The 236,192-nt window shown below is 43.0% G+C and overlaps 5 protein-coding genes across 25 annotated transcripts; 4 read left to right on the top strand and 1 right to left on the bottom strand.

The window, feature by feature from the left end:
* Positions 1-15,464: 15,464 nt before the first annotated feature.
* On the top strand, positions 15,465-36,663 carry MEDAG (mesenteric estrogen dependent adipogenesis). The gene is made up of 5 exons (XM_081198013.1): positions 15,465-15,835; positions 29,667-29,776; positions 32,071-32,183; positions 32,698-32,983; positions 34,256-36,663. Exons 1-5 carry the CDS (start codon positions 15,549-15,551, stop codon positions 34,387-34,389), a joined length of 930 nt encoding a protein of 309 aa, XP_081054139.1. The 5' UTR covers positions 15,465-15,548; the 3' UTR covers positions 34,390-36,663.
* Positions 36,664-43,438: 6,775 nt separating this feature from the next.
* On the top strand, positions 43,439-58,004 carry TEX26 (testis expressed 26). Of its 14 annotated transcripts, none has more exons than XM_081197755.1 (8): positions 43,439-43,738; positions 45,798-45,882; positions 47,800-47,953; positions 49,204-49,360; positions 50,048-50,221; positions 51,920-52,081; positions 55,043-55,088; positions 57,580-58,004. In XM_081197755.1, the coding sequence occupies exons 1-8, from the start codon at positions 43,609-43,611 to the stop codon at positions 57,605-57,607; spliced, it is 936 nt and encodes a 311-aa protein (XP_081053881.1). In that variant the 5' UTR covers positions 43,439-43,608; the 3' UTR covers positions 57,608-58,004. The 14 variants fall into 14 exon arrangements, 12 of the variants coding, with proteins under 12 accessions (XP_081053881.1, XP_081053884.1, XP_081053878.1 ...); XR_014009014.1 differs by lacking the exon at positions 55,043-55,088 and adding an exon at positions 54,478-54,600 and having other exon boundaries at positions 43,441-43,738; XR_014009015.1 differs by lacking the exon at positions 57,580-58,004 and adding an exon at positions 54,478-54,600 and having other exon boundaries at positions 43,441-43,738.
* A 4,272-nt stretch (positions 58,005-62,276) lies between these two features.
* On the top strand, positions 62,277-95,355 carry LOC308589068 (cilia- and flagella-associated protein 337-like). Of its 3 annotated transcripts, XM_081197898.1 has the most exons (30): positions 62,277-62,494; positions 66,170-66,452; positions 67,138-67,191; positions 68,429-68,512; positions 68,835-68,900; positions 70,039-70,269; positions 70,846-70,925; positions 71,329-71,421; positions 72,615-72,660; positions 73,135-73,181; positions 74,442-74,559; positions 74,676-74,745; positions 75,949-76,192; positions 79,633-79,735; positions 79,825-79,976; positions 81,854-81,956; positions 82,171-82,277; positions 82,411-82,490; positions 82,590-82,644; positions 85,784-85,829; positions 86,133-86,192; positions 87,563-87,725; positions 88,936-89,031; positions 90,007-90,065; positions 90,568-90,709; positions 91,539-91,578; positions 91,661-91,749; positions 92,785-92,969; positions 94,043-94,143; positions 94,235-95,355. In XM_081197898.1, the coding sequence occupies exons 1-30, from the start codon at positions 62,409-62,411 to the stop codon at positions 94,410-94,412; spliced, it is 3,261 nt and encodes a 1,086-aa protein (XP_081054024.1). In that variant the 5' UTR covers positions 62,277-62,408; the 3' UTR covers positions 94,413-95,355. The 3 variants fall into 3 exon arrangements, 2 of the variants coding, with proteins under 2 accessions (XP_081054024.1, XP_081054025.1); XM_081197899.1 differs by lacking the exon at positions 66,170-66,452; XR_014009071.1 differs by lacking the exons at positions 91,539-91,578; positions 94,043-94,143; positions 94,235-95,355 and having other exon boundaries at positions 92,785-92,831.
* On the bottom strand, positions 94,962-138,285 carry HSPH1 (heat shock protein family H (Hsp110) member 1; the record flags this gene model as incomplete). Of its 3 annotated transcripts, none has more annotated exons than XM_081197905.1 (19): positions 94,962-95,822; positions 96,707-96,868; positions 98,324-98,443; positions 99,295-99,402; positions 101,090-101,215; positions 102,098-102,235; positions 102,464-102,595; positions 104,147-104,352; positions 105,303-105,436; positions 106,486-106,592; positions 107,684-107,912; positions 108,811-109,055; positions 110,809-110,942; positions 111,739-111,838; positions 113,383-113,505; positions 114,723-114,863; positions 116,533-116,590; positions 133,860-133,918; positions 138,124-138,285. In XM_081197905.1, the coding sequence occupies 19 exons, from the start codon at positions 138,283-138,285 to the stop codon at positions 95,628-95,630; spliced, it is 2,679 nt and encodes an 892-aa protein (XP_081054031.1). In that variant the 3' UTR covers positions 94,962-95,627. The 3 variants fall into 3 exon arrangements, with proteins under 3 accessions (XP_081054031.1, XP_081054032.1, XP_081054033.1); XM_081197906.1 differs by having other exon boundaries at positions 102,464-102,583; XM_081197907.1 differs by lacking the exons at positions 133,860-133,918; positions 138,124-138,285 and adding an exon at positions 123,214-123,517.
* B3GLCT (beta 3-glucosyltransferase) lies at positions 138,219-211,104 on the top strand. 4 transcript variants are annotated; one of them, XM_081197960.1, is made up of 15 exons: positions 138,403-138,535; positions 155,202-155,260; positions 158,140-158,179; positions 161,463-161,572; positions 172,259-172,335; positions 173,969-174,080; positions 176,225-176,361; positions 177,661-177,724; positions 181,658-181,789; positions 185,065-185,134; positions 194,144-194,257; positions 195,224-195,323; positions 201,786-201,905; positions 203,607-203,751; positions 208,625-211,104. In XM_081197960.1, the coding sequence occupies exons 5-15, from the start codon at positions 172,262-172,264 to the stop codon at positions 208,784-208,786; spliced, it is 1,230 nt and encodes a 409-aa protein (XP_081054086.1). In that variant the 5' UTR covers positions 138,403-138,535; positions 155,202-155,260; positions 158,140-158,179; positions 161,463-161,572; positions 172,259-172,261; the 3' UTR covers positions 208,787-211,104. The 4 variants fall into 4 exon arrangements, with proteins under 4 accessions (XP_081054087.1, XP_081054086.1, XP_081054084.1 ...); XM_081197958.1 differs by lacking the exon at positions 138,403-138,535 and adding an exon at positions 139,207-140,014; XM_081197959.1 differs by lacking the exon at positions 138,403-138,535 and adding an exon at positions 140,139-140,265.
* Positions 211,105-236,192: the final 25,088 nt, after the last annotated feature.

Here is a 236,192-nt window from a genome sequence, read left to right as displayed (position 1 = left end):
CAGCAGTCCCTATTTATCTACTTGCACTTATTCGGAATGCGTTATTGCGAACTGCTAGGTTGGCAGGAGCTGGGACAGAGCAACAGGAGCTCACTCCGTCATTGGGATTCGAACCGCTGACCTTCCAATCAGCAAGCCCAAGAAGCTTGGTGGTTTAGACCACAGCGCCACCCTCTCTGTGGTGGCATCACACTGCCCCCGGTTGCTGTCTCACGGGAGCATATGGTCACTAGGGATCAATTACTTGCCATGTTCATTTGTTTGAAAGAAAGGCAATGTAGTTTGCTGTAGTGAAGGTAAGGTTATCAATGGAATAGGATCCATTTACTCACTAAGAGCAGGAGAAGAAATAACTTTTAAGACAGAGGGGGAAAGATCCAATTTTAGGATTAATCAGTGGAGCAAATGAGCAAAACAAGTTACAGAGTTCTCCACAGTGGGTGTTCAAGCAACCAAACCAAAACTGGATTAGATGTAATATCATAAATTCTGCCTCATGGCAGATGACCTTTAAAGATCATTTGAAGGTCTGGAGATCTATATTTCTAGGAATATAATGCAGATCCATAATACAACAGAGAACTCATTATACAAGTCTCAGTCTTCTGACTCCCAGTTATTTAAATTCATTCTGTGCTACCTCTAGTCTGTATTAATCCAGAGTCAACTGCACCCCAGAGCACATCTATTTATGCCGTTATACTGCTGCTCAAAAGTAACAGTACGTTTCTGAGCACAATTCAAAGTGTTGGTGCTGACCTTTAAAGCCCAATGGCCTCAGCCCAGTATATCTGAAGGAGCATCTCCACCCCCATCGTTCTGCCCAGACACTGAGATCCAGCTCTGAGGGCCTTCTGGTGGTTCCCTCACTGCGAGAAGTCATCAGGGTCTTTTCCAGGGAGTCTTCTCTTCTCATGAGGTGGCCAAAGTATTTTACAAAAAGTATTTTACAAAATGTGATTGTGAAATGCTTGCACTTGAAAACATTAATACTACTTGGAAACTTTATCCTTCTGCATTACTTAGAAATTCTTATCACATTCATCATCTTCTATCCTGACTACGGGGAAATGAGATTGACAGCAGCTTGCCCAGTACTGTCTAGGCCCAAGAGTTCTGTTTTTTTTTTAAAAAAAAATACAGCCAGCCAAGTTATTTTGGCACCTGAGGCAGGGAATCCCTCAAGCACCTCTCCCCCACCACAGCAGTAAAAAAACACAATGCTAATATTGCTAATGCTACTAATTATTAAACTGCAGTAACAAACACCCGGAGCCAGCTGCCTGAGGTGGCCACCTCACTCTTCAAAAAGGTAGAGGCCCGCCCCTCTAAAAAAAAGCAGGTTCTAATTTAGGGTATTGGTGACGTTTTCCGAATCGATTCAGACCTGCAGCATGATACTCAGTTCTATAAAGCACATAGTTTCTACCTAACATATCCCACATACCCTATCAAAGAAAAGGAAAAAGATAAGAGGCAGCAGAAACCAACCCCTGTGCACATACTGTTTGTGGAGCTTTCAAGGACTCAGTCGCTTCATAAACGTATTTTGCACCTCAATGTAAGCTTTTCACACTATTCTTAGGCCCCATCTGCACTATGCGCTGAAAGCAGTATCATGCCACTTTAAACAGCCATGGGTTCCCCCAAAGAATCCTGGGAACAGTTAAGGGTGTTGAGAGTTGTTAGGAAACCCCTGTTCTGCTCGCAGAGCTACAATTCCCCTAGTTACTTGACTCAGAAAATTGTAGCTCAGTGAAGCTGCCCCCTCATTTCCCCGCTGCATGTTGTATAGGACAGACAGCCTTTCAGCAGACAACCTTGCAATAAGGAACCTGACTAATGCAGACCCTGAAATTTTATTTTACCAGAAGTAATAGTGCCATCTACAGGGTACTTTTGGCATAATCCTTTGCAGCCAAGCTGTGGCTAGTGCAGACATAGCTTGTGTGCCAGAGGAGGTCAAAGCCCTCAAGCAACTCTTTATGTTTTGATTCCAGTGAGTCTAACCTGCGGCAAGACTGATTGGAGGCAGGGATCACAGTAACAAGAAGGCTCATCGAGAAGTGGGTACAGAGAGTACTGCTGTATCAGGGCCAGCGAGGAGCTCAGGCTTTTGTTTATTTTGTTTTTAAAGTATTTAGTCTGCTTTGCAGGACTTAAGAGTTATGAAACAAGAGGTGCAGGCACCGTTCGCATCAGCTGTTTTGTGAGAAATGAGCCTGCTCCCCCTTGTCAGTGTTTTTTAAACCCAAGACTGTGATCGATGAAATTATAGAGAAATTTAGGAGTACCTACCCCCAAGTCTTTGTGATTTCTTGCTGATTACTGGGCGATTCATATCTGCTGGCTCAGGTAGGTTGTTCATTTGGTCAGTGTCATTTGGCTCTGTGCCTCTTTCTTGAGGTGTAAAATTTTCCACTAGAGTCATAAGTAGCCCATTTGTTATTGTTAGAAATTTTTTCATGCTGGAGAGGTCCGGCATATCAAGTGGAACTGGTCCTGAAGATAGCCGTCTCTCTCTGTTTGAGTACATTTGGAAGTAACCTGTTGACTTTGAAAGTTTTTTCCAAGCTCAGAAGGTGGCCTCTGGGTCATCATATCAGTTATACAGTGATACCTCGGGTTAAGTACTTAATTCGTTCCAGAGGTCTGTTCTTAACCTGAAACTGTTCTTAACCTGAAGCACCACTTTAGCTAATGGGGCCTCCTGCTGCCGCCGTGCCACCGGAGCACAATTTCTGTTCTCATCCTGAAGCAAAGTTCTTAACCCGAGGTAATATTTCTGGGTTAGCGGAATCTGTAACCTGAAGCGTATGTAACCTGAAGCGTATGTAACCCGAGATACCACTGTATTTGCCCTTATAGGATTTCTCAGCTCAGGCCAGTTCTTGAGGCAGGCTTGTTGGGCAATTAATATTTCCACCCCCATGTCCTTTTCATTGTGCATTTGCAACGGTTTGTGCTCACGATGGTATTGGGGCAGTTACATGCAATCCTGCTTTCAATGTTGGAATTCGCGGCCACAAGAGGTGATGGTGATCATCAACTTGGAGGGCTTTAAGAGAGGATTAGATAGGTCCATGGAGGGTCTGACTGCCAATGGCTTCTAGCCACAGTGACTATGTTCTTCCTCCACTGTTGGAGGCTGTATGCCTCTGAATATCAGTCGCTGGGAATCACAAGTGAGAGCGTACAGTCTCGCTCAGGTCCTGTTTTCATGCTTTCCGTAGGCCCCTGTGAGAACAGAGTGCTGGATTAGATAGACCTTTGGCCTGATCTAACAGTGCTTTTCTTAAAGGTAAAGGGACCCCTGACCATTAGGTCCAGTCGCGACCGACTCTGGGGTTGCGGTGCTCATCTCACTTTATTGGCCGAGGGAGCCGGCGTCCAGCTTCCGGGTCAAGTGGCCAGCATGACTAAGCCGCTTCTGGTGAACCAGAGCAGCGCACAGAAACGCCGTTTACCTTCCTTCTGGAGCGGTACCTATTTATCTACTTGCACTTTGACGTGCTTTCAAACTGCTAGGTTGGCAGGAGCAGGGACCGAGCAACGGGAGCTCACCCTGTCACGGGGATTCGAACCACCGACCTTCTGATCAGCAAGCCGTAGGCTCTGTGGTTTTACCCACAGCGCCACCTGTGCTTTTCTTATGTTCTTATAAATACAGTGGTAACTCAGGTTACATACGCTTCAGGTTACATACGCTTCAGGTTACAGACTCCCCTAACCCAGAAATAGTGCTTCAGGTTAAGGAGGGGAACAGAAATTGGGCTCCGGCGGTGCAGCAGCAGCAGGAGGCCCCATTAGCTAAAGTGGTGCTTCAGGTTAAGAACAGTTTCAGGTTAAGTACAGACCTCCGGAACGAATTAAGTACTTAACCCGAGGTACCACTGTATATGGAATTAGGCAGATGCATGGCTAATACGTCTATTCAGGCCTATTTGCAATGACATCTAGAATCTCCATGTTGGTCCGATCCATCAAGACAACCCCTATACTTTAGTGCAAGCATTTTTACCCTGCCCCTCAGCCAAAAAGATTTCCAGAGCGGCTTACAAAATGTCAGTAAATACAAGGCACTTTCCAACGGCATGTTCTGCAGTCATTTCCTTTACTGAAGAAAAAAAGGAATTGAGGGGTAAAGAGAAAAACAATCAAACACAGGCACCACTTTTTAGAAGTCACTTTCAAGTACTTAGTTTATTCTTTCCCCGTAATCCCAATTCATTACCTGTCTCGAAACATCATTAATCTGCCAGGTGGATATGACACCTGGCATCTTGCCTAGTGTATTTTTTTTTTTAACTTGCACATAATAAACAAATAAATCAAATATTATGGTTCCTCTTTGAATCCTCTTTTTCTTTTCTTGTGCTGCCAGCATCGTTTTGACCAGGAGGTGGCAGTAGGGCTACTAATTGCACCAATATTACAGCATTTCCAGCCTCCCTGCCAAACATGCAAGCACACGCACACTTAAAATGTCATCCACACAACATATGGCTGTCAGGTTTATTTTGTGTGATGTACAAGCAAGACAAAGAGCCGAAAAAAGAGCTGCAAAGCACAAGGGAAGAAAACAAACCATCTTCAAAGAAGGCCGTTGGTTTTCAGAATTCCACCCCATCCTTACCACTGTAGCTGTTTTTAGAATGTTTTTAGCTGTTTCAGAATGCTTCTTAATATTGTTCGCTGTTGATGTGTCTGCTGCCCTGGGCACTGTTGGAAGGAAGGGCCGGATATAAATTCAATATAATAATAATAATAATAATAATAATAACAACAACAACAACAACAACAACAACAACAACAACAACAACAACAACAACAACGGTGTTATGTGAACTGCAGCTCTTGCTGTGCCATGGATTACTTCCATGTAGTATTTAAGTCCAAAGGAACAAAATTATAATGTTCTCTTTGCAGCACCCTAAACCATCTTTCATCTCAACCACACTACATTTCTGACGTGATTATACCATGGGCAGCCAGCTTGTGCCTTCCAGATATTGTGGGCCAGAACTTAGAATCATAGAATCATAGAGTTGGAAGAGACCACAAGGGCCATCGAGTCCAACCCCCTGCCAAGCAGGAAACTCATCCACGAGCCCAAGCCAGGATGAGTTGTAGTTCATAACATGGAGGACACCGACCAGACTGGCTGAACCAAGGGAGGGAGAACTTGAGGCCTGGAGCCTCTTCCCAGGTCCCATATACTTCTGAGCCATATACCCTTCATCAGCACTGCTTCACACCCTCCTTGCGTGTTTTTGCCTGACTGGAATGTGCCCTTGAACTGCAATCATGCTTCTTGCTTGCCTGGGTAGGGTGTGTGAGAATGAAGAAGATAGCCTACTGCACAATAGGTAAAATTCACATTTTTTTGCTTCACACGCTTGTTCCTATGACATACTCTCCAACATGTCCAGGCCAAAAACTGGGACCATGTTTCTTCCAGGTTGTGCTCCTGGGGCAAGTCATGAGACTGCAGCCCCCACCCCCAAGCACTTTTTCCAGGGTGAGAACACAGCACGAGACCACAATGTCCAAAAAGGCAGCAGTGCTCTCACATGGAGGGGGGGAATATGACTCAGTTTTCCCGGGACAGTTGAGGGATATGCTCTGACCTCGCTCTCCACTGTCATGTGGCCCTCAAAAGGTTGTCCAGAAAGGAATGTGGCCCTCAGAATGAAAACATTCCCCATTCCATTAAGATTCCATACCCTCCAACATTTCTCCAATGAAAACAGAGACGTCCGATTGAATAAGAATAAGAATAAGAATAAGAATAAGAATAAGAATAAGAATAAGAATACCATGTCCATCTGATTGGGTTGCCCCAGACACTCTGGACAGCTTCCAACATATATAAAAACATAATAAAACATTAAACATTAAAAAAGCTTCCCTATACAGGGTTGCCCTCAGATGTCTTCTAAAGTATAAATTACCGTACTTATCTCCGTGGCTTGGGGGGGGCACATAACTCCATACCCTTCAACATTTCTCTGATGAAAATTGGGATATCTTAACAAAAAGCAGGACATTCCAGGATCAAATCAGAAACCAGGATGCCTTCTGTAAATCTGGGACTTTCTCTAGAAAATAGGGACACTTGGAAGTTCTGGCATTCCTGTGAAATAAGGAAGCTGTGACACAAAGATGGTGACCCTAAGATAATTAGCCATTGGGAGTCAGCATTATTAACATTTAGGTCTGTAAGCAAGGCTTTTTTTCAGCTGGAACCGAGTTCCACCACCTCTTTGGTGCGTCCCGACAACTCAACTTAGGGTTGTCCGTCAAAAGAAATGGGAGTTCCTGCACCTCTTTTTCTTGGGGGGGGAAAAAAAAAGCACTGTCTGTAAGCAACTCTGAGCCCCTGGGATAGATATAAATCAGATAAATAAAACCCAGACCAAACAAAACTGCTCTGGTGGTGCTGTGATAGAAAAAAAAATCTAATCAATTTAGAATCACAGATTGGAAGGGAGTTGGAAGGGACCACAAGGGTCATCTAGTCCAACTCCCTGCAGTGCAGGAATCTTTCACCCAACATGGGGCTCAAACTCACAACCTTGAGATTAAGAGTCTCATGCTCTACCAACTAAGCTATCCCTCAGGGCTCACTGCAGACTTGTGGCCACAGTTCTGAAAACAGCAATGATGGACTCTTCTTAGTCTACCACCAAAACAGGCAGTCAGCAGGGATAGACAATATGGTGCCCTCCAGATGTATAACAGAACTGTAGAGTTGGAAGAGAACCCAACGGTGATCTAATCAGACCCTGCTGCAATGCATGAATCACAGCTAAAGGTGTTCTCCTTAGGAATGTGGTTGTTATGGGGTCTCTCACAACACACTCCTCCACTTTGAAATTCCCTACTGCACAGCTGACTTGACAACAGCTTTCCTGAAATATTCGTAGAGCAGAATTCAGTACTCAAGGCATGGGCGTGCTTGTTTGGAGACACAATCTTTTACGGTGTCCAAAAATGTAAACTCTACAGCATTCCTAGAGATAACAGTTACACAATCAAAATGAAGAGAACTGCAGTCAGACACTTTGACTCCACATACCGCTCTTGTAGTTTCTCAATATGGCTTTGGGGGCCATTGCATAAGTATCCTTGAAGATGCTTCATTGCCAACATGGTCTGTTGAGAACATTAAGCCCATTTGACTCTGTGCCATCTTTCACACATAATCTCATATTCTCTTGAGCCTGCCCAACTCTCCCCTGTTATGACCTGTCCCTTGCTGTTGCAGCGTCAGGTTTCAAAGAATTCAGGTCTGTCAATATTTTCTTTGAATATCAGACCATCAGGTTTTTTACATGGGGGAGGTCTGCAGCTCAGCGATAAGAGCGTCTACATCAATTCCCAGCATCCCGACTCCTGAGGCAGGGCTGGGAGAGACCCTTGTCTGAAAGGACAAGGAGACTTGAAAGCATTTCCAGCTGGGACTTCCGGGATAGCGCGAACGGGTAATGGCGGATTCTCTCCGAGCTCCGGAGGGAATCGGCTCCATCGAGGACGGGTCTTGCCGTGCCGGCGACACGGGGACCCTTAAAAACCGCAGGCGCGGAAGCCTGCGGACTTCGTGACTCGGTGGGCACCTCAAGCGCCCTCCCCGACCCGCGAAGAGCCTTTTTAAAGGCTGCGGAGTGGACTGGGGAGCGGCGTGGTGCTGAGAGTCCATCGCTACCTCGGCGGAGCGAAGCCGCGAGCCAGGACCGAAGAGCGCTATCTTTCTTCCTGAAATTGGACTGGAAAATGTAACCCGTGAGTAGAAGGAAATTTCGGCACTAAAAGACTTTATTTTTGAATTTAAGTACGATCGGGGGGACGTGTTAAAAAGGAAGTCCACACTCCCCCCCCCCCACTAAAGGACCTAAAGCAAAGAGAGATCACTAGGTCGGAAAAGACGCTGGTGTTTAAATAGATAACTTTCATAAATTGGATTAAGAAGTATTTGCGCTGGAGAGGAAAAGAGAGGAATTTCAGAGGTCTTCTTTTTGGGTTGACCCCCCCCCCCCTAGACCCGGGAAGTGCCCTGTGTGTGAGCCCGAGAAAAAGAACAAGGAGTTTGACAGCTGTCAAAAGAGCTGTCAAACGGGAGATTAAAGATTGGAACTGTGTTAATAATATCTTTTTGGATTAAAAGTGCTACATTAAAAGTGAACTGATTGGAAACAAGGTGACTGTGAACAACAAAGTAACGGACTGTTGGAAAGGAATTGATGGAAATCCCCCTGGAGGGAACTAAAGACATTGCAATGGCTGCAGAAGGAAAAGTATGGGCGGAGATAAAAAGAATGTTTTGTCTTGTGGGAACTCTACAAGAGCACAGTACTCTCATGACTGAACAATTGATGACCTTCAATCTTGAACTAAACAACTCTGTCGATGACACAAAGTGGATGGAAAAAAACTCTGCAGCTGCAGAAGAAAAGATAATCTTGGAGCTGGGGGAAAAAGAAGAAGAGAGAGGAGAGGAAATGCAAGTGGAAAAAACCAACCAAGAGCCTGTAACCTTTGGAAACAAGGGAAGTAAAGAAGATGACCAGTGGATTACAAATCTGCAGAAGGAGAGAAAGATAAAGGAAGAAGCCCCTGGAATAACTCGAATATTGGATTATAAAAAAACAGACATTTATGATCGGGACTTCTTCTTTAGGTTGGAGTATGGGAGACTGATTGATCCTGGCCAGAAATTGCTCTGGGTTGACTTGGAAAGAGGGAAATACGAGGGGTGGATGGCAGAACCCCCTCGAGAAGAGAAGGTCAACAAAATGGACTGCCAACAAAACTGGTGGAGAGAGACCAACTGGGGCTTAAGGGCCTCGGATGTGAGAAATCCGGGCTAAAATGGTTTCTTTTCTTTAAGGACATTGGTTTGGGAAGGGACGGAAACCGGGGAAGGGGGGAGGGGAGAGTAGAGTAGTGAAAATCTGAGATTTAGAAAGGGAATATATGATTTTTGGTTTAACATTTTAAGGAGGGAATTTGTGGGAGAGAACTTAGGCCGACTCTAGAGAAAGTATTTAATGTATAAAGCTGGATAAGCAAAATTGGGCCAAGAAAAAGTAATAAACTTTAAGAAAAGATAAGAATAACATTTAAGAGACGGGAGAAAATAATTTGCTGAGACAATCAAGGAAATTGGAAGGTGGAAAGGGGGGTGTGGGGAAGTCAAGGAAAGAAGGGAATGAAAGTAAGTTTATGAAATTATACGTGTTTTATTGTGTCTTTTTATGTTTGTATGTCTATCAAAATGTGAAAACCCAATAAAAATTTTATAAAAAAAAAAAAATGAAAGCATTTCCAGCTGAATGCCTTTACAAGCCCTTTTCCTACTCAGTGCAGGATATTCTCCAGCAGGGAGAGGACTTGTGTGTCCAGCCCTGTGACTCTCTTCATACATTTGCACTGAACACCTGAAGAAGGCTGCAATCATCGCTTTTCAAAAGACGTATGTGTTATGCTTCTTGTTTTAAAGTAATGGTTCCATGGCTGAAGGCAGCTCCTTCACTGTTCTGGTTGAAATAATTATCTGTATATTCATATACAGTGGTACCTCAGGTTACAGACGCTTCAGGTTACAGACTCCGCTAACCCAGAAATAGTACCTCGGGTTAAGAACTTTGCTTCAGGGTGAGAACAGAAATCGCGTGGTGGTGGTGTGGCGGCAGTGGGAGGCCCCATTAGTTAAAGTGGTACCTCAGGTTAAGAACAGTTTCAGGTTAAGAACGGACCTCCAGAATGAATTAAGTTCTTAACCCGAGGTACCACTGTACCTAAGTGGAGACCCAAATGCATTCTGTTTGCTTGAGCCTTGTAGTTGTTTTATTATCAATGTGAGCACATTGGTTGGTTCTCAAATTTTGTTTGTTCACAACACCTACAAACCACTTTTGAATCAAAGAATGTTCAAAGCGGTGTGCAAAAGGAATATAAAATAGCACTTGTTTTCCAGTGGCAGCACCAAGGGGGAAAAATTGGCGGGGGTGGAGGGAGGCACAGAAGGGACAAAGTATATTTCTAGGTGGGCTAGTTGTCTCCCAAATTAAGATCGCTGAAGCAAGGGGGAGGGGCTGAGCTTTTGGTTTTGGAGAATGCATGCCCTTCCCATCCCCCCATTGGTGCCACCCAATATTGTAGCAGAATAAACACACATATATATCATGTTCTAAAACACCAATGCTTCTTTGCAAAGTATCGCTAATCTAAATTCTTTGCAATGTTGCAAGCTCATTTTGTGAGTCACTCTGGGAGAAAATAAGCAAGTCTCCATGGTGACTAACTCCTGCAGGATGGAGGCAACATGAGTAAAACCAGCTTTCCCTCCACTTCCAATCATTTTTTGCCTCCTGTTTTGACAAAGCTTAGTGCTGTAGAATTTCTCCACTTTCTCTATCCTTGTGGTTTGAATGTTTGGTGTAAATAATCTTACCCTTCCCTGCTATAACATCATTCTTCTTACTCAACATCTGCCATAAACCACAATCAAGGATGTGCCTGATGAGCGTTCATTTAAATGACAGGTCACCAAGTAGGTTAAACTAACATAAGCTCTAGCAGACTCGCCCCATGCAAGAATTTCCATGGTGGAAAAAAACCAGGCTGTTGTCTTAAACTTTTCTCAGACAGAATTTCTCCTGAAGAGGATGGGCTCCCTTGTGATCCAGCGTTGCAGCGTTAGAAAGCTCCCTATAAACTTAAAGGAGTACTAGTATAAGTGAAAACAAACCTTGTGTGACAGAAGACATCAATTCTGCAGCAACTTTCATTCCAAGGAAACCAAACATAAGATGTGTACTGAGATCCCTAAAATCTCTTACAGCTGAGATTGGGGTGGGTGTAACAATGCAAGGATGTAGTGATCTATGTAGTGATCCACACACACACACACAGAGAGAGAGAGAGAGAGAGAGAGAGAGAGAGAGAGAGAGAGAGAGAGAGAGAGTGTCTTCCTCTAGGTTTCTTGTTGTTTTGATGTGCGAGAAGGAGTTATTAATTGGAGAAAGCTTTCTCTACATGAGATGCTACAGTAGGACAAAGCCAACAAAATTATCTGGCCCTTAGTGTGCACTGAGACTCCGAGGTCGCAGCATCAGTAGGATGCCAGAAACGTAAGAACATTGTTTGTACAGTATATTTGAAGCCCATGGCATATATTTCACCTTAATTTGAGTGGAATTTTATTAGCCTATCCATTTGCCTTCCATTGCCACAAGGCAGTTCAGCCATGTGCTACAATAAATGTGTGCTACAAGACTCTATTATTATTATTTTTATCTTAGGATATTTTTCTCTGTACAGGTCTGGATTCTGTATGTGAAGCGGCTTCAGAATTCTGCATTTTCATTGAACACTTGCTTCCACTTCCAGATGGCGACAACATTCTGTTACAGATGCACAATTAGATGCATGTAAGACAGGCCCATCGCGTCAGTGCTTGTGTTTTCTCTGCCTTGTTTTAAAACAAATTGATAGGACTTGGACTGAATATTCCTATTTCAAATGCACACACACAAAATTAAGAGAGATCAAACCTGTACCACTGATCTAGGATTTCTCAGATTTCTCAAGGTTTCTGCCTTTGGAGCATGTTATCTCAAATGGAAACTATTTCAGTTCTTGAATGTACAGCTCCCTCATCCCCACCTAGCAGCACACACTCATTCTCCTTCATTCACACAATCCGGTCACATATGTGAATGTTTCGTCCGTAAATGGATCTCAGCCAGAAAGATGAGATCAGTTCTGCTGCAAATGTATCTGTGGTAATTCATATCAGAGGGAGAGTGTGCACAAATTTCTATAGCTATAATACCAAAAGGGCCACTCATTTCTGGACATGCTTTTCCAATTTGCAGTAACTGAAAACAAGCTGAGGTCTCACTAAAATAAACTTCTTATTCTGCACCCTGAGAGTTTTGCAACAAATGTTCTACACACTTTCAAAACAACTCTGGAAACGCAGCAAATGCTTTCATAAGACTCCCATGATACAAATGTTTGACACAGTGATTCCTGTAATGATTGTGAAATTTTTGTTTAGTCTATTTTTATCCAGCCCTTTCTTTCCCCCTTTTTGGTTGATTTTTTTTTACTAAGATACAGGAAGAACTAGTTTATCCAAGCCCCTTTTTTCAAGGAGCTCACAAAAGCATTCAGGGTTCTTCCCTTCTACCTACAATTTTATTATAGAACGGATCAGACTCTTATACATAAAAAATGCTTTTATTAAAACATTTATATGCAATGTGGATTTCTGGGTGGCATGCAACGTATGATGAATACACTAAAATAGAAGCAGCTTTTTTAAAAAGCAGGTTTTAATTTAGAGTATAGGAGGTGGGTCTGGCGCAAAAGGACACGGACACACACACACACATACTGAAGAGTGTTAAAGAGTAAATCTTGCAGCAGCTATTCCATCAGGTTGCAGCAAGGGTTAGAAGGGAAGCAGGAGAAGGCAAGCTAACAACTCTGCTGAGAAGTCAGCTTCACCAGGCTTCATCCTCCCTTTCACCTAGCAGTTTCCATTCTATCAGGCTACAGCTGCAAACTATCTCTGGGCAGTTTCCAGGTGAGACATAAGGACATAAGTTGCTTGTCCCGTCTGGAACTCAGAAAGAGTGATGGCTGTTGTGCTATAAACTCTTAGACTTTTTAAAGAAAACATGTTTACATCTATCAAGCTTAAGTTGTACATTCCCAGCTAATAGACAGATTTTTTTTTTTTTGCATATCTTCTGTGTGCTTAATATAATTAGGGTGCCAATGTGCCCTACTTTACAGAGGACAGAACTCTGTTTGAAGGCGTCCTCTCTTTGAAAGAGCTGCTGTCCAGTCTCAGTCCACTTTTAAAATGAAGAACCTAAACATAGCAATAGCAGCACCAAGGGACTTGAATTTCCCATCAATTGTTAGCACCTGAACAGCAAGGGAAGCAGGCACCTGGTTAACTTTCCACCTACGGGGCAATTACCGGTAATCATATTTCTATTAATGTTACTGCAAATATTTCCAAAAAAACTTCTATGCATAAAAAGTAGCATGTGCAGACTGTAAATAAATCTGTGTCCTCTTTTGGGTGAGGCATTTCCTCTTTTTTTACAAACCAAAAGTGGTGGCTTGGCCAGCTTTCTGGAGTTATTTGATTTGCGCATGGGGCATTTCCCTGCCTTCCAGTTGTGGCTTTGGTTGTATTGATCTCTGGTTGCTGGATATCATGGGTGGATAGTATTGACTGGTGAAAAGGGACTTGTAGATCAGCATAATCAAAGTTTGTGCACATTTGTGTTGTGCATGCACCTAGAAGAAACTGCAGCAGGGTGTAACTTATTTCACCTTTGCAGGACAAGCTATGTCATCCAAATCTCTCTAAACAACTTGTCTTCCAGCCTCATTCAATGCATGGTGATTTAGACATTAAGTCCCGTTGACTCACTACCAACTTGCAAGTTAAGTACAGTGGTGCCTCGCAAGACGAAATTAATTCGTTCCGCGAGTTTTTTCGTCTAGCGGATTTTTCGTCTTGCGAAGCACGGTGTCGGAAAAGTTTTGGGAAAGCTTCAAAAATCGCCAAAAACCTCAAAAAAGGCTACCACACCGCGTTCTATGAGTTGCTCCTCGAAGTCAAGTCGCAACTGTATTAACGGTGTTAAGAAAAAGGAAACAAACTTGCAAAAAACGCAAGGCGTTTTCATCTTGCGAAGCAAGCCCATAGGGAAATTCGTCTTGCGAAGCAGCTCAAAAACCGCAAAACCCTTTAGTCTAGCGAGTTTTTCGTCTTGCAAGGCATTCGTCTTGCGGGGCACCACTGTATTGCACAGGATTACTGCTTTCTAGGCCCATTTATTTAGAAGCAAGCCCCACTGAATTAAATGGGGCTTTCTCCCAGGAAAAAGCACACTGTATATTATTAAAACCTTGGGCCAATTACGCCAATGCATCTCCATCGAATCCAGGGATTGAGTTGTAGCTCCAAAGTATTGTCACTCCCGGATAATTAATACAGTCTGTGGATCTCAGTTGCCAGTTTGCAAAAGATTCCACCAAGCTTGCTGAGAGATGAGCATGGGCAGATGGGAAAGAATTTGAGATGATCACACAGGAACATAAGCATCTGCCTTACAGAGTCAGACCTTTGGTCCATCTAGCTCAGTACAGTGCTGTTTACGGTCCTTTCCCAGCCCTACCTAGAGATGCCGGTGAATGAACTAGGGACCTTCTGTGTGCAAAATCTATACCACTGAGCTATGGCCCTTCCCATTAATGGTGGTGACCTGGTTCACACATGTGAACCCTTGGTGTTGCACTCTTGAAGGCTGAGGTCCTCTTCACTCACCCAGGAATGCAACATGCCTCCATTCTGAGTAGGCATGTATGGGCTATACTATAATGCACATGTCAATATCATCTGGCACACATGCATGCATGAGTAAACTCACGTGCAGCACAAGACTGCACGCAGCGCATGGTGCAGTCATGCAACCTACTTTAACCCAGAAGGAACCAGCAGGTAACAACTTTCCTGCTCTAACGGGCTTTTGGGAACCAACTGCTTTTAATGAAAGGCGTTGTGCTGTTTTTACTGTAATTCTTGTGTGGTCTTAACAGATGTTGTGCATGCATATGGTTTTAGTTCTACCACTGTTTAATTTTTTTTCCTATGTTTCTTGCAGTTCTTTTTATCCGCAAGCTGCCTTGAGTCCTGTTAGGGGAAAAGAGGCGGGGTATAAATAAATATATTTGGCACCCGTCTGTCTCAGGAGCAGGGCTGGATTTAGGTTTGATGAGGCCCTAAGCTACTGAAGGTAGTGTGGCCCTTTATATGTCCAGCTGTCCTTTGTCAACAACAAATTGTTGCTGTTTTTTGGTAATTTATGGACCTAACAGGTATCTAAAGCCATTTGCCACTGTTGCTTTATGTTGGTTTTATTTTATTTGTTTTTTATCTTATATTTTGGAAATGTACATCCCGGTTTTTTTCCTTTAATTTTTTTGGGGGCCGGCAAGCTACAGCTTGGTTAAGAGGCAATGGAGGAGTGCGCCAACAACGCCTGTGGCTGCAGAGACCCACAAAGAAGAGACATGTTTTATTGCAGCTGGGGAGTGGGGCAGAGGAAGGCGTCCAGTTGTGCTGCTGCAGGCAATAATAACACCCCCATAAGAAGCGCGCCGCTGCCGGCTTCCAAGGGCCACATTGGAGTACGTGACTCCCCGACGGGGAAAGAGACGGAGAGGGCGGAGAAAGCGGACAGCCGATTGCTCACCGCTGCTTTGGGTAGGCCAAGTTTGCAGGCCAAGGCCGCCTAAACTCTGCAGATTTTGCCCCCTCCTGAAGCAAGGAGGCGTCAACCGCTGCCGTCGGCCCTTTGCTCCGCCTCCCTTTCGCTCCCCGGCGGCTCGGAGGCGGAGCTGCGCCGAAGCGCTTTTCTCGCCCGCGCGGACGCCGCTTGCTAGCAGTGCATTGCACAGCCCGTCGCTGCTGCTGCTGCTCTCGCCCCTCCGTTTGCTGCCCCTCAGCCGCCATGGCCGTCTGGAGCGGGTCCGACTCGTGCAACTCGGTCCGGCCCAGCTTGACCTCGGTCTCGTCGGGGGAGCTGCAGAGCCTGCGGACGTGCAACTGCGAGATGGCTGTGCTGCCTCTGCAACAGCTGGCGCTGCTGCAGCCGGAGTCCTTCCAGCTGTCGGGGGGCGCCTTGACCGTGCGGAGCCCGCCGAGCCGGCGGCTGGGAGGCGGCTTCACGGTGATCAGCGACGGCTCCGTCCACGTGGACGGGCAGTACCATTGCAAGCTCACCGACTACTTCAAGAGGTACAACTTCACCTCCTTCTCATTCCCTGATGGGTGGGGGGAGGCACCCAGTTTCTTCTCCTAGCATCATTTTGGGGCAGTGGGTGTGATGCTTCCAGCGAGTCTAGCAGATCCTCCGCCCTGCTAGCTGGGAAACTACACCTGTTGAATTGTTACATGCCATGCGGGCTAGCAAAGGCACTGGAGCCCTTGCGGGGAGGGAGCGAGAATAAAGAGGGACTTATTTGCAGGTCCAAACCCCTATAGCTCATCTTAGACCAGAAGCAGGATTGGTACTTTGTAAGGTTGCCGGAACCTAGATGAAAAGTATAAAAGCTCTGGATTTATAGCGGGTGGTATGAAACTATAGCAGTACAGTATGTAGTCTTTGGGGGTGCTTGTGCGGACCTGGTTGGTTTGTTGTGAAAATGGGCTGGAAGGAGATGAAATAGGTGTGGGTTCCTAGGAAGCTGCCTTATACCAAGTCAAGAGCATTTGTCCATCTAGCTCCATGTTGTTGACACTGACTGGCAGCTGCTCCCCAGGGTTTCAGGCAGGGGTCTTCTGCATGCAAAGCAGATACTCTTATCACTTAGCTGGGAGGGCCATTCCCCATTAAGCCATAGCCCAGGGGTTATGGAAACTGCTTAGAGGGTTTTATATAGATAGCCATCTTTTACTACCTGCTCTTTCAAACAACAGTAGTAGCTTACTCCTGTACCAACTTCATTTTCCATCTTGTTCTTATTGTCACCTAACTGGGTATTTGAAGCTCCTTTGCTCTCTTTTCTCTGGATGGAAATTTTTCAGATCTATGGCTTAGCTCTGGAACATGTGAAATGTTAATAAATGAGTGCATCTGAGCATGAGGAATATGCCTTTCCTTTTCCTGCTCCCAGCCTGAGCATATGAAGACTGATAATGGTACCGTATTTTTCGCTCTATAACACACACTCGACCATAACACGCACATAGCTTTTAGAGGAGGAAAATCCGTAGGCATACCACCCGTAGGCATTCCCTCCATAACACGCACAGACATTTCCCCTTACTTTTTAGGAGGAAAAAAGTGAGTGTTATGGTGCAAAAAATACGGTAATTACCAAAGGTGTGTCATCATACAAAGATCGGCAGGTCAATTCGTAAAAAAGGAAGTATTGAGAAGGTATTGGATAAGCGTGAATGCCAGGTAGTGTCTTGGAAAAGAGTATCCAAGGGACGTCAGGCTTTGGGGATCTGAAGAGTCCATTAGTGGTTAACTGGGCACCACCACTTTTCCACTGTGGGGTGCATTAGAAAAGACATCAGGCTTGGTTTTTCATACTAGAACTCTCAAGGTTCACCAACCGGAACCAAATGGGAAATTTCAGGAAGACATAAACTTAGGCCCCATTCACCCCATACATATGTGCATTTTGCTACCACTTTAAGCAGTTATGGCTTTCCCACAAAGAATCGTGGGAGCTGTAGTTTGTTAAAGGTGCTGAGAGTTATTAGGAGACCCATGTTCCTCTTGCACAGCCAGGATTCTCAGAGTAATTTATCAATCAATTCCTCTTTGCAGGGAACTCAGGGAGGGGACTTTAGTAGGGGTCTTCTAACAACTCTTAGCAACAGGGCCCATAATTATTTATGGGGAGCCATGACCATTTAAAGTGGTATCATAGTGGTTTAAATGTACGTAGGTGGGTATCTGAAGAAGTGTGCATGCACACGATACCATGCACACGAAAGCTCATACCAAGAACTAACTTAGTTGGTCTTTAAGGTGCTACTGGAAGGAATTTTTTATTTTGACGTAGGTGGGTGCGAATGTGGCCTTAGAACTGAGGGAAAGGGGCATTTCTCCTGAGTTTTCGGGAGAGACCAAGGTCTGATACTATCATCGGCTGTCTCCCAGGACCTAGAGATCCCTTCAGCCACCCACAACCCCTCCAAGGCTACAGTGCTTCACTCCCTTTAAGTTTTCCCTTTTTAACTTGGTTTCTGCTGCACATTAAAAAGAAAATCTAAGGAACAGGATGCCTCTGAGCACATGTTGAGCCCAGGGATTTCTTCCCTTGATCTGAAAACGCCAAAGCAGACAGAGAAGGGATTAGCACAAGGCCAGTTATTGTAGAGGGTCCTTCCCCCCCCCCTTTGTTGTTTCAGCTGTTTCTGTTAAGCTGCTGAGTCAAAAACACTTGCTGAGCCACTACAGACCACCAGAGGTCTTGCAGATCTCAGTCTGCATTCTTCTCTGCCCCCTACTGCTTCGGGATTTCCCAGGGCTAACTTGACAACAGGGTTCAGAAGGCCAACCCTACAGTAATAGTAATATCTTTCATGCCTTGTTTCTGAACTTATTGGCAGCATCTAGCTGGTCATCACCATGGAAGCCTAGTTACCAAGGCCTGAGTGGGCGGAAAAATTGTAGCCTGGCACCTAAAAAAAAGATATAATGATGCCACCAGGCAGATTTCCCTGGGAAGAGCCATTTGCATATGGGGGGGCAGGGAATGCACCCTACAGAAAAGGCCCTTTCTTGTTTGGTCACCCTCAGGTGAGGTACATGGAGGAAGGTCTCTGATGAAGACCACGAGGTCTGGGTTGGTTCATATGGGGAGAGATGGTCCTTGAGGTATCGTGAGCCACATAAGAAACCAGCGCTTTGAACTGAGTCCGGAAACTAGTCAGTAGCCAGTGTTGTTGGGCCAGGATTGATGTCATGTGCTCAGACTTTCTAGTCCCAGTTCATAATCTGGCTGCTGAATTCTGCCCTAGTTATAGTTTCCAAGCTGTCATCAAAGGAAGCCTCATGTCTAAGAGACATGACACATGAGGAGAAAGGGAATGAGGAGGCAAGAGGAAAAACATGGGACATTTCAGGGACCAGCTTTTTCCTTCTGTGACGGTAGCTCAGTTGGTTAGAGTGTGGTGCTGATAACGCCAAGGTTGCAGGTTCGATCCCCGTTTGGGACCGCTGCATATTCCTGCATTGCAGTGAGTGATTGTCGGGTTCCCTTCCAACTCTGCTGTACAATTCTATGATCATTTCAGGGAAGCAACTCTGAAATGGGAGACTCCATATCAGACTTCCTTCCAACTCTACAATTCTATGAGCCCATCCAAGCAGATGGAGAGGGCCTTGCAGCCTGGAGAAATAGGCATATGAACAGCAGAAGCTGCCCTATACAGAGTCAGACCATCTTGCTCAGTATTGCATACACTGACTGGCAGTAGTTCCCAGTGTTTCAGATTGATGTCTGAAAGGGATTAAACCCTGCGGCCTTTCTGCTTATGAAGCACCTATTCTACCAAATAACTACAGCCCCTTCCTCAAGGGCTTGCAGTGGTGGGCATGCTGCCACATAGGCTAAGTTCTTAATTTTTTCATATTGTTGCTGTGAGGGTTTGATTAGCTGCTTGTGCGTGAAAACGTGCTCCCTCAGAGTTTGTGCGCCCCCACAAACCTCCGTGTGTGACGGAGCTCCTCAGACATGTCTGCTCTAGTCACTAGTAGAGTCCGACAGTGGCTGTCTGCGGAAGCGTTTCCAACAAAGAAGTTCCTTAACGGAAACGCGTCTCCTGGACTCACGGCGTGACAGTTTCCTGCGAGGTATGGGTCTCCCTATGGGAGACTCCGATACCTCCCCACTGTTCTCGCTGGAAGCCTCCCTGAGCCCTCCCTCCTGCTCGCATTCCCTCAGAGACCCACTCCTCCCCCTGCTGGTCCCTGCTTCAGCAGTTGAGTCTCTTTCATCCTGCCTGAGTCCCTCCACCACCTGATGCTCTGATGGCAGTTCCCTGACATCCACCTCCCCTCCAGGGCCCCCCTCACCCCCTCCCAATTCCTCCCCCCTGGGAGGTGAAGGGCTAAAACCCCGAAACGAATCTTCCTCATCTTCTGACGTCTCGAACAATTCTCTCCATCGATCGTCGTCCTGGCCAGCTGAATCCTCCTCCTCTTCAGAATCTGGGAACCCCTCCAACTCCTCTTCCTCGTCGGTGGTGGCAAAGTATTCCCTTCGGAACCTCGCTACAGGCTGAGGTTTACGTGGGAACCTCTGATGAAAAGTCTCTATTAAAACCTCGTCATTGACATCCTCTGCCCTAACCCAGGTGTTTTCCGACTCCGGTTCCCCTTCCCACATTACCAAATACTCTACTTGATCTCCCTTCCACCTGGAATCGAGGATCTCCGCTACATGGTAGCTGTGTTCCTTCTCCTCCATTGCTGGTCCCCTAGTGACCCTCCCCTCACTGTCTCCTCTATACGGTGACAGCAACGACCTGTGAAAAACTGGGTGCAGCTTCATGTGGTTCGGTAACCGGAGCCTGAAAGCCACTGGATTGACCTGCTGTATGACTTCAAACGGACCCAGCCTTTTGGGTCTTAATTTCTTACAACCTCCTTTGAATGGCAACCCTTGGGTTGACAGCCACACCTGGTCCCCCACCCTGATGCTTTCACCTTCCCTTCTGTTTTTGTCTGCTTGCCTCTTATATTCCTCCTTAGCCCTGTTTAAGTTGAGTTGGAGCTGGCGATGGATCGCTTCCATTTCTTCCACGAACTGTTCTGCAGCTGGAACGCTCCAGTTCTCCCCCTCCCCCCCTGGGAAGGCTCTGGGATGGCACCCGTGATTAGCCAAAAAGGGGCTCATCCCCGTGGACACGTTCTCTGCATTGTTGTAGGCAAATTCTGCCAACGCCAGCTTCTCCACCCAATCATTCTCTCTGTCATTAACATAACACCTCAAATATTGTTGGAGAACCCCATTTGCTCTTTCCGCCTGCCCGTTGGTTTCAGGATGACGGGCCGTCGAGAAATTAACCTCTACATGCAGTAAGCTCATGAGCTTCCTCCAGAACCTGGAAGTAAATTGTTTCCCTCGGTCTGAAACCACCCTCAAGGGGGCGCCATGCAACCTAAACACATTCTCTACAAACAATTTGGCGGTTTCTTCTGCTGTAACCGCATGTGAGCAGGCTATGAAGTGGGCCATTTTAGTTAACAGGTCTACTACAACCATGATGGCTGTTTTCCCTCTAGACCTTGGCAGATCAGTCATGAAATCTATTGCCACTGCTTCCCACGGTCTCTCAGGTGTGGGCAGTGGTTCTAATAAACCAGCCGGCGCCTGCCTCTCCCCCTTGGCTCTTTGGCATTGTTCACACCCTCTCACATACTCCCGCACATCTTCCCTGACCTTGGGCCACCAAAATTCCCTGGTAACCAGCCACATGGTTTTGTGTTGCCCAAAGTGCCCTGCTGTGGGGCTATCGTGCAGCTGCTTGAGTACTTTCTCCCTCAATTCCCCTTCAGGTATATATAACGCTCCCTTATAATACAATGCCCCATTTCTCTCCTCAAAACCACCGGGTTTGTCTTCCTCCCCTCTGAGATCCCTGAGTTTCCCCTGGGCGTATGCATCCTGCACCGTACCCTCTACCAATTCCCTTTGCCCCACCAAAGTCGCCCCACACACCCAGCGGTCCTCTGGAATGATATGGGTTTCTTCGGGTGCTCCCTCCCCCTCCAAATATTCAGGCTTGCGTGAGAGAGCGTCCGCCCTAACATTCTCTGGGCCTGGCACATAACAAATCTCAAAGTTAAATTTGGAGAACTCTTGGGCCCATCTCAACTGCCTTTGGTTGAGCACTCGCGCCGTTCTCCAGTACTCTAGATTTTTATGGTCCGTGCACACTTGCACTTTATGTTGTGCACCAACTAGCAGATGCCTCCATCTCCGGAACGCCTCATGAATAGCAAGCAGTTCTCGGTCGTACACCGTGTAGTTCCTCTCGGATTTGTTCAGCTTCCGCGAGAAGAAGGCACACGGACGCCACTCCGACTCCTCCTTCCCCGGCTGCAGAAGAAGCACCGCCCCTATGGCTCTGTCAGATGCGTCTGTTTCAACCCTTAGCTTCTTTCGTAAATCCACATGCAGAAGTTGTTCTTCAGAGGCGAAGGCCCTTTTCAGTTCCTCAAACGCTCGCCCCGCCTCCGCCGTCCATACAAACTTCTTCTTACTGCTGAGACAGTCAGTGATGGGCGCCGTCAGATGGGCGAAGTTGCGGATGAACTTACGATAAAAGTTTCCAAACCCTAGGAACCTCTGCACATCCTTCTTGGTTTTGGGTGTTTTCCATTCCAGCACTGCCTGTACCTTGCCGGGATCCATGGCCAATCCCTTGTCTGACAGGCGGTACCCCAGGAATTCCACCTCCTTGGTATGGAACCGACACTTCTCCAGTTTGACCCACAGCCTGTTGGCTTGCAGTCTGCTCAACACTTCTCTGACGTCTCTCACATGTTGCTCCTCATTCTCAGAATACACCAACACATCATCTAGAAAGGCAACGCAATTCTTGTAGAGCAAAGGGCCCAGCACGTGGTTCATAAAAGATTGAAAACACGCGGAGCCTGCTTGTAATCCAAATGGCATAACGAGGTATTCAAACGCCCCCAAAGGGGTAAACATGGTGGTTTTCCATTCATCCCCTTTCCTTATGCGTATCAGGTTGTACGCCCCCCTTAGATCCAGCTTTGTGAAAATCTTTCCCTTCCTCACCATGGTCAAAATATCATCAATTCTGGGCATAGGGAACGCCACCGGTTCAGTCACTGCATTCAGCCGCCTAAAATCACATACAAGTCTCGGCTTGTCCGCATTTTTTTTGTCCACAAAGAACACTGGGCTCCCCCCTGCTGCTTTGGACTCTCTGATGAAGCCTCTCTTCAGGTTCTTGTCAATGAACCCTCGCAACTCCTGCATTTCCCTGTCTGACATGGCATACAACTTGCCCACGGGAAGCTGTGCTCCAGGGAGTAAATTGATCTGACAATCAAAGGGTCTATGAGGTGGTAGTTGGTCAGCTTCCTTCTCGCTGAACACGTCGCTGAGATCTGCATACTGTGGTGGTACCTTCACCTTCCCCATTACTTCAGTCCCTGCTAGGGTGGCTTGGGCCCCTACTGAACCCTTCTCCCCTTTGCAGTGTTCTAGGCAATGTGCTGAACCAAAGGACACCACTCTTTGATGCCAGCCAACCAGCGGATCATGTAGAGCTAGCCAGCTCATTCCCAAAATAATGGGAGCGCCTCCCAGGGTGGCCACATTAAACGCTATCAGTTCTGTGTGCCTTGCCACCCTCATTATCATTGGGACAGTCTGCAAGCGGACTCCTCCTCCCAACAACTCCCTGCCATCAATCGTGGTCACCTGCAGGGGGTTGCTTAAAGGGATGGTCTGTATCTGGTGTTCAGCAGCAAACTCCTTGCTCATAAAATTGCAGGAGCTGCCTGAGTCCAATAGCGCCTTTATTTTTAGGGGGTGCCCATTCTGCAGCTCTAGCGACACTTCAATCACTAGAGCAGGTCGAGGAGCTTCTGGCACGGGCACTTTCACTGCTCTTTGGCCTGGCTGCAGTGCCCCAATTGTGGCAACCAGGCGTTGGCTTTTACCTGCTCCGCTCCCCCTTCTTCTCCCCCCTCAACAGCTCCCACCATCCCTTGCCATTCCTTCCTCTGGGGGCAGACTCTGGCAAAGTGGCCTGGCTGTTGGCAGAGATAGCATTTCCGGGGGCCCTTTCCCTCCTTCTTAGCTCCCTCGCTGGTTTTTGAAAATGCGCGCGCGCGCGCTGTTCCGATTTCCATCGGCTCTGCCGGCGGGAAAGCTGGCTCAGGAATGTCTGGAATGCGGAACTCCTTCCAACGTTCCCCTCTCCCTTCCCGCCTCTCCAAGGCTCTTGCCTCCTGCCGCGCTCCTATGGTCAGCGCAGATTTGGTCAGCTGATCCATAGACTCCGCCCTGGGGCTCCGTGCCAGCTCGTCTTTCACCCCCGAAGAAAGACCTTCTTCAAATAGCATTTGAACGGGTGCCGCCGATAAATCCCAACTCAGTCTGTGAATCAGCATGGTAAACTCAGTCCAATATTCACGGACAGATCGACTCCCCTGCTTACAAGCCATTAGCTGTCTGCGCACCACCCCTTCCTCAATATCGCTGGAAAACATGATATCCATTGCACGAAAGAACTTCATTGTGTCCTTTAGTATGTCATTGTGCGTTGCCATTAGGGGTCGCACCCAGTCTCTAGCCCCTTTCTCAAGATGCCCAATTACAAAAGCAACTCGCGATTCCTCATCAGGGAACTCATCGAACTGCACATTAAGGGCATATTGCATCTCTGTCCTAAAAGCATGGTAGTCCTTGGGGTCCCCCCCAAATTTCTGCACCAATCCTGGTACCTTTCTGGGGAATTGAGTGGCTCTCCCCTTCTTGTCTGCATCCTGAGCCCTTCTCTCCTCCAGCCTCGCCGTCTGCAGGGCCAGTTGAACCTCCAACGCTCGGTATCTATCTTCCAAGCTTGGACCAGCTCCAGCCCCTGCTCCTCCGGTTCCGGTTGGTTCGCTCATGATGCCTTCTCTTGCACAGGCAGCGTACAAAGACTGTCGGACTGCTGTGAGGGTTTGATTAGCTGCTTGTGCGTGAAAACGTGCTCCCTCAGAGTTTGTGCGCCCCCACAAACCTCCGTGTGTGACGGAGCTCCTCAGACATGTCTGCTCTAGTCACTAGTAGAGTCCGACAGTGGCTGTCTGCGGAAGCGTTTCCAACAAAGAAGTTCCTTAACGGAAACGCGTCTCCTGGACTCACGGCGTGACAGTTTCCTGCGAGGTATGGGTCTCCCTATGGGAGACTCCGATACCTCCCCACTGTTCTCGCTGGAAGCCTCCCTGAGCCCTCCCTCCTGCTCGCATTCCCTCAGAGACCCACTCCTCCCCCTGCTGGTCCCTGCTTCAGCAGTTGAGTCTCTTTCATCCTGCCTGAGTCCCTCCACCACCTGATGCTCTGATGGCAGTTCCCTGACAGTTGCTTTCCTCAATTAGAGGCTTAAAAAAATTAAAATTATTTCCTTATTGTGGGGCAACTACCTTCTCTTATGTGTAACCTCTTTGTTATTTAGACTTGTTCTCGTTCAATGAAAACTACAGGGTGTGGCAGCTTATCCTTTTATTCTTATTTACTCTGGTTGTTTGTTTAAAAGAACAAGTAGAAATCCTGTTTGGTTCTTTTGTTTTGTCAGGCCTACAATGCAAAGATTTGGCCTCTCTAAAACCAGTGTTGTGGGGATGAAACTCTTCCTTTGCTAAAACCTGGCTCTGTGAAGCCGTTCTTGCTGAAAATCCGGACGGCAGAGAAAAGAATGCATCATAGCCTTTGGGAATCTTCAGCTGCAGACGCAACTTTTGCCTTGTGATCTGAACACTTGGGCACTCTGCAGTGTTACTGTATACAAGAACAGAAAAAGACTGGCTGGGTGTGAGACACTATTTGGAATGTCTCTAGAGGGTCTGGCTCAGTTAACATTACATTATTGAGAAAACGAATCTGAGCGGTTATTTAAAACTGATGGTTGCTAGGCCTGGCTAACACTCTTTGAATTTGTGGCAGTGAGTTTAAATGACAGTTTTCCAGTGTTTAGAATCTAAAGGTGAAATAGTTATGCATTTCTTTATTACCCCAAATTTGGTTATTCATTCCATGTTTAGGAATCCCAAAGCTTTCTGTAGGGATTGCTATCCAGTTTGAATGCCCTAAATCCCTTTTACAGGGGAGGAGGCAAGTACCAGTATGGGACAATTCCTTCTCCCCCCCCCTCCCACCTGCCCCCAGCTCAGTACTAAAAAAACCCCAAGGGCTTTTCCAGATGACATGTTTGTTGGCATTCATACTCAAAGCTTTTAGTCTTTATCGTCCAGACTTCATTGAGCATTCATTCCAACTTGCTTGTGGAGTGTTTGCAAGTCTTTCCATTGACAATTTGTTCATCCCACAATTCTCAGTGGATTTCAACTTTCCAAACCACACAAAGTTCCATTTTTTAAAAATTAAGTGGTTTTGTTCCACTAGGACAACAAAGCACTTTAATCATGCCAAGCTTAAAGCTGCAATATGCTCTTGAGTCTCCTGTCCAGAGGTGCCCCAAATTTAATCTTTCTAGCCATTTCTGGACGATGTCAGGAATGTGTATATTGACACCTAAAAGCAGCCATTTATCCTTTTTCTGAGTGGCTATAACAGCTGTGTGTCTCACAGCTCATTGATATTTGTACCTCCAGGATTTTCCACTGGTCTACATGGGTGATATACAGTAATGCCCCTCCTGCCTTTTCACCAATTTAAATACTTGCATTGGTGCACTGGGAAGAGGGGGAGAATAATTAGGTGTGGAGGAGGGCCAATCTGTCAAAATCCTTTAAATATATATATAAAACAATCAGAGTAATAATAATATTTTTTTTATTTATACCCCGCCCTTCCCGATTCAGAAAACCAGGCTCAAGGCAGCTAACAACAAATTAAAAACATTTAATTGTGATACAACAAAAAACAGCATAAAATAAAAGCGTGAATAACAATAAATTCAAAGTTCAAGGGATGGTGTGGGTATGAAAAGCGACACTTTATAAATATGCATTTTATGACAGAATTTGCTATAAGTTCTTCTTTACAAAATCCAACTAGACATGAGCTACCAACTCTGAAAGGGACACGAGTGGTGCTGTGGTCTAAGCCACTGAGCCTAGGGCTTGCCGATCAGAAGGTCGGCGGTTCGAATTCCTGTGACAGGGTGAGCTCCCGTTGCTCAGTCCCAGCTCCTGCCAACCTAGCAGTTCGAAAGCACATCAGTAAGTGCAAGTAGCTAAATAGGTACCACTGTGGTGGAAAGGTAGGCGGTGTTTCCGTGCGCTGCTCTGGGTTCGCCAGAAGCGGCTTAGTCATGCTGGCCACATGACCCGGAAAACTGCAGACAAATGTCTGCTCCCTCGGCCAGTAAAGCGAGATGAGCGCCGCAACCCCAGAATCGTTTGCGACTGGACTTAACTGTCAGGGGTTCTTTACCTTTACCTTTTTACCAACTCTGAAAGATTTAATATTCTGGTATATGTATATTATATGGGCAAATATTTTCGAAGGCGAGCATAAATTAAAATGAAATGGTGGTTAGAAACATCTGCTTGGTTGCCAGCTACGCTGATTTTCAGCGGTGGAAAATTAGGCCCATTTGTCTTGGTAGATGATGTTTTCAAAAGAACGTAATGACTTGCGTCTTTTCCAGTGCCTTGCAATTGGCATTTAAGAAATGGAGTACAATTTTTGCACAGACTAACTTGTATCCAGCACATTTCAAATTAATCACATTCAGGGAGATAAACAGCATGACTGTGGTTCAGCCAGAACACTGACTCATGGGAGCATGTGTATTTCCTTACTGTACCACCCATCCAACTTTTCCTGTGTCTGACTGGTATCCTGCATTACCACCTTACACAGTCCAACAACCACATTATAAGCTGAAGTGGGGAAATGAATCTGGCTTGTTCTGTTGTACCGTCTCTGTACTTCCAATGCATTAACAATTTTAGTTTTAAACCGTAGCTAGGGAGATGTGTCTATATTGTATGGCGAGCCATTAAGAGGAATATATTCCTCCAAATAGCTGAACCCATGCAGGATTAGCGGTTTATATGGTGTGAAATTGAGTAAAATTGGCCTGCCTGGGAAAAAACAAACTACTTTGCCTTAACAAATGTGATGATGTGTTTACAGAAGCAGCAGTAATGGTGTACTGTATTCCGTATTTAACTGATCTAGTAATACAAAGCAGAAAAACGTTGCTTCTTGTTTTTGTTACCATCTCTCCCTCTGCCTCCCACCTCTCTCTCTCTCTCACTCCCCCCCCCCCAAAAAAGTCTACACTATCTTTATTCCTGTTTGGGGACTTATTAAATAATAAAATGACTCTAAACCACAGTTTCCATAGAAGGCGCCCACATGGATCTATCCAAGCAGGCTTAAGCATTTGACTGAAATAAAGCTGAGCCCCAGGGTATTGGAATTTTAAATAGATCTGCTTTACTTCTGTGGGGCTAATGCATTTTCCCATATGGGGCTTCCATGGTTTGTGCTTAATAATGTGCAGACTGATCACTAAGGATTCTAGCTAAAGCTAACATGTCCTTGCATTCAGCTGCTCCCTGCCCTGTGAGCACAGTGGAATGCAAGAGGCTTAAATGTGTTTATCTCTCAAGAAAGGAAGGAAGGAAGGAAGGAAGGAAGGAAGGAAGGAAGAAAGGAAGAAAGAAAGAAAGAAAGAAAGAAAGAAAGAAAGAAAGAAAGAAAGAAAATGATTCCTTCTAACCAAATAACCCTGGTTAAACTAGTTTGGTCAGGCTCATCAAACTTCAACTTGGTGCACAAACAGAGCAGTCGATCAATCAAACCTCTTTTGATGTCTGTAACCTAAAAGAATTTGTTTGTTGTTAAAGTTTAAAACCATGAAAGAGACTTAGTATCTGCTTCATGTACGAGTTGCAAACCTTTTTGCACCAGTTTCAAATTCTGAGGAAGTGCTTTGGGTACCTGTCACAAAATGGCTGTCGTGGAGCTTGTGGTATATAACACAAAATGGCTGCAGTGGGGAGCATGGTAGAACGTAACATGGCTGCCATGGGGCTGCGGCATAGCACTACATTAGAGAGAGGACAGTCATTGCAGCTCCCTGCATCCTGGACAACCTCACGCTTGCTGTAGGAAGTCAGTTGTTATGTGCTGGTCCTGACTGTGGAAATCACACAATATTGGTTTTCTCCTGCTCCCCACCCCAAATGCTGTTTGTCTAACAACAGGGGCAATTCCCCAGTACCAGAAAAAATATATATAATTTGTTCACAGTCACACACCCTCAGACACACATACTTCACATAGACGCAACCACACATACCTCTTTCTCTGAAACTTGCACACACACCAGATACATCTCTCTCTCCCTCTCCCCAAGTGCATGCATCTCAATCACACATGCAGAACAAGTTTGAAGCACAACCCTCTTCAGAGAAACCCCTCATGGGCAACCGAAGCGTCTGCCACCCCCAATCCTATTAAGAACAATAATACAGTTTCAGAAAAAACACAAGTGTCAGCAAACCAGCATCCAGGGCCCCTGGTGCCCAGGGGTAACGCACAAGGCCCCAGAGGGTGGCTGTGGTGCCCTCAAGTTCAGGGTTGGTAATCCCTGATGTGTGATTAATGGATGCCAACTCTCATAGCTTCAGAAACCAGCATCTTAGTCCTGGCATGTAGGCACTAGATCCAATTTCCAGAGATGTTTAAACCTGTGCTTTTTAAAGGTTTTATTATTATTATTTTACTTATCCTTCTTTTTACTTCACTGGACCTACGCCAGAGTACGTGGATTGAAGACTGCGGTCTAAGTAAAGTTCCAATTCAACTCTCTCATGGTTGAAGAGGAAGGTTAAAAACGCCAGAAGCCTGGCTTCATAAAAGGAAAAGGTGACACATCCTTAACCACATGTCCTACCCTCTCCTTTTTATGATGCTGTTTTTGCTTTAACAAACAGTCACATTGAAAAGGATAGCCTTCAAAACAGGAGATGTGGTAATTCCTGCCTAATTAAGTATACTGGGCGCTTCAAAAATAATAGTTTCCTAACCAAGAGTGGTTCTACTTCACAGTCACTTTAAATTTGTTTGTGGGGTGGGGTCCTTCTGTACAGCTCCATTTTCACCTCTCTGTCTACGTAAATGGTCTTTGGTGGCATAGCTGTCACCGTTTCCCTTTTTTAAAGGGAAATTCCTTTATTCTGAATAGGATCCCTCGCAAGAAAAGGGAAAAGTTGGCAGCTATGTTTGGTGGCTGAATAACAGAAACATTTTATCGTGACTTGTTTCATTTTATTTCTATGCTTCCTGCAAAGTTTACTTTAATCCTTTACCTTAACTGGAACTTTCTGTATCCTGCTTTTCAATTAAGTTGCGTTAATGCAGCTTTCTTCTCCCAACAGATACGTAGAACTCAACACCCACTATGACTATAAAAACTACAGAGAAACTATACTGGGTCGCCCATTGGTATTCTTCTTCAACGTCAGAACAAAATATAATTCTTCGAAAGGTAAACCTATGAGTGAACCTTTTTTTTAAAAGGGCATATTTTGGATCTAAATAAACTCTGTGTAAAGAGCCATGGTTGAATTTGAATCTGGTATGGTTAAATTCAGTTCAGCGATGCCTTTTTAAAAATGAAGCTGTCACTGCACTGGGACATCCCTGTAAGATTGGCAACTTTGATTTATAACGTAGTCTTAAGCATGTAAAAATATTGTTTGGTTTTATATCAGTGAAACATGCCTCCTGCTGTGGCACAGTTATGCTTGCACAGTGGCAGAACCGGTTTTGGTCGCTGGTGGTTTCCCAAATTGCTATTTGGTTGGATAAGGATGTTTCTGCTGGACCTTCCATGGATGAGTACTCTGATTAATTTGAAAACTTGATCACAATTGGGTCCACCTCTCTGTGGACTACAAGAGCTGCAAAACTTACTGAAATACCTTAAAAGCACATAAAGCTGGATCTGGGACTTTTGGCCTGTTAAAATGTTTAAAGAGTACCAAAATTAAATAGATCATGGGCTGAGCTTGTTGTTGCCAGCAAGGATGTGGTTTTAGAGTGGCTACCTTAGGATAAGGAAGGTGGTTGGGGCTGGCCTTCAATCTCTGAAAACCAGCGACATAGATTCCAAGAAGATACTGCTAAATACTGATTAAATATCAGATTGGAACAAAGCATAATTAGAGGACTACTCTTGTACATTTCATGGGTTTTGAGAATCTCAACTTTCACTTAAATAAGCTGGACCAGGCGGCTTTACTTTAAAGAGAAAGTTGAGGTTCACAAAGCCTGTCAAATGCATAAATGTGCTTTAGAGGACACAAGCAGCCCACTGGTTTTACTTCCAGACTAGTATTTAATCATGGCAAGTTTAGCAGTGTTCTCTTCAGATCTATGGAATCTGAATTTAATACTTACCGTATTTTTCGCCCCATAAGACGCACTTTTTCCCCTCCAAAAATGAAGGGAAAATCTGGGTGCGTCTTATGGGGCGAATGCAGGCTTTCGCTGAAGCTTGAAGAGCGAGAGGGGTCGGTGCGCACCGACCCCTCTCGCTCTCCAGGCTTCAGGAAGATATCCGCCGCCCAGGCAGCCCTGTGGGAGGTCCCACAGGGTTGCCTAGGCTGCGGATAGCAGCCTGCTTCTCGGAGCGTCGGGCGCCCTGAAGGCAGGGTGCGCAAGGCTTGGGGCGGCAGCGGACTGCTTGCGCGCACCTAGAAGCTTGGGGCGTGCTGAGGTCAGCGCGCCCCAAGCTTCTGCATGCCGGCAAGCAGTCCGCTGCCGCCCCAAGCCTCCCGCACCCGGCAGGAGGTCCCGCCGGGTGCGCAAGGCTTGGGGCGGCAGCGGACTGCTTGCCGGCATGCAGAAGCTTGGGGCCGCTGACCTCAGCACGCCCCAAGCTTCTGGATTAGCGCAGGGGTCCGCTAGCCCTGGGAGAGGCGCCGGCTCTCCCACGCTAGCGGAGACCTTGCCGGCACGCAGAAGCTTGGGGCGCGCTGAGCTCCGCACGCCCCAAGCTCCTGGTGTAGCGCAGCGCACCTGGGGGGGAAATAAAAATTTTTTCCTTCATTTCCCCCCCTAAAATCTAGGTGCGTCTTATGGGCCGGTGCGTCTTATGGGGCGAAAAATACGGTATATCTCTGCTCCCTAAAACATAAGGCAGTTTAACCTCAAATGGCAATAAAACGTTTTAAAAGAGGAATAGGAACTCAGATTTTTGCAGCAAACCAAAATAAATTTAGAGACTATGGGGAACAGCTCAAAATGGTGTTGAACTAGGCTCTCCTGTGAGCAGAGACCTTCTGGAAGGTGTAATTTCAAGTGGCTTAATTCCTGTATACAGCCACTGGAGGTCCATGTGCAGTACTCTTTTAATTAACGATAAGAGACTATGGGATCTATAACAGCAGCAGCGGTTACACATCCACTCAAATGTAACTATCAAAGGATTGCTTTGCATCTTACAAGATTAGCAGACAAACAAGACGTATGTTTGATGCACTTAGTAACGTGAGAAAATGACACACATGTTAGATGGTGTATAATACATACTGTGTGATCCATAACAGTGCCTCCCTAAAGCAAATTCACAGATTCAGAAAATACTCCCTTTACATATTAAGATGTGTGCCATGCTCACACGTTTGCTAACTTAGTAGTGTGTGGGTGTGCAGCAGCAGTCTACAGAAGAGAAGAGAACTCTAGCAAAACTTTGTGTATAGGTTTCAGAGCAACATCTGAAATACACTAGTAAGGCCTGGCTTTAATAAATAACAATAATTTCTAATCCATCCTTAGAAAAAACATATGCTTTGCTTGTGAACACCCGCCACCCGAAGATGAGAAGACAGATTGAGAATGGAATGAACAATATAATATCTTCAGTGATTGGAGAAAGTTACAAACTTCAGGTGAGTTAGCCCTACATATGGCTGTTATCTTTCTGTCTGTACCTGTGTGATTGCTCTGTGACTGGTACAAATGTAGCTTTTTATGACGGGTAAAGGGCAATGTTCGCTGAACCATCTTGCAATCTCCTCTGACACAAAAAATTCCAAAGGACATTGACACTGAATATTATATATCACATTTGTCCCTCTTGGCTGGTGCTGTGCTTTTAAGGAAGTTTAAAATGCAAAGCTGCACGTGCTTAGAGGTTTTCCCCCTCCAGGGCTCTTCCTTTGTTTTTGCTCTAACATTTCAGGAATGTGGAAGCAATTATAAAGTATAAAACATGGTTGTTTAAAGGGCTCTCCCAGTTGGACTACTAAGTCCAGGGTCTAAAATGACCTAGCTGCACCACTGTTTGCTTTTGGGGTAAGATTAATCTTAACCTGATTCCAAAACTTTTATATAAGTGGCTTTCATAACTAGAGGTATAAGAGGTACAAAATTTGGTAATATACCTACTTTTTCTTTGTACAGTTTGATTTCCAAGATGTTGTAAAGAATTTTTTTCCTCCTGGAGCCCATTTGGTCAATAAAGAGAGCCTGAGTTTTTCCTACGAGTTCAAATGCGACGCCTTATTTGACTTCTTTTATTGGTTTGGGATCAGCAAACGGACAGTTACGGTGAATGGGAAAGTTCTGAATTTGTCCAGTACCAATCCACAGAAGAAAGAGATGATAACAAAGTTTCTGGATAAAATGAGTGAACCAAGCATGCGGTCAAACAGCTTTTCAGACAGAAAGTTTAGTGTTACATCCAGGGGTAAGTTGGTGTCGTGTTTTTAAGTGAGATTTTTAAAACCTATATCTCTACATACAGTGGTACCTCGGGTTAAGTACTTCATTCGTTCTGGAGATCCGTTCTTAACCTGAAACTGTACTTAACCTGAAGCACCACTTTAGCTAATGGGGCCGCCTGCTGCTGCTGCGCCACCGGAGCATGATTTCTGTTCTCATCCTGAAGCAAAGTTCTTAACCTGAAGCACTATTTCTGGGTTAGTGGCGTCTGTAACCTGAAGCGTATGTAACCTGAGGTACCACTGCACTGTTCACAGGTCACAATGATTGAACTGCTCCTGGATCCTTTGGTTTGAAGAAACCCAAACCTTGAGTACTAAAATGGAGGTTTGGTTTGAGTCCCAAATACTAATCTGGGGTACTCTGGGAAGTGTGAGGGAAGTAGGGATCACCTCACAACTCTCAGCACCCTTAACAAACAACTGATTCCATGATAATAGTGTCCACATCAAGGGAAGTAATAGTACTGCTGTATTCTGCCTTGGTCAGACCCCACCTGGAGTACTGTGTCCAGTTCTAGGCACTACAGTTTAGGAAGGATATTGACACCTGGAATGTGTGTGCAGAGGAGGGCGACCAAGAGTACAAAGGGTCTGGAAACCAAGCCTTATGAGGAACGGTTGCGGGTATTGGGTATGCTTAGTCTGGAGAAGAGAAGAGTGAGAGGTGAAAAGATAGTCATCTTTAAATATCTAAAGGGCTGTCACATGGAAAATAGAGCAAGCTTGTTTTCTGCTGCTCCAGAGGGTGGGACCCAAACCAGTTGATTCAAATTACAATAAAGGAGATTCCAACCAAAAATTAGGAAGAACTTTCTGACAGTAAGAGCTGCCCGACAGTGGAACAGACTCCTTCAGAAGCCGGTGGACTCTCCTTCAGTGGAGGCTTTTAAAGAGAGGTTGGGTGGCCACCTGTCAGGGATTCTTTAGTTGTGATTCCCGCATTTCAGGAGGTTGGTTTGGCAACCCTTGGGGTCCCTTCCAGGTCTACAGAGCTATGATTTTTGAGCCTTTGGGAGAAGTCCTGACTGTTTAAAGTGGTGTGATACTGCTTTTAAGGCAGAGTGCAGATGAGGCGTAAAAATAAGTTTTGACTCTTCCAGAATTACCAGACTAAGGTATTTTTTTGCCTACTAGGTTATATGCATTAGAAAGTTTCTCAGTTTTGTAGGCAAAAGGATTACAGTGGCCTATTTCCTTAGATGTGTTGTAATTCTCCTTCTTGTGCTTTCTTGCAGCTTCAGTAGATGATGTGTTTAATGGCAACTTCACACCACAGTCACCTTGGATGGAGTCACCTTTTGTAGTTTGGACACTTCCAGGGGCTCAGGAATCGGAAGAAGGATCAAATACATTAATCAGGTTTTCATGAAAGAAGAAATCCACCCAAGTGGAATTGTCTTAATTACAGAATGAAAGAAGTTATTGAAAGAAGACTTCTGTTTTCATTTGCATTTTGCCCAGAAGAATAGGGAACTCTTTCATTCCTGCTGAGTTTGTTGGTTCAGGAAAAGCCACTTCTGGTTCTTAAAATAGTACTTGCCGAGTTCGTCTTTCAACATTATGAGCTTTCTGGAGGATAGGGTTTTCTTACTGCAGTCAGAATGCATATAGTTAGAGTCATTTCAGTGATTTTAAATCTAGATTATTCAAGTGGCTTTAAATTACAAGTTTTTTAAACGCCACTAAAATCATGTGTAGTATGTTGCTAGCTTCATTATTGCTCCAGCTTAGCACTGTTTCCAGTGGAAAAAGTTAATGGGATACAGAACGGCTTTTGAGGCTCATAAAATACACACTTCCTGCAGTTTTTAAAAAAATGGCTAATGGTGACCTTAAAGAACTAGCAGAGGGAATACTTGAACCCAAAAGCTTTAGATGATGATCAAAAGTCAATGGGTGCCCAGATTTGTAGTTCTGTTCTGGCTTGGAAAGATGAAACACCCTAGATAAATGTGACTGCAATTCGGAATGCTTGAGAGACTATTCTCAGCTCCATTACACGCTTCCTATATCTCCCCAAGTCAAAATAGCTTATTTTGTCCTTCATCTTCCCGTAGGCCAAAAGGAGAGCTAATCTACACCATAAACTGTTCATTTATTTTCTTCCAAAGCACTTAAAGGAATCCACTGGGAAAATCTGGCACTATGTTTTTTAAATTACTTTTTTTCCCCTTCCATTCCCTCAAGTAATGACCACGGAAGTCTCTGAAGTTCTGATGCAGCCTCTGTAAAAATGCCATATTCCTTTGATACTGCTATTTTGTATTAAATGCTGCATTTTATCACTAGCATTCCAATCATGGTAGATTTTAAAGGTTGTGCTTTTTAAAAACGCTGTATCAGTTCTGAAGATAAATGCATTACCGGTTTTTTTAAGTAACTTGTAAGACAATCGTCACACGTGGAGGCAGATGGAATGTGCATTGCTTTCTACATTAAAGCCTAATTCAGTCATTTAACCTGCAGGATAATATATCTTCTACTCAATCTTTAACTTGCCTTTATAACATACCTTAAACAGATGACATAGCAGCAGGGTTTTCTTCTTGGGAGCTTCGCCAGTTGCTGTAAATGGAGCACAACTGTTCTTAACTTTTCTCCAACCCCACTGTTGATGGCAAAAGCCATTTTACACAAACAGCAAATCACTGTACGTCAAAGAAACATGTAGGTTTTCAGCCATAGCAAGCAAACATTGGGCCAGCATGTCCACATAATTCCGTATCATGCAAAGACCATATCAACCACATCCTCAATTTCTCATTTGGTTCTATATATTCAATACCATGTGGACACGTTTACTTTCAAGGTGGCATACGATTGCCTGACAGAGAATCTCCAGATTTGCTCTTCACTTGTATTTGAAGATTTTACTGATGTGGGAACGCATATTGTTCCTGAAGATTTAAAAAAAACCAACACAAACACAAACTGAAAATTGGTCCAAATAGCACTTGGCTAGAGTTTCAAGGACTCTGATAACTTACCCAAGAGCTTAACTGTCCCTTTCCTTCTGAGGAAGACTCTCTTATTTCCCTTCTGTAGATGGGGCATCACACTACACCCAGAGCAGTGGCTTCATAGTAATATGGGTGACCTGCACTGGGATATAGATTAGGGGAAATGTCTGTTCCCTTCAGACACTAATGGAACTAGGAACTAATGAATATAATATAGGACATGTAGACTCTCCCTTGGAGGTTAATGACCTTAGACTGAGGACTGTTTATCGTGAGGCATCCCATAGTAAAGCAGGCTACTTTTTAAGAACGGCGTACTTTTCATCTTTCAATCAGCAGTGGACAACATGACAGTGTTAGGTCTTTCTCTGGTGAATATTTTACCTCCTCCCCCACTCCATAGCATGATATTTGAAAACCAGTTTTATATTGCTAATGTATAATGTCTTCCAACAATGGAAATGCTGTCTGTGTATACTGACTGATTTAAACTGGTACTGTATGGGACTTCAATAACTATTGTTTTTGCCTTGTTTGCTTGGAAAGTGGAATGAGTTCTACCCCCAAAAAAGCAGGCTTTTGTTGTTATCATATTGAATCTGCACACCAAAAGGTGTGTTTTCAATGATTGCCTATTCAGTGCCTTTGTATTTCTTCATTTACAATAAAGGGAGTTTTTTAAATGGGTGTCTTCAGTTTTTGTTCCCATGTATCTGTACATGCCACATACCAAGTCATAAGAAGCAGAATTCATCGAAATGACAGGAGTAGGTAGAAGGAATCTACTGGTGGTGGCTCCCTGGATGACTTGCAGTAGATCAGCAAGGGATTCTTGCTCCCAGCTGTTCAGCAGTAGCAACAACAACAAAAAGCAGCCTGTTCTGAATTGGATTCTGATAAACTCCTGTGGTAACTATGATATTTAGGAACTCCACTGTAGAATTGTATGTGTATATGCAGGTGAAGTGGTGTATGGCTGATTGTGTGCTGTAGACACTCTGCTCCAACTCCTGTGTCACTATTTGTATCTGGCTCCAGCTAGTGAATCTATAACAAAGTTGATATAATGAACATTGACTGTGACAATGGTTGATAAATTCATTACTGGATCTTCAACAGCATGTCCCAGGGTGCAAGTTACAACAATTTAAAATTGAGAATTAAAGGCAATGAAAACTGGTAAGTCACAGGGATAGGATGGGCCCTGAAAAAACACATCTCAGGTGTCAAAGGCAAAGTGGTGTGTCTTTAGCATTTGCTGAGGACTGTATAGTGAAGAAGCAAGATGAACCTCTGTCCACCTAAGTAACAGATTCCTCTAGAAGAGCTATGTTACCTGGAGCCAATCAGAGCAATGAAATTACTCTAAACTCAAGTCTAAAAGTCATGGGCTGAGACCCAGAGTTGTAACAATTACTTGCACATGTCCATTGGGGCTTTAGGCTTGTTTCTTGAATGGGAAACCTCCAGTTCAGATGGCATCTTAGTTTTTGAAACTGACAGCTTTCAAAAGCTAGCGCTCTCTCTCCCTCTCTCGTGTGTGTGTGTGTGTGTGTGTGTGTGTGTGTGTGAAGAATGCATGCATGCATACCCTGTGTTTAAAAGTGAAAAGGCAATGTTCAAATATGACCCTGTGTCAGCAACTGTAAGTCTATGCACAAAGTAGTTCTTCGGATCCAAACAACTTGAGTGATATTGTTCCCCATCCCGCCCACTTGGAACAACTTTAGAGAAAATTCAGCCTGAAAATGGTTGGGGCTGGTGCAGAGGAGCCCAAAAAGAAGCCAGGTGAAAAGTACAGGTTCCAGGAGCAATGTACGAGCCCAGCAGCAAAGGAAGAGGGCATAGAATTGAGCCTTCAGTCCATGGTTCCATGATGATGTCTAGGTTTGACTAGGGAGGAGCAACCATGTCTCATATAACTGGCCATACAACAGCCCTGTCCCTGCAGCTCTGCATCAAACCAGTGGGCGGTTGCCAAAACAGATGTGTGACAGCTTTGCATGCTGCAACAAAAGAATACAGAAGCTTGAGCTTATACTTTCAATGAAGATCAATCAAAGTCTTTGAACCGAAGCAAAGTGTGAGAGATGCCCTTTTCGTAAACTGTTTCAGATAGTTGCATCATGCTCGCTTGTGTTAGCAGATGAGTGACTATGACACAAGAAGCTAAATTTAAATAATGAATTCAATTCTGTCTGCAGTGTGAAAAGCACAGCTTTTATTTAGCAGTACTGGGCACGAACCTTGACATGTTATCACAATGATTCGAGATTAATGTAGTGGCGGATCAAATGTATTATGCAACCAAGTGCTGTTGTTCTATTTGCTGTTCAGTGATATAATACACTGTGGACCTTAAAAAAACATGTTTTTACCATGGTGAGATGAAATATTGCAAGAGCTGGCTGAATCACCTCTTCAAAGGGATTACTCAGATATTAGTCATGCTTTCTGACCTAAAACTATCCAACTCATCCCACTACTATATTCCGTTACCACCACAGCTTCTTCAAATTAATGTTAAAGCACCAATGATTTATACTGGATACATGAAAACATCCCCCAGACTAAATAATGGTAAGGTAAAACTGAACCTTACCAGAAGCATGAGAATTCTCATCTGCACCAGAGTCTTGGTGACTGTTCAGTTAGAAAATGTAACTGCCTGCACTGTCATACTAGATAAAAATTCCAATTAATTTTGGTATCAGCTGTTTTTGAGAGGGGTAGTACAAGTAGTCAATGTGACTTGTCAGTCTCAAAGCAGAAATTTGGCTGGAGAATGTTCTAGATGGCTGGAGAGGCCAGGGTTTCCACACCACCCAAAGCCATTGTTGTCTCCAGTATATTATGGGACTTCAACGCTGTGTCTGTTTGGGGCAATTTGTAGGATGCTGCTTCTGGCATGGAGGAAGTGGAATGGGATAGACTGGGTGACTTTGGTGAGAGTCTAAAGATGATGCAATCCCACACCGCTTTAACTTAGGTCTGGTGTGAATGATAGCAGTTACAGTACATCAGGTGTCAAGGTGACAAAGGAAAATCACTGGTAACTTCACCAAGACACTTGTAGGTGATCTATGGCGTGGCTTGAGAGGGAAGTACGGGAAGAAGTTGCAATTGGAGTCTCCTCTGAGCATTCTGAGGAAAACCTGAAACTCATATTCCAACTGAGCTGGCAACATTGGCTTGAGCACAATTTTTTCCTAGCACTCCTGGGAATTCTCTAAGCTACAATAGGCCTTTGCCACATTGACCTTGCTTGTTTACAAAGAAATGGACTAATTCCTTCACTTGGCCATACTGCAAATAGAGCTGTATGGAAGCAAAACAGTAATGGGGGAGGTATACTGAACACAAATTAGTACTGTAATAATGATAATATTACAGCTGATTTATTAATTGCCTTCTAAACCACTTTCTCAAGGGTACGGAATCATTCAAAGGGTATGTGGAAGGGGAATAATATGAATAAAAGATGAGACACAATGCTTTGATGGTTTAGTTGAAGCGAACCCTTACAAAATGGGATAAAGCACTAGCATTTGGGAAGCATGTACACTTGCTATACTGTTGGCAAAGTGATTGGGGGGAAATATGCTAAAATCCCTTTTAAAGGCAATTATGCCGAACATTGATTTGATCCATGGTTTCTGCCATAAATATGTATACTGAAATGGATTAAAACTTTTGATTGCTTGTTTGAAATTGCAATCAATCCTACATACATTTTACTGACATTCATTGAGACCGTCTTCAGAGTATCCATGCATTGGAGCCGACTGTATGATTTGCAACCACTGAGAAATCCGAAGGTTTTTATCTACATATAAAAGCCAGTAACATGACTGGGTTCCCTTTGAAGACCAATACTTGACTGAGCGGATGGCGATGTGGTCTAAACCACTAAGCCTCTTGGATTTGCCAGTCAGAAAGTTGGCGGTTCGAGTCCATGCAATGAGGTGAGCTTCCTATTGCTCTTTCCCAGCTCCTGCCAACCTTGCAGTTCGAAAGCATACCAGTGCGAGTAGATAAATAGGTTCCACTGTGGCGGGAAGGTAAATGGCATTTCCGTGTGCTCTGGCACTCGTCACAGTGTCCCGTTGAGCCAGAAGCAGTTTAGTCATGCTGGCTACATGACCTGGAAAGCTGTTTGTGGACAAATGCTGGCTCTCTTGGCCTGAAGTGAGATGAGTGCCGCACCCCATAATTGCCTTTGACTGGACTTAACTGTCCAGGGTCCTTTACATGGCTGAGAATATAAACTCTGCAACAAAACATTCCAGGGCAAAGATCTCCTATTTGACGTTGCAGCCAGCCATGTCCTCTATTTGAGATATTAGATTCACCCTGTCCCCCAGTTTCCCATTACTCTGCAACGGACACTAAATGTTCTATGGTCAACGCCAATTGAACATGCACCATTCTCATTCAACACTTTCTGGGTTTTCTTGCACCCTTAGTGTTCATTCCTGAATTTTTTTTCTGTATTTCTGCAAACCTTGTTCCACCAAGTATGCTGATAGTGCTCACTCTTAATTTCTCAGTGCACCTATTTTGTAACCCTGTTGGCCCTCACCAGCTGTGTTCACTATTAGAAGGAGTGACTTCTGGTTACACTTTCCACCAGGCACACCTCCTTAACAACAATTCCCAGTTAGTAATGATGGATATCAGAATTTATGTATAATTATGCCACTTTTCCTCCAAGTTTGTCAGACAATCCAGCCTGGGATTGGTCTAATAATGTCTGGCAGGAATTCCCACAAGAAAGATCTTTTAAAAAGATGAACTCATTACGTTTACTACTCTGCAAAACTTGTTGAAAGCAAATGGCCCAGAGAGTGGTATGCTAGAACACTGAATAAGATTTGGCAGAATAAAAAGTTTTCATGAATATGAACGGCTCCAAAATCAGCTCAATGGATTCTGTAACTAGAATGTTGCTTAAAAGCTTTTCTGTGCTACGTGACCTTTTTAGCAGAAGAATGACTGAAAATATATTACTATTTTATGTCCTCAATGCCCTCGTTCCTTCTTCTTTTATTTAAGTCCCCAAACAACAAATTAAGGTGCAACATTAATATGTCTTCAATGCAAAGCAGCACCAACAGGTGAGATCCATTTTCCCTGAAAGTTTAGAGTCTGATGCTGTACCACAAATGACTATTTGCAACATAGATTCTCAAAATGTATCAAAATGTGTAACATTGTCAAGCAAGGTAATTAGTAGGGGGGAAACAAGAGCAGGCACAGGCAAACTCGGCCCTCCAGATGTTTTGGGACTCCAACTCCCATGATCCCTAGCTAACAGGATCAGTGGTCAGGGATGATGGGAATTGTAGTCCCAAAACATCTGGAGGGCCGAGTTTGCCTATGCCTGAACACAAGGCTTCCTTCAAAAGGAAACCTACCGAAACTGAGACACACAAATTAGGAGGATGTTACACAAATATTGGATGAGGAACACTTGGAAAGGAACATGCTTCTCCCAAAGCAACTAACACTGCTTTAAGTACACCCTCCACCTCAAAATCATGGCTGTTTCTAGAAGGAGCAGCTTGGCAAAAGAGAAACCCTGTTTGCTTATATCAGGCATAGGCAAACTCGCCCCTCCAGATGTTTTGGGACTACAACTCCCATGATCCCTAACTAACAGGACCAGTGGTCAGGGATGATGGGAGTTGTAGTCCCAAAACATCTGGAGGGCCGAGTTTGCCAATGCCTGGCTTATATGAATAAAATAATGCTAATTGCATGCATGCTTATAGGATTACATTGCAGCAAGGGAAAAATTACGGCAGACTTGGCTTTTTCAACCCTTTGGAATGTTGAAACTAAAAGGCAGTGAATAGAGTTTTAATGCAGCTGCCAGCATTCCAACAGAGAAAGACATTTCCAACTATTTTAAAAAAAAACCTAGAGCCAAAGTTAGGTGCTTAAGAAGCTCTTGGGCAATATATTCCCCATATATATATATATATATATATATATATATATATATATATATGCAGGGATAGGGGACCTGTGTCCCTCCAGATGTGCCCTAATGGCAACTTACAGCAATGGATGCAATATATACAATAAATACCAACCAGGCTTAGTAGCCATGCCAGCCTTATCCTCCATGAATTTATCTAATGCTCTTTTAAAGCTATCCTGGTTGGTGGCTATCACTGCCCCTTGTGGGAGCAAATTCCATAGTTTAACTATAGGATAACTATAGAGTACCTGTATGTGTCAACTACACTTTATATTTTTGGGAAGAGAATGTCATACACATACCATGACCATGTACTATGAAATAACAAAGTTTGTGTTTATTACTTGATAGGAAGCTCCAAGCAATCATGCTTTTAAAAAAATAAAATAAGTGCAGCTATGTAATACATGCGCTTTTGAACATGTTAGTCTCATTCACAGGGTAACATGAAATCTGGGATGTGGAATGGTCCATCTGGTACATGATAATTTTTACTATTTTCTTACAAATAAGGAATTAAGGGATAGCCGATGATAGTAGGCACATGAATGACAGGACAATGCTGACACATGCCTAGTTTCTTGCAGTCCATGTTTGAAATGCTAGGGTGGGTAATTAAAAATATCCAGATATTCCACCTGCACCGCAGTTCTACTTAGCCTTCACTCCAAAACCAGCAATTGCCGTTGTTTGACATGCCCCACCAGGATTCAGATTCTTCCAGAAGTACAACCCCCCCCCCAAATGTTCAGACAAAACTTTCCCTATCATGGCATCTTCATGCCCAACAAAGAAAAGGTGAAGCTCTTAGAAGTTATTTCAGGCAAGCAGCTATTAATGTAGCAGGAATCCTGCATAAAAAGAAGTTGGCAACCCTAGTCTGCCTGCAGACTAACCAAATATAATCAGTCCATTTGGGATGGCTGGGGACAAAAGGCAGTCTAGACTCCTGAGCAGAAAAAACCCCAAACATTTAGGAGGGGTGTGTGAGATAGCAAGTGGGATAACTAACTCAACTATACAGTTGCAAATAAAACGTTTTAAGTGTGCTTTATGTGCAATATACAAAGTGACTCAAGGACGTAATATAGAACATAATGGCGATGGTGAGCCTTATGGAAAATTCAATATATTAAAAAAAACGCCTTTTTAAAAAAGCATTTTCAGAACGGTTTTTATATGTGCGTAGATCCCACCGTGGGAATCTATCCAAAAATTCCAAAATTCAGAAAGAACAGGTATGCCCATCTACTACAAAATAATAATAATTATTATTATAATTATAACGAGCCGTCGGGCATCTTAATAAACCAAGGACTTGCTGTGGTGGACTTTAAAAGGACCACTTTCTCTGGCCACCCCAGAGGCGACATCCCTCTCTGCCCTCCTGCTGTGAAACCTCACCCTGCCCTGGCGAGGCAGGAAAGGGTGTAAAGTCACCGGCTCCCTCCCTTGGTCACAATAACAAGCCCGGCGCCGGGGCAACCGAGCGGCCAGCAGCGCCCAGGGTGTCCCCCGCCGCCTCCCGACAGCTCCGCCGCCCGTCTTGGCGCGGCATCCTCCCTTCGCCCTCTCTCTTCTGCGCCCCCCTCGCCGGCAGCGGAATACAGCGCTCGGGTGGGTTGGAGCTAACCCGGCCCGCATGGAGCCCCCAGAGCGCGAGGCCGGCCCTCTCCTGCCGCCCATCCATGGCACCGCCATGCCGCCGCCACCGGCCTCCATTCCCTTTATCCCCCCGTGGAGACCCAGGTCAGCGCGGCCGGCGCCCCCGGGTGAGAAAACTTTCCGCGCTTCGCTCAGAGGGTTAGAACGCGGGGCGGGGGGGGGGGGGAATCTAGGACGCGCAGGCGCGAGGAAAGGAGCTTGCGCATTACCCACCGTGAAGTTCTTTGCCCTTAGCTCCTTGCCAGATAACTTTGCTATGGGGAGCGGGGTAGGGGGTAGGGGTAGCAAGAGTTAGGTGGGATTTGAGTCGGGGCGGGGGCCATATATTGGTTTGATTATGTTATGCATGGTTAGGGTCACAATATTATGCACGCCTGGAATACTTTAATAAAATATGCAAGCTACTCATGAAAGCAGGCCCAAGAGATTTTGGCACCTGAGGCAGACCACAAAATGGCGTCCTCCCCACCCCCCACCCCGCCAGGGAAAAGGGGATGAGTGACGCTCTACATCAGGGACAAGAGGGGAATAAAGAGCTACATCTGGATCTGCTGCCCCTGTGGATCCTGCCGCCTGAGGCGGTTGCCTCACCTTGCCTCATAGGTGGGCCGGCCCTTCATCTTTCTTCGGCACTTCATCTACCTCAAGTTATAACTAGTCATTTCATGGTTCGCCTCAGGTGCCAAAATTTATTGAGCAGGCCCTGCTGGTAACTCTCCTGCTGGTAACCAGCCACATGGTTAGAGTGTTGGTCTTGGACTGGTGAAAACCCAGGTTCAAATCCCCACTCAGCCATGAAGGTCACAGTGTGACTTTGGACCTTTTCTCTCTCAAGCTAATCCACCTCACAGGCTTGTTGTGAAGATATGATAGGGAAAGGCCACCATGAGCTCCTGAGACAAAAGGCAAAATAAAGATGAATTATGGAAGGTTTTTTATATAAAAAATTGCATATTAGTACAGTATATGTAATTAATATAAATGTACAAAGTGTCACGTAGCAGAATGCTTTTCTTTGAGCTGAGGCTAAATATATATACACCTGAATATGTGTGGGCCTATGTAAACATAATGTAAACATAAAGGCACAAAGCCCTTTTAATGGTAGAAATCAGGGGTACTGTGAGACTGGGGGGTGGGGGGCGGGAATAAAACTTCTTATCCACTGGCATTCAAGCCTGGTGCTTTCCAGAAAAAAAATGTACCAGTTGAATTCCTGCAAGTCATGTGTTCCTGCAAGGCTTAGCAAATTTGGAAATAATATTCAAACAACTGGATGAGTAACCCAGAACTTTGGTTTTACTCATTCACAGATCTTTTCTTGCAGGCAGCATTGTGCAAAGAAGTAAATTTAGTAAAAGAAAAATAATTTTTAATTTTTTTTAAAGTGTATTAACTGTACCTGATTGGTACATAGGCTGTTTAAGGACACCTTCTGGTCAAAATTAAGCTTTTAAAAAGCCAATTGATTCTGAGGATGAGACTAATTTTTATTTTTATTTAGTTTGGAATATACACAAGAGGATTTCTTATTTTTTTATTTTACCATTCTCACAGTTTATGGTCACTGTTACATGGATGGTTGTGGTGAGTATAATTCTACAACTCACATTATGAGAACAGTATATGAGAACACTTTGATAAGTTGCAAAAAGTTATTGGGAGGGATAGGGTACTGTCTCTTTAAATCAAATCAGAATGGATCCTGAATGTTGCTTTGTAAAGGTTCTTTGCAAAGGTAGAGTGCCAGTTGGCTGGTTCTGAGAGAGAGAAAAGGCAATGCAGAATCGGCAGTTTCGTGAACTGGCTAAAATGTAAGGCTGTTTTCTGTATCTGTAGCTTAAGTGATCACCTCAATGTGACAATAACCATGCAACTAACTGCTGCATGGTTATCTTTTTTTAAAGGAAATAATATGCTTTGGGAAGGACAATCTCAATCAGGTTCACCTCATGGGAAAAGGAGGACCCTGTGGTTCTGATCCAGATTACCACCTTCCCAAAGGATGTTATTTGCATTGAGAAACAAGCTCCCATTGGTGCCAAGACACTTCAAATGGTTTTTGGGGAAATAGTTCACCCACTGTTTTTCTCATTACTGATTAGTAAAAAGAAATTACACTAGTAAGTGTTTAGAATTTATAGCACTTACAGTTGCTGTTTTTAGTAGGCAGACTAAAGTGGGATCCTTATGAAACGACAATGAGACACGATTTTGTCTTTAATCCTGCAACAGATCCTGGTGCAGATTGGTAAGATGATACCGATTTAACTTATTCAAACCATTCAAGCATTTTTTCAAAAGCCTTTGCTGTTTGGCTCCTTATATTAGCATGTATCTTAAAACATTACCTTCCCCATGCTGTATCTGATCAGCACCACTAGAAAAGGAAAGTGAAGATAAAAGATTGTGTAAAGTAACAAGTAGTTTGTCCCTATAACTATCAAGTGGAAATAATATTTAAAATGCTTCACTTTGGAGACTATATAGAACGCTCTGCCCTGAATACAACTAGAAATTGAACCCCTGTTACCTTTTGGGTCTGGAATACACATGTTGTTTAAGGCTGTGAAATTCTGGGCTGGAGGGGCTCTGTGCACTTTTAATGTCCATGTAGAGACATTTGGCAGGTGGGAGCTCCTGCTGTCTTCTAGAGGTTGCCTTGCCACATGCAATATGCCACCAAAAATAGCACAAGAAGCTGGCAGAGCAGAGCTGGCCCTCCAGATGTAGCCAACAACCCCAGCCAGCATAGCCAGTGGTTAGAGATGATGGGACTTGTAGTCAAGCATCATCTGGAAGACCAACTCCCCCACCCATCTTATGAAACCATCACAGCTAGCAAATTTTGCTTTCACTGCTCCCTTTCCTTCCATTCACAGTTCCTTCCTTTAAAACATTCCTCTCTGAAATGTCCAGTTGTTTACTCTGACTGGCAGCAGCTCTCCAGTGTGGCATGTGCAAGTCTTTAACATACTCTGATCCTTAAACTGGAGATTCCAATAACTGAATCTGGAACCTTCTGCATGCAAAGCGTATGTTCTCGATCACTGAGCTATGGTCTCTTTTCCACCTCTCCCTTGTCTCTGGTTCCCAATGGAGGGAAGGCCTCAGCAAAGTGGCAGAGCATATGTTCTGCATGCAGTCGGTCCCAGGTTCAAGTCAAGTAGGGCTGGAAATGACCCGCATCTGAAACCCTGGTGATCTGCTGCCAATTTTGTGTGAAGATCAGTGATGGAGCAAGCCAATCAGGCGCCTGAGGCAGCACATGTGCCCTGTGCCCAGGGGCGGGGGCCAGCTTGGGCAGGATGCTCTGTGGGGCCTCCGAGGAGTCTGCCTGCCTCCGCAGCCGCTCTACAGCTGAGGGGGAGGAGGCGGGTGGACCGTTTGGGGCAGTGTGGAGCCTGCAGGCACCCAAGCCACCACGTCACTCCTAGGAGAGATGTGTGGCTCGGGCACTCTGCAGGCCACGTGGTGAGTGCCGCCCAGCATTTTGTCACCCCCCTCAGTAGTGACACCCGGGGTGGCCCGTCCCCACCGCATCCCCCTTCCTCCACCCCTGGTGAAGACAATACAGTCAACTCTTGTTATGGTTGGCTCAGGGTACGTTCTTTCAGGATACATCCTGCGGCGACCCGGAAGTAACGGAACAGGTTACTTCCAGGTTTTGCTGTTCGCGCATGCGCAGACGCTCAAAATGACGTCGTGCGCATGCACAGAAGCAGTGAATCATGACCAGCGCATGCACAGACACAGGTTGCATTCTGCGCATGTTGGGAAAGGGGCTACGGAACGGATCCCATTCGCAACCAGAGGTACCACTGTACTCAGCTAGATGATCCAACTAGAATCAGACAGTTCTTATGTACAGTCATACCTTGGGTTACAGACGCTTCAGGTTGTGTTTTTTCGAGTTATGCACCGCCGAAACCTGGAAGTACTGAAACAGGTTACTTCCGGGTTTCAGTGGTCGTGCATGCACAGAAGTGCTAAATTGTGCTTTGTGCATGCGCAGAAGCGCCGAATCGCAACCCGCGCATGCGCAGACGCACAGATGAATGGATCACATTCGCAACCCGAGCGTCCACTGTACTGTACTTAAAACAGGAGCAGTTGAAAGGTAGCAGCCATGACTGTATTTCATGAACATCTCAATTGTTTCTTGCAGTGCCAGAGCAGGCAAAGGGCATGTCATTCCCTTTCAAGTAGATGAGCCTACTGGAAGGAATAACTACAGAGATGAGTTCTGTTGGAAGCCTTATTCCAAGGCTGAACCTATAAGGGCTGGCTCTGCAAGGAGAAACAATCCTCAGCCTGGAGAAGTAAGGAATGCACCTGTTCTACCCAAGGTTTTACATGTGCTTTGCATTTTACTTTTATATGAAATGACCTATTGGAGGATATCTGGTTTTGGAAACACCAAACCGTCAAAGAGGATTGTCAGGGGAAAGGAAAGACTTAGCAACCAGAAGCATGCAGCCCAACTCTATGCGTGTTTACTCAGAAGCAAGTTTCACTTGAGTTGAATGAGACGCCAAATAAACATGCTAAGAGCCACTTTTCTTCTGGGGCAGGTAGCAGCTGTGGGGAATCCAATCTGGATTTAAAAGACTGTCAAGGCAAAAGGTTAGATCTGTTCTTTTCCCAAACCGCAATCCCACTCTGGGTTGGGCTGAGGGGGTTGCAGTGCCTGAGATTTAGTAAACAAAAGCCAAGCACACAGGAACCCATTGAATGCTTAATGTCACATCTAGTTTGGCCTCAGCAGAATTTGGGACAGTCATGCACAAAGCATAGGGTTGTAGCTCAATAGCAGAGCACGTGCATTGCATGCAGAAGTTCCTGATTCAACCCTCAAGAACTTGAGGTAGGACTGGGAAAGAATCCTATCTGAAACCTTGAAGAGTTGCTGCCAGTCAATGTGATATATCATTGTTGCAGGGGGGAAAACAACATATTTGCCTGGCACTGAAATAATCACATGGTTGGCTCAGGCAGGTCTCCTTGGGGAGAGCATTCCATCATAAACAGGGAGCTACTGCAGAGAAGACTTGTCACTGCTCTCTAGACCTCCATTGAAGGTGGTGTTTACAGAGGACTCAGATGGCAATCTCTGGGTCTGGGTGGGTACCTACGAGGAAAGGTGGTCCTTTAAAGCTGCCTAAGGCTTTAAAGCTCAAAACCAACATTGGTTGAATTGGGCCCGGAAACTAATTGGCAACCAGTGTGGTTGTGCCAGGACCAGCATTATATGTTCATAGTTTATTGTTTCAGTTAACAATCTAGCTTCTATGTTCTGCACTAAAACTAGATGGACCGATGGTTGCCCAAGGAGGAACTCAACAAGAACTTTTGAGCACTTTGCTTATTCACTGTGGTTATTAAACCACAGTTTGTTCTTAACTGTGGTTTAATCTGACATGTTTATAGGTGTTTTCCTTAGAAAGAGAAAAATGATTATTGAACAATAGAGCATAATAAAGTAGAAGACCGGTTTAAATGAAATGCATTTTTAATCAGCATTTTCATATTCAGTCTCTGTCCTCCCCCTCCCCACTTTCTACATTGTTAGCGGTTCCTGATTTGGCAAATGCCTCGAGAGGAAACACCAATATCTATAGAAAGTTATTCACCTTGGACGAAACCTATTAGTAAGCAAGAGATCGAGGATGTATTAAAAAAACAGTATAAAACAGCTTACGCAAGAGATTATTTAGGAATACAACCAGGTGAGGACTTTGGCTTCCCTTCCTTCTTTGACAGTATTATTATTGAGGTCATGTTGAGGTTTACGGCTGCATCTATAGTTGAAAGCCAAAAAGGCATGTTTCAGTCAGAAACATCTCCAGTCTGGCATGGAAGATAGCATTATGAGGAATGGCTGAAAGAACTGGGTATGTTTAGCCTGGAAAAGAGGAGATTGAGAGGAGATATGATCGCCACCTTCAAATATCTAAAGGGCTGTCACATGGGAAATGGCACAAGCTTGTCTTATGTTCTGGAGGGTAGGACTTGAACCAATGACTTCAAGTTACAAGAAAAGAGATTTTGACTCAACATTAGGAAGAACTTTATGTCTGTTCAACCGTGTAACAGAATCCCTTGGAAGGTTATGGACTCTCCTTCTTTGGACGTTTTTAAGCAGAGGTTGGATGGCCATCTGTCATGGATGCTTTAGTCGAGATTCATGCATTGCAGAGGGTTGGACTAGATGAGCCCTTGAGGTCCCTTCCAACTTTTTAAGAAGTAAGCCTCATTAAGTTCCATGGGACTTAATTCCCATGAAAGTGTGTCTAGGACTGCAGCCTAACTGGCTTTCTGTCATTTGGTTTTTGCATGATTTCCCCTCCACATTTTTTATAAAAAGAAATTTATTTGCTCTTTACATTTGCCGCATCATTACTTTTTCATTTCAGGTGCTCCAAGAGATGGTGCTCCTGCTCCTTCAGACTGGAGAATGTTAGTCCCCAAGCCACCAGATACTGAATTCAGGCATAATTACCAGCCCCAAGCCAATAATCCAGATTTAAGGGACTATACTTGGAAATATGGATGTAATGCGAAGCGCCATATTCCAGTGAAAGGCGCTGGTAAGGATATTTTTGGGTGCAATAAAATAGATGAAACTCTGGGTTTGATGCCCAGTTTTGGAATTTGGTTCACTGAACCCCATTTTCTTGCAAATGTAGGCAGATAATACTTTCAAGGTTAGCTTTGTTTACATATTTGAGCAGTGATGCTGAGGTTTCCAAAGAAAATGAGAGAAAGAGGATTTCTTCTCCCAAGAGCCACTTAGACCCAGTAGGTTGCATAGGAGAATTGCTCTTACTATGGAATAGGCAATGGTCTTGGCATCTACCACAACGAAACCACGGCACCAAGTATGGGGGGCAGTGGGGGCCAAGGCCCCTCCCAAAATTTCAAATCAGAGGGCCAGGCCCTCTAAACTTTTCCAACGGCCATGTATGCACACCATGGGGTGTGCACACGCATGTCAGCATGCCCCATGACATGCATGGACGACGTCTGCACACCGCTGGGGGCGCTGACATCATGCAGCCCTGGGCCCCCTCAGTCACAGGGGCAAGGCGACACATGTGGTTAGCTTGAAGGAAACTCGCCACTAAATTATTCTATCATTGCTTTATTTTTAAATAACTTTTAATTTTAATTTTTATTTTTAAAGGGTATTTCCAAGAAAAATATCCAAGGTGGCTTACATCAGCATAATTACTGTATTTTTCACTCTATAAGACACACCAGACCATAAGACGCACCTAGTTTTTGGAGGAGGAGAACAAGAAAAAAAATATTCTGAATCCCAGAAGCCAGAACAGCAAGAGGGATCGCTGCGCAGGATGAAGGCTCCCCCTGCCCTGAAGAGGCTTTGTGCAGCTAAGCCAGAAGCCAGAACAGCAAGAGGGATCGCTGAGCAGTGATCCCTCTTGCTGGTCTGGCTTCTGGGATTGCTGCGCAGCCTGCATTCACTCCATAAGACGCACACACATTTCCCCTTTTTAGAAGGGAAAACATGCGTCTTATAGAGCGAAAAATACGGTAAGCATTACAGTTAAGAATTCAACAAGAGAAACCCAATCCACCATATAACCTAAAATAGGTTCCTTCCCACTCCAGTATTGTCCTTGCCTAAAAAGAGGAAAAGAAAATACAGCTTCTTCTTTATATCCCCTAAATCATCATTGCAGGCAATATTGAATAGAGAATGTGTTGACTACATTTCACAAAGGGATAATAATTATTACATGCTATTATAGGGAAGTTGTATTTTCACAGCTATCAATTATGTGTTGTTTGAGTGCCTGAAAAAGGCAAACCAAGTACTATCTCACAGAAAGAATTCTAGACTCCATATAATTGAAAAACAAGTGCACATTTGGAAAAGTACATGTGCTTTGGAAATTGTAGATCATTATTAACTAAGTCCCTGCCTTTGTGAAATGTTAGGTCCTGCATATTGATTTGTGATTTTATTTACATTAGTGCTTGTTATAGGCAAAGGTGTCATTGGCTACATTCATCTATGAGTTCCATCAGTAGAAATCACAGCATATGAGTTATTGACCTATAAGGTCAAAGTCCATCGGAATCATGCTCCGCCGTTGTGGGTACTCCTGAACAGCAGACCACCTGAGAGGCATCCTTTGTCATTATTATGGCAAAACTTGGAATTGGAAAGCCAGAGCATTCCAGAGGAAGGGGCGGGGGAACAGTGGTGTGGTTTCTTTATTTCATGGTTTCACTTCTCTCTTTTTGGCTTCTCTTCACAGTTCCTTCAGTATCTTTTGCTCAGATCTGGAATCATGAACATACCAAACATCTGACCACATACCAAAGAGATTTTGGGAAAGATTATAATGAGATCCTGTCCGTTTTGAATTCTTTAGACCCAGAAGAAATTAAAGCATATGTGGACAGAGCTCCTCTTCCAGGTAGGTGGGGGTGGAGGATAATAAACTGCAATAAGCATTGGGGGAACCAAAAGCAGCGAAGACTTCCTGAATGACAAAATCTTCTAAGTGTTCTCATTTTTCCATTTGTAGAGCTGATCTGATTCTGTTTGCTCAGCCAAATGAATTACTTGACAGTCTTGAGACTTAAAACACGCAGTTTCAACTACTATAGATTCTATGCCTGTGTTTGTCTGCAGGGAAGATTGTAGGACCAGGATACTTTGAACACTGTACATGATCAAATTAGTCATAATATTTATCTCCTGCCCTATGTCCCAGGAGATTAAAATGATGCAAGTGGGGCTCTGCAACAAAATGTTGCAGTGTCATCTTGGGTGTGTGTAGCCATCCATGGCTGAGCAGGTAGAAAACTCCCCTAAAAGTTAGCATGAAAGACAGGAGTCTCTGCTGTAATTTGGGTCCATGTCCACAATTTTGGTTTTCTAATATTTCCAGGGGTCCCCAGTTTGCATGGCAGTTAGTAGAGCATAAGGCTCCTGCATGCTATTGAGTACTTGAATTGACCTGGGAGGAAGTATGAGAGGGAAATTAAGTAGATTGACCTAAGAGGGGATTTCTCACTGGAGGAAGCCAACTCTACTCTCTCAGCATAGCCCTCCAACTTGTAATAGGGATATATAACATAACACAATGCTGTTGCAGACTACTTCCTCAGCCCAACATGCAATGTGGGGATAAAAACAGTGGATTAACATTGCAGGGTTGTTGTATATTACACACAGCCTCTGCCTAATTCCCAACTGCAGTAGTGGTCTAATACATATGGACAACACTCCAGAGTTGTAAACCACTTGCAGTGTTTAGTGGGATCTACACTGCAAAGCTGTCATAAACTGTCTTGTCCCAAGCACAGCCTCTCCAACTTCCAGTATCGGGACAATTGACATCATTTGCTTTGGAATTTGCATTAGCTGGTTATTTTTCAAAATGCATGTTTCACCTGAAATATTAACTGAGTTAAAACAGCAGGAGCTTTTCTCTTTGCTGCTACTGCTACCTTTTGGGGGTTTTTTAGGGTGGGTGGGGTACTGGTGCCCAAATCCAACTACATTAAGAATTTAGATTTGTCCATTGATGTCTATGGGCAGTTCTCACTTCCATCCACGAGGTCATGCTCAATGCAAAGCAGGACATGACATATCCAGATAATGTGATAATTCTCTCCTTACTTTTTAAATCTATGTGTCTCTTCCTCCATCTTCCTTTTCCAGGATACTCCATTCTCCCTCTTGTGGTCCCACCCTTAAACTGTCAGTCGGCACTCAAATGCAACTGAACATTTCTCAGTCTTCATCGGGATGTTTGGTTTTATTTTCTACTTCCCCCTGGGGTTTCCCCCTAAAGATCTTTCCTACTTCTGCTGACCTCTAGGTTCCTCTGAGTTTGCTGATATATCTTTCTGTTTGTGATATTGTTTTGGCTGTGCATGTTTTTGACTGAAGATGGGAAAGAATGAGGACAAGTTGGGGGTCTTGCAAGAAAAAGTTGTGTGTATGTGTATGTTTGGAGAGGGGAGCCTTCAAAGCTTTCCCTACTCCAAGTAAACGAGTGAGTGGCAGCTGCCAAGAGAACAAGTGAACAGGTAGGCAGGTTGCTGGCGAGAGAACAAGTGAATGGCTTGTGAGAGGCGGAACAGCAGAGAGCCTACTGGTGAATGAATACATGAATGGGTGGCTTGTTGACTAGTGAGTGAGTGAGCAAGTGAACGGGCAGGTGCTGGCTGATGCAAGAGTGAATGAATGAGCAGCAGCCCATGGGGGAGAGCAAGGCTGCATACACACCAAACATTTCAAGTATGTGACTCGCCCCAAAGAATCCTAGGAACTGTAGTTTACCTCCCCCCGGGCTACAATTCCCAGCACCCTTAACAAACTACAGTCCCAGGATTCTTCGGGGGAGTCATGTGCTTTAAATGTATGTTGCATATGCAGCCCAAGATAGCATTTGTTTGCTGGCTGCTGAGAGAGAATGGGCAGTGGCTGGCTACTACCAAGAGAGCAAGTGCATGTGTCTTTATATCTATGTGTCTCCTCTTCTACCTTTCCCCCATCTCTCTGTTCCATTCCCCTTTCCTCCCAGCTTTCGGGGTTTCTTTTTTAACTCATCCGGCAGAAAGCATTCTGTGGGCACTGAGTATGCTCAGCCCTCATTGGGCTGTTTGAAGGGGAGGGGTCTTCTTCTCCATTTCTCTCTCTCTAAAAACCTCAAGGTTACCCCTGGTTTGCTGATACTTCCATGTTGTGCATGACTATTGTCATTTTGGCTACAAAAGTAATGGCACTCAGAGAACTGAATCATATTTGGGATATTGGATGATGCATCACTAGAATGATATCCTAGCTGTTCCCATCCAGGTGGCTGACTAGATCCAGGTCTACTTAGTGACAGAAGCACACCAGGCATCTTTGTTTCCTCCTATTAAGTTTGATGTGATGGCCGAATTATCTGTGCTGTTTTGGTGACTATATACGAAGCCAGTGAGTTATTTTCTCCACCTTCCCTCCTGCTTTGTAGGGTTTTTCTGGGGCTTTCTCTCTGAAGGGTTACAGGGCAGTGCTCTTTCTCTTTTCCTTTGCTCTGTGATGATTGCCATATATTCTTTTTTTCTTGAAAGAGGCTCTGTGCATGGCAGAGATTCAGCAGGCTCCATTTTCCTCCAGATGGAGCCGCAGTAACACAGGGATAAGGGAACCTATGGCACTCCAACTCCCATCAGCTCCAGCCACCATGGCCAATGTGCTAGGGATTCTGGGAGTTGTAGTCCAGCAACACTGGGAGGGCCACAGGTTCCTCATCCCTGCAGTAACAGGTGGAAAGCTGCACCTTTTGAATTTCTGCTTCTCATGCAGCCGCCAAAGGCACAGACCCTCTGTCAAGAAAAAACAACAACATATTCCTAGCCTATTTTTTATTTTCCAGGTATTTCCTATAGGAAGCCCAGAAGGATTTCCTCTGAAAAATATAGGTAATGCCCAATAGCTGATGCAATGATTTTCACAACTGCTGCCTCCTGCCCTGGTCCTCCTCTGGTCCTATGACTGACCATCCCCTTCATTTGTCACATCCTTCGGCCATTTGGAGAAAACCAGATTCTCACATTGCCTCATAGCAGCCTGTGTGTGTGGCAGGACCTGAGGAATAACAAGGAAGGAGAAACTGTAGAGCGGCTCAGGGTGCATATGCTTGGGCATAATTTTACAAGTGAGCCTGCTAAAGGCTCACTCACCTCATTTATCACAGAAAAATATATCTCACTGCCTAGTCGGAGTCACAGGAAACATAGTCTTGTTTACAGCAGAAACCAGAGGAAGGGTCAGGACAGGAGGCTCTAGGGATTGGTAGTGGGCATGGGCCTAGACCAGGGCTTTTTTTCAGCTGAAACTCAGTTCTGGCACTTCTCAGGTGGGTGCCATTACCAATTCAGAGGTTCGGAGGGTGGCAACACGAGAATGGGCCTTCTCTGCAGTGGCTTCCCGTCTGTGGAATCCTCTCCCCAGGGAGGTTTGCCTGGTGCCCTCATTATACACTTTTAGGCACCAGGCAAAAACATTCATTTTTAACCAGGCCTTTGGTTGATCCAATTTACAGCCTATGCCCTTTTAAAATGTGTTCTTTGTGGGGGGCTATTGGGTTGTTGTTTTTATTTTTATTAGGTATCTTGTGGTTTTATATCTTGGTTTTATTCTGTGAACCACCCTGAGACCCCTGGGTAAAGGGCAGTATATAAATTCAATAAGTAATAATAATAATAATAATAATAATAATAATAATAATAATAATAATAATAATAGAAGAACAAGGGAGGCCTTCATAGTGAGTTCCCGCACCCCTTTTTCTAGAAAAACAGCACTGGTCTAGACAGGTGCCTGATTATGCCAATCCCTAACATCAACCCTCCAGTTTATATCGGGGGGGGGGGAGACGGTAGGCCAGGATCTATGGGCAATCTCTGGATGACTCCCAGTACATTGGCAAGGATTTCTGACTCCCACTTGTTTAACAGTGACAGCAACAAAATGACTCCCTGCCCCCCCTAATTATGTGGCTGAAATAAAGAAAATAGCTGTGGGGTGGTAACAAAGAATGGATTTGTGTGTGGAAGCACTATGAGATCAGTTTCAGTTCTGATACTTGGAACAATTTCCTCGTCGCAACATTATTTAATTCTAAGGGTATGCTTGCACCTGATGAACCTCTGAGTTCCTGTAGGGAGGGGAAAACAAACTTGCATGAGCCTAGACATCTGTCTACCCCTGGTCTGTATGACAAAAGTGTTTCTGGTTACAAGGATTGATTTTGTTACAGGCTGACTAGACAGAGTTTGGGACAAACTGGACACAACATTAAGTTTGTCTTTGCATCTAATGTGCACATGACTGGCCTACGGGGTTTTGGTGCCTAAGATTTATCTTAATGAGCTCAGCTACTACTTGAGCTACTTACTGCTTCCAGGTAGTTGGTGTGTTGCTTTTACGTTCTCCTGGTGTAACAGATGACTAGATGCCCTAGGTAGCTGGTGGGCTGACACACTGGAGGGCCTAGACGACAGGTGGACACTTCTGCCATCACCAATAGTTTAACCACCCAAAAGCCCTAGCTAACCAAAAGCGGGCAAGTGAATGAGTGGATGGGGGAATGACTGGTTGAGTGAGTGAATTAGTGAATGTGTGTGTGTGTACTATTTATAGGCCACTTTTCTGAGCAAAGCTGCGGAATTACAAAATATAAACACGAAACAGTTTTTACAGGTATCCCGGTAAGTAAGTCAGTGAGCAAATGGATGAGCAAGTGAATGGGTGAAGTGTAAATAAAAGCGAGTGACTGTGAATGGGCAAGAGAGCTTAGAAACTCAAAGACTGAAACATTGGGGAAAGTGGAGGGAGGATCAGTGCCTTTGCCCAACTATCTCAATTTTTGCCTGCCCCTGCCCCCCAGCTGCTTTTGGCCCATAGCTATGCCCAGCAAAGTAGAGAAAGCAAACAGTTGCAAGCCCAGCAAGTTCCAAGGGAGACCAGTGAGGTGCCACACAAGGGTCCAACCATGGGACTGGGCCACACTGGAAGAAGATTCCACCTCTTATACATTAAGGGCTTCCTTTAAACTAATTATAAGGGAGAATTCCTGTTGCTTCCTTCAGTACACTAAGATCCATCCCACACAATCATTGACATACTGTACCAAAAGGCAGTGGAAAAACTGGAGATTCATTGACCCTTTGGAGTCCAGTCCAGTCAGCTCTTTCTGATCCAGCAAGGGAACAAGTTGCTTGAAAAAGAAAAGCCCAATGTAAAACAAGCAGAACATATACAAAAAAGCAAAGATACGTTAATGTCATATCTGATTTGACCCTTTGATATCCCACCTATTTCCTGTTCTAATGTGAAATCATTATTGATGTTGCGTATGTCTGGTTATTCTAGTTTTAGTGATACATTTTCTTTCACTTGTTTGTGCAGAAAAAACCATCCTTCAGAACTTCCTTGAAAGGGTCAGCGGGGACAAGAAATTCCAAAGGCCTTCCTCATCGAAGAAGCCGGAAGAAAACCCAGTCAAATGTGTCTAATAGCTTTTAGGAGAAAATTCAGCAATATTCTGGGAGGCTGAATTACACTTGAATACCCTTGTGGTCTTTCTTTATAGTAAAGCATTTGAAGAGCTACATCAAACTTTCTTATACATTAGGTTTTCTTTTGAAATTGTAAAGACTGCAGTGCTACCACCGCATTGACCTTGGAAATATAGTATGGATTCAGGAACTTTCATTCCAATCAGAGAAGATCTTACATATTCCATATATTTGCAAATCAAATATTTTCCCCACCCTATTATCATTTCCTTGTTATAATGCTACTGCAATTTAAATAAAAAATAATTACGATAATCTTCTTTTTAAAAAATAGATTAGAAAAAGAGAACTTTTATTCTAGCTTTAATTTTGCTCTTCTACTAGATTATATTGGTTTCCGGATCTCAGACATTTTAATTGGGACTATGACCTTTAAGTCAATTAATAATATGAGTTTTACACTACATGGATTTTTACAGTGCAAGCCTTTATATTGTGGGATGTAAACACAGGAGCAGTCAATGACAACATTCCTAGAGTGTACATGTTAGAACATGGGGAGGAATGTCTGTTATATCCTCTCCTGCACCCCAGAACATTCCCACATATATGTCTACGCAGAAGGAAGTCCCATTGAGTTCAGTGAGATTTACTCCCAGGAAAGGGGTAATGGGTTTGCTGCCTTTAGTCAGTGAACTAAACAATTAAATTTGGAAATGAGTGAAAATAATAGTTTTGAGGGCAAAGTATTCCCTTTGTTTTTAGATTATGTGCACATGTGTTGTAGAAAAAGAATGATCTTCTAACACAGCAAAGTCTAACCGGTTGATGATTACGGTCGATCACGGGATCCTTATTGATTGCGGGATTCAAAGCAATGTATAATGAATGTTCCTGCCCCTGCCCCCCTCGCTCTGTCCCTACGTAGTGTTGAAAGGGTGATCTTTTATAGTCTTGTTAGTGTCGTAGTTAATGGTTAGTTCCCCCCCCCGCCCCCCGCTGCCCACGGTAAAAAAAGATCAACAAGCTCAGGAACTCTGGGCAATCCTCCCTTTCCACACACGTGCACACCCCACGCGCACTTCTCCTTCTAATGACAATGGGTAGATCACTGCCAGTTGATCTCAGTCTCTTGGGAGTTGGACGTGCCTGTTCTAACAGATTGGCAGCTAAATATCATAGCCCTGGTTTTAATTCCTTGAGTTCCCTTCCTCAGCATAAAGCTGTTTTATTCCTCTGAAGTTACACCTTCCCATGTTGGTCAGATTAAGAGTCTGTATTTTGTTATGTATAAATTATGTTTGCTGCTTTGTAAACTGATCAATTTAGGAACAGAACCCAAATAAATCTGTCAAGGCTGTGTACATGCAACATTTTATTTTATTCCAGAATCAATGGAGACTGAGTACTCCCACCCCCCCACCCCCGCAATCCACACATGAATTGCATCCACACATCTATTGCATATTTTTTTTGTCCCTGAAAAGTACTTCTTGCCACAGGTAACCTGTATGGCTAGGAGTGCCTTATTGTGGGTCCAGCTGGTTCACCATCTGTGGCCCCCTTCAGACTGACAGATTAGACTATTGCAATGTGCTCTTCAAAATGATTTGAAAGCTACAACTAGTTCCATCTACTGTGAGAACCCATGCTACACTTCTAAAGTAACCACACTGGTTGCCTATTAGCTCTAAACCCACTTCAAGATGCTTACACTAATGTTTAAAGCCCTAAATGACTCCCTCTTGGTGGCTTCTCTACTTTCAGAGTTTCTGTGGGCCGTGACTTGTGAGAGGGCCTTCTCGGTGTTGGCCCCAGTAATGTGGAACTCCCTACTCACAGAGATGCATCTGGCATCATCTCTACAGCTTCTGTCAATGGCTGAAGATGCATCTCTTTACTGTGGCCTTTGAAAGCTGAAGAATTGATTTGCGTCCTCCATGTATTGGGTGTGTGTGTGTGTGTGTGTGTGTGTGTGTGTGTGTTGGGGATTGGTTGTTTGTTACTGTATTAATTGCACCTATATATCCTGTAACCCACACTGGGACTGTTTGATGAAGGGCAGATAGAAAATACAATCAATAACAATAATACATGTATAAAATTATGTCTGATGCAGAGAAAAGGGGCTTGGAGGAATTCATTGATGAAAAGGCTACCAGTCATAGTGGCTGTGCACTACCTCAAGAATCAGGTCCTTGGAATACCAGCTGCTGTGAAACACAAGCAGTAGGTCTCATAGGGCTTACCACAGACATCTGGCTGGCCACTACACTGGACTAGACGGTCCTTTGGTCTGACTGAGCAGGGTTCTTCTTGTGGTCTTAGCTCAGAATTCAGCAACAAGTTAACCAGCAAAGTAATTGACACCATAAAAAGAAGTAACACACTTACTGTTCATAGTGAGATGACTGTGCAATTCAAGAAAAATAGCTGATGATTTACAGTTGGCAACGAGAGGTCATAGCAGAAATATCGCCAAGGCAAGAATGCAAATGGCATGCATCAACCAAAATGAGGACTTGTTTGGAGGGCTGATTACAGGGCAGTAGGTGCGGTTATTCAGATGTAAAATGATGACTTTCAAGTCTTATTATGGCTTCAGTGTGTTGGTTTTGGCTGAGGGAGGAGGCAAGAATATTGTGCATTAAATTATTATGAAGTGTGTGTCTCTCTGTGTGTGTGTCCTGTATGTATTCTGCTATATCACAACTATCAAGCATACACGCTGTTATCAGCTATCTACTGTTAGCAGCTATCTACTGTTAATCTCTCTCTCTCCATCTATTTTTCCTTTGAGATTTGATGACTAAATATCTGGCAGATGGAGTGCTGCCTATTATCAGGCTGCCTGCACAGGCCTGAGCCAAGTTTAGCTCTCCCCTGAAATAATTTTCATTCTCCGAAAAAACAATTAAGCACTGATAGATAAAACACAGATTATGACCAATAAAAACAGCACTGTGCTAGCCACTGCTGGAGCACTATAACCCAGTTCTGTTCCTGAGGTTATTACACAAATTCTTTAGTTTTTTAATATGTGCCACATGCCTTCAGATTGAGGTAGTTGTGGTTTTCTTACATTTCACTTACAATGCGAAATGTACTAACTGGAGCACTCTGAATCATAATGGAATTTGCTGGCTGGTGCTATTAATTGAGGATGAAAAAAATCTAAAAACCAAGACTTGTGCTTTGTATAACATAATGCAGAACAGGACATTCTGGATTCACTTAGGGCTGTTTTGCAAATTCTTCCTCTCCTTTTTTCGTAAACTGTGTGGTGTTCCTCACCAGGCAAAGAAGTGATTGTGCAAAAGTGAATGTCATGTGATTTTCTCATCATTTCAGTTTTTCAGTACCAGAAGAAATTGTGGGGTGAGTCAGAAGCAGGGAGATGTTGCTTCCTGCCATAATTCTCTTTTGATGTTCCTTCTTCCCTGCTGTAAGTTCACAGCTGTTTTCTATCAGAACAGGTTAAGTAGCCATTTGCCTTGCTTTCATTCTGGGTAAGAATCAGGGCTGAGCGGAGTATGCCAGTGTTTGGAGCTGAACCATTAACATCTAAGAAATTCCATACCATGTTCCACCATCATAGCATGGGCCCAGCTTCTGGGTTCTAGGTACCTGATAATTTAAAAAACATTATCAGTGAATATTCCCTCCTGAACTAGCAACTCTTGCACAAAATTGATGTTTGGAGCCATCAGGGACAAAGCCTTTTGGATTATAAGTGGCATGTAAATAAATAAATAAAAGCAAAAGGATGTGGGGATACCTTGTCCTGTCACTCTTAGGCTAACCTATACTTAGCAAGGTTGTGGTGTACATAAAATGGAGGGGAGAGAACCGCAATGAATGCCAATCTGTTCTACCTGGTGGAAATGGGATTTAAAATATTGAATTTATACACGTTCTGGCTTGACATTAAAGGACAGCTCGAAGCTGCCTAACACACCGTATACATTTAAAGCATAATTTTACCGTCAAAACAATATGCTCTGACTTAAGGTCCTACTCCTACAGTGCCTCAGAACTTGCTTTTATCAGGCTTGGTGGCAGAACTAGATACAGTGGTACCTTGGGTTACATACTCTTCAGGTTACAGACGCTTCAGGTTACAGACTCTGCTAACCCAGAAATACTACCTCAGGTTAAGAACTTTGCTTCAGGATGGGAACAGAAATCGCGCAGCAGCAGCGGGAGGCCCCATTAGCTAAAGTGGTGCTTCAGGTTAAGAACAGTTTCAGGTTAAGAATAGACCTCCAGAAGAATAAAGTTCTTAATCTGAGGTACCACTGTACTCAGGTAGGTAGAGGGACATTTATTGTGGTACAGGTGGCACCTTTGAGAATCACAGCTCAGGGCCCTTCTAAATGTCACTTATAGTGCTTCAGCTGCTCCCCCCCTAATTTTCCCCTCAATGTATATATATTAGCAAATGGTATACAAATGTGCACATGTTCCCCAAGACTCTTAAGCACCTAGCAACACCTCTGCCCTGAGGGAGCTGCAATGCATAATCCCCAAGCTGTGATGCTGGGGGACTTGGAGGAGGTGCTAAGTAACCTGAGCTGTGGTAACTGTGGACAGACAAGCTCTAACCAGCAGGCTCCAATCTTAGGAACAAGTGGGCACCCACCGCTGCCTCAGGGGAGTGGAAACAGCAGTGGCATTGTGAGATTCAGTTGCTGGCACTGGGAAGGGTGGTGTTCTGGTATGATTTGTGGTGCCAGAATGCCTTTGGGGAGAAAAGTGAGGCCAAGTTCTGCTTCAGGACACTTAGAAACATCCACACTTAGCAGGTAAGAGGTGAGGGTGGGGGGGGGTGGCGGGGAGGATTTGTTAAAAAACCCTCTCAATGCATATAAATTAAAAAAAAACATTACCGGCTTTAAAAAATAATAATAAAAGGAGTTTGGGTGCAGACTGAGTCCAAGAGTGACTGCAGTGCTGATCAGTATTGTTTGGAAGCTATTTGCTTGTTGTCAGGGAACCAAATGCTGTTCTTTTGCTTTCTTATAAATTGTCAAAATTTTCAAACCCTAACGCGAACACTTCCTTCCCCGAGACACGATCGCTTCACATTCTATCACCTTGGTGAATTCTGTGTCACTAGTGCACATTCTTGCTGCGAAAATCCTTTTTTGTTTGTTTGCTTGTTTTGTTTGCTCGGTCTGCTTTGCTTGGGAACGTGCAACGGATTATAATTAGCTGCTCTCACACACCAGGACTGCCTGAGAAGGAGAGCTCCTTGACTTGGTTTCTTAGAACAAGAAAGATAAAACAAGGCTTAACTTTTGCCATATAAAAATCAAAGAAACAAATAATAGCAATTTTGGGAGGGAGGGGGTGATTGCAAAGGAACAGTATTTCTTTAGTCAAACTACCAATTATATGCAATTAGATTCATGGCATGGAATGCACTTTGTGGAACACATAGCCCTGTGATGGCCTGGGACTTGGGCTCGGACTCGGAACCAGAGGAGTCTCAGTCCGCACCGGATCCTTTGCCTCAGGCATCATCTGAACCAAGTCTGGGGCCTGATCCTGAAGAGTCCCAGTCTGTACAGGTTCCCCTGCAACAAACCCCAGCTGGGCCGAGTCAGGGGCCTGAGCCTGCCCTGGCTCCAGATGCGGGGATTACCTCATTGCCTCCAGCTGGGCCATCACTTACAGCTGCTCCACTACCAGTTGGGTCAGGAGAGGCTGAGGCGGCCCCTGGGTCTAGGAACCCACCAACGTCTCCTGAGCTGCAGAGACTGAGGTCTGAGAGGAGAGACCTGAGTACTTGCAGGAGGAGTGCTCGCCTTTGGGCGAAACAGGGAGCTGAGTCACCGGGGGATCAGGACCGATTGTTACCCCAACAAAGATAAATGGCTGTTGGACCCCGCCCCAGGTTGTGGGAGCAACATTGCTCTATGCCAGATCCTGCCTGAGATCCTGTACCTGTCCTTGTCTGTTTTCCTGCCTTGGCCCTGTCGGACTGACTCCTAGCGGAACCTTCAGATTCTGGTCCAGTCCTGGACCGCATTTCATGGGTTACCCACTGGGCCCAGCACAAGCCCAATACCCTGCAAACAAAAGAGACCCTAGAATTGTAGAGTTGGAAGGGGCCTTGAGGGTCATCTAGTCCAACCCCCTGCAATGCGGACATCTCATCTAGATCATAAATGGCAGATGGCCATCCAATCTCTGCTTAGAAACCTCCAAGGAAGAAGAGTCCACCACCTCTCATGGGAGTCTGCTCCACTGTCTAACAGCTCTTACTGTCAGAAAGTTCTTCTTTCAGAATCTTGCTTATAACTTGAATCCATTGGTTTCAGTCCTACCCTCCCTAACAGAAGCATGAGGGGGGGGGGGAATACAAATCCTGTTCCCGTTTCCTCTTGATTATATTAAGGTTTGAAGTATTGCTAAGAGAAGAGCCAGCAATCATCAAGCACCATGGATCGAGTGTTCATAAGCCAGTTATAACAGTGTTATACAATTGTTTTCTATATGCAACTGTTTTATATCTAAAAAAATAATTATTAAAATTATTTAAAAAAACAGTTTAAAACAGCAGCACATGCATAAAATCAATTCATTTCCAAGACAGATGCTGAGATGCAGATTTTAGAAGGTGTGTTAATTTCGCTATGGGCATTTGATGCGGTTTGAATCTCTCTGTGTCTCTGCTGCTTTCAGTTCTTTTCTGGGAGGTAGGAACAGAACAGTAGCCTACTACTTTTCTGTTTGTTTTTGTAGAGGCATAGTTTTGACATGTAATTTGCACCCCATTGCAACACATAATCACTTTGACACACTCCCATTATTATCCTTCGCATCAGCATCCTTTTAGCAGCATATTTTTTTTGGGGGGGGGGGTACAAATGGCAACAAAACACTTTTTCACCTACTTAATTTTATTTAATTTTGCAAATGTTTTCAAATGGATAAGTGTCCCTAGCATTTTTTTAAGCACACTGCTAAAATGACATGGTTAGGCACACATTTACTCCTGTAGCCACACAACTATGCTACGCCCACTAGTATAGTTATAACAGCAGGATATTCGCACACAAATAGCGCTATGCTCACAGAACGATGGAGAGTCGCTTGTAATTATTTTTGTAGCTTATAGTGGAAAATCAATGACTAGGTAGCACTAAAACTACACATTCTAGAAGCACTCCCAATTTATCGCCTAGCCTTTGTCCAATGCTGCCTCCTTGTGAATTTAAATAGATTAGCATTTATTGTTTTCGTCTCTGGGAGAGGCGCACATAAGGCAGGCAGCCGTACAACACTATACACTAGTTTCCAAGTTGGCCGCCTCTTATGGTACCCAACCCAGGAAATTAGGGTTGTATTAAATGATGCTGCTTAGCTGACATTAAGACTTCCGACCCCATTGGACACCAGCCAAGACCAGCTTGTTGTTGACTTGTCCATTTACATTTAATCTTCTCCAGCACATGTTACGGAGGCTGACAATAAGCAGAAATATTTGTATGACTCACCCACCTTGCCCCTACAATCCTATTGTTTATGCCCAACCAGTCACTCTAGGTATGGTTTAATATAGGAAATGTCCAGATTTGAGACATGTTAATGTGTCTTCTCTTTTCTGCGGTGCCATTGTGCAGGTGCTTTGAGAATCTGAGCGATTCACTTCACCTTGTTATGCCTTCCCTTCCCCCCCTCCCCATTTAATCACATGATAACTGAAAAATGTGAGGGTTATAGATGGATAGAGTTGTGTCCCTGTGTTCGCACTACAGTGGTACCTCGGGTTACATACACTACAGGTTACATACGCTTCAGGTTACAGACTCCGCTATCCCAGAAATAGTACCTCGGGTTAAGAACTTTGCTTCAGGATGAGAACAGAAATCGTGCTCCGGCAGCGCAGCAGCAGCAGGAGGCCCCATTAGCTAAAGCGGTGCTTCAGGTTAAGAACAGTTTCAGGTTAAGAACGGACCTCCGGAGCAAATTAAGTAGTTAACCTGAGGTACCACTGTATACCGTTCAAGCACATTTCCACCCTCAAATACTTCTGGGCGCTGTAGTTTACCCCTCACAGAGTTACAATTCCCAACAATGCTTTAAAAAACTACAGTGTCCAGAATTCTTTGAGGTGAAAAATGTGATTTAAAGTAAGGTTACCAGATGTCCATGTTTCCCGGGGGAAAGTCCCTGGATTTACACTTCAGTCCCCATACAAAATCCATTGAACTTGAAAAGTGTCCCCGGATTCACTGAAACAAATCTGGTAACCTTAATTTAAAGGAATTGTGCGTGTGCATAAGCTGTAACTTGTAAAGGAAGCTGTTACGTCAGTCTGGAAACAATCTACTGTTGTTTCTACTGTTACTACTGCTACCGCCAGCAACTAATAATTTATGATAGGTAATTTATTATTAAGAGATAGTTAGTTCATTAATAATAATAATAGCAATGCCCATGCCTGCCTTCTGGTGTTTGTGCTCTGACAGCATTCTAAATGAGTTGAGAGAGACGACAGATACAACAGACCTTCTGTTTCGACGTGCGCAGACTTCATTAGGAGGGCGCAGGTTGCCAGCTGCGTCTCCAGTTTCCCTTAGCAGTTTTTCAGAAGCTCGGGAGGAGGAGATAGAGCAGCTTCCAGAATGGCTGCTGAGGGAGCTGCTGAAAGGGCAGCAGAGGAGTCACTCCATTGGACTCATGGAAAATATACTGGAGAGCGAAAGCGTTCACCATCGCGTTGACTCATCCAGAAGCCAATGGAAAGGAAAGGTATAGTGAATTCTCTTGCTGGGCTCCGAAGGGCTTTTCAAAATGGCAAATGCTATGAGAGGACGAGGAGATTCTGAATTTGTTGGATGACAATGGGCTCGCTGGCTTCCCATGATGTCAGAGAGCAGTTCCCTCTATAGAGTCAGTTAGAACCGCACAGCACACACTGCAATCTCCACTGAAAGCCACTTTGCAGACACACACCCAACAACCACCTGGAACATGAAACAAAGAGACAGAGGTTCATACACCATGGTTCCAACTACTTGCAAACATTACGGACAAGGTAGGAATCGCTTGGCATGGGGAAGCCTTTTCCCCCACAGCATCCTGATAGCATATGCTCCGGGTCTGGTCCTATCATTAGGCAGAATGAGGCAGCTGCCTCAGGTAGCGGATGATGTAAGGCGTCATCTAGTGGTAGTGAGGTTTTGGAGGACTGGGCTGTGTGCCAAAGTGGTTCACTGGTTGGGTGGAGCTGCTACATTAGCTTCCTGACAGGTGAGTCACAGTGATTTACTAGGAGGGGGGGGGAGGAGCAAGGCTGCGGGAACATAGGTTGCAATGAACTGAAAGGTGTCCTCAAGTAACATTAAATCCATGAGCACCTCCCAAGTCCTAAAAGGGGCCCATGTGCATCATCATTTAATTATTCCATTTTTATTTTTATTTTTGTCTTGGCAAGATTGAGCAGCAAGTAACTCTGGAACAGCTTCAAAAGCTACATGTGGCCTTTCAGGTATGACCATCCCAATGAAATCATATCAGTGTATATTATTTCACTGATAATGTATATCATTTCACTCTGTATATTGTTTCGCTGTTAACATATTGACTGGAAACATACTGTTCTCTCATACCAATTACAGAAGGACACCTATTTAACTTGCATTTATGCCTCAGAAAGTTTGGAGTAAGAAAGTATTGAGAAAGTGTGTTCATGAATTTTGTTAAGAGATTTGTGTCTGCAAGGGAGCAATGTAATAATTACTGATGTAATGCAATGCAAGATAAATATCAGTTCTGTTCATAGCTGTCAACATTTCCCCCTTTTTAAGGGAAATTCCCTTATTCCGAATAGGATTCCTCACAAGAAAAGGGAAAAGTTGACAGCTATGGTTCTGATATGTTAGCTTGCAAAGATATCTCAAGCTGGGCTTTGTGGGCCCTGTGTGCAGCCCTCACCTGCATCCATATCCTTGTCCTCTCCTCTCTTCCCCATGCACTGTAGTCAGCCAGGTGCTGTGGAACATAAGAGTCTCCTGGACCCGGTCAAAGGCTCATCTAGTCCAGCATCCTGTTGTCACAGAGGCTAGCCAGATGCCTCCTGGAACCTCTCAAGTAGGGTCTTAAGTCAGGTCTTAAGGTCCAATGCATCTTAAGGTCCAATCACTTCCTTAGGGTTAGATGCATCAAACATCTCTTGGGAGTTCTGGTTTCATGGACTTCTAAGGGTTCCCTATGAGCAAAGTACTGACAAGTGTCCTTGACATGGAGTAGAGAGAGGCTTTCAGCAAAGTCTGTTAATAGCCACTTCTGAATGAGTGAGAAGCATAATGAGTTTTTGTTTGGCTTGCTTATGTGCCTTTAATAAAAGAAGCAGTGATCAGCAGGCAAATTGTATTATGATGACCTGGCACTAAATGTTATTACTTGCTAATTATTGAACAGCAAACTGCTGTTAAAGCGACAACCACAGAGCAGGATCAAAAATAGGCAAACCTAGAAGTGAATCAGGTCTGCCTTGTGACATCGAAAGCTGCTCAGGGACAGGGTCCCCAGGAACCCCAATACACTGGGAGTGTCTATCCAATTTTGGGCAAAGACATGAGATATAAAATATCTTTGTGCTTTATGTTTGCATTCAGGTTTGATCTGTCCAGGGAGAAAGAAATAGGACCAGAGTGAGGCTCTCTTGGCAAGTCTGCTGCTTCATAATAGCACACTATATTTCCTGTTGCTTTATCTGCTTCCAGGACTTAGAAATTAATGGACATAAGTATTTGGATGTGGAAAACTTCAAGCGCACGTTGAAGAAATGCATGGGGTCACAAAATGCAGTAAGCAAAGCACAGTTTGAAAATCATACCGCAATGGCTTAATACCATAGATGAGATGGAATGGGGAGAGGGGGAGGGGGAGCACTTTCTGTCCTGTATTTAGGCTCCAGTGCTCTACACACTGGAGTAAGTCAGTGTTGCTTGCATCAGTGTAGATATGCATAGGATTCTACTGTTAGCCTCTGGCTTCCATGCCCTTAATCTTTGTGGGTGCCACCATTTGGGGCAGTTCATGTTTGCTGGATTGAAGCTAGGAACTACCTCATGTAACCTTGACCATTTGTGTGTTAAAGGTTGTTGTGTACATCCTTTGCTCTTACAGAGTGATGAACAAATAGAAAAGCTTTTCATGAAAATTGACTGTTCTGCAACTGGCAGAATTCGTTGGGTAAGTGTCTATTGGAAACCCCAGTAAGTGATAATTAAGTAAATAATTGCTTAAAATAGGATGTGACTATGAATGAGGAGTACAACACTTATTGGAATGAGTGAGTTACAGATAGGTAGCCGTGTTGGTCTGCCATAGTCAAAATAAAAAAATTCCTTCCAGTAGCACCTTAAAGACCAACTACGTTAGTTCTTGGTATGAGCTTTCGTGTGCATGCACACTTCTTCAGATATATTCTTATCTGAAGAAGTGTGCATGCACACGAAAGCTCATACCAAGAACTAACTTAGTTGGTCTTTAAGGTGCTACTGGAAGGAATTTTTTTATTTGGAATGAGTGAAAAGATGATACCAAGTCACGGAATATGCCTCTGAAACAAAGATGTTAATGTCTTTCTCTATAAAACAGGGCACTAAATAAGTCCAGCCTTTCTCAACCTTGCATCCCCAGATGTTGCTGAACTACAATGCCCATCATCCCCAACCACTGGTCCTGCTAGCTAGGGATGAGAGTTGTAGTCCAGCAACAATTAGGACCCCAAGGCTGAGAAAGGCTAAAGTATGCTATGATTTCCCTTGCCCCACGAGGTGTTAAGGTGGAGGGGCTGATTCTCAGAACACAAACGAAACTAAATTTCTCCTCCAACCATACACATGTATAAGATTGCATTATCAATGTGAAGTTTCATCCTTAAAGTGTGGACACTGAACTTCTTAGTGATACAACAAGGGTCTTGCTTTCTCCTATAGTTGGTGCCTCACAATGCATACATTACCAACATTTGTTGTTGTTTAGTCGTGTCTGACTCTTTGTGACCCCATGGACCAGAGCACGCCAGGCACTCCTGTCTTCCACTGCCTCCCGCAGTTTGGTCAGACTCATGTTTGTAGCTTTAAGAACACTGTCCAACCATCTTGTCCTCTGTCGTCCCCTTCTCCTTGTGCCCTCCATCTTTCCCAAATACCAACATTAGTTGGCTCCATTTTGGCAGTGATGTGTTTATGATGGCATTGTTCCTATGCATAGTTTCTTAGGAGTAAGCCCCATTGAACACAGCAGGACTCACTTTCAAGTACATACGCATGGGATCTGGCCTCTTGAGCGCTGATACAATGACTGTCACTTTTTTCCGCCCCAGCATGACTTCTGCACATACATGCAGCTGGAATATGCTGAACAACATGAGTCATCTGCCCGGTTGAAAGCGGTCTCTTTTGCACTACCTGCCACCATAAAGGAGATCCCACATGGAGAGCCTGTGCTGAAAATTTGCTCGCTGTTGGATAGCACATTGATAACAGCTCGAGAAGACGGACATATTTCCTTCTGGTCACCACAGCTCAAGCTGATACGAAGCAAGATGGTGTTTGTATGTCACATTTTCTCATGTCATAGGTTCTGGGATGGCCGGTTTTACTTATTTATTCATTCTTCAAGGAGCTCAAAATGGCAAACATGGTTCTCCCTCTCCTCATTTATTCCTCACAAAAGCCCTGTGAGGTGGGTTATGCTGAGAGGCAGTGACTGGCACAAGGCCTGCTTATTTATTTCAGTTTATATGCCCTAAGTTCTGGCAAGATTACATTTTAAAAGTTCATCCTCATTCACCTGAACTTCCTTAACATAAAAGGTTTGTGTCCTCCTGTCTTCTACCCAGGACTGTCTGTACCTCAGCTACTTTTAGTTTAATTTTCCTTTGAAAAGATGAGAGCCAAAGTATTCATGATTCAGGAATGATTGCTTATTTCCCCACCCCTTATGTTTAAATCCTGCCTGTTTTTCATCATGGAACCCAAGGCAGCATACTTGTGTGTGGCTCCAATGCAGTCCCCCATCCAAACCCAGATCTACATTGCTTCAGCAAGATGGTGGCCTCGTGTGCCTTCAGACCATACCTTGGAGTTGGCAGGCAATACTTAACTTCTTGCCTTTTCTCTTTTTTAAGGAGAAAGCCTACAGAAAATCTAAGTGGTTGATGGATTTCACTGTCATGACACCATATAATAAGTTGATATTGGGAACTGGGTAAGTGCCCTATGCGCAAAAGCCCAAACAAAAGCCTGTTACCAATATTTCTTTCGTCCAAAGCTTTGGGGTTGACTGGAGAAAGCTGCATAAACAAAGCAGTTTGGGATCTTGGCCAGCATTACAGGGTTGGCACAGCAGACAGGGCATTGGCTTCGGGGCTAACTTGATGGGATGATGGAGATCAGAAACAGAATCTCTTGTCTCTTTGAATGTTAACAAATTGAAGCTGCAAGGGTTCCTCAGTTAGGGTCACAACTTGGGGGAAGGTTTTGAACCCTTTTCCCAACACTGTTTTCGGAATGAAAACCCCTCCTTCAAATGCTAATTGCCTCCTTATTATGGGAAACCAGTTCATACAACCCATGATGGTAAAATATATAATATTTCAACTTTGTGACAGGGATCGCGAACTTCAGCTCTATGAAAGCTCCAACTTTGAACCCTACCTTCAAATTAGTGGTTTAGAAGCTATACCTTTGAATGTGGATTACTGGTAAGGCACTCAAAATTCAGGTCTTATGTCAATTATCTGCTAATAATTATGGCATACTTCTATATGTGTGGCTATATCTATTATTACACTTATATCCTCTTCTTCAAGCTCAGGTTGGTTTACCTGGAACTCCCAAGCAGGCCCAGAATCAGGACCCAACACCCTCTAGTCACTGGCGGAGGAAGAGGAGTGCGGGGGGAGCGCACCGCCCCCAGCAGTGCGATCCCCATCGCGGCTCCCCCCCTGCGCTGGGTGCCCCGCCCCCAGGACGTGTGCCAGCCCTGCCCCCGCCTGCTCTCCACCCCCCAGTGCTGGAGCATGAAGCTCCGCCACTGCCTCTAGTAGCTACAAAGGCCCCAGGACCTGTTCTGAGTCTCCTTGGGCTGAATGCCAGCCTGTGTTAAGTTGTCATTTTAATTTCCCCATGACATTAAATGCCACTTTGATTTCTCATGATGAATGCCCAGAGTGCTGATTCTATAAAGCATGACACCACAGGAAGGGAGAGTGTCATGGTTTTATATACTTATGAACTACTGAAGATTTATTTCATGTTTGAGACCTTAGAATTTTTATAACAATTGGTTAACTGTGCACTGCATGAAGACAAGCTGGCAAAATCAATAATAATAATACTAATAAAGGTAAAGGACCCCTGAAAGTTAAGTCCAGTCACAGACGACTCTGGGGTTGCAGCACTCGTCTCGCTTTACAGGCCGAGGGAGCCGGCGTTTGTCCACAGACAGTTTTTCCGGGTCATGTGGCCAGCATGACTAAGCTGCTTCTGGCACAACGGAACACCGAAACCAGAGCAGCACACGGAAACGGCGTTTACCTTCCTGCCAGAGCATTACCTATTTATCTACTTGCACTGGTGTGCTTTCGAACTGGTAGGTTGGCAGGAGCTGGGACTGAGCAACAGGAGCTCATCCCATCGCGGGGATTCGAACCACCGACCTTCTGATCGGCAAGCCCAAGAGGCTCAGTAATTTAGACCACAGCGCCACCTGTGTCCCATTGGCAAAATCAATAGTTTGTGCTAAAACCTTGGGTGTTAACATAATCTCCTTTAGATATGTCTTCAGGTTTGTCTTGGAAGTTATTGGGCAATCCAAAATATTATTTTGGCTCAGAACACTGATTTTAAGCAATACTTAATTTTTCTTCCTCTTTGTTTCCCCCCTCCAATTCAGCTACACAGATCATGATGAATGCATGATTCTTTATGGAGATGACCAGGTGTGTATTGGGGTAAAACACTTGCTAGGGAAACTGTAGGCCTTAAAACTCAGTGGGTGGGAAACCCAGCTTGCCACAGCTGCTGTTTAATTCCCTGGATTATGGAGTAGATATGTAGGGAAAGTACAACAGATAGCAAGAGAATGCCAGAGGTTGTACAGTATTGGCTAGATGCAGTATGTATGGCAAAGCAGAGGACTTTCAGACAAGCAAGGTTGGACTAAGGGAGATCCCTCTCATACATACCTCTCGTACATAATTTTCTAATGGGAAATCTCCCTTGCAACCATGCCTGCGTCCATAACTACATGAAAAGCAGGCAATCAGTACAGATTCCCTATCAATAAGAACAGCTGCTGCAAGAGAATTGTACTCATCCTATTAATCTCAGGGGTTTTGTATTCAAAAGCCTGAAAGCCTCCCGATTGTGACCTTCCTGCAGTTTGTTTTCAGCATGTTTCTTTGTGATTGCAGGGCTGTGTCAATATCTTGCTCATCTGCTCTGTGGGAGAGGTCCTAAGGCAAGTGTTTGAAAGTGTCTGTTGAGAATTAAAGTAGACATTTCGTTAATCATTCCACAAAAGGTGTGCTTCCAGTTGCCAACTTCCCTGAGCGACAGTAGCCACAAACCTGGAAACAGAAAATAATTCCTAGAAGAGGCCCCGTTATCTTGGGAGGTTTAGAGCTACTATTGCTGTGTTTCTACAGTGGGGGCTGTTTAACACGGCTGATGCAGCTAGTAAGTTTGGATTCTGGAAACCAACTTTTCTGGGTACAGTAAGCAGTACACATTCAACTTGTGCTCATTCAGCTCATTTGGCAAAAAATGAATGGATGAATGAATGAAAAGGGGGTGGAAAGGGGACAGGGTTCTCGGGGAAATGACTTTGTCAATCCCACATGCCATTGAACCCAATGGGTTTTGATTACAGTGGTACCTTGGTTTGCATATGTCTTGGTTTGCATACGTTTTGGATTACAAACACATCAAACCCGGAAGTGCGTGTCCCAGTCTGCAACCTTTTTTTGGATTACAACCCATTTTTGGGGGGATTACGAACAAATTTTTTTTGGAGGCCCCATTGGCGAAAGCGTGCCTTGGGTTACAACCTGTTTTGGTTTACAAACGGACCTCCGGAACAGTTGTAAACCAAGTACCATTGTATATGCGATTTTGGCTTTAGGCATGATCCCTGGAACGTAACCCCCGTATAAGTTGGTGGTTTGCTGTACAGGGCCTAAGCTCTTCTGCAATACACATGACCATGTGGCAACTGAACTCTAGTGCAGAAGAGCATTATTTCACTGCTTCCCTGTCTCTGCTCTGCTGCAGATAGAAATAAAAAACTAACAAAAGGTTAGGGTGGCATCTAGGAGGACATTTTCCAGCTGAACAGAAGGGGAATAGGAGCATCTACTCTTCTTAACAAAGGGAAATAACTTGACTCTGTGTTTCAGTACTTAATTGGAAGGTCATGCAAGAACTCAGGGCTCTCTCTAGCCAGTTGTGCAGTGTCCTCTTCAGTCAATTATGAAGGTGATTCAATTGGCTTTAGAGCCCACAAATGAGAAAGGTTAGGGACCTACGAGGTGAACTCTGAAACAACAGAATGCGCTGGGGCTCTGAGAGCTTCCACTAACGAACTCACAACATTTTGCAAATCACAAAACAAAGGTCAGGTGCTTCCTATGGCGATAAATGGCCAAATTAGGAATCCGATAGCATGGACAAGCTTAATTATTTTTCTTTAATGTTATTATGTTCTCTGAACATGTTTCAGAACGTGGAAAAAGCTGCCCAAATCGGAAAACCTTCCAAATATTAGCCTTGAGAATGCAGCTCTTTCTCCTAATGTCACTTACATCCGTTGGAAAGTTCATGGAGACTGGGTTACTCAGGTAAAAATTGTAAATTTGGGCCAAATACAATTATAAAACAATCTTAACAACACAACATGATTTAACCAATATTTTGTAGGATTTTGATAATGTATTATTGTTTTCTGTCTTTTTAGCTGAAATACTATGATTCTATTAAAGCAGTCATTTCTGCTTCAAGCCATGAGCCTACAGCCATAGTAATAGGTAATTATATTTCTGCTTTTGAATCCAGGAAATTGTTCTTACATGTTTCCGTTTGCTTGGCTTATATACAATTTCTTTTCCTTCCCATGTTACAGTGTTGTAGTCACGTTACAAGTGCCATCCATGTGATCAGTCAGGATGAAAAGTTTAGAGCAGGGTGAGGAACCCCTGGCCTCCAGAGGTTTGATTTTTGATCTGATTTAATAGTTGTACTCTGCCTTTCAATTGTTGAGCTCAAAAGCAGCTCACAATAATCACAGTAGTGTTAGAAAAGCAACGAGCATTTCAATCACAATAATATCAAACACACTAGTATATAAATAAAGCAAACAACAATAAATTCATCAAAAAGAATTAAAAGTCGTGTGGCATATACCAACAGGGAAAGGTTTGAGCTTCTTTTGGGAAAATCACAAAAATCCAGACATCTTGCCAATTTAGAAGTAATACACATTTTGAGGGCCCAAAATTACCTAACTGGCTGGAGCAGACAGATCCAACAGGGCTCTGCTTATGTACTTCTAATGGCAGGTTCTACTTGTGGTAGATTCGCGGGTGGCGCTGTGGGTTAAACCATAGAGCCTAGGACTTGCCGATCAGAAGGTTAGCGGTTTGAATCCCTGCTACGGGGTGAGCTCCTGTTGCTCAGTCCCTGCTCCTGCCAACCTAGCAGTTCAAAAGCACCTCAAAGTGCAAGTAGATAAATAGGTAGCTGTGATGTATTGGGAAGTGAGAAAATGGAGGTAGGCAGATGTGCAGATTACATGATTGGATGTTGAGGCCTTTTGTGTCTTCTACTGTCAGCTACGTTATGAAGGCAATTTCTCTTCTCTCCAGTGCTTTTCAACCAGACCCCACACACCCCATGTCCTATAACTATCTGCCTATTTGACCAGTGTATGAAATCATCTTTCCCTGAGAGCAGTTTCTTGATGCCTAAATGGTCTTATCTGTCAGACCTGTCTGTAGAGTTCAGTGGTGACCACTGAAGATCATATTTACATGTTCTTTCCTTTTACCTGGAAAACTTCAAGCACTGCAAGAATTCTCCCTCCTGTTTTCTTAAATATTAAAATGGTCTGCATTTTCCAATCCCAAAATGTGAGAGTGTTTATTGTGTATTATTAGTCGTGTATTATTGTGTATTATTAGTCGTCTACTTGAGGCCTGATGGTTGATTCAGAAACATTTGCCCTTCTACAGGTTGCGTTGTGGGAGCAACCAATGTTGAGCAACAGATGAGGGAAATAAAAGAACACAGGAAAGATTCCAAGGCAAGGAAAGCACAGTCGGTCCTAGGATCTCCCTCCCATAGAGCTGAGGGGGATCAGATTGTTTTTCGAGTTCACAAAGGAGTGAAAACATTTGCACTTAGTAAAAAGAATAACCTTCTTGTAACTGGTGGGATGGATCGAATCATTCGGATGTGGAATCCCTATATGCCTGGGTAAGATTTTATTGCATTGCTGCAGCTGTTCTTATGAGGTTTGGTTAAACTCTTTGTGCCATTAGTTATAAACTATTATCATTTAGAACAAATAGATTGCTGTGATTTGTCTTCTGAAATACTGCATAGATGAACCACAGCTAGATCAATAAACTCTTAATGAATCCTGGAGTTTCCTGGGACGAGGGATGGATTGTCAAACCACTCTGCGAACTGTAACTCTGTGAGGGGGTCTCCTAGCAACACTCAGCACCCCTTAACAAACTATACTATACGATTGCATGGAGCCCGGACAGCCCCGTGGTTTTCTTCGGAGCTGAGGACGATGAAACAATCGCTGAGACAGCTAGAGCATCGGTGGCAGAAAACTCACTCCGAATCTGACCGGACACAGGTTAGAGCTCAACGTCGAGCGTACCAAGTGGCGATAGCGACGGCGAAGAAGACTTTCTTCACCGCCTCTATTGCATCTGCAGAAAATAGTAGCAGGAGACTCTTTTAGGTGGTTCGCAATTTAACGGAACCACCTTTACCACCGGGGCCTTGCAAAGACCCCAAGATCTCCTGCAACGATTTTGCAAAGTTTTTTGCAGATAAAATCACTCATATTCGGAAGGAGCTAGACACCACCGTGGGAGCAGGGCTGGGGCGGGAGAGTGCTAGAGCTCTGTCTGGTCAAGTTGTATGGAATCAATTTCAATCTGTTACCCCCGAGGATGTGGACAGGCTGCTTGGACGCGTGAAACCAACCACCTGTCTCCTTGATCCTTGCCCATCCTGGCTAATAAAAGCAAGCCGGGAAGGGCTGGGCGATGGGCTCTGCGGGGTGGTGAATGCTTCCCTCTGTGAGGGAACATTCCCAGATCTGCTGAAAGAGGCGGTCATTAAACTGCTTCTTAAAAAAACATCTTTAGACCCGGCCAGTATGGCTAACTATCGCCCAGTCTCAAATCTTCCATTCTTGGGCAAGGTGATTGAGCGCGTGGTTGCTGAACAACTCCAGGCACGCCTGGAGGATGCGGACCATTTGGATCCCTTCCAATCAGGATTCAGGCCTCATCATGGGACTGAAACTGCCTTGGTCGTGCTGGTTGATGATCTCCGGCGAGCTAGGGACAAAGGTGGGAGTTGTTTCCTAGTTCTGCTGGATCTCTCAGCGGCCTTTGATATAATCGACCATAACATCCTTCTGGACCGTCTAGAGGGGCTGGGAGCTGGGGGCACTGTTATACAATGGTTTCGCTCCTTCCTCCTTGGCTGTGTTCAGAAAGTGGTGGTGGGGGATGAGTGTTCAGACCCTTGGGCCCTCACTTGTGGGGTGCCTCAGGGTTCCTTCCTCTCCCCCATGCTTTTTAACATCTATATGAAGCTGCTGGGAGAGATCATCAGGGGGTTTGGACTGGGTGTCCATCAATATGCAGATGATACCCAGCTCTACCTCTCTTTCAAAGCAGAACCAGTGAAGGCGGTGAAGGTCCTGTGTGAGTGCCTGGAGGCGGTTGAAGGATGGATGGCGGCTAATGGATTGAAGTTGAATCCTGACAAGACAGAAGTACTGTTTTTGGGGGACAGGGGGCGGGCTGGTGTGGAGGACTCCCTGGTCCTGAATGGGGTAACTGTGCCCCTGAAGGACCAGGTGCGCAGCCTGGGAGTCATTTTGGACTCACAGCTGTCCATGGAGGCGCAGGTCAATTCTGTATCCAGGGCAGCTGTCTACCAACTCCACCTGGTATGCAGGCTGAGACCCTATCTGCCTGCGGACTGTCTCGCCAGAGTGGTGCATGCTCTAGTTATCTCTCGCTTGGACTACTGCAATGAGCTCTACATGGGGCTACCTTTGAAGGTGACTCGGAAACTACAACTAATCCAGAATGCGGCAGCTAGACTGGTGACTGGGGGCGGCCGCCGAGACCACATAACACCTGTCTTGAAAGACCTACATTGGCTCTCAGTATGTTTCCGAGCACAATTCAAAGTGCTGGTGTTGACCTTTAAAGCCCTAAACGGCCTCGGCCCAGTATACCTGAAGGAGCATCTCCACCCCCATCGTTCTGCCCAGAGGCTGAGGTCCAGCGCCGAGGGCCTTCTGGCGGTTCCCTCATTGCGAGAAGCAAAGCTACAGGGAACCAGGCAGAGGGCCTTCTCGGTAGTGGCGCCCGCCTTGTGGAACGCCCTCCCATCAGATGTCAAAGCGATAAATAACTACCTGACATTCAGAAGACATCTTAAGGCAGCCTTGTTCAGGGAAGTTTTTAATGTTTGATGTTTTAGTGTGTTTTTGGTTTCTATGGAAGCCGCCCAGAGTGGCTGGGGAAACCCAGCCAGATGGGTGGGGTACAAATAATAATAATAATAATAATAATAATAATAATAATAATAATAATAATAATAATAATAATAATAATAATTATTATTATTATTATTATTATTATTATTATTATACAGGATGAGTTAGGAGGAGCCATGACTTTTTAAAGCGGTATGATACTGCTTTCAATGTTTAATGCTGGCAGAACCTTTGTATCAACATTCAGGCCTGTCTGCCAGAGAGTTATTGGCCGTTATGGTGATTGAATCCAACTGGTGTCTTAACATTGCATGAAAATCTGAGGCAGGTAGAGTCAAGAACAAAATAATCACAGGTCATGCCCGCACGATACATGAAAAGCTCTCTTATACCACCTCAACAGTCAGGGCTTCCTGAAAAAGAATCCTGAGAATTGTAGTTGGTGAGTGTTCTACCCGCTCTCAGCACTCTTCACAAACTACAGTTCCCATTATTCTTTATTTTTTTGGTGGTGGTGGGACTGTTGAAGTGGTTTAAGAACACTTAAAATGTATGATGTTCTCCACCTCCCCCCTCCCTTTTATTCCTAAGAGAGAGCCAGTGTAGTGTGGTGGTTAAGAGCGGTGGACTCGTAATCTGGAGAACCGGGTTCGCGTCTCCGCTCCTCCACATGCAGCTGCTGGGTGACCTTGGGCCAGTCACACTTCTTTGAAGTCTCTCAGCCCCACTCACCTCACAGAGTGTTTGTTGTGGGGGAGGAAGGGAAAGGAGAATGTTAGCCGCTTTGAGACTCCTTCAGGTAGTGATAAAGTGGGATATCAAATCCAAACTCTTTTCTTCTTCTAATGTAACCCTAATGTCTCAACAAATGAAACTGACCTATGGAAAACATAACTTGAAAAAAGAGACATTGTGCATACCTGTGTAAACCAAGAAAACTTTAATAAAAATATTTATTTATTTATTTATTTTTAAAAAAGTATGGTGTGGATGTGGCCACACTGCGCTAGCTCATCCATCTTTCTCACTTGGTACAACAATTCTCCCTCATTCGTATGTGTTTCAGTTACAGTGGTGCCAATGTTAATCCATCTCTTTTGTTTCATTATATGTTTGAAGCCGCTCAGTCTTTAATGTTCTGGTTCAATTGCAGAAGGCCAACAGGCATGCTCAGAGGCCACATGGCCCCTGTCTTCTATGTCCACATATCTGAAGAGGATAAAATATTCTCCATGTCAACAGACAACACAGTGAAGGTCTGTCTCTGTTTTTTGCATGCGCTGAGTTACACTTGTCACGTCTTCAGTACTTTCTCTTTAGCGTGTCTCAATTATTATTTTTGCAGATTTGGGATGTTGAGGACCAGACTTGCTTATTCACAGCCTGTTCAAAAAACAGTGGAATTAAAGGAGAGATTAGTGCTTGCCACTACATACCAGGCGTAAGATCGCTCTGCGTTGCCACGGATACACTGGCTATTCTCCATCTAAGACTACGGTAAAAAGAAGAAGAAGAAAGCAAACAGACCAGAACTCATGGTCTTAAAGCCAAACTAAGTGTTTAAATGAGTGTTCATGGATATGTTTATTTTGGAGAAAAAACTGCCATTGAGTCCCCAATCTGGAAAGTGTTTCTAATCTGGATTGGGGTCCCTTGCCAGTTTGCTGCTGAAAATCAGCCCATGCTTGACTTAGAATAATAGAATAATAGAATCTTAGGGTTGGACGGGACCCTGAGGATCATCTAGTCCAACCCCCCCCCAAGGCAGGAATCTCAGCTAAAGCATCCATGGCAGATGGCCATCCAACCTCTGCTTAAAAACCTCCAAGGAAGGAGAGTCCATCACCTCCTTAGGGAGTCTGTTCCATTGCTAAACAGCGCTTACTGTCACAAAGTTTTTCCAAATGTTTATTCGGAATCTCCTTTCTTCCAACTTGAAGCCATTGGTTTGAGTTCCACCCTCCAGAGCAGGAGATGTTAGCAGTAAACCATGAATTTGGGGTGGGAGGGAGTAGCCAGGGGAAAAAATAATTTGACACCAGGAAACTAGTTTGAGGCCCAATCCAAATTGGGGTCATTCTCCGAATTGGGAAAACTCTGGTTGCTTTTTCTCTAAAAGAAAAGCAGCATGATTACTCACGTTTGTTTAATCACATGATGAACAACACATAGTACAGTGGTACCTCAGGTTACAGACGCTTCAGGTTACGGATGCTTCAGGTTACAGACTCCGCTAACCCAGAAATAGTACCTCGGGTTAAGAACTTTGCTTCAGGGTGAGAACAGAAATCGTGTGGCGGCAGCGGGAGGCCCCATTAGCTAAAGTGGTACCTCAGGTTAAGAACTGTTTCAGGTTAAGAACGGACCTCCAGAACGAATTAAGTTCTTAACCCGAGGCACCACTATAGTCTGGCCCTTAAACATCTAAGATCTGTATTTATGCAGGGGTGTAGCTAGCTGCTCTGTCACCTGGAGCGGCAGGGGCAGGACGATCCGCCCACGGGGGCGCCACGGCGATCCGCCCAGGGGGGTGGCACGGTGAGCTGCCCACAGTGTCCGCCTGGCAGACACAAGCCCTTCGCTGCTGTTTGGGGCAGCGCAGGGCCCTGAGCCACCCTGTCACTCCCAGGAGAGACGGGTGCCTTGGGCGCGCTGCAGACCAGGCCCCGCGGCAAGTGCCGTGCCCCATGGTGTGCCATTTTGTCACCCCCTCAGGGATGACACCCGGGGCAGACCGCACCCCCCTCTCCCCTTTTCCTACACCCCTGTATTTATGGAGAATGGAATACTAGAAACTGCTGCCAGCCAGGGTTAATTTACAGAGATGAAAACATTACAAAACCACAAAATGTTAAATTCCATGTTTAATTTCAAACCTTTTAAAATTTTGTTTTTGAAAATAATCTTGATGAGATCCTGGGGTGTTGTTGGACTGTAAAATATGGAGAACTGAGTTAAGACAGGAAAAATGATAAATGGAGAGAACTGACATTGACAGATCCTTCCACCCCAAATCTTAAAGCAAATTTTTATAATGGGCTAGTGCCTCAAGCCCTTTAAGTAGTCAACAGCACCCCTGCCAGCCCCAGGTGAGGATATTTAGCTCAGCAGACACATCCCTGAACTCCAACTATATTCACATCAGCTGTGCATACACACCTCCCTTGCTGTATAAGGGACAGGTGACAGAACCTGATTTTTTCCAGGCTGATTCTCACTTAACATTAAGCAGCAAGAGTTAATTAAGTAAAAAACCTCCCCACATTTCCCACATACTGCAATTCTAAATCAGTTCTGGCGAGGCTGCCATCCAGACAAGCCCCATACAGGTGTTTGATCCTCACTTCTTTTGTTTTTTATTCTCCATAAGGAAGATTGCCTCCAGATCCTCACTTGGTTACTTCCCATAAGAAGCCAGTTTTGTGCTGCAAGTTCAACGAAGTGTTCAGGCATGTTGTGAGCTGCTGTGAGGGTTCTGTAAGTGAAACGATACTGTAAAATAGAACCAACTCCATGTATTTCCTAATGTGTAGCTGTTCCATTTTGACACATGTGGTTGAGGTTTTTGTGTTTGCTCTCTGTGCATAGAACTGGACTAATTTTTACTTACTCTTTCAAATGTGGGCTATGGAATCCTGACCATGGTGTTTATTCAGATGCTTTCCTATGTATGTGTGTGTGTGCATTTAAGGTGGTCAAGGTGTGGGACTTTGATAGCGGAAAGCACTTATTTGAATTTGGCAACGCTCATGGTGGTTCTGCGGTAACCTGCCTCGCCTTCGATCCTAGCGGAAGAAGGTATGTTTCTAAATACGCCCTTTGGGGGGGGGACCCCCACTCTATATAAATTTTAGCTGTGTGTCCCCACCCCTGGCACACAAGTATCTATGCAGGTGGAATAAACAATGCATTTATTTCATTCACGTTCTAGACTAATCACAGGAGGACGAGATGGCTGTTTGAATGTATGGAATTACAACAATGGGCATTGCTTGCACACGTTGAAAAGAGGTAAGCAGCATGCTGACGCAAGCGGCCAAAAATGTTATGTCTGTAGAAAACTCATACGACTTGGATGTCACAATGCTCCTGTGCTTTTCTTACCTGCAGAAGACGAAAGTGACGAAGTCTGTGGCTGCACCTATGTGGAAGTCAACAAAAACAAGTAAGCAATGCAGACCATAACCAGATCTTGCCATTGAAGGGCGACATCTTAGGGAAGGAGCGGTTAATTTATTTATATTCAGGTGCATTTCTCTTCTCCATATGGCATTCTGAGAATCTGACATGTATCTTTGTCACCTAAATTGCCCCCCCATGAGTGTTCCACAAAATATCCTTGCTGTAAGGATGAAATATACAGTGGTGCCTCGCAAGACGAAATTAATTCGTTCCGCGAGTTTTTTTGTCTTGCAATTTTTTCGTCTCGCGAAGCACGGTGTCGGAAAAGTTTTGGAAAAGCTTCAAAAATCACAAAGTCTTCAAAAACCTCAAAAAAGGCTACCACACCGCGTGCTATGAGTTGCTCCTCGAAGTCAAGTCGCAAATGTATTAACGGTTTTAAGAAAAAGGAAACAAACTTGCAAGACGTTTCCGTCTTGCGAAGCAAGCCCATAGGGAAAATTGTCTTGCGAAGCAACTCAAAAAACAAAAAACCCTTTCATCTTGCGAGTTTTCCGTCTTGCGAGGCATTCGTCTTGCGAGGTACCACTGTACTCGGAGTCCTGTAGTGATTTCATGCTCTTTATTGCAGCTTGTAAGACAGTGATTGAATTGCCCGCCAAACCTCAGGCTTTTATATACATTATTTACACAATGAGTCCCGTCTGATTGGCTGATTCTGCTTCCCTGCTGGAGCCTGATTGGTCTTTTCCTGCAAGCCAATCCATTGTTGCATTCTACTATCCTACCAGCCTAATAGGCTGATTAACTTCCTCCTGGAGCCTGATTGGTCTTTTCCTGCAAGCCAACCAGTTGTTGCATTCTAGGATCCTACTTGCCTATTGTTCTAGGATCCAAGCTTAGTACATAACAAAGGACTTCTTCACCTTATACTAAGTGAGACCATTGATGGTGGCTCCTCTGCTTTTCAGAGTTGGCCTTTCCCACCTTCCTGCTACCTCAAATGCTTTTCAGTTTTTAGGCAAGGAAAGCTAAGGGTTGAATGTGCAGCCCTCTGCAATGCAGAGCCTATGCTGTCACACTGAGCTATGGGGCTTCCTTTGGATTGCAAAGGCATTTGATCGTGTATGAATACATACAATAATGCTGCCAGGAAAAAATAATACTAACACCTTGGGTGCCTTTAGCAGGTGTTTAATATGTAGAGATTAGCTGGTAATGCTTTGAATGGCATGCAGCCAAATGTGGTCACCTGCTAATTCATGCAGATCAAAAGCCATTTATAAAGGGGATACTTAGAGAGACCTGCTCAGAAGTTGTCAGACAGAATGCACACTGCCACATTCCCTACTTGCTAAAGACCAGATCAGGTAAAGAGTTGTTGCAACATTTGTGTGTGGAATTCCTTGCGGCTTGGTTCCGTGACGGGGTGAGCTCCTGTTGCTCGGTCCCAGCTCCTGCCCACCTAGCAATTCGAAATCATGTCAAGTGCAAGTAGATAAATAGGAATCGCTCCGGCAGGAAGGTAAATGGTGTTTCTGTGCGCTGCTCTGGTTCGCCAGAAGCGGTTTAGTCATGCTAGCCACATGACCCAGAAGCTGTATGCCGGCTCCCTCAGCCAATAAAGCAAGATGAGCGCCGCAACCCCAGAGTCAGTCACGACTGGACCTAATGGTCAGGGGTACCTTTACCTTTACCTTCACCTTTACCTTGCTAGTGGGTATATGCTATGCAACTGTAAAAAAAAAAAAGTACTTCCAATTCCTATTCCATCCCAAAAGGATACCATGGTCACTGATATCAAAAGGTCCAGCAGAACCATCACGCTCCCCCTATCCAATTCTTAGTACAAATCATTCACCAAGGTGACCAAAGCTATCTCTGTCCCATAATCAGGCCTGAAATGGATCTAGATCCATCTGTCTCCTCCAGAAAAAAACCCCTGGAGCTGAGATATTAGAAACTGGCCGATAATTATCCCATAATTCAGGATTCAGGTCTGGATTTTTCAGTAGAGGCCTTGCAACTGCCTCCTTTAGGCATGCCTTGTTCTAAGGAGCCACTGACCCTTCACTCACTTAGCCAGTCTCCCGCTGCCCCTTTTTTAAGAGCCAGGAAGGGCAAGGATTTAGTACAAGTGTTATGTACTGAGCTGAATAGGATCCAAAATGCAGCAGTCTGATTGGTCCTAGAACAATAGGATTCAGAATGCAGCAGTCTGATTGGCCTTAGAACAATAGGATTCAGAATGCAGCAGTCTGATTGGCCTTAGAACAATAGGATTCAGAATGCAGCAGTCTGATTGGTCCACAGGAGCCACCCAATCCAGCTCCAGGTGGAAGTGAATTCTCAACCTGATTGGCCTACAGGAGAATCCCAGAATTAGCCAATCACGTGGGGCCCATTGTGTAAATAATGTATATAATGCAGACATTCTGGGGGAACTTCCATTCCTCCTCACCACTATGAGCTGAATAAAGAGCATGAAATCCACTTTCGACTCCGAGTATATTTCATCACGTTTGGTAGCTCTCACCTTTTCAAGGATTCTGTCCACATCCTCAGGCTGGACAAATGGAAAAGTTTCCATTAACACTGGACAAGCAGAGGCCAAAGGGACCTCCATCTTCTAGAATCTCATGTTGCCAATTTGGGGATAGGCCATAGCTTAGTGGCAGAGTCTCTGATTTGCGTTTTTAGTTATTTGTTAAAATATTTATGAACCAGACTTTTTCATGGGAAATATAATTGGGGGGTGAGTATAATGCATGCAGAAAGTACCAGGTTCAACCCCAAACATCTCCAGGTAAGGCTGGGAGAGACCCCAGCCTGAAAAAACCTGGAAAGCTGCTGCCAGTCAGTGCAGACAATACTAAGCTGCATGGACAAATGATCTGACGTAGTTTAAGGGAGTTTCCTCTGCCTTGAAACAGAACCTAACCAAACTGGGTTGTGATATTTCTAGAATATGATCTAATTATATATGTAGGGTTGTCATATTCCCAAAAGTGAAAATCAGGACAAAGTTGAGTTTGGGGGGAGGGGGAGCTTTTTGAAAAGGCTTTTTTTTTTTTTAGAAATCTGGGTTTTCCTGAACATTTTGCTGATTCAGCAAAAATCTGCCTGGACGTATGGCAGCCCTAAATATACGTGTAACATTTGTTTGCTAACTCTTCTTCCAGGTACATCGTAGGTGTTGGATGGGATCGAAGGATAAACTTGTTTTATGTAAGTAGCAAAAGTGCACATGAAAAGCATTTTGATACGGTATCATGATTCATTATTGAAATTTCACATTGTGCCAAAGCACTGGGGTAGAAAATAGGTGGGGAAGATATTGAGCCTGGCCAATGGGATGGTAGAATTAAGGCCAAACTCTCTTTTTGCACATCTGGCTAACAACATTGGTGTCAGAGTCAAAAAGGGGAGGAACAAGCAGAAACAGAATCTTTGTCATAAACTTATAAAACACATATATATCCTTATGTTCACACATATGTATCTTTTCGTTTGGATGTATGTATGTTGCAGGATTCCACAGAAAACTTTCATCACTTTCAGAAACCTCAAGCCCACTGGCAGGATGATATAGTAAGATTCCACCTTGGCCTTCTTCAAATCTAAATGCCTTTTTTGTATACTTCGAAAACTCTTTATTGATGTACATGTATATATGCACATGTATGGTGTTTGATATGTAGAATTTCATATAGGTGGTATGCAGTGCAGTCTGAAGCAGGTGGAGTTCTTTTCAGCTCACTGGAACTTAACCTCTGCCTTAGTAAATCCAGAATGGCCTTACCGGGAGGCCCGGCCAGATGGGCAGGGTATAAGTAATAAATTATTATTATTATTATTATTATTATTATTATTATTATTATTATTATTATTATTATTATTATTATTATTATTATGTTAATTTATTGATGCCTTTGAATAGTATGCATGGAACTAGTTATGCTGGATTATAAAACTGTAGGACTCAAGTACATTAGTAAAAAACAGTGTTTTGAATGCATTATAAACATGCAACACCAGATGGCGCTGTAGAGCACAAAATTTGTCTATGCAATTTTACATAGCGTTTCCCCCCTTTTTTCTATGATTTATAACTTTTTATAGTGTTTTTCCCCCTGTGTGTAGATCCACTCTAAGACTAGCATTGGATGAACCGGACAATTTTAGTTTCTGCCTGGTTCTCTTTTTTTCCAGCCTTTAAGTTCACTTCTCTCCATTTCTATATCAGTTTGCAATTTTTTTAAAAAAAGTATGCATGAAAATTCAAATGTATTTTGAATGCATTTCATTTAATATATGCTTTTCTGTATGGAATTTTCTCTATAATATACACACATTTTTGCAAACAATTTCCTGTAACATAAAGCATTTAAAACTTTACTTTCACTAATATAATCATTTTTATGAGCACTTTCCCATTTGCATTGCAAAACCAGGAGACTTGCAAACTAGGAATATGCCTAGGAATATGCCTGAATATGTATTTGCACATCTGTTCGGGAAGTGCAAAATGATTTCTCATTTTGCATTTGGTAGAGACCAAATGACTACTGTTGGTTTTTCTGTGAAGGAGGGCCCAATAAGGGGGATATTCTGTAGTTTACTATTTTCTGTGAACCTGCATGAGCTGCTGAGCTTCAGCAAATTCCTAGGGCATATTTTGAGCTCAATATAACCCAGAAGTCCTGTGCATTCTAAGGGGTAAAAGTTGGTCTGCTAAAAGTTTCTACCTTATCTTTTATGAAGACTTGTTCTCGATTGGGGGGGATGGACATATAGCAGCAATATTGACATTTGAGGTTTTGTGGTTGACCACAGTTCAGTCTTATGTGGTGTCAGTTTGCAGGGCTTGAACTGCCCATTGATTGATACATGAAGTACAGCTCCGAAGCGACAAGCACAAAGGAGAACCAGCACTGTTTTTTTCACTCCCTCTCTCCCAGAACCGGGGACACAAAGAAGATATTTTGTGCATTGCTCAGTGCCCACCTACTCTCCTTGCAACCTCAAGTTATGATGGTGAAATTATTGTTTGGAATATGATCTCGGGTCACATATGTCATAAATTCCACACTTCGGTTGCCGCTGCCTCTGTTAGTACCAAACGTAAGTTCACTCATCTAAAAAAATACTGCAGAAAACAGATTCACCCTTTATCCAGGACTACTATGTTTGCATGAATCATTCTGTATGAATCATTGCCTGTGGAATTGAATAGACATGGAAAACATGGAAGTTGAAAGGTGAAGCCCATCCCAAGTTGTTTTATTGGCTAACAGGGCTGGTATGGTTGAGAGAGACACCAGTGTCTACCCCACAAGGATGTGATGCAGCCAGCTCAATATAATGACAGTTGCTGTTTTTTACAACTTTCCACTTGTAATTCGTCACCTCCCAATTTGCGGATGGGTGGGCAGGAAGTGGCCCTGCGTCTTCAGTTAAGGTCTGAAGTCTCTAATATAGCACTAGTCCCTCACAGCCCTCCTCCCTTGCAAATAGTATTGTGATTGTGAGCAGATGTCTTGGTATACAGCTCTTATTATCTTGAAATAAGGACTTTTAAACAACCATCCCTGTCCCATTTGTTACGCAGATGTTATCTGAGTTGCTATAGTACAAGCAACTGTTTGGTCTGTGGCAACTCTGCATGCATTGACAGGGTCAGGTTGAAAGCCGTAAGGAAATAAACATTGCTACATTTCGGTGACCCCCCGGAGCAGATTTTGGGGGCATGCAAGGAGAGAAAGGGCAACTCCAGTTGTGTGAATGAAATGCAACTTGCATATTGTTGGATGCAACAATTAGATTATTATTTATTTATTTTTTAGATTACATTTAGTTTTTAGTCAGTTGGCAGACTGAAAGCCTGACAAAACAGCCAGGTATTTACATTGCATTAGAAAGCTAACTGTTAGGGAGTGAGGCAGGCCTCCCTTGGGAGGGAATTCTAAAGTCTCGGCATGGTAACAGAAAAGGCCCAATCCCCCATCCCAGTTAAGTGCAATGAGACAAAGAATTTTGATTCTTTGATTCAGCATTTAATAAATTTATACCATACGGACACAAAAATGTAGCAAGTCTTATATACATTTCAGAGTTCAACCTAGCAAAACACCTTTTATCTACTCAATATGGGGTTTGGAATGAAGCATCTGAAATCCATGGGAGAGGAAATGTAAATGTAAACATCAGGAAAGTTAATGGCAGCAGTTCTTGCATGCAAAGTGTGCCTTTTGACTGTAGCTTAATGAAAGTATTTGAATATTTAATGGTGTTTCCTTTAAAGGAGCAATTCTTCTCTTTTTGCACTCCCCAGCTGTTGATGCAAGTGTTAGCCGCGTAATCTTTCTAAAGACCCGGGCGGTGAAATTTGAATCGGCTGCAGCCTCGCTTGTTTCCAATGGGCCACAAGGTAAGATTGGTGAAATGTGGTTGGTGTTGTAGCCTACCAAAACTCTAGGCAACCAAACTAACCTAGTCAGTGAAAATCATCAAGGGGTTGGAGCAACTCCCCTATGGGGAAAGGGCTTGTGCAGCCTCTTATACAAGTGGAAGCATATAGAACAGGAGTGGGGTCCTTTGGCCCTCCAGATGTGGCTCAACTGCAACTCCTGTCAGCCCCAGTGAGCATGGCCCATGGCCAGGGACGATGGGAGCTTTGGTTCAGCGACATCCGCAGGGCCAAAGGTTCGCCTGTCAACAACACTGCAGAAGGCCTTGCACATGCCTTTGCAGAGCAGGAAGTAATTGCCATGCTGATTTCTAAGGTAACAAAGCTGCGCATGCTGCTAGGATCCTGAAGGAAGGGTACCTGCAAGAGATAAGAGGCCTGAGGCTTAGGGACAGTGGAGCAGGGGCCACGGAAGGCATAAGGTCCGAGCCTTGACATCCTGCACCTTTTAAGCATTGTATAGGAGTGTGATCTACCAACTGGATTTTGTCATCGCTGTTGTACTATCCTGGGGTGCTGAATTTTAGGCATCAATTTCATTTACTACATTCTTCTGGTTTAGTCCTAATGCAACCAAGATTGACAGACTGGATTTCTTCCATCGTTATTTCCAGTTGGTGTAAATTGTTGGTCTCAAAAAAGTCACCAGAGATTCTCCCTGTGTCCCATAATCCAGTGGTCTCTGGTTTGGAGAGCTGTTATGTAGGACTGCTTGTAATCGTTACAAATCCCGCTGGTTATATGATGATTACTCAAATGTTAAGAGCCACTTCAAGCCACATGTTCAGTGTGTCGCTGTAGTTGTGAACTACAGTGAACTATGTGAACTGGCCTTCAGACATTTCTGCTTGCATGAATGCTTTGTTGCCACAAAAGTATACTTCTGCTTTGATACTGGCTTGATACTGGTTTGTCCCGTTGTTACAAATTTTTCAGGCCATCTGTATTTCTGGAGCCTGTGCACTGGGGATCCACTTATAGCAAGTTTTGCACCTGTAAGTTTTGCAGATGGGAAGTTGCCGAAATGTTTGCTGGGGTGGGGGGGGGGTTCTGTGTTTAATTGCAGCAAAGGCTTAACATTCTCTGTTTGAATGTATTGTGAGCTGAAATGTTTGTGTGATATATGTAGCCCAAAGCCACAACCATGTTAGTTAATCACATATGACCCCATGTACAAATTGCAATTAACACCAGCTTCCCAGGTGGTGTAAATCAGGGGCAGTGATTTGGCAGCCCATGGGCCAGGTGTAACTCAAGGCTGGCTTGCTGCAATGCACTTTATGTGAGGCTGCCCTTGGGTGGCACAATTGTGGTGACTGTGGTTGATGGGAGTTGTAGTCCAAAACATCTGGAGGGTGCAAGGTTGGGGAAAGCTGTGCTAGATGATGACAACCTAGATTGTTCTGGCATGGAGATTGAAGTTTTCCTCCCATTAGAATAGAGAAGTTATGTAACTGTGTTAACTAACGACGTGGTTTGCATCAATGTGTTTTCCAGTCAAGAGGGAAATCCTTGATTACCGGCATTGCCGTGACTGCTGATGATTCATATTTGTATGCCGCCGATGAGGATGGATACGTGTATGTCCATGACATCAAAGATTATGCTCTTCAGGATCCAGAACAAGAAGCACCAAAGTGTATGTCTACATGTACATTTTACTTACAGTAGAGATGTTTAGCATCTTTGCTTTTGGGTTATAGACTGACAGCACAAATACACATGTGTACTGAAAAGCAAGTCCAGTTGGACTCAGTGAGTTGCAATATCATTTACCTGGGAGTAAATCCAATTGAAATCAATGGTGTTTACTTCTAAGTAGACATGTATAGGATTGCACTTCATGTGACTTCAAACACACCACACTGTTTTTGTATGTTAGTACATACTGTAATAGGGACGCAGGTGGCGCTGTGGGTTAAACCACAGAGCCTAGGACTTGCTGATCAGAAGCTTGGCGGTTCAAATCCCCGTGACGGGGTGAGCTCCTGTTGCTCGGTCCCTGATCCTGCCAACTTAGCAGTTCGAAAGCACATCAAAGTGCAAGTAGATAAATAGGTACCACTCTGGCGGGAAGGTAACCGGCGTTTCTGTGCGCTGCTCTGGTTCACCAGAAGCGGCTTAGTCATGCTGGCCACTTGACCCAGAAGCTGTACGCCGGCTCCCTCGGCCAATAAAGCAAGATGAGTGCCGCAACCCCAGAGTTGGCCACGACTGGACCTAATGGTCAGGGGTCCCCTTACCTTACCTTTACATACTGTAATGTATGTTTTATCCATGAACTGAGGCTGGATCTAGACACATCAAAAAAGGGTTTCAGAAAAACGTGTTGTGAACTTCATAAAGGGAAAACACATTGCCGAAGGACAGGACTCCACAGCTCCATCTGGTGACACAGTGTTATAACGCACATAAAACTCTTTTTCTTTACTAATGTAGCTGTGCTCTGTTCCTTTCTGTTGCCACAGATGTGAACCACTGGAGAGCTCATTTGAATCTGGTTCCATCGTAAGTATTGGCTTAACCTTTAACAAAAATAAGTTGTGCACATGGGTTTCTAACTGGTTGTCCTCTCTGGATTGACAAATAGGTTAGAAGTTATAGATGAAGAGAACATCCTGCTATCCTGTTCAACTGATCGTACTGTTCGGTTGTGGAGCCTGGATGGAGAATACATTGGTAAATGGCACATGCACAAAACACAAGGACGATATTACTCATTTAAGAGGAATGGACAGCTTTGTGTAGGAATGCACCCTAACATAGACGGTTGACACATTAACATTTACTAGGGCTCCAGTGAGCACCCACTGCTGGTGTTTGAAGCTGTGCACATGCAAATCTAGCTGCATCTGCCCTGTAGTTTATTGAGAAATACTGCTTTTTTGATATGTTTTCTCCTCGAACTAGCTTCTGTCTAATTTGAAAACTTAAGCCATGTGCCCGTTGCAATTAAGCCGAGGTATGTACATCTGAGACAGTAATAATAATAATAATAATTAATAAATAATTTATTATCTATACCCTGCCCATCTGGCTGGGCAGCTTCCAACCAAATATTCTGGGCAGCTTCCAACCAAATATTACCGGTAAATGTTCTGGGCAGCTTCCAACCAAATATTAAAAACAATACAGGATCAGACATTAAAAACTTCCCATCACAGGACAGGCACAGGTGACAGCTTCATGAATTAAGAGTTGGAAGGGATGAGGCTGCTAGGAACCTGAGTGAAGACATTTCTGTCCTCTTTCTGGTGCCTACAACATTGTGCAACTTGAAACACAGGGTGGTGAATTTTGCTTCTCAAATGTCCACATTCTAAGGTATTGCAGCAGGTTGTTGGTTAAGCCGCCCTGAAGCAGCAGTTACTCACACACACAACTGCTGTGTGCAAAGGGGGTAAGCATCCAACCTGCCCATGACTCCTGTAGGTACATTCCTCATCCCTATGTTATCATGAGTTGTTTTGGAACAGCTTGCCCTAGGACTCCATCTCTGGGTGTGCATCACCGGAGAAGACCAAAGAGCTTGCAATAAAAGAGAAATGGAAGCTACTGCTATTTGACCAACATCCTGTTTAAGAAATACAATGGCCCTGGGTTCATAATAATATTTCTTTTTAGAAATGCTCTCTGCAGCCCCAAGTTACTGAAGGAGCTACTGTTTCTTCAGTTACACCTGTTTAGAGATTCCTTTTCTTTCTCTCTCCATAGGAACCTTTGGCCAAGCCGAACCTTGGGAAATTTTTACCCCATCCTCCTGGAAACATCCCATGGTTCCTTATGAAATCCTGATCGATCCTCAAAGTATGCCCATTCACCATGTGCTAGAAGGCAAGCCCTCCGATTTGCAGCTCACAGAGCAAGAGAAGAGAACTCAGGATCCTGCCACACCTAAGGTTTGTATATCAACTGCAGTGGTGCAGTTAATAGGGGGAGGCTATGAGCTACATCCTGCCCCCACCAGTTTCTTATGCATGCCTTTGTCTGTGTTATGAAAGCACCGCTAGTCAATGCAAAATGAGCAAGTTGAATCATTTTATTTTCCTGCATCTCCAGCGATTCTTGCTGGGGCAATGTTTCTGTTAAGGTCCTGCTTTTTCCTTTAAAGGGAGCAATCCTATGGTCCTTGGGATAGTTCTCTGGGCCCAGAGGATTTTGCAATTTCCCTTTCTGATGGCAGAGAGAGCAAAGAATTCTGGGAGCATATAAGGTACAGTGAGATAAGCATGAGGTTTGCAGGTGGTGCTGTGGTCTAAACCAAAGAGCCTAGGGCTTGCTGATCAGAAGGTTGGCGGTCAAATCCCTTCGACGGGGTGAGCTCCTGTTGTTTGGTCCCTGCTCCTGCCCACCTAGCAGTTTGAAAAGCATGTCAAAGTGCAATAGATAAATAGGTACTGCTCCGGCGGGAAGGTAAACAGTGTTTCCGTGCCCTGCTCTGGTTCACCAGAAGCGGCTTAGTCATGCTGGCCACATGACCTGGAAGCTGTCTGCGGACAAATGCCGGCTCCCTCGGATGAGCACCGCAACCCCAGACCTAACGGTCAGGGGTACCTTTACCTAAGATAAGCACAAAGAAATCCTAAGGCAGCCACGACCACACCTTGTCATTCAGTAGATGCTAAATGCACCTCTCTGGCCTATTAAAATTAATATGTACATCCAGGAGGGAGGAAAAACCTGTTAACTGTGTACCATGCTGAAAGAGCAACTTAAAAGGCAGATTTTGGCAATGAAACCTTGGAGAATGATTTAACAGCGTGCAAAGTACAGAATGGAAATGGCTGCCATCTGATTGGGTACCAGCCTTATGCCATCTGCTTCAGTATGGATTCTCCAACATAGCAGCTCCCGAAACTTCCATGGCGGAAGATTCAAGAGCAGCAGCAGCAGCAGCACCGGCTGCTATTGCTATTCTAACAGCAGTTAAGGTGTATGAATAATGCAGTGGCTGTTCTTCTGCTTTCGGCAGGAAGCAATCGTTAATCCCCGGCTCTCCCTGGCTCCAGTTACCAGCGAGGACATTCAAGATGAAATTAGCAAGCGTCTTTATGCAAACACTTCAAGCAGGAGGTAAGCGGGAAGCCCAGGTTGGCAAGTAAATTGACGGCATTTCCAAAGCATTTTCTCTTCCCACCTGCAACTTCCTTTCCCCACCCCCTAGGTTGAAGCATGAGCGATCCAAGCGTTTAAACAGGCGGGTTAGCCACGGGGGACCCAACACTTACCGCACAATCAACTATTATGAAATTGACAGTTTCCCGGGAAACTGCCGGAAGCCTGATTTGTCTGTTCTTGGTACAGACATTTTCAGTGCTAATTACAAAGGAGCAGCCGAGTAGCAAGAAACTGAGCCCGTCATTTGCCAAGTCACTGGAACCAAGGCCTGCTTAAAAGTCCTGGTGTAATTTCTTCTGTTGGACTATTCCCCACCCTTCAGCTAAACTTGCAAAGAATTTTCCTGACCACAATCCTCCTCTTTAAAGCTAACAGTGTTGCTGTTCTGTTGTCTCATCTCACGGATACATATCTCTGCTCAAACGGACGACAAAAACATTGACAGCCAGTATAACGCAAACTAGAGTTTAGCAGGTATGTTTCACTTTTTTTTACCGTGAGAGAGACTTAATTCTTCCATTGGAAACTGTTGGCTTTGGGTCTAGGTTCAAGTCATAATTTGGGTAGATGCATGGAAAATCAGTGAGACTTAAGTTAGACATGGCTAATTTACGCCCTAGTGGTTTCATACTTGGACTGGTGGCTTCATCTAGTCCACTGAGCCGTAAGTATTTAATTTTCTATTCAGAAAGTATTTATGTGCTATTAACAGTTAGTTTCTAGCATAGCCTTGCTCTTGGAAGCCGAGTAAAACCAACACTGTAAAAAACCAGACCATTTCAATGAACTTTATTAAAGCTCACTAAAGGCACCACAAGAACTTACAACAGGATCAGTTTAACCTTCATTCAGCTTTTTCACACATGAAAGCGACTTGTTGAGCAAGAGACTGAACTTAAGCAATTCTGCATGCTGCTTCACATATTCCTTCTAATTTTATAGTCTAGCAAGTATTATGGACAATGGGTACAAAGAACATTTTCTTCTACGTTTTGGTTTTCGTGTATGCCTTTGACTGAATGTCTTTTGCCAGTGGAAGAAACGTATCAAAAATGGAGAAGAAAGGAAAAACTACCTTGGTGTCTACAAAAGCTCTAGCTGCAACCCTTTCAAAAGGAGCAATACCTTTTGTAACATTCCCTTGATATTAAGTAGCCTTAACTGATTACAAAAGGTTAAATTCCCGCACAGAAGATTTTGTTAAGTGTTCACAATTCCACAGGAATCTGAAAGTTACCAAGGCAATTTTCCTTTTAGGATTATCATGATCTCAACTTCTACTGTTTCAATATATTCGTTCCCCAAATTATATAACAGAACTCAAAACTCTTTAAAACAAATTATAAATACCTCCCCTCAAACATTACATTACCCCCATATCACATAATACACCTGAAGTCTTTTCTCATGATGAAGCTGCTCATTGAAATGCATTGGGTCTAGTCGAGGTCCATGTTAACTGGGCTCTCGTTTATGTGACAGTCGCCATTTTGCTGCACTGTCTCAATGTTCTTAATCTCTTCCAGCTCTTCGTTTTTATGATTAGGCGATGGTTCTGGTGGCGCTTCCTGTTTGGGAGAGTCTACCTTTGGCTTGGGTTGAGTTACAATGGGCTCACACAAGCTGTGCAGCTCCTAAAACAGAAAATAAAAAAACAAAAAAATATATTAATGCAGTTGTCCAATAAGTATAAACTACTGCCTTATTTTAGCTCAGTCAACCTGATGTGCTTGAAAAGAAACCGCTCTGTTTAGGCCAGAAGCTAGTTTACTGCGATAACCTGGCTGATGGCAGAAACATGCAGCCCTGCATCTCCTCTCTTGCTCCCCATAACATCTAGTACTGTATTTTTCGCCCTATAGAATGCACCGTCCCATAAGGCGCACCTAGTTTTTTGGGGGGGAAATAAAGGGGAAAAAATTATTTCCCCCCCAGGCGCGGGGCTGGGGCGGCCCGAGCTTCCCCCGACCCCAGCCCCCAAACAGGTTGGCTCTCTGCAAGCCGTGGGAGCCCAGCGCTGGCTCCCGCTGCTTGCTGAGAGGTCCGTGAAGCCTCCAGGCTTCAGCGAAAGCCTGCATTCGCCCCATAGGACGCACACACATTTCCCCTTCATTTTTGGAGGGGGAAAAGTGCGTCCTATAGGGCGAAAAATATGGTAATACAAAGTGCATCCAAGATGTCACCATGCTCAAAACCTTCCCCCTCTCAGAAGTGGCAGCCAATAAGTGCAGAGAGGAAAGGATGTATCTTTAATCCTATGCCGTGCACCAGCAATGGGGAACCTACGGCCCTCGTGATTCTGTTGGATCTTCCATCAGCTACTAGCCAACATGGCCAATAGCCAAGGACGTAATCCAGCGACGTCTGGAAGGCCGCAGCCCTGCAATATCTCAACATCTATGCCTGCATTAGTTTACCCTGCTCTGTCCCTTTGTCTTCAAAATGAACTTCACCTAGGCTCGTCTATCCTGGGAGATGAACCATCAGAAAGTGTTTCTATGCCATGATTAACACTTACCCTCAGCTTTCCTTTGATCTCACTCACACACACGACAGGATCCTGATCTAGACTTTGCTTTGCTTGGGCGTTCCGAATGTTGTGTAGCCATTCCATTGTGTCACGGACACATTTTTCTACTTTGCTGATCTCAGTTTCGTCAATATGGAGGTACTTCTCATCCTGAAACACAGAATAATGCACTAAATTGGAGATTATGTTTTCCCTGGCACCCTCAAGCTGATGAAGAAGTAATATCCTATATCTGATGCTTATCCTAGGATGTCAGTTATGAACCTTGGTTCCCGACAACCAAGAACTCGGAAGTAAGTGTTCCGGTTTTCAAACGCTTTTCGTAAGAAGAACGTCTGATGTGGCTGTCGGCTATTGTTTCAGCTAAAGGTTACTAACCCCTGAACTAAGTACTGCTTTGCATAATCCCCTCAAACGGGGTAAACAGGAAAGTGTGAATAATGAGCACTTCCTCTTCTCCCATTTCGGGACTCATGTAAAGAGGGGAGTTGTGTGTCTGGCCCACATTGTTTGAAAACTGCTCTAAGATCTGGCAAATACATGGCCAATGGTCTTCCTTACATTTTACACCCTCCTATGTAAGAAACAAGAGTGGACTATATAATCATTTATGGTGAGATATAAATTCTCAATTATTGGCTATATATAAAAGTACAGGAAGATTCATGCCTGAACTCTGCACTTCGCTAAAAATCATGCAAGGGATAATGGGTATATGATCAGTCTGAGTTTTCTGAGGTTACTCTGGGCCAGCTCTGCCAAAAGATTGCCAAACTCACAACTAGAAACAGGATTTATGATGCTGACATACAAGTTACATCAGGCAGCCAATATTTGATTCAAACATTTTCCCTTGTTTGTTTCTAATTTTTGGTTGACCGTGTGTGTGTGGGGGGGGAAATAATTCTGCTGGGGGAGAAGCTTTTAAGATTCATTATCTCCCAAATAAAAAGGAATTCATATTGCATTAAGATTAGTTTGTGATAACGACAGTTTTAGAAGGAAGATATGGGGAATTTGCTTCATGACAAAACGTGAGGTCTTCATGAAGCTGGAAAATTCTGATGGGACATGGAAATTAAAGAAAAATGCTTATCTGGCCTTAAAACCATACTGAATTTGTGGCCACTACCAAATAAAATCAAATATATTATTAATTTGGAAGACTGGTTGTTGTCTTCAACTTTGCAGTTTTTGCTGGGCTAGTGGCTGAATGAAAATCACCAACTGAGAAAAGCATCTCAGAGGTTTCCCCAAATGTTTTGGACTACAACCCCCATCAGTTGTGGGCCCAACTTTATCTTATTAGATATCAGGCAGCCACCATTCAAACTAAGTTTCAGATAGCAGGCTAAAATGGTTGTTTTTCAGCACCATAAATGCTGCTCTAATATCTTATTTTTTAAATGTTTAAATCTACGTCTTAATTGTTGTACATTGCAGCTTTTAATTCTTGCATCCAGCTTTGTGGATGTACATTTTTACAAACATATTTATAATTCTAAGTTATCAGCTGCTTTGAAGACTAGTCAAAAAGTGGGATATAAATCAACTGAACAAGTAGCAACAACACATCAAATTTGCTCTCAGTAATATCACACACACCTTCTTCCTGTATTCGTCAGTAATCTTGGCATAGTTTTGCGCTTTATGCTGCAACTCATCCAGCAACCTTGGTCGTTCCTCTGCTTCTTGATACCTTGCTTCAATGGGAGTCCCAAATTTCTAGAGAGACCAGAATGATTCACCATACATTCAAGGAAACATTTAGATGACTTATCTACTACCTAAAACACCTACGAAAAGGTCTTTGGCCCCTTGCACTGGATCTTCCTGCCCCCTAAAGTCTCTTCTAGCCCCCCCTACAAAAAAATCCAATAAGTCAAATGTTTATTACAGTTGACTAACCATTAAATAAATGGCAAAATATAAAGTAATACAGAAATCACAGCCGTAGGAGGACCAGCTGTAAAGGCGAATAGTGATGAATTAATCAAAGCAGGTTTGAGAGATGCAGACTATTGAAATGTGGTTTTTACATTTTTCGATTTGCTATGTTATTATGAAATTGTTTTTGTAGTGTTTGGTTGAAATGCATCCCTGCTTCTTTGTTGCAAGCCGCTTTGAGCAGGATTTTGTGTGTGTGTAAAAGCAAATTTACAAATAAAATGAGTGAATGAATGTTCTAATGTTCAGATATATTGCCACCACCTATCCCAGTAATAGAATTATTAGACAGCCCCTGAACCCAGGAAGATATTCATATGGTCTCTTAAGGACCAAGCAGAACACCACCTCATAATGGGATAAATTATACTTTCTCCAATAAACTGGGTTTTCAACTGGTGAGCTGGGACCACCATGCAAATATATGGTAAAAGATTAAAAAGTAGTTCCCCAAATGCATGTTTGGGTTAAAAGTGGGGCCTGGGTCTGAAAAAAATACCTGCTGTAACCCACTGATAAAATCTACAGCAGAGGAATGCGTGGGAGACTGTATTGAGCCCTGAAAGGAATTTAATCAACCCATAACAACTCTTCCTTTCACACCACCTACACCATGAAAGTAACCATACCTTTAACTCAGCCAGTTTGTCCATATAGACCTGTTTAGGCTGGTCCTCTCCTTCCTCATATAGCCAGTCCTCTACCTCTGACAGCAGCATGGAGAAGTGGTGGCGATCCTAAGCAAAAGTCCCAAGAATACGTTTTTGAGATTGCGCCAACCCACCCCCCTGCTACAGGGGAAACTTTACAAAATGTTAACTGGTGCAAAATAAGGCCACACAATCTTGATGGATTGTTGTTGCTGAGGAGAGAAAGGAGCTCCGAGGGAAACCTAACAATGGAGTCCTAAGTGTTCTGGGAAAACTTAAGAGGTTTTCCAGTAAATGTGGAAGCCAGCTCACACGCTGTGTATCTGGCAAAAGGCTTGACACAATACAACCTTCCTGCAGTGAATGACTTCTCAAGGCAAAAAGATCCTCTGAGGTTCAATAGAAGAGTTTGGATTTGATATCTCGCTTTATCACTACTCGAAAGGAGTCTCAAAGCGGCTAACAATCTCCTTTCCCTTACTCCCCCACAACAAACACTCTGTGAGGTGAATGAGGCTGAGAGACTTCAGAGAGGTGTGACTGGCCCAAGGTCACCCAGCAGCTGCATGTGGAGGAGCGGAGACGCGAACCCGGTTCACCAGATTACGAGTCTACCACCCTTAACCACTACACCACACTGGCTCTCTAGACCAGTGTTTCCCAACCTTTTTTTGGCCCTGCCCCACCTAAGCATCTCTAAAATCCTGGTGCCCCCCTTCCCCCGGTGACATATAATTCAGATTATTCAAAAAGTGAACTCCTATTCACATGGAGGTAGCCTTAAAGGCCATTAATTTGGTCTAAACAAGCTTCCAAATTGCCCCCCTTAAAAATCAAATTGCCCCCCTGTGGGGCGTGTGCCCCACATTGGGAACTATGGCTCTAGACGGAATGGAGAGTGGCGGGCTGAGCCCCTTCCACCCCACAAGTAGATTAACACTCCATGTCCCTACCTCACTAGCCTCTACATTCATAACCAGAGTCCTGCTAGGGACCATTCCTTAAAGACTGGCTTGGGCTCCAATTGCTGATCTCCTTTCCATACTGGGCCTTTAAGCCCCATCTGCACCACCTTAAAGTCTTGATGCTCCAGAGCAGACCCAGGGGCTGAATGCAACCCAGCAGGCCCCTCTCTCTGACCCACACAACTCTCCCCAAGCCACGCCCCCCATGAGCCATGCCACACCCTCTGAGTGCCTGTGCTTAACAAACTACAACAATGCCTCTCGCTTGCCTGGATGGAGAAACATGGGGGTGGGGGGGCTGGAAAAACACTGACTATCATGTGGGGACATCTGTTGCCTCTCCTAACCACCATTAGGCATATCCCGCCCCCCAGGACAGAAGGCAGCCCCTTGGATTTGAAGTGTTTCCTCACCTTGCTGTCGAGGCAGCCAACATAAAGAAAGGAGATTTTGATTTCCAAGCAATAGCAAGATTTAAAAATCAACCACCTTGAATTTGAGGGAAGCTCTGACAAACTGACTATCAAAAAGCTTCCTAGAAATAATTTTACACATGTGTTGATACTGGTACCAACTAATCTACTTGTTGCTTTTACAGTCAAATGTACCAAGAGCTGCTGAAATCCACCCCGTTTGTGGAATTTATAATATTTTGAAAACTAGTTGGGATAAGCATTACGATACGCTAAATATTTGAAGCCACTGTTTGATGAATATCTACAGTACTTAACTTCCATTTTGCTAACTATCTCAGAGGCATTCTTGATTAAGGGTGGTACAGAAATATACTGAATAAATGAAGTAATTACCTGCTCACACACAAATTTCTCATATGGTCCGGATAACTTGTCTCTGAAATCATAAACATATTCTTCAACCGCATTCTTTGCATCATTCCTTTCCTTCTCCAGTTTGTCTTGCATAATCATCTTGCCCTATTTGATTAACAAAAACAATTACATTAATTCATCAGATTCTGAAGACCAGGTAACTGTACTTGGCGAAATGAAACACAAAGGCCCTTCAAAGACTTTGTTTACAATACTGTAAATATTAGTGAAACAAATGCAGTACTGTAAAGCTTTTAATTTATTCACATTTTTAAATAGCCACCAATATAATATTAATCTATTATTGCAAGAATTTCTATTATAAAGAAATAGTGAAAGAGAGAAAAAGGTGGGAAAGTGGGGGGGGGGGGAGGAGAGAAAGAGAGGAAAGATGTGTTACACACACACACACACACACACACACACACACACTAATATACTCCCATACATTCTCATAGAAATTGATATAAGAATTTCCCAAAGAATCCTGGGAACTGAGTTTGTTAAGAGAGTTGTTGGGAGACTCCTATTCCCCCTCACAGAGCTACAATTCTCAGAGTTCGCTGGGAAGAGGGACTGATCGCTAAAGCCACTCTGAGAATTTGGAGCTCTGTGAGGGGGAATAGGACTTTCCCAGCAGCTCTCAGAATCCTTAACAAACGACAGTTCCCAAGATTTTTTGGGGGGAAGCCCAAAGTGGTATGACCGGGCCTTAAATGTATAATGCAGATGGGGCCTGAGATTAAGACAAGTGGGACCTGCAACAACAAATAAGGATGTGTGGAGTGCTTCTGGCCAGTGCCCATTCCACCACTGACCATGCATAGCCCTCACAGGGTTGTTTAAGGATCTTGGGTTTCTTTGAGCATGCCAATACTTCCTCCCCACTCTGTGCGTGGGTGGTGACATCTTAGCAACTTAAGGTCTACCATTTGGAAGTTGTGACTGCTATTTGTATATACAATGCCCGACCCTCATTTCACACACCTCCGTTTCAATGTACATGTTGAGCAGGTCTCTTCCGAGTTGCCAGACCAAGTTCGCCTCAATAGGCAGCTCGACATTCTTCACTTTCATCTTGGGCTTTTTCGCTTCGGGAGGCTGGTCGTTCTTCTTTTCGTTTCCCTGGGGCGGACACCAGAGAAAGAACATTGACACATCCCAGACTGGCAGGCGTTTCTCAGAAAGTCTGTTTTTAAATTTCTCGCGCAATCTCAAGCGACCTCGATCCTGCCAACACACGTTGCCAGGAGCGCCAGGTTGCTTAGAGTCTTTTGATGGGAGATTACTTTTATACCAAGTTAATTGAATTTCTACTTTTCCTTCGGCGGAAGGCATTAAAGGGTCACTCACTTTTCTGGCATCTGGGATTTTGTTTTCTTCAGAGGGAGTCTCAGGAGAAGGGGGAGACTGTGACGTCTGCAGACCATCTGTTTGTACCTGGGGCTGAGCTCCAGCCTCATGATTGCCCTGCTGGATAAAGTTCTGAAATGGGAGCCCAGGCACAAATGATGTGAACAGGACATGGACATGGATTCAGTAAGAATCTACAACAAATTTAATGCTCGATAACACACAGGCTGTAAACAAGATACCGCAAGAAGCTTTCCAAAACATATTCTTATTATAAAAAGTCAATTTGCCACTTGTGAGTGCATCACAAATAAGCATTTTGCCAGAGAGAAATCATTTGCAGTCGTCCAGATGTTGCTACACTAAAATGCCCAGCATTCCTGACTGAGGCTGATGGAAATTCAAATCCAAGTAGCCATCCCAATTATTGGAACAACTCCAAAGAGATGATCTACTCTGATAGGTGAATTGTGTACTATATCACAATTTATAATAATTATTAATGTGAATATATTAGTTATTGAATTTGTATATCGCCCTTCACCCAAAGATCACAGGGCAGTTCACAACATAATTCAAAATAATTCATAATTCAATACACAATAAAACAAAATCCAATAACACTCCCTTCCCACAAACGTATTTAAAAGGCCATAGAATGTTCATCAGCCCAAAGGCCTGGTTGTAGAGAAACATTTTTCCCTGGAGCCGAAAGGTAAGTAATGAAGCTGCCAGGGGAGCCTTCCTGGGAAGAGCGTTCGACAATTGGGGACTCATCACGGAAAAGGCCCATTCTTGTGTTGCTGTCTTCTGGATCTCTTCAGGAGGCAGCACACAAAGAGGGGCCTCAGGTGATGATCGCAGTGTCATACGGGGAGAGGTGGCTCTTGAGATATTGTGGTTCTGAGTCATTTAAGGCTTTCTAGGTCAAAAGCAGCGCTTTGAATTGGGCCCGAAACTAACTGGCAGCTGGTGCTGTTGGGCCAGGATTGGTGTACTAGGCTCAAACCATCTTGTCCCCCGTGAGTAACCTGGCTGCCAAGTTCCGCACAGGCTGAAGTTTCTGAACCATCTTCAAAGGCAGCCCTACATATAACACATTGCAGTAATCTAACCTAGAGGTTACTAGAGCGTAGGCAACAGTAGTTAGGCTATCCCTGTTTAGACAGGGGCACGGCTGGGCCACCAGCCGAAGCTGATGGAAGGCATTCCACGCCATTTCTATGGCTGCATACACATTATACCTTTGAACGACATTCTTTCCCTTAATTCACTCCTCACAGAGTTAAAATTCCAAGGAACCCTTAAACTACGGTGCCCAGAATTCTCGGTGTGTTTGGGTGTGTGCGTTTTAAAGGTACAGTGTTTACACAGCCTAATTCTCCCCATAAGGCTGTAGAATTACCTCCCTTCCCATTTTATAGAAAAAGAAAATAGAACAATAAAAAAGCTTCCTCCCTCTTAAGTAATTTTAAAGTATTCCAAGCAGACATACATAGGAATCTGCCTTATACATCATCTGTTCTGACTGGCAATGGTTCTCCAGGGTCACACAAAGGGAACAGCTATCTGAGCTATTTAATTGGGGGTGTCAGGGACTGAACCCCAGCCCTTCAACATGGAAAGAAATGTGCCCTACCACTGAAGGATGGCCATGTATTCCAGGTGAAGAAACCAACTTACATTAATGTCCTCCTCTGAAGGTTTTTGATTCTGAGCATCTACTACAGCCTCAACACTGTGATTTTCATTCTCTTCCTCTTTCATCTGCTCCACCATAGACGCAGTAGAGACACTAAATATGCCATGAGGATTGATGCGAACTTTGACCTTGACTTTAGTTTTCTCCCCATCATTCTGGGCTGCGATATTCTGGATAACGTATTTGCCTTTAAACAAGAGAGTGGTCCCAAAGTTAAGCACGGGAGTCGTAAATTATCCCCCAAACCATCTATTTCTAAAAGGCCCTCAACTATTGAGAGATGCAAGACTAAAAAAGGATGGAAAATTTTCAAACTGTCTAGGACTTTTAATGCTTAAGAGTTGAAGCCAACGTTACTAGATCCAATGGAATGAATGGGCATGAAACTCCATTGCAATTATTGTTATTGTTTCAACAACATTGACACAACCAGTCGGCACTGCAATGTTAAAAAAAATACTGGGGGTGTACACAAAACCCCAGTGCTACTTTTTTTTTTTAAAAAAAAGGAACTTTGTGCAACATTTCTGCAGTATACCACACAGCCAGAGATACAAATCTGCCAATGCCCTGGTTTGTGCAAAGCATTAAACCATAGTTAAAAACGGTTTAATGTAAACCAGCATGTTGGCAAATGTTGCTGAAAAGCTCTCACTTCACTCATTTCCCACTCCTGCTGTTGCCATGCTAAGGAGCAAACAAACCAGGGCAATGCTTGGCGCTACATGCAAACCAGGGCTGGTGGTTTGTTTCAGCCAAACAAATGATGAACAATAAGCCAAGAACAAATCTTGGTTTCCAGTCCTGGTTGGTTTGGCGGGAAACTGCAAGTAATGCCAAGTGAGGCTCTGATTTTGTCTTTCTATCATAACACAGCAAGGGAGGAATGAAATTAGAGTTATGTTAACCAGAGTTTAACATTATGTGCGTACCAGGCCATTATCAGACTAGCAATGCCAATTTTATACGGCTAAACACTGCCAAGGATTGAAATCTTAAGAACTTGGTGGATCAGGCCAGTCCAGCATCCTGTCCTCAGAGTGACCAACCAGATGCAGGATTTGACCACAAGAGCCCTCTCTCCTTCTGTGTTTTCCAGCAACCGGTATATTGTCTGAGAAGGGAACATTCACTTACCAATCATTTTCTCAGGGTAGGGGGTGCCACCGGGATCAGAATAGAAAGCTTGGAGTTCAAATGGGCCTTTTCTGTAAAAAGTCAAGACTTTGGAAAAAGGGGCTGCATGATGCCTGCTGAACACTTCATGAATTCTAGTCAAAACAAAAGAGAGGGAGAACAAGTTAGACATCCGTATTATTTTGAAGCCAACCTTACAGTAGATTGCAATTGGCCCATCACATCTGACCTGCTGTAAAATGTGTATTGCACTTAGTAATAATAATAATAGTAATATTTTATTTATATCCCACCCTCCCCAGCCAAAGCTGGGCTCAGAGCGGCTAACAACAGTAAAAGTAACATAAAATCACAATCAATTAATTGAAATACATTCTAAAATCAAATCAGAATCAAATTAATGGCAACCATTTGGCTAGAGTTCTATGAGGATTACCAAAGGAGGGGGGCAGATTGTGCCTTGGCCAAAGGCCTGGTGGAACAGCTCTGTCTTGCTGGCCCTGCAGAAAGATGTCAAGTCCCGCAGGGCCCTAGTCTCTTGTGACAGAGCGTTCCACCAGACTGGAGCCACAGCCAAAAAAGCCCTGGCTCTGGTTGAGGCCAGCCTAACCTCTCTGTGGCCTGGGACTTCCAAGATGTTTTTGTTTGAAGACCGTAAGGTCCTCCGTGGGACATATCAGGAGAGGCAGTCCCGTAGGTAAGACTTTAAAATCTAGGAGCTATTTATTTCAGGACTTGATTGGGCCAGATTACCTCTCTCACCAATATCATCTAAAGTATATCTTCCTATCCAGGAACATAGGACGCAGCCTTATACAGAGTCAGACCACTGGTCCATCTAACTCAATCCTGTCTACTGACCGGCAGCAGCTCTCCAGAGTTTCAGACAGTATCTCTCCCAGCCCTACCTGAAGCCTGAACAGGAGATCTTCTGAACAAAACGCAGGTGCTCTATCAATGAGGTACAGCGCTTCCCAAATCCCAACAGAGCTGCCTGCCTTCTACATCACCAGCTGTACCCATGTGGAATACAACATACAATGAGGTCTTATCTGTAAAATCCAAGGTACACAGGCCCCAATTGTGCAGCTGGCTAGCCCCAACCTGAGTTTCACGTTAACATTAGGAGGTCAGTTGTGCAAGAAGAGGATTTTCTGGGGGTGGGGGGTGGGTGGTTTCTTACCCATCAGTATCTTCAGACTCTGTGCTCCACAGCAGTGATATTGGGAATGGAACGGATTCAGTGATGGAGAATTCTCGAACTTTAAAAGCTGGAGACAGAATTGCACACTAAGAGATAAAAAGATGGAATTAGAAAACCCCCCCTGTTAAAGTCTATCCATTGGCTAAGAGAAAGATGTGAGGAAGAAACAATGGGATGGGCTACTGGTTTAGCCAAAGAGAAGTGACTAAACATCAGAGACAAGGAAGCATCTTCGTATGCAGAAGTTATAACGGCAAAACCAATTTATGATGCAATCCTAGTGAGCCATGTTACCTGGAATTAAGTTATTATGCAACAACAAAAAAGGACCAGCTTATCTTGAGGACAGAAACAGCATCTTCTACACAAACAAGTCACCTGTTTCACTTTATTTGAACTTTCCCCCCCCAGAAATAAAAAGTAATGTTTATTTTTGTGTCAATCTCATGAAAATTACTCTCTGAGGTCTGCCTGAAAAGCGGTCTATAAATAGCATAAAGTAAACAATAAATATACTCATGAGGTAGTACGTTAACTCAGAAGCTACAGATTTGCCATACAACTTGAGGATAACCAGTGAGGTAGGATGGGGAAAAAATTTCCCAGGACTTTTTTAGTTTTTCCGCATAAAATTTTTCCTTTTGCAAGCTCAAGCACAACAATAAATGGATGCCAACCACAAATGCCATGTAATGCAAGCTTGGAACCGTCAAACATTTGAAGTTTCATTTACTAAAGATAGGAGTGACAAGTTTCCCAATTAGGCTAATTTGCATAGGGATTTTTTTTCCCTGGGAAACTCATATCACTTGAGATGCGTGCCCGTTTACAAGTGAGAAAGTGGGTGACCATTAAAAGAAACAGAATTACATCATTCAAACAAAACCAGACAACACTAAAATCAGTTGCCAGGTACATACATCCAGACAGATTCAACATGATATCAAGACTTGTTTTGGAAGCATACATGTAATTAATAAGTACTTGTTTTTAACTTGTGGAGGGAAAGCTGTCGGCAGGGTGGGGGAGATTTAGAGCAGATTGATGCTGGATGGGTTAAAGCCCCACCACCCGCCACTTCTCCAGCAGAAATGCTCCCTTCCAAAGGCACCCCCAAGTGTGGACCAGCTGAAGCCAAGAGACCCATCTCCCGGAAGGGGGGGTGTTGCCCACACACCTGCAAGGCACAGCCTCTTGCGACAGCTTCGTCGGCGTTCAGTGTGGTGCTCACGTCCATGCCAAAGAACTTCCCAATCTTCTCTTTGACAGCTGGCATGCGTGTGGCTCCGCCGACAATTTCCACAGCGTGCACATCCTCCACTTTGAGCTGAGTCTGGTCCATCAAGGAACGAAGGGGAAGCTCTATTTTTTGCAAGAGGTCAGCACACATTTCTTCAAACTGGGATCTAGGCAGGCAAAACACAAAGAGAAACCGGGGCTGAGGCTTCCTTGGAGTTCAAGCAAGGCGGTCTATGGCGATTGCTCAACCCTGATCGCCTTGGTCGGTTCAAAAGCGAGAGAAAGCCTTTCGTCCGGACCCGTAAACTAGGGACAAAATGGAAGCGAAGGAGCTCCTCCAAAGCAGGTGTTTGATGGCAAACGCACATTCACATATTGTGGCTGCAGACAAAGTCTTCAGAGCTTTCACTTGAAAGGGGAGAAAGACAGGGGTGCTACTGTTAAGTTTAGACTTAATGGCAGTTACTTCCACTTAGCAGGAGGAAGGGTGGGGCAAGGAGGCTGGAGTTGCGCAGTGAAGTTGATCCAGAGCGCTAGCACCCCCACAAACGTCTCTCCTCCTCGGTAAGCAAAACCATTGCCAGGAAGCTAGCACTGCACTCCACCTCACTGGGTACGACATTCCTGTGCCCAGTCAAGACAAGGATAAGGACAGTTCACTGGTGCCTCCATTAGTAGCTCCTGGGCATGCCTAGAAAGGGCTACTTCACACATTTTACAAAGGATGGCCTTCAGCTACCGCATCCTGTAAGTGCGAAGACTTCCGCCTGCACAATTTCCTCTCCTCTTCCTGCCACTGTGTGCACTCTGCACCTTCCCCAAATCTGCTCCAGAGGATTGGGGAAACCCCTAGAACAGATTTAGGGGGTGTGCAGGGGGAGCAGAGGGGAAGAACGCCCCACAGGGCAAGCAGAAATCCTTGTGGTGACAGAACAGTAACGTAGAGCTATATCTGACGTGCTTCCTATGAAGTATAAACCTTTTCTTGTTTGTCTTTTTGTTCAAAGGTTTCCATGCAATCTATTCTTTCCAGTACAATTGAACCGCATCAGAGGGATCTCTCACCTATTCATCTTTCCAGACACGTCTATATCATTCATAAAGCATTCAATATTAAGTGGGATATCTGTGCTGTTTGAGCTCATTAGTTTTTTCAGCTTCTCACACTCCTGGTATAAACGAAGAAGGGCCCGTACTTTAGATTTGGGGTCCAGTTTGTACTTGGCTTTTATTTCAGCACAGAAGTGATCCACTAGTTTTTCATCAAAGCTTTTTCCGCCCAGAAAAGGATCAAAAGCTGTGCCAAGCACCTGGTTGGAAGAAAAGAAGGCAATGTTAGCTGCCCTACATAGCACCGTCATTCAAACCTGGAATGAAATGACTATTGATAAGAAGGCTAAGCAAACGGCGCTACCAACCAGCGTTGTTTAATCATAACATTGACATCCACGTACAAACATACACAGAGCTCCCAGTGCATGCTAAATCAACACAGGCTATACCAGTTTAGGGCCGGCTTGGGAGAACATACTCAAATCAAGCAGGCATAATTCATGGGTAAGATTCCGTCATTCCGTCTATTTCCGAAGTTCCGGTGTGAGAGCAGTTGCTCATGTGGCCGAAACGATACCACAGTACAGATACACAAAAGACCCACAAAATTTACAGAAGCAAAACTAAAGCAAAGAGGCGCAGGGGACCCCAGGACTGTCCAATGGGAGTCGAGTGTGCTCACTGGCCACATCATGCTGAACACTGGGACAGGTAACTCAGCAGAAGAATGAATGGAAAGGACAGGAGTAGATCACCAGATGGGGTGGAGCTGTAGCAATAAACAGCCCATCAGTGATGCCACTGCCATTCCCTGGGAGAGAGGGAGGTTGGAGTTGTGCAGGTACACCAACAGAGCCCATCTGGCACTCCCGTCAACATGCCCACAGTTAGCGACTTGTGCAAGCCAGTTGGTAGTTCACCACACCGCAACCCGTGTGATGTATCGTCCGAGTATGCAGAGCCTCAGTAGAGTCTTCTGGGTTTTCCTTCTCCCAGCAGACAGCTTCTTCCAGAGTCCCTAGTTGAGGGGAAAACTCCTCTCCCACACAGTGCAAAGCAACAAAGTGATCACTGTCTTCAGGAGCAAGACAAAGCTAAACACGGCTATCTACTATATACAGTTCTTCTGGTTTCTGAATTAAATACAGTGGTACCTCGGGTTAAGTACTTAATTTGTTCCGGAGGCCCGTTCTTAACCTGAGACTGTTCTTAACCTGAAGCACCACTTTAGCTAATGGGGCCTCCTGCCGCCGCCAAGCGATTTCTGTTCTCACCCTGAAGCAAAGTTCTTAACCTGAAGCACTATTTCTGGGTTAGCGGAGTCTGTAACCTGAAGCGTATGTAACCTGAGGTACTACTGTATACATATCTACAGAGAGATCTGCTGACACAATTGCCATGCTAGCCAACGCTGCTGTGCAAAACCCACAGCCTTTTCCTGACTCTCACAGATTCAGAGTCAGAACAGGACAGCACCAGGAGATGTAATTGGACCCAATGAAGGCAATGCCCCAGAGACTATTATACCTGTCTCTACATCCCTGAGCCAACGGGAGGGCGAATGACTCAGCAGTCACACACCTGACCTCTGTTGCTATGGTAACCCAGTGCACCTGGTCTCTTATCTCAGAACATCCAGATATGGGGGGTGTGCTGCTCAAGACATGAAACTAAGCATTGTGTTATTTATCCCATTGTTCATATTAAACGGATACAGATGCAGCCCTGACCTCACTTGTCACCTCCCACTCCCCTTCGTGGGAAGTAGCAGCAGCACTGCAGCCAGGACGCTCCTGCTGCAGCTCTGTCCCGCCTGACACGCCACTCCTAGCTGAACCACTCAGACCTCTGGACCCAGTTGACCACATGCTGCTTGCTTTCTGTCCTGTTTGCAACACTCTGCACAGAGCTTTTCTCCTCCCCTTTCCAGTTTTTGCATTCTGCATCCACATTCCCGGAAATGAGTTTGCCAACAGGTCTGCTCATATCGGCCCCTCGGGCTCTGCCTACCTTCACTTTGCCCTTGTTAAAAGCGCAGGCGGAGACTTGAAATGCCGAGTAGCCCATATCTATGAACACCACCAATCGTGGTTTCTCTTCTGGAGCTGGAAGGTCCTGCTTGTAAATCCCGTAGTTCAGGGCCACTGGGAAAAGACAAACCATTGATGTTAAGTCAAAGCCGCTTAAGATAGCTAGAAAGTCAATGGCACTTCCAGCTGGGGAGGTGGAACTGCACTCAGCCCTGGTATACACTTGAGACAGCAAAGTTCGCTTGCTCAGAAATGTAGCAGAAAAGATGGAGAATAGTTCCAGTCTGCCTTTTCCCTTCACCATCCCCAACCACGCGGCCTTGATAAAAAGGTTAACAAGCTGACACCTAGTGCCCTTATGAACTCCAGAAGCAGTTTTCTGAGCTTACGCATCTATCTGCTGGGAAAACTTACATGCCTGGACAGCACATTTTCACAATATGCTTTTGCATCGACGGTAGGTAAAGGTAAAGGTACCCCTGCCCGTACGGGCCAGTCGTGTCCGACTCTAGGGTTGTGCGCCCATCTCACTTAAGAGGCCGGGGGCCAGCGCTGTCCGGAGACACTTCCAGGTCACGTGGCCAGCGTGACGAAGCTGCTCTGGTGAGCCGGCACCAGCGCAGCACACGGAAATGCCGTTTACCTTCCCGCTATAAAGCGGTACCTATTTATCTACTTGCACTTAAGGGTGCTTTCGAACTGCTAGGTGGGCAGGAGCTGGGACCGAAAGACGGGAGCTAACCCTGCCGCGGGGATTCAAACCGCCAACCATACGATCGGCAAGTCCTAGGCACTGAGGTTTTACCCACAGTGCCACCCGCGTCCCACTGCATCGATGGTAGGCGTGGCTATAATCATGAGGGGAGACACTTTGCTCTATGTAAACAGGAAGTAAATTTCATTGGCCCACCTGCTGTCATATCATTCATGAGCCTGAGACAATTCAAGCCCACAACCTGAGCAGCATCCAGCAGAGACCTCCTTTCAGGATCAGTGAAGAAAGTTGGAACCTAAGGAAAGCGATCACATAGAGGTATGGAGGGTTACCAAAAGTCCTGCTAATTTGTTTTTAAAATACAATCTCTCTGGGCTTCCTTTGCAGTAATTTAAAGGCACAGTGTTTCAGCCCTGGCTACTAAGTTGGCCTCTCATTCACTGCCCCAGTGCAATCCTGATGGCTGATTTCAGCAAGGACATTGCATTGAGTAACATGCTGAGAAGACTGATTGATTTTAGTAAGATGTGACTTTTCCTCAACGAGCTGTGCCCATAGTGGCTTACAGCACACATTCAAAACATCAAAATAGAGAACACTGGAAACACAAATATACAAGATACAAAACATGTCAGTAAATTCAAAATAATGAAAGTCAACAATTTAGCAAACACAGAATAAATTCAATATTACTAAACAAAACAAAAACAAAAAAACACTTCACCCAACCTATGCTTAAGTACATAAATATCAAGCAAATAAAAGTTAGCAGACAACAGGACGGGATATAAATGTTTTAAAATGCATATTCTCACACTTCTGCAGTTATTTTAAAAGGAATGGCACACTGTAGCAACATGCAATATAATATACTTACATAATACGTTTGCAAAATTATAAATTCATGGAAAGGTGGAAAAAATCAGTTCCCTTTAAGTCTTCAACATAAGCCACCCAATTTTAAAACACACGTTGGTGGTTTATGCTGTAGAATTAATTCCATTTTTTTGGCAACTATCCATGTGAATGTATAATTAATTAAAAGCCTTATATTAACTTAGGAATTCATAATCATTGTGTATATGTTTACTGTATGATTTCTTTATGTCTTGGCTGTATCCAATGCTCCACAAGCAGAACTCACCTTGTACAATGGAACTCTCCCCTTCTCTTCTCCTCCAGGCCTGTCCCCAAACTGCTTCAGAAGCTCCTCCTACTCCAATATAGCTGATTTTGAGGGTGCAAGGGGGGGTGCAGGGAAGAGGAGAGGAGGGGAAGTTTCATTCCACCAGTGGAAGTCTCTTACATTGGCAGGAAAGGAATGTTGGATACTGCCCACAGTATTTCACACCACTTTGCACTAATACATGATATATGTGCTATTAGTACTTGTCATTATCTGTTGTCTATTTCAATTACACTCATATACAGTCATACCTCGGGTTAAATATGCTTCAGGTTGAGCGTTTTCAGGTTGCATTCTGCAGCGATCCGGAAGTAATGGAATGGGTTACTTCCGGGTTTCGCTGCTTGCGCAGACGCTCAAAATGACGTATTACTCTTATAGATCTATAAGTAACCAAATGCAATGTTTTCTTTTCACATCTTAACAATGTCTCCACGTTTACGTGGGTGTCCCAGAGTATTCCCATCAAGGTTTCTGTTTTGTCCTCCGCCTGCTTAGCTTCACTGATGCTGCAGCATCAGATACCCCCACATCACCTGCCGGGTCCAGTTATATTCAATATTCAAAGTTGCTTAGACACCTGCACAACAGGGCCTACAGGGTCAGCACAAGAGGAGACAAATACAAACCCAAGGTTAAATGGAGCTACTTACTGAAATAACGCAATCGGAGACAGGCTTTTTGAGGTTATTCTCTGCCGTCTCCTTCAGTTTCGTCAGTAGCATAGCTGTTATCTGCTCCACACTAAATAAATGCTCCTCGTCCATGTACATAACCTGAAGAAACGGAAAAAGAGTAAAGCAACTATTGCAGCAATTCCAGCTGGGCCGGAGCCAGGTCAGTCCACTATTATTCTTAGATTCTAATCACCAAAAATTCGTTCTACAAAACAATGATTTCCAAAAACATTTCCTATTGCACATCTGAAAGTCACAGCTAGCTGTGGATGAGCATCAGCCAGTCTGTGTAAATGAGCCACACACACACCCTGAGAATGTGAGAAAACTGACAGGAGCCCAAGATCTGAGGAAAAGGCTGAAGTATGAGGGGCGGGGGAAAAGCCACAACAACCACATTCAGGTTTAAGATAAACTGTGGTTAATCATGACATGAGTAGCAGGGAGCCTTGCTCCCCTCCAGTATGGCCATGAGAAGCTTTTGCTTTCAATTAAGCACAGCTTAAGGGACGCGAGTGGCGCTGTGGGTTAAACCACAGAGCCTAGGACTTGCTCATCGGAAGGTCGGTGGTTTGAATCCCCGCAACGGGGTGAGCTCCTGTTGCTCGGTCCCTGCTCCTGCCAACCTAGCAGTTTGAAAGCACGTCAAAGTGCAAGTAGATAAATAGGTACCGCTCCAGTGGGAAGGTAAACGGCGTTTCCGTGCGCTGCTCTGGTACACCAGAAGTGGCTTAGTCATGCTGGCCACATGACCCGGAAGCTGTACACCGGCTCCCTCGGCCAATAAAGCAAGATGAGCACCGCAACCCCAGAGTTGGCCACGACTGGACCTAATGGTCAGGGGTCCCTTTACCTTTAAGCACAGCTTAGTATTTCATCCAAACCCTAACAGTGGTAAACCTTAACAATGTTTTGCTGAAATAAGCCAGCTTCATAATTATGATCTGAGGTTGGTTTGTTCCAAACAAAACGCACATTAAAGCTTAACCACAGTTTATCCGATTCAGATAACACATTACAGCTGACTAGTGGTGCCTACAAACCCCTTTACCTCCCTCGTGACATCAAGTATAAGATGGGCAGACATGGCGGGGCCAAATGGAGACGCCTAGAAGACCTAATGAGGTGAGCAGGCCAGAAATTCTCTACCCCTGACTCAACATTACCATCAAACCAAAGGTCATGGTTTGTCTTGCTCCAGACAAACCATGAGCTGCAGTCAAGGTTGGCATAGTGTGATGCACTCCCATTTATACTATGAAAGGAGATTGACAAAAAAAAAATGTAAAATCATAGAAGCGATGAATTCGTCTTACCTTTATTCCAACATTTCCATTTTTCATTGGAACAACAGAGTAACTCAAGTGCTCTTTCTCCTTCTGGATAAAAGGATCGTTAAATGTACGGCCGTGGAATCTCTTGAAGTTAAACACCGTGTTCTTTGCATGGGTAATTAACTACAAATGGAGGGGGGGGGAGAGAAAACCCTGATGACTGGCCATCTTGTCAAAGAAGATGCCAGAAGCAAACTGAGATCTATTGTCAGCAAAGGCATATTTCAAGTATAGGCATGTTTCACGTTCTGTTTATTGCTTCAAGTTTCATTTATCATTACTAGTTAAAGCTGGGGTGGGCAACCTTTTCTAACTGGCTCCTTCTTGCGAGCCAACTTTTACAGGTGGGAGGGACACAAAAATTTATTTAACTCATTAGTATTTTTTTTAAGTAACTCAAAGCATCTTGCAACATTAAAAAGGCAGTAAAACTAGCATAAAACTAAAGATATTTTCCCTGACCAACCCCACCTGTCAATCAACTGACCCAACACCATGTTTGATCCTGGCAGTCGGGCTCAGTCTTGCTGGGTTTTGATCCACCAGTGTGCTTCCTTGTGAGGAACATTCTGGTGAAGCAGACCCCCCGAGCAGCGGCATAGCTAGCCGCTCGGGTGCCCAGTGCAGTGCGCGCGTCCTGCAGCCAGGGGCAGGGTGAGCTACCCATAGGGGCAGGGCACGCTGCGTGGAGCCTCTCCGCCACCTCAGCTGTAGGGCAGCTGAGGGAGAGGCGGTGGGCAGACGCAAGCCCCACGCTGCCATTTCAGGCAGCGCGGAGCCTGCAAGCGCCCAAGCCACCACGTCACTCCCAGGTAAGTGCCGGCCCCTGCGGTGTGGCGCCCAGTGCCAGCCGCATTTCATTACGTTTGTTGACTGAACTAAAAGTTTTCGTGAGCCTATTTTTAAAAACTCATATTTTTGTCATTTTGTCACACACACCCCTCAGTGATGATGATGATGATGAAGAAGAAGAAAAGGAGAAGTTTGGACTTGATATCCCGCCTTTCACTCCCCTTAAGGAGTCTCAAAGCGGCTAACAGTCTCCTTTCCCTTCCTCCCCCACAACAAACACTCTGTGAGGTGAGTGGGGCTGAGAGACTTCAAAGAAGTGTAACTGGCCCAAGGTCACCCAGCAGCTGCATGTGGAGGAGCGGGGACTCGAACCCAGTTCACCAGATTACGAGTCCACCGCTCTTAACCACTACACCACGATGACACACACCCCTTCCGCTGCCACTGCCTCCGACCCCAATCCCTGCAGGTCATGATGTTTGATGATTGATAGGTGAGTGGCCTCCATCTACAATTCAGATTTGGCTTTGATAGACAGATGAATAATATATCTGTTTACCTGGTACTTTAAAAAGCAGCAGCCAAAGGGGGACAGGCCACTGGCCCGTCTGATGAGTTTCTGGGTCACTGGAAAGCCCAAGCAGTGTAGAAAACAGCTACGTGAAGGGCTACACTCAGCATTTGCTCTCTGCCCAGTATAGGAACACGAGAAAAGATCTACTGGATTAGGAAAAAGTCCAGCATCTAGCCTAGCTTCCTGTTTTCACAGTGGCCAACCCGATGCCTTTGGAAATCTCTAAGCAGAGCATGAGTGTAATAGTCCTCTCCCCATCTGACAGGTCTAGCAGCAGGTATTAGTATAATTTCAGCAACCTACATTCTGAGAAGCAGCATGGGTAATTTATTTATTTTTTCTATTCCCAGTGTCTTATTTTCAAAACAGCCACTTTACTAATTTCCCAGTGTAATTTCCCTTGCTGTTATTCAGAAAATGACTCACTTGGTTCTTAGCAGACACTCCAATTGCCCTGTTCTTGGACCCAAACGACACCACCGATCTGAAAAGAAAGTAATCCACCAGTGATTATAATATACACAGTAAATTGCCATTGGTTGAGAGGCTGGTGGGCTTCTCTGATATCATTCGATGAATCTAAAAACATGCACTTGTAAACATTTCCTTCTGCACCTTACATTTAAAGCGCTCTCTGGCAGTCATTGCTTCCCCCAAAGAAACATGGGTACTGTAGTTTGTGGAGGGTGCTGGGAATTGTACCCCTGTGAGGCATCTCCCAGTGACTCTGTTAGGAGCCGGCCAGAGTGGCTGGGGAAACCCAGCCAGATGGGTGGGGTACAAATAATAAATTATTATTATATTATTATAACCGCTAAAGTGGTATAGTAAAGGTAAAGAACCCCTGACCATTAAAGTCCAGTCGTGACTGACTCTGGGGTTGCGGCACTCATCTCGCTTTATTGGCCGAGGGAGCCGGAGTACAGCTTCTGGGTCATGTGGCCAGCATGACTAAGCCGCTTCTGGCAAACCAGAGCAGGTCACGGAAACGCCGTTTACCTTCCCACCGGAGCGGTACCTATTTATCTATTTGCACTTGGTGTGCTTTCGAACTGCTAGGTTGGCAGGAGCAGGGACCAAGCAACGGGAGCTCACCCCGTCACGGGAATTCGAACCGCCAACCTTCTGATCGGCAAGTCCTAGGCTCTGTGGTTTAACCCACAGCGCCACCTGCGTAGCAGTGCTTTAAATGGATGGTGTGGATGTGGCCAGGAAACAGCATTTTTAAAGCAGTGCATTACAACAGCATCAGTTCATGCCTACCTAATAGTGACTGCCTGTGTCAGCACTGTGAAGATACTAAAAACATAACTTCTGCCCAAAACTACAGGAATACTTCATTTCTACAAAGATTTACATATTTGCTGCTGCAGGTAATTGTGTTGAAATGACCTAAGTCCCAATAGAACTGCACCATATGGCACAGTTAAGAGCTGACAGTGCTGATAATTTAAAATATGCAAAGGCTGGAATTTTCCACATTTCATCTTGAATCACAGGTCAATTGGTCAGGGGGTCAAGACTGCTTGAAGGAAATCCCTCAGCCACCCCCCAGCTTGTTATGAAAGGAAGAGCTGTACAAAACCGGTAATTTAATCAGAGTGGAAACAAAACTCAGGGCAGTGGAGCTCTCTGCAAGGCAAAGGACGGTAACAGGTATTATGGAAACAGCAGCCCTGGGTGCAATTCATTCCCTCCATAATGGGCAGCGGAACTTGCTTTGAGTTTCCATGCCCATGGGTCATCTACTTGAACCGCCTGAAATGTAGGAATATGCACCCACACGGGTTTCAAACCCATGACTTTGGTGTTATCAGCACCACCGATGGTCTCAGTCTCAGTCAGTTTTATTGCACATAGCCAAAGGCTGCCGCAATGTACACAGAATTATTTGACAATTAAAAGATAATATACTGAATTGGTAAAAAAAGACTTAAAACATTTATATTATTAAAACATTACGTACTCTAAACAAAGCTATAAAAGTACCCCGATGTACAAATAAAAACATTAAAGAATAAAATTCATAAGCTAAAATCATCACATGGTCACTAATGTTAAAAACAATATCAATTAATACAGTGTGCAGTTTATACTCAAGAGTTTGGTGACAAAGATAGAGCATAGCCTGAGGTAGATAGATAGGATCAAATAAATTCATCTCCTTTACAGTTAATGGCTACCTTGGCTATATAATTTGCTCTAATTTTCCTAGCAGCAGTTGCAAAAAGTGCTACCCGCCAGGTCACATACTTATCTGTGTCTGCAAGGAGATATAACATCATATCAAGGGGGTTCTGGCCAGGGGACCCTGTCATTATAGGTACCAAAAATCTTTTTCTTGCATCATTATATAACGGACAGTCCTTCTGATCGAGGCACAGCCCGTGGACGGTGTGAGGCCGGTAGAGGCCCCCGGCGCGCAGGGACCGGGTCTTCTCGGAGTTGGGTTGCTTGGGAATGCAGCCCAAAGCGGGTGGTAAACTCCATCTAAGGCTAAATACCGGCACGAGACCGATAGTCAACAAGTACCGTAAGGGAAAGTTGAAAAGAACTTTGAAGAGAGAGTTCAAGCCGGCGTCGCTCCGATGGGGGGCCCAAGTCCTTCTGATCGTTATCAGCACCATGTTCTAACCCAGGGGTCAGCAAAGTTTTTGTGGTTTGGGCCGGGTCACGGTCCTGCAGACGCTGTGGTGGGCTGGAGTGTGTGCTCGTGCACGCACTAACGCTATTTCCGGCATGGAAGAGGCGCACGTAGCTTCCCATTGGCTGCAGGAGCTTCCTGCAGCCAATGGGAAGCCCGCCAGTGTCGCAGAAGGTGGTCCCCGCTCTGCTCTGAACTGGTTTAGCGTGGCACATGGGAGCCGCTTGTGGCCCATGGGCCTTAGGTTGCTGACCCCTGCTCTAACCAACTGAGCTAACCAGCAAAACAGGGTTGGGGAAAGAAACCATGTGATGACTTCAGGATTGTTTTTTTAAAAAGTTTTTTTTAAAAAAAAGATATATTGTAAAGTTATTTTTGTAAAACTACAAAGCAGAGTTCACCATCCTTTTTGAACCAACAGACACATTCTGAATTTTTAGAAAGTGGGGCGGGCACCACTCACAAAATGGCTGTTATGGGGGATGGCAGAACACTAAATTAGTCATTGCTTCTTCCTCAACCCAGGGAAAACTAGTCAGCTATGTCCTGCTGGTCCTTAGTGTAGAAATCATACAATATTGAATTCTACTCCCCACTCCACCCGGACACACAATGATGCCATTGCTGTAAAATAACAAGAGGAAGGATTTCATAGTACCAAGAAAAATATACAAGGTGCCCACATCACACACTTTGCATATTCAGCTCTCAATTTCCCCCAAAGACCACTCATATCACACATTCATACAAACCTCCCTCTGCTCTCTCTCTCTCTCTCTTACACAGCTACCTCTCTCCCTCTCGGAGGCAGCAAATACATACTTCTTCCTCTCTCACACACATATGTGGGTATCCACAGGATTTTTTCAGGAGGGAGGGAAGCAAAACAAAACCCTGAAATGGCAAAGCAGGCTACTTTTGCACAAAACTTAGAAGAATGGTGTCTGTACATTTTTGCCTCACACCTCGGGTTCTAAAAATGCTGGAAACTTGCTACTGCTTTTTTAAAATGAAAGCTGGGAATCTGGGGGTATAGTTGACCCTTTGAGGGGGTCTGGTCTAAAGAAAGTAATTACACTTGCAACGTCTTTAAAAATTACCCCTGTCATAGTTGTACAATTCATACACAAGTGATCCTAGTCTGATAAACAAAGATCTATCAGATTGGGAATGACCTTTCCATCCTCGCCCCTTCTTCCCTTGAGCACCTGGCTTAGATGAAGGTTTCTTACATGACTGCTTTCCACATCACCCAAATTGAGGGAATTATGCGTTAAGAGCTCCCTCTATACTGGTATACTGACAAGGAAAGAACACTTCCTACATCACTTCTGGTCAGTCCAATAAACGATAGTTTTATGCTTGAACTGCGCAACTGAGTTATTTTCTATGAAAATAAATAACGGGGACAAAGTATTAAAAATACAGCCCAATACATCAGATACTCCATTGCTCTGATAAACACAAGACAGGGGGTCTGGGGCTTGTGCCAAGTCAACAAAGGCATTAGAATTGAGCCTCTGTCTCAAAGGTATGTCGCTGTATAGCAGGCACAGGCAAACTCCGGCCCTCCATAAGTTTGGGACTACAATTCCCATGACCCCTAGCTAACAGGACCCCTAGCTAACAGGGGTCAGGGATGATGGGAATTGTAGTCCCAAACATCTGGAGGGCCGGAGTTTACCTATGCCTGCTGTATAGCTTGTATAAACAAGTGCAAAGTGATGCATGTTGGGCCCAATTTTAATTTTTTTACATACAGTATGCTTGTGTGGTCTGAACGGACAGTGAATGACCAGGAATGAGACCTTTGGATCATACCACATAGCTCAATGAAGATGTTGACCCAGTGTGTGGCATCTGTGAAAACTGTGTGCATTTCTGCTAGCCTCGCTGCAAAAAGGTTATTGCAGAGGTGGAAAGGTTTCTGAAAAGGGCAACCACAATGATCAAAGGGATGAAGCAACTTATCTATGCAGAAAGATTGCAGCATTCGGGCCTTTAGATAACAGACAAACAAAAGACCAAATGATAGGAGCGTATAAAATGATTCATAGCATTGAGAAAGTGGATAGAGCAAAGTTTTTCTCCCTGTCTCATTTATTATAATTATTGTTTATTACAATTCTATACCATTTTATGGTATTCTATACTTTATAAATTCTACACTTCATTTCAAGGATTACAGGGTGATTTACAGTATAAAAACACAAGCCGGAAGCCACTGAAGAAAAGGCAGTTCTTGTGTTGCCACCCTCTGGACCCCAACAAGAGGCACACAAAGAAGGGCCTCAAATGATGAATGCAGGGTGCAGCTTGGTTTAGATGGGAAGAGGTGGTCCTTGAGGTATTATGGTCCTGAGCACTAGAACTTGTGGACATCCAATGAAGCTCGATGTTGGATGATTCAGGACAGACAAAAGAAAGTACTTCTTCACGTGATGTATGGTTAAACTATGGAATTTGCTCTCAGAAGCAAACAGGGAGGGGAAGAAGAGGAGTTGGGGAAAACGCCAAGTTCTACACAAATTGTGGAATATACTCTGCTGGATCAGGCCAAAGGTCATTCTCGTTCACTTTTCTGTTCTCTGTTCACAGTGATCAGCTAAATGCTTGTTAGGAACTCCACATGCAAGATCGACATCGGAGTGCAACAGTGCTCTCCTCACCTGATGTTCAGAGACATATTGCTTCCAACACAGAAGGCAGGACATACAGTGGTACCTCAGGTTACATACGCTTCAGGTTACAAATTCCGCTAACACAGAAATAGTACCTCAGGTTAAGAACTTTGCTTCAGGATGAGAACAGAAATTGTGCTCTGGTGGTGTGGCAGCAGCGAGAGGCCCCATTAGCTAAAGTGGTGCTTCAGGTTAAGAATGGACCTCCGGAACGAATTAAGTACTTAACCTGAGGTACCACTGTATTCCACTCAGATACAATACATTCTAGGGATTAAAATGTTGCTTATTTACAAATAGCTTTTATGAACAATTGCATACCCCCTATAATGGAATCCTGAACATCTGGGGAAAGGCTGTGGTGCAAAAATGGCTTTAAAACAGAGCTTTCCAAACTTTTCATGTTGGTGACACACTTTTTAGACATGCATCATTTCGCAAAACAGTAATTCCATTTTACTAGCAAACGGGAGGTTAAATGAAATCATTTTGATGAATGCAAGAAAACAGTGTTTTTATGGCATTAAAAGATTAACAATGCATAAGCTTTCACTTAGGCAGCTTTGGGTGTGGAAATGGGCGCTTGTCCATGGTCTCCCATCCCTATGGCATCTCAACTTTCTAGAGTTTACCAGTCTAACCTTTATCTCAAAGGCCCATTCTGGGTTGATGCTCCACCCTATTGAGATAGGCAGAAAATACAGTTTATTCACTTGCTTGCATCCTCTGTCTCTATCCGGAGGAGAGAAAACTGCAGAAGCTTCTAGATCCTGGTCTAAGCTTCCTGAGTATTAGTCCATCTCCCCATAGCTGCACAGGATCCAGCAAGCTCTTCTTTCCAACTGCATCATCACTCTCCCTCTCCCACTTCCTTAGCACCTAAGCACTAAGTAGGTGGAAACTGCTTGGGGATAGGGAGTGAAGGGGACACAGATTGTGAAGAGGCACTGCAGCATCATCTCTGCCCCTCCCTCTTCAATCAAGAATCCAAGAAAAAGGCAATACTCAACATCTTCTCCCTATATACACGCCCACCATAGGCTAAGGGAAGCGTGAGAGAGTTCATTTGCTTCTATGATGCACTCTTAAATTTCCATGCATGAGATGTTGGAAGCAAGCGGCAAGGGTGAGAGGAATGCAACAAAACTGAGCTTCCCGGGTGGGATATATACACACGCGTGTGAAATAAGAACCGTTTGCCACGTTCTAGGCAGCTCACATATCTTGGAAAGAATTAAATATCCCTCCTAGGCGCCCCCCCCCCATTTAATTCAACACAGCTGGATCCGCTTCTAAGAAAGAGCCGCAGCCCTGGGCACAGCTACTTGAGAGCAACCTCCGCTAAACTCAACGGGACTCATTTACAAGGAAACGTGCTTACTTGCAAGTAAATGCCACTGATGTCTCCGTGGTTAGAATTGGGGATGTAAAAAAAAAAGGCCAGCGGATGTCTGGCTTCATCGTGCGTGGGTAACCACCAAGCCTATTATTAATTATTAAAGAAGGCTGTTACCTGATCGCTACTTACTCCCGAGTAAGCCCTATATACACTCAACGGGGTTTGCGTGAGATCAAAGATGCAGAGCACCACTTCCATCAGATGCAGGCATTGTCGCCTTCAGTTTGACACAGGTGCATCGCACGCCTGCATTTGTAAAGCCCGCAATCTTCTCTCCCTTCATGGCAGGGAGGGCGACCCTCTTTCTGCCCCGGGCCCTTTGACAGGGAGATCTCGCCTGCCTGCGACACCCCCCCACCCCACCCTCCGGATCTGTTACTCACGGGGTGCACCGGTCACTGAACTCGTTGGCCACGGTCTCTATACCCCCGGCTCTGGCCACCGCCACGTAGCAGCTCTGCGAGCCCAAGTCAAAGCCCACCACGGCCATGGCGGGGCTCCCTGCGCCGGACGCTGCTGGGGAAGGTGTGGATCCGCTCGGCTCTCCCCCGCTGCAGGTGCAACCCTCGCCCAGCCGCCGCCGCAGCAAAAGCCGCGCCCTGCCTGCCTTCCTGCCTGCCTGCGCGCGAAAATCTCTGCCTCCGGCGAGGAGGCTGAAATGTGACAATGGGCAGAAGTTTCCAGAAACTGCGACAAGCTCCTTAGCCGGCTCCACGTGCGGCTTCCGCTTCCGCCTTTCTCCGGCGAGCTCGAGCCCTCCCAGCCAATGCAGAGGCCGGGAACCCGGTGACGTCCGCCGTTGCCCGGGCGACGGCGGACGCCGCGCGGCCTGCCTCCGCCCGGCAGCTCGCGAACGTTCCAGACTGACGCAGGTAAGAGGCGTGGACCGGGGAAGTTCGCGTGAAGGCATGCGCGGCCGGGCCGTGGGTGGCGCTTTCCTTGCGCCGTGAAATGGGACGGGAAGTGGAATGATCCGGAGTTGTTGTTAAAAGGCGCTCTCGGCTTTTCTTGGCGGGTGTGCTATATAGAGTGGGCTCTTTAAGCGGGAAAGCGATGCGTGTTTGCTAAAAGAGTGACAGTTCTAGTTCTGCGTCATTTGTAACCTACGGGCTTGTTTAATTCATCGGGTTGTCATGATGACAGTTTTTTCACCCTCTGAAACTCCGCTATCGCCACTCCCGAACATAGCTGTCAACTTTCAGATTTGAAAATAAGGGATCAGCAGCCTTACCTGTCCAGGGGACAGTCTACGGGATATCTAACAATCCGGGATAGCAGCGGGAAGCAGCGCTGGAATAAGGGGATTTCCCGCAAAAAAAGGGAAGGTTGACAGCTATAAAACTATTAAAAAATTGTCATTATGCAGAGCAGTGCTATTATATTTACCCGCAAGGTACAGCCCGCTGAATTCAATGGCAATTATTTCCTAGATTCGTGGGATTTTAGAGTTGGTAGGTATCCCTGTACCCTCTCGCCCTCCCACAAACACATTTAAAATATATTGGATGTTGGTCAGCCCAAGGCCTGGCTAATGAGGAACGTTTTCACCTTGCGCTTACAGATGTATAGTGAAGGTGCCAGGTGAACCTTTCCTGGGAAGAGCATTCCACAAATGGGGAGCCACTGCAGAAAAGGCTCGTTCTTGTGTTGCACCTGCCAGACCTCTCCTGCAGAGGGCACTTGAAGAAGGGCCTCATTTGATGACAGCAAGATCTGGGTCAGTTCATATATGGAGAGGCAGGCCTTGAGTTATCTGGACGTTGTGTAGAAATAAATGAGCTTTCCACCCTAATACGTAGTAAATTTCAAAGCTTTACCACAATACAGTCTTAAATCCTAGTTACAAAAAAATTAAACATTATACAGAACATAAACATTATACGGAAACAAAGTAGCATTGCTTTCAAGTAGTAGGCAACGCCATTCAGTCCTTTATGCAGTTCAGTAAATTTTCCTTTCTGGTCACAGAGATCCTAAGCTTGTTCATTACGGAGATTAGCTTTGACTGCTGCTACTGGTAGCTGTCACTGACTTCTTAAGTTTCTCTCCTGTGAGAGATCTGCAATTTCCACCAATGAGTCATCATCGGGTAGCTTAACCCTCTGAAATGGAAAAACACCAGCTTTCTACTTTCACCCAGAGTGAAACCTCTGGCTTAATGTAAACATCTCTGCTTTGCAAATGCAAAGCTTTACATAAGCTTTAACCTCGATGCATACAAGTATTACATTTTATGTGTCTTTAACATCAGAGTGGCTTACAAAAATCAGTGTAAGATGCTCACAGTCTAAAAAAGATACGGCACAAGAAAAAGGAATGGGAGGGAAGAGGAAAAAAGCAAGCTCAGGTTCTTAATGGTACACGTCTTATAACATACAGTAGTTACAAAGCTCAGTCTATTCAAGTTACAGGTAGGTAGCTGTGTTGGTCTGCTGTAGTCGAAACAAAAAAACCCAAAAACCTTCCAGTAGCACCTTAGAGACCAACTAAGTTTGTTATTGGTATGAGCTTTCGTGTGCATGCACACTTCTTCAGATACACACTTATCCGAATAAGTATTGCATGCACACGAAAGCTCATACCAATAACAAACTTAGTTGGTCTCTAAGGTGCTACTGGAAGGATTATTATTTTTATTTCGCTCAGTCTATTCAAGTTATGGTGTGTAGAAGAGCAGCAGCTCCTTACCAATGTTACTGCAAATCTGGCTGTCTTGCCCTGCAGGCCCCCTAAAATATGTGGGCCCCGTAGGCCAGGGCCTACTCTGCCTCTTTAGTAATCCACTGATTCCTCTAGACACATTATCCCTACTGATAATACTGACAAGTCATAGGAGCACAGGAGTTAGACTTTCTTGAAACTTTACAAACGTACTATTCTTACTGGCCACCCTAATCTCTGCCAAGCGGTGCAAGTGAGTCCAAGGAGTCTTGGCACTCAACCAGAGTCTGTGTTCCTTTGGGAAAAATGAGGTGCAGCAGTGTCTTTGAAATGAGATTTATCTACACATATTTACACTAGAAGATTTCAATGGGGAGACACTTCACAGCATTTGCATCTCAGGAGGAGCCAGTCTTTCAGAGCAGGCCAACACAGGATTCCCATACATCTCTGTGCCTCTCTCCCAGGTTCCTTCAGGCAGCTTGCCAAAATGATTCTGGCCTTCACAGCAGCTCATGAAGCTCATCTCAACAACCTGGTCAGGTAGATTTGGCTGAAAATTAGCCCCAAGCCACTCAATTGCTAGAGTCTTTGAACCCAAGTCTCCCTGGTACCAAATCCATCACTTTATCTGCTGCACCACACTGCTTATTTATACATTGAAACCACATATCCTCATCCAAATTATAAATGGGATGTGAGTGTATCTGACTGTGTGTAAGGAGACTTTACAAAACATAACTTATTTGACTATAAAACTATTATGCTATTTCACACTCAGCTTATTGATTTCAGTAATATACTTTCACAAAATATGTTTTGACTCCAGTCCAACTGGAGTCTCTTACTTAAGTGGTTTCTTAATTAGGTTGACATTTTGTAAACTTGTTCGCTTCTTTTTTTTACATGGAAGAGAACATTTTTAGACCACTTCAATTAGTAGGACAACACGTAGTATGTGTTACAATTTCAAATGTGCTTTTTCTGAAAAATACTAGATAAAAACAACAGAACATTATTTCAGAAAAATTTCTTTGCAAAATGCAAACATTAGTGATTGAAAGTTGGAATGACTGAGTGTTGGTGACTATCTGAAAAAAAACCTTAATGAATGTTTAGAAGGGCTCTATTTTGATATTTATTTTACTATGTTACTATTTCATTATTTTTGTTTGGGGGGGAAAACAAAGGTTGTTGGTATAACAGCATCAAATCAGGGGAAAACTCTTTTAAACATAATCAGAATACTAGGGGGAGCTCTAACCACATGGAAAACACTGGTGTTCTTCACTTTTATAGGCAGAACAAGCTTGTCCCTATTATGATTTCTAGGAAATCATATTCCGTTGCTTGGATGGGCAGTAATCCTTCTTTAGAGCTCAGCTGTAGAATTTGTTTGCAGTCCTGGAGAAAGGAATGATAATGACTTTGAGCATGTGCAGAGTGCCTTTGTTTTATTGCTAGCCATATCAAGCACACCAACATCTGGGATAGAAATACTGGATATGGCTATAAGGAAACATGAGTAATGCACCCTTTTATTTTTTGACCCCGCTAAGCAGTTTATCCAATGGCAGAGAGACAGTAATGCTGACATACAGTAGTATCCATTTTTTTTTGTTCTTTTAAGATCACATTCTTCTATTTATTTATTTATTCACTACATTTTTTATTTCACTCATTAACAGTACACTCTGGACTGTGTAAAATTAAAAAATTGAAAACAAAACCCATGAAATATACAAATACACCATATTGAAGTAGTTAAAACACGAGAATAAAACAGACAGTACCGATAAATGTCTAAACAGCACTAATATGTATTTTTAAAACTGAAAATCCTGGGGAAATAAAATGACATTCACAGAGCAATAAATAAACTACAAAGTAAGTGCCCTCTTTAGTGAGGATCTTCCACAGTAGAAGTGCCACCATTGAAAAGGCTCACCGCAGGGGCCACCTACTGTATCTCATTTGTCAGAGGAGCCTACAGAAGGGCCTTTGGAGAATGCTTACTGCTTGATGATGATGATGGTGGTGGTGATGATGATCACACACACACATGCGTTCTTTGGAAAGTTTTTAGGTCGCATCCATGCCAGAATTCTTATAGCATTGCACTTCACTCTTGTCCTCAGTCTTGGTACGCTACTCTTTTTGCTTTTCTCATATGCATGTGTTTCCTGCTCTTGAAATTGCTATAGACTCAGCTACACTGGCAAAGAAAATGCACTTTATGTGTGTTGTTTTTGCATTCTAACACTGTGACACCAGATTACACTGTGGAGTTCTGTTTTTGCAAACCTAATTTCTCATACAAAGTTTGCAACGAATTTAACTGAAACGCTTCTTCGTGTCTAGATCCATCCTAGGTCCACACTAATATCCTTGGTAATCTTTCATTTCACTTTTGTCCTTTTGTGGTCCTGGAAATAGTATCTGCATTCACTCACTATTCTATTTTCTTAAGTTGAATGCAGTGCAAACAGGGGTGAGGGGAGCAAATCTTGTATCCACACACCCATTCCCAAACAGATAACTTGATAAAGTTTGTTGGGGTAAACAAAAACAATGGAACAGTGTGAGACTTCTGCCAAGGCAGTAACACAAAAGCATGTATCTCCTCAACATGGCTCAAGCTTTTTCACGAAACTACCTAGATATTATGTATAGACAGCCATCATCACGAAGCATGCTGACTAAACTGCACAGCTACATTTATAAGGCAGTGTTTGTATGTAAGTCTATGGTTTCCTGGAATTATATAAATAAATCTGTAACATCTGAAGGTGATATATACATCTACAGATATGCAGAAAATTAATATCTGGAAGAGCCATTAACTTGTCAAGTAATTCCTGCATGTTTGGAGCTCTTCAAAAATATTAGTGAAGCAGTGAACTGCTCTGGTCAAGCTCTGAAAACAGCTTGGTGTGTTCTAAAACCAAAACACTGAAAATAGCTTGGTTTATGCCAATTCTATGTCCTGTTCCACCCCAAAGGTCCCTAGGAGTACAACAGGGTCTGATCCTTCAGTAACCTTCTGCCCCTCACCCACCTATCTGCCTGCCCTCTCCCCTTCCTCCAAACTCTCACTCCCATCCACCACCTTATTTGCTTTGCTGCTTTGATGTCAGCCATGGTAGGGTGGAGAAGTTGCACAGCAGTGCTGGGAAACTAGATTGTTCAGGGCTTCTGATATCTGGCTTTCAACTGCAGCAGTGTGCCAGACACCTTGCAGGCTGTGGGTGAGGAAAGGATCTCCATCCCACCACACTGCTGGAGTGGCAATGAATGCAGAAGGAAAGTGGGTGGGACAAAAGACTTGATTTCTCCAGCTCAGTTTTAAATCTCAGCCGGAGAAGAATTTTCTGGACACTTCAGAAGAGCCTGCTGGATCAGGCCAGTGGACCATCTAGTCCAGCATCTTGTTCTCACATTGGCCACATAGATGTTTGTGGGAAACCCTGGTTTCCAGCAACTGGTATTCAGAAGCATAACTGCCCCAACCACGGCCAGCATTATGAGCCACCAAGATTCATATTTCCATGCCTGGCAATATGCATTTCTGTGACATTGCTAGAAAATATTATCAGTGCCCTGTGGCAAACATGAGGACTATATTTTAGTGTATTTAGTTTAGTTTGCTCTTTAGTGCATCTCTTCCGAATAGCAGCTGTGCTGAAGTTTTCCAGACCATAACCACGATTATAGCATCCATTTCCAATTGAATACATTTTAAATCACTGAAAACAATGTGCCCCACACATGCATTGCCTTTTTATTACAATTGCTGTATGCAATGCTTAAACAATTTAAACACCACTGCATTTTCAATACCCATAATATATGCTCTTGTCCTTGCCTGTAGGATCAATCACAGACTGCCGTGCTTGCAGAAGGACCTTCCTATTCAAAAGGTAATATTTTACCTTTATCTCTTGTAGGCAGAGCTGAGTATGGAAGGTGTTTGAAGCATGAGAGCTTGATTGCTGCAGCAAGCAACATAGAGGTATTTCATGTCCAGAGTGTATGCTGGTGTGGGGGAGAAGGGAGTGTAGACTTTTGCTGTATCCATTTCCCAGGGGGGCATATGGATATCAAATCAATATTTATTGTTTCTAATCTGAAAGTGCTTAATGTAGTTGTTGTTTTAGGAGGAAGGGCATTGGCTACTGGCCATCTATTTTCAGCAGTGGCGTAGGGTGGGGGGTGCAGGGGGGCCCGGCCGCACCAGGCGCAACATCTGGGGGTTAGGGTTAGGGGGCGCAAATCCACGGGTTAGGGGGCGCAAATCACTTGCCTTGCCCCGGGTGCTGACAACCCACGCTACGCCACTGATTTTCAGCTGTTTGTCTCATAATGATATGAATGCATGCTTGCACAAGGTAGCAAATGGCTGCTCAGAAAGTCCAGGGCAGGCTGCTAGAGCAGGATTGCAACCATCCTGCATATAACAGAGGGACAAATGGAGTCCAATCATGCACAAGCGCTGCAAAATTCTGATGCATCTTGCCTCTAAGAGTTTGGCATTAGAAAGATGGGACATGAATAGATTGCCTCTGCAGAAAGCTAAAAGAGGGGGGAAAGTGACTTGTAGGGTTGCCACTTATTCACTTCCCCAACTGAAGAAATGCACCATCAAAAAAAGAGGACACAGAGTTCCATAAAATGTACCCAGGTGTAAATTTAGAAATTAGTATAATTTAAATAGAAATACCGTACATCTCACCATGGGGGGCGGGATGTGATCAGGTAACTTATGTGCTAGCTCAGTCTGCTGTCAAGGTGCTAACTGGCGGTTGGCAGCTTCAAGGCCCCTACTACTCTCCTTTCATATAGGTCTTTATCTTTGAACCAGACTTGGACTAGACATTCCCCTGTAAAATGGAAGACATAGGTACCCTAGCACCTGGAGGTGGGGACCTAGGATCATGAAGTCCAACCAGGCCAGAGGCTAAGTGGCAGAGATGGGCTGTCAGGTCTAATGTATCATGAGATAACTTTGGTTAGTGCTATAGTTAAAGGTGCTTGGGCCTTATGAATCCCTTTCCCTACTAAAATTATTTTGAAATTTTCTGATGGGCTAAAGCTCTGAAATGTGATCCATGTGCAATATAGGTAAAGGTAAAGGGACCCCTGTCCATTAGGTCTAGTCGTGGCCGACTCTGGGGTTGCGGCACTCATCTCACTTTATTGGCCGAGGGAGCCGGCGCACAGCTTCCGGGTCATGTGGCCAGCATGACTAAGCTGCTTCTGGCGAACCAGAGCAGTGCACAGAAACGCCGTTTACCTTCCCGCCAGAGCAGTACCTATTTATCTACTTGCACTTTAACGTGCTTTCGAACTGCTAGGTTGGCAGGAGCAGTGACCAAGCAACAGGAGCTCACCTCGTTGCGGGGATTCGAACCGCCAACCTTTTGATCGGCAAGTCCTAGGCTCTGTGGTTTAACCCACAGCGCCACCTGCGTCCCATGTGTAATATAGGACTCTTCCATTTTGGAAAAATATGAAAATGGGGCCATCAAATTCATCCCTCAAAATGCCAGACCCCAAAGCCCCTTTTGAGTGTTATATGGCTTTGGGGATGGGGGTGGGGCAGGACTGTGCACATCTGACATCCATCTTTTCATTGTAAGTTTTGAAAAGCCCTCTGCACAAGACTTCACAGTGTACTTGGAAGCCCAATATCATTTTTTTTTAATAACTAGTGTTGTAGTATCACATTATAATACAAAAATAACATTATGTTATATTGCTACACTTCTCCTTTATTATATGTACGTGTGTGTGTGTGTTAACGTGTGTGTATGTGTGAAAACATTTATCCTGGTCTGGTGCTGATGCCCACAAGGGAAGGCAGGTCTGAAGGTGCAGAACCACAAATTGCTCCAAGTGAGCAGCTTGCATCCTCGAAGATCAGAAGTTCACCCAGCCTTTTTAAACCTTTGTCTCTTGTAGAGATCTTAAAAGCCCAATGTCCCTGGCCTGAAGACAGGTGTTTCCCCCCTATGTTCTGTAGCCACCTGTCTGGTGTGCTTTCTGCGCCAGTGAGTAGTGTGGGAGACATTTGGTTTCTCAAGCCCTGGTGGTATGCAAGGTCCTTCTAACAGCCTCAGGCACACTGGTCTCTTGACCTACAGCAACAAGCTCTGAACTTGATCTGGCTCCTTAGCTGGAGGCTTTGCAACCTCCCCCTTTGTGTTGTTACTGCTGCAGGATTTAGGGCAGTAATCACTTTAATGATAATTAAAAGATTGATTTAAAAAAATGGAACAAAGGTAAGAGTGAGGGTGTGCTGAGATTCAAATGGTGTCACCCATGGCAGGTATGTCACTGCTGACTGGTGTGGATGGAATGTAGCAGGATGTTAACATAGGAAAACTTAGTGTGGAGTAGTGTGGAGTCCTGATAGTGTGGAAAATTCATTGTAACTTACAACAGAACAATAAATAGTTTGTGTTAGGCTGGAAGCAACCTTAGAGTATACAAACAGCTGAATACAGAGTCCCACTCATTCTGACCTGGCAGCCACAGGCAATACATTAAAAGGATTTTTAAAAACTGAAAATGTTGTCTCTTTTTTGGTACCAATTAGATCTTTTTTCCTTGGGCTAATAGTAGCAGGTGGCAGTTGTAAATGGAATCATAGCAGGGCAGAAAGGGTCAAAACCTTCGCTCTTATGTGCTGCACTTCCAATGAATATTTTGCCCTGTATGTTGCAGACCCCACAGCTACTATTAATTAAAAAACAAATAAACTGATAGCCTTAGTGATACATTATGTCAAGTTTGGCTCTAGAGTGGTAGTGAATACCAAGGGTCCCCAAGTATAAGTCTAAGGGGCTGCTGAACTTACTAAGCAACCCTGTGGTGGTTGTATGTTTGGCATCGTAGGACTGCGTCCTTAAAAGTATAGCAGAGGAAAGTTTGTGGAATCTAGAAGAAAAAAGAAAACTATTGCCTTTTTGATTCAGGATAGACAAAAGAAATTCAATTAAGTAAATTGGCCTGCTCTGCTTTCGGTATCATTGTGTTTTACTGCTCAGTTGTAAATCCAGCTAATTAGGCATACTTCTAATTGATTTCTGCCTGATGTGTGTGCAGGGAGAAGAGTAAAAAAAAGTGGGGAAAAAATCCTGTGCTGAATCCTTTGAAAGAGTTCAGATAATCCATTCTTATCTTCCATCATGTTTCTTCTTAATGTACTCTTAAATGATTTTGAATTTGTATTGAGCATTATCGCTGATACAAGCACGTTATCGAAGTTTTTAGGATTAAAACGTGAACTGCTTAGAAATCTGTTGTTGCACCTTATTGGTAAAAATTGACAATCCAGTACAGTGGTACCTCGGGTTAAGAACTTAATTTGTTCCGGAGGTCTGTTCTTAACCTGAAAATGTTCTTAACTTGAAGCACCACTTTAGCTAATGGGGCTTCCTGCTGCTGCTGCATCGCCGGAGCACGATTTCTGTTCTCATCCTGAAGCAAAGTTCTTAACCCGAGGTACTATTTCTGGGTTAGCGGAGTCTGTAACCTGAAGTGTATGTAACCTGAGGTACCACTGTATAGGCATGAAGTCCCATGTAAACTGGAATCAGCAGGGGACAAATAGAAAACATAAAAACCTGCCTACATATTCATCTATCTCAGCATTCTCTACTGCAGTGGGGGGGGGGGGGCTTTCCAGCTCAAGAGCCAAATTCCTTCAGCATAGCCTTCAAGGGGCCACATGCCACTGGCAGGCGAGGGCAGACGCAGAAGTAGGCAGAGCTCATTTTACCTTTGTACGGGGGCTCGTTTTTACACTCGCACACAAGGCTCTCTCTATCTTCCATCCAGGCAAGGAAGATACATTTTCAGACTTTAAGGGCACACTTCAGCCAGGGAAAAACACAAAAGAATGGCACAAAGGAAGGCTGGTGGGGTGTGTGGCCCTGGGGCCAGATAGAGAGGCCTGGAAGGGCCGCATTTGGCCCTTGGGCCTAAGGTTCCCCACCCTTGGTCTACTGTGATCAGCTCCAGTGTATTGGGCAGAGGTGTTTTCTGGCTCTGCTCTGCTCTGAGATTGGCAGTGTCTGTTACTAATGGTGGGAACTTCTGCTTTGCCATCTTCGGATAATTGGAGAAAGAGCTAAAAAACCAGCAAATGCTTTTTGTTGACACAGAACACCTTTTCCGGGTGTTTTATTTAAATAAAAAAGTTGTCCTTGGCATTATTTTTCAACTGGGAAATATCAAAATATTCACAAACTATACCCCAACTTCTTCATTCCCAGATGTGATGGTTAATAACAGCAGCAGCAGCAGCAACAACAACTGGTCTTTTTTTAAAGAAAACCTTCAACTTTTTAAAAACGATACTTGCCTGTAGCCATGTAGCCTCGAAGGATTTAAATTATATTTTGTTTTCTTTGTCCTGGCAACCTGTATTACAAATAGGACACATGAATAATTTACAAATGGAAATCTCAGCAATATAATATAAAGCTATACAATGTCAGACAGGCATTTATTGCTGAGAGATAAATATTTGTTATTATTATCCTTCACATAGGTAATGCTCCCAGAATTCAGAGCAAGGCTAGAAATAATATTGTGATTCCTACATTTTTAAAAATAATGACTCCGTAGAACAACTCTGCCATAAGAAATGCTGTGTCCAGCAAGTAAGATATAGAATCTCGACCATAGAAAATTATCATGTGAGAATTATTCTTTCAGGGCTAATAAATTCATTTTTTGGGATGTGCTTGATTTCAAAATTATAATGAATGCTACAAAAGGATATTTAACAGACATGCCCTGTAAGTCTATATATGTTTACTCAGAAGCAAATTTTATCTGTCTCAACGGGACATGGGACTAAGAAACTGTGCATTACATCCATTCCTCAATGAGATTTAGGCCCAAGTAATTGAGACCTAGGTCCAACTTCTCAAGCAACACATGAGTTCCTCCAAAGAGTGATAAACAAACAAACAATCTCACTGGGCATGTCCAAACGTAGGTCTTTGCACTCCAATCAGAACGCTGTCTTACAGGGGAAAGTATGGTAAATTGCTATAGTTAAATGGACTGGCATGACATGAAGACAGTCTGGGGAACGGATTTGGCATTCAGGGCGTCTTGAGGTTGCTAAAATTAAAACAGCACAATCTGTTGTAGCTGTATGTGTTGTTTTGAAAATTATTGAAGAGTAAAGTCAACAGATTATATTCCTCCATATAAAATGTTTCCATGTTATGTGGCGGTAATATTTCATTTCTGTTGACTACACAGGTATCTCTAGGTACATTGAACTTGTCATTTGAACTACAGTTAAATTTCTTGATGGAAACCCTTGGTTCATTTCACTTCTAAGACATTGAATTACAGAATGAATCAGTGCAGATGTCCTTCAGCTATATATAGCTTTAATTAGAAGATGGATTTTGTGCAGCATACATCAGGTGAGGAGGATATTTTCTGTATAAGTCTGTTTGAGGACTGCAGCCTTGAAATGCATACGTAACTTTGTAATGGTGCTTGTTTTCTAATGGTTTGCATTATTGTTTCCAGTTGAAAGGTAAAAACTGGTGTATCATTAGAATCTGTCTTAAAAGGCACTAATACAGTATTTACCAATATAAAATGTTTAACCATTTTATTGCATTGCTAATATAGGGTTTTCATTAATATTTTAACACCTACTTGCTCTGTTTACAAGCTGTTGCTTGAGAGTTAATGGCATTCTGTTTTCTGTGAAGAGGAAAAGTGCTTGAAACGTAAAAAAGTGAGGAATGCATGCTGACCCTGATCCATTAAAAAAACCACATGAAGCAAATGGCAAATCTCACTCATGCAGAATTGTTGTGATTGTTGGCACATCATCATACCGCGGTATGCCCCACAGAGGACCTTAAGGTCCATAAATAGCAACACCCTAGAGGTCCTGGGCCCTAAGGAAGTCTCAACCAGAGCCAAGGCCTTTTCAACACTGGCTCCGGCCTGGTGGAACGCTCTGTCTCATGAGACCAGGGCCCTGCAGGGTCTGATTTCTTTCGGCAGGGCCTGTAAGACAGAGTTGTTCCGCCTGGCCTTTGGCTTGGAATCAACTTGATCCCCTCCCCCTTTTTCCTTTCTCCTTCTGTGATGGAACTCCTATTTGAGGACTTCCCTGGCTTTTTTCTGGCCCACGTAGGACCAGTCTGGATAGTTGGCCTTGGTGAAGATTTGACGTTTTCATCCTCAAAAAGTTTTTGATTTGAGTTTCTACTGAAATGAGGCTGCATTTTAATGTTGTACTTAATCTTGTTTTTAAGTTGTATTTTAATCAATTGTTTTTACCTGATGTTAGCTGCCCTGAGCCCGGTCTTGGCTGGGGTATAAATAAATAAAAGTTGTTGTTGTTATTATTACCGTATTTTTTTGCTCTATAAGACTCACTTTTTCCCTCCTAAAAAGAAAGGGGAAATGTGTGTGAGTCTTATGGAGCGAATGCAAGCTGCGTAGCTATCCCAGAAGCCAGAACAGCAAGAGGGATCGCTGCTTTCACTGCGCAGCGATCTCTCTTGTTGTTCTGGCTTCTGAGATTCAGATTTTTTTTTCTTGTTTTCCTCCTCCAAAAACTAGGTGTGTCTTATGGTCTGGTGTGTCTTATAGAGCGAAAAATACGGTATATCATAATAAATGTTTTTTCTGTTACCAAATGTTAAAAGACAGTGTTAAAGAAAGTTGGCTTTAAAAAAGACAGTCCTATGCATGTACACTCACAAGTCCATCCTACTGAGTTCAATGGGAGTTACTTCAAAGTAAATGTGCATAGGATTGCAGTTCTAACAGCATAAAAAAGTACAAGGTTAAATCACCACCACCACAACAACTAATTGTTATGACTGCTGCTTTCAAGGGGCAACATTATCTGTCTGTTGTAGTTTTAACCTTCCTGAAATGTTATTAAAGTATCAGTTTTTAGCTGGGTTTTTTATTATTATCCTCACTGTTTAATTTTCTGAGCTTTCGCTGAGACTATAATACTATTTAAAATCCATGAATTATTTTCCCTTAAGTGATAAGTTTAAAAATGTATTCTGTAGTTCTCCTTAGAGAATTGAATAGCCTGAAGATGTTTGCTATATTTATCGTGCTTCCTAGATGGGATGGTGTGTTTGGAAAGTATGTATAGTGTTTGTAGCAGAATATCTTAAGTTTTTAAGTGTGTGCAGAACCAGTTATTTTCTAATTGAATTATTGTTGATTAACCACAGCTTCTGGGTCTGTATGCAATAGTTTAAAATGGCATTTTGATTACCATTTCACATGTGTGTATGCATTAAAAAGAAATTCATCCCTAAAGACTTCTTAGTCAATGCTTACAACAAAATAAACACACTTTTTAATGTTTTTCGTCTAGGAATACTGCTCTGGAAACCATTCCTAAATGAACCAGGTAACCATGATTTTTGGTAATTCCTATCCAAACTGCACCATTAATGTGGAATGGAACCTTAGCACCCTGACTAGAAGTTTGACAGGTAAGTAGGTACATAAGAAAAGTGGTTGGGTGTATGTCTCAAGGAAAGTGAAAAACATGAGCTGGTGAAAGTTGCTGCATGTTGAAAATTTGTGCGGACATGAATAATGTGAAGGTTATCTTGTTAAAAGGGTTGTAGCTAAATATTTAATGGAGTTTTGTAGAGGTTGTGCCTTCTAACCTAAGCACAGCTAGCTGTAATTAGTTTATTGTTGATTTAGTAAGCCCTCAGCATGAAAGTCTGACTTAGGAAGTGGTAAAATGTCATAAGCCCCTCTGCATTTCACAAGATTTGCGCTAGTCTTTGTTGCCAGATCTCAACAAACAAAAACAGCTGGAACAGAATAGCATAGAGTTCATGCTCCAGGTTGTCTATGATGGATTTGATGCTAAGCAGAGATACCTAGAGGCGAAGCCAATTTTTAAGTGGATCAAATATGGCTTGGTGCTTGCTTGGATTCTTGGGGCGCAATGAATGCTAAAACTGAGCCTGCAAGACCCTTCTTAGGCTTTTAATTATGTCCAGGCGCCATTTAACACAGGTAAGCTACGCATTGATATTTTTCAGAGACCCGAGTATGCAATCTTTGTTTATGTTCATTAAAAATCAATGGGAGGCCTTGACGACGCTGTTTTTTTCTCCTGCCTTAAGACTGCACAAGACAGAAGTCAGCCCACACCTGAATTAGCTTCCCCTGAATTCCCTTCTCCTGTCATGTTCTGTTCGGCCCCACTTCATTGAACATGAACGGGCATGTCTTGTGCCCGGGAGACGACGCAGGTGACTCTTCCCAGCGCCTGTTTTGAGAGCACCCAAGCAGGCGAGTCGTGAGGCGGGTCAGCAGGCGCCCTGGGGTGGGGGGCTGCGGGTCTCCACACACACACAGCCCAAGCTGCCCCGGTGAAGGAAGAAGAAGCCCTTGAGCAGCCGTCGGAGAAGAGCCGAGGCGCCGCTCCAGACGGTTCGCGTCGGTTATCTTGAGGAGGAGAAGTGAGCGGCCGCCGTTTCGGCCCGCGAGATGGCGCCGCTGAGCCTCCAACTCTTTCCCTCTCTCTCTCCCTCTCTCTCTCTCCCCTCACAGGCTTCCCGACGCCCGGTTCTGCTGGGCGGCGATACCTCCTCTGAGGCCGCTCGGAGTCGGCTCCGCTGCTGCCAGCAGAGGCGGAACAGCGGCCAGTGGCGAAGTCCCGGGAAGAGAGGACGGGCTCCCTGCCGCGAGGAACAGGAGTGGAGCCGAAGCTGCTGCTGCTGCCGCCTGCTCCTCCTCCTCCTCGCCATGCCCCGCGCTTTAGCCGCCTGCCTTTTCCTGCTCCCGCTCTGCGCCCGGGGTGAGTGGGGCGGACGGAGAGGGGACATTTTGTGGCGCGCGGACGGCGGTTGGGAGGAGACGCCGCGGCGCCGCTTTCCCTCTCGGGCAGGCGGGGGAAAGAGAGGTCGAGAAGCCGCCGAGCCGCCCTGCGGCTGCCCGCCGCCGCGTCGTGAGGGGAACCGGATACGCGAGGGAGCCTCTCTGCCCCGCTTCCTTGAAGTTTGTTCGTGGGATGGGCGGGCGTCCCCTTCGCGTGTAGTCGAGCGGCAGCCGCTCCGTCCGTCCGTTTCCCTCTCCCTTCAGGGTTTAAACCGCTGCCGTCGCCGCACAGAGAGAGACAGCCCTGAGGAAGCGCTTGTTTTCCTGAGGTGGCGCTGGCGGTGGGTGGGCGCTGAGCCCCCAGGCGAAAGAGCCCGAGCAGCTCATCTCCAGAAGGGCAGCTGCAAACCCCGGGGTGGCGGGTGGGGAGAGCCTTTTGGCACCGACGGCACGGCTTGGTGCGGCAGAAGCGGCTTTCGTGGGCTAGGATAACCCGCCGTAGCCTCGGAGGAAGCGGCGTTTTAAATCCACAAAAGCTCCTACCCATAGGTCAGGGACCTTATTTTTTTTGGGGGGGGGGTTGTGTGGGGCGCTGCCGAGAAAGCTCACGGCATAAGACGGCACAGAGCATAATAAGATCGCCACCTTCTGCGTCAAGGAGATTTAGTCCAAGGCAAACAGCCAAGCCGTTCCCGATTCCACCTGTAAAGCCAGCAGTAGTGGGCTATTATGGGGCAGGTATTGTCAACCTGTTAGGACCCACTTTTAACCCGAGCGTGCGTTTGGAGACCCATTTCTTCACCCTTTTGCCATATATTTGCATGGTAGTGCTCCTGTTGCGACCCACTAGCCTAGACCGGTGGGCTAGGGAAAAATCCACCCTTTAAGCTGTGTTTCTGAGCATGACAGGGTGCATGAAGGCTACACTCCTTAAAACACTGAAAGGTCTAAGGTCCTCCAGAACACAGCTGGGCTGTTTTTACCCCCCCTGAGGAAATATGCACTGAGTAGTTTGCTTGTTTTTAAAAGGGTGGCTGATTAATATGTGTTAAGTGATTGGGAATGTGTGCTGACGATGGTGTTCACAAAGAAGGACCTTTAACCATTATACTGATCCGCTGACAAAAATTACTGCTCCCCAGTGAGCTACATCAATTCCCCTTTCTAATTCCTCCTCACTGGAACTGGTTTTTCAAAGGAGGACCTTCTGATTGAATCGGCTGCACCTTCCGTTTATTTGTTTAATATCCTGCCTTTTCCCCAGAACCAGAACTTAAGGCGGCTCACAAAAATTAAAACAACATGGATAAAACACAGTTAGCTAAAAACATATATGAAGATAATAGTTAAAAAAATAACTAAACTGTGATGGAATTAAAACAGTGTAAAAGAATCTATTAAAATATAAATATTTAAAACAGCCCAGCACTATTGAGAGCCCTTTCCTTAAAAGCAGTCAGTTCCCAAAGCATGTTGGAATAAAACAGTCTTCACCTGCCAGTGGAAGAGCAACAAGGAGAGAGCCAGTTTAGAACTCCCTAGACAGAGAGGCTAAAGCCTGGGAGCAGCCCATGAGAAGGCTGCACACTCACAGAATGTGCTGTGAGGATGGTGGGACTGAGAGAAGGGCTTCCTCAGAAGTTCTCAGAGCCTGGACAGGTTTGTATAGCAGAAACCCTTATAGGGCTTTATAGGTCATAACTAGCACTTTGAATTGTGCCCAGAAATAGATTGGGAGCCAGTGGAGCTGTTAAAGCAAGGGGAGTTATGCTTCATTTCAGCTGCGGAAGCTAGTTGGGGCTATACGTATACAACAGCCTAGTGAAGGAGCCTACTTCATGAGCAAGAGGGAAGCCCCAGCTGATGCTGCATCTTTGCCTCAGTGACAAAATGTCAAGCCAAGATAACAAGTGAGTTAAGCATGCAGTTAGAAAGCCAGGAGCAGTGTGGGAGCTCTCCAGTATATTTTACAGAATGTCTCATGCACAGTTATGTGCCTGTTGGATAGAAGTCATGATTGTGTACTCAGTGCAATGAACTCCTGGCCCCTAGGGAACAAGCTCATTCCCTTCAGGCCAAGGTAGCAGAACTGGAAAAGCTGAGAGAGACAGGTTGGTGGATAAAACTCTTGTAGATGCCATACCTGCATCCTGTTCCCAGGGTAGCAACCCCTTTGCTGCCATGGAGAATGAGAGTCTTGGGGAAGGAGAGCATCAGTAATTTAGAATGGATCTCATTTTGGGAGATGAGCAGTTTTCCTCTTGTGTCAAGGATAGTCCTCCAAGTTGGAGGTTGGGTGATCCTGGTAGTACCTGATTAAATCATTAGGGGTGCAGATAGTTGGCCTTGTGATGGGCATGCTGACTACATGTCAACTTGCCTGACTAAAAGGAGCAGACTCTTCCTCAGAATTGCTATGGGTGATGATACTAGGCCCTAAGAGTAATTTACTACCTGACCAAATGGTCCGGGGTGATGGAGAATGAAATCAATGAGGCAACCAAATGAGGATGTGTTTTAGTAATGGGCCACTTCAGTTATTTTCACATAGACTGGGTTCATATGTTTTCCAGTGATGAAAAAGAGCTAACTTTTCTAAGTACTGTTAATGATCACGCCCTACAGCAGTTGGTCCTGTAACTGACCAGAGGGATGTCACCCAGGACCTGGGGCAAGATGTGTTGTTGAACTGATATGGAACAGTAACCACAGTGCTATCAAATTCAACATGTATGTAAGTGGGCAATCGCCAAGAAAATTGGAACACAATCACATTTGACTTAAAAAGATGAAACTTCCCTAAAATGAGGAGATTGGTAAAAAGGAAAGGGAAAGGGAAGATAGATGTCTCTAGAATGCTTGAGGGTTGTTCACCATAACAGAAGTTCAGTCTGATTGCATCTTTCTTGACTGCAGGTCAAGAAAGGTACCACCAGGGACAAGCAGTTGAAGCTGTTGAAGGAAGCTGTTGAAGGCAAAAAGGTCTTCACAGCAGTCTTTGCATCTGTATTCACAGTGGAATATGCAATTAGTCTCTAGGATTAGCCTTTGTGCCAGAGGACTGGAAGCGGCATCAATTTTTAAAAAGGCATCCAAAGAAGATCTGGGCAAGTCTGTTGTGGGAAAACTGGCAGAAACTGTTATTAAAGATAGAATTACCAACCATGTAGTATAACAGGTCTTGCTGAAGCAGAACTGGTATGGCATCTGCAAGGATGTCTTCTCGCACTAACCTTTTATAGTTCTTTGAGAGTCTCAAAAAGCATATACATGGAAATGATTCAGTCAATAGTGTGTATTTTGACTTTCAAAAAGCTTTTGATAGTTCCGCACGAAAGACACTTGAGTAAGCTTAGCTGTCATTGAATATGAGGAAATCACCGGTTATGGATCAGTAACTGCTTTAAAGAACAGGAAGCAGAGTAGGAATAAATGGCCAGTTCTTCCAATGGAGGGATATAGAGATTGAGACCTGTGCTTTTTAATTTGCTATTCTAAGTGATTTAGAGTTAGGGGTGAGCAGTTAGGTAGTCAAGCTTGCTAATGATACCAAATTGTTTATGGTGGTTAAAGCAAAAAGGGGATTGATAGGAAATCCCAAAGGATATCTCCAAACTGGGTGCAATATGACAAATGTGTTTCAATGAATACAAGTGTAAAGTGTGAACCAGCTGTGATTGCCCAGGAATGAGATCTTAGTGGTGGAGAGCTCAATTAAGGTGTTGACCTAGTGTGTGACAGCTGTAAAAAAGGCAACTTTCTAGCTAAGGAAAGGGCTGAAAATAAAACTGTCAGTATCTTAATACCATTATACAAACCTATTGTAAGACCACACTTGGAATACTGTGTAAACTTCTGGTCATCTCATGAGATACCATAGAGCTGGAAAAGGTTTGTAAAAGGGCAACCTAAATTATCAAGAGTCACTCCCATATGAGGAAAGGTTACAATGTTTGGTTCTTTTTAGTTTAGAAAAAAGTCCAGTAAGGGGGGGGCATGTTAGCAGGAATAAGCATACAGTATACATGATGCGCAGGAAGTAGATAAGGAGAACTCTTTCTCTTATATTGCTTGAACTCGAGGCCATCCAATGAAGCTGACTGATGGAAGATTCAGGACAAACCAAAGAAAGTACTTATTAACATAGTACATGGTAAAAACTATAGAATTCCTGCCACATGATGTAGTGATGTCCGCTAGCTTGGGAGGGCTTTAAAAGGGAATCAGACAAATTCATGGTGGATAAAGCTTATCAGTGGCTGCTAGTCATTATTACTATGTTCTACCTCCATTGTTGGAGTCAGTATGCCTCTGTATACCAGTTTCGGCAATCTTCGCGGAGCTCTGGCCCAATGGTTGCCAGTGGCCTGAATTAATTAATTTTATAATGAATGATTTTAGAATGTTGTTTATGCTATACTTTTATACTGTTTTATTGTTGTTAGCCGCCCTGAGCCCGGCTTTGGCTGGGGAGGGCGGGATATAAATAAAATTTATTATTATTATTATTTCTGGGAATCACAAATAGGGAGAGTGTGATTGAGCTCATGTACTGCTTGTGGCCTTCCCTAAACATCTGGTTGATCTTTGTGAGAACAGGATGCTGAACACGGCAAGCCTTTGACCTGGCTCCACAGGTCTTTTCTTATGTTACTAACACCCTTGGCTACTTAGAATCATTGGACACAAATTACTGACAGGTGTTTGAGCATAAAGGGTTCTTGTGCCCTTTTCAGTGTGGATCAAATCACACATTGCTCTTTTCCTAGATGCTGAAGTGAAAACCATAGGTTTTACATGTGGCATCAACTAATTAATTCTCCCCTAGCATATGTTACACACAGAGATTGCATGTGGCATTAATCTATGGCATTCATATGTGTAGTATGAATATGATATAATATTTAGATTTCTGAGTTTAGTTCTTTCAACTCAGTTATAATGCTAGCAGATCTTTTTTGGCTAGGTTACAGGCTGTTGCAGTTTTGTGCAGCAGCAGTCAGGAGAATTGATATTAAAACTTCACAGTAAAAGAATGATTTATTTTGCTGTTTTACTGCTCCTGGCTGCCTCTGTATCAAAGATCTTGAACTTTCTGAGTAATAACAGCAGGGAAGAAGTAAATTGTGAAAATATATCAGTAATAGGTTTTGGGTGTTGTGAAAGTAGATTAAAAAATGTACTTCTGGACAGGCAGGTGAGCTTTCATTAAATGATAAATACCATAGAATCTCCCAAGATTGCATTTGTAAAAATCAGAATTCCAGCTATAGGGAATAAAAATAAATTATAATTTTGGAGCAAATACTTTGCAGTCCCAGTTTGCCTGACTCATTATAGGAAAGAAAAGTGTCTGCAGAAGAACAGATTCTGTGTTATGGGCATTCTCAAATTTTGTAATATTTTGTTGTATTAAGGGTTCAGTCCTATATCAGCTTACTTGGGACTAAGCCCCATTGAACTCAGGGAGACTTTGAGTGTATAGGATTAAGCTGTAAATTAAGAAGCTCCTCTCTATATTTGGACATCTACCAGTATCTGGCTGCATAACCCCATGTTCTGGTAGACAATAAGAAAGAAAAGGAGCAGGGTATGCTTTCTTAAGTTAAGAGCTTTTTCTTTCTCTCTCTTTCTTTCTTTAAAAATATTGCCATTATTAGGTCTGCAGCACCAAGGAATGGAAGTGCTGATGCAAAGGTCTTTTCATTAGTGGTATCTCAGTCTATTTATAACATTTATATCCTGCCCTTCAAAAAGATTTTTCCCAGGGTGTCTGCATTCTTAAAGCAAGAAATACCAGGTAATGCAGTTTTTCACACATGAAACACCTTTCCCAGAGAGATACACTAGGCTTGGTATCTTCAACCTTTTCAGACCCAGGACCCATTTTTAACTGAAACATGCATTTAGAGACCCATTTCTTAATCTTTTACTATATAGTTGCACGGTGGCAGTGCTCCTGTTGCAAACCCACTAGTGGGTCCTGACCCACCAGCTGAAGACTAGGCTATCCAGCACCTCAGTTGCAAATGGGTTCAAATTTGTCAGCAGCAGGTGTTGTAGGTAGATGCTTTCTAAAACAGTATTAATATTTCTAAAAACTTTTGACTAAAGGCAACTAATACATTTTAAACAATAAAAATTATAAAATCATGAACCGCTTGCATAAGATTTCATCCCTGCAGCAGAAGGCAGAGTTCTTTCTAGAACTTTGCACTGGGTCAACTATTCTGATCCTTTTGGGAGTAATTTTGATAAGCATGGGAATTGTGGCAGTCTTCATGTAGCTTGTGCTTGTTGGTTGGATTGAATTAATATGTCTGATACCTGTTTCAGAGTGCATCCTTTTGAGCAGGGGTTAGTACCTCTGCACCTGTGTCCGTTCTGAAGAGGCCCGCTGCCCTATAGCCAAAGTTTTGAGCAGAGCCTCAGAGGAATGGTAGGCAGATAGTAAGGATGGTGCATGCTCATCCATGACATCTTCAGAGCAGCCGCGCTTCCAACATAACAGAAGTGACTTACTGATATGTGGTTTTTCTGCTTGTAATTTTCTTTCTTTGCATGCATCATTGTGACATTGCTGAGACATGCCTTTCCTCGTTCTAACAGACTAACTCTTCTGGTGTATTGTGACATTACATTACTTTTTAGCAGAGAGATCTGCAATCCAGCCTGTAGCTGATAAAGGTGAACACTAAAAAGGTAGTGCAAAACACTTCAGTGAGATACAGGAAGGCGAACTGGTCACCTCAGTCACCTTAGTTTGTCTGGCATTAGTATTTGTTAGAGCTGTATTGTGTGTGAACTGGACACTCAAGTAAGAAAGGTTCTATTTATTAAGAAATACCACCTGTACATTGTCTTAAAACAAGAATTTAATAGAAATGTTTGAATGTTTGAGTGGTATGATAGCAGCCTTTTCGTTTCAAAGGAGAATGTTTAAAACAGTTTTTATCTGTCATTGCAGAATGAGACTGTCTTATAGTCTTCTTCTGGTACTTACAAGATGGCACTTTGAAAATGATTTTTTTACTTATTGAACATTGAAAAGTAGTTTTCATTTCCCTTTCCATCTCCTAGTGGCATTTCCCACCCCAGTTCCTGCACTGAAAATAGCTTAAGCATAAAAAAGGAAAAAAACTTACTGGAAATGGCTGAGCATAAAGCATTATCCGTCGGTGGGTGAAAATTGGCAAGGCTGATCTCTACTTTTGATTCTTATTTCTATTTCTGCTATCTGATGAAACAGACAGCATATGAGTAAAAGTGGAGAGAGGTTTAAATGCAGCACATCTGTAAAGAATGTTTTCCTTTACCTTTAGCTGCATGTTATCTGCTGGTATCAGAATAGCTGCTGATACTTTGCTAGTTAAGGTAAGAATTTCTCCCTAACAGCATGTATTTAGCTATTCTGTGTTGCACTGCATTAAGCAGCTAGTGTTGTCAGCTGATAAAATCCAAATTACAGCTTCCATATACATCTCAAAAACAGGGATAAGTAAGAAAAACTCAAATTTGTTGTTTTTCAAGGCTGGTCCCCAAGCATATATTAAGATTCAAGGGCTCCTGCCCATGGAAGATGCTTTTGCCTGAATTTTGAGGACCACCCATTTCCGCTCAGCCCTTGTACCATGTCAGCCGATTCACCAGGAATCCTAACCTCTGGGAGAGGCTTTTTTGTGGGGGGTGATGGGGGAAGGAGAAGGCAGGAATGCCAGGTTCTGCATGCTCCCTTCCATGAACTTTCCTTTGGGTTCTAAGACCCACTGTTCGGACTGAATGCCAGTTGTTAAGGAACACAAGCAGGAGGGTTCCAGTAGGCATCTGGGTCTCCATTGAGGGAACAGATAGGCCTTGTCTGATCCAGCCGGGCTGGTCTTATGTTGTTATTATCTTATGGAAGACATTCATCAAAAGGAAGGTTGATATACAGTCACTGTGGGTATTAGTTTAGAGTATTCTTGTAGCTTGTTTACAATATGCAATCAAATAACATGTCTGTGAACCTCAAATTTTAAATATATTTCATAAAATTTATATATTGCTTGATTGTAAAAAAAAATAAAGCCCCCAGAGTGGTTGAAAAAATATATGTGGGTGGAGTATCTTCTTCAGATTTTAGACACCCCTAGGGTTGAATGAAGTGCTGCACTACAATCGTCAAAGGGTTTTCGATCCAGCAGAGGCGTTTGCTAATGGAAGGAGAGGGAAGCTGTCTTCTACCAATTTGCGCTACAGACCTTTGCTCTAGAGCAGTGGTTCCCAATTTGTGGTCTGTGGACCCCAGGGGGTCTGCGTAACCCACCCAGGGGGTCCGTGGCACATACCAGTCAACTGTCCAGGACATCCCGTTGTGTTTTTTTTTGCTGTGCTGTTGCATGGGAGAATGGCGCTGCCAAATGTGTAAGACTGTGGCTGAATGCGTGCCTTGCACAAGATTATGATGCCCAAAAGGCATGTTTTTGGTCACTGTGTTCTTGTGTAGGTCACGTGACTTATACAGGAGTGTGACCCAGAAGACACATGGCCTGGTTTCGCACTGGGGTGTGTTGGAGGGTGTGTTGGGACCATACACATAATAGCAATTACCACTGGAATATCAACATTTTCAAAAGTAGGGGGTCTGTGGCTTGACTTTTGAAAAACGGGATCCGTAGTACTTAGCTAATTGGGAACCACTGCTCTGGAGGATTAGGGGACTAGCTCTAGACTATTGCAGAAGGTTGTGCAGGCAAGGGGAAGGGGAATGTGACAAAATTTGCTGTCTGCATCTCTTCCACTACTAGAGGGCTCTGCTAGATCAGAGAGACTCCTTCCATTTGCAGAAAGGCGCAACTGGAAACAATGGGTGGTATTCAATCACATATTTTTAAGTGTAGACCCATTGAAATTAATGGATTCAGGTTAGTCATATTCATGAAGTAGGTCTATTTTGAGTCAACCTGTAGGTTTTTTTTCCTCATTCCTGAAAAAATCAGGGGCAAGTGCTTCACTGGTAAGTCATTTGCTTAAATGGCACTGGTAATTTCAAATATACAAAATAAACAAATACAGTTTCCTCTATTTCCAGTGTTCAAGCTTGAGTGCATTTATGTATTTAGCCATTATGGCACCACTCATGCACAAGAGGGCAGTATCAACAGGACTATTAAAACAGCTGGACTATTAAAATCTTCAGGAAAAGCCACTGGAAATGACCTAATAAGAACTGAACGTGTTCTGCGGCCTGTTGGGTGATGGTGGATAATTGAATAGGAGGGGAAATGAATGGAGTGCCCTAAAAGACAACATGGCTAACTATCTGGAACACTTAACAGGAGCACTCTGTGTTGGATTTTTTTGTTTGTTTGTTAGAATCATAGAATCATAGAGTTGGAAGAGACCACAAGGGCCATCGAGTCCAACCCCCTGCCAAGCAGGAAACACCATCAGAGCACTCCTGACATATGGTTGTCAAGCCTCTGCTTAAAGACCTCCAAAGTAGGAGACTCCACCACACTCCTTGGCAGCAAATTCCACTGTCGAACAGCTCTTACTGTCAGGAAGTTCTTCCTAATGTTTAGGTGGAATCTTCTTTCTTGTAGTTTGGATCCATTGCTCCGTGTCCGCTTCTCTGGAGCAGCAGAAAACAACCTTTCTCCCTCCTCTATGTGACATCCTTTTATATATTTGAACATGGCTATCATATCACCCCTTAACCTCCTCTTCTCCAGGCTAAACATGCCCAGCTCCCTTAACCGTTCCTCATAAGGCATCGTTTCCAGGCCTTTGACCATTTTGGTTGCCCTCCTCTGGACACGTTCCAGTTTGTCAGTGTCCTTCTTGAATTGTGGTGCCCAGAACTGGACACAGTACTCCAGATGAGGTCTGACCAGAGCAGAATACAGTGGCACTATTACTTCCCTTGATCTAGATGCTATACTCCTATTGATGAGGCCCAGAATTGCATTGGCTTTTTTAGCTGCCGCATCACACTGTTGGCTCATGTCAAGTTTGTGGTCAACCAAGACTCCTAGATCCTTTTCACATGTACTGCTCTCAAGCCAGGTGTCCCCCATCTTGTATTTGTGCCTCTCATTTTTTTTGCCCAAGTGCAATACTTTACATTTCTCCCTGTTAAAATTCATCTTGTTTGTTTTTAACAGGTGTGTAAAACTTGTTTGTTTGTTACACTGGTGTGTAATATTTGTGAATTTAATCCCTGAACTGCTGATGATTTAGTAAAATATTTGAAACATCTCAGACTATTTCAGTTCTAAAACTGTGCTCATTTGCCAAGTGGACTAAAGCTTCCACCTCAACAATCTTCAAATATTTTTATTGTTAATTAGGTAGAACTCCCAGTTTGAAAGGCTGAAAACAGGTGCCTATTTTAGGAAGTAGTAACAACTATTTGGGGTCAATATTTAAGTTTTTTTTGCTTTGAATATATCTTACTGAAATTTGGAAGAGAATACAAAGATTAATACCAGATCAGATCAGAAAGAAAAAGGGAAAAACAAGATGACGAGAAAAGAAGAAAGGGGAAAAAAGAAAGAAAGGGAAAAGAAGAGAAAAAGAGAACTTCCAATTCTTTATCTGTCAGCCATATGTAGATAATTATTCAACACATCCACTCCAAGATAACACCCAACAAATCTACTTTCTATAAACCAATATTATTTTCAATCATCAAATGGGTCAACTTTTGAATCCAAAGGAGCAGCAAGTGTGAGAATTGCTCTGGGTTTATAGTTAAAGGAATGACAGATAAGTACTGTCTGAAACAAGGAGAAAAAGGCCCACATGTTCTTATTGAAAAGGTGGTCACATGCAAGATGGAGCAAGCTTGTTTTCTCCTGCTCCAGTGGGTAGGACCCGAACCAATAGCTTCAACATATAAGAAACAAGATTCTGACTAAACACCAGGAAGAATTTTCTGACAGCAGGAGCTGTTCAACAATGGAATGGACTTCATCGGAAGGTGGCAGACTCTTTTTCCTTGGAGGTTTTAAAGCAGAGGTTGGGTGGCTGTCATAGATGCTTTAGTTGAGATTCCAGTTGCACGAGATCAGGGCCGGCAACCTAAGACCCATGGGCCACAAGCAGCCCATGGGGGTCGTTAAAGTCGCCCATGGACCCCTGCTGCTTGCTTGGGGACCTCTGCTGCCCGCTCGGTCGGCTCCCGTGTGCCATGCTAAATCAGCGCAGGGACCGCCTTCTGCAACATTGGCAGGCTTCCCATTGGCTGCAGGAAGCTCCTGCAGCGAATAGGAAGCTGCACATGCCTCCTCAGTGCCGGAAGGAGCACTGGAAATAGTGTTTGCACATGTGTGCACGCACACACACACACACTGCAGCCCACCGTGGCGTCTGCAGGACTGTGAACCGGCCCAAGCCACAAAAACATTGCCGACCCCTGGACTAGATGACTCTGAGTCCCTTCCAACTTTAAAATTCTGTGATTCAAACCTGGAAGGCTGCAGTCTTTTACCCAGTTACCTGGGAATAAGCCCCACTGAACTCGAGTGATACGCGCTGCTTTCTATATGTAAATAAGATTGTGCTTTGAGAGGGAGAAGTTATAAATAATTCCTTACAGGATTCTTCTGTATTGTGGAGTGGAAAAAAGTTGTCCTCCTATGCAGACTAGTATGTGATCCTTGATTTGTTTCAGGGTTCATGTGTATTAATATTTTATAAATTATAGACTCTGTGCTTGCATGAGATATTTAAACGTTATGATAAGCCAGGCAGCATTTCTGCTGCATATTTTAATTCACATCTCCCTATGTGGCCTCTCACCTGCGTGCAAAAGGCGAGAAACTGTGAATACCATGTTTAGGTAGAGATTTTGCACTGAAATACATTTTACAATGTAATATATTATTTTCTAAGTAATACAAGGTTTGTACAAATCAGCATTTGTGTGTTGACCTTGAAAATAGAGGCCGTAGAGGTGCCTTGCAGTTTACATGTGCAAAGTGTTTAATTTGTTAAGTTCAAAACACAATTAAGACTCTTGTAACCTTATTCAAAGCTTGTTAACTTTGAAGTAAGTCCCATTTATTTTTAGTATGACTCTGAACAGTAAGTGTATTTAGGATTGCACCCCTAATTTCTAAAATAGCATTTCAAATTATTTCATGGTAGATAGAATTAAGGTATAACGAATGTGCTTGGGTGGTAATTGACAGGATATGGAGGCTTTCCACATGATCTCCTGAGTTTCGTTTCTGTGCCCCTATTATCTAAACTGCTTTCTTACTCATAGAATCATAGAATCATAGAATCATAGAATCATAGAGTTGGAAGAGACCACAAGGGCCATCGAGTCCAACCCCCTGCCAAGCAGGAAACACCATCAGAGCACTCCTGACATATGGTTGTCAAGCCTCTGCTTAAAGACCTCCAAAGTAGGAGACTCCACCACACTCCTTGGCAGCAAATTCCACTGTCGAACAGCTCTTACTGTCAGGAAGTTCTTCCTAATGTTTAGGTGGAATCTTCTTTCTTGTAGTTTGGCTCCATTGCTCCGTGTCCGCTTCTCTGGAGCAGCAGAAAACAACCTTTCTCCCTCCTCTATGTGACATCCTTTTATATATTTGAACATGGCTATCATATCACCCCTTAACCTCCTCTTCTCCAGGCTAAACATGCCCAGGTCCCTTAGCCGTTCCTCATAAGGCATCGTTTCCAGGCCTTTGACCATTTTGTTGCCCTCCTCTGGACACGTTCCAGTTTGTCAGTGTCCTTACTCTATTTAAGTATAATTTGTTAAAGCCAAAATGAGCAACCTACTGAGTTATACCATAACGTAGTTGAGAGACATCTAGGAGGTCTTTGAAACTATGTATTTCCAAGTTTGACTTTAGAGATGTGTACTGGGGCTAGGTATTTACTTATTGTAAGTGTAGAGCCTTGATTTCTCTTAGTCTGTTTAATTGCTAATATCTTTATTTCATTTGATGATGGTGATGATGTTGTTATTGTTATATTTCCTCACAAAAGTGACCCCAAGCTATTTACAAAGACATTCAGAGGCATGAATATTGACATTTGTTTTCAGTGGTGATGGTGGTTTTAGTGTGTAGGGACTGTTAGGTAGCTTTTTACTTCATTTTAAAGGACAGATTTATGTGGGATGTCAGCACTGTGAATCTTTTATTTGGAATTACTTATTTGTCAGGCATAATATAAACTGTGACAGATCTGTTATAGATTTGCTCCCAGAATGCTTAAAGGCACAGCAACCATATGCTGATAATTTCTGATAAATTGACATACTGTATTGAGACACAAGTTATATTTTTATCCATAGTATATATCTTAAATATGTATAATAAAGTATGAAAGCTTATATTGGGCCTGTCTTCATGGCTACAAAAAGCTATAGCATGAAACTAGTAAGTTATGGTGGGACGTGGGTGACGCTGTGGGTTAAACCACAGAGCCTAGGGCTTGCTGATCAGAAGGTTGGCAGTTCGAATCACTGCGACGGGGTGAGCTCCTGTTGCTCGGTCCCTGCTCCTGCCAACCTAGCAGTTCGACAGCACGTCAAAGTGCAAGTAGATAAATAGGTACCGCTCCAGCAGGAAGGTAAACGGCGTTTCTGTGTGCTGCTCTGGTTCTCCAGAAGCGGCTTAGTCATGCTGGCCACATTACCGGCTCCCTCAGCCAATAAAGCGAGATGAGCGCCACAACCCCAGAGTCAGCCACGACTGGACCGGGGTCCCTTTGCCCTTTACCTAATAAGTTATGGTGCAGAGGAAGAGCAAGTGTGGGCTCCTTTCTGTGTCTAGCAACTTCCATCCAGCAATCTAATCTCTCTTGTTTTCAGTCAGCTGGGAAAGTGTTAGCAGTTATCCCCAGGCTCTAGTCTAAACACCTTTTTTTTAATGAATTGCCCACCCTCTTCATTATACTTTTGACTCCTGCCTCTTTATCCATCATTTGGAGAGCAATATTGGGAACAGCTGTAATTACCATGGAAAGAGGACCCAGACCAGCCAAATATGCTAAGAGGGGATATAAGATCAGACACTTACTGAATATTTCTGTTCTGCTCTCTTGATCTATCTCCTGTAGCGCTGAAATTGTTTGATACACAACTGCAGGAATTTACACAGAACATTTCTGAAGTTGCTTTTCACCCTAGTGGAGATCTTTCAGAAGTTAAAAAATGGTCCCTACTTATTTAGCATGTTAATAAATTTAAAGGATGCCAAACTTGAAATGGTTAATTCCCAAAGAGCTTTTCTGCATAACACAGCTCATCCCTTTCATGGACTCCCTTCTCACTAAAATCAACCTATCACCACTGTTAATTCTCAGACTGTTACTAGTCAGTGAGTTGCAGCATGCATGCAAATCCCTTTCCAAACACTGAGGATGAGTATAGTGGAGAATCAAGCACTTCTCAGAGCAGATGGCTCCTTTCCTCAGTGCATGTTAATATTATGTTGTTGGCCATGCTCTCCTCATGGATACAGGCTGAAGATTGCATTCAGTGGTTTAAAAGTAGGGTGGGAAAGAAACAAACATAGCAGGTAAACAATTCTGGATTATGGGGATGGGGGCAGAATCAACCAGTTGGCTAGTAGCCTTATCTTCCATGAATTTGTCTAATCCTCTTAAAGTCATTCAGGTTGGTGGCCTGTCCCTTGTGGGAGTGAATTCTATAGTTTGTGCTGTGAGGAAAATGTACTTTTCTTTGTCTGTCCTGAATCTTCCAACGTTCAGCTTCATGACCCCCGAGCTCTAGCATTATGAGAGAAGGAGAAAAATATTCTGCTATTTGCTTTCTTCACACTATGCATTATCATATATAACTCTAGCATGCAGTGGGCCTGCTAGAGGGTTTTGTTCAGGGGTTCTGTGTTCAAAGGCAAAGTGGGGCAAAGTCAGGAATCAGCAAAAACATATCTCTCTTAGGGCTGCTTACTGGGGTGTGGTCTCAGGGCCCTCCCATGACCTTCCCAGAGGAGAAGCGAGAAGGAAGCCCCTTCCCTACTGGCTTCTGGGACTCTCCTAGACCCCTTACATCTCCTTCCCAGAGGCTATTAAGGAAGGCGCTATCATGATTACTGGGCTTTGGGAAGATGTCACAGGCCTCTGGGACACTGCCAGAGCCCTCCTGCTCCCTTCCCAAAGCCCAGTAAGTGAGGAAAACCCACTGGGTGTGTGAGTGGGAAGGGAGAATAAATGGAGAGAAGAGAGCGCTAAGTTTCCCTGGCTCTCCAATTATTCCTAATCCCCAAACACCTAAGGTTGCAATCGCACAAGTAAAGTGAACACAAGTTGCAGGCTTACTGTATGTCCTCTTGGCTTTCCTGTAAACAAAAAAGCCCCAGATGTTGTAACCTATCCTCCTAGATGAATTGCTCCAGCACCTTAATCATTTTTGTTGCCCTTTTCTGAACCTTTTCCAACTCTGCAGTATCATTTTTGAAATTAGATGATTAGAACGGTATGCAGTATTCCAAGCATGGTTGCCCCATGGATTATGATACTGACATTTTTAATTTTCATTTCTTTTTCTAATGATCCCCAATATGAAATTCACCTTTTTCACAGTTGCTATACCCTGGGGCAAACATCTCTATGGAGCTCTCAACTACAACCTCCTTCAGGATCAATAGGGGGGATGGGCTTGCACTGAAGCAGACTGAGCAGTAGGGCAGGCTACCTACTCACTCCTCATAAACAGCCAAGACAAGCACACTTCACTTGTAGCCCAGGCATGTGATCTTGGCTTGTGATCTGGCGGGTGAAGGGAAGACTACATCTACTTTGATCTTTCAACGAGCCAACATTTATTATTTATTTGATTTATATAGCACCCTTAATCAAAAGATCTCAGGGCAGTTCATAAGATAAAAATGCAAGATAAAAGCACAAATAAATGATTAAAACAGAAAAAACAAATCAATAACCCCCACTCTCACAAATACATTTAAAAGGCTGTAGAATACTAATCAGCCAAAGGCCTGGTTGAAGAACGTTTTCCCTTGGTACCTATTTGTTGCTCCCTAAGATGGGAGTCATTTTGGGCTCCTATCTTTGTTGGTGATGGAGTTTCTCTCCATACATATAGGCAAGCCACTTTCTGCCTTTCACATTTGCCTTGTTTGATATTGTAATTTTTCTAGAACTGAAATTTGTGCCACCTGTCAACCACCCCCAATCTATTCTAATTGTGACGAGATTACAAACCTGTTTTCAGCATGTGAGATAGTGTAAACTTAGTCTCTAGTTTCTGAGCTGTTGCTGTCTACTTTTAACTATGACAATTCATTTTATGTTACCTTGATGAATTAGTGGCACTCGTGCTGCTGTTCAGTTAGCACCCATGAATAGTAGCAGCTCTTTCAAAGTTTAACAGCGCCTCACTGCTGGTATTGTTTCTGGAAAACTGGAGCATAAACTCACCCTGTATTCGAAGGAGGTTTTGTCTGATAATGGCAGACTTTATCCTAAGGGTAAAGAGGAATTCAGATCCCCCATGTGCTACCATGTTGTTATTTATTATTATTATTCTGAAGTGCTGGAGTGCCCAGATGTTATTTCTGTGTAGGATTTGTTTTGACTTGAAGCCAAAATAAATTGGCTCCACATCAAAGAACGATTTTCTGTCCAGAGATGCATGAGAGTAAAATTGTCAGGCTACAGCAAATGATACTACTTTTGAAAACAGCAGAATTGTCTCGTGGTTGAATAAGATTATTACAGGCATTCTATGCATTTAAGACATACTATTATCTAAATTGCTTTTTAAAAATCCTGTTTAGACATAATTTGTCAAATTTGAAAATGAGATACCACTTTGAGAAAAAAGGTAGATAACATTTTCCCTCCCATGTTCCAGCTTTAGCTCTAAACGTTGCTGCAGAAGATGTAAAGGACAGGACTGAGCAGCTGTCACAGGTACTACATTTTGTGTTCCAGCTCTAGGAAGCTAGCATTTTTGGAGGAGATGTTGTCCATGCCATATTGATATGTCTCCTTGAAGTGAAAGAGGCATGTATAGGAGCTCTGCTTGGAGGACTGTGTCCTATGTGTTGTTTTGTGAACTGCCGTGTATACCCTCATTTTATATGCTTCCATTGCGGGACAGGTGACCTTTCTAATTTAGAGGTAGCAAAGGATCAGAGTTTTTAAAGAGAAGTTTGCTAAGCTATAGCCTCAGTTATATTGTACTGTGATGTTATTGTGTCACATCTTGTGTACAGGTATTGCAGGGTCAGTTGAATGGGTAGCATTTTTCAAACACATCTGTATAGCTAGTTTCTGATCCCTCTCAGATTGAAAGGCAAAACAAAGAAGAAGCCTATGGTGCCTCATTCTCATTTCTACTCAGATATTCAATTAAGTCTATCTACTTCAAGACCCACCCGCCTTCTGTGCAATAACCCATTCATTTTTCTTGATAACCATCTTGTTCCCAGTTATAACAACTATATAGGTTGCATATTGGCTATTGCAAGCACCACCTTCTACTGAAAGCTTCAGCGTTTGCAGTCTCAGAAGAGGCTTCAGTCTTTGCCTGAAGTGCTGCTGTGTTGGTTTGCATGGGAGGTTATTCATACACCTACACAGTTGGGAGCTTCTGATTTAGTGTAGGGAAGGGAAAGGAAAGGGTATGGGGCAGAGTGAAAGAAGAAAGCAGGGTGATAATATGTCAGCAGAAGAGACTCCACTAACTGGATTTGGCTCATACATCATGCTATGAGTATTGGGGTATACATGTACTGTATTTTTCCATGTATAAGGTGAAGGTTTTTTGATTAAAAAAAAATAGTAAAAAATTGGGGGTCGTCTTGTGCACCGAACGTGGGCATCTGGGGGAATTTTTAAAATATTTAAGCATATGTCTGGGATTTTGGCTTGGGCAGGCTGAGGCGGTCCCTCCTGCTGCTGTTCCCCCTTTCTCCCCCTCCCCCCCCCGGGCTGCATGCTGATGACTGGTTCACCTCCTGAAGCCCATGCTGGTTTGACCACCAGATCGAGAGCAGCTGCCGCCGCCGCTACCAAGAGCTGCCTCAGCTACCTCTCCTTGCCATTCTTTCCTCCCCCCCCTTCCCCTATCAAACTCCCACCCTGCCCCCAGCCCACTCATCACCTTCCTCAACTCAGTTTGCTCGACGGCATGGCCCGACACAGAGCAGCCACTGCCTTCCCCCGGCTCTTCCTTGGCATCCTGCTTGGGAGCCTGCTTCCCCACAGCAGCAGCAGCCACTGAGGGGGAGTGTGTGGTGCCCCAGTTGCTGCCTTTGCTTCTGCAAACTTCTTCTGCTGGAAACTGCTTCTGCTGCCTTTGCTTCTGAAAACTTCTGCTGCAAACTGCTTCTGCTGGAAACTTTGAGGGTGATCGCCCCAAAAAGATCAACAACTTGCCGCCACCAATCATACAGATTTTCACTTCTATTTTAGGGTTTCATTTTCTTAATTTTGGGTTAAAAAAATAGGGATTGTCTTATACATGGGGGTGTCTTATACATGGAAAAATACGGTAACTTCTTTAGGGCAGAAACATGGACTAGTTGTTCCATTGGGTTTCTTCAAATGCTATGATTCTGTAGGTGGAATTCAGAAAAATGCTTCCTCTTTACTTTTACTATGCGGCCAGTTTGTCAACACAATTTACAGACAATCCTGAGAAACACACTCCATTTCAGTTTGTTTGGTAGCTGCTGAATAGCAGCTGAGATATTTTTAGAACGTGGTTTCCTGGGTGATGGGACTGTGAACCCTTTGCTTTTAAGTGCAAAGCTTAAATTCTGACACAAATGTACATATCTTAGATTTACTGGGTTTTATTTTGGGCTCTGCAGGAACCTTTCTTCATATTTATTTAGGTTGCAATATAATTTGGATAGAGGGTTTCCCCATCGATTGATATCCTCATTAAATGATAAGATTACTTGTATATCACATAAGAGTGTGACGCTTCTAAGTGTGTGCATTTTAGTCATCTTTATTTCATGGCTTTTTATTTGGTGCTTAGTTCAAATTAATTGTAATCATGGCTTTTTATTAGGTATTTAGTCCAAATTAATTGTTATAAAACAACATTTTAGAATAGTAACGCTGATAACATGTTTATGCAATTAAATTTCTAATAAAAATTAAGTAATATAAACTCATTTCTACATTACATAAGCTTAGTTACTTGGAGGATGTATAACGTAGCAGCTAAAAATGTGAGTATAGAATTTTAATGTTATCCTGAGCTGGAAACTCATTAGATGGTCTTACGCAAGATTCTGGTCTCTGGCCTAGTTGACATGTAATGGTAAACCAGAGTTAAACTAACTGTGGCTTACCGGGAACAGGGAAGGATGCTGGTGCATGCCGCTCAAATCATGCCCCCTCCTCACTTTGCCACACCAGGAGAAAACAAACCAGAATGCTGTCCTAGTATTATGTGCGAACCAGCATTCATGGTTGCCGAGAAACAGTTTGCTGGTTTGCACATGACAGTAAACCAGTGCTCTGGCCTCTTTCCTTCTGGTACAACAAGGGAAGGAGGGGGCTGGTTTGATTTGAAGAGCATGCACCAGCACAACTGCGCATTCCCAGTAAACCATAGGTTGTTTTACTCTGGCTTACCATTATATGTCTTATGGTTTAGCTCTTTTCATACAACATAGGGATAATAATACTTGCCTTAGGGATTTGGTATGGCTTATTGAGATTGCACAGCTATTTGAGTGGGGTTGTGACAGGCTAGTTAGCAAGTTTTAAGCAAACCATTACATTTTATTTTAATGTATGGTTATATTGTTTGTATTATCTTTATACAGACGTCAGAAAGAAGTGGAAACTCAACTAAAATAAGCAAGGGTAAGTAAGTATTTTCAGTATTTCAATCTGCAGTCTGTCTGTTAGACTGAATCATGTATATCTCGTGCTTTGTCAGGTTATCCTGTGCAGCATGTTCTTGGGCCATTGTAGACATTACTACTGTCACTCCTGAGCCCTCCTGGATCAGATCAACTAGTTCACCTAGTCCAGGCACTCCCAGCTTGCAGCCCTCTAGATGTTTTGGCCTACAACTCCCATGATCCCTAGCTAACAGGACCAGTGGTCAGGAATGATGGGAATTGTAGTCCAAAACATCTGGAGAGCCGAAGGTTGGAGATGCCTGACCTAGTCCTTTATCATGTTTCCCAACCACATGGCTTTGGGCAGCCCACAAGCAGGACACAAAGGCAAGAGCCTCTCTCCAGTTGCTGCTCCCCAGTAGTTGATACTCAGTGGCATTGGGTGTAGGGTGTCCTTCCTGCCTGGTTATTTTAAAAGGTGGTCCCAACATACTTGGTTGTTATTATATCAAGGTCTCAGCATTTAACGTTTCGCTTGTGTTGGGTTAAGAGCAAACAGTGGGGGGAAATAGAAAATTAGCTTTCACTTTTTATTTATTTTAATCAAAAGATAATTGACACACGTGCGTGCACACCACTGTCACTCATTAACAGTGCATGCATGTTTACTCAGGAATAAGTTGCATTGAGTTCAAGGGGGCTTACTCCTAGGTAAATTACAGGATTACAGCCTAAAAAGATTAAAGCGGTTTCCAGATCATCTCAGACTTTTTTGTTCAATGTTTGCTTGAATTGCCTCTTGTCCTGGGTGCTCAATGCTGAATGAAGGCCTGTGGAGAGCCACAGTTCAGCAATGTATTGGGTGCCTCATATCTGTGGGGGCCTATACAGTCCTGCTGCTGGTGGTGTAGTGCCTCAGATGGTGATATAGCCATTGTGACTAATCATAGAATACACACACACACACACACACACACACACACACACACACACACCCCTATTTTCCTTTAAAAGTCATCTAAAGCTGTGGGTTTTTATATAAGAAGTTAGCTGTCCTATACAAGAACAGACTCACCCTACTCCAACTGGAGGCAGCTGTCCATGGTCTCAAGCAGCAATATTTCCCATAACCTGCTACCTGACAGCAGGGACTGAACCTGGGCTTTGGTATAACATGTTCTCTAGCACTGAACTATAGCCCCTCCATGTTTCTTTCCCCTATTTCTTCTAGCAGCAGTTAAAACTTTATTAATTTATTTGGGGGGGTGTTCTCAACTTCACCTCCAGTCTACTGTTATTTGCCACTCTTACAAATGTGATCATGTAAAAATTATAGCATTGCTTATAGTGTTGCCAGCTGATTACTGATTAAACATGATGAAGATGATAATAAGCTAGAATTAATCCATTTAGTTATTCAGCCCCTCAAGATGATTTGTACAGAGTTGCCAGTTAATCAGTCTTTTTGGAACATCCTTTAATCTCAAGATTATTTTTAGTGGATTTTGGCACTGGCTGGTTTGTTCATAAGCATGAGCACTATCATGACTAAGAAATGCAGCAAACATTGCAGGTGTGGTATTTGGCAAATATGGGATAACCAAGAATAACCAACGCGGTCCCCTCCAGAAGTTGTGGACTGCAACTCTCATTAGCACCAGCCACCATGGCTAATTGGCAGGGATGCTGAGAGCCTTAGCTTTCAAAAAGACTATTGCTAAGTCATCAACTAGATTGCCTTTGATTTCTATAAGAGGCACACAGATACTTGAAATTTAACATTATGTTAGATATTTCAAATATAATATTATATTAGAAGATCAGTTTGGAGGGCAATTTAAGCTTTTATTAAAACCAAATTCGGTAACCTAGAAAGCCTCCTAAAGCCTGTTTCTGGTGTGAGAATTAGAAATGTTGAGATTCATGTTTGCTCATATGCTGTTTCTTTAACATATATAAAATTATTTGAAGTAAATTGCCTATCGTAATCTTACTCTTTTATTCATATTTGTGATTTTACAAATGTATGTTAACAGTTAAAAAAAGGTTGTATTTACAGCTGTGAAAGTGTTTTTCTTTCAATTGTAGAAGGACCAACACATCACAGTCACAGATGCTACTGTTTAGTAAAGTGCTATTTTTTGTTGTTTGTTACTTTTAATTTTTGTATTATTATGCTTTATTTTGTAAACTTCTTTGTGAGTTAGCTCTGAAAAGCAGTATATAATACTATAATTTCTGTATTGCAAGCTATAGTATTTTTATCCATTGGTTCTTAGGAAATTTTCAAAGATTACAATAAGGTGGTGAGCATAATGAGGAAAGATCTACAGAACACCTGTAATTCAACGTATTACAATACTACAGGAATTATGGAAAGGAGTGGGTTAACTAAAGTGGAGTTGTACTTTACACTCAAGTTTCAGAAAAGGAACAACTAGATTTTTTAAAGAGAAAAAGGTTTCACACCTAACACCTAAGCAAAGAAAATCCTATGTTTAGGTAATAGAGTTTTATACACACCCCAGTACATATGCCTGTTGGTTTATGATACCATAAGTAGTTGTACAAACTTGTATGTAATAGCGTATGTAGTTACATTGACTTTAAGATCTCTGCTACTAAGTACGAGCAAACAACCAGCTAGAGTAGCTAACCATATATCACTAGACAACTTTTCAATTAGAAGGTATTTTATTCAACATACTTGTAAACTATGTGAACAACCAGTGATTACCAGGCAGCTGTGAACCAGGGAGGAGATGGGTCATTGTAAGAAATTGCAATAGATTCTGTTATGTATGCTTAGTAGAGCATCAGATATTTTGAGAATGTTATGTGAACTCTTTTTGCATTTATGAGACAAATTTAGATTTGTTTTCAGCGGGGCTTGATGCATCTTCGGCAGAAATGACTGACTGATGGAAACTGTTTGCTTTAGGTTAAAGTGTAATTGCTTTTAGTCTCAATATAGAAACAATTTTTGAATTGGATTGAATTTGTGTGACCAGCTTACACTTACAGCGAGTCTTATTTTTCACACCACACTGTTTGTGAATTGAAATCTCTGTGGCAAGCTAATGAACATTTTCAGCCTGGTTCAGAAACAAATGAGACAATACTATCCTTAAATTGAAAGCGTTTATTTCATGTTGTCTCCACAAGTTTTATTAAGGTCAATAGATCCTTATTTCGGCAAGTTAATTATTTGAATAAATTTTAAAATATTATCTGCAATAACCTTGAAACTCACTGTCTCCCCCCCCCTCCTTTAACGATTATTACTTATTTTTGATTCACAGAACTAAAAGAAATAGTATTTGTCATCCAGAGTCAAAGGAATTCTTTTCATTTGAAGAAAGCAGATGATCTAAAACAAAGTATTTTCAAACAAGCTGCAGTTCTTGGAAAGGTATGAATAGATAGCCTCTGTCTAAAAAACCATCAAGTTATAGTTCTGGAATATGTTACACACATTTTATTTAAGTAGGCACAGAATTCCATTTCATAAAGCTTCTAAGGGTTGATTAAGATGATTGGAGGCCTCCTCCCCCCCCCCCAAAAAGGAATGCATGGAATGAAGTACCACAAAAGAAGTCTTGTTGGAAAGCAAAACCCTGAGCATATGCCGTTTCACAGCAGTCAGCAAACAACAAACATTACCACTCCCCAAACCTTGAAAAAACATAAATTACTCAGAATATGTGCACTTATCTCATCATTGCTTTGGCTCACTTCCTGCTTTAGTCCAGTCACCAATGTCCAGCCTAACCTATTTTACATGGCTGTTGTGAAGCTATGGAAGGAGGTAACAAATGTCTGCGAATGGGAACTTCCTGCTTGTATTATAGACATGAGATTTTGATTCCTTTACAGAACATAGATGCATCAGTCTGTTTAGAGGGTCATGTTCTGCTGCACCGCCGCTTAAATTAATACAGCTCCGAGGCTTCAACCAACCTTAATCTGGGTTGGGTTGCCTTAATCTGGCATGATTACTGTGTATGTTAGGTCCCTACATTCCATTAAAAATAAAATAAAACATGCTCCCACTTTCCAATGTTCTGCCCTGGAAATAAAGCTGCTTAATCAAAATCATCTTAGTCAAAGAAAATTTAAAACCCACGTTTAGCACTGAGTTGCACTGGGCATTCTGGCACATTCATTCTTCCCACGCCCCTCCCCCTGGCTACTGACAAATAGAGTAGAATTTTGCCCCTCTCCACAGCAAACAATAAAATGTTTCCAGTGCACTGCACAACAGCAGGAGAAAGATCACCTGGGCAGGCAGGTGGGCAAGTGAGCGCATGTTATTTTAGTTGCTCCAGCAGCTCCGCCTTCAGCCAAAAGTTGCATACTTGCTTGCTTCATTCTGCTGAATTATACTTTTTTGTTGTAGGCCAGGTGTCAGAAACCTTTTTCCTGTCAAGAGTTGCATTTCCTCAGAGATAATTTCTTGGGAGGCATGTGCTGCTGGTAGGTGGGCTATAGCTACTCCACATTGTTTCTCTCTTTGTTTTTCTCTCGTAAGAATCTCAAGAGAGAAAAAGGTAAACACTGTGGAGTAGTGGTGATCTTGAGAGTCTATGTAGGGAGTTGCGATGTTCTTAAGTTAAGATCACTGCCACCCAAATTCTTCCCCTCTCTTTTCACATACCCCACCCCTCTATTAATTCACAAACTCATTCATTTGCCATAACTGTCTGCCTGTCTCTTTCTGCCACCCCACCTCCTATGATACCATGGTTGCAGTAAAGAAAAGAAGCACATTTTTGCCACAGTGTTTCTGCTCAGTGATCCTGTTGTTTCCTGCTATTCCTTCCCAGTGATCCAGCTGACAGGAGACAGACAGAGAAGCAGGCTCAGAGGTGCAACCACAAAGTGTAGTGGCTAGAGCATCTTTCCAGTGGATGCTATGCCACTCTAGCCCAAAGACTTTGCGCTTGCACCTCCCAGTTTGTATCTACCACATTGTTTTTCTACTGGGACAGGAGCATCTTTAGGAAACCACTGGAGGGCAGGGGTGAAGCAAAAATTCTTTTGGAGAGGCTGGATCATTGGGAAGGAACTGGATTACTGAAGAGGCAGGAAGGGACAGAAGACACTGGGTGGGCAGAGCATCAAGGGTTGTATAACACAAGGCAGGCCATATGTGAATGCGATCCAACTCTATTGTCACTGTAAAAAGCATGCAGCTGGTTTTTAAATTAATGGGGAATTATTTTCTGTGGGATATGCATTAACATAGATGCTAAAAGTCCAGATGTTTCTATTGGATTGATGTGATTGTATACAGCATTTGCTAAAACAAACAAATGAAATTCTCTTGTTTCAATTCATCAGATGAGGGAAAGAAACAGAAAGCTGCGGCAATAGCATACTGCATCTATTCAGGGGCCCTGACAAATTCTGGCACTTTAAGCCAGAAGCTTAAAGCAAATACGTTGGAGTTTTGATACCAGAGTGAAATAAATGGGAAATGCTAAATTTGTAAGTGGGGGGGGGGGGGGAGAGTTGGAGGGAGGGAAGCTACAAAGCATCCCAAGCTATGTGAAATGTTCTGAGAGTAATACAGTCATGCTCCTTGAGTAGTTAGAAAAAATTGTTCGACTGTCTGATAGCGCTGTGAGATTTTAATCTTGATTGCAGTATAACATAATTGAAACAAAAAGCTTTTTATGTGGGTGGAAACCTATTTTAAAACAATAAAATAGTATTGAACAAGTAATTTATTGCATCCATCTGTTAAATTCATTGTTACACAGACTTCATAAATACTACTGTGTAACATATTGAACGCCTACATTATTTCCCAGTACGCCAGTAATTCTCAAAGTGTGGGGTGGGCTGCTTTGTGGGAGGTGTATGGAACACCTGTGAGAGCAGTACAAAGTTTCGGAAGGCAAGTGAGGTCTTCCACCAGTAACCAAAACACAGTTGGGTTCAATGACCCCTAGTAAAATACCTTTATTAATCCACTTAACGCTTGTTGTGGGAATCTCCCTGTCATTTGCCTCACCGTCCCAACCTGATTTGGGAGATTGGGATGACATTACTCACCTGCAGAAAAGTCAGCTGTTCCTGAATTGTGGGTTCATTTGAGAAATACTGCCTAAAAGCAATGGGAAGATGCCCATTTTGTATTCTTTGAAAAGCCTTTTTAATGCAAAATGCCTTAAAAATGTCTTAAAAATTATAATTCCAGGCGGATAAAGACTATCTTAGGGTAAAGGTTATTGTAGTAGAGATTTTTAAAGAAACTTTTAAAAAAACCACTGAATGAAGTTTATTTTTGATCAGAGTTTTAATGTAAAATGATGTAGAACACTTAAAGAAACCTCATATGAAATACGTGGGGACATGCTTCCAGGCTGAAGTATTGGATTTCTGACACACTTTAATCTGTAGCTTTTCTATGTCCAAATTAATCATCATTAAAATCACACACAAGATTTACTAGCTACAAGCTCCTAAAATATACATTTTTGGTCAGGTTGCAGAAGGCTGTGGTAAGCAGACATTATGGAATTGAAACATTTCTGGCTTGCCTGATGGTGGCTACTGATACTATTAACTTATCTGAGGTGGTGCTGTTCATGCCCAAGTTTTGCAAAACAGGTTTGGGCATGCTCGGCATGGAAGAGAATGTTCCTTTTGGAGTCAGAATTTAACAGATTGCCCACCAATTAGTCTAAAGAAAGGGTGATAGCTATAACGCCAGGTTCACCGTTTTCCTAAATTAATTAAAACTTTACTTAGACAGGTAGGGTACCGTTAGAGGTCAGTACTATGCACAGTTTTAAATGTATGTGTATTTTTTTGCTGCACAACTTTTATGCAAATTATTCTCACCACCACCACCTCAAGTGATGGTTATGACAATAGAACCTGATACTGTGACTTTTAACCCTGAACTGTTTTGTTTCTCTTGTATTCTAGGGCTAATTAAATATTTATTATTTATTACGCTCCCCCTTTTTCTTTGATGGAGCTCGAAGTGGTATACATAAACAGTTCTCCTCCACTTCACCCCAATTTTATTTTAGCAACAACACTAAGCTAGCTTGGGCCAGAAGATATTAACTGAGCCAAGGTCATCCAGTGAACCGTGTAGCTGACTGTGGCATTCATCCTGGGTCTTCCTAGTCCTAATCTGATATACTCACTGTTGTACGAACCTAGCCATATAGGAGGATTACACTGCAGTATTATTATTATTATTATTATTATTATTAATTGAATTTATATACCCCCCCTATACCTAGAGGTCTCAGGGCAGTTGATTAAGACTGCATTAAGACTGCAGGGGCTATTGGGACAAAACCTTAACTGGATAAATATGGCAATTCGACATTACATTGCCTATTTGTCAGGAACCAGACTGAAGGGTATTGCTCTGAGGAAGAATGGTGGGAGCCCCGCTCTCCCTCTGCACAAGGGCCTGATCCTGAAGCTCCTCTGGAGCAGGAGAATAGTATCGACCTAGAGCAATGGTTTGTGGAAGGACACAGTTTGGAAACGGACAGTTGGGCTGAGCTGGGAGAAGAGCAACCAAGGGGAGAGGAACGGGAAGAGAGAGAGCTGGTTGAATCTCCCTCACTAGAAAGTGTGCAGCCCATGAGCCCTAGAGCCAGACGTCTGGATATGGTAGCCTCTCAGAAGGCTCAGTGGTGAGGGATCATGTGGCGAGGAGATGGAAGTAACTAGAGGGAAGTGGGAGGAACTCAATTGGGAGCACCTACAAGGTGAGAATGGATGCTGAATGTTTGTGCTGTGTTCAATAAACCTCTCTCTTGCTGCAAATGATTACTTTTGCTTCATGCTGTTATCTACAGAGAGGGGGACGATAAGCCTTGCCTGGCAACCTGACACTATTCCATGCAGTATCCATTTTTTCCTTAGCCGTACTTGGGAAAACTTGGGTTGTACGATCTTTTAATCCTTTCAGCTGCTAAAAATGTGCATCTAGTTCTATGTGGGCTCAGCCCAGTTAACTGTATAAGAGACCTTTGTTTCTTAATTTTTTCCCTCTTCAGGATTCAGCACAAACTCTGTGTTCCTCGTATTGTAGCATCATTGCAGCTATGCAGGGATATAGAGTTTCTGGCATTGGTTGGCTAGCATTCACTAGGGCTGAATGGCATTCACTTGAGATGCTCAACATAAATTTGGCATTGTGTTTCTTTTAATGAAAACATTTAAATAGTTTATATATTGCCTTTATATAACTCCATTCAACCAATCAGGTCCCAAGTTGGGTTTAAATCAATATCAAATAACACATCAACAGACACCAAAAGGACAGCAATAAAAGGACAGCAGATTTCATACTTACAAAGTACTTTTGCAAAGGACATTTACATGACCCCACTGCTGTCATGTGAGACTCTGGAGGTTCATACAGGAGTGGGGGGGGGGGGCTTGCTTAAAGCCCTTTGCAAACAGCAAAGGGGCTTTGAAGCCATTGCAGGTTCTCAAGCATCTCCTTTGCTAAGTTCAATACCATGCCCAAGGAATGCAGTGAGATAAACCACAAACTAAACAACTCTGTATGTGGTTTACAAAAACTAATTAACAAAAATGGACAGCATTTCAACACCTATTACATGAAAATTTAAATAATATATACAATGCCAAAATAATAATGACATGCGCAACTCAGTATCTCAAAGCCAAGCATCTGGCAGTCACGTTGGAAGCCCTGCATAGAGGACTTAGAGGATAAATGTGATGTCATAATAGCATTTGATTGACAGGTGAGTTACCCCACCTTTCTGTCAAATTTGGCCCATGAGACTGATCCTCATAAAGATCCAGTGCAGGCAGACCAAAAGTTTCCTTATCCCTCCCTTAGAGGAAGGGCAGGATATAAATGAAGCAAGCAAAGAAAAAGGAAATAACTGATAGCTACCATTAAAAATTGTTCAGAGGGCAGTCAAATTACAGAGTCATACTGTAACTGGTGTTATAGGTGAATGTTCTGTTTGAATTAGATTTTATTACCTGTCCTAATGAGCTTTCCAATGCTGGTTTGTTATGCTTGCCAAAACATAATTACAGGATATGTAGTTTCCATCTGTCTTGCTAGTGGATTGTTAATTTTTCTACATTCATTTTTTACTGCTGCATGTATGCATTTATTTTGATGTGAAGTAGTGTTAATAAGACATTCTGCTTCCTACTAGCATTTGGAGATGTTAATTGGCATACACAGTATAGTTTAGTGGAGAAGAAAAATGTGGCGCATTATTCTGAAACGAACCACTTTAATAAAAGAAAACATCTTTTATTCACATGAAATGAATAAAGCACACTTAAATAAATCGCTTGTACAAGATTCCAAAGGATTGTGCCTTCCAGGGCCCCATTTACAGCAACCTTCACCTCCACAAACTGTTTATGCAGTGGACAAAATGCTAGCAACAATTTAATTTTTGTGCTGTTCTTATTATACTTTGATTGTTGTTAGGGTTGCTTTTGTGCCTGGATTTTTACTTCTTGAAATATGGCAACCCTAATTGTTGTAGACTCTTTGATATAGCTCATGAAACTGCAATATACATACCGTATACTTTTATAAATAAATCATGCAGCCAACCATGTGTTCCGTCAACACCTGTTCCTCTTGGCTAATTAAAGCTTGCTGAGTGCGTATAACTGAATGGGTCAAGGATGTAATCAGTATGCATCCTGGTTCTGGCCACTTACAAAGAGGAGGTGAATCAACCACTCCTGAAAACATCCACCATGGAACCATTGTTTTGTGACAACTACCACCTGTCATAAATTCCCCCTTCTGGGTGATTAAGATGATTGTGGTGTAATAGTTGCAAATAATCTTGGACAAAATCAGTTCTCTTGACCCATTGCAGTTGCGGTTCTGGCCTGGTTATGGGGCTGAATTGCTTTTGGTCACCCTGATGATATTGGAGGCACTGTTTTCCAGTATTTTTGGTCCTGTCTTCAGCATCAGTTGCAGAGAATAGAATGGGGTGATTATATCTTGCATCCCTGACAGTTGTGCTGTGTGGTGCTCCAGAGCACCATCCTCTCCCTGATGCAACGTTAACATCTACATGGGAGCGGTTATTAGGCAATTTGGGCCAAGGTGTCATCAGTAGCTCTAGTTCTCTGTAACATCTGAATTGGGAGAGACCATGCAAGCCTTGGACCAGTGCTTGGACTCAGTGATGGGACCATCCTATCAGGAGGTCCATTCTTCATGATTTCAGAATTGGGCTTTTTGTGTGGCAGCACTTCCCTTTTGGAACTCCCTCCCATTACAAATCAGACTGGGGCCTTCTCTATTGTCTTTTCAGCATCTGCTAAAGGTGTCTCCCTATCAACAATCCTTTTAAATTTTTTATCCCAGTTTGTATTGGGCTTGGATTTGAATGGATGTTATGTATGTTCTGCTTTTTAAAAATCTTTTATAGTTGTTATTGCATTTTAACTTTTTATATATGTAACTTTTATATATATTGTAAATCACTTTGGGGTGCCTTATGGAAAGAGATTAATAAACAATTGTTCAATGGTAACCAAGATCTCCATGCTGGCAAGAAACAAGGGATGGACGGAAGAGAAGAAAGAGCCTACGGCCACAGCATTCATCAACAGCTTCATAAAGCATGGTTTATGAAGTTATGAAAAATCATTCAAACATGGCCGTTGTCTGCACTGTCATGATCTGTGGCATCATGATAATGCATTTTTATATAGGATGGGGCTTGCTGCTGAATTGCAAATCATAGCGACCATTGTCAGAAGCTGTGTAGTGGAATTGTTTTTTCAAAAAAACAAACACCTGCCATATGGTTCAGAATTACCAACTGATGAGTATAGGAGGAGTTCTGGAATGTAAGATGTTCCATCTGTGTAGTACCTCAAAGATATATTGGCCATAATGGAGCCTCTACATTGACACAACACAATCCTAAATGCTAAGTATAGTGTATTATATTAGAATATAATAATGTATCAGGATGGATTTGCCCCACTGCCCTTTCAGTGAGACCATTGTAGTTATAGTGACATTCAATATTCGGTGTGCTATGGAAGCTACTCATAGCTTTAGGACTGTAGTAACTCTAGCTTACTATTCTTTCAAAATGGTGGTTTATCATGCATATCCAAATACTGTGGCTTAGAAAGTTGTTCTACTTGGTATTTCAAAAAATTGGTTGAATATGTTTTCAGATGACAAAATACATAGGAGACTTTTTTATTTAGGGATAAATGGAAATGGGAAGGAAATAGGCATTTATGTGAAATTTGTAAATGGACTTTAATTTCCTTAATATTTGTGACTTCAAAGCTTTTGCTTTTTGATTTTTCTGTGTGGAAAACATCTAAGTCATCAAGATAATAAAATTGTTAAATTACCTAAGAGATCCATGTGAATTAGTTGCTTAAGGCTTATGAAACTCATTTTGCTTTTTGGAGCTTGGGCTAATTCTCTTGGGCTCCTTTGGGATGCTAAGACTATCATTGGATTAAAGCCAGTGACCGAGAGTATAAAATGATTAGGTTGCTATAAATTCCACTTATTACTTGCTGTTTGCTGCAGGCTGTACAGACAATTTGGCAGCATGCCTGCAATTATGCTGTTCATTTAAATTTTGAGTATAGCGGTAGGACTAAATGCGTTTCTATTTATGCTGTTTTGAATATAAAGTCCATTACTAGAATTATGTTCTAATGGAATTCTGTCTCTACAAAAATAGCATGCAGTTGACAACCTTGTATTTTGAACACATGGAAGATTTTCATATTATAAAGCTGCACTTCACTTGTAAAACCTGATATGAAATATCTAATAAACTTCAGAATTTTAAATTATGACAACAGATTGTTCCATTCATGTGAAAATTGCAAGGGTGCTATTATCTTGCTTAGTACTGGTCATGAATAAATAATGCAACATTAGTATAATTGTGGTCTTTAAATGGTGATAAAAGCATGCAAAATTTAAAAAAATAAACTTGTGATATTAAATGATAATATCAGAAAATAAGAGTACTGTGCAAGTTATAATGTTCATTGCCAATTAAAGGGTTACCTATAAATAATTTTAAAGTAAAACTACTAGAGTGATAATTGTAAAATTATCCCAGATACATGGGTTTGATTCAGATCATCATTGTTTGTGTTACCTTATTTATTTTGGGTTGGATCCAAACTTGGCCATGTTTAAAAGAGACCCACTGCAAATTGTATAGATTTTAATGGCTCTTCTCCAAGCATGACTTAAGTTTGGATCTAGTCCCACAATAAATATGAGAATATGCACTCTTAAGAATCCACAATGATCAAAAGATACTCACTGAGCATTCATGTTGATTATTGCCATTGCCATTGTAGCCTAAAATAGATGAGAATTGCTTTCCCCACCCCAATTCTTCAGAGTGGTGCTTGCCTTGCAGCATGAGGGTCGGCACTTTGAGAAGCCCTTCAAAAAAATCTTATTCTCAGTGGGTAACTTGTATAGCCTTTCTAATCCTGGCCCTGATATAGAATTAGCTGGGCAAGAAAGGTAACTGCTTGATTGCTGCCTAGTCTACTTGATTGCTGCCTGGCAGAGTGCAGTCCATGGGTAGGAATAAAATTTTCAAAAGGGCCGTTATCTAAAGGCACATGAAGCAGTTCTTCTAACTGAAGCTATGCAAGTTTGATGCTTGTTTAATCCAGTGAGTATTAGGAAACCGTATGTAATTTTTAGGAAGAAGTGTAGGTAAAATTAATGGGTTTATTACAGAATAACGAAGTATGGTGAAGAGGGGTAATCTTAATGTGCTAAAACAACAGATAAAGTTGCAGAATATATATTCTTAGCAGTTATAATGGCAAAATTGAAAGGAAACATTTTGAGGCCCGAGTGTGTAAATGAAGCTTGCAAGCATACTTGAAATTGTTTTTTTAAAGACCAAAATCCAGCCAGCTATTCTCAAAGAAAATCAAAGCATTTGTTGAAGGTTGCTCAGGCAGCTCTCCATTTTTCCTTTCTTAAAAGGCTGCTGAGATAAGAAGCCCCTCTTCTTCTACTTGAAGGGAAATGTTTGACATGGAACCTAACTTGCGAGCTTCCTCAGCTATAAATAGATTTACCCCCTTCATTCATCCTAGTAGAAAGCCTGCATTTGGTGATAGAAATAGCTGGCATTTTAAGAGAGAGACAAAAGTGTTTATGGTAGGACTGCCAAAGAAGTAAAATAATTGCAATAAATGCCCAGTTGTTGAAAGAATTATGCATACTTGATTTATTGTCATTCAAATAGAATCCCAGAGTAGTCAAAAAAACAACCAAAACAGCACAAGGTATCTGATACTTATTTCTTCTTCTTCAGTGTTGAATATATTAAATTCAGATATCTCGAGATTTATTATAAAAGTCCAAGGACTTATAAATTTGCCCTGTGTTTGTTCCTTAGCATTCTATGGCAGGCTAATTCAGAAGTAGCAAGTTCAAGTCAATGAACCATTGGAACCACATTTTTGTCTCGCCCCTTGCATGCCAGCTTCAGCACTTGTATACTGCTTAGCTTACCATAGTTCCTATTACATCTGAACTGTGGCTTAAACTCAAGGTGTCCTGGTTACTAAACCTTGATTTATGCTAAAATATGCCAGTTTGGGTATAATAGGAAACACTGATTCTAATTAACCAGTATCCAAGGCACTGCATGGGGAAATGTGAGGGGAGTGCCTGGCCCAACCTTGTTCTCTGTTTAATAAAGAATGGTAGATTAAGCTGAGTTTGTCACTTCTAAACTGGCTCATGTATTGGTCAGTGTTTTCTCCCATTTAACAAATATTTTTATAGCCAGCAATATTAGAATATCACAATTAAACCCTATAAAAATCAGATAAGAGCAGATAAAATAAAAAATAAGCCAGTTATAAACATAATTAAAGTAAAAATAAATATTAAAACACAGAGCAGTAGAGAATTGTTTTGTTTAAAAGAGTACAGCGGAAATGGGAAATTATAGTCAACACGTTTTGCAGGAAAAGCTGAAACCAAAATGTTTAAAACAATGTACAGTGCTAATGTATCATTAACATGAATGTTATAAAAATGTTTACCCTTTTCTTAAAGGAGATGCCCACAGTTCTGCTTATTCATCAGATGGACAAGCATGACGGTGCATGGACCATTCTACCATTAATGCACGAGTAAGTGTGATACAGGGGTATCATTTGTGAGGCAGCAGTTCAGGCCAGTTCAAATGGTTTTTGTCTGGTAGAACCAAAACCATTTGCAGTGAAAATGTGGCAGAAAGGAGTAGCTCACCCACCACCAATATTTGTTTTGAGCTAAAGATTTCCATTTTTTTGTTCTCTCCTGTCTGCACACATTCCTTCTACTGCTCCTTCCCTTTTGGGATTGCTCTCCCCACACATCCATGTTACTGTGCGCATCGTATCTGCAATACTCAACTGAAGGCCTTTTCTTTGGAAGAGGACTTTGATTTATAACCAATAGTGAGATAAAGGCAAGGCAACAAAGGTTCAAGAAGCTTTGTGGAAGAAGTGGGTATTGGAAGTGTGTGATGTTTTGCAGATATTTACTGTGAGTGGATGTGGAAAAACGTAGGGCTCTTGGAGCCAGTATAAAGGGGTTAGAAGAAGAGTTTGGATTTGATATCCTGCTTTATCACTACCCGAAGGAGTCTTAAAGCGGCTAACATTCTCCTTTCCCTTCCTCCCCCACAACAAACGCTCTGTGAGGTGAGTGGGGCTGAGAGACTTCAGAGAAGGCCAAGGTCACCCAGCAGCTGCATGTGGAGGAGCGGAGACACGAACCCGGTTCTCCAGATTACAAGTCCATTGCTCTTAACTATTACACCACACTGGCTCTCCTAGTGGTCATCTGTGGCGCACCTAGGATATGCCTTTCCCCTTTATTTATAATGTTTCTTCCTGTTTTTTCCAGCTCATATCAGCTACCCAAAGCTCTTTACAATTGCACATTAAAAATAATCAGAATAGTAATTGGGAGGGCATCATATGAAACAGTCCAAAAATTGAAGGAAGAAACCAAGGGGCAAAAGACAGATTTGACGAGTGATTTAAAAACAGAAAACCAACATTCCTTTCCTCTGGTGTGTGAAAGGGGCAAGTGTGCAAGCTCGAGGTTTGCTGTTCATGTAATGCAGTAGTGAGGAATCTCTAGCTCATGGGCTTAACTTGGCCCAGCACAGGTCCCAATTTGACCTGCAAAACCATTCTCCCCCTCCCAAATAAGGATGTGGTTACAAAGGAAGAATTGAGTGAGCTCACAGTTGTTTCTTTGCATGATAGACTGCCTGACAGCGAACCCCAGTGGGATTGGTTGCAGTAAGTTGTTCATCCCTGGGATCTCTGCAGTGCAGCCACAGGGGCTCACTGTCAGGGCCAGTCAGGTGATTGGTGCTGACAGCAAGCATAGCCTTGTCCCTTTGAAGGCACAGCTACACCTGTAAAAGACTTCAAAGGCGCTTGCTGTAACAGCTGATCAGATGATTGCTGGTTATGGTGAGTTTTGACAGGTAAGGGAGGCTGCACACCTGTCCGGTTTCCTGTTATGTCTGAGCAGGGCACTGCTTTTTGTTGCCTAAGGTAGCCATCACTACATTGCTGATGAAAATCAATTTGCATGACTCTTTAAATGTTTTTTATTTTTGCATGTAAGATACAAGGCATATATTATTAGCATACTTACCTGGGAGTAAGTCTCATTGAACTACTTTGGAGTAGATGTGTCTAGGATCACACTGTTAAGTCTTTCCCAGTCTTCTCAATAATCTCAATAATCTTCTTTTGTCAGTTTTTCTGTTACATACAGCAGAAATTCTTCATGGTTTTTCTTCTGTGAAGAAGATACAAGAATACATCTTGTAAAACTACTGAAAATACTTGAAGGATATGACAAGTCTAAGGTGAAGTTAAATTCATTGACTACTTGCATTTTGAGGTAAAAATGGGAAATTTAGATTACTAGCTTAGAAATAGAGATGTTGGTTAATTTGCTTTTATATAATACTCTAAGAATAAAGAAAGCTTTAATGAATAAAGAAATTCCCACTCCTGATAGGAGCACTTAATGACTAAAAGTTATACAGCAGTGGGAACTGAAGGTAATTGATGAACGTAGGTCAAAGAGACTACATTGCATTACACATTTTGGTACTGACATCCTAAGAATCTTATTCCTCTACTTATCACTATGCTCAAGATCAAACCTTAGAGATGTCCAAGAACAAAACTACCCATGTACTGTGTTTGAATAGCAGTGGTATTAGCAACCAGTTTTTTTAAAATAGAGGTATTCACAGTAAGTGGCCATCTAGAAAATTGCATACTAGTAGCCTAAATCAATTTGGGGAAAATTGGTAGAAAGCATTATAAAGACCAAAACTTTTAAGCAGTATTGAACAAGCCTTGCTGAAGAATCAGTCCAGCTTCTACAAAGGTAAGGTTGCCTAATCTAAATGTATAGAATGATTTAAATACATCATCAAGCCTCTAGACATGAATGAAGCTTGAAATCGGTGGCAAAAATTTTGCTCCCTCTACTACACTTTACCACTCTTCTTGCATTCACAAAATATTGTGGTATTGTTTCTAAATGGTTTCCAGTGTGTGGCTAAGATAAAGTAATTACCGCATTTGGTCATGGAAAGGTTCTTCTATTAATTGCAGCTAACAACTGTTAATTATATAAACAAGCAGCAGATTAGTGTACACTTACTCATGTTGCTTAGTTGACAAGTTGGTGAATAGAAATTTTAGTGTACGATTAAGATTCAGTATCTGTTCTAATGCCATGCATAGATGAAGACTTGTGATTTATTGGCTAATGACCTATCACTTCCTGGGCCAATGAATAAAACTTTTTACCACTGCTTGAGTGGCATGGGGAGGAAAGTTTGCATATAGACTAACCTTTTATTGATTCACTAAGGTAAATAGTACTGTCAGGCATATGCTTGTGTGTGTGTGTGTGTGTTGCAACTGCGTCAGACCAACACAGCTACCTACCTGAATCTGTTCCACCTACAAATATAAAACAGCAAATGACATATATCAACAATGAGTGAAAGACCTCTAGTTATATGAGGAGTAGTTTGCCTATCAAAATACTGTCTGCTGGTATATATTTATCAATTCACATGGAAGCTGCAGAACACTGATAGACAAAACTGTCAGTGATGCATCATCAAAAAGGGCATGCAGCATTCCATATTGGGGATTTTTGAAGGAAATGAAAAGTTTATCTGGCCTTACGTTTGACCACACAGCTTTGTAAAAAGTATGCACTAGATACTCAACAGTGTCTCTAAAAAAATGAATATCATTAGGGACAAATGTAAGGTTCTACATTGAGGCAGGAATAATCAGCTGCACAAATATAAGATAGGGGACAGCCGGCTTGCAAAAATGATTTAGTGGGTCTTGGTAGACCACAAACGTAACATGAATCAATAGTGTGATGAAGCAGTAAAAAAAGTTATTGCTATTGTAGGCAGCATCTACAGTAGTCAAGGGAAGTAATAGTACTGCTCTATTCTACCTTGGTCAGACCATGCCTGGAGTACTGTGTCCAGTTCTGGGCACCACAATTTAAGAAGGCTGTTGACAAGCTGGAACGTGTGCAGAGGGCAATCAGGGTGATCAAGGGTCTGGAAACTAAGCCTTATGAGGAATGGTTGAGGGTATGTACAGCCTGGAAAAGAGGAGATCAAGAGGAGGTATGATAGCTATCTTCAAATATCTAAAAGTCTGTCACATGGAAGATGGAACAAGCTTGTTTTTTCCTGACATGAACCAACAGATATAAGCTACAAGAAAGGAGATTCCAATTAAACATCAGGAAGAACTTTCTGATGGTGAGAGCTGTTCGACAGTGGAACAGACTCAGAAGGTGGGGGGCTTTCCTTTGTTTCAGGTTTTTAAGCAGAGGTTGGATGACCATCTGTCATTGATACTTTTATTGAGATTTCTGCATTGCAGGTGTTTGGACTAGACCTTTGGGGTCCCTTCCAACTCTACAGTTCTATGATTCTATTATTTTCTCCCACAGGAATATTTTTTAGGAAAAGCGTTACATGATGATGAATCTACAATTATTCACCATTATGCATTTGCAGAAAACCCTACAATTTTTAAATTTCCAGATTTTGCTGCTGGCTGGGCACTTAGTATTCCACTTGTCAAGAAGTAAGAATTCAGTTTTGTGATCTTTTCTAAATTTGTTTACTAAATGGTTGGTGTTTGTAAAATGCTCTGGAGAAGTAAAATATTTATGTTAAACATTAAATGCCGCTGTGTTTACATGTATATAAATTGAGATTAGACTCTTTGATCACAAATGAGCTTTTATCCAATGTTAAGTAACTGTAAACACTCTGTTCCCTTTACTGCATGCACTATCTCACAAGGGTATTATAAAGCACATTAATAAGCAATTACTTCTTCATAAATGTACATGTTGGGAAATAGGTATTTGCATTTAACTTTGTTTTATTAGCACATGGGCAAAATTAGGGTTTCTTAGTAAAATACCTGGGCAAAAGTGGAGAATATTTAAATGCTACAGATGGGGAACATAAGAAAGCAAGAAATAATTGGCTGAACTGTGGATCTTCTTTGTACGTCTGGAAGCAAGTTGCCATAAGACTTATGCCCTTTTTGCTGTAACAGACTAAAAATCTACTCCTTTTGAAACTAGAAGCAAAAATATTTCTTATGGAACTATTTTTAAAATCTCAAAGACTAATCTTCATGTTTAGTTGTGGAGAAATTGACAATGTGAAAATACTGAATAATGAGCCTTTCTATTACCTAAGCATATGCTTCCATTTAAAAAATAGAACATAGGAGTATGTCCTTGGCTGGAGTGGCTGATCCACAGGCCATATCCAACCCCCAGCAGTTTTTTATGCCCCCCGACAACTGCCAATTTTAAATATTTTTTAAAACTTACTATTTCTTTATTCCTTCTACTGACCATCATTCTTGGTTGTGCCAACAAAGTCCACAGGTCTAGGTGAAAATTTAAAGCCACCTCTGTCTTAGGTATTCAGAATTTATTTTTTAGGTTCACGTGGCAATTGCCTCTAGACATGTAAGCATGTGACAGAACCTCTTCCCAGTGCAGAAATATTCTTGAAAGAGCACTGCAGCTGCCTCTGCTAGCTCTCTATATCTGGGAGCTGGGATAGGGTGGTACGTATAAAGGCAGTAAAAGGAGGAAGGAAATACATGAAGCAAGGAAAGTGAAAAGTGGAGAAGAGTGGATTGGCATTGAAGTGTACAGTACATGTACATTGTGCATTGTCTTTTAGGATATTATGTATTCATGCTTCTAGGTAATGGCATGATCGCTGAAAGCATCTAGTTTGTATGTATCCAATTTGTATATGGTGTGTGTGTGTGTGTGTGTGTGTGTGTGTGTGTGTGTGTGTATGATGTATAAAAACAACTCATTTTATTTTTATTATTAATTTTACTGCACAGGCTTGCAAAGAGGCTGAAGAATGAACCTTTGAAGTCAGATTTTACAATAGATTTAAAATACGAGGTAAGACCATTCTGTTACTCTGAAAATTTTGCTTTTGCTGTTACCTCTCTTGGGTCCATATGATAGGAGGAGGGAAATGATGCAAGTGTTTATTTCCTTCCTTTGTTCATTATATGGAATAGTGAAGACCAATATGATACACTAGTAATGAACTTATTATCTGAGTGCCAATCCTTATGTATCCAAAACACTACTCATACATGGCAGGCTCAGGGAGAATCCAAAATATTTTGGGGTGATGGGGATTTAAAGAGGTAAAAAATAGCAGCATCCCCAGAACAGCTCACCGACCGCTGAGCATGTTTTAGCACCCACATAATGCATATTGACTGTTGGGAGAAGAAAAATGGGGTGGGGGTGGTAATGGATGGAACGGAGTATACTGAAAATGGGCATGGTTGCCTAGCTGGAACTCTGAATATGAGCACTCCATGTTGCAACATTTTCTTTCAGGCTCCACATAGTGTTATTTTAGTCTATGCAGATAATAGGGGACAGGGTTCAAAAAGCTACTCATGCAAGGAGCTTGTGCAAACACAGTGACTTTTTACTTCTTTGTTTTTAAACAGCTATTTCCTCCATATCACACACCATTTTTGAAACTCCATGCAGTTTCCAAGGCAGTTTACCATGCTGCTTATGCCTGGCTGGCAAAAACAACTCCAAAGCAACCATGGACACATGGAACTAGACTAGTTGTATGGTTCTTTGTATCCTAGCTTGTATTCTGCTCTCCTTGAAATCTCTGTGACATACATGGTAAGATACATGTGCACAAACATGTACAGAAGCATTATAAACCTTGGGAATATCCCAGTCCGCAACAAAAGTAGAATACTAATTGACATGAATCCAGCTGTGTTAGTTGTCACCCAACGAAGTTGATGCAGTCTGCCATCTGTGTTCCAGCTGAAATCCATTTTGCTAATGTCCAGAAGAGAATCTAATCATGTCATGTATGCCAAACTTTCCCACTAACTCATGCAATATTGCAGAAACCGTCTTCCACAGTTGTCTGAAAAATAATTGCTGGTAGCAGGGGAAAGGTTCATAAATACTGTATATTCCACATGTTCTCTCCTTTGCAAGATGCCAGTCAGTAGCCCATTTTGGTGCAATGCCTTATTCATGAGCTTTTCAAAGGTGACCCCATATCATCATATCAACAATATAGTTTGGTATCATACAGTACAACCCTTTTAAAAATAGCACATTACATCTTTCATTTATTAGCAAAAGGTATAATGAGTTGCAATAGCACTCTTCGTAGGCTAGCAAACTAATTCAGACCTTTTCAGGAGCTCTGGTGCATGCATGGACAGGACAAAAAGACTTCTACATTCACCTGAGTGCTGGGGATGCACCTGGGAAATGGTTTCAATTCTTCAGGGTTTTTTTTTAACCATCCAGGACTTGCCTTCACTACACTGATTCAAATCCAGTCGTGCACCAAAACAGAAAGGACAGGAAAGACTCGTTCAATAACATGGGTATCACAGTTGTTAAAGCAGAAGTTCTTATTTGATAGCTGTTCACTGCAAGATTTCCTGATTAAAAAGAAAGAAAAGAAAAGATTAAATATGGGACATTTTTATCTCTCGCCCTCAAACCACAAAACACGTCCAGATGTGCTGGATGTTAAGAAGTGAAAATTTCATCTCTAGTAGCCTCAGATTGCAGGAGGGGCTTATATGTCCTATTAGCCAGGAATATATGTCTGAAAATGGAGCAACACATATATGTGTAGGTCTTCCTTCTTCACTTGATTTAATAATGTTCAGATTGGGGACAAGGGCATTTCTAGTGGCAGCTGGGAATCTACGCTTGTAGAATTGCAAGCTACATTTAATAGTAATGTGATATATATTTAAAGGTTAGCATTCTTTTTCCTTTTCCTGTGACAATTTATAGTAACACTAGGCATTATTGAAAGTGAAGGGAGTTGTGATCTGCTCCTGTGCACTCCAAAGCATCTGATGCCTTGGGTCATTATTTCATTCCTGTTCCTTTCAACCACATTCAGTATGCTGCTGTGCCTTTCCAGATGGAATATAATTCATTTTTACTATATTCTTTTACAGCTCTTCTTTTGGGTGTATTAAATCTTCCTTTTAAGGATACATGCTGAGCCTATTGTGGATTTTTTTTTACAATTAATCTTTCCAGGGTTCCTTCCCCCCCTATCCAGTATGAATCATAAGATGTCCTATTCCCATTGCTTTCTAACTTTTAACAAGCCATGAGCGTCATGAGTTCTTTGCTCGTTACTGTTAAAGACTGGAAATTATCTAGGTCTTAGGACGTCTGTGGGACAAAAGCACTTGATATAAAAATTACAAAGCAGTCAGCTCAGTCCTTAAAATTTTCCACCGGTGCAAAAGAAGATTGCACACCTATTTATCTTATGAAGTTCTCTGTGTTACATTGCCACATTGTGAAGTAGTATCACGAAAGCACACTAATGCAGTAGTCAAAATACACATAGTTTTAAAATGTGTCTCTTACAAATGTCTTTTTCTATTTGATTGATTTCCCACAAATATACGGACTTATTATTGTTCAAATGTTAGAAGTAGCTGCAGGGAAGAATGCGTGTCTGCACAGCTGTGAACATTTGCCAACCTTCCCAGACATCTGTTCTTGTCAGTCTTAACTAAACTTATTTTCAGTTTGTGTTTTCCTCTTCTCAAGCTGGGAATAAACAATAGTCACTGAACATATGTGATGTCTCATGAGATGGCAGATACATTGGTTAGATGTAGGGATCTGTGAAAAGATTAGTGATGCAGGTGAATTTGCAGTTGGTGGAGTTTGAATTAGAAACTCCCCCAATTTGAAAAGCCTCGCTTTGCTTTGCTTTGAGCTGAGCTGGACACCTGTAAATGAGGGTCCAGTTCAAAATTGAATTTGCTCCTGCCCCAGCACTAGCCATTAGGGTTGGGTGCTATATCGTCCCAACCAGGTTTGAAGTCCATATTGTGATAACCGGTTTCTTAATTTCTGACCTGGCAATATATCATGAATCATTGTGTATGTGTTATGCAAAAATCACAATGTGGGAAAAGCCATGAAGCAAGATATTGCCCATCCCTGCTAACCATCCCTCCATTTCTAACCAAAATTTGTACTTTCTCTGAGAAGAGAACTGTTAGGGTCCTCTGGAAAAGAGTTTGAGAGTTGTCAGGGGAGAATGGAGACAGGCAAAGCCTCATTGCACAAATAGAACTTTACTAATAGAGTGTTGGATACATCACTCTGTCTCTAGCAAGCCCTCTCCAAGTGCCTGTTAGCCCTTATAGGAAGGCTCCTAGCACAGTACAGTCTGCACTGAATAGCAGCACCTCTCCAGTGTTATTTATCAAAATTTATTTGAAAATAAATAAATATATCTCATAAAATATAACAAGGCAGCTTACAACATATAAAATGCAATAAAATCAGCCTATAGATATCTATAAAACATAATTAAAAACATCAGTAGATGCTGGAAATCTTTCCTAGTTCTTCCTGGAGATGTCAGGTATTAAACCTGAGGCCATCTGCATGCAAAGCATGTGCTCTAACACTGAGCTATAGCCCTTATTCTTCTTAAAGAGACCTTTTTTTGCTTGGGATAGGAATGGAGGCACAATGAATAAATCTAGGGTGATTGAAAGGAGAGGTTCCTGGCGCTTGACATGATATATCTGTGGTTTTATTGGGAGGAGAGCTAGTAGTTTATCAGTAGTATACTACTGTACACCTGCACATATATAATTATTCACATAAGCTCTGGTTTAAAACTTCAAAACTCTTTTACACCACGAGATAATATATCTTAGTGTAGTTCTCCCATCTTTTTTCTAACTTATTATCCTGAAATCCATTTGCATTGAATTTTAATAGAATGAATATATTTCAGCATTAATTATACTTTTTTGTGTATTTTGAAAGATTGCGCTTTATATCTGGGAGAAAGGCAGTGGACCACATCTCACCCCAGTGCCTGAGCTCTGTACAGAAGACTTTGACTCTCCTAATGCTGCTCACTGTGCCACTACATTTGCTAATTTCCTCCCACTTTGTGTAAGTATTTTCAGACTGTCTTTTTCCTGTAAAAAGACGTAAAGAGAGCCTATTCTAATCCACCTTTAACTGTTCTTATTAATTCTTTAAACTTTCTCAAGGTTGAGGACTTTGCAAGATACTTTAGATGCAAGTAGTACAAACAGAAGTTTGTTCTTCTATTCCTCTTTGTCTTTCTGGTTATGTTTCCATTACTCAGACTTGGCCTGTTGTGGTTCACATTTTGTTAAATTGGTATGATCTTGGCTTGGGCTGGAAGTTTGCAAAAATAACTCTATTTTCTTTTCCCATTCCTGGCAGTGTTGTGATCTTGTTTATGTAATGAACATTGCTATTTACAGCACAGCTACTGTTATTGATCTATTTGCATATCCCTATGGGTAGTATAATTTGCCTGTCTAGGCGTTTTAATTAATTCTTTTATTTTGAATCCTATACTGCCTTTCTGCCAAAGCATCCAAAGCAGCTACAATTTTAAAATACTAAAACAAATGCATCATGTAAACGAAGAGTAACAAAGTCCTCTCAGGCCAACTGGGAGCTGTTGGTGCAAGAGTTTACTTCCCTCGGCTCCCACTCTTCTACCTTTCCCGAGAGCACACAGATCTCTCTTAAGGACCGCTACGGAAGGTAGGGAAGGAGCTGCCCCAACAATATAATATGGTATTGAGGTTGGGTGGCCATCTGTCATGGATGCTTTAGATGAAATAGCAGAGGGTTGGACTAGATGGCCCTTTGGATTCCTTCTGAGTCTATGAATATATATGTTTTTGAAAGAAGAAGAAGAAGAGGAGGAGGAGGAGTTTGGATTTGATATCCCGCCTTTCACTCACTTTAAGGAGTCTCAAAGCGGCTAATATTCTCCTTTCCCTTCCTCCCCCACAACAAACACTCTGTGAGGTGAGTGGGGCTGAGAGACTTCAAAGAAGTGTGACTAGCTGCATGTGGAGGAGCGGAGACGCGAACCCGGTTTTCCAGATTACGAGACTACCGCTCTTAACCTCTACACCACACTGGCTCTCAGAAGAAGCCCAAAGAAAGTAGGGTGATGTTGAGCGGGGCAGAGAGTTAGATGAATTTTAATATAACAACAAAACATTAAAAATCACATATTTTATAAAATAGTTTATTACAATATTAGTTGCTTGGATGGGGATGGGGTCAGAATTCCATATACAAACTCCAGAAGCCATGAAGCCTCTTTCTAAAAAACTACACTAGCACTATATGTCTACTCTGCTCCTTATTTCTTCATGGCGGAGAGAAAAAAAATTAAAAACCGTATAATTTTATATTTGAGTGGGGCACATACGGGTACATGAACAACAAATGTGGCTGGCTGCCCTGGTACATCTAGTGTGAGTGGAGAGGGGAAATGAAAAAGTGTGTGCATACTGTATGTGGAGTCACAGGCAGAGTGAGATTTTTCAAAACAGGGGAAACATCTTAGGTCAGAAGATATAAGAAGCTAAAAGGGTGGGTACTTTGGACTGTTGAGAAGAGCTGGAGAAGATGGCTGGAAGCAGCAAACAGAAGGAGAAAGGGAAGGAAAGCTGGCTTCTGTAAAGGATTAGCTATTTTGGCCCATGATTTTCTGTTGTTTTGCTGTTATTTAATACTGAACTGTTCACTGTTTGTTGTAAGGATTGCAAGAATGCAGTGTATGAGAAACTCTTTGAACAGTGGAAAGGGCTAAGTATTTATTATTTATTCACTGGCTGGCTTAAATTTCTTTCCCCTTCACTATTTATTGATTTATTTCCCACAAGCCTTTCAACCTCTGTGCCCTCAATTTCATTGTTCTCTAAGCAAGTCCATAGTCCTTTGGAAAATAGTTTGGTATGTGTGTGTTATTAACTCATAATGAAAGTCCATCCATTTTATTAAGCTCTAAAGAGAAAATGAAGACCAGTTCCATTTTTTTTTATTGTCTTGATTTAAGGAAGGCAAATGCCAATTATTATTTCCTGTTCATTCTTTACCTACTGTGAGGCTGTTTTATTAAAGTCTGTAAATGTGTGGTGTCCTATGTTCATAGGACAGTGTGAAACTGAGCTAACAAGTAGACCATTCACAAAAATTTTGCAGGATGGCATTCTGCAGCATTTGTCAGTCAGCTATGCTTTCCTCCACAATGCTGCATTTTCCATTCCTCCCCCTTTGTCTTATTTTTTATTTCCCCCCAGCATTCTCTAGCCACTGAACACACTGTCCTCAGTGAGCTGCTTTGGAAGGCCTCCCCCTCATTTAGGTTCCTTGCCTCCAAATATTTTTGAACTTCTGCAAACCATAGGGTTTCCCTGGGCTTACCGATACTGTCCCCTTATGCATGCATAGTGCCATTGGCCATGTAAGCCCCAGCAGTCACCTCTCAAGATAAGAAATAGAGGAAATGATTATGACAATTTCCAGAGCGGTAGCCGTCTTAGTCTGTCACAGCAAAACCAATGAAATGTCTTCTGGCACTTTCTATCTGTTAGGTGCCACACAAACTCCTTGTTTTGGGATTAATAGTGTGTGTGTGTGTGTGTGTGTGTGTGTGTGTGTGTGTGTCGCTGAGGTCAAAGTGATGTTAGGCCACATCCTTAGTAAGAACCTGACAACCAGCTTCTATCAATTGCTGCTGTGGACCCAGACCCCATAGAAGTACCACTAGAATTGTGCTGCTAGTTTCCTATGACCATTAAAAAGCCCTCTTGCCATGTGCCAAACATCTGCTGGAACTGGAGACATCCAATTAGTACAGATGTTGGCTGATCAAAAGAAAAGGGCTAAGCCCCCACTGGGTATCTTGAAATCCCTTGGGCTTGCCTTAAAGTAGCTGTTTTGACTCCACCAGTCATATGAATGATGGGATGATCCAGCCAAAGAAAAGTACGTCAAAATCACACCGATTTCCATGGGAAAGTTAATCACATGCTTATATCCCTCCTATTGAAATAGTGGGACTTTTCAATACCACCATGCATACCTTTGGGCTGTATTATGTCTTCAACCTTCACACCCCTACAGTTAAATATTTCCTTTTGTTCATTTGTTTTCCTTATGTGTTGCAACCGACTTCAGTCAGAATTTCAATTAGAATTTTAGTGGATAATGCTGCTAGGGAACTTCGATAATTTTGAATTTTGAAAGTGTATCTTTTTATGTTGCCTTAAACTGCTTTTTAATGTAGATTTTAGAGCTATATCTTGAGGGTCTCTTTACAACAGCTTGTTCAGTCAATATAAACCTGAATGTTGAAAAATGTAGTTGAGTTGACATTTTATTTTTAGGGAGATCCTGTGAAGAAAACAGATATCTTTGTTGCTGTAAAAACATGCAGGAAATTCCACGGAGACAGAAGTAAGTTCCATATTTAAGGATATCTTTATATAATTTCTGCAACTAATTTAAGCTAAATAAAATTTTGAATGCAGTATGGCCCCTTTTTGGTTTTGAATATTCATTTGTTGAAATTTTAATGTTGGAAATAACTTGTGGAGAGATTACGTGAAGTAGAGGGAAGTAAGTAAGAATATCATTTCCACTGAAAGTAATTAGTCAGTGAAGTTTTCAAAACTATGTTATAAATCACATATGCTAGAATTATTGGTCTGGCTTCTAAAATGTGTTCCCATTGCTTTTCATGACCTATTTAGAATGTTTTATCTGAGCAACAATGAGGAAATGTTCACTTTTTAAGAATTTAGCATGTTTCTGAAGACATTTGGTCTTTGAATCTACCTTCAGATTGCTACCAGGAACTAACTGAATATAATGGGGAAAGCCTTTTTATTCCCTAGGCTTATTTTGAGGCTATTGGTACGAAAGTTGCAAAGCCTTCTTCAAACTTAAAAATACTAAACGTATGTGTTAGAAGTATCGGTTGGTTGCTCGAGAGCAATCAGGCAATATGCTTCAATAGTCTGTTTTAAAGGTTTCTTATTGATGATAAAAACCATTAGAATGCAGAGCGCCTCTATTCCATGTCTTGCTCATTCACTGGCAGAATCTGAGAGTGGGCGGTCCTTAAACCTTCCCCAGCAGAGTAGTTTTATGACGCCCAGTCTGCACCTCCCCTCTCAGCGCGGAAGCCTACTGCACAAGAAAGGCGTGGGTAACGGAGGACCCCTCTCCTCCCCGCTTTGCTCAGGCAAGGTGTCCTGTCACCGCCTCGCCTCCTTGGAGCCCTGTATCTCCTCTCCACTAGAGGCGTGGCTGCCTTCCTCCGCTGAGGAAGTGCTGCTTCCCACGATCTTTGGGGGCTCTCTGTAATCCATATGGCTTTTCCCCTCTCGCCCCTGCGCCAATGGCAGTTCCCCGACAGTATGGTAATTTTAAAAGCAGCTACTAAGACTGGACAGAAGTTTTACATTTTATGTCTTCCATAAAAAACCCCAAAGAATATTTACATCTGTGGTTCCATTCAGGTTCCTTGTAAATGTAAGACAGAGCAAAACCAGGTTGGTGACTATATCCCCAGAGTATTTCAAAGGCATATATATATATATATATATATATATGTATCTGAATACACACCAGGGAAGCTTATTCTAAGCTGCAGCCTTTCCTAAGAAGTCGGTTTCTTTTTCCCTGGCCCACAAAAAGTACTCTGTGCCTCTTGGGTATGATTTGACAGTAAATCCTGGGATAAAATTTGTCTTGCTATATTTATTCATTGCCTTCCAAACTGGAAGGGGGGATTCATATTTGGGTTAGTGTTTGAAGCTTGGTTCTAAACATTGTATTCAATTCAATTCAATGATCTTGAATGTGATAATTGGTCACATAGATACTGAAAGATATTGGATGTCATAAAGCCAGGCCACCTGCCTTGGTCTCTCCTAGTCAGAAAATGAGAACCTTGATTAATATATACTCTAGTTGTCAGAATATTCTTTTTCCCTTTACCCATTAGTCAGTGGGATATTCCATAAAGTATATTTTGTTGCAGTGGGGAGTAGAGAATTTGTGACAAAAGCTGGAAGATATATTGGTTAAAACTGGGCGAAGCGTCACATGGAGTGAATGCATGGACTAAAAAGCCTTTAAATGTGTTGTCTGGTGGATGGTCTTGGTGTTTCTTTGAAATTCAATATTCCTTATTTGTGAATAGAGAGAGCCACAACCTTCAGCTATTCAACATTCAATAAGATGGTGGGAAGGCATTATCTTTTCATCCATTAGCTATTTTTATATCTTCTTAGCCACCTGTAGGGGATAGAGTTGCCTGAAAAGCAGGGGGGAAGTACATTTCAGACATTCTGCATCAATCTGTATGTGAAAGTGATGATGGTTTATATCTACAAAATAGAGATGTTTCATTTTTGAGATGCATTGAACATGTGACACTGAAAGAAAACCATAGGGGACCAGCATACTTAAAAAACAAACCTTGGAAAATTCACCATATATTTTTTCCCCCTAATATACATTTGTACTTTATTGTCATCCTTCAAAAAAAAGGGTAATAACAGGATTTCCCTAACAATTTCAGGGGAAAATATTTACTACTGACATTGTATTGCTAGCTGAATGATTTTTTCTTTCACAATTACTGATGTAAGTTAATGTTGTTGGCCTCTGTCTGCCTTGAGAGGCAATGGACTGTGCCTGTGGGGTTGAAGTCAAACTGCTGGAGGATCACAGAGCCTGCTGTGGCTGCAGAGACTGGTAACTCATAACTGCTGCCTCCTGTATTGTTGCTGTGTTAGCTGCACTGAAGTGCATATGGAGGTCCTGGGCTGACCAGACAACCAATCCCCCCCTTCCCCGCCCCCAGTCTCACCAATGTAATCCAAAGGAAAACAGAGCAATACATTTGGTACCTGCTTGGCCGCAGGAGTTTTCGGAAGGAGGTGTAAAGTCTCCATCCAACTATTCTAGAAAGTCCAGATTTGTGTAGGGTGTATTCCTAGGCCTTTTCTTCTATATGTTTGGATTCTTGCTCCGTGTTTGCAGTCATGGGATTGTTGTCTATCACGTGACGGTGTATGTTTTCATTCCACATAGTGGGAAGTGATGGAGACAGGATGTTTGTGTTACTGTGTTCCGTGAAGTGGGACTATTGGCCTTTGTTCTTTTTCTCTTTGCTGTCTGATGAGAAAGAGGAAGGAGCTAAGTCAGAATGCTCCAAGTGTATTATATTTAAATAAACGTAGATTAGCCAAAATGCTGTGCTACTGAGTTCTGTTACAAAACTGTGAATACTCTGCTGATCCCTAAGTCTGCTGATGCTTCTTGGTATCAGTTGCTGTGATGTTCGGGCTGAAGAAAGCTTTAGAAGCTCCCGAACGATCAACCAGGAGGGAGAGAACATGCCAGTCGGGCATGTGTCTCTACTAGGGTCCTACACAAGAGTAGGACGATCCTAACAGTATTCATATACAGAAGTGTGTTATAGAACCAAGCTGTATAAACATTAAAGATTTCACTTTAGCAAGTGTTGGGATTGAAGAACAGCTTTGGACCAGATGGCATTTCTTATTGATGGCAGCTGCATAATTTTTTCCTTCATCACATTTGTCATGTATTTCATGCATCCTTTGGATGTCAAACAGTGACTAGTTTGGTAGGGTGTAAGGCAAACTAATCCAGCTGTGTCCCATTTTAAGGGAAATCAGCCTTCGGTGTTTTTCTCTTCCTTCAGTGATATTCTTACTTACATCCCTCTTCTTCATATAATCTCTCCACAAGTTATTCCAACATTAAAATTTCAAAAATGAATATTCAGAACCAAAAAAGGGGCTATAGAGATGACAATAGATCTTCAGAAATCAAATTTTGAAGTTCTGTTGGCTCGCAGAAGTGGTTCTGTGCACTCACTGATTTAGCTGAATGCAGCCCTTGGTAGTTTGGCCATGAATTTCACTGGTAGCTGGTACTCTTTCCTGAGCGATGAATTGCATGCACTCCAACATATTTACCTTAGAATCCGGGACATGCTCCTGCTTCTGGGTGAGTCACATGACCCATGTGAGATGAAGGACCCTCAAAATGTGTGTTTTAGGCAAAATGTGTGGGGTCTCAACCTCATGCAATATCACAGCCCCTTGTGTTTTGGGGCTCTGTGATCATGCATTTTTGGGAGCCGTGCTTAGAACATGGTGCCCCAAACCATAAAGATAAAGAATGCCACAATGACCTAGTTCACACATCATAGTAAACAATAGTGAATGATTTGCTGTAAATGTGCCAAGCTAGGAGGTTCTGCTCTTCCCTGTTTGTGCTGGGGAGAAACCAACCACAATCTGTAGCTTACTCTGTTTTGTCCAAACCAGGAACTGTGATTGCTTCACTCCTAACAAATCACAATCTATAGCCAAGGGTTGTTCTTGACTTACAGATCGCAGTTTGCAGAGGTGCCAGCTTCTCAAATGCCTTCTGAACATTGAAGGGGTATGGCCTCCTCAAAGAAACACATTGCCCCCCCCAAAGGGCTTCATTCCCTAGGACAGGGGTCAGTAACCCGCGGCTCTTTTACACCTTTGCCGTGGCTCCGGGGCGGGTACTAGCGAGGGGAGGAAGCGCACTTTGTGCCCCGACACTCCCCACTGTGGTGGGCGCTGTACTGGCTGTGACGTCGCATGGGGGCGGTGCATGCGTTAGTCACGCACCGTCCCAACGTCACCTTCCCGCCCGCTGTCAGATCGCGGCTCCGGAAATATATTTGTTTTAAATGTCGCAATGGTTTTGCGGCTCTCAGTTTTTTTTTCTTCGGAAATGGGTCCAAGTGGCTCTTTTTGTCTTAAAGGTTGCAGACCCCTGCCCTAGGAGCTGGTGCCTATGGTAGTTTGTTAGAAGTGAAACAAATCATAATCCCTTGTTTAGATGCAGCCAGGGATAATTTGCTTCCTCCCAGCACAAGCCAAGAGACATGGGGCAAAGCAAAACTGGAGCAATTAACTCATGCACAGCAAGCCATGCTTTATATTTTACCATGGCATGCAAACAAGGCCACTAAACCCAGAATAAAACAGCAATCCAGGATAATAAAGGCAAGCCATAAAAGGTCATAGAAGCTGGGGTTTGTTTATTGTTGGTGGTTTTTTTTTAAAGACAGATAACCTGGCAGCTAAATGATAATATGATAATAGCACATAATGATAAATTATAATATATGTACAAGGCAAACAGAACCTGTGTGGTTACAATCACTGGAGTAGGACTGGGAAGGCCCAATTTCAAGTGGTGATCCAGTCATGAAAGTCACTTAGTGACTTTGGGCCAACTATTTCTCAGTCTATCTCAGAGATCAAATGTGAAGATAAATTTGGGGGTAGGTTAAAACCACGTACTCTCTTGGGAGGAAAGAGTGGGATATAAATATAAATAAATGAACAAACATTCCCAGGTTGCAGGTTCCAGAACCTTGCAGTGGTGAATTACATTTTACAACATCCACACAGCATTCTAATAATAATAATAATAATAAATAATAATAAATTTTATTTATATCCCGCCCTCCCCAGCCGAAGCCGGGCTCAGGGCGGCTAACAACAATAAAACAGTACAAAAGTACAACATAAACAACATTCTAAAATCATTCATTATAAAAATTAATTAATTCAAGCCACTGGCAACCATTGGGCCAGAGCTCTGCGAAGATTGCCGAGGGAGGGAGTCAGGCTGTGCCCTGGCCAAAGGCCTGGTGGAACAGCTCTGTCTTGCAGGCCCTGCGGAAAGATGTCAAGTCCCGCAAGGCCCTGGTCTCTTGTGACAGAGCGTTCCACCAGATCGGAGCCACAGCCGAAAAAGCCCTGGCTCTAGTTGAGGCCAGCCTAACCTCTCTGAGGCCTGGGACCTTCAAGATGTTTTTATTTGAAGACCGTAGGTTTCTCTGTGGGGCATACCAGGAGAGGCGGTCCCGTAGGTACGAGGGTCCTAGGCCATATAGGGCTTTAAAGGTTAAAACCAGCACCTTAAACCTGATCCTGTACTCCACCGGGAGCCAGTGCAGCTGGTATAGCACCGGGTGAATGTGATCTCGCAGCGAAGACCTCGTAAGGAGTCTCGCTGCAGCATTCTGCACCCGCTGGAGTTTCTGGGTCAGTCTCAAGGGCAGCCCCACGTAGAGCGAGTTACAATAATCCAGTCTGGAGGTGACCGTCGCGTGGATCACAGTGGCTAGGTCAGGGCGAGAGAGGTAAGGAGCCAACTGCTTAGCTTGGCGGAGATGGAAAAATGCCGCCTTTGTTATAGCTGCAATCTGCGCCTCCATGGAAAGGGAGGTGTCGAAGATTACACCCAAACTCTTAACGGACGGTGCTGGCACTAATTGCGCCCCCGCAAGAGATGGGAGTTGCCCCCCCAATCCCATATCGCCCCGTCCCAGCCACAGGACCTCTGTCTTCGAAGGATTTAGCTTCAACCGGCTCCCACGTCATTCTAGTTTGAATGTAAAGAGCCATTCCTAGATGAAATTATACGAAAGCAGAAATAAATGAATAGCAGTCCTGAAAGTACTTGTATAAAATGTGTACTCAATATGGATGATCTTCTAGAAGAAAAGTCTAAAAATTGTCCTTGCTAAATAGCTTTTGTTCTCTGGTCTGCATGCAAGCAAATTTCCTGCTATCAAATTTGCTATGTTACCAAGTGGTATGCAAAATACATAGTCAACAAAAGCATAAAATCTAGCCAAAATCTGTAAATATAATCAAACTAATAGTGCAATTTAATCTAGCTGCAATAAATTACCAAAACAACTTTTAAAAATTACAGTACTACTGCTTCATTAAAATACCATTGCAATCTTAAAACATCCCTAAACTTTATACATTTATAACTCCTAGTTGGTTAAACATATTAGTGGTTATTATTTAAACAAAATAAGAGACATCAACAAATTTGTTTACTTAAGGTTCTAATTTATGCTCATGTGTAATACTGAATCTGCTGTAGAAAAACCACCATTATGCTTTGGTACCTAGCCTTTGGCTCATTTGAGGCATTGCATCAAACAGTGGTTTCCGCTAACCAATGTATTTAGAACTCGAGCAAAGTTTGAGCTTCCAAATATGCAGGTAAATTTAAAGGTGCTTGTTTGCTTCCGTTTTCTGGGTTGTTTTTTTAAACTCAGGTCTTTGAATGTAGTAGCTCCAAGTTTGCTGAGAGAAGGCAACAGTTGCAACCTTGGTTAGCCTATTAATACAAAAAAATTGTAGCACAAACCAGGGTTTTCAGAATTACTTTTTGAATTTGCCTTTCTGGCCAGAGTTTACTTTTCTGGCTAATTGCAAACCATCTGTAGTCAATTCAGACATCATTCTAAACCATAGCTCAGTTTCTTTAATCATTGCCCATATTAATTCAGACAATCCTAAGTAATGTGATTGGGGAAAGTGGAAGGTTTTGTAACATTTTCAGAATTTTATTTTATTTTATTTATACCAGTTTATATACTGCCCTCTTATGCGGTGCAGCAATATAAGAACATAACTTAAGAAGGTTAAGTGTTCAACTAATTTTGTGTCTTATTTTAATGAAGCATTGTTTAATAACCTTTCTAAATGCTTACCAATAATCAAACTTTAAAGTTGCATGGGTTTAACTTTTGCATACAATTTGTCTTTTTTATGCAAGAAAATGAGCATCCTACAGCTGGAGTTTGTAGAAAAATGTGTTCATGTTCTTGTGATTTTTTAAAAAAATGGTGTTGATTAAAACAAGACAAAAAATAAACTGCTATGTTACAGCTAGCCGAAATGATAAAGGCAAGTTGAAAACGAAGCTATAGATTCACAGTCTTTCACTATCATGTAACACCTTGAGGACTGAGGAAAATACTTGAACTTTCCTCATAGTTTCCAGTGTTACCCAGTGGAGGGTAATCTTTCTCAGGAAAGTGAAAAATTAATGGATCCAACTTTCAAGAGCTCCTTTTGAAAAAGGAGCTCTTCTGGCAAGCCATTTTTCCTTTTTTAGCTGCTCAAAATTATATCCATGCAACATGCCGGTTGGGCATTTATTTCTATGAAAATACAGGGTTTGGGGGGTTTTCTGCTGTATGTTTTGACACTCCCTTGAATTTTGGTAGATGTATTGAATGATCAAGACTGAATGTGCCAGGAGTCTCCTTCTTTTTTTGTGAGGGAGAAATCGTTTGTGCCTGCTTAGGATTTTACATGGTACATACAATGTATTTCATTGCTCAAGGAAAAACAGAATCTCTCCTCACCTCCAAGAAAAGCCTAGGTGAGTGGGCGGGAGACTGTGAGACATACTTATCCAACAGAAGGTGCTACACACACGTAGTGGTTCCTAGGACAAGGGGGCAGAACAGGAAAAAAAGCTCAGCCCTGGTTGGTAACAAGTCTGTCTCCAGTATGTTGGCAGGGAGGAGGGTAGGGCCATTCCCATCATCTAAACTTAAAACTAGACAGATGGCTGGCTGCTGACAAAGCAGCCCATCTCTCTCTCCCTGCTTATCCTCTGATGGTCACTAGTAATTCAAAATGCATTACAGATTTCTTTGCCCGCAGGTGTCAACCAGTGAAAGAGAACCTTGTGACACCTTCACGTCATGAGATGCATTTGGTATTCCTAGGTGTTTGGGGTAGCAGAAATGGGGATGCTGCTTTCAGTAGCAGCCACATGTGCCGTAACATCTAATTTTGGCCTAACAGGGCTGCCTCCAGTTACCCTATTACTTAATAACCTGGTTCAGATATACACATCTCAGCAGGGGCGCCGGCTTATAAAAAACATTGGGGGAGCCCGCGAAAGCTAATGAATAATAAATAAGCTCATGAATATGCAGATAAAGTGGCGCCGCCTCCTCGTGAGCGAATAGGGGAGAGCGTGCTGCGCCTATTAATCAGCTCCGAAGGAAATTGGGTGGAGCTTTTGCTCGGGAGGGAGGGCAGGAGGCATGCAGCCTGGCCCTGTGCATTTTGGGCTGGGGGAGGGGCGGCGGTGGCGCTCTGCTGGAGGGGCGCCCGAGATTATTGGGGGGGCTGAGCCCCCCAAACGAATTTTTGAGGGGGCTCGGGCCCCCTCAGGCCCCATGGAGTCGGCGCCTATGCATCTCAGCATATTAAGCCCAGATATGAATCTTGTGCCTGCATGAGCCATCATTATGCCATCCTTTCCCTCCTCTCTTCTGAGATTGAAGGCTTTTTGGATTACTTAACCATAATTTCCTGTTATGTCTGTCTCACCACATCTGAACAGTTTAGTTAGCTTCATATCCTTCCCCCACTCCCCAAAAAACTGGTAACCATAGTGCACTGAGAAGGGAGGAGAGAAGATGGGTGAATATCAGTTGTTGGTAAGCTGAGAAACACCCTAACATCCAATTTCAGTTTGCCATAAATTCAAATCTGTAAGCACTGTTTTGCCAGCGTGTCAGTATGCTTGTTTTCCCCCCAGTACCTATTGTAAAGCAGACCTGGGAAAAAGAGGCCGCTCTTATTGAATACTACAGTGATTATGCAGAAAGTTCAATACCCACTGTTGATTTAGGAGTGCCAAATACTGATAGAGGTAAGTTTTAACACGATGTGATATTATTTTGCATGTTGTACAGTGTTTTCATAACAGAATTTGCACAAGATGATGAGCTGCCTAATTGATTTCCCATGAGGTGGCCTGTGAGTCTGCCAGTGAGATAAGGAGGCACAAAGACAAGACTCTTTTCGTGGGACTGATTACAGTGCGATTCAGTTGGAGGCAGCACCAGCGAGTGCTCTCCCAGTTTGGGAGTGCAGAGGGGGAAATTCCTCCTACTTTTGCTGCTGCTGCATACATTCATCATGAATCAGTGCAGTGTGAAAATAGCAGCCCTCTATTCTGTTAATCTACCTGCCTTTGTGAAATCAGCATTCAGGACACCAGTTTCCTCCTTCTTCCCATACCTGTTTGCATGATTGCAAATTCTGCCTTCTGACTGAACAAGACTAAGGAGAAAGATGGAAGGAGGCAGGTGCTTGAAAGAAAGAAGGAGAGAAATCAGCTGATAGGTGTAAAGAGGCTGAGAGAGGAAGAAGCCAAGGACCAAGGAAAAAACAAATTTGGAAAGGATTGAGGAAAGAAAGGGAGACCTATGAACCACCGTGATTTGAGCCTAGTTTTAGATGCCCGTTTGAAATTGCTGGATATCAAAAGTGAGCAAGAATGGTCAGCTTTGCATACACACCTACTCCATGGCATAGAGTCCTCCTGTGCCCACTCCCTGCATTCCTCAAGCCCTCCATGCCCACTGCTGAAGGGGCATGGTAAGGTGCAGCAGGCAAGAGTTTGACAGGCTGGGATGCCTCCAAATTATGTCATACTCTTTATTGCAGGAAATCCATATATTTATATATCTGAATGATGGGGATAAAGGTGCAACCCAGACCTAATCTGAACACATGGCAAAGATTATTTTTAAGTGTTAAGAATGATTTTTATAATCATCACACTATATGTCTAATTATTGAATTCCTTTACTTTTTTGTCTTTCGTGTCTAGGTCATTGTGGGAAGACTTTTGCCATTTTGGAAAGGTTTCTAAAGCACAGCCCTGCTGCAACACCTTGGTTAGTCATTGTGGATGATGACACTTTAATAAGGTATGCATTTCGGAATTAGATGAAGCTAAACCGTACGTTGCTTTACAAGTCAACTTGTTCAAAAGTCACTATTGCAGAGCTAACAGGCAGTGTGCAGTTTGCAAGTGAAACAAAAAGCATGAACATTTATGAGTCAATGCAAAATTTTCCTGTCGTACAGGAAATCCAAGCAACGTAACAGTAAATTAAAAACATCTCTCAAATGGTAGATTAAAAATACAATTGGATACATGAAATGCTCATTGTGGCAGAAAATTGGATTCGTGTCTTGCAGGATGGTAAATTGGCAACATTTTTCCATCGCTGGGATTTGTTACTCCAAATGAACTAGAAGTTATGACTGGGAGACAACAGCAGCAGTACAGGAAAATACCATATGTTTTAATTCCTGGTGTATTTTGAGTAAAACTCTTGTTCAAGTTGAACAGTTTTCCGAATTCTTTCGGTGTCCACAGCCAAAAAACATCTTTGTGTCTCTGAAGACAAGACAGCTGACCTGTTCAAAACTACTTTGCAAAAGGGTAACTTTTGCATAACATAATGAATGGCAAGTTGTACAAGGAGAAGCCTCCATCTTCTGCTCCCTCTGCTCTGCCTCCCAGGCCTTTCTGGAAGATATGGGGATGTTCCTGAACAAGTTGGGGGGGACCTTTTCCACTCTTGCAACTTTGGATCCAACTTGCAACTGTCTGTTCCCCATATAGTTGCTGTTTTTTCTCCTTACATATTTTTGAAGCTTTTTTTATCCTGGGTGATCAGATTCTGTTACACTGAAATATTGAAATAAATAAAATAGTACTATCCTCAAAGGTCAGGATTATAATATTAAAAATTGAGTCCAAGTTAAAAGATGAGGAGAAGAAGAAGAAGAAGAAGAAGAAGAAGAAGAAGAAGAGTTTGGATTTGATATCCCGCCTTTCACTCCCCTTCAGGAGTCTCAAAGCGGCTAACATTCTTCTTTCCCTTCCTCCCCCACAACAAACACTCTGTGAGGTGAGTGGGGCTGAGAGACTGCAAAGAAGTGTGACTGGCCCAAGGTCACCCAGCAGCTGCATGTGGAGGAGCGGAGACACGAACCCGGTTCCCCAGATTACGTGACTACCGCTCTTAACCACTACACCACACTGGCTCCTTTTTCCTCCCCCACAACAAACACTCTGTGAGGTGAGTGGGGCTGAGAGACTTCAGAGAAGTGTGACTAGCCCAAGGTCACTCAGCAGCTGCATGTGGAGGAGCAGAGACTCGAACCCGGTTCCCCAGATTACGTGACTACCGCTCTTAACCACTACACCACACTGGCTTAAAGCTAACAATGTATGACTGACAGTTGAATTTTCTCATTAATTTAAGGGAAAGTACACCATTTACTGATTGCATGAGAGCAAAAAACACACAAATGGGTATACAGAAATAACCAATAGTGAGAAATAGAAACTCTGACATATGTTTAAAACTGAACAATTTTTTTTTTCATATTTGCTGAACTGAAGATTCAGTGTTGCAAGCAATAATTTTATCTTTTGCAAAGGAAGCACTGGCCTAGAAATGACAAATTGTAGCACGAAAAGGTATGCCTAATAGGCTGGTTTCTGTAAGACTCTCAGATGCCTGCTAATTTAATCCACTTCCAATACAAGCTATTTTTATATAATCTACCACAATGTGTTATAGAAATGTCAACATATTATCCTATGTCTTTTCTGTACAAACCTCTAAAAAGTCATGCTCATTCTTACTGAGAAAAGATCACATCATCTTGCCTCTTTGATTTGTTTTATTTTCTTTGAATAGCTCTATCTCTTTGCACTTAGAGGCTATTACAAAAGAGTACTTCTTTCTTATCCTTGGAAATGGCATAGTAAGTAGAGCATGTGCTACACTTTAGCTGGCAACAGCAGGAATCGGGGAAGTTGTCACTGTCAGGTTTTGAATTTGGAGGGCTAGCAGTAGGAGTGTTGAGCTTCTTGGAATTCTTTTCTAGCATTAGTCTAACGTGCGTCTCAGAAAACAACAATTCATTGATGTCTTGATGGATTAGTTGATGACAAAGTCAGAACAATCAGAAGCATCACGTTAAAACATAATTCCGTAAATTCTTGGGATGCATAGTTTTCTACCCACTGTGACAGCAAAGTCAGTAGGAAATCAGTCACACAACAGATAAAGTAAAGGTAAAGGGACCCCTGACCATTAGGTCCAGTCGTGGCCGACTCGGGTTGCTGCGCTCATCTCGCTTTATTGGCCAAGGGAGCCGGCGTACAGCTTCCGGGTCATGTGGCCAGCATGACTAAGCCGCTTCTGGCGAACCAGAGCAGTGCACGGAAACGCCGTTTACCTTCCCACTGGAGCAGTACCTATTTATCTACTTGCACTTTGACGTGCTTTCGAACTGCTAGGTTGGCAGGAGCTGGGACCGAGCAACAGGAGCTCACTCCATTGCAGGGATTCGAACCGCCGACCTTCTGATCAGGAAGTCCTAGGCTCTGTGGTTTAACCCACAGCGCCACCCACGTCCCACCACACAACAGATACTTACATATAAATAAATGGCAGTTGAAGAAAAAAGGGGTCAGACCCATGCTGGCTGAAATGTTGGACTTCTCATTCAGTCTTGACCCTTCTATCCCCCCAGAACGGATATTTTGTTGTTGTTACAAATATATCAATCATAATAAATCCAACAAATATAAAAGCATAATAAAACATCAAACATTAAAAAATTCCCTATACGGGGCTGCCTTCAGATGTCTTCTAAAAGTTGTATAGTTATTTATCACCTTGACATCAGATGGGAGGGCGTTCCACAGGGTGGGTGCCACTACCAAGAAGGCCCTCTGCCTGGCTCCCTGTAACTTCACTTATCACAGTGAGGGAACCGCCAGAAGCCCTTGAAGCTGGACCTCAGTTTCCGGGCTGAACCATAGGGGTCGAGATGCTCCTTCAGGTATATGGGGCAGAGGCTGTTTAGGGCTTTAAATGTGAGCACCAACACTTTGAATTGTGCTCAGAAACATACTGGGAGCCAATATAGATCCTTTAGGACTGGTGTTATGTGGTCCCGGCGGCTGCTCCCAGTCACCAGCCTAGCTGCTACATTGTGGATTGGTTGTAGTTTCCAAGTCACCTTCAAAGGTACCCCATGTAGAGCACATTGCAGTAATCCAAGCAGGAGATAACCAAAGCGTGCATGACTTTGGTGAGACAGTGCACAGGCAGGTAGGATTTCAGCCTGCATACCAGATGTTAGCCAGCGCTCCTGGACACAGAATTAACCTGTGCCTCCATGGACAGCTGTGAGTCTAAAATGACCCCCGGCCTGCATACCTGGTCCTTTGGGGCACAGTTACCTCATTCAGGACTAGGGAATTCTCCACACCTGCCTACCCCATGTTCCCCAGAAACAATACTTCTGTCTTGTCAGGATTCAATATATATCTGTTAGCTGCCATCTATCCTCCAACTGCCTCCAGACACTCACATAGGGCATTCACCGCCCTCACTGGTTCCAATTTAAATGATTTAAATCTGGATTGGGAAGCACCCCAACTCTAATAAATCCTGAGTAGATGCTTTTGGCCTCTCCTTTTTTTTGCAATTTTTCAGTCTGTGTCGTACATCTAATTTGAGCCTCTGTTCCAGTTACTTTTAAGTAATCTCCAGGCTCCCTGTTGATCCTCCTAATGGCATGCTATAGCTTTTCCTCAACTTTTCTTTTTCCTTTTATGTATCTAAGCTAGACAGTGGTTGACAAATTGGTTCCAAATAAATATACCCTGTTGATTAATATTTGCTGTTTGAATGCTAAATACTTTTATAGACCACCCTTGAATGCAAATGTAATAAAATGTAACTAGCTGTCCTCTAAATATCCTTGAAAGTAGCTATTCTTCCACTGTATTCTCCCAGAAAACTGTTCTGTGTAACTCAAAAGTCTTGATATTTATTTTGGCACATACATGCACATCTCTTGTAAAAGAGAAAAGTACTCTGGTTTTGAGGGAGAAATATTGTTTCACTATGAATCATTTGCATAATAAACATTTTCCCAAGTACTGTATGGAAAATATCCTATTGATGCCTGTTTGATAAAATATGGAAATAGCAAAAGCTATAAAATATATAAAATAAAAAGAGGTCCTCTATAAGTGGAAGCATAACTATTTTTAATTTGTATTTAATCATATATTAAAGTCATGGGAATTCTTACAGCATGTAATGAGGCTACCTGTGGAGCAAAATCTAAGCCATTCATAAACCATTTCTTGAGGGGGAAACTAGCTTAAAAGAAAGACATCATAGAGTCAGAGAATTCCAACTCTAGAGTTGGAAGGGACCCTGAGGGTCATCTAGTCCAACCCCTTGCATGGCAGGAGTCTCATATAAAGCATCTATGACAGATGACCATTCAACCTCTGCTTAAAAACCTCAAATGAAGAAGACCCCACCACCTTCCAAAGGAGCCTTTTCCACTGTTCAACAGCTATTATTATCAGAAAGTTCTTCTGGTGTTTAGTCTGAATCTCCTTTCTTGTAGCTTGAATCCATTGGTTCAGGTCCTACCCTTCAGAGCTAGAGAAAAGCTTGCTCCATCTGCCCTGTGGCAACCTTTTAAATATTTGAAGGTGGCTATTGTATCCCCTCTTAGTCTCCTCTTTTCCAGGGTGTACATAGCCAACTCCCTCAGCTGTTGTGCTTGGTTTTCAGACTTTTGTTATCTCAATGACCCTCCTCTACACACATTCCTGATTGTCAATATCCTTCTTAAATTGTGGAGTCCAGAACTGGACACAATACTCTAGGTGTAGTCTGACCAAGGCAGAAAAGAGCAGTACTATTACTTCTCTTGGTCTGGGCACTATACTTCTGTTGATACAGTCTAGAATGCCATTAGCTTTTTCTGTTGCTCTTACTGTTACGCTTGTGGTCTACTATAAGACCCCTGGATCCTTTTCACATGGACTACTGGCAAACCAGGTGCCCCTCTCCCCCATCTTATATTTGTACAGCTGGCTGTTCCTGCCTTACATTTCTCCCTATTCAAGTTCATTTTGTTAGTTTGGACCCAGTTCTCCAATCTGTTAAGGGCATGTTGAATCCCAAGCCTGTCTTCTACGACATTAGTTACCCTTCTGAGCCAGTGTGGTGTAGTGGTTAAGAGCGGTAGTCTCGTAATCTGGGGAACCGGGTTCGCTTCCCTGCTCCTCCACCTGCAGCTGCTGGGTGACCTTGGGCCAGTCACACTTCTTTGAAGTCTCTCAGCCCCACTCACCTCACAGAGTGTTTGTTGTGGGGGAGGAAGGGAAAGGAGAATGTTAGCCGCTTTGAGACTCCTTAGGGTAGTGATAAAGCGGGATATCAAATCCAAACTACTCTTCTTCTTCTTCTTCTTCTTCTTCTTCTTCTTCTTCTTCTTCTTCTTCTTCTCAGTTTGGCATCATCTGCAAAGTTGATGAACATCCCCTCAATTCCTTCATCCAAGTCATTTGTAAAAACATGGGAAGAACAACTGGTCCAGGACAGAACCCTGCAGCACCCCACCTTTTCTGAAATTTGTTTTCCTTGTAACATTTTTATGTTCCCCCATTCAGTTGGATAAAAGAGCTTATACTGTAGCACACGTTCCCAGTGCCTTTAGTGATACCAAAGTCATTTGCATGTTTGAATAATTTACCTTAAAACACATGTTCATAGACAATAGATTTCAAGATGATGGACTATTTCTCAGCCTAGCTTGGGGCCCCAACATGATACAAGCTTTGTTGATATACTGGTACAATGTACCTTTCACTAACGCAGTATATTTAGGAAGGTCTCAGAGCTGGTTCAACAGCTCTGTGGGGGAGTGGTAGCTGAGTCTGGCACTAGCATCACCATTCCAGTTGCTGTGGAAGCACCATCTGGAGCTCCCTAATTTTCCAGCACAACAGCTCATAGGATTTGGATGGTGAGATCTAGTTATACATTTTGAGACAAGAAATACCTCTTTCAAAACGTAAAATACAATAGTTCTCTGAACCTGCTTAATTTTGTTTGAGGTTGCTCTGAAATATAAATGCATTAAAATGATATACACTGACATGAAAGATTTTTTATGAAGATCTATTTGTCTTTTGAACTCCGAAATCATTCCTGCTTGCCATCCTTAGGGAATAGTCTGGGGAAAACTATGGCTATTTATTATGAAGTAAAGACACTGTGTGTCAGACAAACTTAAATATTCCTTTTAAAGTAATATTTCATTAAATATATAGATCTGACTTTGAAGCAAAGCCAAGAGGATTTTTTATATTATTATTGGGGGGGCGGGGCGGAGAAACAACTTCTTAAAATAATCAGAAGACATTCGTTTCAGTCTTCAATGTCAACAATTAATCTGCACGTTTTGTTTAGGCTGACAGCTTAAGAGCTTTGGAACTGCTTAAAGGAATTAAGTGTATTTGAATATGCTGCTTCATCTTTTAGCATTTCTAGGCTCCAGAAATTTCTCAGCTGCTACAACCCAACCGAGCCAGTGATTATTGGAGAACGCTATGGTTATGGATTGGGGTCAGGAGGCTATAGTTATATCACTGGTGGAGGAGGGTAAGTTGTTTAAACAGAATTGGGACATATTTATTTATTTTACAAAAACATTTCTGTACCGCTGTATCATAAAAAATATATCACAGTCACTTGCAACAACATAAAACCAAGCTATAAAATCATAGAAAGTTAAAGCAAGTTAGAAGCAAAAAGAAATGAAAAACAAACACTGATAGACCACTGTGCGTGATGTACTCTTAATTGCCTGCGTGGGTCTGGCAGAAGAGAAAAGTTTTTGGCAGGCATTTCACTACCTTTGCTTTTTAATGTTTTATAAATGATTAAGGGTGAGCCATGAGGTAGCCAAGCTTGTTGATGAGACCACATTGTTCAAGGTGATTAAAAGAAAAAAGGGGTTGTGATGAGCTCCCAAAGGATCCCTAGCATCTGGACAAATGGGTAGTAAAATGGTAAATGCAATTCAGTGTGTGCAAATGTAAAGTGATGCGCATAGGGCAAAATAAAATGATCATTTCACAGTGAATGGGAGCAGGGAATAAGTTCCATGCACAGGAGAGGCAGGTAAAATCATGTATTGAGGTGGCTGCCGCACCTGTTCACTCAAGACTGCTGATGCAATGCTGCATTCTTCTGCTGGGAAAGAAAGTTCTTTGCATCTGCAGCCCTCTCTCATCTCAGGCAAGGTGTTGCAGGGTGCTTTGTTTCCAACAAGAGGAGGCATCCGCAGTGGAATACCCAGCCAAATGACTGCAGCATAGCAGCATTAGAGTCTCTGCTATGCTCAGGAGGCATGTACGTTAACAACTTTCTACACATTCACAGTGCGTTGAGCCTCTTTTTGATGCACAGTTGTCTTGGCTGTCAGCCTGCTAAGAAAAATCAGTTGAGGGAGAAATGCTGTTCTTATCATCTTATGAAATAACTTACATCGTCAAAAGGAGTGACTATAAGACTCCAATAATCTTAAAGCACATGGTTAGTGGCTTGGGTAAATATTTTCACAAGCAACTGGATACCCTTCTTAACTTTCTCAGGTTGTGATGAGTCCAGCTTTTCAGAACTGAAATAGGCATATGACCAAGCATTCCGTTTGGTATTGACATTACTTTTAAGCACAGAGGTGAGATAGGAATATGTTTCTAATATCAAAGGAGCCACTGACTGTAATATATAGTTTCAACTGATACCATGAGCTGGTTCACGTGTAATGCTAAGCCAAACCAAAGTTTAGGGTTAATGTGAGGTTTCGGAAAGAGCAGATTGCAGTGGTTGCTATCCTCCCCTGCCTCTCCTGCTCCTGCATTCCTGTGTACTAAGCCATAAACTGTAAACTCAAGTTGTCTGGAGAAAGACAAACCATTAGCCCAGGTTTGGATGACGTCCTAAGCCAAACCATTGCTTAGCTCGTAGCAGCAACATGACCAGAGGAGGAACAAAGCAGGTGAGATCTCTGTAGGATCACACACACTCACCTGTTAACTAAAAACCATGGTTTAACTTACCATTTCATGTGAACCAGCTCTAGATCACTAGTGATATTCACCATATAAAGGAGTGCCCACAACCAATCTTCATTCATTCCTATGAGTATCATGACCCAAGTGTTAATTTTACCAAACACCTTTTGTGCTAGTAGAGTATTTGTATTTGGTGCTGTCATTTTGTAATTGCCGTAATCATTCGCACTTTTTTGCAGTGATATAACAGTTAAAACTTTTCTTGTTAACTTTGTCATTTAAGGATGGTTTTCAGCAGAGCAGCAATCCAAAGATTATTTGCTAGTAAATGCCGGTGTTACAGCAATGATGCCCCTGATGATATGGTGATTGGAATGTGTTTCAGTGGTTTAGGAATTCCAGTAACACACAGCCCTCTCTTCCATCAGGTGAGTATAATTTATTAATTTTTTATTACTCATAGGTCCCAGGGCAGATAGCAGCATTAAAGCGTAATATTAAAAATGGTTTATGGTAATAAAAATAAGATGGGTTCTAAAAACATAAACCTCAAGTTCTGCAAGCCAGGGTAAAGAGAAGTTTGTAATTTTGGGGCAAGATCCAACATCACACCAGTTGATGTGGCAGAACTTCCCCTTGCTCTCTGGACTCCTGCAACCCACCCACCCCTTCCCATCTCCTCTGGAGCTAATGGAGGGTGGAAGCCCCATTCCCATAAGCAGAGTTTGTTGTGCAAGCCAGCTGACACTTAGATTTCACCCTTAAACTGCTTCTGTAACAGAAACACAATTTCGGGGGGGGGGGGCAGCGGGAATATTTATTAGATTCTGAAATGGGAAATAATATTAGGAAAATCTTGCTTCGCCTACATAGTGTCTCCTCTTGTCAGAGAACCTGGGATACACGGACAATTGCAAACTGAAAAGGTGTGCTGACCCTCTGGAAGTGGTATAAATAAATTATAAAGGCTTCAGTCTTACGCACACATACCCACTGAAAAAATGGAACTTTTGAGTATTGTGTTCTAAGGAGTAGAAACTCAAAAACGAACAAACAAAACCTGCTTGATTTTTTTATTATTTTTTTTTGCTAGAGAAGAGATGTAAAACCTTTCAGAATAACAGGGGAGGAAGGAAATGTTAGCTGAACAGGCCATTAATATTGCAGTGCTTAAAAGTGTACGACATTTCTAAAAATAGGTATATCACCACATCTTACTTGGTTCTTACTTTGTTCTGGCAGAATATATATAAAAGATAGTGTCTTGCCTTACTCACTTTATAACCTATAATTAAAAACCTATCAAAGAATTGTAGAGTTGGAAGGGATCCTGAGGGTCATCTAGTCCATAGCTACGTATTTAGTTTTCTCACACAAAACATGCTTTATTGGTTTGTCAAACCTATTTATTTCCCAAAAGGCAATGCATGTTTCTATCTGTATTTTAATACACTATGTAAATAATTGTTTTGAGTACATATACCTAGAACCTGATTGTAAATGCAATATGAAAACAGTAACAAGTGTGACCAGGTAAAGTTGAAATGTGATTTAAATAACAAAGTATGTTTCAGTGTTGTTGGGATTAATTTCATAGGCTAATGCAGACTTTCTAGCTTCCAATAGAGGCTGTGCATAAGCCTTCTACATCCTTGTTCACATTCAACAACCATCTTCCTTCTGAAGGATGGCTTTAGCCTCTCTTTAACAGACTCTGTTAGAAGGACCAAGGACAATTTCATTTGAGATTTGTATGTCCTTCTGGAAGATGTGGATTACAGGGAATTAATATACATCCTCAGATCTCAGATGAGGTCAGCATATAGTTTATCTAATGGAATTTTCTCTTTGAACATGGAATCAACAGTTTAAGATAGGAAACTCAAGTCATGATTGGTCCTTTGTTCTGGGGCATTCGTCGCTATTGTCCCCACTGACTGGTTAATACAGTAATGAGGTAGGCAGAACCTGAATACTAGGTGATTTATTCCAGCCAGAGGAATTCTGTCTCCCTTGAGCCCAGAAGTCACCCAGTTTTTCTCAACAAAATTGCAGTTTAGCCTTCGTTTCCAGAGGGGGAGCTGAAAGGGGTCTCTCTTGCAGCAAAACAACAACATGTATCGTGACATCTTAAAAACACTGAATTGGCTTAGCGTGTCATCCGAGTGGTTTGTCTTGCTCCAGGCAAGTTTTACAGCTCATGACTTTGTTTTCAGCAGTGCACCAGCAGCAGCAGCCAGACCAGCAGAGAAACAAAGCAGTTGTGATCTCCTCTCTGGGACCTTGCATACTTGTCTGTTCACTCTAAATTATACTTTGGCTTAGCATTTTGCGCGGACCAGCTCTATCACTAGTAATATTGACTATGTGAGGGACTGTCCACAACTAGTCTTTTTTTAATTTCCGCTAGCATTGTGATGCATGTTTCACCCAGTGCAGTGTTATCTACTCTGACGGGCAACAGATTTCTAGGGCCCCAAGCAGAGGGCCCCTTCCTCTTACCTGGTTCATAAAGATATATGGGCCACAGACTGAGCCTAGGACCTTTTGCATGTAAAATAGGCATCTAACTCCTGGACTATGGTCTGTCCCCTCAAAGTCCCCTGTCCAAACCATAAACATTAGAGATTTAAACAAACAGCATGGAATTAGGCATAAAACCAAATTAGTGTTAATCGCTAGCTAAAATTCAAGTTTGTATTTGCCATTGATGCTAATACTTCCTATAAGATTTTGTCCAGGAATCTAGTTACACAGTGGTACCTCTGGTTACGTACTTAATTCGTTCTGGAGGTCTGTTCTTAACCTGAAACTGTTCTTAACCTGAAGCACCACTTTAGCTAATGGGGACTCCTGCTACTGCCGCACAATTTCTGTTCTCATCCTGAAGCAAACCTGAGGTACTATTTCTGGGTTAGCGGAGTCTGTAACCTGAAGCGTATGTAACCCGAGGTACCACTGTATTCTTATTTCAATCTCAACAACATAGCTGAAGCAATGAAGCAGAAAACAGACTTTCTCTAGGTATCTTCTCTATTGCAACAACAACAGCAATCCATGTCAGGGCCTTGTGGAATAATAGCCCATTCATTTTTTTTTTTTTATTTTTTTTTGCAGTCTGGGTTGCTTTTCTTTCCTGGGGTTCAATTACATATTTAAATTTCAATTCCATAAGAACATGAAAACAAGAGTTGAAGGGGAGACATCTCTTTAGAATAAGCTGCCCTTTTAAAATAACTGCCTGATTACAATGCTGAAGTGTTGCTGAGGTATAATTAATTATTTTGTCATCTAAAATCCCTTTTATTTCCTTCACTAGATTTACAGAGGCAAATTTAAATATTTAATGGCAACCAGTGTGTGTAAATTTGTTTGCTTTGGCATGAATACTTCACTAATGTGCACTGTTGCATTATGAGACAGTGAAAAGTAGATCCTGTTGGGATGCTGAAAAGGCTTTCATGAACAAATTACTTTTAATTGTCTCATTCTGTTGGCCTGATCCTCAATAGTCTTTGCAGATTAGCAAGAGCCCCAGATGCTTGATTTGTATTATGGTAATAATGTCACCTATTGATCATTCAGCACCATGATTGTGTTGGCAATCAGATTCTGGTCCTGGAACAAAAGTGGAATTTGATTTCATTTCAGGAAGTTCAAGCAAGGATGGAAGGCTTCAATGATTTCAATGCAAACTTGAATAATGTGGAATACAATAAATGCTAATTAATTAATTACATCCAAAAAAATGTATATACCATCCTTCAGCAGAGCTTTCAGGGTGGCTTACAGAAACAAGATAAAACACATAAATAACAACTGGTTAAAATAAAATGTTATATAATATAAACCCTGGGAGAATATTTTTTTTAATTGCCTAGCACTGAAGTGATTACAATGGTGGTATCATGCAAACTTCCCCCAGGAGAGAATTCCACAAATGGGGTAGAACTCACTGCAAAGGCTCTTAGTCTTACCTTGGATGGTGGAAGTCCTGGGAGGAGGACCTCCAGTGGTGACCTTGGTACTTGGGTAGTTTAGTAAGGGAGTAGGGGTTCCTTATTGAGTCCTGAACCATATAGGGCTTTAAAGGTGAAGACTTGCGCTCACAAACTGGAAGCTTTAGTTACAGGTAGGTAGCCGTGTTGGTCTGTCATAATCAAAACAAAATAAAAATATTCCTTCCAATATTACCTTAGAGACCAACTAAGTTTGTTATTGGTATGAGCTGAAGGGTGCATGCACATGAAAGCTCATACCAATAACAAACTTAGTTGGTCTCTAAGGTGCTACTGGAAGGAATTTTTAAACTGGAAGCTTGTGAAGTTCTTTGAGTACTTCCAAAATATGCTCCCACCAACTGACTCCAGTGAATAGCCTGCCACACAGTGGCATTTAATAAATATATTGCATGGGAACTCCAACCCTGTGTTGCCAGGCTCTCCTGGCTGCTTAGAAATCTTGGGAACTGTGATGTTTAATAACAATGATTCTTGCCTCATTAGGTTTTTATGTAGTTAGAACTGCTCCACAGGTTTTTCTGTAGCTAACGTTATGGTCACATGATTCAACCCAAAAATCTATGGAGGAGTCTACCTAAAATGTGTCTAATCTCCCCCTACGCAAGATAAGAGAAGTGTGGATATCTATTTTTCAGAGGAATATTTTTGGATCATTACTTCATCAGTTTTTGCTTGGGTTTGATGTGTTTCTTTTATCTAGTTGACATCTTCCCTTGTTTATCTTGACTAGAGTAGGCATTTATCTTAATTGCACCCTTCATTTTCATTATGCTATACTCTCAACTCTAAACCAGATCTCTCTCTCAGTGCAAAATATGCAATATGTAACAATAAAACAACTTGCATCTGTTTCTCTTTCCTTCAGATCATGACCTATCAACAAAATGGTTTTATAGTTAATGGATTATATGTGAATGAAGTGGTTATGGTTCTGAAAATCTCTGTATGTACTGAGCTAGGTATATCCGAGTTGTTTAACATACATACAGGAAGAAACAGTGTGGCAGTTTTATTAGCTGTATGTGGACATTCAGATCCTGTCTGTTGGAAACATGCCAGACCAATTCCACTTGGTGTGTTGGATCCACATTGGCATCCAGTCTTACATGCATAAAGCCCAATGTTCACACATACTCTGTATATGAAACCCCTACCATGCATATGGTCCAATTGTCTTCCCTGGGCTTGACCTTACTGCATAAACGCATTTTTATGTGTGATTCTAGTAAAAGCTTTCATGCCACATGAAACTCATTGACTCTCTTTCCACCTTTTTTAGGCTCGGCCAATGGATTACCCAAAGGACTATCTTTCCCACCAAGTTCCAATATCATTTCACAAACACTGGAACGTCGATCCGGTGAAAGTATACTTCACATGGTTGGCACCAGAACAGAAAGATTTTCAAGATGGACGTAAACACGTCAGGGAGGACTTATAATCTTTAATATATATATATTATATAATATATAAATATTGCTGTAGGTTTAATATTAGAGCACCGCCTGAATTTTGTTGTTGTATTTATAATGATTTGTTGCCCACATTGTACTGAACACTTAGGGCATGATCCAGTCCTGCTTTTGGCACACCTTCCTGTTTTCTCCCTCTGGTGTACTAGTGACATGCATCACATAACTAGGGAAGGCTGGGCAGGGGCGTGGGGAGGGCACACAGACCCCTCTTCCCTTGCAGTGCTTCAGCATTCCTTTGTGTATGTACCAATGGTGAGAGAGGGAAAACAGATATATATTGAGCCCTATGGGACTCCTCCACACACAGGCACACACTAATACTGCGTCCTTCCTTAAATATCCCCGTCCAGAATGAATTAAAATACATATCACATGCTCACATATTCATACATAAACTCAGTAAATCTACACACACATATGTGTTTGTTGGGCTGCAGGTCTTTTACTGTTAAATAACATTTACTTTTCGAATTTTGTACACATCCATAATATGTCAAATACTAAGTTTTTTAAAAAATATTTTTTAAAAAAATTTCAATGATCAGCCCCCTGTCCTCCTTGGTTCTATCTCCCCACCCTGGCTGTTATCAGCATATTAGGGGTCTGGTGATAAAGTATGTGGAACTCCTTTGAGGGCTTACCCACACTTAACCTTTCCCCCTATTCTCTCCAGGCATAGCTCCGGGCTTTACAGCGTGTGTTCTCTCTCTCTCTCTCTCTCTCTCTCTCTCTCTCTCTCTCTCTCTCTCTCTCTGCCTCAGAACTTTTCCCGCAAAAACCCGCTCTTTAAAGCTGAAGCGTAACAAACTGCAATTTGGAGTTTCCATGGATTGCCATTTGCTCTAGACATGGAGCTTTAAGTGCTGGCCATGCCTGGGAAGTGCAGAGGAATCCTGAGTTGCAAAGGGTTGGTATGTAAACAGAAGGGAGGTTGGAATTAGTCTGACTATCAGACGAGAGAATTTCTGTATTTTCATTACCTACTCTGTCTGTATGAACATGCACTGTTCAAAACACACAATTTATAGATCATTAAAATGCAAAGGCTTGGTGTTACTAAACTGGCCACAAGGTGTCACTACTGAGACTCCAAAAACCTGGTTACACTTCCGTTAACAAATGTATCTCAATGAATCTTGGAAACTTACCGCTGTGATACTTACCTTCCTTACATGGCATTATGTAGTTTGTACGCACAAGACTGAACTCTAGTTTACATCCATAACTGAATGTCATCTACCACTTCCTTTTACTGAAGGGATACTATACGTGTAATTGTGACATGCTGAAAGTAGCTTTTTTAATTCAGTTTTGCGTAGAGTACGGCCAAGCCAAAAGCAAGGCGGGTGGGACGAGTAATTGTGAAAAACTTCACCGCCACCCATGAAACACATAAATGTTTTCACCAATTACTTATTGTAAAAATTACAAATGGGACAAAAATGCTGGCCAGTTCAGATTGGTAACAAGAAACATTGCACTCACTCTGGTTTTGCTTCATAATACCATAACGTGCCCTAATACGATCAACTACAAGATCTCTGAATGACTGGGATTACCTCAGGATAAGAAACCACTGATTTTGTTTGTTTGTTCTTAAAGACCCTGAAGTTACAGATCATGGAAAGAAGCAGTTGTGAGTATGGGGTAAATAAGGAGTATTAAAAAGACAAACAAGGACTCCCTTTGTAAATCTTCCATACCTTCACTCACCAAAATGTTGTGATTGGAAATTAATTGCAGTCCTCCTAGTAAAGATTTGTATAGTATCTATCATAATAGTCCTAACATTTATAACAAAACTCGTTTTGTTGAAGGCCACTTGAGGTTTGCCTAACCTAATGTTGCTTGCTGTATTTTAACCAAACACAGGGTCTTAAAGCCATATTGTATAATTGTTTTAATATATGTTTAAACATGGTTAGCACAGCACTTCATTCTGTTCCAAAGCAAAGCAGTTTCTTACCATTGGCAAAAATAGGACAGGATTTTTTTCTGTCAGGAATTACTGAAGCAGTATGCGCACGCCCGTGAATGTAGCTTGGGTATTTTTAAGCGTGTGAACGGTGAGCACATTCGAGATGGACAAGTGCTTGAATTGGAGGAACCAGCATCTTAAATGCTTTCTCTTTCTTCCCTCTCTCAGTGCCTTAAACTATAGATATTTCTACTGATAATCAGATCTTCTATGTTTTTGAACTGTATGGGGTATATTGTTATTTATGTTGTTTCAAACTGTGTAAACCTAAAATGGAATAAAACACAACTGTTTAAAAACCTGGAATGTATTATACTAGGACTTTTTGCTTGGTCAACAGAGTCATGAACCAATAACCCCTATCAGTTTTTATGTTTAAATAAGTAGGGGAAGCATATGAGAAAAGGCTGCACGATGAATTTGTGTGGCCTGATCCTTTGCTGGTTTACTCAATGTGAATGCTACTGGATCTGAAGAGACTCACTTCCAGTTATGTGCGCTTATGATTGCAGACCTAATAGGGTCTGGAAGGTTGGTGTCCCTGAACAATTTGGATTGAAAGCCTTTGCAGTGAAGTGGAACACCTTTGCCTCCTAAGTCATAATGGAAAAGAATAGATAGGTGATTGCAAGAATGAAAACTGTCATGTATCCATAAAAACCATTTCCCAGTGAAGATTCAAAACTTCAACCATCTTGTTGCATTTTTGGCATATGTCCGTCAGAGCAGTTCAAGTAGCCTTGAACTGGCTACTCCAGCTGGCAGGGTCTCCAGGGTATCAGACAGAGGTCTTTGCCAGCTCTGCTACATTCAGTATTTTAAATTGAGATATCGGGAATAGAACATGGGACCATCTGCATGCAAAGAATTTGTTGTACCATTCATAGTGACAAAGATTCACAAGGCAAGTGATTACACTTCTTAAGTTTGGGGGGAGCATTCTGTGGTTGAAAGGTTTAAAAAAACATTTTTCATTACAAAGCAGAAGTCAATTGTGTATTAGGAGTGTCTTTTGATGCTGCATTTTCATTGCCTGTACTATGAATCACATACAATTTTTTCAAGGCAAAGTCTTGGAGGTACATTGCCTGTGATTGTGGGGAAGCAGAGTGGGATTTACAGAGAAGAATTGGTGAGCAGCAAAGTTGTTCTGACATCACTCGTGCACACAGTGGGGCATGTGGCCATGTAGTACAGACACCCTATAGCATGTGCACACAGCTGCTGCAGAACATTTGAGGGGGCCTGGCCCCTCCATTGAAAATTTTCGGGGTGTGTTCCCCAACCCCCCACTTGGCATACCTGGCTGGTGCAACTTAGGAATCAGCTTATGCCAAGCTAGACCACAGGTCCATTTAACTCAGTCTTGTATACACAGACAGGCAGCAACTCTTCGGGGTTTCAGGCAGGACTGTCTCCCAGCCCTACCCGGAGATGTCAGGGAGTGAACCTGGGACCTTCTGCATTCAAAGCAGATACTTCAGAAAATGTGGGAAGGGTCAGAAAAGTGTCAACCCTCATCACCAGCAATTGTCAAGAGGGACAGCTTCAGACCTTCACTGTAACATACCGCATTGGCCTGAATATTAGCCTCACTCCCCCTCCCCCCAATTCAGACCATGAAAAGTTAAAGTGCGGCTTAAATTCGCGACCTTACAAAAATCGTCTTTTATGATATCCCTGCTGAAACAGACATACGGTAAAACGGAACGGGTGTGAGTGCCTGCAGAATTTTAAGGGAGCAGCTTCTATTTGGGTGCGGCTTATATTTGGGCCAATACGGTATATTGCATTTAATAATTAATTCTACTTCCTGTGAAAATGGGGAACAGATTATTATTCCACTTCCCTTCACATTCAAATGACCCCGAGTCGACCTAGTTAGAAGTTAGACTGGTGTGTGCTTGCTCTGCTGTATGGAAATGGCAACCGGAAAATGTAATCGGGAGCAAACATTTAATGAGATATTAGATGAAGCACCTGAGATTATACATTTGTGATTATAATGTGAGCTCTCTCCTTAGCTTGCTATGTGCTGTCTTAAAATATTATTCTGGATGTCATGCAGTTTTACCAGAGCTCTGTCCAAATATTGCTACAAGTTAATATGTTGTTAATGCAGCTAGATTCATGGATTAAAATGGAGGCATACAGAATACCTACGTAATGTTTGCCGATTACTTTTTTTTAGTCATTTTAGGACAACCTTCTCCCACGTGAACCTGTCCAGATATTAGCAGGGGGAGAGCTAATCTATGGTCCTCTGATATTGCTGAACACCAACTCCCACCAGCCCAAGCCAGTATGGCCAATGATCAGAGACGATGGAAGCTGTATTTCATTTTTTTAAATAAATATTTTATTAAGTTTTCACAATAAAAGACAAAGAAAATACAAAATCACAAAAAACAATACAATACAAAAATACAGACATTAAACACATCAGAAGAAAAAGAAAAAAAAGATAAAAACACATATAGTAACAAAAAACAAAAATTCCCTCTTTCTTAATTACTCATCTTCAATTAGCTTATTTTCCGGACTTCCTCACGTCTCCCGTTCTTGTATCCCTTTTTAAAACTTAATTCAGCAAATTCATATCCTATTAATTTATCTGTTGTTAATCCAATCTTACATTTTACTTTGTTGCTAAAACCCCTGCGATTCATTTCAATGTCCTTAACATTCATAAATTTTACAATATTTCTGCAAATAAATTTTAAATTTCTTCCAATCTTCCTCCACCGTCTCCTCTCCCTGGTCTCGGATTCTGCCAGTCATTTCTGCCATTTCCATGTAGTCCATTAAGTTGCATCTGCCAATCTTCCAAGGTGGGTAGATCTTGTGTCTTCCAATGTTTTGCGATGAGAATTCTTGCTGCTGCTGTAGCATACATAAAAAAAATTCTATCCTTCTTTAACACCGATTGGTCCACTATGCCCAGGAGGAAGGCCTCTGGTTTCTTCGGGAAAGTATATTTAAATACCTTTTTCAGTTCATTATATATCATTTCCCAGAAGGCCTTGATCCTTGGGCACGTCCACCAAAGGTGAAAGAATGTACCTTCAATCTCTTTGCATTTCCAACATTTGTTATCGGGCAAATGATATATTTTTGGAAGCTTGACTGGGGTCATGTACCACCTATACATCATTTTCATTATATTCTCTCTTAAGGCATTACATGCCGTAAATTTAATCCCGGTGGTCCACAACTTCTCCCAGTCAGCGAACATAATGTTATGACCTATGTCTTGTGCCCATTTTATCATTGCCGATTTTACTGTTTCTTCCTCAGTATTCCATTTCAACAGCAGATTATACATTCTCGAAAGTATCTTTACATTGGGTTTCTAACAGTTCTGTTTCCAACTTTGATTTTTCCACCTGGAAACCAATTTTTTTATCCAAGTTATAGACCTCTCTTATTTGAAAGTAATGAAGCCAGTCCCGCACCTTCTCCTTAAGCTTGTCATGACTCTGCAATTTCAGTTTGTCACCCTCCTGTTCTAGAATTTCCCAGTATTTTGGCCATTTGTCTTCCATGTTAAGTTTTCTCAAGGCTTTTGCCTCCATAGGTGATAGCCACCTTGGAGTTTTATTCTCCAAAAAGTCTTTATACCTTATCCAGACATTAAACAGTGCTTTTCTGACAATATGGTTTTTAAATGCCTTATGCGCTTTTACCTTGCCGTACCAAAGATATGCATGCAACCCAAATACATGATGGAAGCTGTATTTCAACAACATCTGAATAGTGACAGATAGCAACCCCTGTATAAAAATAATCCTCAGCTCTGGGATGCTCCCCACATCCCAAGGGACGCTCACCTGGCTCTGAGTCCCACCTCTCTTTTCGTCAGTGCTGGGTGAAGCCTTTTTATTTTCTCAGTGTTTTAGCTTTTCAGATTGTATTAGTACCTTTTAACTGTTCTGTTTTTCAGTTATGTGATTTTAATTATTGGCTGCTTCAAGAGTGGGATAGGAAATCTTTAAACATAGGCAGCATGGTTGGCATCTCAGACTAGGGAGACCCAGGTTGAGGTGCAAAATGTAATTTTAAACTACTATTAGATCTACCACATTTGTGTTTAAAAATTAAAATGTGTGGGCAAAGGACCCGTTTTAAGCACAATATAAGCAGATAAGATGCTACAGTACAGAGAAGATTAATTTTGATGCATAACCCCCTTAGGTGCTAATTTACATGGCGAATATTGCCAAGCTAAGACCTTTTGCTGTCACCACGAAGCAGAGCAAACCTGTGCTTACCTGAGAGCTGGAAATTAAAAAACAAAACCCAAATGTGACACGACAATTTAATGAAGAGCAGCATATTTTCTCCATACCTGCGATCAGAGAGTATTATTTCAGAAAATGACATTTACATCTTCCGACTTATTGCAGTTTGAGAAATGCCTCCCTCAGAAGATTCCTGTAGGGCATAATATTGTGATTATGCGAACAGCTGTATGAAAACAACCTCCAGTAATTAAACTGCTGCTTTTAAGACACTGTATTCAGCTTGGACAGTTTAATTATGCCCACTGTAATTCCAATAGTGCACTAACTTTCTTTCAATGTGCCCATCTTGTGGGCAGCGATCCTCACAACTCCAGTGGCGTTTATTTCAGTGATATGTTATTGGCTTCCATCGGTAGCCAAATCTCGTTTTCTCTGGACAATGGGAGGTATCCAACTAAAGAGAACTGCTAGTGCAAGGATTTCTGCTCCTGCAATACAACTTCCCCTCCCTCTCCCCACACCCTCCCCAAATCTACTCCAGAGGGTTGGGCAGGAAAGCCCAGAAAAGATTTATAAGAGCACATGGAGAGAGGAGGGGTAGGAGAAGTTTCTATGAGCAGCTAAAAGTTCTTGCGCTAGTGGATCTAGTCAATTGGATCCAGTCCAATGTTTTGGTCATTACAATCAAACGCCATCCAAGTGACATCAGGACATTAGATCTAATGTTCCCATGAGTTGAGCTTCACATGGGAAACTCACTTGAGACATTGGGGGGGGGGTTTACTGCCTCCTACTTCTCCCCCTAGAAAACTTGTTCTGCGGACTTGGAGAACAGTGTAGATGGTTATATTAGGGGGTTCTAGAGGGGACATCACCTTGCCAACAAAGCAGAGACATCACCTTGCCAACAAAGGTCCATATAGTTAAAGCTAGTAGTGATGTATTTTCCCAGTAGTGATGTATGGAAGTGAGAGCTGGACCATAAAGAAGGCTGATTGCCGAAGAATTGATGCTTTTGAATTATGGTGCTGGAGCAGACTCTTGAGAGTCCCATGGACTGCAAGAAAATCAAACCTATCCATTCTTAAGGAAATCGGCCCTGAGTGCTCACTGGAAGGACAGATCCTGAAGCTGAGACTCCAATACTTTGGCCACCTCATGAGAAGAGAAGACTCCCTGGAAAAGACCCTGATGTTGGGAAAGATGGAGGGCCCAAGGAGAAGAGGACGACAGAGGACAAGATGGTTGGACAGTGTTTTTGAAGCTACGAACATGAGTTTGACCAAACTGCGGGAGGCAGTGGAAGACAGGAGTGCCTGGCGTGCTCTGGTCCATGGGATCACGAAGAGTCGGACACGACTAAACGACTAAACAACAACAGAGGGGAGTGGGTAAAAATCACCTTGCCGCCACTTCCACTATTGAAAACTTCTTCCGGATTAGAGTCCCTTTCACCATTTGTGTAAGTGCAACTCCATTAAAAAATAATTAGCACTGCAAAAAGTATTGAAACTGTGTATCAAAAGCATGAGTAGCAAAGCGTCTAAAAGTATGCTATTTGGTAATCTGATTTTGAAATGTCGATACTCGAGATGGGCCTGGTTTAACATTTTGGAGTATGACACAGAAGAAGGAATATGCAACCACTACAGTTACTAGGTCCCCAAGGACCACTGGCCATGGTTGGGACTGATGGAAGTTACAGTTCAACTACCTTGAGTGTGGTGACCTGCCATAGAGTGCAAATATAAATACAGTCATACTTTGGTTGTCAAATGCCCTGGAATTTGGACATTTTGGCTCCCGAATGCCGCAAACCCAGAAATGATTGTTCCAGTTTGTGAACGTTCTTCTGGAACCCGAACATCCGATGGGGCTTCTGGGACTTCTGATTGGCTGCAGGAGCTTCCTGCAGCCAATCAGAAGCCATGAGTTGGTTTTCAAATGTATTGGAAGTCAAACGGACTTCCGAAACGGATTCCGTTTGACTTCCAAGGTACAACCGTAAAGGACCGCAGGCCACAAGAGGTCCATAGAACAGAGTAATAATTTGTACAATTTATTCAGCAATTCATCCAAACTATTTTTTTTTGTCCCTTACATTCCTGTTTAAATTGGTATAGAGTTATTGTCCTAGTGCTTATGTAAATGCTAATAGCCTACTTCATTTTGTATAAACTCATTCCAAATGTTATCGTATTTATGCATACAAAGTTGGCACCTGAAAGCAGCCCGTTCATAAATTGCCAGTCATGTCATATCGTCAGTCCATTAATTGGAGGGTATTATATCTTTATTTTCCCAATTCCTCCCAATTCATCCAAACTATTTGACAATTTCATTAGGCCTGGGAGCTGTTCAGAAGCACATGGGGATGTGGGGATAGCAGAGAGAGATCAACATGTATCCCTTAATGGCTGTCAACACATACTTTTTTAAAATTGAAATTGTGGATTCCGTTCTGGCCATCTGCAAGGCAGCGTAAAAAAACAACAGCCATATAGTAGCATGAAAACACACCAAAATAACTTCCCTGGAAACTGGAGCGTATCAGCATCAGCAACAGAAACAGAAGAATCTGGATAAAGCTCAAGTGAAAACGAGAGAAGAAAAACTACAGCACCAGAATATAAAATGCAACGGAGTACAGAGGCTTTGAAACATCCAAAGGCAACTCGTGCAAGGAGGCAGCCTTGGATTTCTGCCCGTTTGCCACACACACAGCAGCGGCTCCTCCAACCCTCTGGAACAACACAGCAGAGAAACGGGGGGGGGGGGTGAAGAAGGAAGTCGAGGAGATGCCATTTTATGAATGGTCCCACTTGAGGTTCTTAGGCAGAATTAGCCATATCTAATTCCACTTGATTACAATGGAACACAAGCTTCCCTAAGAGCATACTGGAAGGCAACACAAAACTGTAATCAACAAAATGAAGTGGCTTCATTAAGTAAAAGATACACAATTTGGCCTAATTTTTCCCTTCACAGAATTAGGTTGACCTGGCTGCATAATTTGACATATTTACAAACCAACTGCAACTCCCTTAGATTTAGTTGAACATCCCCACCCCCGGTAGCATCCTGCATGTAAAGCTCAAGCTACTTTAAATTACTAAATATCTGGTCTAGCTTATTTCATGTGTGTACAAGAGAGGTTTTCATTCTTACGCTGGGTTCTGCCCACATACATTCTCTAAGCAAAGCCAACGATGACATTCATGTTGCAATATAAACAGATGAATATTCAGGTAATTCTAATATCAAGTGTGAAAGTCAAACTCCTGCCAACACATGCAACAGGACAATTGTCTCTGTAATTATTATCCTGTTGTTGATTTACTGCTTGGGCATTTGATGGGCTTCCAGAACACTTCTGGGGTCTTGCAATTTCACGAAAATAAGCAAAGAAAATGTGCCATTGGAAATGAAATGGATCAAAACAGACAGTGCTGTTTTTAATTGGGTTTTTGGATCAGGTCTTATTAGCAGCTACTCAAAATGAGGACTTGTCTGTGCTGGGTGAGGACATGAATCAAATTCAGAGGGCATGAGGCATTTCTGTGGCAATCGGGAGGGCAGAAATGTACATTTCTGACACAACCTTGTGTCTTCAATGACTGGTTGCTGCTTCTTGGTATGCTAGATCAAAGGGGAGGCTCAGTTGCCACAATTTGCCTATTTTGTTTATTTAATAAATGTATAAACCTCTGAATAATAATAATAATAATGTCTCTGAGCAATTTGCAAAATAAAAACCATAAAACCACAAAGCTAAAACACAAATAAAACACAAATAAATCAATATATAAAAATGTCACAATAAAAATCCAGACTCAAAATACTGAAACAAAATCATGAGCAATGTGATCAAAGATGATGAATATGTTTATGCAAACTTTATTTGCTTGTACTTATGCGAAGTCTCTCTGGAGCATGGAAGATCTTGTGTCATTTGCCAGTGCCAAGTAGAAGCAGTGTTGGAAAAGAACAAGGAACATCCTGAAAAAGACACTCTTGGACATTGTTTGAAAGACAGCACCCTGTTACAAGCTCTCTGTCTCAGAAGCTACAAGAGTTTCTGCCTGTGTTTACTGATGCACAGGCAAGAGAAGCCAACAGGGTATGGTAGCCCCTCCATGCTGGACAAAGGGAAAGACAGATGCCATGGTAATCATTGAGATCCCAGGCACAGGATTCCCAAAACTCAGTGCGTCCTGAAGTGAGTTAAGCCTCTGATCACCCTGCTGTGCAGAGAAATACTGACACGAGACCCAGAGACATGGAGAGAACAGTATTTAAAGGGCATGTGTCAGTGCACTCATTTATCTGGTGATAAACACAGATGAGGCATCAAGAAACACTAAGGACATGAATCCCTCAGGATTTTCACTTTTCTTTTTCAAAACAGAAAAGGCTGCCTCATGGGCTGGGATTGGAAGAATGAAGCCAGCCCACATTGAAGATTTGGGCTGGGCTCAGAGAAATTTTGGTTTAGTGCAGAGTGCGGCCAGAAGAATGTGACTTCAGTGGGGGGGGCACTTAGTCCATCATTTGCTTGCTAGTTCCACAAACAAACAAACTACTACTACTACTACTACTACTACTACAACAACAACAGCTCCGCCCATCTGACTGGGTTTACCCAGCCATTCTGGGTGATTCCCAACAGAATATTAAAAACACGCTAAAACATCAAACATTAAAAACTTCCCTAAACAGGGCCAAGTTCAGGTGTCTTCTAAAAGTCAGATAGTTGCTTATTTCCTTGACATCTGATGGGAGGGCGTTCCACAGGGCGGGCGCCACTACCAATAAGGCCCTCTGTCTGGTTCCCTGTAATGTTGCTTCTTGCAGTGAGGGAACCACCAGAAGGCCCTCCGCGCTGGATCTCAGTGTCTAGGCTGAACTATGGGGGTGGAGACACTCCTTCAGGTATACTGGGCCGAGGCTGTTTAGGGCTTTAAAGGTCAGCACCAACACTGAATTGTGCTCAGAAACGTACTGGGAGCCAATGTAGGTCTTTCAGGACCAGTGTTGTTGTTGTTATTAATACCCCGCCCATCTGGCTGAGTTTCCCCAGCCACTCTGGGTGGCTCCCAATCAAGTGTTAAAAACAGTACAGCATTAAATATTAAAACTTCCCTGAACAGGGCTGCCTTCAGATGTCTTTTAAAGATAGGATAGCTGCTTATTTCCTTCACATCTGAAGGAAGGGCGTTCCACAGGGTGGGCGCCACTACCGAGAAGGCCCTCTGCCTGGTTCCCTGTAACCTCACTTCTCGCAATGAGGGAACCGTCAGAAGGCCCTTGGCGCTGGATCTCAGTGTCCAGGCTAAACGATGGGAGTGGAGATGCTCCTTCAGGTATACTGGCCCAAGGCCATTTAGGGTTTTAAAGGTCAGCACCAACACTTTGAATTGTGCTCGGAAACGTACCGGTCTCGGTGGCCACTCCCAGTCACCAGTCTAGCTGCCGTATTCTGGGTTAGTTGTAGTTTCTGGGTCACCTTCAAAGGTAGCCCCACCTAAAAGCTTTTCTCTCCCACCACCAAGTTCCAGATCTAGATTTAAAATGGATACCTGGGCCAGAAATTATTCCAGCAGGTGGTGGGAAGTATCTAGAGAGCGGGAGAAGCTGGGTCATTGTGGGGGAAAGACTGGTCCCTTTGAGGTGTGCACAAATGCACCATGAAAATCAGAAGAGGGAGGGGAGTGGGGCACATACATTTGCAAATTTGGGGAGAGCCCCTCCCCAAGCCTTTCCACCAGTTGACGTCATGTGTGCCCAATGCCCAGTGGCTGCTGGTGCATTCGAGCAAATAGGGTCGTGCCCCTCCAACCTCAGCAAACCCCCAACCAGTTCCCTGCGGAAAGGAATATTTTCTTTGTGTATTAATAACACAGCATACAAATGCACTATAATAGGGAATGCCACTTTGAGGGGGGAAAATATGTAATTAGACAAATTGCACTTAAAAATGCATATATGCGGTGAAAATTGAACCAAAATACCTATGAATTTTCATGAGGATTGAAAAGAAATTGCAAACTGATGTGGAAATGTGTGTGGAGAACTGAACTTAAGAATGGAAAAACAAGAAGCTAAGAGAAATTAATACTGACAGATTTGCCCATGGCTAGTCTCAGGTCATCGTCAAATAATTTCCCCAAGTTTGCTTACCTCTTGAATCTGGTCTTTGCTGTTTCTGTACCATCTGTTCACAGAGCGGTTACATCTGGTACATTTCTCTCTCTTTTCTGTCATTTGGACACAACTTGGTCTCTCATTTGTTACAACTTCTCATCCTGATTCCACTCTTCATGTTCACCTCTGCACTTCCCCTGTGCAAAGGTCTACTTGCAATCGTCATAGCAACCCTTTCTTGGCCCAGAAGCATTATTTAATGAGAAGAGATCTGAGCCACCCTAAGACAGTGGCACAGACTTTGTTAAGGAAAAGAAGGTGGTGGCCATCACTTCAGAACATTTTTTTATCTTGTTGCTGCTTTAAAAAAATAAAATAAAACCAGCTGGTAAGCAGAAGACAAATAAGTGGATTTCCATCCATGTAAGCTAAGTGGGTAGCAGAGAAGAAAGCAACATTTTCTCTGCAATGCAGAATTTTGCAAATTGAGACATGGAGAAACCAAACAACCCAGCAACAGCAGTACATCTATGATAATGGCAATGGTGAAAAGCCATCTTTCCCCCTTTCCCATTAAAATGAAGGCAACAGAAAGTCTGAAGGACAATCACAATGCTGGATGATATCCAGAATTCGTCACACTCAGAGTAAACCCATTAATTTAATCAGCCTTTTTTTAAAGAGAGAGAGAACGAGAGAATACTCAGCCATTTAAGAAACTGTCTAATGATAATAATTTTGTCATTTATACCCCACCCATTTGGCTAGGCTGCCCCGGCCACTCTGGGCAGTCTAGGACTGTAGCTCAGTGGTAGAGTCAAACCTCAGCTCCCAAACGCCTCCATTTTGGAGCGTTTTGGCTCCCAAATGTTGAAAACCTGGAAGTAGATGTTCTGATTTCCAAACACTTTTCAGAACCCAAACGTCTGACGTAGCTTCTGTTTGAGTGCAGGAAGCTCCTGCAACCAATCGGAAGCCGTGCCTCGGTTGTCAAACAGTTTGAAAGCCGAACGCGCTTCTGGAACAGATTACGTTCGACAATCGAGGTTTGCCTGTAGAGCATTTGTTTGCATGCAGAAGGTGTCAGGTTCAATCCCTGGCAACTCCAGGTAGGACCGGGATCTCCCCTGTCTGAAATTCCCAGAGAGCTGCTGTCAATTAATGCAGGCAATGCTGAGCTGGGTAGATCAGAAAGCTGACTCAGTATAAGGCAGCGTCCTATGTTCCTAAGAAAGTAGCCAAGAACATCTACCATTCATCACAGTCAGGGTATGTTGGCTTTAGGATCATCATAATTAATTACATCAGGGATGGGGAACTTTGGCTCTCCAGATGTTGCTGGACTACATATCCCATCAGCCTTGACCATTAGCCATGCTGGTGGAGGCAGAGGAGAATCGAGAGTCCAACATATCTGGTGGGCCACAAAGCCTCTCCTCCTCCAAGAGGGGAGGTGTTGTGGGCGGGACGCGATTTCTGCATCATGCAGGGGGCGTTATGCGCCCTGCCCCACTCTCTTGGCTGGCGCACCATGCCCACACAGGTAAGCGCCCAACCGGGCGGCTTGGAGGGGCGTGGTTTGCGGTTTAAGGTACCGCTGCGCCAGCCATTCCGCCTCACTTTTCACCTTCTCGTCGACCACAAGTTCCCCTCCCCTTAAACCCGCATTTATATTGTCCTTCCTACAAGGAGCTAAAGATGGCAAACATGGCTGTAATCCTATGCCCACTTACCTGAGAGTAAGTCCCATTAAACTAAGCTAAACCTAAACTAAGCTAAACTAAAAACAGGACTTTTTGTTCTGGGAATGGGTCAGGGTTTCCACACTGGTTGGCATAAGTGTTGAAGTATGTTTTTCATCCATATTTCACATATTTGTTGTATCATCTGGCTTTGTTCTGTGAAGGGCAGCACTGCCTGGGGATAGTAGCCTAACATACGACCCAATGTACTTTTGACTCAAGCATGCCTCACTGTTTCTTACTCTCAGATAAGAATACATAAGATTGCAGCATTAGTGAATCATTGATCTGGGCGCTCACCGCGTAAGACACAACAGAGGGAATAAATCAGGATCAGGGCAATGTGTATAAAAGCTATTTATGCCTGCAAAGCTGATTGATCTTCTGTGAGGTCAGATCACCTTGGAAACCACAGATGTGTCCTCTGAAGCTAGGAGGAAAGTGATTTACTCTGAATGATGTTTGAGTCCGTAGGATACTGCGATGCTCATGCAGCAGCGGCAAGACATAAGCATTGTGCGACCTTTCCACACCCTTGTTCAGATTCAAAAAGCACAGTGTCATTCCATTAATTCATTAACTGAGGAACAACATCACCCTCTTCATTTTATGGAAAGTATTGCCTTCAGTTTTTTAAAAAAGTTGGTTCTGCCAAATAAAGCTACATATAGCATTAAATCTATTAATGCAAATAAGTGATTTGCAACTGGGCATCTTAATACTTCTGAAAGGAAACATTAGGACCATTTACATATGTGAATATTATGAGAATAATGGTTATAGCTACCCCAGTTTTATTTCAGTATATAACAGTATATTCAATATATAACAGTATATTGGAGCTTGTGTGTGTATTGCTCAGGTTTAAGGCAAGCGTTTGTAGCCTTTATTTCAGCCCCACAATATGGCTTACCAGCTACCATTTTTCTTAATAGGGTTGAAGGAACAATCTGACAGTTTTGACATCATTGGAAAACCTGCCACTCAGTCTGTCTTCAACTTTGCAGTATCCCCAACATCTGTTTCACAGTAGCTCTCTGCCAGTAGCTGTTATCTTGCCTGTGCTTTTGAGGGTGTTTTGACTGCTTCCACCGATGGTGCTACTTTAATCTGACATTTGAAAAACCCTGCACATTTCCTTAAAAAAAAATAAAAATCCCCCCAAATCTGGTCTTTAAATAAATGAGCTAAAGTTCTGGAAGCTTTGACATCGCAGAATTGGTGCTGAGTTCTAGGAGCTGAGAGAAGTTGTAGCAGCAGCTGCTTCTTTTGTTAAAATACTTTGTTTGTTGTTGGCAAAGCAGCTGTCCCAGTTATAATCAAGAAGAACAAAGTGATGTTTAGGTAGCTTCCTAAAAGAGAATAAAAGGAACAGCTTGCTTTCATGTGACAGTTAATTTCAGATAAAAAATAATGGAAGGCAGTTGTTTGCAACATCAGCACGAACTAATCAGGTACAAATTCCAGAGGGGTAGAGAAGCTGATCTGTTGCAGCAACAACTAGGATGTTTTCCCTGCCTGTGGAGAAGGACAAGATAGGAAAACAGAAAGCTGCCAAGTTAGACCATTGGTCTATTTAGCTCAGTACTGCCTACCCTGACTGGCAGCAGCTTGCCAGGATTTGAGGATTCAAACTGTACCTGGAGACTGAACCTGGGACCTTCTGCTTGCAAGGCTAACACTCTACTAGTGAGCTATGGCCCTTCCCCATGATGTAAAGGTAAAGGTAAAGGGACCCCTGACCATTAGGTCCAGTCGTGACCGACTCTGGGTTGCGGCGCTCATCTCGCTTTACTGGCCGAGGGAGCCGGCGTACAGCTTTCGGGTCATGTGGCCAGCATGACTAAGCCGCTTCTGGTGAACCAGAGCAGTGCACGGAAACACCGTTTACCTTCCCACCAGAGCAGTACCTAGTTATCTACTTGCACTTTGACGTGCTTTCAAACTGCTAGGTTGGCAGGAGCTGGGACCGAGCAAAGGGAGTTCACCCCGTCGCGGGGATTTGAACCGCCGACCTTCTGATCAGCAAGTTCTAGGCTCTGTGGTTTAACTCACAGTGCCACCCACGTCCCCCTGATGACATACAGTTAAATCATACTTCTGCGCTGCTTATTGGTTTGGCATTGATGAAACAACCAGCTTAGGGAATACAACACAGACCATGCGATACATAAACACTTTCTCTAGAGCAAGATGGCTTCCTTCCTCTCTTCCCCTTGCCCCTCTCCCAAATCAGTTGGGGGGGGGGTCGGGGAGGATGACTCATTCTGTCTGGCAAGCGGAAGTGCTTGCACTGATGGAACGATCACATGGGTATGATGTTGAATTCCTGCCACAGAATCTCTTGATGTATTTATTGGTTCAGCGGTGGCGGGTGGCCCACCATAGGCACCAACTCTATGTGGCTGAGCCCTCCAGGAAGTATGTGGGGATGTGGCTGAGCCCTCTCCAATCTTGAGGGGCCCGGCCGCGGCAGCGGCGGAGGGCCCTACCAGAACTTGCGGCTTCCTCCCATGATGTCACGCGTGTGTGTTGCACAGGACAAGTCCCCCCAGTGTTGGGGAGAACTTGTTGCGTATGGTGCCCACTGTGGCTGATTGAGAGGAAGACAGGGGAGCCACACTGTAGTTGGAGCCAGAGCCAGTGACAGGCAGAGCCTGCTAGAGTGCTGTTGCATTCAAGTCCTGCTTGCGAGTTTCCCACAGGCATCCAGCTGGCCACAGTGGGAACAGGATGCTGGAGCCATTGGCAGGTTCTTTCTAGGTTCTTAACTAATTCTAGTTTTATCCCTACCCTCTTCCCTGCTGAGTTTTGCAAGGGCAACACTGAAAATGAGGTCTGACAGGTAGTGCTGCTTCTACCTGGACTGGTTGTCAAAAGGAAGGCCGAAAGGTAGGGGCTGACTGAGGGCAGACTGAGTTTGCTTGGGCAGTGCTCCCTAGTGGACCAACCTCCACTATGTTCCTCTCTGTCCAGTCGTAAGTCCGGCACCCTAAGCGTTGTATCACACTGGTCCTTCACACTAGCTGAGCTAAAATTATTATGCTGTGGAAGAGCAGCAGCAGTTTTCATTGAGAGAATTCTTGAAAACAGAACTGCCTCCCATCTCACTCCCAATCTGATGGCAAAGGTTTGACCATAAAGATTGTATTAGAACCAGCCAAACACATTTTGCTATCCAGGATGACACTTGCATATTACTTCAATACAGAGGACTGGACAGCTTCCTCCACTGGACCAGAGTGCCATCACTTCTGGACCCCCAGCATCTGCTACTTGAACAGCTGCCTCACTCCGTCTAATGGTAGGGCCGTGCAGACATTAAATTATTGCTGAGGTTTGAGTTTTTTTAGTTCAGAAAGGCATATGCATATACTTTTTGTTAACTGTCTTGACAAAATTAATTAAAATATCCACAAGAAACCTTCTCCCACCAAACAGCTCCAGTAGGAGCAAGACCCTGATTTCTAGAGCTACAGAGGCCCTGACCCAATTAAAATAACTATGAGAACAGCAGAATGTTACATGTTAATTGACCACAAGCGTTATGGTTTCATTCGCATTATCTCAAGCAATATTGCACACACATAACTGTTATTTGACATTCAGGGAAATGGCCAAGATTGCTTCATCTAAACATAAAAACTGGAGCAAATATTAACCCCATATCTAACACAGCTGTTGGAAGTTCATATAAATGATTCTTTGTAATAATAGCAACATTAGTGAATGCAGTTCTCATTCACTAGGCATCCTCTGGCAAATTTTAACCCTAAAAATAACAGGGTTTTATTATTTCAAAATACTTGCTGAAATATAAAGCAGTTTAAGGCACATTGCTGTGTTAGATCAGCATCAGGTTATCCTGATATTGTGGGTGGGAAGGGGCAAAGTGGCAGTGGTTTGCTCAAAACCACCTAGGGCAGAGATAAAGAACCTGTGGCCTCCAGATATTGTTGGACTCCAACTCCCATCAGCCCCAGCCAGCACAGCCAGTTGCCAGGGATGATGGCAGTTGGAGTCCAACAACATATGAAGGACCACAGGGGCCCATCATTAGACTTACCCATTGAGGCTAGTGGCATGGGGCGAGAGTCCAGGGAACACCGAACAAGCATGCTGAGTGAGCGAGGGTGCATGTGCCACTCTCACTGAGCGCCAGCTCAGTTTTTTCCCTTTTAGCCCGCAGATGCCAAATCCTACGGGGTGCCAGAAGGCTAAAAGGGGGGGAAAACGAGCCGACGCTTGGCAGGAGTGGCTCACTCGGTGTGTTGCCTGTTGTGGCCACCATGGCACGAAGCAGCCAGATGAGCCAGGAGGTGCTGCGTCCAGCCTCCGCCTCTTCTCCGCCGGAGGAGCTGCCCTCCAGCTGCTGCCCACCTCCTCCAGCCCCCCAAAAAGGTCAACTCTGGGAAAGGGGGGGCGCTGGAGGGATCTTTGCACCACGGCGCTGGCTATGCTTAAGACGGTCCTGCCTAGTGAGTTTGGAGCAAAGATGAGCCTAGCTCATTAATGACATTTACATCCCATGTATTCTCCAAAGAACTCAAGATAAGTGTACATAGTTCTCCCTTCCTTCATTTTATGTGGACACCACCATTTTATGTGGACAACCCTGTGAAGTAGGTTAGGCCGAGAGATGGTTAACTGGCCGTGAGCTTTGTGGCTGAATGAGGAGCTAAACCCTGATCTGCTCAGTCCTGGTCCCACAGTCTGGCCATGACACCACCATAGCTCTATGGAATTCATTCATAGCCTCTATGCCATACTAGTTCTGCTGTGCCATCTTAACAAATCACTTTCAGCACGCTTAAGGCCTTTGAAGTCAACACAAGTAAGCAGTGCTATTTTTCTAGAAGGTATTGGAACTCACCATTAACCCCTCCCTCGTTCTCTTAGAATGGCAATGGCACCCATCCAAAAAGTGCCTGAACTGAGTTCCGGCAAGTTCCAGCTGGAAAAAATGCCCCGCACTTAAGCATGCTTAAATTTGTTTTTACAAATGAACAGTCACAGTCTAACTACTGCTCATGCAGATTATGGAGCAACATAATACTTGTTTAGTATGGAAGCGACACAAGAGCAAAATGCCCAATGGCATAACTCAAAGTCACAGAGAACATGAATTATTTTGTTTCTGCTATAAATGCGACAAAAACCTCTTTTTTAAAAACAAATCAGACAAAAGTTATAGCTCCATAAAACCTGCTTGCATTTTCCGTCTCTCAGGAGCATTATACTAGAGAGGATAAATAGGTCTTGTCTGAATCTTGGTTGTTGGGGTTTTTTTTTTGCCAAGTGCAACAATGGAAAGCTAGACAAAGAAATCTGAACACTGGAGATGTTTCCCACCCGCTACAAAATACTGTAAGGCTGCAATACTACAGAGGAGGTTGCAGGGGGCACAGGACTTCATCTCTGAGGCTGGAGAGGGAGCAGCAACCCAGAAAAGGTAGTTCTGATGTCAGACATGCTGTAAGAATGCTCTTGCCTACTGATGTTGGATGCGGGTGGCACTGTGGTCTAAATCACAGAGCCTAGGGCTTGCCGATCAGAAGGACGTAGTTTGAATCCCTGTGACGGGGTGAGCTCCTGTTGTTTGGTCCCTGCTCCTGCCCACCTAGCAGTTCAAAAGCAGTTCAAAGTGCAAGTAGATAAATAGGTACCACTCCGGCGGGAAGGTAAATAGGGTTTCCGTGCGCTGCTCTGGTTTCACCAGAAGCGGCTTAGTCATGCTGGCCACATGACCTGTGGAAGCTGTATGCCGGCTCCCTCGGCCAGTAAAGTGAGATGAGCACCGCAACCCCAGAGTTGTTTGCGAATGGACCTAATGGTCAGGGGTCCCTTTACCTTTACTGATGTTGGAGCTCCAGTGCTGGTAGGGCCAAAAGGGGTTGCGCCTCAAAGACAGTTCAAGAGTGTGTTGTGACAATATCAGGGGAAGGCACTAGATTCAATAGGTCATTGGAACATGGGCCTCTGGATTTTATTGAGTCACTGGTCCATCTAGTTTAGTATGGACAACATGCCTGCGTACAGCTCCGCAGGGGGCATTCCCAGCCCTATCTGCAGATGAATGGAATTGAGCCTGGAACCTTCTGCATGCAAAGCAGATTGCTTACCACTGAGTTATGGCCCTTCCTCAATCCAATGCCCTCCCACCAAACCTGCGGGAGATGTTTATGCCATCTCAGATGTAAATTAATCACTCCCTTTTATTGTTCTCTAGTGGGGCGGGATTAAGGGCTGGTAAGAAATGGAAAAGCTTCTCTGTTCTCTCCTGGGCTTTCGCTCCGCACTCTTCTGGGCTTTGGATGCGACTTCAGATACCCCCCACCCCTTAGGAATGCAAAGCAAATCTTTCTTGTCTGGAGGAATGTCTGCAACCAAATGGCTGCACATGTGTATCTGCATTCCCATTTGCAATTTTTGGGGACTCCTTTCCTCCACAGCCTTTCATGTGCCCCCCCACAACACCTCTGAAGATCAAAAGGCCCATGTGATGCAATGGAAGTGGACAACAATCAGAAATGCAATTTGGTTTAGACACTTAACCTTTGACACATTCAACCTCAAGGAATTAGTTGGGCCAGAATTCCCACATAAATAAACTTGCTAGGTCTGCATCTCCTGGACTGATGTACGGATTGGAACTTGGTTCTCCTGAGGATTTTGCATTACAACAACTTGCACAAGGTGCACTGAGGGGAAGGATGGGGGAGAAACTGGACTCAGCTCGTGATTTAATGTAAACCTACATAATTCACACACCCCAAAACAATATGCAAGCTGAAATACAGCTATCCTTCAAATCTGACTTTTTCAAATTTTTGAAATGTAGCAGAATGGGCTTCAAAACCAAAAATGGCAAAAGTGATATGAACCCGAATGAGACGGACACATCTGTCCCTAGTAGTATTGTCCTGAAGATATTTAAGATTTGGAGCTCCAATATTGGCAGGCTCGCCAAAGGCCATCGAGCGAACTGATGGCTGAAATTAATTTTGAAGAGAAGACTTCAGACTAATAGCTTATTTTATTAACAAAGACATTGTGCCAGCTCTCTAATAAACAAGTCACTTGGTTTGCTTAATCTTTTGAATACATCTGCCTGCCGTGCATATTTAACAGAGAGCCTATCTAAGGTTCTCTCGCTTGCCTTCCAATTTGTCCTCCTGTTATGGACTTGTGGCCAGAGATATCCGTATGCTGCATGGAGTATTTGTTTATATGCTTGAATAAATGCCTTTTGTGAAACTAGCTTTCTCTGCATTTGCTTATATAGATGAGGAACACAGGAAAATGCCATTTATTTATCAAGTCGGACCATTGGTTCATCTCACTTAGTGCTGTCGACACTGACTGGCAGCTGCTCTCAAGAGTTTCAGTCAGGAAAGTCTTTTTGCAGTCCCACCTGGTAAAATGCCATAAATCGAACCCAGCACCTTTTGCAGGCAAAGCATGAGCTACTGCCCTTCCACATTGTGCCTGAGAAAACAGGATTGACGGACCTGATATTTATGCCTTCTAGAATATTTCATAGATTAATATTTCTGTCTTTTGCATACAACTGCTTGACTGAAGTGTCAATGCGTTGATGTCATTAAAACCTAAAGGACTAGTGTGAAAAACAAAACGGCATTCAGAAACCCAGAACCAATTATGCTGTAGAAGGAGTTGTTATGAAATGTGTCGCTAGAAACACATTTTTTAAAAGAGAGAGAAAGAAGTATGTTTGTGTCCCTGTAACACTTCATGGTCTGTTGCGCAGGCTCATAATTTCCGCGCAATTGCCCATCAAATTACAAGGAGCCGACATATTCCTGCTTAGTCTCGGGACTAGTGCTCGGTTCATTACAAAGCAAACACTGATATGATGAATGAATTTTAAGTTAACTGCTTTTTTTTAGCAGCAAGAAAGTACTGTGAGATGTTTTGTTTAAGGGTCAGTCCAAAGAGAGACGAATGAGGCTTTTGCCATCTGGGGCTTCTCATTCTGAGCTTGTCCTCAGGAGATCAGCTTGTTCTTGAGACATTTCATCCTCTGCAACTAGAGGGTTCCAGGCTTGAGAGATTACCAAAAAAAGGAAAAGAAAAGAAAAACCATGTAAAAGAGGCAGAGCAATCCTAGAGGGGGGTTAGAGAGCAGTCGAGTGGTAGATCCATAGCCTTGTCCCAGCTCCTGGTGGCTGATGCTGGCAGGAGGGAAGGTAATGGTTGCGATTCTGCCTTCGTTTTCACTATACTGTTGAAATAAGGATAGCGCAATCACAACTAAGAAGCGCAAATCATATATGTGAGTGAAACCCTTCTTTGGAAATTAAACCAACGTCTAGACTTTAAACTTTACTTGCAGAACCTTATAGCTATAGATGAGTTAAAACATAATATCTATAAAGGTAAAGGGACCCCTGACCATTAGGTCCAGTCACGGACGACTCCGGGGTTGCGGCGCTCATCTCGCTTTATTGGCTGAGGGAGCTGGCGTACAGCTTCTGGGTCATGTGGCGGACCAGAGCAGCGCACGGAAACGCCGTTTACCTTCCCGCCGGAGCAGTACCTATTTATCTACTTGCACTTTGACATGCTTTCGAACTGCTAGGTTGGCAGGAGCAGGGACCAAGCAACGGGATCTCACCCCATTGCGGGGATTCGAACCGCCGACCTTCTGATCGGCAAGTCCTAGACTCTGTGGTTTAACCCACAGAGCCACCTGCGTCCCATAATATCTATAGTCACATGCTTGTCCAAGCATGGGCTCGCAGTCTCTTCTACCAGCTTCCAAACAGCTGTATTTTCCTGTCTTTCCTGAGCTCAAGCACTCAGCCTCCTGTGTCTCAGTTAGGCCATGCCTTGCAGCTCCTATGAGAGATTTCCACTTTTACCTTCTCCTGCAGCTTTTCTCTCTTTCCTTCAAGCAGAGAAGAAGTGCTCCAACACTCTATTCAACTTAGCAGTGTTCACAGCTATTGATGGCTACTGTCCATGATTTGGCTGTTTCTGAATACCAGTTGCTAGAAACCACATGGAGGGAGTGGACTCTTGTGCATGAATCCTGCCCCAAACCCACCCACCAGCCCACATTGTTATCCTCGCAGCATGTTAAATTCTTAGCAAGGGAGAAAAGCTAATGATAACTTTTCTTCCTGGCTTAGCAGCTGCTTGGAGAGAACGTTTCGTTGGAACCACTGTGAGGATAGAAAGGGTTTCAACCACCTCTCCCTGCATGCAGTGATCCTGATAAAAGTTACACAGACACCCGCCCCCAAGTAAACCCAATTTTATTTTATTTATTTAAAAAAACCACAGTTGTGATTCCAAAGTGACGCGTTTAGCATCACATCTAGTTTGTCTCCCGGTAGCACCTGTACAGAAGGCAGCGCTGGGAAGAGAAAGTCCCTTCCAGGTGCAGCTGCAGATGAAATTCTCTCTAGAGTTGACCTAGGTAACTACCTAAATTGCATTCAGGTGAAGTTAACTCTGAATCTACGCAGGTAGAAATGATAAACTGCTTGAAACAGATAGAAAATGATTTTGGAGGCTCAGAGAATGGCATAACTCTTTGGCTTCTGGGTCGTGTGTGTGTGTGTGTGTGTGTGTGTGTGCGCGCGCGCGCGTGCGTGCGTTCTCTGCATCCACTTAGACACTGCTGTGTTCTGTAGGTAAACAACAGGATACTGTTCCACCTTTTACCAGTTAGCTGCTCAGCATCAGTTTCACATTACCAAGTACAGTGCTACCTCAGGTTACATACGCTTCAGGTTACATATGCTTCAGGTTACACACTCCACTAACCCAGAAATATTACCTCAGGTTAAGAACTTTGCTTCAGGATGAGAACAGAAATCGTGCTCCGGCGGTGTGGCAGCAGCGGGAGGCCCCATTAGCTAAAGTGGTGCTTCAGGTTAAGAACAGTTTCAGGTTAAGTACGGACCTCCGGAACGAATTAAGTACTTAACCCAAGGCACCACTGTAATGTGTTGCGTATAAACAACTTTGTATGCCTCCAGTCAGCAGAGGGCAGTGCTGAGACGAACAGTCAGGGCAAAACACTCTCTGATTTCCTGCCAAGCTCCACTCTTCCTTGCTCTCTCTCTTCCTCTCTCCTGCAGGAAGTGGCCTTGAGAAACTAGTTGTCACCATGTAGGCTTAGTATCTAGTCATATCTGTGAATATGAAGAAACTAAGTAAAGCACCTTTTGTTGTTGTTTAGTCGTTTAGTCGGGTCCGACTCTTTGTGACCCCATGGACCAGAGCACGCCAGGCACTTCTGTCCTCCACTGCCTCCCGCAGTTTGATCAAACTCATGCTGGTAGCTTCAAGAACACCATCCAACCATCTCATTCTCTGTCGTCCCCTTCTCCTTGTGCCCTCCATCTTTCCCAACATCAGGGTCTTTTCCAGGGAGTCTTCTCTTCTCATGAGGTGGCCAAAGTATTGGAGCCTAAGCACCTTTATCCATGGGATATCTGCATGTTTTCTTTACTTTTTCTAAGCAACACTAGTGTTGTGTGAATGAGACAGAACAGGTGGTTGGAGGGGTTGGGTAGATCCAACTCCCAAACTTTTGATTCTGCTATATAAACCACAAACCAGTTCATTTCAGCAGCTGTTAATTTCACTTCTCAATAAAATATGTGTTCGGCGAAGCTCCAAAGAGCCTCTGGGTTCTATTCCTAACGTGTGTTTTCTGAACCTCATGCTTGGCTTGCTTTCACAAGGCACCATGCGTAAAGAATTGCTGCCTTTTGTGGACAGTAAAAACAGTTTGCATTTAAACGAGTGGCTAAAATTAAGACCTTTCAAGCTGCTCCAGCAGTTGTGAGTGTTGAGCAGCCAGTTGAGTCATCTAATATCAAATATTTCAGGCCAATTTTTCCATAAGATTGTGGATGGCGATAAATGGATCTAGTTACTGAGAACTACAGGGCTCACCCCACTTCCTTAAAAGTTACTTGATGTTTCGGGACATAATTCTGCCACAGCAGACAGCAAGACAAATACCTTTGTTTTGGAGAGAAGATGAACTACAGCTGAAGAGAAACAATGCGTCATGCAACAAATACAGGCTCAAATGGATAATAACGCCTTCTTGCAACCCTATCGCTCGGTGAGTTTCAGATCCCCCACAGCAGGTGTTATCAACCAACACAGCACAGCAGCCCATGCAAGACAATTTCAGCACCTACATCTGTCTCCATTTCCTTCCTTTTCCCAATTATCCTCCCATGAACTTGAATCTCCCTGGGAACCAAGAGGAGGTACAAACGTGAGAGGGAAAGTCCTTGCTTGGTTTGAAATGAGTCATTTTCTTGGGCTTCGTATCAGGAAAAAATCTGGATATAGAAGCCTAAATTGCCAAAAGTTAATAAATGGTCTTAGTTACGTGTTGCACTTAATTCAAACACATCCACACACAGTAAAAACTCTTCAACTGATTGGTTTCTCCTTGGCTTTGCATTTTGAAAACTGATGACATTTACTTGTAACTCAGTTACCTTGAGCTCTCAAATTCCAGTGGCGCCCTGTACAATGCTGAAATTGTTGCTGTCTGCCTCTCATGCTCTGTTCTACAGCATTGTTGTGGTGCCCCCTGCAGTGTGGTGCCCAGTGCGACTGCACCGGTTGTGCTATGCTAGAACGGCCTCTGCCAAGGTTGCATATTTCTGTAAACAAAATTGTATTTATGTTGTGTGGGATGTTTGGAAACATTCCAAAGAACCATTTCCTTTTCAAATTGCACAACAGATGCTATGATCAAGCATGGGGTCTGGGTGCCTTAATGTTGATGCTAAGCCAAAAAATGTTCAGCAAATACAAATACAAAAAGTAATGAGAGGATGAACCTCAAGGGAAGTATACAAAAGGTATTTCCAGATTACCTGTTTACAGAGAGCAGTCATTCTGATTTGTTTGCATCAAATCAAGTGTTATCTCACACTTCCCAGTGCATTTCCCATCACTTTTCTTTCTACAATCTATCTGAACTTTTGAGGAAGCAGGTTTGTTATGCAAGACCCTCCAATCAACTGTATCCCGAATTTGCCCATAGATGAGTGAACCCCATCAGAAAATAGCAACAGCCTGGAAGCATTCTTAAATAAAAAGGTTCTACTACTTTGGAGGTTGAACTTTGGGGTAATAATATTTGAAGGCTGGGTAGCTGATGAAAATTCTTGAGGGGGCGATTGGGAGAGGGAAGGAGGAGGTTTAAAGTTCCTTTTCCATTAATTAATTATCTATTCTATGATTTCTCATGTCTCCCACTCAAAAGACATCCTCTCCCCTTCCAAAACTATACAGTTCTTGAGGAGGAGATGCTATTTTTAAAAATCACTTCTTTGAATTGTAGACAGGAATATGGCTACTTTACAGAAGTAGGTACAAATACTTGAAATATAAGTTTTTCAAAGCATCAGGGAATGTGCAGAGACAAGTTAAGGAATGGGCAGAGAGAAGTTCAGGTGGCGAGAGTATTTCCTGAAAAAGACTTCAATGCAGATTTAGACTTGTTTTTAATTTTTTTTATTAATTAAGGAATTTATATCCCTTAATCATTAGCATTTCTAAGTGGTGTGGAGATGAAGCATCCCAAGACCAGTGGAAGTCCAGCGATCCATGTTGGAGCTGGAAGGTTGAGACAATGGTCTTTTCCTGTTTAAAAAATGTTGTAAAACCAATAAAAAATTTATTTAAAAAAAGAGACAATGGTCTTTTCCAGATTGCTTTCCAGATGTTGAGGGCATCCTTCAGCCAAATTACCAAGAACATCACTCTGGTCTTACAGAGGCAGGACACTATCCTGGCACTGACCTTCTGTGAGCTGGCTTCCAATGAGGGGCCCTTGCATCTCAGCCTTACCTTCTGGGTAGGTAAATCCATCACTTGGGAGGTCTTCAGAGAAACTGTCCATGAACTGAACAAACTGTATCTTGCAGTTGTGATAAATGTGAGAGATGGATGGAAAGTCACCCAAGTCTTTCATGAGCTCATCTTCCAGCAGGTAGGTTGTCTTGGTTGGTGAATCCATCCCATAGATGCTTTTTAGTTCCCAAGGGGCACAGGCCAGAATACTACAATTATAAGTGTTTCTACAGCATGGTCCACCAGTCAGTGGTGGACACCAAAAAGGAAGATTTGTGGACACTGGTATTTCTGGGAGAAACCATGACACAGCCATCTTCTGGATATATTTTATTTAAGCTCTCCTTCTCTGGCCTGGCAGTGCTAGTCAATGTGTCCCCTTATCTTCACAGATGAAGCA

Source organism: Podarcis bocagei (genome assembly GCF_964188305.1).
Source record: "Podarcis bocagei genome assembly, chromosome: 6".
In the NCBI taxonomy this organism is placed as follows: domain Eukaryota; kingdom Metazoa; phylum Chordata; class Lepidosauria; order Squamata; family Lacertidae; genus Podarcis; species Podarcis bocagei.
Note: the sequence above shows the minus strand (reverse complement) of the source record. Positions and strands in the feature narration are given on the sequence as shown.

Excerpts from the sequence above, each read along its gene's own strand:
- TEX26 (XM_081197747.1), top strand. The coding sequence starts at position 43,609 with ATGGAGCCCCCAGAGCGCGAGGCCGGCCCTCTCCTGCCGCCCATCCAT. Across the intron at positions 43,739-45,797 it reads AGCGCGGCCGGCGCCCCCGG|TAGGCAGACTAAAGTGGGAT; the intron begins GTGAGAAAACTT and ends TGCTGTTTTTAG. Across the intron at positions 47,954-49,203 it reads ACAATCCTCAGCCTGGAGAA|CGGTTCCTGATTTGGCAAAT; the intron begins GTAAGGAATGCA and ends CTACATTGTTAG.
- B3GLCT (XM_081197958.1), top strand. The coding sequence starts at position 139,927 with ATGAGAAGGCTGCACACTCACAGAATGTGCTGTGAGGATGGTGGGACT. Across the intron at positions 155,261-158,139 it reads GGACTGAGCAGCTGTCACAG|ACGTCAGAAAGAAGTGGAAA; the intron begins GTACTACATTTT and ends ATCTTTATACAG. Across the intron at positions 194,258-195,223 it reads AGTGCCAAATACTGATAGAG|GTCATTGTGGGAAGACTTTT; the intron begins GTAAGTTTTAAC and ends TTTCGTGTCTAG.
- MEDAG (XM_081198013.1), top strand. The coding sequence starts at position 15,549 with ATGGCCGTCTGGAGCGGGTCCGACTCGTGCAACTCGGTCCGGCCCAGC. Across the intron at positions 15,836-29,666 it reads CTCACCGACTACTTCAAGAG|ATACGTAGAACTCAACACCC; the intron begins GTACAACTTCAC and ends TTCTCCCAACAG. Across the intron at positions 32,184-32,697 it reads GAGAAAGTTACAAACTTCAG|TTTGATTTCCAAGATGTTGT; the intron begins GTGAGTTAGCCC and ends TTCTTTGTACAG.
- LOC308589068 (XM_081197898.1), top strand. The coding sequence starts at position 62,409 with ATGATTTGTGGTGCCAGAATGCCTTTGGGGAGAAAAGTGAGGCCAAGT. Across the intron at positions 87,726-88,935 it reads TGCCTCTGTTAGTACCAAAC|CTGTTGATGCAAGTGTTAGC; the intron begins GTAAGTTCACTC and ends TGCACTCCCCAG. Across the intron at positions 90,066-90,567 it reads TTATAGCAAGTTTTGCACCT|TCAAGAGGGAAATCCTTGAT; the intron begins GTAAGTTTTGCA and ends TGTGTTTTCCAG.